This window comes from Panicum virgatum, chromosome 5K, assembly GCF_016808335.1.
Source record: "Panicum virgatum strain AP13 chromosome 5K, P.virgatum_v5, whole genome shotgun sequence".
Classification (NCBI taxonomy): Eukaryota; Viridiplantae; Streptophyta; class Magnoliopsida; order Poales; family Poaceae; genus Panicum; species Panicum virgatum.
In genome coordinates, this window is record NC_053140.1 from 61,431,674 (window position 1) to 61,696,962 (window position 265,289).

The 265,289-nt window shown below is 46.6% G+C and overlaps 31 protein-coding genes, 2 long non-coding RNA genes, 3 other non-coding genes and 1 pseudogene across 69 annotated transcripts; 23 read left to right on the forward strand and 14 right to left on the reverse strand.

Annotated features, from left to right (window-relative positions):
* Window positions 1-15,483: 15,483 nt before the first annotated feature.
* LOC120709294 lies at window positions 15,484-18,393 on the reverse strand. Its single transcript, XR_005689635.1, has 7 exons — window positions 18,298-18,393; window positions 18,055-18,207; window positions 17,826-17,936; window positions 17,646-17,721; window positions 17,206-17,372; window positions 16,648-16,733; window positions 15,484-16,038 (listed from the first exon to the last, which is right to left on the reverse strand). It is a non-coding gene; the product is annotated as an uncharacterized LOC120709294 (long non-coding RNA).
* A 118-nt stretch (window positions 18,394-18,511) lies between these two features.
* On the forward strand, window positions 18,512-27,717 carry LOC120710335 (annotated as a pseudogene).
* A 569-nt stretch (window positions 27,718-28,286) lies between these two features.
* On the forward strand, window positions 28,287-36,736 carry LOC120709295 (ribosomal RNA-processing protein 12). The gene is made up of 18 exons (XM_039994875.1): window positions 28,287-28,926; window positions 29,013-29,535; window positions 30,126-30,374; window positions 30,832-30,920; window positions 31,028-31,238; window positions 31,315-31,496; window positions 31,621-31,860; window positions 32,501-32,685; window positions 32,870-32,963; window positions 33,064-33,120; window positions 33,223-33,357; window positions 34,024-34,089; window positions 34,281-34,394; window positions 34,886-35,047; window positions 35,139-35,267; window positions 35,360-35,461; window positions 35,972-36,048; window positions 36,114-36,736. The coding sequence occupies exons 1-18, from the start codon at window positions 28,363-28,365 to the stop codon at window positions 36,469-36,471; spliced, it is 3,537 nt and encodes a 1,178-aa protein (XP_039850809.1). The 5' UTR covers window positions 28,287-28,362; the 3' UTR covers window positions 36,472-36,736.
* Window positions 36,737-37,374: 638 nt separating this feature from the next.
* On the forward strand, window positions 37,375-41,987 carry LOC120709296 (cyclin-dependent kinase C-2). Its single transcript, XM_039994876.1, has 12 exons — window positions 37,375-38,996; window positions 39,098-39,179; window positions 39,258-39,348; window positions 39,447-39,476; window positions 39,577-39,689; window positions 39,793-39,865; window positions 39,965-40,085; window positions 40,168-40,285; window positions 40,610-40,749; window positions 40,828-40,885; window positions 41,046-41,116; window positions 41,203-41,987. The coding sequence occupies exons 1-12, from the start codon at window positions 38,887-38,889 to the stop codon at window positions 41,723-41,725; spliced, it is 1,530 nt and encodes a 509-aa protein (XP_039850810.1). The 5' UTR covers window positions 37,375-38,886; the 3' UTR covers window positions 41,726-41,987.
* Window positions 41,988-42,219: 232 nt separating this feature from the next.
* On the reverse strand, window positions 42,220-44,831 carry LOC120709297 (cell division protein FtsY homolog, chloroplastic-like). Its single transcript, XM_039994877.1, has 11 exons — window positions 44,474-44,831; window positions 44,281-44,385; window positions 44,102-44,175; window positions 43,964-44,022; window positions 43,811-43,848; window positions 43,434-43,554; window positions 43,287-43,355; window positions 43,111-43,193; window positions 42,887-42,955; window positions 42,731-42,793; window positions 42,220-42,648 (listed from the first exon to the last, which is right to left on the reverse strand). The coding sequence occupies exons 1-11, from the start codon at window positions 44,759-44,761 to the stop codon at window positions 42,535-42,537; spliced, it is 1,083 nt and encodes a 360-aa protein (XP_039850811.1). The 5' UTR covers window positions 44,762-44,831; the 3' UTR covers window positions 42,220-42,534.
* A 1,260-nt stretch (window positions 44,832-46,091) lies between these two features.
* LOC120709298 (EP1-like glycoprotein 2) lies at window positions 46,092-47,673 on the forward strand. The gene has a single exon (XM_039994879.1). It carries the CDS (start codon window positions 46,112-46,114, stop codon window positions 47,504-47,506), a length of 1,395 nt encoding a protein of 464 aa, XP_039850813.1. The 5' UTR covers window positions 46,092-46,111; the 3' UTR covers window positions 47,507-47,673.
* A 1,280-nt stretch (window positions 47,674-48,953) lies between these two features.
* Window positions 48,954-52,246, forward strand: LOC120709299 (CRM-domain containing factor CFM9, mitochondrial-like). The gene is made up of 5 exons (XM_039994880.1): window positions 48,954-49,131; window positions 49,211-49,401; window positions 49,932-50,253; window positions 50,631-51,032; window positions 51,543-52,246. Exons 2-5 carry the CDS (start codon window positions 49,295-49,297, stop codon window positions 51,918-51,920), a joined length of 1,209 nt encoding a protein of 402 aa, XP_039850814.1. The 5' UTR covers window positions 48,954-49,131; window positions 49,211-49,294; the 3' UTR covers window positions 51,921-52,246.
* Window positions 52,247-54,904: 2,658 nt separating this feature from the next.
* Window positions 54,905-60,595, forward strand: LOC120709300 (RNA-binding protein 24-like). 3 transcript variants are annotated; one of them, XM_039994882.1, is made up of 7 exons: window positions 54,914-55,043; window positions 55,144-55,489; window positions 55,765-55,912; window positions 57,260-57,404; window positions 58,637-58,673; window positions 58,840-59,167; window positions 59,255-60,595. In XM_039994882.1, exons 2-7 carry the CDS (start codon window positions 55,289-55,291, stop codon window positions 59,371-59,373), a joined length of 978 nt encoding a protein of 325 aa, XP_039850816.1. In that variant the 5' UTR covers window positions 54,914-55,043; window positions 55,144-55,288; the 3' UTR covers window positions 59,374-60,595. The 3 variants fall into 3 exon arrangements, with proteins under 3 accessions (XP_039850815.1, XP_039850817.1, XP_039850816.1); XM_039994881.1 differs by having other exon boundaries at window positions 54,905-55,489; XM_039994883.1 differs by having other exon boundaries at window positions 54,905-55,489; window positions 57,266-57,404.
* A 3,327-nt stretch (window positions 60,596-63,922) lies between these two features.
* On the reverse strand, window positions 63,923-64,531 carry LOC120710336 (serine/arginine repetitive matrix protein 3-like). Its single transcript, XM_039995963.1, has one exon. The coding sequence runs from the start codon at window positions 64,529-64,531 to the stop codon at window positions 63,923-63,925; it is 609 nt and encodes a 202-aa protein (XP_039851897.1).
* Window positions 64,532-65,102: 571 nt separating this feature from the next.
* Window positions 65,103-65,875, forward strand: LOC120710844. The gene is made up of 2 exons (XR_005690025.1): window positions 65,103-65,173; window positions 65,604-65,875. It is a non-coding gene; the product is annotated as an uncharacterized LOC120710844 (long non-coding RNA).
* Window positions 65,876-66,610: 735 nt separating this feature from the next.
* On the forward strand, window positions 66,611-72,111 carry LOC120709301. Of its 6 annotated transcripts, none has more exons than XM_039994889.1 (9): window positions 66,613-66,920; window positions 67,399-67,483; window positions 67,568-67,718; window positions 67,812-67,967; window positions 68,068-68,130; window positions 68,200-68,340; window positions 68,541-68,615; window positions 69,296-69,467; window positions 71,633-72,111. In XM_039994889.1, exons 3-8 carry the CDS (start codon window positions 67,694-67,696, stop codon window positions 69,313-69,315), a joined length of 480 nt encoding a protein of 159 aa, XP_039850823.1. In that variant the 5' UTR covers window positions 66,613-66,920; window positions 67,399-67,483; window positions 67,568-67,693; the 3' UTR covers window positions 69,316-69,467; window positions 71,633-72,111. The 6 variants fall into 6 exon arrangements, 5 of the variants coding, with proteins under 5 accessions (XP_039850823.1, XP_039850821.1, XP_039850820.1 ...); XM_039994887.1 differs by lacking the exon at window positions 71,633-72,111 and adding an exon at window positions 69,611-70,086; XM_039994886.1 differs by having other exon boundaries at window positions 66,614-66,920; window positions 69,357-69,467.
* Window positions 72,112-73,199: 1,088 nt separating this feature from the next.
* LOC120709302 (MACPF domain-containing protein At4g24290-like) lies at window positions 73,200-77,736 on the forward strand. Its single transcript, XM_039994890.1, has 7 exons — window positions 73,200-73,774; window positions 74,316-74,554; window positions 74,877-75,078; window positions 75,505-75,573; window positions 75,679-75,865; window positions 76,480-76,646; window positions 76,735-77,736. Exons 1-7 carry the CDS (start codon window positions 73,508-73,510, stop codon window positions 77,425-77,427), a joined length of 1,824 nt encoding a protein of 607 aa, XP_039850824.1. The 5' UTR covers window positions 73,200-73,507; the 3' UTR covers window positions 77,428-77,736.
* A 55-nt stretch (window positions 77,737-77,791) lies between these two features.
* LOC120709306 (lipid droplet-associated hydrolase-like) lies at window positions 77,792-81,300 on the reverse strand. Of its 2 annotated transcripts, none has more exons than XM_039994906.1 (14): window positions 81,147-81,274; window positions 81,031-81,068; window positions 80,821-80,937; window positions 80,628-80,701; window positions 80,480-80,551; window positions 80,365-80,393; window positions 80,141-80,191; window positions 79,742-79,792; window positions 79,177-79,236; window positions 79,008-79,090; window positions 78,532-78,679; window positions 78,372-78,422; window positions 78,136-78,240; window positions 77,792-78,047 (listed from the first exon to the last, which is right to left on the reverse strand). In XM_039994906.1, the coding sequence occupies exons 3-14, from the start codon at window positions 80,886-80,888 to the stop codon at window positions 77,901-77,903; spliced, it is 939 nt and encodes a 312-aa protein (XP_039850840.1). In that variant the 5' UTR covers window positions 80,889-80,937; window positions 81,031-81,068; window positions 81,147-81,274; the 3' UTR covers window positions 77,792-77,900. The 2 variants fall into 2 exon arrangements, with proteins under 2 accessions (XP_039850840.1, XP_039850839.1); XM_039994905.1 differs by having other exon boundaries at window positions 77,795-78,047; window positions 80,821-80,945; window positions 81,147-81,300.
* A 1,487-nt stretch (window positions 81,301-82,787) lies between these two features.
* On the reverse strand, window positions 82,788-103,524 carry LOC120709303. 12 transcript variants are annotated; one of them, XM_039994899.1, is made up of 16 exons: window positions 103,080-103,524; window positions 102,636-102,796; window positions 102,444-102,545; window positions 102,230-102,351; window positions 102,101-102,143; window positions 101,883-101,992; window positions 101,720-101,729; window positions 101,560-101,638; window positions 90,330-90,382; window positions 90,007-90,090; window positions 89,777-89,908; window positions 89,551-89,675; window positions 89,207-89,480; window positions 88,545-88,678; window positions 88,363-88,449; window positions 87,946-88,277 (listed from the first exon to the last, which is right to left on the reverse strand). In XM_039994899.1, exons 2-13 carry the CDS (start codon window positions 102,778-102,780, stop codon window positions 89,424-89,426), a joined length of 1,062 nt encoding a protein of 353 aa, XP_039850833.1. In that variant the 5' UTR covers window positions 102,781-102,796; window positions 103,080-103,524; the 3' UTR covers window positions 87,946-88,277; window positions 88,363-88,449; window positions 88,545-88,678; window positions 89,207-89,423. The 12 variants fall into 12 exon arrangements, with proteins under 12 accessions (XP_039850837.1, XP_039850833.1, XP_039850832.1 ...); XM_039994898.1 differs by having other exon boundaries at window positions 101,560-101,729; window positions 101,883-101,989; XM_039994897.1 differs by having other exon boundaries at window positions 101,560-101,729.
* Window positions 103,525-103,628: 104 nt separating this feature from the next.
* LOC120709305 (chlorophyll synthase, chloroplastic-like) lies at window positions 103,629-108,865 on the forward strand. The gene is made up of 16 exons (XM_039994904.1): window positions 103,629-103,665; window positions 104,108-104,318; window positions 104,405-104,455; window positions 104,575-104,663; window positions 105,203-105,290; window positions 105,522-105,607; window positions 105,715-105,801; window positions 106,560-106,625; window positions 106,703-106,786; window positions 106,890-106,951; window positions 107,064-107,139; window positions 107,222-107,284; window positions 107,361-107,442; window positions 107,933-108,009; window positions 108,300-108,347; window positions 108,464-108,865. Exons 2-16 carry the CDS (start codon window positions 104,201-104,203, stop codon window positions 108,524-108,526), a joined length of 1,140 nt encoding a protein of 379 aa, XP_039850838.1. The 5' UTR covers window positions 103,629-103,665; window positions 104,108-104,200; the 3' UTR covers window positions 108,527-108,865.
* An 872-nt stretch (window positions 108,866-109,737) lies between these two features.
* LOC120709307 (DNA mismatch repair protein MLH1-like) lies at window positions 109,738-115,956 on the forward strand. Its single transcript, XM_039994908.1, has 16 exons — window positions 109,738-110,039; window positions 110,525-110,697; window positions 110,790-110,862; window positions 110,948-111,082; window positions 111,162-111,372; window positions 111,505-111,653; window positions 111,774-111,872; window positions 112,328-112,400; window positions 112,580-112,712; window positions 113,006-113,100; window positions 113,177-113,285; window positions 113,676-113,835; window positions 113,980-114,141; window positions 114,411-114,576; window positions 114,878-115,026; window positions 115,594-115,956. The coding sequence occupies exons 1-16, from the start codon at window positions 109,806-109,808 to the stop codon at window positions 115,636-115,638; spliced, it is 2,166 nt and encodes a 721-aa protein (XP_039850842.1). The 5' UTR covers window positions 109,738-109,805; the 3' UTR covers window positions 115,639-115,956.
* Window positions 115,957-116,240: 284 nt separating this feature from the next.
* Window positions 116,241-120,751, forward strand: LOC120709310 (serine/arginine-rich splicing factor SR45-like). Its single transcript, XM_039994911.1, has 12 exons — window positions 116,241-116,532; window positions 117,358-117,468; window positions 117,939-118,027; window positions 118,524-118,570; window positions 118,649-118,729; window positions 118,821-118,983; window positions 119,125-119,368; window positions 119,448-119,516; window positions 119,815-119,937; window positions 120,026-120,098; window positions 120,230-120,267; window positions 120,351-120,751. The coding sequence occupies exons 1-12, from the start codon at window positions 116,354-116,356 to the stop codon at window positions 120,418-120,420; spliced, it is 1,287 nt and encodes a 428-aa protein (XP_039850845.1). The 5' UTR covers window positions 116,241-116,353; the 3' UTR covers window positions 120,421-120,751.
* A 1,847-nt stretch (window positions 120,752-122,598) lies between these two features.
* LOC120709308 (pentatricopeptide repeat-containing protein At3g13880-like) lies at window positions 122,599-125,437 on the forward strand. The gene is made up of 2 exons (XM_039994909.1): window positions 122,599-124,387; window positions 124,493-125,437. Exons 1-2 carry the CDS (start codon window positions 122,715-122,717, stop codon window positions 125,241-125,243), a joined length of 2,424 nt encoding a protein of 807 aa, XP_039850843.1. The 5' UTR covers window positions 122,599-122,714; the 3' UTR covers window positions 125,244-125,437.
* A 280-nt stretch (window positions 125,438-125,717) lies between these two features.
* Window positions 125,718-125,790, forward strand: TRNAA-UGC. Its single transcript has one exon. It is a non-coding gene; the product is annotated as a tRNA-Ala (tRNA).
* A 4,633-nt stretch (window positions 125,791-130,423) lies between these two features.
* LOC120709309 (phosphatidylserine decarboxylase proenzyme 2-like) lies at window positions 130,424-143,597 on the reverse strand. Its single transcript, XM_039994910.1, has 21 exons — window positions 143,249-143,597; window positions 143,013-143,092; window positions 142,692-142,716; window positions 142,528-142,587; window positions 142,241-142,309; window positions 141,919-142,011; window positions 141,773-141,823; window positions 141,372-141,455; window positions 141,192-141,283; window positions 140,931-141,086; window positions 140,749-140,833; window positions 140,529-140,640; window positions 139,959-140,059; window positions 139,139-139,186; window positions 138,843-138,989; window positions 137,852-137,947; window positions 137,624-137,698; window positions 137,418-137,510; window positions 131,075-131,161; window positions 130,939-130,989; window positions 130,424-130,817 (listed from the first exon to the last, which is right to left on the reverse strand). Exons 1-21 carry the CDS (start codon window positions 143,423-143,425, stop codon window positions 130,674-130,676), a joined length of 1,926 nt encoding a protein of 641 aa, XP_039850844.1. The 5' UTR covers window positions 143,426-143,597; the 3' UTR covers window positions 130,424-130,673.
* A 5,717-nt stretch (window positions 143,598-149,314) lies between these two features.
* LOC120709311 (NAD(P)H-quinone oxidoreductase subunit O, chloroplastic-like) lies at window positions 149,315-150,732 on the forward strand. Its single transcript, XM_039994912.1, has 6 exons — window positions 149,315-149,642; window positions 149,759-149,814; window positions 149,903-149,968; window positions 150,101-150,142; window positions 150,274-150,333; window positions 150,454-150,732. The coding sequence occupies exons 1-6, from the start codon at window positions 149,420-149,422 to the stop codon at window positions 150,481-150,483; spliced, it is 477 nt and encodes a 158-aa protein (XP_039850846.1). The 5' UTR covers window positions 149,315-149,419; the 3' UTR covers window positions 150,484-150,732.
* Window positions 150,733-151,661: 929 nt separating this feature from the next.
* LOC120709312 (probable gamma-secretase subunit PEN-2) lies at window positions 151,662-153,739 on the forward strand. Its single transcript, XM_039994913.1, has 2 exons — window positions 151,662-152,024; window positions 153,219-153,739. The coding sequence occupies exons 1-2, from the start codon at window positions 151,721-151,723 to the stop codon at window positions 153,380-153,382; spliced, it is 468 nt and encodes a 155-aa protein (XP_039850847.1). The 5' UTR covers window positions 151,662-151,720; the 3' UTR covers window positions 153,383-153,739.
* Window positions 153,740-154,098: 359 nt separating this feature from the next.
* Window positions 154,099-154,171, reverse strand: TRNAF-GAA. The gene has a single exon. It is a non-coding gene; the product is annotated as a tRNA-Phe (tRNA).
* Window positions 154,172-158,036: 3,865 nt separating this feature from the next.
* LOC120709313 (nitrate regulatory gene2 protein-like) lies at window positions 158,037-161,486 on the forward strand. 2 transcript variants are annotated; one of them, XM_039994914.1, is made up of 4 exons: window positions 158,037-159,670; window positions 159,795-160,009; window positions 160,146-160,369; window positions 160,455-161,486. In XM_039994914.1, the coding sequence occupies exons 1-4, from the start codon at window positions 158,314-158,316 to the stop codon at window positions 161,194-161,196; spliced, it is 2,538 nt and encodes an 845-aa protein (XP_039850848.1). In that variant the 5' UTR covers window positions 158,037-158,313; the 3' UTR covers window positions 161,197-161,486. The 2 variants fall into 2 exon arrangements, with proteins under 2 accessions (XP_039850848.1, XP_039850849.1); XM_039994915.1 differs by having other exon boundaries at window positions 159,825-160,009.
* A 237-nt stretch (window positions 161,487-161,723) lies between these two features.
* LOC120709315 (tRNA uridine 5-carboxymethylaminomethyl modification enzyme MnmG-like) lies at window positions 161,724-168,611 on the reverse strand. The gene is made up of 13 exons (XM_039994916.1): window positions 168,388-168,611; window positions 168,095-168,240; window positions 167,337-167,428; window positions 167,077-167,190; window positions 166,274-166,604; window positions 165,461-165,640; window positions 165,233-165,313; window positions 164,810-165,028; window positions 164,564-164,706; window positions 163,756-163,922; window positions 163,163-163,380; window positions 162,696-162,788; window positions 161,724-162,347 (listed from the first exon to the last, which is right to left on the reverse strand). The coding sequence occupies exons 1-13, from the start codon at window positions 168,551-168,553 to the stop codon at window positions 162,156-162,158; spliced, it is 2,142 nt and encodes a 713-aa protein (XP_039850850.1). The 5' UTR covers window positions 168,554-168,611; the 3' UTR covers window positions 161,724-162,155.
* Window positions 168,612-169,620: 1,009 nt separating this feature from the next.
* LOC120709316 (E3 ubiquitin-protein ligase RGLG3-like) lies at window positions 169,621-174,272 on the reverse strand. 11 transcript variants are annotated; one of them, XM_039994918.1, is made up of 14 exons: window positions 174,119-174,164; window positions 173,946-174,025; window positions 172,975-173,014; window positions 172,836-172,937; window positions 172,244-172,328; window positions 171,987-172,127; window positions 171,773-171,886; window positions 171,545-171,642; window positions 171,395-171,471; window positions 171,217-171,322; window positions 170,802-170,929; window positions 170,534-170,679; window positions 170,238-170,293; window positions 169,621-170,000 (listed from the first exon to the last, which is right to left on the reverse strand). In XM_039994918.1, the coding sequence occupies exons 3-14, from the start codon at window positions 172,999-173,001 to the stop codon at window positions 169,917-169,919; spliced, it is 1,164 nt and encodes a 387-aa protein (XP_039850852.1). In that variant the 5' UTR covers window positions 173,002-173,014; window positions 173,946-174,025; window positions 174,119-174,164; the 3' UTR covers window positions 169,621-169,916. The 11 variants fall into 11 exon arrangements, 8 of the variants coding, with proteins under 8 accessions (XP_039850852.1, XP_039850857.1, XP_039850859.1 ...); XR_005689639.1 differs by having other exon boundaries at window positions 170,238-170,459; window positions 170,535-170,675; window positions 170,802-170,893; window positions 173,946-174,272; XR_005689638.1 differs by having other exon boundaries at window positions 170,238-170,459; window positions 170,535-170,675; window positions 173,946-174,263.
* A 179-nt stretch (window positions 174,273-174,451) lies between these two features.
* TRNAR-UCU lies at window positions 174,452-174,524 on the reverse strand. Its single transcript has one exon. It is a non-coding gene; the product is annotated as a tRNA-Arg (tRNA).
* A 1,151-nt stretch (window positions 174,525-175,675) lies between these two features.
* On the reverse strand, window positions 175,676-178,175 carry LOC120709317 (mitochondrial import inner membrane translocase subunit PAM16 like 2-like). Its single transcript, XM_039994926.1, has 4 exons — window positions 177,911-178,175; window positions 177,703-177,790; window positions 176,207-176,337; window positions 175,676-176,076 (listed from the first exon to the last, which is right to left on the reverse strand). The coding sequence occupies exons 1-4, from the start codon at window positions 177,911-177,913 to the stop codon at window positions 175,957-175,959; spliced, it is 342 nt and encodes a 113-aa protein (XP_039850860.1). The 5' UTR covers window positions 177,914-178,175; the 3' UTR covers window positions 175,676-175,956.
* Window positions 178,176-178,891: 716 nt separating this feature from the next.
* LOC120710337 lies at window positions 178,892-180,018 on the forward strand. Its single transcript, XM_039995964.1, has 2 exons — window positions 178,892-179,408; window positions 179,707-180,018. The coding sequence occupies exons 1-2, from the start codon at window positions 178,892-178,894 to the stop codon at window positions 179,775-179,777; spliced, it is 588 nt and encodes a 195-aa protein (XP_039851898.1). The 3' UTR covers window positions 179,778-180,018.
* Window positions 180,019-190,898: 10,880 nt separating this feature from the next.
* LOC120709318 (protein MEMO1-like) lies at window positions 190,899-195,581 on the forward strand. Of its 3 annotated transcripts, XM_039994928.1 has the most exons (10): window positions 191,037-191,255; window positions 191,351-191,602; window positions 191,709-191,778; window positions 192,254-192,338; window positions 192,424-192,492; window positions 192,894-193,006; window positions 193,538-193,649; window positions 193,743-193,886; window positions 194,983-195,157; window positions 195,247-195,578. In XM_039994928.1, the coding sequence occupies exons 3-10, from the start codon at window positions 191,727-191,729 to the stop codon at window positions 195,394-195,396; spliced, it is 900 nt and encodes a 299-aa protein (XP_039850862.1). In that variant the 5' UTR covers window positions 191,037-191,255; window positions 191,351-191,602; window positions 191,709-191,726; the 3' UTR covers window positions 195,397-195,578. The 3 variants fall into 3 exon arrangements, with proteins under 3 accessions (XP_039850863.1, XP_039850862.1, XP_039850861.1); XM_039994929.1 differs by lacking the exon at window positions 191,351-191,602 and having other exon boundaries at window positions 190,899-191,255; window positions 195,247-195,581; XM_039994927.1 differs by lacking the exon at window positions 191,037-191,255 and having other exon boundaries at window positions 191,351-191,634.
* A 6,300-nt stretch (window positions 195,582-201,881) lies between these two features.
* LOC120709321 lies at window positions 201,882-204,169 on the forward strand. Its single transcript, XM_039994932.1, has 3 exons — window positions 201,882-202,652; window positions 202,813-202,992; window positions 203,149-204,169. Exons 1-3 carry the CDS (start codon window positions 202,488-202,490, stop codon window positions 203,710-203,712), a joined length of 909 nt encoding a protein of 302 aa, XP_039850866.1. The 5' UTR covers window positions 201,882-202,487; the 3' UTR covers window positions 203,713-204,169.
* Window positions 204,098-207,607, reverse strand: LOC120709320 (chlorophyllide a oxygenase, chloroplastic). The gene is made up of 9 exons (XM_039994930.1): window positions 207,320-207,607; window positions 206,879-207,121; window positions 206,590-206,694; window positions 206,232-206,510; window positions 205,991-206,138; window positions 205,460-205,644; window positions 205,261-205,373; window positions 204,858-205,152; window positions 204,098-204,621 (listed from the first exon to the last, which is right to left on the reverse strand). The coding sequence occupies exons 1-9, from the start codon at window positions 207,392-207,394 to the stop codon at window positions 204,439-204,441; spliced, it is 1,626 nt and encodes a 541-aa protein (XP_039850864.1). The 5' UTR covers window positions 207,395-207,607; the 3' UTR covers window positions 204,098-204,438.
* Window positions 207,608-223,791: 16,184 nt separating this feature from the next.
* Window positions 223,792-228,506, reverse strand: LOC120709322 (disease resistance protein RPS2-like). The gene is made up of 2 exons (XM_039994933.1): window positions 227,207-228,506; window positions 223,792-225,664 (listed from the first exon to the last, which is right to left on the reverse strand). Exons 1-2 carry the CDS (start codon window positions 228,299-228,301, stop codon window positions 223,943-223,945), a joined length of 2,817 nt encoding a protein of 938 aa, XP_039850867.1. The 5' UTR covers window positions 228,302-228,506; the 3' UTR covers window positions 223,792-223,942.
* Window positions 228,507-231,809: 3,303 nt separating this feature from the next.
* LOC120709323 (probable disease resistance protein At1g63360) lies at window positions 231,810-233,709 on the forward strand. 2 transcript variants are annotated; one of them, XM_039994935.1, is made up of 2 exons: window positions 231,810-233,183; window positions 233,317-233,700. In XM_039994935.1, the coding sequence occupies exons 1-2, from the start codon at window positions 232,080-232,082 to the stop codon at window positions 233,521-233,523; spliced, it is 1,311 nt and encodes a 436-aa protein (XP_039850869.1). In that variant the 5' UTR covers window positions 231,810-232,079; the 3' UTR covers window positions 233,524-233,700. The 2 variants fall into 2 exon arrangements, with proteins under 2 accessions (XP_039850869.1, XP_039850868.1); XM_039994934.1 differs by having other exon boundaries at window positions 231,824-233,183; window positions 233,314-233,709.
* A 41-nt stretch (window positions 233,710-233,750) lies between these two features.
* Window positions 233,751-237,857, reverse strand: LOC120709324. The gene is made up of 8 exons (XM_039994936.1): window positions 237,502-237,857; window positions 237,194-237,293; window positions 236,989-237,100; window positions 236,555-236,676; window positions 236,340-236,461; window positions 235,879-236,038; window positions 235,637-235,697; window positions 233,751-233,939 (listed from the first exon to the last, which is right to left on the reverse strand). The coding sequence occupies exons 1-8, from the start codon at window positions 237,638-237,640 to the stop codon at window positions 233,814-233,816; spliced, it is 942 nt and encodes a 313-aa protein (XP_039850870.1). The 5' UTR covers window positions 237,641-237,857; the 3' UTR covers window positions 233,751-233,813.
* A 14,450-nt stretch (window positions 237,858-252,307) lies between these two features.
* LOC120710845 (V-type proton ATPase 16 kDa proteolipid subunit-like) lies at window positions 252,308-254,407 on the forward strand. Its single transcript, XM_039996410.1, has 3 exons — window positions 252,308-252,419; window positions 252,525-252,700; window positions 254,222-254,407. The coding sequence occupies exons 1-3, from the start codon at window positions 252,341-252,343 to the stop codon at window positions 254,405-254,407; spliced, it is 441 nt and encodes a 146-aa protein (XP_039852344.1). The 5' UTR covers window positions 252,308-252,340.
* A 2,847-nt stretch (window positions 254,408-257,254) lies between these two features.
* LOC120709325 lies at window positions 257,255-259,671 on the forward strand. The gene is made up of 2 exons (XM_039994937.1): window positions 257,255-258,335; window positions 259,346-259,671. The coding sequence occupies exon 1, from the start codon at window positions 257,368-257,370 to the stop codon at window positions 258,178-258,180; it is 813 nt and encodes a 270-aa protein (XP_039850871.1). The 5' UTR covers window positions 257,255-257,367; the 3' UTR covers window positions 258,181-258,335; window positions 259,346-259,671.
* The last annotated feature ends 5,618 nt before the right edge of the window (window positions 259,672-265,289 follow it).

A 265,289-nucleotide genomic window follows, 5' to 3' on the forward strand; every position in this document is an offset into this window, starting at 1 on the left:
GGACAACAACAATGGCTCATTGTATTGCTCTTGTTACATGGACTATTGGCTTTGTTTTTAGATTTATCTAAGATTAAATTAGACCTAATGTGCTAATTCTTTCAACAACAATATATAAGCACGCCAGTAAAGTAATTAACAAAGAAAAAGGGAGCAGCCTATGTGGGCAAATATCCATCACCTGAGATATATGGTCACTTTTTTTTCGAGATTGATATATGATCACTTTTGATTTGCAAATATTCATTCTAGAATGACCTTCATTTCAATATAGCAACATGTCTTTTTGAGGAAGGGATACACTTTGAATTCACCTGAGCGGAAATGGTAGCTGCGCCCTGGCGTGTTGGAGTTGGAATGACCAAGTAATCATCATCTAGAGCTGCAAAAAGTGTAATTAATAAACCGTACTTGCATTCCATACACCAAACCTTCATTTCATCCCACATTGCAAACCGTTGGATGAACTTTGTGCAATCTCGATCAGTAGCCAAAGCAGGGCGAAAGGGAAAGGGAAAAAAATAAAACAACTCTCCGGAACCAGGGGCATCTGCATTTTTTTTTTCTAGTTTGAATATAATATACTAGGCAATTATGCCCGTGCATTGCTATGGACAAAGTTGATACAAGTATCGGATACGTATTGGCAATGCTCGTGTGTTAATTTGTAGGAATCTACGTGTCGATGTCCGGACCTCGCGGTCTAGCACCAACTAGTAATGATGCTGCGTGTCCTAGTCCCTAGATGGTTGATGCAAAAAAAAACACAGTGACACTGGATTTATCCTGATTCCGGTCGATGAGGTCGTACATCCAGTAGAGAGAGGGGGCACTATATTATCTTGCACCGGGGTGCTTGTAGTAGGGGATACAAGATTGAGCGAGAGAGGGAGAGAAGCTCCCAAGTCTCTAGATGAGTTAGAACTGATTGAGGCAAGTGCCAATATGGGGAGATGAGTGCCAGCTTGTCTGCCAAGAAGAGAGTCTGTCTAAACCTGCCTTGCTTGTGTGCTCCTCTCTCCTTTTATAGACTCAAGGAGGGACGGATTACATGCGCGGGTGATCCGTGGAGCCGTCTCTTCCTCCCCAAATCGGAGGAGAACAGTTGATAGTTCCTGTTGTTGAGCACAGTAGGGCATGGCGCCGAGCGCGGTCGTCATCCGTGGGAGCCTTTTGACCGTGCCCAAGACGTGTCCTTATCCTGTGGCGCCAGTCGGCGGCGTGGCGATGACTGTAGAGCGCGTTGTGCCTTGTGTTTGACGGGACGGGGCGCCGAGGGTGCTGCTGACGGTGGCCTTGCTTCGGTCAAGGGCCGTACCGCGTTCGAGGGTCACTGCCCATGCTTGCCGAGGATCTTGCAGAGGAGAAAGTATAAAGAGTTGGCGGCATAGTGGTGGTGCAGTGACCGGCACGTCCGCACAGTGCTGGGAACAGCGGCACAGTGACAAGAGCAGGCGGATGGGACTCCGGTCCTGTCCGCTGCGCGGTGTGGCTGCTGACACCGTCTGACTTCCGCCCCATACCGCGGAGTGGTTTGGTCATAAATGTGTCCGTCCCGTCGGTTGGTTGAGATACAGCCCCAGTCTGCCGAGGGAGGGTCTCGAACGAGGCGGAGTTCCCCCTGCGCCGAGGCCCTGCAGAGGGCTCGGCCGAGGGGGCCTCGAGCGAGGTGGAGTTCGCTTGCGCTCCGAGGGTGACTCCTCACCCTCGGGCGAGGCGGAGATGTGGTGCGCTCCCACGGGCCTCGGCGGGGAGACCTCGGAGGTTGCTCTGCGACTTGTGAGGCTTTGGAAGAGCCGTACGGCGGCGTTGGGCTGTGGGCCGAGCTTGCACTTGGGCTTTTTTTACTCTGGGAGAGGATTTGGGCGTCCAAGCGAAGATGACGGCACTGCTTCAGGGGAAGATTCGGCCCGAATGTTTGATTGTGTTTTGCGTGTTTTTAGGGCGTTTTAGTCCCTAGGTTAGAGCGCCCCTAATTATGGTACCCGGCACTACGTGATCGAGTCGTGGACGGAGAGGGATGGTCCGACTCCCATATGGGATGGACTAAGGCCCATCTGTCAATAACATAGACGGACTAAACCAACGCACCAAACTAAAAATTTGGGTGGAAATTTTAATCATTTTAATAATAGGTATAGATATAGATATAGATTTGTAGTTTGAAATTTGAATGTCGTCGCAGTGTAGAGGTTGCAGTAACTCACGTCCTTGGGTTGGGACTTGGGAACCAAACGGCGATCAAATTAGCCGAAGCGGCGTGGTGATTTCCGACGACGAACGCACTAAACTGCTTGGTGGCGCAGTAAATCGCACGCTTCCGTCAAACGCTCCAAGTTCCAAACGATTCAAATCCTCTGCCTCGCCGGGCGCCTCTATTTATTAAGCCCGTGGCATCAGATCGATGCTGCCACCGTTCATTGCATTGCTCCACCCAAACCACAAACCTCTCCAGTAAACAGTAATCCTCCATTCTTTCCTGTGCTAGCTGGCTACGCAGGCCTCGGCAATGGCGCAGGGCGGCTGGTCCTCGCTCCCGGCGAACCTCGTGAACCGCGTCGCTGACTGCCTCCTCGCCACCAACGACCTCGACTATACTACATGGACCTGCGCGCCGTCTGCCACGGGTGGCGCTCCCGTAGTATACTCATCGAGTACAGCATGTGTTCTCCGCGTTACAAGCCCTCAAGTGATCAGTTCGACCAAGAAATCGCTCAACTCATTCTTGCCGAGTCCGACTCTTTGGACTCCTTCCTCAACGGGATGGAGTTTGCGCAGATCGATGGTGGATGATCTACAAGAGCTGGAGGTTGATGATGATGAATATTACCCTTTCGTCGAGTAATTTAGTTATGTATTTATTTTCTTTTAATTTTTCGGTATCAGACCTTCATGCTTGCTGAGTCCTGCATGTTTACCCTTCGTAGTGATGCAGGCGCAGGCATGGTATGCTGCTATCAGATCTTCACTCGATTTCTTAATTTGTAGTCATTCAATAACAGTCTGTCTCTTTGAAATGTTCCTTCAACTATATGCATGTATGGTTGTAGCGCGCAAAAAATGTTTTGATTCATTATATTGGATGTGCTGTTAAACACATGAGAGCTCTTGCTTATAGCATTTGCATATGGCCATCAACTTGCATTGTGTGAATGGTCTGTACAGGCGTCCTCACATCAGAGCTCTTATTAGCATATGGATATGGCTATCAACGTTACAAATTTTCCCTATTTGTATTTTTATTTCTAGTACTGCTAGAACATTTCCGACCCAAAGACGAAGAAGGAGGATAGTTATCCACTGATCGGCGTTGGAGCAATTGTGATCGTGCACTCGTGCCAGTCTTTTCATGCATACTTGATCAGGAACGTATCAGGTGCAAATCAACCTCTCCATGCAAACTATAAAAACTTCAATCTGGATCATCGGATCAACATCCAAAGAGCATGGAAGATTGAGTAATTTTACAATCTGAACCCGCCCTTGATCAGTCGCTATGTGCATGCGTGTCTTTATATTACAATACTACTGTTTTTGTGGTCTTCAGCCTTCTTTTTTTGCTTGCGAGTCTGGCCAGCCGGGCCCCACTACGGCGGATCCGGCCCGCAGCACCGGCGGTGCGTGGGGCGCGGGCGCGCAATGGCGCTCGGTCTCTCCCGGCACGGGCGCCCCTGGTTCTTGCGGCGGCGGCGGAGTGATGGGCTCGGCGGGCTTTTTTATTTTGTTTTTTGTTTTAAGAAAATGTTAGAATTGTAGTGGTATTATCAATTTCAGTAACCGGGACCAAAGTCAGGTCCCAGGGAACACTGGTCCATTGGATGGCCTTTCTACAGTCTCGCCTCTTGGTAGACAAAAGGGCGAAAGGGAAAGAAAAAAGAACGACTCTCACTAGTAAGTGGAGTATAGGAACTATGGCGCCTGTATTTTTTTTCAGTTTGAATATTTTTTTTTTTGAAACCAATCAGGCAGCCCGCCGATTATATTAAAAAGAAGAACGCACAGACTGGGCATTATAACAAACAACACTGGTCAACGCGACCACACAACTCTTGAACTCGACTCAAACAACCGGTTGGATTGGGACGTCAATACGGTTGTGCAACTCAAACTCTACTCCATAAAAAAAACCCACGCCACGCCACTACTACCCAAGAAGAAGCCGATACGCAGCCCATCTCGCAAGCGCCGTCGTCCCCGACGATGTCCTGCACCGACCAGCCGCTGCCGTGCAGAGCTAGCCGGCACAGTCCGCTGCAAGCCAAGTGGCCACCACCACTCCTCCACCATGCCGCCGTCATCTTCATATCACGCAGACACGATCGCAGGTCTCCCAACTCCGGCCGTACGATAGCAGAAGTCAGCAGAGGAGCCCACCGCACCACACCGAAAGAGCCACCGCCATGCAGGACCCCTCGCCGAAGTACCGCTGTGGCACTATGCACCCCAAACATTGAAAAGTGCCGGATCCTGAAAGTCCGAGACAACTCCTCACCTAGGTGGGATTGGGACATCGACCCAGGGCTCAACTCAACGTGTGGGGGCCTCGCCGCATCCACCGCCGCACAACACTCCTCGAACACCACCTTAAAGCGCACGGGGTCTCGCCACCACCGCCGCTGGACTCTCCAAGGATCCGGGTTTGCTTCGCCGTCGAGGGTGACATAGTACCACCGAGCCACTCCAAAACGTTACCTTCGTCGTGCCACCGCTGGAATCTCTGTTGCACCGCCTGCGCGGACAGGAAGCCTCCAGAGACACGGCTCATCCCCGCTACCCAGGTCAGATTGGGACATCAAAACAGGCCTCAACTCGCAATGTCTAGTCGGATTGGGCCGTCGACCAGAGCCTCTGCACACCCTGCCCGGTCGGATTGGGTCCTCGACGCGAGCTGCACCAGCACACGCAACAAATTTATTTATAGAAGAAAAAAAGAGAAGAGGTAGCACACTCTGCCGATGGCCATCGCCGCCATCCGGAATAGCCTAGCGTTGCCTTCAAGAAGGTTGTGTCGCTGAAAAACGCCGACGACGCCAGCCCAAGATGGGTTAGGTTTTCACCCGCAACATCCGGCGTGGGGAGGCCGAGGGGTGCAAAAGGACGCCTCCAAGGAGGGAGCGGCGTCCGCAGACGTCGCCGTCCAAGCTTTCGCCAGCACCCCAGCCAATCCCCAAGGAGCAGCAGCAAACTTGACCGCGGCCAGTGCAGCCGCAGGCCGCGAACGCCGCCGAGCGGAGCCCCACCGCGCCATCTGAGGGCACGGCGAAGACGAGCGCCGCCGAGGGCAGGCCGCCGGAGCCGCCACCGCCAGGCCGCACCGCCGCAGCGCCCCGACGTGCGGGGGCCCGCACCGTGCCGGACCCCGCCGAGCCGCCGCAGCCGGGCCCCTCCGAAGGTGTAGATGTAACACCCCGATGCTAATCATATGCTTGGGTAAGCCTTGCTGAGTATTAGAGTACTCAGGGTTTGGTTGTAACCCTTCTGAGCAGGCTGTATGCCGGAAGACTTCGAGGAAATCGGTGCGTCCTGAATTGGTCAGCCTCTTCCTCCAGGTTGGACGGTCGAGTGGGTTCCGCCTTCTCCGTGAAGTGTAGACAGGTGAGCCTCACATCAGTGGGCAAGATGTGAAGCTCTTTTTTGTCATCGACATTATCTACCGTACTGTATTTTGAAGTTTGTTTCAATCTATTGTATTTTTCCGTTGCGTTTAAACTCTGTATACAATATGTAACGGCGAGGAGTGGGGAGCGGCGCGAGGGGTGGGAGCGGCGGCGGGCGTTTGGTCCGCCCGAGCCGCCCCGAGGAGGACGACGCGGGCGTCTGCGTGGAATGCTATCCGATTTTTTAGTAGTTTGAATATTTGTAGTTTGAATGTCGTAACTCACGTTCTTGGGGAAGGACGGGTCTTCCGTAACATCCACCTCGAACACTAACGCGTGGGATCGAACCCATACGTCTCTGACCCAGGGACGGACGTCGGTAACTCACGTCCTTGCGGGAAGGGCGGGTCATCCAACGGACGAGTCGTCTTCGCTGACTGTCCCGGCCCCTTGGGAACCAAACGATCGAAGCCGAAGCGGCGTGGTGATTTCCGATGAACTTAACTGCAGCAGTAAATCGCTTCCGTCAAACGCTCCAAGTTCCAAACATTCAGGCCCTGTTTCCAACCCATAAACTCCGTAGACACAAAAAAACGTCACATCGAATATTTCGACACATGTATGGAGTACTAAATGAAGTCTATTTACAAAACTTTTTACATGGATAGGCTGTAAATCGCGAGACGAATCTAATGAGCCTACTTAATTCATGATTTGCAACAGCGATGCTACAATAACTACCTGCTAATTATTGATTAATTATGAATTAATCAACATCATTAGATTTGTCTCGCGATTTACAACCCATCTGTGAAAAAAAAATTGTAAATAGACTTTATTTAATACTTCAAATTAGCAAAATTCTAACATAAAAAAATTTTGCGCTGTAACTAAACACGGCCTCAAATCCTCGGCCTGGCCGCCTCTCGCTCTATTTAAGCCCTTGCCATCAGTTGCCACCGCTCATTGCATTACCGCTCTCTTAATTCGATCGGCTGCCACCCAACCACAACCTCCAATAATCCTCCACTCTTTCCACTTTTTCCAGTGCTGGCTATACGCAGGCCTCGGCAATGGCGCAGGGCGGCTGGTCCTCGTGAACCGCGTCGCCGACTGCCTCCTCGCCACCAACGACCTCGACTACTACATGGACCTTCGCGCCGTCTGCCATCACTGGCGGTCATCCACCGCCGACCCCAAGACCAGCCACGACGCCCGGTTCCGCCCTACCCGGTGGGTCGTACTCGACGACGACGCCGCCGCCAGGAGCGACACCCTCCTCTTCGCCAACGCCAGCACCGGCCGCTTCCTCCGCAAGAGCCTGCCGCCCTTCGACAAGCACCAAAAGCACTTCGTCACCACTACCACCGGTGGCCTCATCGTCTTGGCGGGCTGGTACTTCCCGCACGCACCGTGCGTCCTGAACCCCTTCACTGGTTCCTGGACTCGTTTCATGGCACCAATGCCTTGGCGGAAGCAGTTTGCTGCTCATGTCGTTGGCTCTTCTCCCACTCTCGTCTTGGCCTGCTACCGGTCACGCCGGTTGTATTGGGCGGATCCGGACAGCCGGAGTTTCCGTGTGGACTGCTCGTACGCGAGCCCTGCTAGCATGCTCACATTGGCTGGCGGCAGATGCGCTACCGGCCGTGGGCACAGCCCGGTGGAGGTTCACGCAGACGCTGAGCCCCTGGCCAAGGACTACTTTGACCTTGCCATGAGGGCTTCTACGACGGTTCGGGTGGATTTTTTCGTCCTGGAGTTGGACGCCCATAAGATTTTGGTTATCTATGACGCCCATAAGATTGGGAATCATGCTCTGTTCCTCGGTCGGAGGTGCCTGTCCGTCGACGCTACCAAGTTTGCATCCGTCGAAGCTAACTGCGTCTACTTCGCCGGAGACACGGGCACAGGTTTGTCTGACGACTACGCCTTCAAGTACAACCTTAGCACCGAGAAAGAAGAGAGAATCATCCCCGGAGCTGCAAACAGGAATCCAGTAAATCCTGTGCTGAGCAATTTTCCCCGCCCTCTCTCCTTCGTTCAACTCCTTACCCGCTACACCATGGTCATTCCATATTCTGAGCTCTATTTAGAAATAGAGTCCGAAGAAATGGCCTTGGATACTTCTGTTTACTACGAGGATTAGTGCTACTGAATCCTGGACGCTCAGTCCTAGCTTGGTGTTACTGTGTTTCATTTACCCTTTTTAGTTTTTACAGTCGTGGCGAGGTGTCATATTTACACGCCACTCAGTTCATAGAGTCATTCAAGCACTACCATCAACTGATGATGGAGTACTTTTCACATCTTAAATCTGTCTTTGCGTTAGAAATGTTCTGGGATTGATCATTATTAATTGTACTTTACTCTAGGATGATTTGAACTTTTGTGTTTGCCTGTTTTTTTCAGTACCTCGTATATATCTTTTTTTAGGGTAAAACACGAGATTTATTGACTAATAAGGAGACACATTACATTCAAGTTCAGCTTATTGGGCAATTCAACTGGACACTTGCCTCAACCAAATAGCAGAATGCATATTTCTCCTAGCTAGTTGCGCTAAAAGGTTCTCCGCAGACTTTTGCTCATGATTTACCTGAACTATCTCCACCTCTTGCAAAACTTGCAACAAATCCTTCCCTTCCTTAATACGAGACCTGTCCTCCTTCGAGGTTTTGAAGGCACGAACCACACGAGAACAATATGACTCTATAATTACAGGCATATGTACCCATTGAGAAGCCAAGTGTATAGCTTCAACACAGGCACGATGAGGGAAGTGCAGTGGAACGGAACACGCCATGCTGAGAGGCAAACAATCATAAGGTGATCTCTAGCTAAAATGTCAATTCCTGCCCCTCCAGTTTGTTCAACAAAACCACCATCAACATTTATTTTTACCCAGTCAACTATTCGTGGCAGCACCTCATATATTTGATTTTTATTTATTTTTAAAAATACCACCAGTGTCATTTAAAAAAAAAACTCCAATGTCATTAAAAACATGGCTATTGATTAAGTTGGCACTCACGCATTTCACATTTGAAATCAAAAGGAGACTTGTCCCTAAGCAGGACACCGACATTTTGCCCTCTCACTTGGTGACCACCCGACGGAGGAGTCCGTGGCGCAGATTGGTGTTGCCATCCCCGTCGACGACAACACTACATTCTTCGCTTAAGGACACTACTCTAATAGACACCGTCCGGTGCCCTACAGATAGAAAAGACGAGTGTCCAACAATCTTTTTAGTGTCCACAGCTAGGGACTAAAGCATCAGGTTTTCGATTTTAGGCCTCCTCCAGCGGTTGCCCAGCACTGGTGAAATCGTGTTGAGAAGCAATAGAAAAAAGAAAAGAAAAACCGGGAACATGCATTTCTTGATTCCCACTCGGCTCCTTGGCTGCCGCGCCAACAGCTAGCAGCGAAATAATCGCCTGCCGTCGGAGGAGGCCATATAGCTAGCAGGTGATTTCGAAATGGCCGCCAGCGTTTGTGTGAAATCTTTTCTTGGCTCCGCATTGAGTTGTAGTGCAGGCCGAATATAGCTAACGGCCCAACGTAATTCTACTTTAAGGACTTTTTTAATTCTTATATTATTTAATTTTTGATTTTTCAAAAATATATGCCGCAATTTTTTTTTGCAGATCTGGCCTCCTGTCGCCAGTTAGGACATACTATAGCGGTGTTATTGCCGGTTCATCCGGCGGTATGTCCTTGCCGCCAGTTGAACTGGCGACAGGAGGCCAGATCTGCAAAAAAAATTTGAGGCATATATTTTTGAAAAATAAATAATATAAAAATTAAAAAACTCTACTTTAAGTGTACCCGAAATATGGCTTGCGCCACAACTTTGGGAAACTTTTGAAGACCTCTTCTCAAATTTTCACATGGCTTAATTTGCGGTTTTTTCTTTTTTATATTTAAAAAAAAATTAAAATTCCAAAAATATATGTCGGTTTTGGAAAATATCAAAAATATACCCCGGTCGTCCTATGGGGGGCGACAGGGCTCAAATGTAATTTTTTTTCTTCAAATTTGCAACGAAGTCCCTGGAGAAAAAAAAGAGGCGGGCCTGTCGCCCCCCCAACGGGCGACAGGCCCCTGTCGCCCACCCCAGGGGCGACGGGACCCTGTCGCCCGTTGGGGGGGGCGACAGGGTCCTGTGTCCTAGCCAACAAAGCCTATTGAATTTCATAAAATTCCTCCAGCGTCCAAAGATTTATTGTGATATATTTGCAGAAGGATTTGGAAATCGAGTTCGAATTATCATGAAATTTACGGAAGGTGTCGGATGTCAATTTTGGTGGGCGATGCGGCCTCTAAAGGATGACACTAGATAAACTACTTTTCATGTGATTTCGAACTATAAACTTTTTTGTCAGCGCGGATGTCTGGTAGATGCAGATTTCACAAACCTATAATGATTAGAAACTAAAAACGAGATCTCGAAGCAATTCGGACGATTTCGATTATCATTTATTTGTACTTATTAGTTACTTCTACCAATAGAGCTTAGAAGTTCGAAGTAATAATTTCTTGGTTGATTTTATCCTTAACCATTTCTTTTTTTTGACACGAGGAACTCAACATGAATCCACTAATTGCTGCTGCTTCCGTTATTGCTTAAACCCTGGCCACCATTCGCCGCCATTCCCTTTGTCATTTGAGACTAAAAATTCAGAAAAAAAGAGAGGGGTGACGAGAAGTAATAATGTGAACCACCAAATTTTACATCATAATACAACGATAATGAAACACACATCACACATGCAGTGGCATGTCAGAACCCGTTGCAAATTACGGTAAACAGATTCCGGACTAACCTAACATGCCTTAGGTAATTAAAAAAAACAGAATAAACACAATGATGCAGCATGTCACTAGCACTAGGGTAGTCCTAGTAGCCGTACCCCCACGTAGCAAACTGCGTTGAGCCTTCTCCGCAGTATCCACCCATTGCAGGTGGTGCAGGCGGTGGTGCCGGAGGCGCATGGCCCTTCTTCTTGTGACAAGGGCAGTTGCAGTAAGGAATAGTGCATGGTTCATCCTGTGAACCGGCTGCATTGCTGGTATCATCAACTTCGTCGTCTTTGTTACCCTCGCTCACTTCCTCATAATGGTTCACCTTACATTCCAGATCAAAGATCTTTATCTGGAGGTACTCGATGAACTCCTGAACAGAATCAATTGGTGCAGGATCTACCCACCTAGTAAAACCACAGTTTTCTGGAGCATCGGAAGACTGCAAAACAAATTCCAGGTAAGGTGTCTCATTGAAGATAAAGAAATGAAACAACCAAGTATTACCCATGCGTGTGGACATTTAAAGAAACGCCGACCGCCATCCATCCCATCGGTGCACATCTGCACTAAGCAGTCGTCACCATGTCTGCATTTTGGCCACGGTTCTCTACGGTTATCGTATTGTCGAAGAGGAGTTTCATTGGTAAATTCACTCTTGTGCGGTGGCGGAAACTCAAACACTGGTTCCGGAAAGGAATCAGGTCCAAGAGGCCCCTCCCATATTATGGGGTCTCCCTTTCTTCCCCCTTTTCCTTTCCCAAAACCATAGTAATTCTTCCCGCTAGACCCACCTCCAGACATTGGGTATACAATAAGCTTTGGTGTTTGAGTGGTGCTGGGAGTTCACAAACTGGTGAGTATTTATAGGCGCACAAAGGTCTGATAACCGGAGTGTGGAGTGTAAATGAACATGAAAAGCCTATAGTATTCGCACGCTCCACAGCGCTCACTCGTACCACTTTAAACACGGACACGACCTCTCGTTGCTCTTGATTTGTACCCTCGCACGCTCAACACCGCTCACTCCTCCCACTTTAAACAACGACACGACGTCTCACTGCTCATGACTTCAGCACTTGCACGCTCTACAGCGCTCACTCGTGATTATTGCACTGCCCCGACATATCTCATCGCCCGAAACACTGCAGGGCACCGGCCTAATCGTCATAATTTCACTACTCGATGCATCTCTGTGCATGCAGACTCACAGCACTGCATTACTGCCGCTCGGTCGATCGCGCCTAGATGCCGCCTTCCCCACTACATGCCACAGACCTTCGCTGTAGAATGACAGGTCCGTCGTCCTCGCTATAGAGAATGCTTTGAAGGTGAGCTGGTGTGGTTGCCGTGTTGTCACATCTTTTTGAAATGTTGGAAGAGCACTGCTATTAGGTTGTCGTCTTTTGTCACGTATGTCTAGGCAAACAATGCGACATTTGGGAAACCTGTGATCGCCGTGCTGAGCTTTTTAGCAGCAGACCCTGATGTATTTCTTAGTTCTTAATTTTTATCGTTATATTAATGTGTGTTTTTTAGTATTCTAGTGACATGAAAAGCTCCGAAAATATTAAGGAAAAGTTCAAAGATTTCATAGACTCCCGGCTACAACTGCAAATTAATGGTAAAGGCTACAACACACAGAGTTAAGCTCTTAATTTAAAACATAAACAACTAATTGCAGTGGCATGTGCACGCGACAAGATAATTTCTTGTTGCATCTAAACCTACCATACCTTATGGAATGTAAAATGCCGGGATTACATGGTACTACTCTACTGAGTGCACCTAGGATATTTGCCCTTCCTAATTGCTTCGGGCCCGGCTTCCTTCGCACGGCGTGCCCTCTCTCGCTTTCTCTCCCTGTCAGCTTCACGTTCGGCCGCCGCCTTACGATCCACCTCCTCCATCCTCTTGCGGATCTCTTCTTGCTCTTTGTTGCGCTTCTCCTCTTGCTGCTCCTCGTGCTTCATTCGGCGCCAACGTTCTGCAGCCCATCTTGCTTTTTGTTCCACAATGTCCTTTGCCTGCTGCGACTGCACGGTGTCGAACCACTGCATAAAATCACAAAGAGGCGGAGGAGACTTTGTCCAACACAAGTTAGAATCATAATTCAATGTTAGGTCATATAGAAAAATAGCGTATGTTATCCTGCTACCTTGGCCCGGTCTTTGCCATATCGCTTAGGTGGATCATATTCGTAGTTCTCACACATAAAGAACCTCATGCCGTAGTCATCTCCTAAAACCTCAGATTGCATGAACTTGCATAACGAACCGCAGAAGCACATTGGCACATTAATTCCTTTGGGTACGGTGGCTTTACACTTGCTCCACGGAATGTAGGTTGATCCTGACGAAGACATTGGCGCTATAGTGTGGTGCGCCAAATAACAAACCATAATTTAAGCAATGCACATATCGTATACCAAATCGATGCGTGAAAATATAGGTACTGTTATAATTCTATTGTCTTATACTGCAATATCAATAAGGTACTATCATAATTCTATTCTAATGTATAATTATTTTATTTGAAAAAGTCTGTAATAGTACTCAAATTGTAATACTAAACCAGTGTTCTAAAGCACCAAGTCTAATTCAGCTAATCTGCTAATTAAATTAAATTGTTATACAATATCAACGAATTTATACGAAAGTTACCGGTAGATCACAAGTGCGGAATTCGGCAGAGCTTTGCCGCTTCCCTTCTTCTTACCCCTCTCTTTTTTCTGGATTTTTTGAGGTCAAATGAGAGGAGGGAATGAGGGGGGCCTTATATAGGGAGGCTGACCCGGTCGCCCGTGGGGGGGCGAAAGGCCCCCCTGTCGCCCGCAGGAGGGGCGACCGGCCCCCTTGGCGGGCCCACTGGCCTGTCGCCCCTGGGGTGGGCGACAGGGGCCTGTCGCCCGTTGGGGGGGGCGACAGGCCCCCTTTTTTTTTCTCCAGGGACTTCGTTGCAAATTTGAAGAAAAAAAAATTACATTTGAGCCCTGTCGTCCCCCATAGGGCGACCGTGGTATATTTTTGAAATTTTCCAAAACCGACATATATTTTTGAAATTTTAATTTTTTTTAAATATAAAAAAGAAAAAACCGTGCTTAATTTGGTAGGCTTTCGAATCGCACAGATGCAAAAAAAACTGTTGCTGGCCCAAAACTGTTACGGGAAGGTGTTGCCACCATGGCCCCGCGTTGCTGGCCCAAAACTGTTTCAGCTGGCTCCTTGAAGGCCTGGTTATTCCACCCATCCGGCCCAATAATTAGTGCCCGCCCAAGACCTTGAAAGCGGCCCTTGCAGGGCCGCTTTCAATCTTTGCTGGAACCAACTCTGATCATTTTTTCTGCTGCATTTCTGCCCTTGGTCCCTTGAAACCATTTCCCGGATCCTCACAAAAGATAGCGTATTCTAAACATAAACGGAAAGTTTGTGAGGCGGATCAACTAAGGTTGTGTTTAGTTCGCGAAAAAATTTGAGTTTTGGTACTGTAGCACATTTCGTTGTTATTTGACAATTAATGTTCAATAATAAACTAATTAGGTTTAAAAAATTCATCTCCTATGAAACGGTTATACTGTGTGATTAGATATTTTTTTAGCTGCTTAATGCTCCATTCATGTATCCGAAGATTTAATGTGACAGATTCTGTATGATTTTTTTTAAAAACTAAACATGACCTAAGGTCTTAGGCTCCGAGGTACTTGGGGTCCCACGGTGTTTGTCAGTGTATGGGCGCTTGGTAGGGACGAAGTATTATGGGACGATGCAAATGAGTTTAAGACTGAAAAGTTTGAGGAGGATGACGCGATTGATTTCAGTGGCACAGACTTCAGGTTCCTTCGTGGTGGGTGCTGGTTAGAGATGCAAGTTATATAAACTTTAGATTATTGGATCGACTCAAAACGTTGATAAAATAACCTACATTAGCATTGTTATGTAAATACTTTGGGAGGAAAAATAAACTAGAATGGTATGCTATCATAATTAATTAATTAATTAATCCAAAAAGTAATATTGGGTACCCACTTGATCCTTAGTGCTGGTCGAAGGAGGTGCCCGGCTTGACTTCTGGATTAGCCAATATTGACAATTTGAGATAGCACTTGCAAGTCTCTTCTACCACTTCGATTGGAAATTGCCTGATGGAGCAAACCCATATATATATATACATATATATATATATATACATATATATATACATATATATATATATACATATATATACATATACATATATATACATATACATATATATACATATACATATATATACATATATATATATATATATATATATATATATATATATACATATATGTGTGTGTGTGTGTGTGTGTGTGAACTTGATATGTCTATCTTTTGGAAAAAAAAAGAACTTGATATGTCTGAGTCATTTGGGATTACGGCGCGGTTGAAAATTGATCTCTTATTCTTATTGGAAGCTACTCCAATCCACATGTTTCCCATGGATTAGAATCTTAATATTCATCATGATTGATTTGGTTTAGATTATGTACATTATGTCCATTTTGAATATGTGATTAGTCTTGGTTTGGCACACATATAACTTTCTCATACAGCAGACTTTGCCCTGATCCTAGAGCAAGAGTCACCCTCCAGAATCGCTGGGAGGAGTTGCGCCTCCTTTGGGCAAACCAACACAGAAGAGGTTTTGACACATTCTTTGCACTGGTCACTTGGGAAGTTTGGCAAGAAATCCGATCTAGTAATAACCAAGCTTAGCTTGCCACGTCATTTGGGTGGGTTATCTTGCTAATTTTAAAACAAGGAGATGCGATGATGCTTGGGCTGATCTGAGCTTTGACACCGGAACGAAGTTTCTTGTTTATCTTCTTTGGGGGCGTTGACTATACCAAATAATTGCTACTAGAACATCAGGCGCGCATTGCGCGCCCTACCAATGACCATCATAATAGAGACGAATGTAGATTTCAATAGACATTAAAATATGCATAATCCTTTATGAGTTTTGTTATACAACAACATAGACCAACTGCAACTGGAAAGAAGCCAATTTCTGGAATCAACATTCTAACAATTGGAGTTCAAACTGAACACGTTAATTTGCTCGTAGAACAGAAGAATACATTAACATTCTAGAATTCCTAATCAGTGACGTCTCAAGAGTAAAATGCTCTGATTTTGATTACATTGTGCATGCTAGTCATCAAATATATCACTGTCAAATAAAAACCACTTCCCTAATTCCTGTTTGTGCATGCAATTTGGAATTTTATACCAGCAAATTGCTTCAGGTTTGTACTGCACTTTAGGGTAGCAGAAATCCATGAGATTGCTGCATAATGAAGATGCCACAGAAAAAGCAAACCATGTAACCCATTGAGAAGTTACAACCGAAACACAATTTCAAGTAGTGCTACTGTGCTACAGGTCTATACAAATGTCAATTCAGCCTCCAATCCGAAAGGAAATAAAAAAAAAGGGGGGGGCAACCCAGTGCACGTAGCTCCCGCTTGAGCAGAGGGTCAAGGGTCCGACCACTTGAGTCTTTTTGTATGTAGCTTTTCCCTGCATTTCTGCAAGAGGCTGGTACCAGGACTTGAACCTGTGACCTCATGGTCACAAGACATCAGCTTTACCACTGCGCCAAGGCTCCCCTTGTAAAGGAAATAAAAAAGGTTGCAAAAAAAATTATTTCAAGTGCCATCTTGCATTAGAAAGGAGTCTCATTTTGCAAACTACATATGATGCAATCTATAAAAAGTGCTATAGCTACTCCTCGGTGAATCTAATAATATCAAATGTAAAAGCTTGCTCAGATAATGTAAAGGGGCAAAACTTGCTCTTTCTTATTGACTTTCTCAGCCTGTGGCACAGGAACACCAGCCAAAAGAGGAAAACAGTAATCATGAAAAGAAGCAGGACGTGGTTAAGAGAGTATTGCCTCTACAGGGACCGGGTCTATTAAAAAACATAGATGCCTCCAGACAAAAACAATGACATGCTAAAAGTAAACTATCATAAAGCTGCTAATGTTTATGCTAGACTCGTATGTTCCTAATAGGAGAATGAATTCAACCTGCATTTATACTCTGAATCATTCATGGCAACAACTAAAATATATCAAACATCTCAAGACAAAGACAAGTCATTCCCTATTGTGTGAGTTCTACATTGCATATTGCCATATCACACATGAAATTGGCAACACCAAACAGCATGCTATCAAAAGTATCGTCATCCAAATAAAAAGGTCTTATTCTTACCTTGTCCTGGCAGCCCGACATCCCAAACAGCAAAGCTAATGCTCTTGAATTGTTGAGGAAAAGAAGCCCGTGAAGCTTCCAAGTCACTGAGATCAGATTGTCTAACAGTCAAACTTGGGATCATTAAATCATCATTATTTGTGACATGTTACAGCATGTGACGATATATTTTCTAGTGAACAAACTAACATTAAGTCTTAAGGCAAGAATAAATTGACAAACAAGTTCCTGCTATTGTCCGAAATATGATCAAATGGGATAGCTAAGGTACAGACACACATTACCAAAAAAAATACTAATATTTGGATGAGGATCCTATGTTGACACCAAAATTATAGTCATCAGAAGCATCCAGAAAATAGCAAAAAGCATCTCTAAAAAATTATAAGGACAAGCTCATTGAACATAGGTGCCCATTGTAGAGGCACTTGAAACTTCAAGAAATACTGCAAGTCTTGAAGATCAGGTTTATTTGGGAGAACAAACCGTAGAATAACATAATCAGCTAAATAGCATCCAAACCATTGGAACAAACAGATTACGATGATTCATGCTTACCTTGGCATTATTGGACTCCACACGAGAGAGTTGGCGAGGGGGCGTCAACTGCGGCTGCCTGTATGGGGATTGCACGATCTCTTGCCCGCCATTGGCCAGCAGCTCCGCTTAGCCGTCAAGAAGCTGCAACTCAAGGCCGCCCATCTGTCCTTTGGCACCGGTGCCTACTTTTGTATGTGAACCACAAAAAAGGCATGAAGCCTTAATATAAATGATTTCAATTGATTTGTATTTGTCAATGAAAGAATGTACAAATGAAAATAAAACCAATGAAACAAAATATGGGAATTTGCTGCTGACATATTTTGCATGACAAATTTAGCGCAGAAAATTGTTGAATACTTTTTTGAAGTTCACTTTATAGCAGCTATGATAAAATTGGAGGCAGAAGAAATTTCTGGAATCAAGTCAAGAATTATGAACAAATATAGATGGCATACCACAGTTTGTCAGTACAATAAAAACTGGATGGATACCATTGGCATCCTTTACAGCCTGGTTATTCTCCAGCAAAGCCTATAGGTAGTTTCAGGTGTTAAATACCATAAGAAAACCTTTAATCATATTGAGCAAATACCATAGGATTGAAAGGAAAAAATAATATATGCAGCTAACTGAACCTCCTGCAGTTCCATCATGCTAGCCAGAGTCTGCTTTGACGAATTCAGTAAGTCCTCATAGGCTTGCTCCATCTGCTTATCATGATTGCAAAACATTGCTTTGGTGGGTTCCTGCAATCATAATCAGAATAAATTTGAGTTTAGAATCCAACCTAGTGACGATCCTGCATCAGAGAGGGAACAGGTACGAAAATCCCAAGAAGATGCCGCAACAAACTGAGAGCGAGACCTGGGGCTGCTAGTTAGAAGTGGAAAACGCCATCTGCAGCAAGAATCTCATCTCCAGGGTCATGTTGCCTGCAGGGAACATAACGCAAAGATAGAAGGAGGAATCTCACCTCCTGCAGGTTTTATTTTAACCCCCTTGTACTGCTCGTTTAGTCTGTAGCAAAGATTGCACATGATTTTAACCAGTAGCTAATATTGTGTTGTGTGCAGAGATGTAGTTAAGTAGTTTAGAGCAAGGGATCACCGCTGTATCGACGGCCGGTCCTTTTTCGCCGTCGCGACGCACTGCGCCGCCAATGCCAACATCCTCTCCACGGCCGCCATCCTGAGGTCCACAGCCGTGGCTTCCTCTCTGCACTTCTGTAGCGCCTGTATCGCATGGCATGGAATGACGCCCTGGGTCGCTGAGATCTCTCCACTACCTGGATCGCTGCCCCAGGCAAGCCGCGCGATTGGCGATGCTCGCGGCCGCGGGGGCTCGCCCCTTCGAGCTCGGGGACGAGCAACGGGAGCTGGAGGCCGAGGCCGAGCTCCGCAAGATGGCGCCGCCCAACGACCGCACCGTGCTCATCTTCTGTACCAGAAAGGGAGGGAGGGGGCGCGGGCCGACCTGGGCACACGGCGGTCTCTTCCTCCCTCTCCTTCTCCTCCTCCTCTTCGCGTGCGCGGTGCAACCGCTGCCAGCCGCTCCGCGAGCAGGCCCGTCGGATCTCCGCCGGCCCATGCCGCGTGGAGGGGTGAGGGGCACCGCCGGGAAGAAGGCCCCGGATCCACGCCGGCCCGTGCCGCGCGGAGGGATGAGGGATGGGGAGGGGTGCCGCCGGGAAGAAGGCACCGGATCCACACCGGCCCATGCCGCGCGGAGGGGTGCCGCCGGGAGAGAGAAGATAGGGAGGCGCCGCTAGGGTAGAGAGAGATAGAGAGAGAGGAGGCGCGCGGGACTGGGGAGAGGGGCGGCGTGGATCCCGTGGGAGTCGGTGGCGGCAGCGGAGAGCAGGAGGAGTGGCGGCGAAGGCAGGTGGAGAGGGAGAAGGGGAGCCGGGGAGGGGAGGCAGCGTCGAGGGAGAGAGAGAGAGGGCGACGACGGGGAGCCGGGGAGCAGGAGAGGGCGGCGGGGAGAGGGGGTAGGGTTCGGGGTTGCGGGAGGGCTTAAGTGAAAAAATGCTTCAGGGGGTTTTTTGCGAAGATAGCAGTGCTCGATTTTTTTCTTCTTTGCATGCAAATAAACATTAGTTTGGGGATCCAATCGAAAAATATATGAACGCGGGTACTGTGCATCTGGAGGCTCTGTGTTTATTTGTAATTTTTATAAAATTGGAGGAGTTTTGTGCAAAATGTACAGTGCTCGCGGGAAATCGACACGCGTCCCGCTTTCGGCGTGAAGCGCGGAGGGAGCAGCAAAGCGGGGTAGGTTTTAACTATTCTGATGTATAGAGCTGTCATTTTGGCAGCGCGGCCACAACGAAAGGGACACGATCGTAACTCGATACCGCACTGCTCCAGATGTCCTGGACAGTACGTTAAATGTCAAACATGTCGAATTAACTAGTCTTAGCTCGAGTTCCACATAAGGCAACACAAAATCTATCTAGAAAGGGATGGAGGATGATATCAGTTGTAAGTTAATCCTTGCGTGAATGAATTCGCCACTAAATTAACAATACTACTCCTTCCGTCATGAAACACAAGGCATTGGAGGGTTTAAAATTTGTACCTAAATATAAGACATCTGGATCCTTTTGATAAAATAGTATGCTAATCTTCTTGATTTTTGTGCTAATTTCATAAAGAAATCAATTGCGGTGGGCTGGGGGAGTAAAAAAGGCATCCCTGATTTTGGTGCGGACGTCTAAAAACTAAGGAATTGATTAATTGAACAATGAAATAACGAGGGGTACCTGCGTCTTTTCTATACCTCCATAATCTGTTTGCAAAAACCTAGGACGTGCTACATTTCAGGACAAAGGGAGTAGCTAGTAGACGATGTTGCCTTCTGAGATTAGTTTTAATTGCCCCTTTCAGAGTCAAATTTCCTGCAGTCTTGGACAAATGAATGAATCGCAGAAGCGGCCTCTTGATCCATCCAACCATCATCATTTTAACTAAACAACGTCCATTGAGCAAGTCAAACGCTGCATAATGATAGTAATAATAATTCCGAACTTCAGTTCGAGATTAGTATGTAGGAGTAGTATCAAACAATTGCCATTTCTTGTACTCCACCAGATTTGGATTATCTCTTGCTTATTAATCCGTCTCCTTTGTGACGATATGATATGTAAATCCCGTAAAATTAGACATTTCTAATAGCCGGTTCATATTGGTTTGGTTGGTCGGAGGGAGGCACTTTTGGCCTATAAAACCTACCGGCCGCGTGATTTCGATCGATGCAAGTCAAGTGGCAAAGAATGAAGTACCAGTATTATTCCTTGTCATGGCAGACACAACACCGGCTGCGTTGTACACCCTGCTGCTCTGCCTCGCCGGCGGCGTCATCGTGCTCCTCAAGCTGACCAAGGCCGTCCTGTCCCGGCGCGGCGGCGACTTGAACCTGCCTCCTGGCCCATGGCCGCTGCCGGTCATCGGGAACATGCACTCCCTGCTCGGCGCGCTGCCGCACCACGCGATGCGGGGGCTGGCGCGGAGGTACGGCGCCGTCATGCTCCTCCGCCTGGGGCACGTCCCCACGGTGGTGGTCTCCTCCCCCGAGGCGGCGCGGGAGGTGATGAAGACCCACGAGCCACGACGCCGTCGTCTCCGACCGGCCCCTGTACGTCACCGCGAGCATCCTCTCCTACGGCGGCCAGAACATCGCCTTCGCGCCGTCGGGCAGCCGGCACTGGAAGGAGCTCCGGCGGCTCTGCGCCACGGAGCTGCTGAGCCCCAAGCGCGTGCTGTCCTTCCGCCCCATCCGGGAGGAGGCAGCGGCGAGCCTGGTCCGCTCCGTGGCGGCGGCGTCGCCGGCTCCCGTGAACCTCAGCGAGGGGATCAAGGTCCTGATGAACGACATCCTGATGAGGTGCGCCGTCGGCGACACGTGCCCGATGAGGAACGAGTACATGGCGGGGCTGGACGAGGTGCTCAAGCTCCTGGCAGGGTTCAACCTCGTCGACCTGTTCCCGACGTCGCGGCTCGCCAGGACGCTCGGCGCCGGGTCCCTGCGAGCTGCAAGGGAGGTGCACGACAGGATCCATGGCATCGTGCAAGCCATCATCCAGGACCATGCAAGCAACGGCGGCGGCGGTCGCCGGGACGACGTCCTCGACGTCCTGCTACGGCTTCATCGGGACGGTGGGCTGGACACCGTCCTCACTCCTCACCACACAAGTGTTAGACACTTTAGGACCATCTAGCAGTAGATCGGAGGGATTACTCACTGGTTCTTGAGGAACTCGAGTCGCCTATCACTGGTTCGTTGGTGACGGTCTGCTCTAGGGCAGCGACGCGCAGTGCAGGGTTGGCGGTGTTGTCGACGGCGAGCCAGTGGCGGGGACGGCGCGGCACGGTGGAGCTTCCCGTCGCTGACAGCCCCCATCTCTAGATCGGGTTAGGGTTTAGGATAGTAGGGACTGTAGCAGCGGCGAACCTCATTCCTAAGCCTCTAATCTCACCTCCACTTTATAGGGCGGCGCGACGGGGGCCCACCAGTCTCATTTTGGGCTGGGCGTCCCCGATCAGGACGCGAGTCAAGGTTGGCCCAGTCGTTGGACTGGCCCGGTGGAGATCAATACTAACATTCTCCCCATTGATCTCACCTTTGTACTTTAAAATTTCTCAATTTGAACTTAACTCTTTACTTTCTCTTTAGTTGTTTTGCTATTGGTCTCATCTCATTGCAGATCCGTATGTAGGGCGTGCCTCACCATGACGGTTATTAGTTACCGTCAGACTTAACAGCCACAATGCACCTTTTTGTATTGAAACAAAACCTTAACCTTTCTTTGAGCCCTTTAGTAATCCAGAAATCGTAGGCTTCCCGTAAAACCCATGTCGACTTGGGCGGTAGGCCTTTTGGTAAGCGGATCCGCAAGCACTTGCTTGATACTTTGGTGCTCCATGATTTCATATGATTCTGGATTTTCTCCTTTGCAACATATAACCCATTATCAATGTGTTTGGCAGCACACTTGACATGTTGCCATAGGAGTGAAAACATTCGAATGGTATATTGCTGTTGTCTACCATTATCAATTCCGGGTAATGGTTTCCTTAACCATTTTGCCTGTCCTGTAGCTCCATATAATGCCAAACTTTGGGTACACAACCCAACTTTGGGTACACAACCCATGAATCACAACTATTTTGATTTGGAGCTTTTCCACAATAAAAACTCCAAGCGCGAGTGTTAGCTACTACTGTGGGCTTCACTAAACTCGCCAAAACTTGATTCTTTTTACTCACAACCTTTTGAGAGTAAATGTTTCTTTCTTACTTAGCATGAGGCTGACAATATTTTGCAAAATTGCAGAACATTCTATAACTCCATTCCAGTGATCTATTGCTGGACTGGACTTCTGCCAAAATGTCCCGGATACTTGCACTATGTCAGGGTAAATTATTTTGAGCACTAATTTTGCTTCCAACAGCTGAAGCACATGAAACCTTTTTCTTTTGATCGATCATATAACGGTTCCTGGAATTCTGAAAATTCCAAAACTATTACCCTTGACAATAGGACAGGCGTAGACTTACTCGCATGCATATTATATATCTTTAGAACTCTTTTCTTAATATGCTTTCTGCGATAGTCCCGATACCCCTTTTTCTTTTATTCCGGTGAATTTCCTTTCCTAGAGCGAATGACTCTTTACCGAGATTATTCTTATCAAAACTAGAGGTTAAAATAACCTTCTTTGAATCTTTTCAGGAAAAGAATTTCCCATCTTTTGAATTTTGCGTATTTGCAAATTGTCATTTTGCATTGGCCTTTATTTAAAACCCAACTTTTCTTTGTTCTCACAAAACTTTAGATACCACTATTCTATGATCTAATATCATCAAGTGGTATCGCAATATTCTTTTCTTTTCACAATAAAACCATTTGGTTATGTCATGTATATACTTTCTTGTGCAAATCTCCGTCGGGAGATATTGCTCTAACATCCATCTGATGCAATTAAAAAGCAGTATGCCATTAATTGCATTATGATTCTAAAAGAATCCCTTTTATGAGACTGAATAAAATGTCTCATTATAACTTATTCTTTTCTTTGCACAAAACTTTTTGCCATAAGTCGTGCTTAGCAACTTTTCATGTTCCCTCCGGAGTCACATTTCAATCTTGTAGACCCATTATAGCCTACTGTTTTGGCTACATTAGAAACTTATTCCATGTTCCAAAATAAATTTGGAACTTTTAGGTCTCATTTTATCTTCCTTTGCTTCTCGCCACGTCGATGAATGAGACAACTCAATTTATGACATTCATACAATGTGAAAACATATGTCGAGACAATTTCAGTGCTTGAATCATAGGATTGAACATACAGTCCCATTTCTCTTCAAGCCTTAGTTCTAGACATATTTTACTCCCCCAGATTATCCCATCTATTGCAAAAATGGAATATCTTCAAACTTTTGTTTGGGTTTGTTCTTTACAAGCCTCAAAGGGTGCTTTAAGCACCACCTTGCTTTAAGCACCGCCTTTTCTTTCGGATGTTTTGAGGCTCAACTTTCTTTTCTTCCTATTTAGAGCTGAAAATCTCTAAGAATTTTGCTTATTTTTATGGTTGGGATATCAACATTATGACCGTTGTACTCCCTTTTTTTGGTCGGTCATATTCACTTTAATAGATCATCTTTGCTTTTAAAAATGCATCGCATTTAACTTTGCGGGGAAATTCTCTCTAAATTTTAATCTTTCTTGTCTTTCTAATCTTTCTCCCCCTCGAAATATGGCACAAACTTTGCTGCCATAATTTCGAAACTATTTTTAACACTTGTGAACGAGGAGCATTTCATTACTAGAACTTTATTCATATGACCAAGTCATACAAAATAATGGGAGTACCATTTCCTCGTTCCTTTTCAAAAGCTCCTCAGAGTTCTTGATTTGTTGCACTTTCAAGAACTCAAGTTCTTCATTTTGCTATACTTTTGCAAGTCATGCTTGCAATCTTGATTCACATACAATTTTATTTTTGTCCTTCGATTCTTTTCAAGTCACTATCAAACATGCCACTATAGTAGTGCATGAGAATTATTGGGACAACTTTAAAAGCTCCCCCTCGACTTCTTTACTTTTATGTGATACTCAAGTAGCACATGAGTCATCACAAAAACTTTCCCTGCCATGCAGTATATGAATGACACAAGTGCCAAAACCTTTCTCGATATGCGATATAAAACTTTTAATTCATTTACAACGCATGTTTAATTCAACATTGGTCAAATTTAACGTGTGTCAATCTTATTTCAACCATTATCTTTACTGTTGAAGGACAAAGAAAAAATATAATATAGTGATAAAACTTTGGTCACAATGACTAAAACAAGCACATATACTTTCTTTTCTGATTAAATCTTCCCGTTGGTTCCAATTTAATCAGAAAATTTAACGAATTACAATATTCGCAAAACTTTAGTGAGAGAAACCAAAAACTTTTCGAAAACAGTTTCATCTCTTTTCCATATCAACTAAAAGTCATAATGGAACATGCACTTTTCTTTCTTAACCTCAACTATACAGCTGAGTAACCTTAAAACTTTATCTGTAACGTTGATCAGAATCAACTTTTGTCTGTTAATTTCTCTCTACTTGAGGAGAATTGTATGTCGTAATTTAACGTTGGTCAAAATTAAAACATACAACTTTCATTTACTTTCAATTCTATATCACCATTGGGCAGAAATAGAACACATGACTGAGTAAAAAATTATAATATTGCCATCATCAACTTTGGTCAGAAAATGACAACATCATAATAAACTTTAAATTTCTTTTCCTTTAAGAGCAAGCTAATGCTCAACTTGATACTTACAATGGCAAAATGGTGCCAAAACATTCTTTCTTTGACATACAACAGCAGAAGCTTTTCTTAACCTCAAACATAGAGGCTCCTTTTTCCCACAGGGAAAAACTCATCTGAGTCTATCTTTCTTTATTGCAGCGGAAAACTTTCTTTCTTTTCAGAAACAATTCTTTGTCTTTCTCTTTTCTCTGAAAAATTGCTCATTCTAATGCAAAAAGTCAGAGATTTATCATTGAACTTAAAATTATAATATTGTTATCAACAACGTTGGTCAGAAAACAACAATACCATAATTTAACTTTAAAACAATATCTTTCTACTCCTCTATTTAAATTTTCCCGTTGGTTCCAATTTAAATAGAGGATGAAACTTTTACTTTACAGTGGAAACATGAGCATATAACCTTATTTCTTTTCAGAAGCAATATCACTTTAAAACTTTACTATTCTCTAAAACAAATTATCCCGTTGGTTCAAATTTGAGTAGAGAATCAAATCTATTAAAAAAATATCAAGAAAATGCTTCTGAAAATGATTAAACGTTATCACTGTACAAGCCGATAATGTGGCCCAGCAGCAAAAGCAGCAGCTAGCGCCTCGGCCCGACCTGCTCGTGCGCGGCCCAACAGGCCCAGCAGCGCCCCACGCGCGGCCTGCTCGCACTCGGCCCAGACGGCCCAGCAGCACCCTCCCCTTCCCGGCTGGCCTGATCGCAGCCGTCCGATCTGGATCGGACGGTGGAGCGTGGTTCTCGGAGGTATAAAATCCTACTGTGCCTCCCTTGGAACCCTAACGCCTCCTCCCTTCTCTCCCGGTCTGAGCCGACGGCGGCGCCGTTGGCGGCTCTCCCTTGCCGGCGCGCCGCCAGGGTTGGCCGCGCGCACCATGGTCGTGCCATGGCTGCGCGCAGACCTGGGCCTTGCTTCTTCTTTCCTGTCCCCTTTCCTTTTCCACGCGAAACGGCAGCGACCATGGATGGCCGGGGAAGGAGGTGGCGGCCTCCGGCCCCCGCGCTGCCCGGTCCGGCCGCCGCGCCATGGCCGCGGGACCTTGAGCCCTCGCCTCACTTGCTTCTTTCCCCTTTCTTTTCTCCCCCGGCGAGGCTCGGCTCTTGGAGCGGCGGCCGCCTGCGGCGCCTGGAGGAGGTGGCGCCGCTGCCGCCTGTCCCCCCATTCTCGGCGCACACGGCCCTTAATCTCTCTCCCTGAGCACACCGAGCGGCGGCCGGAGGAGATGGCGCCGCTGCAGGCCCCCTCGCCGGCGAGCGCGCCGCCGTTGAGCGGCTCCGGGACGGCGCCCTAGGCCTCGAGCGCGTGCGTCGAGAGGGTCTTTCCTCTAGCGCAGCTGCTCGTGCACCGGCGCGCGCGCGCTGGAGCACCGGGAGCCGGCGGCTCGCGCCGGCCTCGATCCCCTAGGGTTAGGGTCTTTGCTCTTTCGATTCGATTCGTAATCGCAATTTCTTTCTTTCCTTTCTGTAATTCTTTCGATCCGAGTTTGGATCCATTCCCAAATCGATCTACTTCGCTAGATCGGCTAACTGATACCATTGTCAGACACTTTAGGACCATCTAGCAGTAGATCGGAGGGATTACTCACTGGTTCTTGAGGAACTCGAGTCGCCTATCACTGGTTCGTTGGTGACGGTCTGCTCTAGGGCAGCGACGCGCAGTGCAGGGTTGGCGGTGTTGTCGACGGCGAGCCAGTGGCGGGGACGGCGCGGCACGGTGGAGCTTCCCGTCGCTGACAGCTCCCCTCTCTAGATCGGGTTAGGGTTTAGGATAGTAGGGACTGTAGCAGCGGCGAACCTCATTCCTAAGCCTTTAATCCCACCTCCACTTTATAGGGCTGCGCGACGGGGGCCCACCAGCCTCATCTTGGGCTGGGCGTCCCCGATCAGGACGTGAGTCAAGGTTGGCCCAGTCGTTGGACTGTCCTGGTGGAGATCAATACTAACAACAAGTTGTCTGTGCGGTGTTGTTCGTAAGTCCTCTGCTGGTAACTGAATTGAAGAAACTTACACACAGAAATTCCTAACACATGCTGCAATCTACATTTGCAATTGTTCATCAGGATGTTTTCGCTGCGGGCTCGGAGACGACAGCAACGACGACCATATGGGTCATGTCGGAGCTTGTGAGGAACCCGGCCGCGATGCGGCGAGCGCAGTCAGAAGTCCGGCAAGTTCTTGAGGGCAAAACAAAGGTGGCGGAAGCAGACATCCAAGGGAAGCTCCCCTACCTCCAAATGGTGATCAAGGAGACACTAAGGATGCATCCTCCCTTACCGCTGATTCTTCCGAGATCTTGTGCCGAGCCGATTAAGCTCATGGGTTACGACATACCTAAGGGTACAACCATGTTTGTGAATGCCTGGGCGATTGGCAGGGACGACAAGTCATGGCCCAATGCGAACGAGTTCAAGCCAGAAAGATTCGAAGACGGCGTGATCGATTTCAGCGGTGCGGACTTTAAGTTCATCCCAGGGGGTGGCGGCAGAAGGATGTGTCCTGGTTTGATGTTTGGGTTCGCCAATGTTGAAACAGCACTTGCAAGTCTCCTTTACCATTTTGATTGGAAGTTACCTAATGGAGCAAACCCCGGTGATCTAGATATAACCGAATCATATGGCATCACGGCACGACGAAAAACTGAACTCTTGTTGGAAGCTACTCCATTCATTTCAGCAAACCAATAAAATTATTTTTAGGATTGAGTTCCTTTACCAATATGTAAGATCGTGTCCATTTTGAATATTTTGTTACTCTGCTAGTCCCTACGTTTCAAATTGTAAATCATTCTTTGGAGAGTCAAACTATTTATATATTTAACCAAAATTATAGAAAAGATTATAAAAACTTATAGCACCAAATAGATATACTATAAAAGTATATTTAATGAAGAATCTAATTATACTTATTTGGTATCATAAGTATTAATACTTTATTACATAAAACTTAATCAAACTTGAAAAATATTCCGACTCTCCAAAAATGTTGGAATGACTTACAATTTAGAACAGATGGAGTATTTGTTTACACTTTTCCTGTACAGCATGGTTTGAGAGATTATTTTAGATTGCAAATCTGTACCCTGATATATTTGTGTAGCTGATGCAAGATAATATGATATTCTTGTTTTTATCACGAAACATGTAGGGGCTCAAATGCAGAGATTTGCTCTAACAAGCAAAATTTGCAATTTTTTTGAAAGGAAATTTACAATTTTTGCTCCAACTTATGATCCGAACCTCAACCCTAGGAACGCAGGAACATCAGTCCGAAGAAGCCCCCCAACTTAAAACCCCCAAACCCCTTCCCGGCGGCGTCGGACCACCGCGGCCATGAAGCGGAAGCAGAGAGCCCCGGCGGCTGCCGCCAACGCCGACCCCGACTCCGACGGCGAGGAGCCCTCCCAGACCCCGCTCCCCCTCGAGTCCTTCTCGGGAGACGCCTGCGCCGCCCTCACCGCGCGGTACGGCCGCTCCGCCGCCCCGCAGCACCGCCACCTCCTCGCCTCAGCCGCCGCCATCCGCTCCATCCTCCTCGACGACGGCATGCCCCTTACCCCGGCGTCCTACCTCCCCGCGGCCGTCGCCGCCCTCCGTGCCGCTGGGCCTGCAGACCCCGCCGCCGCCTCTGCCCTCGCCTCTCTGCTTGCAATCCTCCTGCCCCACATCCCATCCTCCCCTTCATCCCTCCCGCCCGACGCTGCTTCTGAATCTGCCTCCGCCCTCGCCGCCTTCCTCTCGTCCCCCGACGCCTCCCAGCTCCCGACAGGCACCGTGCGCTCGGTGGTCAAGTCGCTCGGACACTTGACCCTCCATCTCGATGCTGGAGCCGATTGGGATGCTGTGGCGGCTCCTTTGGAAGCTCTCCTCGCGGCTTCTGTGGACCAGCGGGCCAAGGTGAGAAAATTAGCAGGGATTATCGAATTAGCAGCAAACATTTAGCAACATTGCTCATGTGGACGTGAATTGCTGCCTTTTTCTAGGTTCGAAAATGTGCACAGGAGAGCGTCGAAAAACTGTTCGCTTACTTGGAACAGTGCGGTTGCGCGAAGAAAGCAAGCAATGCTGCAGTTGGCATGTTTGAGAAGCACATTTCTTTGGCGCGAAGTCTTATCAATTCGAATTCAGATATTTCCGAGGGTAAAGAGACAGATGCAGCTCACATGCTAGGTGCAATGGTAACTTTAGTTCCATATCTATCGAAGAAGGCAAGGAAGAAGGTGTTCTCGGATGCTTATCAGTTATTGAGCCCCTGCTTTACACCACTTACAAGGCACGTTCTTAGGCTTTTGGCGGACTTGTTGGGTCATCTGAAGGCTGAAACTGTTGAATCCGAGGTGGAGAGTCTTGTATCCTTGGTGGTTGCTTACCTGCCGTATGATGAGAAGAAGCCTGATGACACCATTGTCTCAGCATTGTACCTAATGAAAAGTTGCTTGGATAAACTTGTTGGCTGCTCAAAATTGTGGGTGGAGGTTCTTCCAACTGCCTTTGAGGCAGTTTCAGGTGCGTATGTTTACATGTTTCATGCATCCACTCTGATGCACGGACACGTCCCTGAGGTTGCGTGTCGGTGTCAGACACCGTGTTCGACACCGATACATCTCCGACACGTCTATCTTCTAATATGATGTACACACACCCAGTAAGAAAATATTAGAGCTTCTTATTGGCATACTTATCTAACAGCTTTGAAAATATTGATCGCATTTGTTATGATGTGTGGACTTGTGGTCATTGAACGAGTGCTACAGCATGCTTCCTCCAATGTCTTCAGTGTTTCAACTGGAAGGAATTATTCCTTTTCTCTTTCCTGATTGTTCAAAGTTGCCATCTTGTTATTTCAGAGTTTTGTTTTCCTAGAGCATGTGTAGTCTTCATTTTTGTTTGTACTTAACTACTTAGGTAGTTAGGCTTCTTGATTCTTGCGAATATTGCATCCTTTAGGATCTATACATTAGTCCACAATTGATTGTGATTCATGCTTATGCACCCTCTTAATGTCACTGTGTCACACCTTTTCTTTTGTAATTGTTCTTTATATGCAATATGATGCTTACCAACCTAACCTATTGTGTAACCCCCCAATTTGGCAGGATACTTAACTCTGGGCAGAAAATGTTCTGATGATGTAGCAAAAGTGGTGCAAGACTGTATTGATTCTCATATTGACCACAATGTTTTTGTCACTAATGGATCACAGCTCAATGAATGCGACGCTGAGGATTTGAGTGACCAAACTGCCATGAAATCAATCTGTTTAACAATCAATAGCAGACTTCACACATGTGCTTATCCTCCAGATAGTATCTTAACCGTAGTCTTAGTTTTATTTCTCAAACTTGGTATGTCTTCAGTTTTTTCAGCAGTAACATCTCTTATCTTCAGTTGGATTATCACAGGGATATTCTGAACTCCTAGGAATAGTTAACCTCACCATCAGGTGCATTGTTTTGATATTTGAATTCAATTTATCTTCACATAAAACTGCACCCTTTCTTGTATACCAATGCAAATTGTTCATGTTCATATTGCAAAATGTGCATGCTGATTATGAACAAGCACTTGGCACACTACAGAAAGGTAGATATTCACCATAAAATGAATGTATTAGCTGCAAAATTAGTAGAAACACCTAAATTAGCCATTTTGGAGTCAGATCAAGTTTGAAAGGACTCTCCCAACACGTTTCGGAGCTGCTGCTAATTCTTTTTGCATATATGCTAATGTCCTGCTCTTTGTGTGATTCACTTCATCACTTGATTGATTCTTTAACTGTTCTGTTTGCATTAATTATTCCAGGGGAGAGTTCTTTTGTCTTTATGAAAGATATCCTACTTACCTTGGCACAGTTTGCTATGAAAATGGACAAAGAATCACAACTAAAGAATGTAAGTTCGTTTATTGTTGTTATGCTCCTCAATATACGGCATATCTCTCTTTCATGACAATTATATTTAAGTGCTTCTTAGATTGTAAGAACATATGTCATCTGCAGGTTCAAGAATGCATTGGAGCAGCAGTGGTTGCTATGGGACCATATAAAGTCCTTTCATTAGTTCCAATAGCTTTTGATGAAGACCGGTTGACATGCTCAAATTCTTGGCTTCTACCAATTTTGGATAAGTATACATATGGAGCCCCGCTGCAACTTTTTCTAGAGCATATTGTACCCCTAGCAAAATCTGTACAAAATGCATCTGACAGGGGTAAGTTACTAGATGCAAATAACTTGTTCAACTGCACACACAACTCAATTTCATATTCTTTTCCTTTCATTTTCAGTCAAGAAAGGACGGAAACATAAGGACTTGCAATCATGGACTGATCAACTATGGAATTTGCTTCCTTCCTTCTGCCGCTATTCGGTTGATGTACATCATAGTTTTGGTTCCCTGTCCAAGTTGCTGGTTGAAATTTTTAAATGTGATGAGTGCCTATACAAATCTGCTGCTAAAGCCCTGCAGGTTTAGACATTCAGCTGTCATATAATGCAGTTGTTTTGTTGTTAACTCCCTTTGATATTCTACCGTCGGAACTATAAAGATGGTCCATGGCTTATATGATATATTTCTTTTTATTGCTTCTCAGCAACTTGTAGATGGTACCAGAAGATTGAGTAGCAACAGTCAAGATGTTGAAATCTATATGGAACTTTCAGCCTTGTTCTCCTCAAAACCTATTAGTTTCAAATGTCCACGTCTAGAGAGGTTCTCCAAAAAAGAAGCCCGCAAGGATTTGAAAGTTCTAGCATCACATTCTGCCAATCTTCTCTGCACTTTTGCAGACTATTTCCTGGAGTCCTCACCAGAAAAACGTGCTCATTTAAAGGTGCGTCACCTGCTCATTTCTTTCTATTTGTTAATTGGTCATGGTGATTATTTGAATCCTTAAACTACTAAGTCTGCATGTAATGTTGAGAAAATATCTTATCATATATACATAATCCGGTTATCTCTTTAAAATAATCTGAAATATCTTATCATATATACATAAGCCTATTTTTCCTCAATTTTTTTTATCAGAACATGATTGGAGATCAAAATTTCACATTTTTCCATTGTGAAATGTTCCCTGTACTATACTAAATAGTAAACAGCTCTACCTGTTATGGATAAAACTCAAGAAGGAACCAAAAAAAATGTTTGGAACATCCTAAAGGCTGAATGCTAAGTTCCAACTGAATAAAGTTGGGTTTTCCAAAATTTCCAGCAAAATCTGTAAACTATGCATTTTGGTGTATGCGTAGCGGAACATTTAAAAGTCCAGTTTACCTTTTTCTTCCAGGATCGCTTCAAACTTATATAATTTTGTTGGCAACCATTTATTGGCTTATGCGATTTCAAACATTACTATCTTTTGTAAGCTGAGATCGAACAGTTCCTTTGTTAATATGCTGGGCTTATTGGCAATCCTTTTTGGACTATACATTCTGTGACCTTTGATCTGGTCATCTCTTATCTTTTTCCAGGTTGCTTTGAGATGCCTGGCTCAACTTTCTGGCAGCACGAACATATGTGAACTTTTTGTTTCACTAGTCAAAAGGTTTGATTTAGAAAATACTCAATTGGAGCCAGACAGTCAAGAATGCAAAACTGATGTAGATAGGAAGGATGAAGAAAGTATTGATACAACAGATGAGCTAAACAATAGGAGGTTTGCTACTTTTCGCTCATCTACACGATTAGTTTTTCATGCTATCAGTTGGTTTCTGTCGAAAAAAGAGACAAACTGCTTGATGAGTAGTTTTGCCTGTGCATGTCTTGTAAAGTGGTACTCATAATCCCATCTTGTTACTCTAGGCTTTATGCACTATATGATTGTAGTTTTGCCTGTGCAGGTCTCTTCTATTAGATCTCATCTCCACATTTGCTGAAGTTGCTGATGAAGATCTTCTGGATAAACTCTTTGGATTTATTAAGTCTTGTTTGCTGGTACTCTTTATTTGTTTATGCTCCCTGCTACCCTGAAGATCCCAAGTCCCAACTCTTAGTAAACTTTAAGTTTTCATGAACTTTGTCTTTTCCTTCGCAGAACAGCAGCATGCCTTGTCACAGCAAAGCTCTTTTAGCATTAAGCATAATCGTGAAGGTCAGTGGTAGTTTTCTATACTCAATTTGGAGTTCTGGACACCTTCATGTCTCTTCTTGTTGTTGTTTGACATGGTCTTAATATCTCATCCTTTTCTTTCAGGAACATAATGAATATTCTATGGCTCATTTGGATGAAATACTGCTTTTACTTCACGGAATTAAACCTGCTTTGGATAGAACAGTTTTAGAAAGCCAACTATTATGCTACCAGCATTTGTTGGTTCACATGATTAAGGTAGGTTGACAGTTGGGTTTTTTTTACCAATGGTCATAATGTGATTAATATCTGGAGCTTTGCTTTTTAGAGGCCCTGCAGACTATGCTTATATTGGTATATTACAGTGATGTTTACATCAAATTAGAACTAAAGCATGTGGCTCCCAGTACTCGAGCTGCTTTTGTTTCATAATTTTTTATTTAATAAATTTGTGCTCAGAAAGAAAACAACTAAATATGTTGATTGCATTCAACTTGTTGATAATTTAACTTCACACATCTAAATTGCAGGACAAAATGCTCAAGTTTATTTCCTAATGTACACTAGATTCTTAGGTTGGCAGTACCTTAACCAAATGTTAGTGAATATGACTTGTTGAAATGTGTATGCTTGTTGTGCCTGTAACAAATATTCAACTCAATAGCGACTGCGTTCTTCATCTTTATGTGTTTATCTGATCAGATTTGCTTCATTAGAACATCATGATGTAGTTTTGAAAATGGATGCCCCTGCTACCAAGAAATGAGCCATGAATATAATATTTATTGAAATGACTTCATTTCTTACCTTGTGCTTGTGTTCATGAATTAGATTAGCCTAGTTTTATTATGTCACTGTATTTCTATTTTTTTCTGAGCGAAGTGTTTGCTGTCTTTCTCTGACCTACACTTTCACTATTTCAAGGTTGATGAAGAGAACACCAGCAAGAAGGCATTCTTGATTCTAAATGAGTTAATAGTGGCTCTAAAGGTTTGCTTCCTTCCTTGACATGTCAAACAATTATCAGATGTATTTTAAATAATATCTGCCAAAAGTACACCATTCATGTATGGAAATCAGGACAGGAATAGTGTAAGGAAAATGTTTTAACATGAAATATTTTCTTTCTCTAATACCATTATGCTTTATTTATTCGAATTTGCCTTCTTTTTCTGGTGCAGTCTAAGAAGGAGAGTAGAAAATTAGCATACGATGTGCTCCTGGCCGTTAGTGCAAACTTGAGGAGCTCAGAGTCAAATAGTGCAGATTCAGATCTTCAACGATTGTTTACAATGGTTAGCTAAGGAAAAAAAAAACTCTGCTCTTAACATATTTTCCTTTGTTTCATTTAGTTTTGAAATTTGCTGCTGCCTATCTGATAGTGGCAATTACCTTTTTGTTTCCTGCTGCTAATTACTTCTGCCCAATATCTATATTTGGAATAAACATAGGGGCATGTTCTCTCCATTTCTTGTTTTGACCATTTTACTTATGTTACTGATATGAAATGACATGTCCATTAATACCTTTAATGAATTTTAACCATTGATGCTTAGTGCATTAAGTGTGTAGAATAACTCTCATGGAATATTCAGAATTATGGGGAGTTACGAATAAGCAGAATCCAGACATGGAGTTTAAACCCTATAAATTATGTGACAAGAGCAAACGTGAAACACTTAAGAATATCAGAATGGAGCTTCTACATGTGATTCTGTATGTCAGTGCGTAAGATGCACATAAAGTTCCATTATTGGAACTTATTGACTATCTTCTTGTTTTTCAGGTAATGGGATATCTTTCAACTCCATCTCCTCACATAGTGAGTGGAGCAATTGCTGCATTGTCATTGCTTATATACAGTGATGCTAATTTTTGCATGGAAGTTCCGAATCTGATACAATCAGTTTTAGTTTTGCTGCAACATAAAGCCATTGAAGTAACTAAAGTGAGTTCTGTGGCTCTGTATGTCCATCCTAAAGTTCTTTCGTATTGTTGAGGGTCTGATATGTTTTATTATATATTATTTGCGTTTTTAGGCAGCCTTGGGCTTTGTTAAGGTACTGGTAACCTCTTTGCAACCAGAAAAACTATTGAATTTGCAAGCAGATATCATGAGTGGGATACTACCATTGTCATCGATTACAAAGCATCATTTCAAATGGAAGGTTTGTAGAATTATTCCAGGGTTCAATTTCCAAATTTTTTGTGTTCTGTACAGGGTACCTGTAATATATGACGTGCTGTGGTATATTTGCAGGTTGTACTTATAGTGGAAATATTGATCAGAAAATGCGGGTTTGATGCTATCAACTTAGTTACACCTGATAAGTACAAAGACTTTGTTAAAAGTGTTGAGGAGGTGAGATTCCCGTACTAAGCTTCTTGTCCCTTTGTTCTTTTTATGAACTTTATACCTGTAGTGTGTTGGTTAAGGAATGTTTAGACCATAGTTGATCCTAATTTTGTGGCTTGCGGTTTAATTTATCAAATGGAAGAGCTAACATGATCAAACTAGCTCACATGTTGAGCATAACTGATTGCGTGAGTGACCAATACTTTCCTAGGCCTGTCTAGATATTCATAAATGGCATGCCTAGTTAGTCATAAAATAAATCATAGGGATAATGCCAAATTATATCAGCATAACCTTGTATAACCGAAATACACTGGGCTGCATCAATGTCAAGGGCATGGTCCCACAATTTTTTGACAGTCGATGACAGTGCATGCTAGCCAGTGGCATGAACCATTTGGCCCATTAATGTATACTTGGTGGTAGAAACATCCTGTCGATTTTCGTAGTTTGTACTATATTCATTAAACTGATTTTTTATGTATCATCACAGTAGTGTGTACTCGCAATTTTCAGGGTCGCAAAGGAAATCATAATCTAGCTGATGGTGCAGAGTCTGAGCCAAAAGAACATGAACAACATGACCCCAAAAGGTTCGCCGAAGTCATTTCTTTTTCTATCCTTGGCAATTACTTACATATATTAGTATTGTATACAGGAGAAAACGGGTTGATTCTAATGCTGAGGCTGGACAAGAAGGAACACCTAGTCATCGACCACCATCAAAGAGTTGGTCAGCTGGGAAGAAGCAGGCAAAGGATTCTCATTTCAAGAAAGGGGCAGGAAAAGGTAACCCCCGTCATGCTGCAAAAAAACATCAAGGTAAAGCTTCAGGCGACAGAGGCGATAGGACTAATTTCAAGTCCAAGTCCAAATGGCAACCAGGAAATAGAGGCGATAAGTTGCGTGGCAACAACACAAAATCTAGGGGTGGTGCTTTCAGCAAGACGCAAAATAGTGGGACTAGAGCACCTGGGCACTCTCCTAGTTTCAAGAAGCGTAAAAGGACAGCTTGAGGTTTCACTTGCACCATCCAGGTAGTGGCAGGCATAGCTTGAAGATATGGCTCGGAGATTGCTGCATCAAGGCCAGCACTGTCCCAACAAGATGCTTCCATTTCCATTTTGAATCCACCGTTTTGTAAAGTAAAATTTTGACCTGTAGGCGGATTGAATACCGTTGCAATTCATGTATTTTGACGAACATGTTATCTGTCTCTTCTCAATAGTGGAGATATCAGTTTGGTTAAATAGACGGCATCAGTCTGGTAGTGCTTGTTTCGGTGGTGATTTTTGAACTGAGCCTACACATCCTGCGCATGAACTGGATTATTGTGAATTCTTGACGGAGAGAGATGGCAATCTTTGGCAATTTTTTTTTTTGATGGACTTTGGCGCCTTTGGTTGGATCACGTCCTTCGACACGCTTGCGTATCTAACCTGACGTTTTCAAGGAGAGAGGCCCCCAGGCCTGCTGGCGTTTCCGTGAAAAGCCCGTACGTATTGGATCGTATTGCGATGTTTGGGGGGGGGGGGGGGGGCGCTAGCCCAAAAGCCCATACCAACCAACCGTTTGATCTCTTCTTGCACGCTATAACCTACTCCGCCATTCACCAGCCGTCGCCCGATCGAATCTATCGCTGCCGCCATGAAATCGCCGCAGCCGCACGCGTCGGAGCTCCGTGACTGGGGCCACCTCCCGGACCTGCTTCTCGGCGAAGTTCTCCAGAGCCTCGTGCCGTGCCTCCGCTCGCTCTCCTCCTTCGCCGCCACCTGCCCTGCCGCCCGTGGCGCCGCTTCCTCCTCGCCTCCGCCTCCACCCTCCTCCCGCGCATACCGCCTCTCCTCCTCAGCCCAGGCTATGGCCGCAGGTGCGCCGCCAAGTTCCTGCTGCACGCACGGTCGCCCCTGGTGTTCCGGGGGACCGTCACCTCCCCGCTTGCCGCCGCCGCCTCCCCCACCCTCCTCTCCTCTGCCCGCGGCCACCTCATCCTCCTCGTCCGCCCCAGAGGCCTCCTCGTGCTCGTCGACGCCCTCACCTGCGCCGAGCGCCTCTCCTTCCCGCTCCCGTCACCCCACGCCCCGCACCACTACGCCACCCTCACCCCCAACCACCTCGTCCTCTTCGTCTCCAAGCACGCGTTCGCCTCCCTTCCCTTCCCGCCTGCGAACCCTGGCGCCGCGGCGGAGTGGACGCACCACCGCCTCCCCCGCGCGGCCTCCTTCGTCGCGTCCGTCGTCGACTTCCGCGGCCGCGTCCTCGGCGTCACCGACCGCGCGCAGCTGCTGGAGTTCCGCTGCCTCGACGCTCCCGCGCCCCCGGCGGACCAGGAGCCGGCGGTCCAGATGCTGACCGCCACCGGCCTCCCCGAGGCGTCCACGTTCGAGAGCTGGCACTTCGGGCCCCGCCTGGTGGTCGCCGGGGAGCGGCTGCTCCTGCTGCTGCTCATGACGGTCCCGGCTCAGCGCGGCGCGATGGGCCAGAGGGCCATGGTGCACAAGGTGAGCGTGCACGCTCTCCATGAGATGCCGGATGGGACGAGGAGGTGGGAGGAGGTGGACAACCTCGGCGGGTACAGCGTGTTCGTGGACTGCGCCGGGAGGAGCGCCATCGCGTGCGCCGACGCGGCAGGCCGCGGTGACGTCGCCGGCAACTGCATCTACTTGGCCGAATTGACGTCCTACGGCGGAGAATCGCAGCGCTACTGGAGGTCGCTCAAGCCGTGGTGGAACTTGGAAGTGGGAGCATTCCACCGCCGGCGCCGCCAAAAATAAGGAAGTCACCATCTCCCGCGCGTGGCCGTCGCAGACATGGGTCTACCCGAGACGCTTCTTCCAAAGCTAGGAAGGCCGTACTCCGCATGCAGCACCACTTTACTTTGGATCGAATTTCAGTTCCTTTTTTAGAGAAAAAATATACTAAGTTCTTTTTGACAAAAAAAATCCCCAAGTTTTAGCACGATTAGATATGTTTAGTTGTTCAGCACCAGATGTATGCAAGCATTAAAGCATAGCAATACTGTCTTGAGTTACAGAACTTGCATCACCACCAGTACTGCAGTTTATTTCTGAATGAATAAATATTATCATCATGCTTGTTTCACTTCAAGGTTTCGAGTTGTATTGGCGCATCTCTCGTATGAACAGCAGCTATGCTTATCAGGGTGCAAAAAGTTGCCCTCTAATTGTACTATTTTTTTATTTCATTAGACGCTTTATTCTGAAACACAATTTTTTTTAGATACAATTTTTTTTTCTGAAATACAAACGAAGGTGTATAACAGAAGAAGGTTGAGGCCCGTCTAGCCCATATTATCCAGAAGAGGCCAGGGTTACAGCCCATGTCTCCACAGCCCGACCTGAGCGCGTCGCCTCCCCTGTCGCTGTCAGCCTGTCCCCTCCCCTCCCCTTTCCCCTCTGGTTCCGGCGGCCATGGCGGTGGCGGCTCCCGGCCAGCTCAACCTCGACGAAGCCCCGTCATGGGGTTCCCGCAGCGTCGACTGCTTTGAGAAGCTCGAGCAGATCGGCGAGGGCACCTATGGGTAACCCCTTCTCCCCTACCTAATCCGCGCTAGTCGATTCGGTACTTGCCCTAGTCGCCTAGCCTAATCCCCCGATTCGCTAAATCCGCGGCCGCCGGCAGGCAAGTGTACATGGCCAAGGAGACGGGCACCAACGAGATCGTGGCGCTTAAGAAGATCCGAATGGACAACGAGCGGGAAGGCGTAAGTTTGTTTTGCTCCTTCGTTTTCTTCTCGTTTTGTTTCGCCTCCGATAATTAGAATATGGTTGTCTGGGCGCAGTTCCCAATTACTGCTATACGCGAGATCAAGATCCTGAAGAAGCTTCACCACCAAAACGTCATCAAGCTCAAGGAGATTGTCACCTCCCCAGGTCGTTTAACACTGGGAACTGCAAATTGAATGAATTAGATGTATGCCTATCTAGTTTAATCCTCTGGGCTGATGATTGGATTCGGGAAATTGTTGCAGGCCCAGAGCGAGATGAGCAAGGGAAGCAGAGTATGGCCTGTTCTATTCTTGGGGGGTTCAGTTCCACTGGTTATTTGTTAAGCTAGAGTAGCAGTGACGACTAACACAAATTCTTGTGTTTTTTAATTAGTCGATGGTAACAAGTACAAGGGGAGCATTTACATGGTCTTCGAGTATATGGATCATGACCTCACTGGTCTTGCTGATAGGCCAGGAATGCGGTTTACTGTGCCACAGATTAAGGTATAACAACGTGTCCAAGTAACTCTGGTGCTTTTCCTTGGATATGTTATGGTTTTATCCTTGATGGAATGATCATGTGATGTGTGGTCTTGTCTTGTTCTAGTGTTACATGAGGCAGCTGCTTACGGGCCTGCACTATTGCCATGTCAATCAAGTGCTGCATCGAGATATTAAAGGTATTAGCTGCGCACATCTCTGCTGGGGTTCTTGTTTTCCTTATCCCTTCTATTCGCATCTTGTTGATGCTGACTTAATAGTTAATACTTCCTTTGTAGGATCTAACCTTTTGATTGACAATGAGGGCAACTTGAAGCTGGCTGATTTTGGCCTTGCAAGATCATTCTCGAGTGATCATAATGGACACCTTACTAACCGTGTGATCACTTTGTGGTATAGGTATTGTTTCTTCTCACAGATTTGTTATCATATTACAGTTGTTGAGCAAGCTTCTCATTGTATTACTGGATTGTGGCTGCAGACCTCCAGAATTGCTGCTTGGAAGCACGAAGTACGGTCCAGCCGTTGACATGTGGTCAGTGGGTTGTATATTTGCCGAGCTTCTCAATGGGAAGCCAATATTGCCCGGGAAGAATGAGGTATATTTTTTGGCCCTTCACGCATTAGCTTTTGGCTTCATGCCTTCATCAATATTGCCCATGGGCAAATTTGTGGATACACAAGTTTACTTTATCCCCTCTGTATTTACTTACATCTTGGGCAAATAAACTGCTGGCTATTATGCTGTTGTATTTTATGCATTGATCATGGACACACGCTGCAGGTCAGCACGTGCTAAGTTATTCCCTGTTTTGAAACCCTTTGCTTCATGTCATTAGTTATCTTCCTGGAGTAGTTTTCCATCATGGTTTATGGTCCTAGTTACAACTATATCCCCTTGTGATGTTATGCTATTCCTGCAGCCTGAGCAGCTGACGAAGATCTTCGAACTTTGTGGTACCCCTGATGACATAATCTGGCCTGGTGTCACAAAAATGCCATGGTACAACAACTTCAAGCCTCCTCGACCATTGAAGAGACGAGTTAAAGAGTTCTTTAAACAGTGAGTGATATTTGGCATGTTTCCAATAGTATGACTTCAAGTCTTCCCTTTGTTGCTCACTCTTATATATTCTTGCAGTTTTGATCGACACGCACTGGATCTGTTAGAGAAGATGTTGACTTTAGATCCATCACAGGTAGGCTACACGTGCATACAGTGTCAAATTTACAAAAAGTGCTACCTGATTATTCATTTTTGTGATTAGTCCCTACCCTTTTTGGGTACTATTTGTTATCTGCACCTATCATTTGTATCTGCTTTTCATGCGTCAACATCATTTTTTTTAAATTATTCAGAGGATATCAGCAAAAGATGCACTTGATGCGGAATATTTCTGGACTGATCCATTACCATGTGATCCAAAAAGGTACAATCAGATGATTATTTTGTAACATTGGCACATAGCTCCTTTATACTTTCCTCGGATAGACTTTTAAGCATTTCCTAATACAGCTTGCCCAAGTACGAGGCATCACATGAGTTCCAGACTAAGAAAAAGCGACAGCAACAGAGGCAAGCAGAAGAAGCTGCAAAGCGTCAAAAACTTAATCATCCTCCACCACATTCTCGTTTGCCTCCAATCCAACAGCCTGGCCAAGCACACCCTCAAATCAGACCTGGCCAGGGTATGCACAATGTACCTCCTGTGGCAGCTGGCCCAAGCCATCACTATGCAAAGCCCCGAGGACCAGGAGGCCCTAACCGGTACCCTCAGGGTGGGAATCAAGGTGGAGGCTATAATCCGAACCGCGGAGGGCAGGGCGGGGGCTATGGGAGTGGCCCTTATCCTCAGCAAGGACGAGGACCTCCGCCATACCCTGGAGCAGCTGGCCCGCGGGGTGCTGGTGGCAGTGGCTATGGAGCTGGCGGACCAGGCTACCCACAAGGTGGCCCATATGGTGCATCCGGTCCAGGCCGAGGAAACTATTCTCAAGGTGGCTCCCGCAATCAGCAGCAGTATGGGAACTGGCAATAAGATGGCAGTACCATGCCACTGAATTGTCCCTCCATTTGTACCATGTTCTAAAATGTTCTTCCAGTTGTAACATGTAATGTATTTGCAAGACCTCTGCTGTTGAAGCATTTTTGCGAGATGCATCTTATAAATTATAATTGATAGTGTAATTGGATGCAGACATCCCGTATGTACGCTGTTGGACTCAAGCTGGTGTACTATGCCACTGGAATGATGCTGCAAAGACAGCACAGTTTTCTATTAACACCATTTCCATTTACTAGTCTATGATATAAACACCATTTCCATTTACTAGTCTATGATATAAACACCATTTCTCCAATTTCATACTGCTATAGTGAATGCCAAAAGGAGCTTCTCTAAACTGTCACAGCTATACAATTTTCTTCAACTTACTAATACTATGTTAGAAATATTATAGCTAGCGAGATAGATGATCTGAGAATCAGTTGTAACTGTGGTAGGAAAGGAAAGGATTGGGGACAGAGGAGACGAACAGATAATAATCAATATCCTTCACCATTTCCTTCTCTGAATTCTTCAGGTACAGTTCGCAAGTCTCTTATACAAGGGACCTGCAGGTCTAGACTCTAATAAACCCTTTCACTGGCAATGTCCGGCCCGGCTACCACTCTCCCATCTAGCTCTTCAACTCATGTCTTGTGCTTTAATTCCTTAGTTTTGCTTTTTGCTGCTTCGTAGTCACGCCTCACAGCCTCAGCGTAACAAATGACAACTATCTCTTACATGAATAGCTGAAGTAATGACAGCGTTAAAAAAAACTTTACAGTAGGAGCATAAATCCGAATTCATGGGAAAATGGCTTCCACAAATGCCTCAGCGTCAAAAGGTTGAAGATCTTCCATCCCTTCACCAACCCCAATAAACTTCACTGGGATTCCAAGTTCATCTACAACACTAACCTGCAACCAGTCAAGCAAGAAAATTCAGGGTGGATAGATAAGGCACCTATTTAAGTTGCAGATTGCAAGAAAATGTGCATACCACACAGCCACCCCGCGCTGTGCCATCTAGCTTAGTCAGGATGAATCCTGTGACTCCAACAACCTGGTAACGAGCAAAGGCAGCACAACATCACCACTAATCCTCTTGAAACAAAGATTATGAAATCCAGTACTCAATTATCAGGTGTATGATTACATCATTGAACTCCCTTGCTTGTTGTAACATGTTTAAGCCTGTGGTGCCATCGAGAACAAGCAAAATCTCCTGCAGAACATGGACAACATGATTGTTATCAACTGTAAAATGACCAAAGAATAAAGTACTACCAGGTTTATAAGATCTGTGCATCAATCAATGAACCCGCAACACCTTAAAACGCATGATCATATTAAAACTTTTCCATATTGAATGCAACATACATTAGGAGCGCCAGGAAGGGCTTTAGCTATGACTTTTTTGCAGGAAACCAACTCTTCCATCAAACCATAGTTTGTATGAAGTCCTGCAAAAAGATGCTGAAATAAAGTTATTTTCAGTCCCTCAACAAGTAAATAACTAAAGATGCGCTACTAGAAATCTCTAACAAAAGGCATACTTCCTGATGTATCACATAGAACAACATCAAACCCTTCACGCTTCCCACGTTTTACTGCCTGCGATAGAACTAAGAAATAAGTCAAATTAGATGAAACATATGAGTGGAGCTCCTTATTAGACAGCAAAGTACTTTCATAACGCTTACCTGCTGGAGGCTGTGCCTTCTTATCATTATCGATGACGATCTCTGAACCTGTTCTCTCAGCCCAAACTTCTAGCTGGTCACGAGCTGCTGCTCTGAACGTATCACCTGCTGCCATCAATACCTATTGTGGTTCAAACCAAACCAGTGATGTAAACCAATTAATTTATTTGACAGGAATCCATGGTTTTATCTAGAGTTGTGAATACAAGGCAAGCAGCACTTTATAGTTTATAACACATAAAATACAACAGTGCACAAATCCGAGGGACCAGCTGGCTATAGTTTTTTTCGCTCTAGCGGTAACATAGTAAAGTAATGTGGACCTTTGCCCACATACCTACCCTATAAAACAGGAGACTTCAAGAATATAGGCTCACCTTCACTCCTTCATTCTTAAATCTGTGAGCAAGCTTTCCTGCAAATAGAAAAAATGAAAGACTGGTCATCTACAAGTGGATAGCTATTTTGCCAGATTTAACTATCTGAATACCACGCCATCGGTGAAGCAGTAAAGTATGCCAGGGAATTACCTAGGGAGGTTGTCTTCCCACCACCATTCACTCCCACAATCATGATGACCGACGGCTTCCTGTCATAGGGGCGTAGCGCAACATGACCTCGCAAATCGCAAACAACAAATGATTGTCGTAGGCAGGAGAGAGCAGAACCTGAAGCCGAGGTTCAACTCGGAGTTGCCGCCCTTGCTTGTCAGCAGTTGAAGAATGCACCTCTTCAGTGCCACCTGCGCCATCATCGACAAATCAACACTAGAAATCTCTAAACGGCTAAACCAATGAAGTGTTGAGTAACATTGAAAATAGAAGCCCATTCGAGAGATCAAATTGACCTTTATCTCGGCCCCGGACTTGAGCTTGCCGTCGCGGATTTCCTCGCGGAGCGTGTCGACGATCCTGAAGGAGATTTTAGGCCCGAAGTCCGACACGAGCAGTGCCTGCGCGGAGGGAGGGAATGAGCAAGGAACATCAGAATCAAAATGAAGGAGCAGAGTCGTCGAAGCAACAGGGAGAGCCGGCGCGCACCTCCTCAAGCTCGTCGAGGACGCGGTCGGTGTCGGCGAGGTTCCAGTAGGTAAGGAGCTCGTCGACGACGGAGAGGTTCTCGCGGGTCTTGGAGAAGCCGGAGAAGAGCTTCTCGACGTCGCTCTTGGCCTTCTCCTTGATGAGGCGGCCGAGGCGGGTGAAGAAGCCCGCCTGCCCGGCCGCGGCGGCGCAGCGTAGGAGGCCGGCGCGGCGGCCGGGGCCAGCGCGGGCGGAGGAGGCGGCGCCGACGGGGGAGAGGAAGGGCAGGACGTGGGAGGGTGCCGCCATTTCCGGCGCTGCGCTGCGCGGCGTGGCGGATACGGAGCTCCGGCGATGGGTGGATAGCGCTGCGCTGGCCCGAGCAAAACGACAGCTGATTTCTTCTTAGCGCTATCCAGTGGGCTTGGTCTTGGTGGGGGCCCAACACGAACCAAACGAAGTTAGCGGGCCTAAATTTGGGTGGAATTTTATTCGCTCGTCCGTCCATCCATCCATCATCACCATCATCGTCGTGTTCTCTAATGTGGCCAACGTTATCAGCTGGCGCTGGCGGTGAGTATTCATTATTATTCAAGTGTGGCTCGGCACATTGTAAACGTTGACACGTTGTGGAAGCCAGTTTATTCGCTGCTGGTGTCCACCGCCGATTCTTTTTTATTGATTTGATGGTGCATGATCTTTTTTTAGATTCGTCTCGCGATTTACAGATGAGTTTTGTAATTAATTTTGTAGTTAGTTTATATTTAATATTTCAAATATAGAAAGATGCTCTATCACAAACATAATCAGGGCCAGAGCATCCGAGGCCGGAGCGCACAGTCGCCAACCAGCGGCGCCGCCACGCGCTCTGCCGCTGACGCGTCGACCCACGTTGTCCACCTCCCCGCTGTTCCCCTCTCGCACGCGGTGCGCCGAGTAGGCCTGGGCGTTCGGTCTATTCGGGTTGTTCGGTTCGGTCTATTCGGGTTACGAGAATTTCGGGTTCAGAATTTTGAGAACCGAAGTTTCTGGAAAAATTGCAGGAACCGAACCCGTATAACCCGAAAATTTCGGTTCGGTCTATTCGGTTCCCCGAAATAACCGAACAGAGCCACTACTCACAGATCATGCAATGAGATAAATAGTGACAGAAATTGACTAGGAAATAATTTAACCATAGTACCAGTACCACAATACGTCACCACACGACAAGAGACTAGGAAGTAACTTAACAAGTTCATGACAAACAAATTTAAAAGTCTTGACAAACACCAGGTGACAGCCTGACGGGCTCCATTCTTAATCATCCAAAGAAAATGCAACTTGCCAACACCTTCCAGGCTTCCACGGTTCCACCATTCTCCATTTCGGTTCTTTGAGTCTATTCGGGTTTCAGGAAAACGGAACCGAAACCGACACCGAAAACCGAACAGTTTGATTTTAGGAACCGAAACCGAAAACCGAAAACCGAATAGACCGAAAATTCGGTCTATTCGGTTCGGTTCGGGTTCGGTTTCGGTTTTTCGGTTTTAAGTGCCCAGGCCTAGCGCCGAGGTCGCGGATGCCGGATCCCTGGCCCCACTGGTGCCACCGCTTATCTATATAATAAGAAACGCTGCTCTCCTCCATTTCCATCCATCTTGATCTTGCAACTCAATCATGCCTGCAATGCGCCGCGACACGCTCCTGCTCGCCGCCGCCCTGGCGCTCGCCGGCGTCCTCGCCGTCCATGCCCAGCCGTTGGACTACCCGTTGGCGCGCCCGTCCACGTCCTGGGCCAACACGGACGCCTCCCTCACGCACCACGTCACCTTCATGGACGGCTCCGTGGCGCGCGCCGCGCTGCTGCGCCTCAACCCCGCCGGCTACGGCCCCTCCTACGCCTTCGGCTTCTTCTGCACCAACCACGGCACCGCCGCCGGCGCCGGGCCCTGCAACGACTTCCTCCTCGCCGTCGCCGTCGTCTACTGCAACAGCGGCGCGCTCATGACCTCCACCGTCTCCGGCATCCCGCAGGTCGTCTGGTCCGCCAACCGCGCCCGCCCCGTCGGGGAGGGCGCCACCCTCCACTTCACGCCCCCGGGCGACCTCGTGCTCCAGGCGGCCGACGGCACGCTGGTCTGGTCCGCGGGCACCGCCGGCAAGTCCATCGCCGGAATCAGCATCAACAGCGACGGCAACCTCGTCATGGTCGACGCCGACAACCTGGCGGTCTGGCAGTCGTTCGACCACCCCACCGACACGCTGCTCGTCGGCCAGTCCCTGCGCCAGGGCGCGCGCCTCACCGCCAACACCTCCGCCGTCAACTGGGCCGGCAGCCGCCTCTACCTCACCGTCGCCGACGACAGCCTGAGCGCCTACGTCGACGCCACGCCGCCGCAGCGCTACTACCAGCTCGGCTTCACCAAGGCCGCCGGCGCCTACGCCACCTACGCCTACGGCAGCCTCACGGTGTTCGCCCCGCCCGCCGCGCCGCTCACCGCCGTCCAGCTGCCCGCCGTCGCCGCCGGGACGGTGCAGTACATGCGCCTCGAGTACGACGGCCACCTCCGGCTGTACGAGTGGCGGCCCGCGGGGTGGGCGCCGGTGTTCGACGTGCTGCGCCTCTTCCCCGACGACTGCGCGTTCCCGACGGTGTGCGGCGCCTACGGCGTGTGCACGGACATGCAGTGCAGCTGCCCGGACGCCGCCAACTTCCGGCCGGTCGACTTCCGGAGGCCCAACCGCGGGTGCGTGCCGGCGGCGCCGCCGGCCTCGTGCGCGGCGACCCCGCGGCGCGCGCAGCGGCTGGTGTCGCTGCCCGGCCTGGCCTACTTCAACGACCACGCCACCAGCTTGAGGACGCTGGAGAGGGTGAGCGAGGGCGCGTGCAAGAAGGCGTGCCTGGACGAGTGCAGGTGCGTGGCGGCGCAGTTCATCTACGGCGCCGACGCCGGCGACGGCTTCTGCTACCTGCAGTCGGAGGTATTCTCGCTGGAGACGTCGCTGCCGGAGGTGGCGCACTACAACTCCACCATGCACCTCAAGGTGCAGGCCAGGCGTACGTCGGCCTGAATTTGATCGACCACTGCATGCAGGCGTGCGTCTTCGAAAATGACATCAACGACGACTCAGATTCAGACTTTCAGTATTGCCCTGGGTTATTATTGTGTTCCAATAAAGCAGATCTACTTGTGACAGCACTGCGTTGAATTAATAAAGTCGTTTTAGTTTTTGGATAAGACTGGTGGCTTAACCTCATCGACCCAGTAACAATGCGATAGACATGATGCCAGATTCTTTATGCAGATCTTTAGACGAATAGCTGAGTATAGTACTTACACATTATAACACCTAGTCAAATAAAGCAGTGTTGATGTTTAATTTGGTGTTTCCCTCTGCCGCAAAACTTAATGGTCAGACCTCAGGCCTAGCTTTTTTTAAACGAACCAGGCAGAAAAAGTTGTCGATTATATTAAAAAGAAGATGAAAGCTTAGATTGAGCAATACAACAAAAAGAAAAACGCAAACAACTCAACACCGAACCTCTCAACAAACATATCACACCACTCAACACACACCGCCAAACATGAAGCTAAAAATCCAAACAATACGCACCACTTAGTCCTCGCAAACTCCACAACTCAAATGTCATCGTTGGCCGTCGTTGACTGTTACATCCTTCGCCAGATGGGGACTCAGCTCAACCATGTTCATGTATTATCGCATCTTGTAGGTCGTGGACTCCTTCCCCAACAATGCCGATTAAGGCATTGTCCATCGCCTCGGCCTCGTTATTGTTGAGGTTGAAAATCTCGTTCAGAGCAGCATCCACATCCACTGGTAGGATCCCATTGAACATGTCAACAAACTCTTACCTCAGACCTAGCTAGTGTTTTAGATGCCCGGGCGGCGTCGCACACAAACAGAAGGGAAGGAGAGGGATGAGGAGGGCGGTGTACATACGAACCTGATCGATGTTAGACCATCAGGAGAAAGACCCGACTGTGTCGTGTTCAGGCGCGTCGACAAGGCGGCTGATGAGAGTGCGTTCGACTTGGCAGACAGGTACCGGGCCTGCTCCGGTCTCCGGCTGCGATGCTGTGGGTGGCTGTACCGGGCCACTGGCAACGCAACTCCTCGCTCGATCGCCCGGGCTCGCCGCCGGTGACTGCTGCAGCTTCATCTGGGACAGTGGGACCGTACAACAAGTACCCCGGCGCACGTGTGCTACTGGCCTGGCGTCCCCCATGTCCAGCGACCAGTTTTTTTTTATCAAAAAAAAAATTCCATCTGGACCTGTTGATCAACTGGTAACTTGCATTGCATGGAGTAGGAGTAAATCCATCTGGACTTTACTTTTGAGAACGCTGTTGCTTCAATTTTTTAGGCCCACATAACATAACCAGTTGATTAAAAAAAAGTAAAAGCCCACGGGACGGCCCATTTATTAGTGGACCAAGTGTCTCTTGGGCCTTCGGTTCCCAAATCCATCCATCCATCCATCCATCGTCGTCAGCGAGAGCACGAGAGGATCAGCGGTGTGGGGCGCGGCGAGGAATCGTACATCACCGGGGGCGTTGCAGCCTGGGCGGCGCGCAGGAGCGGTTAGGCGCGGGGGCGGCGGCTGGTTCGGGACGCTCGGCTGACGCGGCAAGGGCTCACCGAGGCAGGCCATCAAGCTTCTGCTGTGCTTCTCGGTTCGTTTGGTATTTGTGGAAACCATGATTCATTTCGGTTGGATAGTGTTTAACTCAATCTCTTGGTGGATTGGGTTAGAGGGCGCGATCTCTCGTTTGGCGATGCTGTAAGCAGGCGGAGAACAAAAAAATTCATTATGCTTTGCCAAAGGAGTTCTACGCTATGGCAACCCGTATCCTGTCGCGTCAAAATCTGACAAAGTTGGCTTCCTTCGCACTCCAGAACATATCCCAGAGGCAATTAATTTTACCTTGCCCTCCACTCCTCAGGTAATGGAACAGTTTTGTCGATCTTACCCCTCTTTTCAGTCCTTGTTCGCAGTTTTATGCACACGCACCGACTGGCATGGCAAATGCCACATGACTAGAATGTGTGCCTAATCGCTTGCTCACAATGTTCTGTGCCTTTACACCTTCTTTTAAGACACGCAGCAGGCCGTAACTCATTTTTGCAACATGAAACAACAAAGCTATTATTCCAGTTTATTATTCTGTAAGGAGCAAGTAATCTGTTCTGCTGGGTTCTAGAACATATATACCACTAGAGATCACTGATAAATGTTGCCCACTCAGTCAATCATATTTTTAGCCAATTCGATATATGAAGCAAGCTCAACATGTCAAGTGTCTAGCAAGAATATCATACTGGTTTTGAGTACCTTTTTTTTCCATCTATGTCAGCTTAATCTAGTTTTTCTCATGCTTTCCTTCTACTTGATACAAGAATATCATACTGGTTTTGAGTTCAGCTATGTCAGTTTAATTTAGTTTTGCTCTTACTTTCCTTCTACTTGATACAGATCTACTGCTGTTTCCCCTAGCAAATGTTTCAGCCCCCTTTACCTGTTTGGAAATTCGTGGACTGTCAGATGGGCTACCTATGGATCAGTGAATCTAGTTTTGTCTGATGATGGCAAGCCTAAGTTTCAGATTGAGGAGGTGGAACCCTCCAAAAAAGGAAGGTATTTGACAAAGAAGCGCTTGAAGCTTCAGAGAAAGCGGGTAAAGAAAAAGAGGAAAGAGGCAAATAAAAATGATCCACGACGCATTAGGCCCAAGGGAAAGAAGATAAAACAAAAATTCCCCACAGCTGAAGCTAGGCTCAAATATAAGATTGAGAAGGTAGCACACTCACATGTTATGTGCCTTTGTTTGGTTTGCTTGGCTCCTGTCTTGCTGAACCATTCCTTCATGCATATTTCTTGATGTTTAGTCAACTTTTTGATATTAGTAAACGAGCTTCCTAATTATTATACAGCATCTGAATCGCCACTCTGGTTTTACTGTTAAAAGCAATATTCATACAGAACATTGCCTGTTCAGTTGTTTTCCCTGCTACTGTTTCTACTATATTCATAAGTTCTTTGTATTGATGTTCAGTTGATTCATTTGGACCATAGTAAGAAACTCTATTATTTAATGGACACGATGTAATTATTTTCTTTATTTCTTTGGTATGGTAAGAGAAAATAAATTGAAATAAGCTATTTCTCTTTCAGGCCAAATTAAAGGAAGCTATGTTGGTCGAAAAGCTAAAGAAGTATGAGGTTGCCAAAGCTCAAGGCCCTATGGCTAAACCAGATGATCTTAGCGGTGAGGAAAGGTTTTACTTGAAGAAGGTTTCACAGAAAAAGTCAAATTATGTCCCTGTTGGAAGGCGAGGAGTTTTTGGAGGCGTAATTCTGAACATGCATTTGCATTGGAAGAAACATGAAACTGTGAAGGTCATATGTAAGCCATGCAAACCAGGGCAAATCCAGGAATATGCAAATGAGATAGCTAGATTGAGTGGCGGTATCCCTGTTAACATCATTGGAGATGACACTATAGTCTTCTACCGAGGAAAGAACTATGTTCAGCCAGAAGTTATGTCGCCTGTTGATACATTGTCAAAGAAAAAGGTAATTAGGATGGATGTTTGGTTTAACTTTGTTCCTATAGAAATAATGAATCTTTTTTGTGGATGCTGCAAACCCTCGTGATTTTGTTTCTAAAGATATATTGCTCCAAACCTTCTTCATTGGTGATTCTCATTCAAAGCTGGCAAATGGATTATTTACTTTTGCTGGATTTCCCTCTAGCATAAGCGAAATCCAGCTTGCTTTGGAGTTGGGACTAAAAGGTTTTGTTGTTGCTGAAGATAGATTGATGCATGCTTATGTATGTGACCAACATGCAAAGGTTCTCTGCGTCCTTTATGTCTAATAACCAGTAGATATGTACATAAAAATAAACTATTGATTCTTATAAAATTCATGTCCACATCATACCTCCCCTGTTCCCAGCTCATGTAATCTAATGTACAGCTCAGGTTGCGCAATCCTCCTATCTTGATAACTAGCCATCAAGCTGATTCTAGATCTGTATCTTTTAAATGCGCTTACATCTGCCCTTTTTTATTTAATTATCAGGCACTTGAAAAATCAAAATACGAACAGTCGCTGGAGACAGTTCGGCGTTTCATTGCAGTATCTGAAAAGGAGCTTGAACTTTATTATCGGCATGTTGCACTTTATGGAATTCCACAATCCCAGAAGGCTGATCTTGTTTGTGGTGATGATAGAGAAGCTTCTTTGCTTAAAATGGGAGGATTGGATCAAGGGAAGGACCAACTGCCCCATGTGACTACTGATCATTTTTCTGATTTTCACATCAGTGATGTTTCTGAATCAGATGAAGAAGATACTTCTGGTAGTGAATACGATGTTAATGACAATGACACTGAGGGTATGATCAACATTTCTGAAGACGTGATTTCAGATCATGGTGTGTTAGCCAACAGAAAGTGAAGTGTGATTACCTTTTCTGACACGATTACATTGTTGTCTATAAATTTGCCTCGGACTTAGCCGCACATTATACCATGGATGTTTCTCAGCACTCAGATTGAATGATGTCAGTGTTAGGCTTTGGTGTACCGAATCATCATCATATTATGTTGATTATTCATTACAGCTAGCTGGCCCTTCTGTTGTCAGCTAAAGCTGGTTTTAATTTTGTGGTGGTTTTCCCTTGAAAGCCGTGATGTGTATACTAGTACAACAAGCTCAACCTTGCTCTGTCACCTGTCACCAGTCACCAGATGCAATGATGTATCTTGCATATCCTTCTAAAAGTGCTCTCTCCTTGCTGTCAAAAGCTAAGTTAGTTTTGGAGCTGGGACAGCTGTGGAAAGTTATACAATACCAGCTACTGATAAAGAGATCCTATATTCTACTGCTGAAGAAAGTAGGCACTTAGTTGGCCTCACTACATGGCCACCAACGTCTGAAATCTATATGAGTTCATTTCTGATGAATAACAACCTTTGAAATCCAAGTCATAGAGAGTAACTCACACGACACTCCGCCTCTTTTGATCAAAGAATTCTTGGAGGATTGGGCAGGCCGTGCATCACTTTCTGGCACATCTTTTTTTTCCAACGATCAATGATGTTGTTGGGAAGCATCTGTTCTGAATAATTCTGATACATCATGGGTGAACGAATAGTAGCTTGACAGAAGAGGAAGCTGTAAATATTTGCATAATTTGTCACTATCATTACAAGTTTTAACTAATTACTTGCATAGTTCTGTCACTGTTTTTTTTTTTTGCATAATTCTGTCACCGACGTTATGGGTTTCTACTTTGTTCCTGTTCGGCAGGGCTTTTGCAATGGCTCCAGCTCCTGCAGGAGCCCTGCCAACGTTTTGTATGAGGAGCAGTTTTCAGTGGAAAAACAGAGAGGCCCCCTCAGGAGTCCTGCCAAACACCCCTAGATGTCCTGAGAAGGGTTCCAATGCAAGAGAAAAGTAGGTGAATCAATTGACTTTTGGGAGAAGCATAGAAAAATATTTGCGTCGGTTCCCTTGTGACGCAAGTCTTCATTCAAAAATGCAAATTGAGAACCTACACTATTCCACCAGGAAGCCACTTGTGAGTCGGTGAGATTCAAAGATGAAGCCTGCAACATCAATATTCTGTTGGTATATGGACCAAGCGTATGAAACCTTTGCAGGTATGATCTACGAAACACATGCCACAACTTGCATGCATATACAGATGTAGTGCACATATATTCCTCTTTTCTATAGATGCAAAGTTAATACTGCACACATTGGCGGACCCAGCAATCCAATGGAGCCTGAGCCAAGCCAGGGATATTTCTTTACCACTTCAGCAAAAAGGGTTGTGACCATGAATTAAATTGCTAGCCTCATGCAGCAATAGTATAGGAGCCCGGGCCGGCGCCCAGGGTCGCCGGGCCCTGGGTCCGCCCCTGACTGCACACGCCACGAGGAATCAAATACCGTAACTAAAACTCAAAACATGTACAAAGCTTCGTCAGAAACATGTACCAAAATTAAACCAGCATAGTTTTGACCATCTTTATAGACATTTGAAGCAAAGCAAAACCAGTATACTTCTAGTTTTCAGTAATAGTGTTTGGATATTGTATCATCCAAATTGTTTATGTTTTCTAACAAATAAAATTAATATAATGTAAGTATCCAACATTCTTAGCTGTACATAGCTGACACTTGCATAATAAAGCCTCATATATATCCAGCACCCTAGCTAGTGCATAGCATAGAATGTGTTCTTCCACTACTTCACGAGGTAGGTCAACTGCAGAGTAGAGCAGTTCTTAAACATATCATCATACTAAACATTAGATAAGTTGTTAACGTGCCCAGCTGTCGTCTCAAAGCAGATTCATGTATTGGTCTCCCACTCAGCAATATCATGTAGACCTTTCTGTGACAAGATTCAGATATTCGATCTCCTCTTTTCTCTTGTGGGGTTATTTGGCTGCTGAATTTTCTAGGTGTCATTTTCATAACTGGATGTGGCCACTCTGTGTTCTCATTACACACGAACAAATCAGTATGGCTGGTCACTTGCTTTTGTTCTAAGTTTGGACCACAAATATCATTGTGCGTATTTCTAATAAGCACTGCATGCCAACATCTAACTAGAGACGAATGGTCAAGTACAATTTGATAGGGAAATGAAATAGCTCGAGATCTGATCAGCAGTACGTACGCTCCACACACGCAAGAAAATACAGTAATATATGTTATATTGTTAAAGGAACCTTAATATTTTTGGTTTGCACACTATATATGTTATATTGAACCAACCTCAAAGATGATCAGCAGACTATTTACACGGGCAATAAACCATATATATAGTACTGTAATTTGGATGGTTAATAAACTTTAGACCCCATCGATGCGTCTCTTTCCATCGTACGTGTTACAAGTTTGCCCATCAATAATAATAGTCAATATCCCTAGCTAGCTAGCAACTGGGGCGTTGGCGTGCAATGCATTTTGCCAGCACTTTATATCCACACAGTGGAAAGGCAGATAGGTCAATTTTAAGCATACTAACCCCAAGCTTTCTAATCCATCCATTTTTCTTCGATGGATGTGCAATATCTCGGCAAATTGCCAAGGCCCTATATATGTTTTCACTTGCAAATTCATTACCAAAATTTGCTTGATGGATCCATTATTTTTATCTAATTAGTGCCAAAATACTTTCTCATCAATTGAATATATGGATGATTGGGAGCATAATAATGTATAAAATGCTATTGACCATATGCTTAGACATTATCCTTGTTTTTTAACAAAAATCCTTGTGGCAGCAATGACACAAGATCCCGGTAGTAGTACTTGGTGGAGCCTACATATATGTCAAGGAAAAAACTGTTGGCCAAGTAGAAACTGCTGCGTAGATATACTCAGGCACTTTAGTACTGGACTATATAACTGCCAGGTCCTACCTTCTCTCCTCTTTCTTTCTCCTTTGCCCTGCAGCCAACTTTAGCTTTTCTCTCCCTCCTCTCCTCTTCCTCCCTCCCTCTCTCTGCAAGCTAGACATCAGGCAGCTGCAGGCTAGTTAGGGTTGGTGCTTGGAGAGAGGTACCCCTTTCCTCCCTTGCATATCAAGCCTTGAGATCACACCCCTCAACTTTTTGATCCCCTAAACACAAAGTTAGTAGTCCTTGGTTGGTGGGTACAGATCAAGGAGAGGAGGGGAGCAGAAAGAAAGATGGATCAGCTCTAGCTAGAGGAGGAAGGAGATCGAGGCACTTCTTAGCTGCTTTTGATTGTAGCTAGATTTACACCTCCATACATAGCGAGCCAGCGCCGAGGATCTTGAACAGATGTCTCAGGCTATGTCGGGTGGCACCGGCGGCGGCGCAGGGCAGTTCGGGGACACGACGTTCACCAAGGTGTTCGTGGGGGGCCTTGCCTGGGAGACGCACAAGGAGGGCATGCGGGCCTACTTCGAGCCGTTCGGCGATATCCTTGAGGCGGTCGTCATCACTGACAAGAACACCGGTAGATCCAAGGGATACGGATTTGTGAGTTCTAAACCTTTTCCTTTAGAATCATAATCTCCTCCTTGTTAACATATGATTTCCCCTCATAATCTGATATTTTCTATTTGCTGATCGATTTAGCATCGACGCATAACGCCATACCCTTATCTAACTGCTCCCACCCTCTTTGATTAGCCTAAGAATTAGTTGGTGTGCAACAAGTAGCATGTATATAAACCATTGAATTGAGGAGCTTATTATTAATACAATATGATGTATCTAGTTGGGATCGGGATGGTGATCTTGGATAATTGTAGGTAACGTTCCGCGAGCCAGAGGCAGCACTGAGAGCTTGCATCGATCCGTACCCGGTAATCGATGGAAGGAGGGCCAACTGCAACCTTGCCTATCTCGGTGTCAACAAGTCCAAGACTGCACCGGTGCCGCCATATCTGCAACCATATGGTAATTCACTATATGTCTTCATCTTCGACAATAAAGAAACTAAATTGTGTCGTCTTAAATATTCAGCAAAAGTCATTTAATTAAATAACCAATAAGAGCTGCATACGCATGCTAGATATGTACTGTTGGCTTGCTCAGTAATAAGGACAGAAGTGGTGAATCTTGTAGATCAAAGGTTTTTGCCTTTGCATCACTTTGCATCATTTTATGCTAACGTATGCCTTGCTAATTAATAAACTACTTTGGTACTACCTTTTTTTTTCTACTAGGCTCTTAGTGCTGCCTTAAATCAAGTAGATAATATTTCAGGCACTGCACTTTCAGAATCAAAACAATATTGTCTAAAGAAGAAAATGCATGCTTTTTTGTTTTAGAATCAACTGATAACTAACTACTAATTAACTAAAGTTTTATTTTTTCACTATATAGAGTATCTGTGATGCAAATACATGATTTTTGAAAAAATATAATGGCTTGTAGTTTTCAGTTAACACTTGCTTCACAGCACATAATCGACTAGCGTGTGTGTATATATATATATATATATATATAAATATATATATATATAATGAGAGAAGGGTCAACTAAAGAACATAGCATCCGGGTATCCGACAGTATTTCACCCAAGATGAAAAAAAGCTGCATCGTCTCTAGCTTTCTGCAAAGCGCTAAAAGCAAGCGTGGTTAGTTATTCTTGGGGATTGTTCCTTCCAGGCTTGCATGCCTTGCTTCTTCCAATCCTGGCATTCCTGCAGCTGCAGGACAAGCTAGCAGCGCGCTTTGCTAGCTGTCCTTGTCCTCTACAAAATTATCTTCCTGCCGTACCCTTGCTTCTCTAACTAACTAACTGACTGACTGACTGACAATAGGATCGGAGTACTTTGTTATTAGCTAGTAATAATTATTCTAATGTGAACATGCATGCACTCACATATTTTTTTCTTGGCTTATTTTCTTAGAGCAGTTGTCCAACCAATAGTACTAAATCCTGTGTTAGTTTCCTCTAGCTAGCATGCATGTATAGGTGCTTGGGTATGCATGAGATTGCAAATTGAATACGAGAAGGAGATGAGTTATTAACCGCATCATCACTATCAGTCTAATTAGATCTCGAGTGCATAAAATCATGGTTATTGGCACCGCATTATTATTCCTACGTACGTACATGAATCTTACTGCAGGAGTATATATAATGCAAGCCGCGGCCGTCGCCTGCATGCATGACTCCACCTCTTAAATATACCTATATTATTAGCTAATAACATTGTTTACTTATTATTATCATATTATGATATTAACTAACTTGTTTCATGCATGGATACGATGGATGATGCGGCATGCATGCAGATGCAGCTCATGTTTACGGGGGAGGCAACATGCGGGCAATGAAGTCCATCCAGACAGCTGGTGCTGGTGCCAGCTTGATGAGCTTCGTGCCGGCCGATCATGGCGTCCAGCAAGGGATTCCTACCACCTACAATCTTTATGCCGGGTGAGTAACTACTAGCCATGGCATGCATGCATATATCCGATCGAGTACTTGCTTGGCCGGGCAGCTTCTTTTCTTTCGTTCTGCAGGCAGGCCAGGGCGCCTCTGTCTGTGTCTCCCGATCGATCGATCGATCGATCTGTGCACACTGCTCGGCTAGCTGTAAAGACATGGGTTCCGGTTAAAGGCAGCCCAGCCGGCCAGGCCAGCCTCAGCCTCTGGTCGTTAATGGTAGGAGGGGCCAGCGCCTGCACCGTCCATGATCCTCGCATGTGCATCTCTTCTCCCTGCATGTGCATGTGCCCACCTAGCTAGCTGCTTACTGCATAGTAGACCAATGCATGCTAGCTCCTACTGTAGATTGCGTTGGATGTATATATGCAGGCTCCTTTTGTGAGTTTGTGTATCATGTATATGCTGCTTGCTGGCTACCTCCTTGTGATACAATATGGGCCCTGTTTGGTTCCAGGGACTTTTTTTAAGTCTCTGGAACTTTTTAGTATTTAGAAGTATTAAATAAATGTTAATTATAAAACTAACTGCAGAATCCTGGGGCTAAACTGCAAGACGAATCTAATGAGGTATAGTAATCAATGATTAGCGAATGGTTACTGTAGCATCATTGTAGCAAATTATGAATTAATTAGGCTCATTAGATTCGTCTCGCGAATTAGCACTCAGCTGTCAAAAAACATTTATAAACAGATTTTATTTAATACTATAAAATAGTAAGATTCCATTTGATGTGATAGAGACTTCTGAAAAAAGTTTAGAACCAAACAAGGCCATAATGCTATGCAGGGTTCAGGGTATTCGTAGATGATTACTGCACGTACTGTTCATCGATCAGCTGTGTGCACCTAGCTAGAGCATGTGAGTGAGCATGCCTCATGCACGTGCTGATGCACTGCCTGCCTCGGGTACGGTACAGCGAGACTGCCATGTGGGGGCAAATAAATCGCTTTGGAAAAAAAGCTGCCTAGCTCCTTTGCTCTTGCGTTGTACGCTTCATGCGGTCCTGCTTTGATGTGCGTGTCCGGTCAAAGGACTTTGCATGCATGACCCATGCAGCAGATGCCCTCATTTCCTCTTCATCTATCATGTGTGTGGTTCAATTAATAACCAAATCGATCCACTGATTGTGCTAGTATACATACGAATGGTAAATAATTAGCAGTTTGAAATCATGAATAATGGTGTTCGGTAATCTTTTTTCTTGGCAATGTTAATTTCAGGTATTCCCCATATTTCTCGGACTACGGCTATCCGCTGGTACTATTATTACACCTACTCCGATATATCCCCATTAATATTCTCAAAAAAAGATATATCCCCATTAATTAATTTGTCTTGCCATTCGATCCAAGCTGATGATATATACGTACGTACATGTCATGTCGTACTGATGATCATCTATGCGTGATGCAAAAACTTGCAGAGCTACTACCAACCCTACGGTGGGCTGCAGGGAGCCCAACAACAACAGTACGCCGCTGTCTTGGGCGGAGGCGCAACTGCGGCGGCAGGGCTAACAATGGCGGCGGCCAACTCCTCCGGCGGGCTCTACCCGGCCTACTTCCAGTACGGTCCAGCGACAGCTGGGTATAGCTTGGCTCAGTACCCCCAGTTGTACCAGTACGCCGCGGCGGCTGGGGTGGGCGCCGCCACGACAGCGGCGGCGGCAACAACCCTGAACACGGTTGCCGGCGGCCTCCAGCAGTTCGCTGGCGCGGTGGCCTTCACTCCCAATTCTATTGGCCAAGCAGGTTAGTTACTCAGATCAGCTGCCTGTTTGCGTGATGATACAAACACTTTTCTTGCATTCTTGTAACTGACAGCAGATGATTTTTCAGGCGTGACAATGTCTATGACAGCTCCAACTCTGTCAGCCCCGACAGCGCAGTACCAGTTCAGCAGGCTTATTCCTTCTCCCCTCGCTGCGGCTCCAGATCAGAAGCCCAGCTTGGCCTAGAACAACACCATGGCTAGCTGCACCTCTCTCTGATGTCTCTCCCTCTCGTGTCTTTTCAACCATGCATGCACCTATCATCTTCTCGGTTCCTTCGATACACGTGTCATCAGTAATCACACAGTCAATGCATACAAGTCTTAGCTTCAAGTGAATTGAGAATGCAGTATGGTGTGCACACTGCTGCATGCCATGCATGCTGTCTGCACAGCTGAGACTTGACTAACTTGACGCCAATGCTCACTCTGGGCTGAGTGCATTCGGCTGACTAACACAAGGGACCATGCATGCCAGATTGGCAGGTCCGATTTCCCATCGCGCCGCCATCGGCGCACTCCAGCTAAGGTTGACAACCGTCTTCTCCTTTCTTTGTGGTATAAGTTGTTCTGAATCAGCTGCTAGCTACCTGATCGTTTTGCTTCCTGCCAATGTCTAACTAGCTCTCGTCTACTACCAGAACGAAAGGATATTATAATAGCTAGTTAATTAGTTTATGCATGCATATATATAGGTCACCTGCAGTTAGCATCGATCTCTTTAGTCATTATTAGGCATGTAGTTCACATATATACATTACTTTTTAGGCATTTCGAGTTTATTTCCACATATATATAGTGTTCCTTGGACTCTTATGGAAGAGTGCAGGGGCAGTCTGATGAGTCGCTGCTGGTTTTTCATGTGCAGCGTTACTCGTCTGTCATCCCTCAAGATGACAGTTTTCATGAGCCATGTGTAGGTCCACAGAAGTTTGTGGAGACACACAACTAAAGGTTTACTGAGTTATTAGTGGTCAAACAAGCTGTGGCAGTCCTATTATATACACCTCACCATGTACTGACGACTAATTATAAGCGGCACCCTCATGTTAGTTCCTCTCCATTTTGGTCCTTAAGTAGGTTTATTTTCCCTTCCTCTCCATGTCATCATGCATCGATCATCTTCACATTGATCTGTCATCTTCGTCATCGATCACCAAAGCAAGCCAGCCATGGTCTGTCAAGCTGCTGATCCATCATCAGAGGAACACAATTGGTGCAACCACGCCTTATGGCAGACACGTTATCGTTACTATTCGCGAGTGATTTATGTAATAGCTACTGTGAAATATATTTAGCTTCCTTGTCAGAGGCTAATAATGTTACCATGCATGCATGCTTATCTATCTCTTAAGCACAATTACATGAACTCGATCAGTTATATCCATGGCATGAGGATATGGCAAACACACTAATTAATGTAGCTACCACTTGGCTGCATATATATATATATATATATATATATATATATATATATATATATATATATATATATATATATAGCACCCAGGGTGCTGAATAAGTTATTCAGCGCCCCTTCCCCAACTCTGAAACCGGAAAAATGTGATCCCAAAACCAGAAAATTCTTCTTCAAACCGGAAAAAGATAAGCATCCATTTCGCAACCGGAAAATTAAGAGGTTCAAACCGGAAATAGATCTACGTGACCGGAAAATTTAGCTCCATCATGGCTATTCATCCTTCGACTGGAAAATTAAGGGGTTCAAACCGGAATTAGGTCTATGTGACCGAAAAATTTAGCTGAGTCATGGCCATCCATCATGTAACCGGTAAATTAAAAAATCCTAACCGGAAATTGGGCTATGAGACAAGAAAATTTAGGCAACCGGAAAGGTAAAAGGACCTGACCGGAAAATTAGGTCCAAACTGGAAAATTTTGATTTTTCGGTTAAAATAACTTGCACGTTCCCGATTATGGGATCTTTATTTTGCTGTTTTAGCCTATTTCGGGTAATTTTTCGATTTTAGATAACAACTTTCCGATTTTAGGAAACCTTTTCCGGTTTGGATTCTCTGTCCAAAGGTGTGGCGTGCTTTTTTCGGTTGAGATAACAATTTTCCGGTTTGAGAAATATCTTTTCCGGTTTCAACACTAGGTAATTTTCCAATTACAAGCACCATTTTCCGGTTTGAAAAATGTTGATTTTTTGTTGAAATAGCAATTTTCCGGTTTCGGGAATACCTTTTCCGATTTTGGCTCCCTATCGCGTGTTTTTCCGGTTTCGGGAAGAATTTTCCGGTTTCGAAAAGAGATTTTCCGGTTTCGGCTTGTTTTAGCTCGGGATGGGGAGGGGGGCCTGGTGCGCGCTGGATACTTATGTAGCACCCAGCGTGCTAAATAGCGCCATATATATATATGCCTAGCTTAACTACTATGTTGCGCTGTGTGTTCTCTGGTCTGTGTTCCTCCAATATTAAGAAGCAGTGCGGTATGTACAGCAGTTAACGAACCTAGGGGAAGATGCATGCATATTTAACACGATAAATATATGGCTGTTTTCATTTAGAATGTTATCTTTTTATAGCTATTGCTATTATATTCAAAGTTTGAAAATCTTACCTTAATTAGAATAATAAAAATGTGGACGAACTTATATTTATTTACCACGGGGAAAGTAATGGCATGGATGCACCATATGTCTCAACAACAGCTAGCTGTGTGCCTGTGTCACGTATCATGCTGTTTGGTCTAAGTATATACGCATGCAGGTACAGTACATATATAGGGTAGTACTGCAGGTCAGATAAGTTTTCATGCATGGTCTATATGTTGGAGTATCTCCTAGCCAGTATAGTTTTTTTTTCTGCGAAACGGGTTGGTTTATATTAACAGGATATTACATCCCGAACTTACAAAGAGACCCCCACAAATAAAAGAAATTACAACCAGGTCCACGAGAGGAATCCCCTGCTCTTCTTCTCCGCCGTCGTCTCCCGCAACTCCGATCCTTCCGCCGCCGCCACGGAGGCCTCGCCGACAGGCTATCGGACCGGACGCCGCCGGCGACAGCAACAAAGCCCATCAGGAGGAAAAGAAGCCGCCATGGATCGAACATCGGCGCCGCCGCCACCGCTGCCGCGGACGAACCGACCCGCCGACGCCCAACGCCACGGGCAAACCCTAGCTTAGCCTAGCCTAAACTAGTAGCTAAACCTACACCCGATGTCGATCCACCCGATTCCCTCCCCGTACAGCCGCCGGAGGAGGGAACCGAACGGATCGACGCCGGCAAAGCCAGTCGCCTCTGTTCGCTCTCTGGGTACTGTAGCGAGGGGGAAGAGCGAGAATATTTGTCGTCGACCTTCCTAGCCAGTATAGTTGATGGAGATTGACGGCCGTCACACGGCTCCACCAACGGCAGGCAGGTGATGATCTGCATGCCCCACCTATATATTGACAGCACCCCTGTCTAGCTGCTCCCTCCGTTTCAAATTATAGATCGTTTGACTTTTTCGACCTCAAATTTGACCACTCGTCTTATTCAAAAATTTGTGCAAAATATCAATTTGTTTGTCGTGGCTTGATTTGTCAATACAAGTTTTTTAAGAAAATTTAAATTTGACTATGTTTGTACAAACTTTCTGAATAAGATGAGTGGTTAAATTTGATGTCAAAAAAGTCAAACCATCTATAATTTGAAATTGAGGGAGTAGCACCGTAAATAAACCTGGCATGAATAATATTAATTGCGTCGTTAACGATGCATGGATATATAGACCTTGTTTAGTTTCTGGTCAAAAAAATTACACATTAATGTTTGGACACACACATGGCGTACTAAATGTAGACAAAAAAATAATTTTCACATATTGTTTGTAAATTGTAAGACGAATTTTTTGAGCCTAATTAGTTCGTAATTAGACAATAAATTACTACAATAAATATGTGCTAATGACAGATTAATTAGTCTTAGTAATATTGTCTCGTAATTTACAGATGAGTTCTGTAATTAGTTTTGTCATTAGTCTATGTTTAATACTTTAAATATAAAAAGATTTCAATTCAAAAGTTTTACCCCGACGAACTAAACAAGGCCATAGATCATGTTGGAGTTGGACAGTACACGATTAATTAAGAAGCTTAGCTAGTGAGTACGTAGCAGTGGCTGAGCGAGGCAGGCAGTCTGGCAGTACTCTCGTCGAGCACTGGTGTACTCTCGTCGGGGGTGTACCGTATCTGTGTCGCCGGCCGGAGTCGTACGTAGAGCGGCGTGAGGGTCGTAGTCGTTGCCGCCTAAGAGATCTCCACCAGATCTCTATCTCTATCTATATTATAAAGATTCATGAAATTAAAATACTTCTCATCAAAATTAGCCCCTATATCCACCTCACATACTCCCACTTTAAGACCCACATGTAAGCTCATAAAGTTTGACATGAAATTTGGCAGGCCGAAAACGACACCCCCCTCCGACGAATTTTTTTTCAATGAGCGGCTCCCTACCCACCCCTGCGTACCCACAATCCTATTAGGCTGTCCGCAGCGGACTCTGTAAAACAAACGGTACCCATCTTCCAGTACCATTTTATAGAGAAAACTCCCGCAGCGGGGCACGCCAAGCCGCTCTCTATCGTCCCGGATGGCTTCCCGCACTGGATATCCAGCACGCGTACGACCGAGACGCAAAACTGCTGTGCGCGGGCCCCATCGTCCTTCCCGCGGCCGTCCCCAACCGCCGCAGCTCCGCTGGGGCACGACATCGGAGGAGGGCCGCGCTAGTCAAGGTCAAGCCCGCCCATGGCGTTGAGCTCGAGGGGTGCAGGGAGGCGGGCCAGGAAGGGGGAGGAAGGAGGGGCCGCCGTCGGGGAGGGCGCTCGGGAGGTGGCGCCGCCGAATCCTCGGCCCGCCGCGGCCATGGACAGAGAGGAGGAGGCTGCCGCCGTGCCGCTGTCTCGAGAGCCGCCTCGTGCTCGCCGCCGTCCTGCAACGCCCGCCGTCCCGCGAGCCGCCGCGCACGCCGGTGTCCCATCCGCCGACGTCGGGGAGGCCGCCATGGAGCTCGATCCAGCGCGGATCAGGTCGAGCTCGGCGTGCCTCCGCTCCTGCTCCTGCGCCGCGCGCGCACCTGCCGTCGTGCCGCACGCGCGCCCCCGTCCCGCCGTCACGCTCGCCGCAGTGCCGGCACGCGGATTGGGGAGCTCCGCCGCCGCCTCCGCCGTGGATCCGCGCCTCCGTCGTCGAGGGCGGGCCCTTGCACCTCCGCCGCCCACCCGCCCAGGCTCGAGGCCGAGTCCGCCCTCGCCGCCGGCGACCGGCGCGCACGAGCGGAGGGATCCGTGGCCGGCAAGGCGGGCTCGAGCTCTGCTGCTGTGGCCGGCGCGCATGGACCGGGGCAGGGGGAGGAGGCCACCGCCGCGCCCATGCCTTGGTAGTTGGTATGGAGTAGAAATATAGAGAGTGAACGAGCGCGGAGAAACTAAATGTAGAGTAGAGAATCTCGATGATCAGGATGGAATATTTCGTTTAGAAAGTGAATTTAGAGTAGAACGAGTGCGGATAGCCTTAACCCGGCAGCTCGCCATAACAACGCTTGCCTTCCAACTCTGGCCTCTGCCGAACCGTCCTGCCCTCCCGCCCGATCCACTCCATCCCTCGCGGATCCGCCCGCCGGCGGCGCGCGTCGTCCTCCTCCGCCCGGACGCCGGCGCGCGCGTCCTTTGGCCGCCGACGGCCGTCCCTCCCCTGCAGCCCTGGGAAATCCATTTGCATAAGTTCAATTTTGCTAGGATTAGTTCTGGTGGGAAGAGCTGCTTTTTTCCCCACTGTCCTTCTTGTCCAACTTAATGAAAAAAGACATCTTTGGAAAAAAATAACCTGGAGACAACATGTGAGTAATTATTTAGAACATTTTTCTGTTGAAATTACTTTTTCAATAGGATAATCTTAATTGAGTTTTTTAACATATCGTAATATGGTGGGCCGGACTGATGAGAGGGGCCGTGTCCATTGCTCTTGCTTAGAACAAGGTTTGTTTTTTTTGCCTTGGCCCACTTCACACCAGTTCCTCTTGAAGTATCCTTTAAAATAGAAAGTGTCTACTTTATTTTTTTCATTGTTTTTCTGATTTACTTTAAAATTTCCTAAATAGAAAGTGTGGGTATCCTTTTTCACCCACCTTCTGTGTGAGGAGCAGGGGTTGTAGCATAATGGGCAATGCTGGTTGCCTCCTATTATGGAATTCTTTTCTGCTTTTGGCTTCTCAGTCAGCAGATAGTTTCATGTGCTGGTGGCCACTTCATGTTCCCATGAGATAATTTCCCAGTAAATAGTTTTACTGGAGGGTGCCACTCCTTGATTGCATTTGCACTTCCTGATCTTCTTCATGCCTCAGATTGTATATTAAATACCTGCATATTTGCTTGTAGCTTGCAAAACTCACTTCCATCTGCTATGCAGTTTCCTGCACTTCGAGAGTTTGTCAGTGGTGGAAAGCTTGTCTGGGGATCGAGTGATAAGTAGACGGAGCAAGCTAAAGAGTTGGTGGAGTACTAAGTATTATTTTGTTTCCTCCTAATTGTGATGATGATTTGCTAATTAGAACAAATTAGAGGAGTTAAAAGTTTTTGATATAAAATTTATAAGTTAATTTTTTATGATAGATTGCTAATGTAGGGAACTTCGATGGAGATTATTAAGTCTCATATTTAACATTGTGCGGCACTATTTCAGTTTCATTGTTTCATTGATTTCACTTTTCAAATGGGTAGCCTGTGTTGGTCCCTCATAATTCGTCTTCTTTTTCCAATATATCCAAGTGCCGGTCTATTATAATTTTCCTTTGTCTGTATAAGTGGGAGCTCTAAATCATCATCTTCGTGTTTGAAATGTGATGTTGGGAGGAGGCATGCGAAAGGAGGATGATGCCATTGGAAGATGACGCCAAATGGGATACACTGATGGTTAGACTAGCACATGGTGGGATCAGACCTCAGGTTGAGATGTGATAGAGAATTGATTTTGGAAGGAAGATGTGGGTTTAGAGATGAAAGTTTTTGTCTGAATTTGACTTATGTAATGAAAAAAAATAAAATATATGTGTTAGAGATTTGTATATTTGTCTCATCAGAAAACTTGGACTTACAAAATGATCTAATGGGATCTGTTGCACAACACAGATTTCACTGGGAAAATGCAAATCATGTATGACATTGTGTGCTCCTTTGCATTGAAGATTTATTTGGCTTTAAATATAAAGTGGTTATTTCCTAAATTTTTTAAAATATATACATGTCGCATGTGGACCTATGCTAGAAATCTCTTGATTTTAAAACATGTACGTGCCGCATATAGGCACTACTAGTCTCTACTACTAAAAAGAAGCTAAGGGTGGTGTTTTTTAGTGCACATCCTTCCGGGGGCGGTGATTTGTCCGTCTCACCTGCGATCCAGCCTCGCCATGCTCCCCGGCCGCACGCCCCGCCGCCGCCATCGAGTTCCGCACGCCGCCGCCGTCGAGTTCGACCGCGAGGGCTCCGGGGACATCCGTCGTCGCCTGCCCCCAGGACCTCTCCATCCGCCGCCGCCGTCGAGTTCGTTCGCGCGGGCTCCGGGGACATCCGTCGTCGCCTGCCCCCGGGACCTCTCCATCACCGTCGCTTTCGCCGTCCAGTTCGTCCGCGCCATCTCCGGTGGGGATCCGTCGTCACCTCCCCCGGGACCTCGCCATCACCGTCGCCGTCGCGTTCATCCGCGCGGGCTCCGTCGCCATTCCCGGTGAGTCCCCAACAGAATATCAGGTTCAGTTCATCATTCCCAAATCCAAGAAGTGTGTCTGCACCAAATAAAACAGTGCTCCATATATTTCAATTAGCCAAACTCAGTTCCCTTGCACCTTCTTACTTCCCTGATGCCCACACGTAGTACTTTGAAGGTGCTTAAAAACTGAAAACCGAAGCACCACAATAGGAGCTGGTAGGTGTAGCATAGAAAACAGCAGTATCTAGATGAGGAAACAGTATGCAAATGTAATGCAGATCAGACGTTCATATAATTCATCAGCTTTCAATTCAACAATTTGAATTGACTGATTTTTCTGCTCAAATAACTCAGGCTGAACATCAGCTGAATTTTCACCAGTATGCAGCTTCCCTTGAGATAGTTGCTGGTTAAAAAAAATTGTCCTATTCAGATAGATGTTTAGTATTTATTTCGACAATTTGAATTGACTGATTTTTCTCCTCAAATAACTCAGGCTGAACATCAGCTGTATTTTCTCCGGTAGGCAGCTTCCCTTGAGATAGTTGCAGGTTAAAAAAAATTGTCCTATTTATGTTGCGGTTAGTATTTATTTTGAAGTTTTAAGTACTTGAATTACTAATAGTTGAACTACCGAGGGTTTAATTATTGGTAGATGTGATCAGGGGACTGCTCAAATACTGCCCAGTCACAACTCACGAATCGTCGGAAGGTGTGTTCAGCCTGGGAGAGTTAGAACTTTTGTTCAGCCTGGGAGAGCTGAACCTGTATCGTTCTGATTGGTAAATGCAATGGGTCCTCCCAACAATAAGAAAGGTACTAATTTGTTTCTTTCCCTTTATCATATTATTTTTATCTTTATTAAGTATCCGTTCCAAGTACATGTCTTACGAAATACCACTGGATAAGGTCCTGGCCTCGCCGTTGATGCTCTTGAACTTCGAAGAGAGCGGCAACGGACCCGTTGTGCCGCAATGACAGATGAGCAAAGAGAGGAAAAGAACAGGAAGCGTCGTGAGGCATACAGACGGAAAAAGAGCTGTGCAAACAAGGAAAATGAGCCAGGTTTAACCCTGTTGGATCCAAACTGACACTTTGATCTTGTGCTTAATTGTTGTTTCCCTGACCTTTTCCTCATCTGAATCTTCTTTTAAATCTACGGCAGGTTGTAACATACATGTTTTCAAATCGAGTAATGCTGTTACTAATATAGCCAAACATCCAACAGGTATTTTTTTCCATTTCTTGGTCGGCATTCTACATCTATGGATAACAAACTCATTTTAACTGTCTTTAGGAATTTCTGGCCCGAGACGAGAAAGTGACAGGGCCCTGAGTGACTTGAATTCAAATGATAAAAGGCTTGAAAGGAACAAGAAGATGCGTGAAGTTTATCGGATGAAGAAAGATGTAACCAAGGGCGCAAAAATTTCATCAGGTGTGTGTCCTTCTGATGAACATACTCTGACTTGCCTATCATGCAGTTCTTATGCTTAACATCAATGTGAATGGAATGCATAATAATTTTTGCTGGTGGACGTGTCCAACTGATCCTGTGTAGACTACTATGGTGCTTTTCATAATAGAATCACCATTTAAGTTATGTTGTCATTTGAATCCCGGTGAGATCCACTGCAGATTTAAATTTCAAGGATGGTGCTGCTGAAGAACATGCACACATCTCAGGCACTGTCCAGCTTCTGCCCGCTAATGGTAATTTGCCTATCATGCAGTTCTTATGCTCAAGCTCAACCATAGTCACAAAGTTCCTGGGTCGACCGGGTCGAGGAACGGGGTCGAGGGTCGAGGATCGTCACTTTATAAAATTGTGGTACGAAGGGGTATACCTCTATGGAACGATAAATTATTATGTGGAACGCGACCCTGATTCATCGGGGTCGATATCTTCGGGTCCATGTGTCTTTATAAAAACAAAAACTATATATGTGCTACTAATGAAGAAATTAATCTAACCAAGCATATAAGAAACGTATAAAAGAGTACATTTAGACCATGCTACACGTATTCAGCTCATTTTCTAATAAAAACCACATCAATCCACTGTCCTTAACCTCCTTATCCCAATTAAATCTGCAAACAATGGGGCTGCGACCCCTTTCAAACCGGGACGCGATCCAACCTTGAATGGGACACTGATCCTCTTCGACCCCGACCCTCGAATCGGAACGACGTTCCCGGGACGTGGGACGAGGCATCGACCCCGAATCCTGTGACTATGTGCTCAACATTGACGTGAATTGAACTATATGTCTTCACTTGAATGAAGTGCATAATAGTTTTGTTTATTAGTTCAGAAATGATTAGAAATTAGTTTTCTGCTCATCAACAAAATGGATTGGCCATATTCATTTACTCCTTATTTTATCAAACAGGCTTACTCATATCTAGATGAGGCTCGAGGCATTGGTGCTGATATAGACCTATGGGTTTCAGGTGATCAATGGTATTATTATCCACTAAAAGATTAATCAGGATCTGAGATATATGAGTTATCTTCAGAGTTGGTTGCTGAGTAGAGCTCATTTCAGCCATAATATGAAAAAGGTACACTTTAGATTTTGGCCCCTCTGATTACTGAAATGAAATGTCACAACATACTTTGTTTATATTTGGTAGTGGTGGAATATGATATTGAAAGAAGGTGCATTGTCTATTTTTTTTAATGGTTTGCTGCATTTCTCTGTCAGGGTGGGGAAGAGAGAGCTAAAGGGGCTGAGAACCAAACTTCTATGGCATTAAGAAGTTTTAACCAAGTGTTGGTTGCTTGAGGCCGAGAATCAGACGACTTCATCTTATTAAGCCATTGAAGTCACTTGAGAGATGGCATTAGTTCACTGGAGTCACTTGCAACGACATCCTTACTCATCCTTTTGCTCCTTTATACCCTGCATATAAGTGTATCCTAAATTTGATATTTGTTAGTCAGGTTTTGGAGGGTTTTCGTTTACTCACTTTGTAAAATCCAGCTTTGGGAAATAAAAGCCAATACTTTGTGTAAAGTGTGTACTGGCTACTAAGTATTGGGAGAGGAGATAAATGATTCTCCGGTAAACATTTTAGGATTGGGATAACTTCCAGAGAGTAAGTTCTTTGCCGTGTCATTAACTCTTTTGATTGTTTGATTGCATTATCAAATATCACCGTAGTGTTATCGCAGACATTATACTATTATGTAAAAAGTTGATGTTTCTGAATCTTAGTTTGCGTCAAAACATCAAGTTGCTAAGATGAACGTCATGTTGCCCAAACTTTGTGTATTGTGCTAATTTTTTTTGCCACCCATAGCAACGCACGGGTATAAACCTAGTTTGATAAAACTGAATACCTAAATTTGCTTTTAAGTACAGGAGAGAGAAGATTTAGGTTATGATTTTGTGCTCTCCTCCAGCAGATTTGGTATAACTGGTTACCTATAAAGCTTTCTAGCTTTCTAACAATACTCTTATGCTGCAGGGATTTTTCGCAAAAAGTCCAATACACAGAAAAACTATAAAAAATTACATATTTCACTGAGGGTTTTTTTTTTGCAAAATTATGCATAAAAATCGCCTTTCTTCTTCACCCTGTCTGCCTCCTCTCCGACCCCTCCACCTCGCCGCCACGCCACTCCCAGGCGCGCGGAGGCGGCGGGTGGGCCGTGCTGCGCCGGCATCTCGCGCGGAGGCGGCGGGCGGGCCGTGCTGCGCCGGCATCTCGCGGGAGGAGCGGCCGGTGGGAGCAGCAGCCCGGCGGACTTGCGGGAGCGGTGGCCCGCGGCCGCGCGCAGAGGCAGCGTGCGGGCGGCGCCGCGCCGGCATCTCGCGGGAGCAGGAGCCTGGCGGCCTTGCGGGAGCGGGGGCCGGCGGCCGCGCGCGGAGGCCGAGTGCGGGCGGGGCCGCAACGGCATCTCGCGCGAGCAGCAGCCCGGCGGCCGTGCGGGAGCTGGGGCCGGCGGTCGCGCGCGGAGGCAGCGTGCGGGCGGCGCCGCGCCGGCATCTCGTGGGAGCAGCAGCCCGGCACGGCGGCCGACGGGAGTGGCAGCCGACGGCCTCACTGGGGAGGCTTCGCGGCGGCCGGCGGGAGCGGCAGCCGAAGGGAGCAGCGGCCGGCCGGCGGGCGGCGCCACACCGGCATCTCGGGGAACAGCGGCGCGGCCGCACGCGGCGGCGGTGGGCGGCCGGAGCGGCGCGGAAAGCTCCGACAGGAGCAGTTGGTTTCTCCCGCCACATGGCTGCAGTTTTAGCAAAACAGTTTTGGTTTGGTATATTTGGGTCAATGAAAGAGAAATTTAGATAATTTGGTAAAAAATTTAGGAATATGTATCCATATACCAAATTCGCTGGAGCTATTTTTTCATAAATTTTAAATATTCTAATAATTTTTAAAAATAAATATCTATTATACCAAATCTGCTGGATATCCCTAACGCCCATCACCGTGCCGCCCTGTCTCCAGTGGCGGAGCTTGATCTTCAATTTTAGAAAAATGAGGGGGGCCATCCTTTTGCTACAGTAATGAACAGTGTCAAAATCACTGTTCATTACGTGTGAAATTTGCACAGCCAGGGGGCCATGCGCCCTTTGGCCGGCATGAAGCTCCGCCCTTGCCTGTCTCGTCGCTCGAGGATGCCCCCAGCCCGTGGGCCGTGGCGTAGCTAGCAGTAGATTTTGCATCTTCAAGGTATTCATATAAAATTTATTCGTCTAACAATAAATATATGCAAATTTCAGACTTAGTTGTTGACGACGCTTGGTGTGTTGTGTGTTGATCAACGATAACGACACATGCAGGCGGTGCGATGCGACGGTCAACGCAATCCGAGGGAAAGAGTCCAATCCGGCTGGCAAAAGCAACCAAGCGACCGACCAGATGCATGCTTGCCTGCTCTGCATTTCCCTTTTTCTGTGTTGACGGATGCTTGGTTACCTTGGCTCGGCTCGGAGACGAGAGCACCAACCAAAGCCAAGTTTGTCTGCTTGACTGTTTTTAGGATCACCAAGGGACGGACGATTTCTGACGGTCCCAAAGTTCCTCCTCTCCGACTCTCGCATCTCGTCTCTCTTCATCATCAAGGATTCTAGAGTACTACTAGGCGACACAAAGACCCACACCCACCCATTGGAATTTGGAAGCTTCAACCAAATTGAAACGTGACGATTTTTTTTGTACACCTTTGACTGGTCCTATAAAAATCTTACCTTTCTCTTCCTTTATCAAATCTACCATTGTAGTAATCTTTAATAACACCCAACCAATAACTGGATGAGAGAGAGAGAGAGAGAGAGAGAGAGAGAGAGAGAGAGAGAGAGAGGAAGGCATCCGTCAATGGAGACAGGATTTCTAGTTTGCAGTCCCCCCCGTAATTTTCCATCCGTCTGAGGTCTGACCAATCTCCAGCAAAGTTAGTTTTTCCTTTCTGGTAGTACTACGTACGTACTACGGTGTCGGACCATTCTCTTTTTGGAAATTACGATTGCGGGATCCGTTCTCTTCCCTATATTGTTTTCGCATATCCCTTTTACTCTTTCTGATTTGATAAGAAACTGTATACATAAAAATTACATATAATATTAATATACACAAGGTTTGATCAAATCGCAAGACAAAAATTGTAGAATGAGAAAAATTATACAAAAGGTCAGAAACATAGACCCACACCCACCAATTGGAAGCTTCAACCGAATTGAAAACTGACGAAAAGTTGTTCTTTTTGTTGTACACCTTTGACAGTGACAGGTCCCATAAAAATCTTACTTATCCATTCCATTTTCAAATCTACTACTATTATTATAGGACTAAACTACTATACTAGTTGGCTGAGAGGTGGACTATAAAAATTCTTACGGCCAACAGTTGGCTATATTATTAACTTTGCTCTAAGATGGAGTCCATTTAAAAATAAAAGAACACGAGCCCAATCAGCTTTGGGCCAGCGCGGATGGCTGGGTTGGGTGTGCAGCAGCCTCGAGGGCGGTATAGGTGGAGAGAAATATTTTTTATTTTCTATGGACAGTCCATAGTGCTATGATCGACTTTAGCTATAGACCACTCTATTTCTTCTTCCACAATATTTGAGTCGGTGCACAAGGAATAATTTAGTCTCTATGGACTGCTTTTGAAGCACATTGTGGTTGTTCTAATAACACTAGTAACCAACCGAATGACTGATGGAGAGAGAGAGGGGCATCCGTCAATGGAGAAGGAGAAAGATCTCCACCTGCTAGGTGGGCCTCGCTCGCCAACCACCCACAACTTTGACCAACTTAAGTGGGCCCCACCACACCAGAGAGAAGAGAACCAAAAGGAGGAGACTGACAGGAGCCAAATTTTACATCTCTTGCCACTGCTCTTCTTCCACCCTCGCCTTTTCTCCTACCTGCCCCGCCCGCCGCTCCTCCGGTTCCCGGCGACGCCCGTTGCCGTCTGCTTCTCCCCGAGACGGATCGACCTCTGCCTCACCCGAATCGGCCTACGCGCGCAGGGGATCGAGGTCCTGCGGGCTCCTCAGCGCGGGGGCGCCTCGCCGCCTGAGTCGAGCTCCTCGCTGCCGGACAAGGCGCGGGGACGGGGATCCAAGGCAAGGGGGCCATGCTGGATGGTTGAGAATGTCGTCGCAGAAAGCCATGCTGCAGAGCACCGCGGAGGCCGCCATACGCTCCATCGGTCTCGGCTTCGACGTCATCAGCGACATCCGAATCAAGTACTGCAAGCAGCGCAGCTCCCCCGACCCGTGGCTCATCGAGCTCGACCATGAGGAGGTTCAGGACATCGTGCTTCCAGGCGGCATCACGGTTTCCGGTGTCACCAAGTCGATTAAGTGTGACAAAGGGGAACGGATGAGGTTCCGCTCCGACGTCCTGTCATTCCAGCAGGTAAGTTTTTGTTTTCCTTCTGTTTTGGTTCTATATTCGCTTCACTTCTTATGTACTACTCCGTACCATGCTAGTTTGATGCTACTTCAATATGTCAAACTGTATCAGCTGATTAGTATAGTCCTGCAATTCAATAGAAATAGGAACTGAATCAGTCAACATTTCCAATGTTGGAAACAGAGACTTCAACATACATTTATTTCAAGAGACATGCGAGCCCCTTGAGGCAGATCCTTATCTATAAAAGTTATACACCTATACTTCTAGTTCTACTAACATATCACAAGCTTCATTGTTGATTGTTTTATGGTTAGCAATTCATATGCTTTATGATTCACACTTGCTTCATTGTTCATTCTTGATTGTTTTATTTCGTAAAAACAACTATACAATCATATCATGCATTTTGTTTCCTCTTCAGCTGTTACCACTTCAAATGGTAGAGTACATTTATACATCCATAAAAGCTTCAATGTAACATATACATCATGTTCAGAACAGCTACTTGGCCACCTTCCTCAAAATCTGAAGCATTTTGCAGATGTCAGAGCAATTCAACCAGGAGCTATCTTTGTCTGGGAAAATTCCATCTGGCTTGTTCAATACCATGTTTGAATTTACTGGCAGCTGGCAGAAAGATGCTGCTAATACCAAGTCACTTGCATTTGATGGGTGGTATGTCACACTATACAGCGTTGCACTCTCAAAAGGGCAAATTGTACTCCGGGATCATGTTAAACAGGCTGTTCCGTCAACCTGGGAACCTGCCGCCTTGGCAAGGTTAGGTTCATGTCTCAATCTACAGTTTTGACACTTCTTACATAAAAAGAACAGGTGGTTGAATGTAAGATAAAAACTCTGCATTTCTCCTTCAGTTTGCATTTGGTTTTCTCTTCATTTTTCATAGCTCTATTGACTTTATCTGCCTCTTTTGTCATTGGCTAAGTGGTAAATCTGTGTGCCACACCTCATAACCTGTCACCTGATGCCATTTCCAGTCCTTACTAATTTCGTGAATCACATGTAAATATTATCAGCTTCCCATTTTCATCAAGACATTCTCTGAGTTAAAATGTCATGAATGCAACTTTTTACTCTTCAGGTTCATTAAAAAATTTGGCACTCATATAGTTGTTGGTCTAAAGATGGGCGGGAAAGATGTAATTTATTTGAAACAACAGCATTCATCAAGCTTGCAAGCTGCTGATGTTCAAAAACGATTGAAGGAGATGTCAGACAGAAGATTTCTTGATGCAAATGGGCAATCTGACATGAGTTTCAAGGACAAGTATGAGAATAATAAGGTGCTTTCCGATCCTCTGTTGCCTCCTCATGTCCCAGGATATCTTCCATTCAACATCAATGACTACTGTTAAAGTGTCCCTGTACAGGAAATCTTATTTGATATTTAATGATTGTTTTGTTGAACACCCCTCAACATGCTGCAAGTCCTAAAGGAATGCTGCTTTTGACCAGTGGAATTTGTGCTCATCATCTTGATTACTAAGCAAACAAACATGAAAATAGTGAATTGCCTTCAGTTTATTACATTGAAGTTTTAGTTGTATGAAGTTTGGACCACCAGCTGGCCTATATTGTCTTCTCTAGATATGGTGCATACACACAGATCTATGGGCATGTGACATAGTTGTTCCAGTAGAGAAATATTTAGATGGCAGAGAGAAACATACAATAACAATTTCTGATTTTCATTGTTGTGTGCTGTACAGAACGATACCAGAGAGCAACAACTGAGATTTGTACAGTCCAGTCCATTGAATTCTTACTCGTCGAATGAGGTACAGAGCTTTGTGATCATAATGTTTATCATTGTTCGTGCAAAGAATTGGACTTATATTAGTTGGCTGTCTTTGATGACACACATTTTTGTTCACCTTTCTCAGGATCTGGTGATGATGCCTAAGCGAAGAGGTGGGAAGGATAAAGATTTTATTTCTCATAGCGAGTGGCTTAATACCGTCCAAACAGAGCCTGATGTTATCTCAATGTCCTTTATACCAATTACTTCACTATTGAATGGAGTTCCTGGAAGTGGATTTTTGAACCATGCCATTAATCTGTACCTTCGACGTAAGTGACATATCACCCTCTTTCAATATGCAGTATTTCAAAGCTGTACCTAATTTAAGTGGACGCGAAAACCCTAGTCAGCTATGAATGATGCTCGAAGAAATCTGGATATACAGCCACAGTAACAAAGTTGCCATTGACACCTTTGAAACTTGTTTACTGTTTTTGCCCTGGACATAGCTAGGATATTTCCGGTTTAACATTTGAAAAGAACTGTTTTTTAATACGCTTTTGATGCTTTCAATTGCTACTCTGCTTGAAAACATCACTAGTCGAGTATTTAAGATAGCTATTTTTTTTTCTAAGAAACAAAAAGTTACCTTTCTTAAAGGAGACTCAGAATAGAATGCATGCCTGGGGTATGGTAGTTAGACAATGGTTGCACTCCTACTAAAGCTAATGACATGCAAAAATAGAAAGAAAAAACATTGCAAATTTCTACGGTGAAGAAATCCTAAATGTGCTAGCTGTTGCAACCTTATGATTATATATGTTCTCATTCTTTAAGTAATATATAATCATAATGAAACACGTAAGCTAGCAAAAGTAGTATTAGTCTGCAAGTCCAATTGCAATGTATCAATAACCAGGTGATATATTGAAATTTGGTGCAGATAAACCCCCAATCGAGGAATTGCATCAGTTTTTAGAGTTCCAGCTTCCAAGGCAGTGGGCACCTGTTTACAGTGATCTTGCTCTGGGTCCTCAGAGGAGAAGGCAAAGCAGTACATCTTTACCAGTTAATATAATCGGTCCAAAGCTTTATGTTTGTACCAACATGGTAATTGAAGCAATCTTATTGTTGATTCGAATTTTTGTTCATGCCTTCTCCCCTTCATCTTTTGAGTGGCATCTCAAACTTGCTGCAGGTTGATGTGGGTAAAAGACCAGTTACAGGACTCCGCTTGTTCCTTGAAGGAAGGAAGAACAACAAATTAGCTATACATCTCCAGCATCTCTGCTCTCTTCCCCAGATTATTCAGCTAGAAGATGACCCTTACAATCACCAAACTCAAGAATATGACCGCAAATACTACGAACCAATTGGACCATGGAAGCGTTTCTCTCATGTCTGTACAGCACCAGTGGAGTCAGATGATTTGTCCATTGTCACAGGGGCACAGTTGGAAGTGGTCAACCATGGGTTCAAGAAAATACTGTTCCTTCGCTTGTGTTTCTCCAAAGCCTGCAATGTTGCTCTCGTCAAGAACTCGGAGTGGGAGAATTCTCCCAACCTGGCTCAGAAATCAGGTCTTATCTCAACACTCATTAGCACACATTTCTCCTCAGTGGCTCAAAAGCCCCCACCGCGGCCAGCCGATGTGAACATCAACTCAGCAGTGTTCCCTGGCGGTCCGCCTGTTCCAGTGCAGACCCCAAAGCTGCTCAAGTTTGTTGATCCAACAGAGATGATGCGAGGGCCGCAAGACTCACCAGGCTATTGGGTGGTTACAGGAGCAAAGCTTAACCTTGAAAGGGGTAAGATATCATTGCGAGTGAAATACTCACTGTTGACAGCTATGATGCCTGATGACGAGTTTTCACTTGATGATGAATGCTAGCACCTGGAACAAAAAGAAACCTGTGTAGCTAACATTGATGATATAATCATACAAATGAAGGATCTAAGATTTCCATAGCATTTGTGCATCGGATTGAAGTTCCAGTGGTATACACTGTGGTTTTTAAACATCATAGCATAAATGACTTCTCTGTCCTGAATGAGTGAGAAAATTTGTTGTATCATTTCTTTGTGGCGTGACATAGTTGTCAGTGTAGATGATAGATCAAATTATTGTATATATGAGATGGGTCAAGAATTATATTGTTTGTTCTTTATGCACGTCTGTGTGACGCCCTCCCTTTCCATAGGGGCATGTGTTAGCTATAAGAGGTGGCAAATGTAGCATTAGTCAGAGCGAGACAGCATTGAAGGAGAACCCTTGTAGAATTAGCCAAACAATGTGCGGCAATGGACAAGGATTTCTTTTTGTCACCCTCCCTTCATAGAAAGTACGATACATTCAAATGCACCCTAGTTGTTTCTAATGAAGCTACGGTTTTTGATCAAATTTGCGATGTAGTCTGCAACCCAAAAGGATCCAGGCTCATTGCAGCAATAGCCATGTGTGTGACCTTCTGTTTCAACCGACAAGGTGACTCCGGGTGCGCGCTTTGATATCTGATCCTCCAAATTAACACAAGATAGTTAGCGTCAAGCAGCCCAATTCCTCAACTCCGGTTGTCAGAATAACAAATTATATGTTCACCTCTTCTAAGTGAGATAGTGGACCCCAGTGATCGTCTACACCAAACAAAAAGGCAATTTTATCCTCTTTAGCTCTGACAAATGTCCAGTCTGGTTCCTCAGTAAGCTGGAGCGCAACGAGAAAGTTGTCAATAGCCACTACACTAGAGGAGGAGCTCTAGTAACTTAAAACAGAACTGTTGCTAGAACAGCTCATTCGTCTGCATGCAGCAATGACAAGTAAAGGTTGTGAGTTACCTTTTGGAACTCTGTCATTGCCATGAAAAGAACATTGCGCATCGTATGGTACTGCAAAAGTTCATAACAAAGGAGCAAATGTATCGATATTTTCAGATAGTAAGCATATGAAAGTGATGCGACTCACATAGTCATGTAATTACTAGAAGTTCAGACTCACCTTTAAGAGATGGCAGCATGCAACATCAACAGCTACTACAGACCATGAATGTCCAAGGAACCTTCTCACAATACCCCTTGTAATTGAAGGCTGGAGTGACCCGATGAAAAATGCAAATAAACTAACCCCTTTACTAAGGAGTGATGACCTGATCCAAGTGGAGAAGGCCCGATTCATCAAAACGATTAGTCAATTTGGGCACAGACTTGAAGCCCAAGTCAAAGTGAATACCAATTAATTCCTAAACTGATAAAATATATTTTTTGACAATTAAACCGATAAAATATCATTACTAACTTAATTTTATAATAAAAAGGGGAAAAGAATCTAAATCGCATCCCCCTCCCCTTTATTTCAGACCACTCACTGTGTATTCAGTGTTGATGCAATCATGCCGCCTTAACTAGACTATCACAACTTGGGTAATAGAAGGAACATGCTATACTAAAAAGAACTTGATCCGAGCATTTCAGTACCTTGCAATATACCCAATTGCTGATTGTGTTACAGAATTCTTGTTCAACTTTAAAAATGGATAGAGTCCTACAAACATTTTTATCTGTCCAAGAGAAGTGAAGACAAAAGATAGTAAACTGTATGGATGGTTTGTAGGAAGGAGTGCCAGACATGGGCAAGAATCGATACCTTGTTCTGAAGTCTTTTAAAGACTTCCAGACCTATGTATGCACCAATTGAATGTCCAACCTTCATTTAAATAGACAAATTTAATTCTCTTTTGGGACCAATAAAGAGTTGGAATTAAGATGCAGAGGTTCACAGAAAGGGAACAAAAAAAAAGGGAATTTAAGTAAGAACTATGAGAAGGCCCACTGCATTCTAGCAAGAACAGATCTGAACGTCCTAGAGTTCATGCGCATAGCATTGTAATCCATACAACCCCGTTATGCCATAATAATGCTATGGAATATTACAGTGACAAATAGTTCTATAATATGTTTTCACAGTAAATAGGGAGGTGAGAGCTTGGGCCAGATGGTCAAGCGGTCAAATTTTGAGATGCATAACTCTTCTAGGTCACATAAGAATCCAGAGGCTTTGCACTTCAAGACAAATACCAAATATCTGATATCGGTATACTCGTTTAAGATTACAAATGCCTGTATACTACTATGTTAAGAAAACATCCTAGATTTTCAGTTAGCATTGAACAACTTAATGAAGGTTTGTAGTGGTGAAGGCGAAAGTTTACCAAAACTATTGATTGTTCAGAATGTTGAAGCTCTTGTTCAATGAAATCAACCTGCAGGCATGGGCGTGAATTAAACTGGAGAAAAATATGGGATAAAATCATAGGACGGTCTTGGCCACACAAATAAAGGAATGAAATCTTCTCCTGAACAAGTTTATTAAAAAGTAAAGTAACATATAAAACAGAACATATTAAGACAATGGTGGATGAAACAACTATGAGGCAGAGAGTGTGTTGCCATCTCAATGGCTTTGCTTTTAATATGAGGTATTCCTCTCTTTTTTGTTATTCCTTTTGTGACCAATGCTGCAGAAACCAAAAGCTGCTGCAGCAGAAACAAAAGGACACAAAAACAATATATAGAGAGAAGTTTCAACTGATGGAGCATGCAAGCTGCACCTTATGGTCAATTTGTTCATGCAGCGAAAACAATCGTCCATGTTCAGAATCCTGTCACGGAAAGTATAAAAATCAGCTCTGCTGGCAAAATAATATGGTGAATAAGGAATTCAATGAAACCATAGTATAAACATTCAATGATTTGTAACATATGTGTGTTACAAGGTTTGCGGCTTGCATTCAGAGTTGCATGTGAAACAAACATCAGCCAAGTTGTTTGTTACCTTCTGGCTATGCGAAATATGCCCTATAGCTGGACAGCAGATAAAGGTTCATCAGCAAGCAGCAAGCTACACTACACAGATAGTCCATACGATGCAAAAAGTGCATGGCAATTACCTGTAATAGATGCTTGCCCACGGAGGCTCTCATAGAGAGCTTCGACAAAGTCCTTATACAATGCAGCAATTCCTACAAAGCAGAAACTGGTTGCAGTCATGAGCATTTCAACATAAGAATCCTCTAAAATCTTCAGTGCTTCGCAGACCTGGATTTCCAGGAATAACCAGCACATGGAGGGACGGCTCCTTGGACCTTATCTCAAGTAATTCTGTAGCAAAGCTGCAAGGAATCGCGACACTTGTAAGAACAATGAAAGTGTAATTAGCATCAAAATCCAGAAATTCCTCAACCAGTGTTGTGTACGTTGCCGGAACTTGAGGTGAATGCAATGCGGGTACCTAGACACCATGCATATCCTGGTTGCGGCCTGCTCCCTCGGGTATGGCGTGAGCCTCGCTTTCTCCATGGATACCGTGCCTGGGCTTGACCTCGCGCCGCACACCGATCTAAGCAACCTGTAGCGCTAGCCAGGCGAGCAAAACGTCATGGGAACGAACAAAATCACTGCAAAACGGTGAAGGATACAGAAGCAATCAGCTCGAACCAACCTGTGTGCTGCACAAATCAACGGCGCACCGGAGCGAGCCTGCAGAAATCAAATCACGCGGCGATTTGGTTATGGGAGACAGAGACGAGTGGCGATTCGAGGGGTCGATATGCTTACCCATCCAATTGCGATTGGATCGGGGGGTGAAGAGGAGGAACTGGGGATGCTCGTGGGTGCAGAGAGCGCCGGTGAGCGGAGAGACCGGGGGGTGACGGCCTTTCCAATCAGATCGGGAGGACAACACCAGACACGTGAGTGAAGGATGGCAGCAGCCCAGCAATATGATTCGTGGCATTGTTCCATGATTAATTAGATTGAAAAATATTTGTTCTGTCCACGTAGATAGGACATAGGAGTAAACTTGACATGCAAAACTGTTGCAAAAGCTAGAAAAACAAGACATGCACCATGTGATTCAAAATTAGATTTTATCTCTCTAGCCTAAAAAACGCTATATTCCTCATCCTCTACTTTTAAAATTTGAAGCAAATGCAAATTTCATCTCAAAATTATTTAAGGTGGGTTTTCCAATTAATCGTGTCGTATTCTGTTTTTTTTTCCAGTCATGTCAGCATTATTTATCACCTCGTCAACAATACCTATATATAAAGTAGATTTCACCAATTAATTTAAGAAGTTGTGCCTAAGATTACAAATCTTGATATTCGAAAAATACAGTGAGATATATATTTAACTTAGCAAACTGTGATAAAATCTAATTTAACCAACTTACTTCTAATAATGAGAAAATGAGAGAATTGCACCCATCCATTCGTATCATTGTATCATTTTGATCCAATAAGCAGCAAAACATGTAAACCAAGATACAAACTTGTCAAATATATTATATGGTTACATATAATTCACATAGATGTATATATTTTGCCATTGTAGGATGTGACGTGCCACACAGTGGCGGAGCCACCAGTATGACGAGCCATGGTGGCCACCATATCCGTGGGCCGACGAACCTCCTAGTGCCAGTTCCCGCGAGGTTCAGCCGCTATGGAAAGTGATGTCTGTTAGGCTGGAAACTAGAGGAAGAAGGTAAAGCATTCAAACTTTAGATTTTGGACCATTAGTCCATGACTAGCCCATTTTTCTGAAGCCGTCAAAAAATGAAGCATGAAGGCGGCGTCGCCCGCCGGTTGGTCGCCCTCGGCTGCCTCCGTGGTTCGTCGCCCTCGCCACTCCATGCCTCCTCCATATGTAGATTTTAATCCTAACTCCGTGTCACATGGATAATTTATACACATAGCTCCCTATCTTTGTCCCTCTTTCTCATCTAAGTTTTCATCACCCTTATTACAACTCTTACTTATATGAAAAAATTGAAAGAAATTTTGAGGAGGTAACCAAGTATACATAACCGTTGTATCTACTATACTCTTGTCACCTCTTGATCCGGAAGTAAAAAAGATTAAAAAAAATCTTTGCAGCTTTGCACACATCCTTTTTCTATACTTCGATGATTTACTGTACACTCCACGGAGTAAAAAACAATACCATTGACACTAGAATAAGAAAAATGTAAATACTACTCATATGCCAATATAGGTTTGATTTGACTGCAATAATCAAGCATGTAAAGTGAGAGGAATTACAAAAATCTTGGGCTTCATTTTATTATGCACATACAATTTATATTGTTAAAGTTCTTAAATTGTGTATGTTATTTAATAAAAATAAAATATTTTTTTTAGATTACACAATACGACTCACACTTACACACGCATGTACGCAAACCCTATCTTTATTATTATTAGTATCTTCGAAGACTGAGCTGACAAATATTCGAGATTAACAAAGTATATATGAACGCCCACCCTTATGAACACATGTACGCAATCCTTGCTCCTATGAGCATCTTTATAGAGCCAGCAAATACTCGAAATTAATGAAGTCACCATATGTGTCTCGCTGTCGAAGGAAATGTCACCTACTAATGAAAGCACAACACCGTTAAATTTTAGAAGATTTATTTTCATGGAGGGTCAAATTCATGATGATATGCTACCGAGACTTTTGTTATCACTAGACTGCATGCTTTTTTTAAAAAAAATAAAACTTATATAATACTTGCATTGATTGAGAAAGGCTCGAACCGAAGTAAAGGCCCACCAGTAGTAAGGCTCGAACCTCTTATCCACCCTGAACCTTGGAGCCCACCCTGTCAGCCTTTATAATAGAGTTTAGAGAGAGAGAGAGAGAGAGTTATTACTCTAGTAGTAAGGCTGATGACTGCTGGAAGTTGTGTTATTTCTTTAATACCTCTTGTGAACCCTTGTGCTAGTGTGCTGGCTGTGGAAGCGGCATATATGCCTTTGTCATTTTGGCGAGGTAACTTTTTGTTTTTCATCATGGAGAAACAGAGATTAGTATGGAATATTAGTTTTTCTCATTTTAGGTTTGGGATCTTATGTGGATGATTTGTTATTCTGTCTCTTTGAGCATCATTGCACTATATATGCCCTGAATAACCAATCAACTCGTTAATATAGAATCTATTGGTTACAGTTAATATTGAGAAAGAGTGCAAGACAAACTTCTAGAGTGTTCTTCACAATGCAAAATAGATATTTTCTATGAAGCACTCTAGAATTAGTAATAAATAAATTTAGAAAATATTAGAATATTTAGAAATTCTCTATAAGGAACACTTGTCTAATATCGTGTCTCCCACTGGTCTATAAATAGAGACCCCCTCCCTTGCTATGACATCCATCCATGAGTATGGTATAGACGAGAGGTGATAGATAGTGGTAGGAGAAGGGTGAATGACTAGATCCTAAAGAAAAGGATGTCGTATGCTTTTGTGTAGTATTGTGTTGCAATAAAGTCTTTTTCTTGTAAGTGTCAGTCTCCTGGTTAAGCCATATAGTTTCTAAGTACTTAGTGTATAAATTGTGATCCATTGAAGGTTGGCTCTGCCAATCGGGATCACAAAGGGTCTGGAATTCATCGAAGGTTGGCTCTATCACACGGAAGCTAACTTTATCTGTTGGTAGGCTTTGCCACTCAGAAGTGAAAAGATGGCTCTGCTATCAAAAGAACCCAATACATTGAGTAACTAGAAATTAAAGAAACCGACCAACTCTATAGTGAGTTGGTGTGTCATAGGTGTAACTGTTAACTGTATATATAGATAGAAGGACTTTTAGTTTTCGTTTTCTGTATGTTGATTCTCTTAGCCTCCTGCCTTTGCATGATACCAATTTTTATATTTTTATAAGATCGAATCCACGCACATTCCTCATTTGAAATTTACTTACAGACAAGAATCAATTATGAAGATCGAGAAATTTGGTCAATCAAAAATTAATAAACACCATGAAAGTGTGGTGGTTGTTCATAAGAAAGCTACTAATCCTGAAGAGGCCGTGATTGTACCAATTTCATAATGATCCGTTCAACAAATACCAATTGACTTGTTATGACATGGCAGCATGTCATAGGAGGTTTGGCTCCTCTAAGCACACGGTATGCATCAAATTTGTTGAGGAAGCTACGTAGTATGAAGCTAAGATATTGCATGAACATGAAGTAACTGACCTCGAAATTATCAGAGGATGTACCGGCACAAACCAATGTCTATTTGTTGGGCTATATCTTCACAAGATAGACTGTTGCTACTTTGGAGCCTGGGGTGTCTCCTGGAAAAATAAGTTCACCGCTAGAAAGTTAGTGCCTCGGGAATTAAAACGTTGTCTTTACAAGCACTGGACAAGGTGGTGATCCTAGAGCATCTATGATGCTAACTTGCTAAGTGATAAAGTTATAGGGTTACACATTGCAACCTTATGCAACTGGAGCATGCTCGGTCTAGCGAGATGGTTAACAGTGTATTAAACCATTGGCTACTGATTGCACCCGATGTGAGTTTTCCCCATCCTCAAAGCTCTATTTTATCACTAATATATATCTAGTATAGTGTATGACTTCTTTTCGGGTCACCCGAAGCACCAAGGAAATGATCTTCTTCAATTATAGATATTTGGTTGGCCTTTTGTGTGAAGTTATCTTTGGAATTAATGGTCCTAAATGTTTTTGTTTTTTTACTACTTGTAAGCTCAAAATCTTAATGTAATCGTTCATATAAATGTGTGTGTTGGAATGGTTCCCTAAATTGCAAATTTTGTAAGCTACAGAAACACTAGACCACCTTTTGTTTCGGTGTCCATTACCGGCTGGTGATTTTGTGTTGGTTAAGAGAGTCTGGGGTTGCAGTTCAACCCATTGGATATGAAGGACTTTGAGACAACTTTCTAGAGGATCCGTGTAACAAAGAGAAAATAAGTGGAAAGTATCTGTTTTTGTTAGAGTGTCTTGTGAGCTCTGGCCCACCATGAATGATTGGGTGTTTTCTAATATTCTAGTGAAATCTCCAAAAGTTATAACTCATATGGCTCTTGGCTTTCTACACTTTCCAAAACTACTCGGACAATGTGAGGGACAGGTGTTGATTAATACTATTGAAACGCCAAGGAGGGCTTCAAGCGTGGTGACGGTGATCTGAAGTTGGTGACTGCTCACTGTTAGCTATTTCTGTTTTTGTTTTTCTTGTACCTACATGCTCCAGTAACCCTACCCGGAAGTTGTAATGTGGAGTGGGGAGCTTGAAATATTTTATGTTTCGTCTGGTGTGTTTGTGGTAATGCTAGATTGATAGTTACAAATTTGGTGTTTTTATTTATAATAATTTATTTGTTCGGCGATTGCTTAGTTTGTTGATTTTATTTGCTAGCCAATACATCCTAAGTAATTATTTCTAGTTAATCAGATATCAGTTGTCGGCTTTGCTGATGGTAGAAAAGGATCTTAGTGGAGGGGTTGTTCAAGTTCGCTATTGACCCATTTTGACCGTCAACTATCGTGCAAAAGTCGAGCATCAGAAGGAATAAATGTTAACATAAAATGATTATTTGACGAATTCCACAGATGCTGGTCTGAGAATGTGTGCAGGTGAATTTTGGCCAAAACTACATGTAACAAGCATATTATCCAAGGCACAAATTCCTAACAAATCACAAACAAGCCCAAGGGCCAAAAACGGCCCATTTGACAGCCACACAAGAGGAGGAGAAGCAGTCCATGCGCAGGACACATCATCAATCCAAGGTGATCCCCTCTCGACCAATCATACGCAAGCACAAAGATCCATGGGCCTACCAGAGGGGGTAAACCGACTTAAGACAGGCCGAGCCACCCATAACCGATGTTGGGACTCACTTACCAGTCACCCAGAGAAGATTGAAGTCGGTTCGTGCCACGTGGTGGTCGGCCGACCTACCAGTGGGCCCCCTCGGCTCCATCTTCCACGTGGCGCTTTTCTAGTTGGTTCTAGAAGGCGGTTTCGGGAGGCCCAGGCTACTTCACCGGCCGGAGCACCCTGGTTCCCTCCTTATAAATAGTAGGGGAGGGGGTGAGAATAGGAACTCACACCACACCATCAATAATTCACTCTTCTCTTGAGTTCTCACTTGAGCGAGAGTTGTCTTAGAGAGTTTAGGGGTAGAGGTACTCAGGAGGGGCGTCGGTAATGACGCTCTTCTCCAAATTGTACCTCTACGAGAGTGAGGAAGATAGGCAGGGGAAGTGCCAGGGTTGTCGGCACTCTTCTTCGCTTGTACCTCGACGGATACTTATTCGGTTGTAAGTGTTCGAGACTTTCTTATTTAGAATTAGAGTTTCGTTGCAAGTTATTTCTTCTGCCTTATATTAGTTGAGTGTATGCTTAGAGTAGCATTTGGTCCTAGCTTAAGACTCCGGATTGAGAAGGATAATCTTGGCCAGGGTTAGGATTAGTACGGAATAGTGTAGACGTGGTGTTTAGGCTAGACTTTACCACTCAATTGTCTTATATCCCACGGTTTGTTGAGGTAGCCGGCAGGTGGTGACAGCCATGTTCGAGCCCTAGTAACCCTCCACGTTCGGATATCGGATAGAGCATTATTACTGGAGCTATTGGCTTGTATAAGCCAGTCGAAACCAGTAGCTCAAAGTATAACGGCGAAGTATCTTTTTCTCTAAATATAGATTCTAAATCTTAGGAAGTCCTCTGTGTCCTATACCTCCTACACCATTGTGTGTTCTTGGATGAGCCTGAACCTGTAGATAGTGTAATCACGTTCCTCAGTGGATACGATACCTCGGAATACTCCTGGGTGAAAGCTACAACGGTATCCGTGCGCTTGCGGATTTTATTTGTGACGTTACAAAGTACCAATAAGGATTCATTTGATGTACTTGTTAAGGTGGCTGACTGTTGTGGCTTTCATTTGATGTACTTGTTAAGGTGGCTGACTGTTGTGGCTTCATGTGCGACAGCTTGCTGGCAAAACTCGAACTCCTACGGTTTCAATAAAAGTCGGACCAAAATGCATGACATTACTACTGGGCATGACTGCAGAATGTTGTTTCCTTCAAATTAACCAGACAATGCATTAAGCAATTGCTTTTTGCTATAGTTCTGGAGTTAAGCACATCGAAGCAACATTCTAGTACATATAGTTTCTTTGAGATTCTTAAATTGTTGAATTGCGTTAGTTAATTTTAGTAATCCCGAAGACAAAAAGAATTCGGCTAAAGAAATAATGCCTCGTTTCTTTGTGGCAAGGCCATTCCTTTCTAATTGGACACAAACTAAACCCAGTTATATAATTGTGTATGCATGGTGACATACACATCTCCCTAACCATTCCTGACAACGAGCACCAAACGTGTAGGTCCCCGCACTAGTTCCAAACATCATTTTGTTGTACCGGTAGCCAGTCACACCCACAACTGCGATTCTGTCAGCCAGGTTGACATTTCACTTACATCGGGCATCAGCCACTCCCATAGGACAAATTCAATCTAAACTTAATTGCACTATCAGCGAATGACGCCGCAGTGCAGATGTGTGGTTTAGCCAGAATTGTGATTCAAAGAAATTGAAATTCATGATTGTCTGGCATTAACCTAGTAGTAGATAAAACAAAGACTGGTCTGAATGGTTCGGGACTGTGAGTACATGATACTACAGCACAACCAGGCAGGACCAGACAGTAGGTCTTGGCGATAACTTAAACAAGGCAACCTTTGTACATGTCGCAACACTTTGTGATGACAACTTAAACAACTCAAACAGTCTAAAGTGATGGCTTCCGTAAGTGCATTTCTCTCCGTCCATCCTTGAATACAATGCATCCTGTGGGTCGGATTTTAGGATCGTCAGGATGGCACCAATATGGCTCAGGCACGTACCATCTGTAGTTCAAAATTTTTTCCACAATGTAAAACAATCCACAAGTTTACGTGAAACATTACCATAATGTTATGAGCATCAAAATACCTATTTGGCCGAACACTGCGACCTTCAACCATAGTGCAGCCAAGCAAACGAGAAGGCTTACCAGAATGGTCAGCTTTAGCAACAGATCTAATTATAAACACACCAAAAAATACATTTAATTGAATAACATGCAACTAGGTTATTTCAACAAGATTCAAACCAATGTAGAGTTCTAGACACACCCTTCTTTCTTAAAGTGTTCCAAGACAACAAGAATCTCCCTCCAGCGTAGGAACGGGGTTCCTACTACCTTTTCATAGAAGTTCATGCCAATAAATCTCCCATCAAAATCAAGAACGGGCCCTCCAATGCCAGCCTAAGCAAGTGACATGGAAATTTGGTCATTGGTATTGCCAAACAGATATTGGTAGCTAATTCATATTCTGACATCTCAATTTGCAGATTTATTGGCAGTCCTAACTCCTAACTATTAATTTACACCCTAAACTTGCTAAGTGGTTCACCAGAGGTCTAAACCTCCCTAATTAGCTTTGATCCACCCGCTTCACATCTCAATATGGCATGCTCCCTAATTTTGCCAATTCGTCATTCATATCACTACTAACTTCCATATGAAAGTATATAATAAGCTAATAAAAATTCCGAAGAGACCACTACCTAGAGATGATGGAAGGGGAGAAAAACATGAGTGGAGAGAGATGATTCACTAACTTATAGGTTCACCAGGTAATGTAAAATAGTGTAATGTCAAGTGTGACACATAAGCGATTTAATATGTTGATTAGCTTTGGACCTCGGGTGATACACTTGGCGCCTCAAACAAGTATAGGGACCTCTAGTGTAAACTCTAAACAAAAGTACGTAAGAAAAATAGCAGCCATACCTTGGTGATGTTACATGTAGACTAACTAAGATATTTGCAATCAAGTGTGGCTGGCCTGCTTAACTGTTCTCCTCTTGCAGCCATTAATTTGCCTGATTTGAAGCAATACCCAACAGCTACTACATCACAAGAATGATCATTCCACAAATGTTGAATCTTTGCTGGATGACTAGCACAGAAACCCTTGACACTGACTAAAGCAATGTTGTAATGCAGATTATAATGTTGTAATGTCCTTTTCTACACGCTGTTTGGTTGGAAGCAACACTTCAATCTGCAAATGACACAATGAGACTCGAGAGTTCATAAAACAAAAAGGATCACAGAAGAATTCAAGAACCAACCCTCAAGGTTTCATCGATCTTCTTTTCATAACCACACTTTCTGAGCAAGCTTGCTGAAGTCAAAACAACCGAACATCCATTCCATTCAATGAAAAAACCAGTGGATGCAGATAACCTTATTTCTCCTAAACACCATAATTTTTTATCATTAGCTAGTTATGACCAATGGAAACAAAAAGGGGCAACAATACAAATATAAAATAATAGCACAATACTACAAAATTACCATTGAATGAAGCAAGTGCAACAATATTCCCATGTATGTTAGAAGAAGCTGTTTCGGATAGCTCAGTCCAGACACCTTTACCACATTCGTCGCCAAAAGGCTCTTCAAAAGTATTAATCAAAATCATGCCATCTGGTTGAGGACAAGAGGCACAATAGTTGTTAGGAATACAGGAAAGCTAAAAAGGCACTATACATGGACAATCTGAATATTTACAGACACTGACTCACCATTTAGCATCGATGTTGATGGCTTGGGATAACCCAAAGAGCCTAGATCCTCAAATTGGTCCTTGTCGTGAACAACTCCATGTACTGGTGCAACAAGTCAGGAGGTCAAGTGATTGGAACTGACATGCTACCCATAAAATGCATAATAAAATTAATCGATTAGAATTAACACTGAAAGTAATCTAGTTGATAGTCAGCATAAATTACAAATCTAAAAGCTATTGCACCATTTGTGACAACTTTACAAATAGGTATAGTTAGAAATGAAGATGAATTACATCGTGCGAAAAAAATAGTAGCCAACAAGGTGTCAGTGTGCTCACCTTCTTGATTGTAATTGGAGTTACATACCTGACCTCTGAGTCTTCGTCCAACCCTACAGAAGAACACCCAAAAGTAAAAAAGATCAAACCAGAAAAGAACAAGAGAAAAGCAGGTCTGGAGTATGATATTATAAATATAAATACAGCAACAAAAACAAGATAAGATAGCCGTATACAAAATCCCTAGAGTTGGGAGACATCATACATTCAAGGGTACCCTTTGTGCACGTCACTATAGGCCGTTTCTTACGTAGTGGGTGCACATCTAATCTGGACGGTAATTTATCTAATTTTTAATTAAATCAAACAAATACACTGGAATCAATGCTGAAACAAGAAAAATGACTAACCTATTACAGGGCAGCAGTAGCACAAGCTAAATCGACAGCAACTAATTAACTTTTTATAAAGATTGAAAACTTCAGAGGAATTACAAATGTCAAAAAAGGCTACAAAGGACAACTCCGAACAATCCACATATTATTGCAAAACCCATAGAGCCACATAAGCTGTTTGGCACACAAAAGGGCTAACCTCATGAATCTACACATGGGAGGGGGAAAGTGTTGGTGTATATGTGAGGCCATGTATAGAGGCCCATCTAGAGACTCATGTATAGGATCTATATATCCTATCCTTCTAGGGTTTGGAGGAATACAATCCATTATTCTCTCATATTCTCTCTCTTTTACATAGTATCAGACTAGCTCATGGCTGCCGCCGCCGCTGCCGCCTCCATGGCCGGCCGGCCGCCGGCGCCGCCCTCTTCCTTTCCCTCCCCTGTTCTGGTCGCCGATTCCCCTGTTCTGGGCGGCCCGCGCGCGCCCTACGCCGCTGCTCTGGGCGGCCCGCGCGCACCCTACGCCGCTGCTCTGGGCGGCCCGCGCGCTGCTGCCGCGGGGCTAGGCGCGGGCGAGCCATCTCCTGCCGCAGCGGGTCCGGGATCCGGCCGCCACGGGTTTGGCGCCGCCCCTCCTCCCGCACCCTCCCCTGGTGGCGCCCCCTCCCCAGGCCCTGCCGCGTCCGCGGGGGCCTCTGGCGCGGGGGTTGCCGTGGCGGGCGCGGGGGACTCTGACTCCAAGCGCGGCGGCCGTGGCCGCCGCCCAGGCAGCCCACGGCGCCTACGCTGCTGCTCCCCTGCTCCCCGCCCAGGCGCAGCCCGCTGCCCATCTGGCGCGGCCCGCGTGGCCTGCCTCTGCAGCCGCCGCACCCGGAGGAGCGGGTGCCGCCCGTGGCCCTGCAGCGCCCGTGGTCCCCGGCCGCCGTCGCCCCTGGTCGTGCGGTGCTTGCCTTCGCCGGGACCGTGCCGCCAGCACCTCCTCGCCCTGCCACTACTGCCACCGCCCTAGGCGCGGGCGCCGCGGCCGTGGGCGCACCCAGCGCGGCCGCTGCCGCCGCCGCCGTGGGAGCCGTGCCCCTGCACGCGCCCTCCTCTGCTGCTGCTGGGGCGCGGCCCCAGGGGGCTGCCGCCGCCTCCTCTGCTGCTCCGGCTGGCGCGGCCCTCCCTCCTCTGGCCCCGGCCTCTGCGCGCGAGTGGCTGTGGGACCTCGAGGCCAAGCTCGTCCAGGCCGCGCGGGCGCCCGCCGCGCACGTCGCCGTCACGCCCGCCGCGCACGCCGCGCCGGTTGCGTGGGCCGCCGCCGCGCACACCACGCCGGCCGCCGCTCCCGCCGCGCAGGCCGCCTCCCTCGCCGCCACGTGGCCTGCATTCGGGATGCCCCCCACGGACGCGCCATTCGCCGCCGCCGCCTTCAGCGGGCAGCCGATCGCCGCCGGCGCTGCTCCGGCCGAAGCTGCTCTCGCCGCGGCCCTCCTCGCCGCCTAGGCCCACCAGGCTCCGCCCTCTGGATCAGGATCCCGAACTGCCCCTCTCCTTGGTGCTCCTCTCACCGGCCAGACCGGGAGTGGGGGAGGTCGCAGGCGTCGTCGTCGGGGCGGACGTGGTGGTGGTGCTGGCGGCGCTACCTCTGGTGGTACTGGTGGAGGCCGTCGAGGCACTCTGACCCTGACTCCGGTTCCCACTCCTGCTCCTGGCCCTGGAGGTACGCCTTGGCCATCCTTCAGCGCCCCATGGCCAGGGCGCATCCCGATGTGGCTGTTTCAGGGTCAGGGGGCCCTCGTCCTCAGCCACAGCCGGCGGCCATGCTCGCCGCTGCTGCTCCCCTGTTCGCGTAGTCCTTCAGCGCCATGGGGCGGACACCGCCGGTCAGCACCGAGTGGATCGCCAACTCGGGTGCCTCCTTCCACACCACCCCACATGCCGGTATCCTCTTTTTTGTCCGACCCCCACACCCCTCTTGTCCTTCCATCATGGTTGGTGACGGGTCTTGCCTTCCTGTCACCGCCGTGGGTTCTGCTCCTAGCTCCTTTCGTCTTCCCAATGTCCTTATTGCTCCTCAGATGGTTCATAACCTTCTTTCCATTCGTCAGTTTACAGCTGACAATTCTTGTTCCATCGAGTTTGATTCTTCTGGCCTCACTGTAAAGAATTCGGCCTCCCGGCGTCCGCTACTCTGGTGTGACAGTACGGGGCCCTTTTACACCCTTCGCCTTCCTTCTTCCGCTGCACCACTCTCGCATTCTTCTTCGCCCTGGCTGTCTTGGTCTGCCGCTTTTGCCGCGACGCTGTCTTCCACCACCTGGCACCGCCGTCTTGGTCACCCTGGCCGCGACATTCTTGATGGATAAGTCTGTGTACTTGGTCTTTGTGGGGCTACACAAGAGGAGATGCTCTTGCTGCAGCACGTTGTGCTTTGCTGCCCCTAGAGGACAGCAAGGACAGCATCTTGACTACCTTTTAGTTGGCATCTAGGACAACAGTTAGGACTAGCAGTTAGCATCTTGGACTAGTGTCCTTAGCAGTTATGACTAGCAGTTAGCATCTTGGACTAGTGTCCTTAGCATCTAGCTTGGCTGCCCTGCAGGCCCTTGTATAAATGTATCCCCAACCCCCCCTTGGGATGGCATGGCGTTGTGAGTGTGAATGAAGAAAAATCCAGAAAACTTCCCCAACTTGAATGTCATCCTCTCATCTCAATGAGAGTGAAAATTGAGCTGCTAACATCTGGTATCAGTGCCGTACTTTTCTGTAGACTGGATATCTCCTGTTCTTCTCCCTCCCAAGCAGCAGTAGCAGCTGCTGCAGCACCAGTAGCAGCTAGCGCAGCAGCAGCAGTTAGTGCAGCAGCACCTGCAGCAGCCCCTCTTCCACCTTCCTCACCCGAGCAGACGTCTGAGGCTGCGTCTTCTCCACGCAGCAGCACCTTGGAGGCGCGCCATGTCCGACGCACCGTCTCAGCGCTCGGTCGCCTCGAGCGAACGGCGTCAGCGAGATGCCGAGCTCGCCGCGGCAGAGGAGCGCTGGCGAGCGACGGCACAAGCCGCTGCAGCAGCGGCGAGGGCGGCCAGGCTGGCTGCAGCGGAGCTGGCAGCGGCCAGGGCGGAGGTGGAAGCAGAGGCGGCGGAGGATGCAGCGCGTGCGGCGGAGGTCGAGGTTGAGACCTTGCGCGGCATCCTCAGCGGCTCCATCGCCGGCGACACCACCGCTGAGGGGGACCTTGAGGAGCTGGAGAGGGAGAGTGCGGGAGCGGACTGTGCGGTGGGAGAACCTGGCCTTCAAGCCAGGTGAGGATGTTGATGACTTCGCCCTCCGTCTCAACACTCTGCTGCAGAAGGTGGTGCAGTTCGGCGACGACACCTACGACGAGGAGAGAGCCGTCGAGAAGCTCTTCTGCTGCATCCCCGAGAGGTACAGGCAGACCGCTCGATCGAGTCTCTGCTGGACCTCTCCACCATGACGATCGAGGAGGCGATAGGTCGCCTCAAGGTCGTCGACAGCGACGAGCCACAGCCTCCCTCGGGAGGCATCTCCATCGGTGGGAAGCTCCACCTTACTCAGGAGTAGTGGGAGGCCCGGCGCGGTGACAGCAGGAGGGGGGAGCCCTCTTCCTCGACTGGTGGCCGCAAGCGCGGCAAGCAGCGAAAGGGGCGCGGAGGTGCCTAAGCCGGGGCACGAGGGCGCGCCGAGGGTGGCGCCCGCGGAGATGCTCAGGGCGGCGCCGCCGATAGGCCCAAGGCGGCATGAGACGACGCCTGCCACAACTGTGGCAGGCCCGGCCACTGGGCCAGGGACTGCCCGCAGCGGAGGCGTGGGGGCCAAGCCCACGTCGCGGAGGCCCAGCCGGATGACGAGCCGGCTCTGTTCCTACTCCACGGGGACATGGAGCCGCATCCGGCGGCACCGCCTGCCACCGCTCTACTCCACCTCGACGAGCCGCGTGCCCGAGTTCTCCTCGGCAACGGCTCCGATGACGACAGGGTCGATGGCTGGTACCTCGACTCCGGCACCATGCACCACATGACCGGGCGGCGGGAGTTCTTCTCCGACCTGGACGTCGACGTAGGTGGCTCCGTCAGGTTCGGGGACTCCTCCGCCGTGGAGATCAAGGGCGTGGGCTCCGTGATCTTCACCGCCAAGTCCGGAGAGCACCGGATGCTCACCGGAGTCTACTACATCCCGGCGCTGCGGAACTCCATCATCAGCCTTGGGCAGCTCGATGAGAGTGGCTCCCGCGTGGTGATCGACAGCGGGGTCCTCCGCATCTGGGACTACCGTCGCCGGCTTCTCGCCAGGGTGGTTCGAGGGAAGAACCGCCTCTACATCCTCCACGTCGGGGTGGCCCAGCCTCTTTGTCTTGCAGCTCGCAGGGACGACGAGGCATGGCAGTGGCACGAGCGCGTTGGGCACCTCCACTTTGAAGCCCTGAAGCGGCTCGGCGCCAAGGAGATGGTGCGAGGCCTCCCATGCCTCGACCACGTGGAGCAGCTCTGCGACGTCTACGTGCTGACGAAGCAGAAGCGGCAGACCTTCCCCCAGCAGGCGAGCTTCCGAACCAAGGAGCGGCTCGAGCTCGTACACGGGGACTTGTGTGGCCCGGTGACACCGATCACACCAGGAGGACGGCGCTACTTCCTGCTGCTCGTCGACGACCTCTCCCGCTTCATGTGGGTGATGATCCTCGGCAGCAAGGGAGAGACTGCGGACGCCATCAGGCGTGCTCAGGATGCCGCGGAGGCGGAGAGCGGCCGCAAGTTGCGCGTGCTGCGCACCGACAACGGCGGCGAGTTCACGGCGGCCGATTTCACGGCGTACTGCGCGGATGAGGGCATCCAGCGCCACTACTCCGCGCCGTACAGCCCGCAGCAGAACGGCGTCGTCGAGCGGCGCAACCAGACGGTTGTGGGGATGGCCCGGGCCCTCCTTAAGCAGAGAGGGATGCCGGCTGTCTTCTGGAGAGAGGCGGTGGTGACGGCCGTCTACATCCTCAACCGCTCGCCCACCAAGGCACTCGACGGCATGACGCCGTATGAGGCTTGGCATGGGCGTAAGCCGGCGGTCTCCCACGTGCAGGTCTTCGGCTGCCTCGCGTTCGCCAAGGAGCTTGGTCACATCGGCAAGCTCGACGACAGGAGCACTCCGGGAGTGTTCATCGGCTACGCGAAGGGTTCGAAGGCCTACCGCATTCTCGACCCGGAGACACAGCGTGTGCGCACGGCGCGCGACGTTGTGTTCGACGAAGGGCGAGGATGGGCGTGGGACAAGGCGGTGGACGACGGCTCGGCTCCGACGTACGACGACTTCACCGTCGAGTACGTCCACTTCGAGGGAGCTGGGGGAGTAGGCAGCTCTTCTTCGCCGAGCGTGCCTACCCCGGTCCCCGAGCCTCCACCGACTCCGGCGCCCGCCACACCGGCGGCACCACGCCCTTCAGCTACGACTCCGGCCGCGCCGAGTTCCTCGGCTGCACCACCACAGCCGGCGACGCCGCGCACTCCAGCACCGATAGCCACTCCTCCGGACACGTCTACTTCGACACCTGCTCGTGCTGAGCACAGTCCGGTGGAGTTCGATACTCCGCTCTCTCACGACGAGGAGCGCGTCGACGCGTACCACGACGGCGAGCCGTTGCGGTACCGTACGATGGAGGACCTTCTCGGTGATCAGCCTGTGCCGGGACTGGTGCCTCACGACCTCGAGGCGCAGTTGCACCTCGCGTGCGACGACGGCGAGCCTCGGTCTTTCGCAGAGGCCGAGGGAGACGCGGCATGGCGTGCCGCGATGCAGTCGGAGATGGACGCGGTTGAGAAGAACCGCACTTGGGAGCTTGCTGACCTCCCTCGTGGTCACCGCGCGATCACCCTTAAGTGGGCGTTCAAGCTGAAGAGGGATGAAGCCGGCACCGTCGTCAAGCACAAGGCTCGCCTGGTGGCACGAGGTTTCGTGCAGCAGGAGGGGGTCGACTTCGACGATGCCTTCGCTCCCGTGGCACGGATGGAGTCCGTGCGACTTCTCCTTGCGCTGGCTGCCCAGGAGGGCTGGCGCGTCCATCACATGGACGTCAAGTCGGCGTTTCTCAACGGCGACTTGAGAGAGGAGGTCTACGTGCACCAGCCGCCGGGGTTTGCGATCCCCGGCAAGGAGGGCAAGGTGCTATGCCTGCGCAAGGCCCTCTATGGCCTGCGGCAGGCCCCGAGGGCGTGGAACGCCAAGCTGGACTCCACGCTCAAGGGGATGGGCTTCGAGCAAAGCACGCACTAGGCGGCCATCTACCGGCGGGGCAATGGCGGAAATGCCCTGCTGGTGGGTGTCTACGTCGACGACTTGGTGATCACCGGCACCAAGGATGCGGAGGTGGTGGCGTTCAAGGAGGAGATGAAGGCCACCTTCCAGATGAGCGACCTGGGGCCTCTCTCCTTCTACCTGGGGATCGAGGTGCACCAGAACGACTCCGGGATCACACTTCGACAGACCGCCTACGCCAAGCGCATCGTCGAGCTCGCTGGGCTCACCGACTGCAACCCAGCTCTCACTCCGATGGAGGAGAGGCTGAAGCTGAGCCGTGACAGCACGGCAGAGGAGGTGGACGCTACTCAGTACCGGCGCCTTGTGGGGAGCCTCCGCTACCTCGCCCACACACGGCCGGACTTGGCGTTCTCCGTCGGCTACATTAGTCGGTTCATGCAGCGACCGACGACGGAGCACCAGCAGGCCGTGAAGAGGATCATCCGCTATGTTGCGGGGACTCGACCACGGTCTCCACTACCTGAGGTGCCCTGGAGCGGCACACTTCGTCGGGTACAGCGACAGCGACCACGCCGGCGACATCGACACCAGCAAGAGCATGAGCGGGATCCTCTTCTTCCTCGGCAAGTGCCTCGTTAGCTGGCAGTCGGTCAAGCAGCAGGTGGTGGCCTTGTCTAGCTGTGATGCCGAGTACATAGCGGCCTCCACCGCGTCGACTCAGGCGCTCTGGCTCGCTCGACTGCTTGGTGATCTACTCGGCAGAGACACTGGAGCAGTGGAGCTCAGGGTGGACAGCAAGTCCGCTCTGGCCTTGGCCAAGAATCCTGTTTTCCACGAACGGAGCAAGCACATCCGGGTGAGGTATCACTTCATCCGAGGCTGCTTGGAGGAAGGAAGCATCAAGACGAGCTACATCAACACCAAGGATTAGCTTGCGGACTTGCTCACCAAGCCCCTTGGAAGGATCAAGTTCCTTGAGCTCTGCTCCAGGACCGGGATGGTTCAATCTTCCCACAAGACGACGCACAAGACTTAGGGGGAGAATGATGGATAAGTCTGTGTACTTGGTCTTTGTGGGGCTGCACAAGAGGAGATGCTCTTGCTGCAGCACGTTGTGCTTTGCTGCCCCTAGAGGACAGCAAGGACATCATCTTGACTACCTTTCAGTTGGCATCTAGGACAGCAGTTAGGACTAGCAGTTAGCATCTTGGATTAGTGTTCTTAGCAGTTAGGACTAGCAGTTAGCATCTTGGATTAGTGTCCTTAGCATCTAGCTTGACTGCCCTGCAGCCCCTTGTATAAATGTATCCCCAGCCCCCCCTTGGGATGGCATGGCATTGTGAGTGTGAATGAAGAAAAACCCAGAAAACTTCCCCAACTTGAGTGTCATCCTCTCAGCTCAATGAGAGTGAAAATTGAGCTGCTAACAGTTCTGGCTCAGCTTAGTCGTAGTGCCGATGTTCCTGATACTAGGGCTCTCGCTGAGCCCCTCTGCCATGCGTGCCAGCTTGGTCGTCATGTTCGGCTCCCTTTTTCTTCTTCTTCGCATGCGACGCATACATTTGATCTTGTTCACTGTGACCTGTGGACCTCTCCTGTACTTAGTCTTTCTGGTTATAAGTACTATCTGGTGGTGGTCGATGACTTCTCGCACTACTCTTGGACGTTTCCTTTGCGCGTCAAGTCTGAGACCTTCCCCACCCTCCTTCACTTCTTTGCCTGGGTGTCCACTCAGTTCGGCCTCACCGTTAAGGCCGTCCAGTGTGACAACGGGCGGGAGTTCGACAACTCCACCTCCCGTTCTTTCTTCCTCTCTCGGGGTGTTTAGCTGCATATGTCTTGTCCGTATATCTCTTCTCAGAACGGCAAGACTGAGCAGATGATTCACACGACGAACGACATCGTGCGCACACTTCTGATCTAGGCCTCTCTGCCCCCGCGCTTTTGGGCTGAGAGCCTCCACACCGCCACCTACTTGCTCAACCGTATTCCGTCCACTGCTTCTCCTGCTCCCACTCCACACCACGCTCTTTTCGGTACCCCTCCTCGCTACGACCACCTTCGGGTGTGCGTGTTACCCTAACACCTCCGCCACTGCTCCTCACAAGCTGGTACACCGCTCGACTCGTTGTGTGTTCCTTGGTTACTCCCCTGACCACAAGGGGTACCGATGCTTTGACATCACCTCTCGCCGCGTTCTGATCTCCCGACACGTCGTCTTTGACGAGTCGGATTTCCCCTACTCCACCTCCTCCACACCTTCTCCTGACCCCGAGCTGGAGTCTCTGTTTCCGACTGACCCGGTGGTTCAGCCACCCTTTCCTGTCTGCCCTTTCCCTGCAGGTTTTCCCGGTACACCGGCACCGTTCCCGGTGATCCCTTCTGCGCCGAGCGCGGCCCCGGTGCCCGCAGTCGCACCACGCGCGGCCCCCGGACCTCCGATCGTGCCGCGCGCGGACCCGGTGTCTCCTGCAGCGCCACGCGCGGCCCCGGTGCCTTCCCCTGCGCCTGCGCGGTACGCTCAGCCGGTGCAGGTGTACCTGCATCGTTCGGCGCCGACACCGGCCCCGCCGCGGTACGCTGAGCCGGTGCATGTGTACCGGCGTCGTTCGGCGCCGACTCTGGCTCCGGAGGCTCCTCCGACGTCTACACCGGAGTCGTCGCCGCCGCCGCCTCCGCCGACTTGCTCTCGAGTCGAGCCGGAGGTGTACCACCCGCCAGTCATCCATCGGGATCCTCGGCATATCCATCCCATGGTGACTCGGCGGATGGCGTCTCAGGCCGCGGGTCTCTCCGATACCCTCCTCTGTCCGTGACGCCCTAGCGGATCCACACTGGCGTCGCGCGATGGAAGAGTAGTGCGCGGCTCTCCTTGCCAACCAGACGTGGGACCTCGTACCGCGTCCGTCTGGTTGCAATGTGTTCACCGGCAAGTGGATCTGGACGCATAAGCGTCGGGCTGACGGCACACTGGAGCGCTACAAGGCTCGCTGGGTTCTCCGGGGTTTCACTCAGCGGCATGGTGTGGACTATGATAAGACCTTCAGTCCAGTGGTGAAGCCCGCTACGGTGCGCACGGTCCTCTCGCTTGCGCTCTCTCGCTCCTGGCCTGTGCACCAGCTGGATGTGAAGAATGCCTTTCTTCACGGCACTCTGTCAGAGACAGTGTACTGCTCTCAGCCAGCGGGATTTGTGGACTCGAGTCGTCCGGATATGGTCTGCCAGCTCAACAAGTCCCTCTATGGTCTGAAGCAGGCTCCTCGGACTTGGTACTCTCGGTTCGCCACGTTCTTGCTGACTTTGGGATTCACCGGGGCCAAGGCTGACACTTCTCTGTTCATCTACCGTCGTGGAGATGAGACTGTCTACCTGCTGCTCTATGTTGATGATATTGTGCTCACAGCCTCCAGTCAGCAGTTGTTTGAGCGCGTCATCTCCTATCTGCAGCAGGAGTTTGCTATGAAGGATCTTGGTCAGCTCCACCACTTCTTGGGCGTTCCTGTTGAGACTCACCCGTCTGGCATGTTCCTTCACCAGCGGTAGTATGCACTCGACATTCTGGAGCGGGCTGGGATAACTGATTGCAAGCCATGCTCCATTCCTGTCGATACTTAGGCGAAGCTGTCTGCTGATCTGGGTGATCCCGTGGCTGATCCTACTGCCTACCGGAGCCTTACCGGTGCCTTGCAGTACCTGACCTTCACCCGGCTGGATCTCACCTATGCCGTTCAGCAGGTCTGTCTTCACATGCATGATCCCCGGGAGTCTCACCTAGCTGCACTGAAGCGTCTCCTCCGCTACGTCCATGGCACTGTTGGCTTCGGCTTGGTTCTTCACTGCTCTCCCACCTCTGAGCTGGTGGTCTACACCGACGCTGACTGGGCTGGCTGCCCGGACACTCGCCGCTCCACTTCCGGCTACGTCGTCTTCCTGGGCGGCAACCTTGTCTCCTGGTCGTCCAAGCGGCAGCCGGTTGTTTCCCGCTCCAGTGCTGAGGCGGAGTACCGGGCTGTCGCTAACGGCGTGGCGGAGGCGTCTTGGCTCCGACAGCTCTTGGCGGAGCTCCACAGCCCGCTCGCCAAGAGCACGCTCGTCTACTGCGACAACGTCAGCGCCGTGTACCTCTCCACCAACCCCATCAAGCATCAGCGGACGAAGCATGTGGAGATCGACCTACACTTCGTGCGCGACAGAGTCGCCATCGGCGATGTTCGGGTACTCCATATCCCGACTACCTCCCAGTTTGTTGACATCTTCACCAAGGGATTGCCCTCCTCGACCTTCTCGGAGTTTCGCTCCAGCCTCAACGTAACCGGTGGCTAGTTGTGGCTGGGGGGTATTTGCCCTTTGTACTCTCTTCTTGTCCAGTCTTGAACATCGCTGCGCCGGTAGTTCAGACTGCGGGGGGTGTTGGCTTTCTTGTTGTCCAGTCTTGAACACCGCTGCGCCGGTAGTTCAGACTGCGGGGGGGGGGGGGGGGGTTGTTGGTGTATATGTGAGCCCATGTATAGGATATATATATATCCCAACCTTCTAGAATTTGGAGGAATACAAGCCATTATTCTCTCCTATTCTCTCTCTCTTACAGAAAGACTAGGTGAAAGAGAAGGGCAATAGATAAGTAAACTGGAAACATACAATACATACCTGACTGCCTTAAAAAGATTTGGATGTTTAATCATTCGCAGTGGTGTAAACTGCGGTAACCAATGAAAAACCTTCCTTACTGGCAGGAAAAAGGTTCCTTCAGTGTCCCTAAAAAAGTTCATGCCAAGAAAGTTCCCACCAAAATCAAAAAGTGCCCCACCTTCGTAAACCTAGCAAAAAAGGAGATACAGCCAACACAAATTATATGGGAAAAATAAAGTGAAATAAAACAAGAGTTGCATTGGAGAATCATCATTTTATTGCCTCCAAGATGATTACTGACAAAAATGTATTAAAGTAATCATATCATATTGCAAGTGTACCTTGGAAATTTTACAAGTGGACATCTTAAGATCCCCACTTGAATCACCAGTCAGTATCCCATTAGTGGCCATGACATGAGCATCACCAGAGAAGCCATGCCCTAAAGCTACTACCTTACAATAAGGTTCCAATTCCAGATGATTAAAACGTATGACATGAACATCAAGGACTGCCATGACATTGACAAGAGCAATTTCGTGATCTAAATCATACTCACCCAGAAACCCTATGACAACATCGCGTCCAAGACGCACTTCAACCTATAACAATAAAGAAAAGAGTAAACAATGAACACAATTATGTTATGTAAACGGAAAACTAGTAAAGGGTGATTAGCAGCACCAACCTTCAAGTTATCATGGTCTAATCTCTTATCAATTAAAGCTCTAGCCAAACTTGCTAAAGTCAGAAACCTTGTAACATTCCCCATGCGTTCTAGAGCTATGCCTGAGCATGCAAATTCTTGCCCTATACATAAGATCACAATTTACATCAACTATAGTTAACAATGTTTACATATATATATTTGGAAAAATGATTATAGCAGTACATATACTCACCATTGGACAAAGAAAGTGAGACAACACTTTTAGACAAATTTGATGCAACTTCTTTGCTTAGCTCACTCCAGATACATTGATTTGAGCCCTGATGCAAGTCACCTAGTTAACGAAACATGATACTATACATCTGTGAGTGGCTCAAGTTGAGCTGTAAGAAACATGTGAACAAAAGAGGAAGGGTCAGCAGACCTGAAATCAATGACTCAGTTGTTTCTCCTCCACAATTGGAAATTATTTTGCTCTTTTTAGAGTTTGTTGGGAGTTCATCAGCAGCTCTCTTATTCCTCTTCCAGCTTGTGGGAGCATCATCATCATCCTTCCTACTCGTCGGCATCTCCGAAGCAGATATTCTAAAAAAATGCAAGATGTGGGTCAAAACTCAGAACCAATAACCTGACATCATAAAACTACGAATACAATCAATGTTGATGGATCATGACCTAATTTAAGCTTTCCTGTGAGCCCCAGACTGAACTTTGGTAAAGGTAAACACCGAAACATACAGTGGTACAATAAACAGTTCCATGGACAGGTCTAGGAACAACTAGCCGATCTATTATGGTTTCAGTTGCCCGGCGTCGCGGTCGCACAGAAGGAAAGGGGAGGGAAGGACGGGGATGATGGAGGGCGTACCTGTTGTCAGGCCGGCCGCCGCTTCTTGGCGCGGGCGAGCGAGCGAGACAGAGAGGTAGAGATGGATGCGAGGGCAGGGGAAGGACGACGCTTCCAGTTCCAGGAGGAGGAAAGAGATCCCCCCTGTTTCGGGGAGGGGCACGTATCTATCTATCCTGGCCCCCGAGGACTTGGAATCGTACATGACTCTGCTATGTGCTGGACGTAGGTTGGATCGTGGTGACCTCAGTCAGGGCTCAAGCACGAACGATGCCCCCCGCTCCGTCGTCAGCAATGTGCCCCTGCTCCGTCGGCGAGGCAGGGATCGATGACCATCACCTCTCGTTTCAACATTACCATTGATCATTCCAAGTGATGGATGGACAACTCTTGTGCAGTGGAATCGACCCCAACCTGCATGCATGGACACAAATTATTAATCAAACTCAGTAGAAATACGGGATGTTGGGTACCTAGGCTTCAGAAAAAAAAAATTATAGCATAGTCTTGCTCATGCACATAAAGGAATACTCCTAAAAGTCTACTCCGGAATACTGTAGAATCTGAATCCTGTCCACTGGCCACCCGTGAGCTCGACTCCACTGAGGCGTTCTCCAACGCCTCCCCCCAAACCCCCTCCCCCTTGTGTGGGGGGAGCTTTAGAGGGGAGGGTGCCTCCAACGGCACCCCCTAAAGCTCCCCCTACGTAGGGGTGGAGTTGAATCTCCCCCCACATATAGGGGAGATTACAACTCCCTCTCTACTCTAATCACGTCATTTGTTTATGATAAAAAATTTATTTGAATTTCGTAACTTGATAACAATATGTATTATAGTAGTACAAATACAGTACTATTTTTTTCAGAATTTAAAAATGATAAATAAATAGTTAAAGAGTGAGGTATAGTGTATAGGGGAATGGATATGAGGGGAATGGTTGGAGATAAGGAGTTATAGGGGGAGGTATTTTTTGGAGGGAGATAGTAAAATATAGTAAATAGTACGTTTGGGGGGAGTTGGATTGGGGGAATGGTTGGAGAAAGCCCGAGCAGTGAGCAGCACACAGCACAGCAGCAGCAGCCGCAGGCGTTATCGGCTATCCTCCTCCCTTCACTCCTCCTGCGACCCAAGCCAGCCTCCCCATGGCTGCCGCCCACCTCCTCGCCGCCTCCGCCTCGTCCTCCTCCACCGCCGCCTTCCGCCCCCCTCTCCGCCTCCGCTCCCCGACGCACACTCCTCATCTCCGCCTTAACCGCACTGGTATCTCTCCTCTCTCTTTCTCTCCAGGCCGCTTACACAATACTGCACAGCAAAGTTTGACCCATCCCCTGACGCTCCATTCGCAGGGAGGCGCCCCTTCCCGGTGGTCCGCGCGGCCGAGACCGACGCTAAAGACGGTGAGCACTTGTACGCGCGCCCGTTTTTGTCGAATCGGCACTGTTGTTCGATCCTTTTTCCACGCGTCTCCCGTTGCCTCTGCTGATGCTTGGTTGCTTTGCTGGGTTCCTCTGCGCAGCGAAGCCCAAGGCGCCGGAGAAGGCGCCGGCGGCGGGCGGGTCCAGCTTCAACCAGCTGCTCGGCATCAAGGGCGCCAAGCAGGAGACCGTGCGTCCTCACCGCTTGCTTCCTCCCTCCTGTTATTCTCCGTGCATTGGATTTGGATATACGTATGTTACAATGGGTGCCTTTGCTTGGATTGTGTGGCTAATTGGGACTCAGCACAATGCGTAGAGCTACACATGTTACAGCGTTTTCCATCTCATGATCCCAACACACTAGTCTATGAACATGCCACTTTTTTTTTGTTTGTTTGTTTGGCTGAATTAATTGCTTCACATGCTTTGCGCTATGCCTGGTAAGTGGTATCTTTCTGTACTTAGTCAGGCATCTTATGCAGTGGAAATGTTGAGTAATAATGAATCTTGTAACATAATGTTCATCAGATGGCACCTTTATTTATTTTTTTAAAAAAAAAGAGTTCAAGAGAAAGAGAAAACCTTGAGTATAATTTTTTGGACATTTGTAATTTTAAATGCTTATAGTCTTTAGAAGTTAATATTGTGCACACCAATTCAGCCATTTGGAACATATGACTGGAAACAATGTAATATTCATCCGTGTCCTCTTTCACATGGTGTGAACAGGACATTTGGAAGATACGTCTTCAACTTACTAAACCAGTTACATGGCCTCCGCTTGTCTGGGGAGTTCTCTGTGGAGCAGCTGCCTCTGGTATGCTTTGGTGCCCATCTATACTTTGTTTTAATATGTTCTTTCACTTCATAAAAATAATCCACCAGGTGAATTTTGGCAAATATATTTTTGCTGTGTAGGTACATCAAGCATTGCATCATTGTTACATTGCCCACCTCCCAAATGACTTGTTACTTTTCCTAACACTGTTCCTGTTGTTGTATGACTTTTATGCTTATGTTCTTTCACCCCTTAATCTATCGTGTTCAGGAAATTTCCATTGGACGGTTGAAGATGTTGCAAAATCTATTGTCTGCATGATAATGTCTGGCCCATGCCTTACAGGATACACGCAGGTTTACTTCTAGATTATCTGTGTTGGCTTTTATTTATAACCTCAATGCTTCTGCATAGGAGACTGTTTCTACTAATAAGTATGCTAGCCAAACATTCTTGATTGTAGACAATTAACGACTGGTATGATCGAGACATTGATGCAATTAACGAGCCTTATCGCCCTATTCCATCAGGTGCTATATCAGAAAATGAGGTATGCCTGTATTTCAGAGAAAGGGATCTCTTTGTTTTTGGCATATGTAATTACATATATGTTTAGTTTCATCAACTGTCAACTAGCTTGTAGGTATATGTGTTCTAACTTGTCATTTTAGGGAATGCTAGCTAATTAATCCACAAAACAAAAACCATTCATATACCCTTATTGCTTTTGATCTTTTGCATCAATGCACCATTCGTTCCTTCCTTCCTTTCCTGAAACTTTGGAAAAGTATGATGCCACTCAAAATATTGTAATGGTTTATAAATTTTTTTATCCACCCTTGCGGATACTTCTGTTGTGAACTAATATTTTTGTTTAAAAGGCGAGCATGCCAATTTTGAAACTCAATCTCTTGTGCCTTGTATAAAGCAGACTCTAGAGAACGATGATTCATCTTTTTTCCAAAACATGAAATCTACATAGATTTCTAAATTATCTGTTCGTTTTTGCTTTGCATTTAATCTTTGATTCATTTAGAGTGGTATTCTTTTATCATTACATCCATTATCACCAAGTGCTATTGCTATCTGCAAATCTCCTCTTTCAAATTGTCGTTAATATCTGGGTGACTCTATTTTCCCTTGTGATGCATCATGCATGTAATGCCATTTACTGCTGTATAAAATTTGAGATGAAACTGAACCATGATGATAATGATCTTTTGATATCTTTTACAAGGGTTTTGCCAGCTCCGACTGGCCAAGTAGTCATGTTATGGCTGTCTTACTGATGACAATGATTCTCTTCAGGTAATTACTCAGATCTGGGTGCTATTGTTAGCTGGGCTTGGACTGGGTGCTTTGTTAGACGTGTGGGTAAGTGCTTAGAAACTGCTTCTGTGCACTAACATGTTGACTGTCACCAAATTATCTCATGGTCTGCTTCATTTCAGGCAGGGCACGATTTTCCTATTGTTTTTTATCTTGCTGTGGGTGGTTCCTTACTATCCTACATATATTCAGCACCACCTCTCAAGGTACTTGTGTTTCTTCTTTACACCGATTCTGCTTTTTGAAAAATAGTTTCTTGGGACTCAATATTCCTTTTGATTGAAACAAAACTTTATCATAAATTTTCAGCTCAAGCAGAATGGATGGATTGGGAACTTTGCTCTGGGTGCGAGTTACATTAGCTTGCCCTGGTAGGATCAACATCATCTATGCCCTCTTCATATCGAGTAAACAGTGTTGGCTCCGGTGTTACAGTTATTATTTCAACATCTTTTGTAAAAGGTATAAATTATTTTTTTGCAGGTGGGCTGGTCAGGCGTTGTTCGGAACTCTTACTCCTGATATCGTTGTTCTGACAACTTTGTACAGCATAGCAGGGGTATTTCTTCTACATTTCCTGTTACTTTTCTTTTGATCATTCAGACCTGTCATGATGATTGACTGTTTTCTTGATCACACAGCTAGGGATTGCTATTGTAAACGACTTTAAGAGCATCGAGGGGGATAGAGCTCTGGGGCTTCAGGTTATTCTCCTTTCTGAATAAAATGTTTTCATTGTTTAAGCGCTTCTCCATACCAGTGTACCTTTTTCTTTTTTAGTCACTTCCTGTTGCTTTTGGGATGGAAACTGCAAAATGGATATGCGTTGGAGCAATTGACATCACTCAATTATCTGTTGCAGGTTAGGCAGAAATTTTATCTATTGCTCGCTCCTTTTCTTTTCATATAAATTACCTTCAAGGATTACTGTTTTAGCTTCAGTTGTTTAACATATTCAGATTGTCATGTGGTCCATGGCTCCTTGCTGCTGTTAAGCATAGCATAATAATCTCTGCATTTGTCATGATAATGCATCGGATTTTAAGCATCCTGTTTATTGATGGAGCCTTAAAAGGAACTTTGGAGTGCAGTTGCTTTGAACACAAGATGTGCTTAGTGAAAATTTTGTTCTGCTTAACTTTAGAAAACTTCACATGACAGCAGACTATAAATTAAGTTTAACAGAGTTATTTATAGCTTCTTTCTTGAGTATTCGAATGAAGTGAGTGTTTCCACTTGTTGCCACATTCTACCAGTACAAAATAGGAGGCACCACAAGAGATATGCTTGATTTATCATCTATGCTGAATTTCTGTAAGAGTTTGTTTTAACATAGAAGTTACACTTTCCAGGCTACCTGTTGAGCACTGGCAAGCTATATTATGCCCTGGTGCTGCTTGGACTGACAATTCCTCAGGTGGTCTTCCAGGTAGCTGACCATTCCAGATGTTTTCTTGTTTCAATTTTTGCTCTTTTCCATGCATGTTATTAAGTTCGAAGCTTAACTATGAGGAGTAGCTTTATCTTTAAGGCTGGCAAAAAACTGCATTTTGAGTTATATTGATTATCTATGCTAAGTAAGTGATGGCAAAAACATCTTCAGTCCACGATACATAACTAAAGAACAATCAGCCCCGAATAGTGAGCGGTGAGCAGCAAGCGGTCTGCTTAATTAACATCGTTCTGTGCATTCTAATCTGCCTTACTTTGTTGGAGCAGTTCCAGTACTTCCTGAAGGACCCTGTTAAGTACGATGTCAAATATCAGGTGCGCTCCATTTGGTTGTCCCACTCTTTACATGCTCCAGCCTTTCCCGTTGTGTATCCATGAGCAACAAGAACTGTCAGACGCTTATCACGACAATGTTACTTTGCTGAATGCAGGCAAGCGCGCAGCCGTTCTTTGTACTGGGCCTGCTGGTGACGGCTCTGGCAACCAGCCACTGAATACTGATGAAAACATCCAACCTAGACTTATGCTCGTTCGTATTCAGGTGTGATGAGATAAGGTTTCAGCGTCCGTGTAGGTCACATTGTGTAAGTGTAAGCTCCTTGTGAGCAGGGCGGGGTCGGGAAAAAAGAAAAATCAATTTTGTGAAGTTCAGGTGATGCAGCAGCCACGCAGGTGATAGAAGGAAAGATTAGCGATATTCTCTGCTGTTGTAGTAGGTTCAGTAGATACACGTTAACTGAGACGCTTAAGACTATTGTGCAATTGTCCGCGGCTCAACCGCCTGCAGTTCTGCAATGCTTTCAATGAACAGTTTTGCGATGAAATCCAGCATAGCTAGCGTTTGGAGCATCCCGGTGTTGCTGTGTGGTCAAACTCAACCAAGAACATAAAGTAAAATGGGTACCAGATAACGGACCATAAAGTTAACATTTGGTAACTAATTTAAGATTTGTACCGCTGAAATCTCATCTCTGTCTCTATATATTTCTAAAGCAAGCAATGATTTTACGGTCCATCAATTAGAATTCTAATCGGAATCTAAATAAATTAATCGGAATCCGAACAAATCAATCTGAATCTCAATTAAAACCTAGACAATCAATACCCGTGCGGTTACGGCACGGCTTATACACAGAGTGAAAGAGTATAAAATTGACGGTCTCACTTATACACCTTATACACAGAGTGAAAGAGTATAAAATTGACGGTCTCGCTTTATACACAGAGTGAAAGAGTATAAAATTGACGGTCTCCTATATATATAGATTTAGGTAAAATTTATATTACCTGTAGCAACGCATAGGAATAAAATTCATTTTATTCCACAACTACTATTCTCTAGCTTAAGGGGCCGTTTAGTTTCCAAAAATTTTCACCTCCCCTTTAAACACATGTATGAAGAACTAAATATAATTAAATAACAAAACTAATTACACAGTTTGGATGTACACGACGAGACGAATCTTTTAAGCCTAATTAGTACATGATTAGCCATAAGTGCTACAGTAACCCCACATGTGCTAATGCTGCGGTCAAAGACCTCAAAAGATTCGTCTCGTGGTTTCCAAGTGAGTTTTGAAATTATTTTTTTAATTAGTATCCGAAAATTCCTCCCGATATCTGGTCAAACACACGACGAGACATCCAAATTTTTTTTGCCTTTGTAACTAAACGGCCCTTAAATACATTGCGCGCGAACTCCAAAGACCAAGCCCTCCGCCGTCCCCATTTTCTCAGCAGCCTGCACTCAGTCCCCACTCCCCACGCGCGGGCATGGACGTCGATGACCCGTCGCCGCGCGTCGGCGCGGACCCTCCCCGCATCCGGCGGCTGGAGGAATCGGTGGTGAACCGCATCGCGGCCGGGGAGGTGATTCAGCGGCCGTCGTCGGCGGTGAAGGAGCTCGTCGAGAACAGCCTCGACGCCGGCGCCTCCACCGTCTCCGTAACCGTCAAGGACGGAGGACTCAAGCTCATACAGGTCTCCGACGATGGCCACGGCATCCGGGTATGCCCTCTAAACCCTAAACCCACCCCCATCTCCTGTCGAATGGTTAGTGTGGTGGACTATGTATGGGCCTTTCGTTGCTACTGTTGCTAATGGTGCCCCCATTCTGTGGAATCGACGAATTGCCGAGCATTGAACGGGGAAGGATTAGGAAATTTTGGTTCTGTGCTTTGATAAATTGAAAATGTATTTGTTTTCCACCAAAGTCCATTTCTCTATCGATGAAATAAGCACGCAATTAGTGTCACCGGAACAAAATGTGACGGCCTATTTTGTCTCTATTTAGCATTTCATGACTGCAAATTCTAATAAATTACGAGGACATAATTTTGGATGCTATATGTTGTACTGTATGGAACTACAGGTTAGGTTTGTTGCATTTCGTGGGGCCTGCTCCCTATTATAATATAAGATCAGTACATTAATTTATCCTTATGGGTCCACTGAAGAAATTTTTGTATAACTAACTTATTTTCCTCTCTTAGTTTGAGGATTTGCCAATTTTGTGCGAAAGGCATACTACCTCAAAGTTATCAGCATATGAGGATTTACAGACAATAAAGTCTATGGGGTTCAGAGGGGAGGCCTTGGCCAGTATGACTTATGTCGGCCATGTTACTGTGACAACGATAACAGAGGGGCAACTTCATGGCTACCGGTTAGTTCATGAACAGTTCAAAAATTTCATGATTCTGCTGCATTCTATTATTTGTTGTTGATAACTTTTGTCATGCCCCCTCCCCCTGTCAGTGTTTCTTATAAAGATGGTGTAATGGAGAATGAGCCAAAACCCTGTGCTGCAGTTAAAGGAACTCAAGTCATGGTTAGTTCGCATGAAGTACTATTTCTTATCTGTTTAATATTGTTGGATATGCTTTGTAATTTTGATAAAACATAATTTTCTTCAGGTCGAGAATTTATTTTACAATATGGTAGCTCGTAGGAAAACATTGCAGAACTCCAATGATGACTACCCCAAGATTGTGGACTTCATTAGTCGGTTTGCAGTCCATCACATCAATGTGAACTTCTCTTGCAGAAAGGTAAAATATCCCTATATTTTTCCTTTTATATCATCAGCCATCAGATTGAATACGGCCTCATTTACTTCTTCTGTCACAGCATGGAGCCAATAGAGCAGATGTGCATAGTGCGAGCACATCTTCTAGGCTGGATGCTATAAGGAATGTCTATGGGGCTTCTGTCGTTCGTGATCTGATGGAAATAGAGGTTTCAGATGAGAATGCTGGAGATGCAGTCTTCAAGATGGATGGCTACATATCAAATGCAAATTATGTGGCAAAGAAGATCACGATGATCCTTTTCATAAATGGTAGAAATATGCGAGAATAGCACTAATGATTTTTTTTTTGACAGATATACTATTCATCAATAAACTAGATTTGAAATTTTTTCTGCAATCTGGGGATCTTTGTCATTTACGTGTCTTCATATCACTCCTCAGACAGGCTTGTAGACTGCACTTCTCTAAAAAGAGCTATTGAATTTGTGTACTCTGCAACATTACCTCAAGCATCCAAACCCTTCATATACATGTCCATCAATCTTCCACCAGAACACATCGATGTCAATATACACCCAACCAAGAAAGAGGTGCATTTTGAAACATCCTTCTAAGATTTGTTCTGCTTCTGGTGTTCAATTAGTTTTTCTTCCAGTTTTTCTTGTTAGATAACAAATGGTTGAATACTTTTGTGAATCTTTGGCTTTCAGGTTAGCCTCTTGAATCAAGAGCGTATTATTGAAATTATTAAAAATACTATTGAGGAAAAGCTGAGGAGTTCTAATACCACAAGGATATTCCAAACTCAGGTGATTAATTGGCTAATTAGCAATCTTATATCTTCATTGATGTTTACCTGTACTATTTATACCCATATTGTATGTGTATTGTTAAGGTTGATATTATGTGGTGCTTTTGGGCGATAACCCATCGAGATTACCATATTATCTATTTGATGGTTTTTGATTCCATACTCGGGCACCATTGTTCATAGATGTTTTCTTGGAAACATGATTTGCCACCATGCAACTCTTGCCTATAAACACAAGTGTAGAACTTGATTCAAGCCTCCCTCTTTATCTGATATTTCGTTTCTTATGGCATATGATTTGGTGATAGTCAATGACTCAATGGTGTTCATTTTCTGTTATTTTTATAACAGCGTTTCTTATACTTGAAACATGGCATGATGTATTTGCATATGTAGTTGAGCCCTAATGTGAATTTTCTGACCAGTGTTGATCCTGTTCCATATACGTTTCAGGCAGTAAACCCCTCAGCACTTACTCACGCTAACATGCAGAAGGAAAAGGGTACTGAGGTCAAAATGTCCTCTGGTATGTAGGATGTCGACGAACAGTTATATTGGATCATATCTCTTTTAAGCTTAGATACCCTATGCTTCCATGGCACATTATTTAATTATTTATTGCTATTTGCTACCAAATTAGTAGTATCTGAAACCTTTATACCTCCATCCAGCAAATCATCTCACTGTAACCATCTTGTACCGCAGGAATGAAGTCTCAAAAAATTCCTGTTAGCCAAATGGTCAGAACTGATCCACGTGATCCATCAGGAAGGTTGCACACTTACTGGCACGGGCAATCTTCAAATCATGAAAAGAAATCTGACCTTGTTTCTGTAAGGTATGGTCCTAATTAGCAAGCTGGCAACCATCTAACATCCTTGTTAGGTTTTCTGCCACATTTGAATTTGATATTGTATTTGTTTCATTGAGTCCCCCTCATATGCACCGCTACTTTTTTGTTTATAAAGCACCTATACTAGTCCTTTCATCATGTGAGGAATTTTTTGTTTACATGCTGTTGCTTGTTTCGGTGGAAGTTCTTTTTCTTATTTCTACATTGGTTACTAATTCAAGCAATCCGATTTTTGAAGTTCTACATTGATTTTTTCAATGTTTATGTGGTTCAACTAGGAATGTTGTAAGATCAAGAAGAAACCCAAAAGATGCTTGTGATTTATCCAGTCGGCATGAGCTTCTTACAGAAGTAGATTCCAACTGCCATCCTGGTGAGCTCATTTAGCCTTTGATGACTGAAAGGAGTGCCTCTATTATTCTCAAATGACGTTTTATCTATTGCTGCAGGTCTGTTAAGCATTGTTAAGAATTGCACATATGTTGGACTGGCTGACGAAGTTTTCGCTTTGATACAGCACAATACTCGCTTATACCTTGTCAATGTTGTAAATGTTAGGTAAAGTCTACTGAATTACTGTATCTCTCATCCTTTCCACCTATGACTAGAGTCCTATCCGAGCCAAAAAAAAAACCTTCAATTTGTGAATTGAATCATAGAAGGTACCGGAAACCCAATTCCACTGTACCCATAAGATGATAGCCTGATAACGTGCATGCATGGCTACATTAAGTTGTTCAGGGCTTCAGACTGCAATGCCAGACCATCATAAAATTGCTTGCCCATGCATGTAACATCCATCTGCAAGGTTCTCAGGAAAAAAAAACAGCTGCAAGCTTGCAACTACTTCCACCACTTCAAAATATTGGATTGATATTGTTTATTTATTTCTTGGGACATTTTGGCATTTGCTTTCATGTGATATGTTTATTGTTCAATTCGGTGCAGTAAAGAACTCATGTACCAGCAAGCACTCTGCCGTTTTGGAAACTTCAATGCTATACAGCTTAGTGAACCAGCTCCTCTACGGGAGCTGCTACTGATGGCACTGAAGGATGATGTACTAATGGGTGATGAAAATGATGAGGAGAAACTGGAAATTGCAGAAGTAAGTTGTTTCCTGACTGGCTCAATTCTTTGTTAATGTAGTAGGTGTCTAGATGATGTTTGTATTTCTTAATTCTTTTATTGCAGTTAAGTCCACCTTCTTGTTACATAGCTCCTGTGACGAACATAATATATTTCTTTGCAGGTAAACTCCGAGATACTGAAAGAAAATGCCGAGATGATTAATGAGTACTTTTCAATCCATATTGATAAAGATGGAAACCTGACTAGGCTTCCAGTTGTACTTGATCAGTACACTCCAGATACGGATCGTCTCCCAGAATTTTTGTTGAACATGGGGAATGATGTAGGTCTCTCTTATTAAGTCATCAAGTTCATTATATATGCTAATTTAAAGTCAAGCATGGCATCAGACTATGCACTACCAGTTGAGATGGCAAGTAATACATGCAAAGCTGTTTGAGCGTTTCAAATCTGAACATAACTTTTCTTAAAAGAAAAAACTTATTTGGCAGTTTGAGCCCTAATATGTGTTGCTTCTTTACTTTTTTTTTAAGCTGCAGTTCTCCTAGTTCTGGCCAATCCTGATTTTTAGCAATTACAATCTTGCAATAGGTTACTTGGGATGATGAGAAAGAGTGCTTCAGGACGGCTGCTGCTGCAATTGGGAACTTTTACGCTCTCCATCCTCCCATCCTACCAAATCCATCTGGAAGTGGCATTCAGTTGTACAAGAAAAATAAAGATTGCATGGCAAGTGGTGAACATGTTGATAATACAGGTGATCTTATTGGATATTGGTACTCTGCGACAATTACTCATTTACATGCTATTGGTGCTAGGACATAATCAAGTTCTGCCAAGGTTTACATGTATTATCGAGATTATTGATCCTGGACTTCGTCCCAGTTGACAACTCTGAAACCACTTAGATAACATGAGACAGAATTTAATGGCACACAAAAATTTCCGTGATATATGCTGCTAGGCTACATCTTCCATAGGCTCATTTGTAGCACTATATGCATGTCTTTTCATCAATATTAATTGCTATTGATGCTAAAAAAGAAATTGCACCACAGATGAAGATGATATTGATCAAGAACTACTTGCGGAAGCAGAAACAGCATGGTCCCAACGTGAGTGGATCATTCAACATGTCTTGTTTCCATCCATGCGACTTTTCCTAAAGCCTCCAAAGTCAATGGCAACAGATGGAACATTTGTTCAGGTTTGTTCTTGTGTTTCAAGCTTTTGGGATTCTATAGAGACCATTATATATGGGCAGACTCTTGATGCTGAACTTTTGTCTGTGGATGGTATAATTGCCGCACATAGTTCCTTGGTATTTCTCACCAGCTTTGCATTGAATTGTTTAACAATTGGTAATACGGTCTCTAATTTAAAAATTCATGTACATTGACAAGTGTCTCCAGAGTCCAGATTGATGCATACTTCTGAAATTGAGAGCACTATCCCATCTTCTAACTGTTGCAATGTCTTGGCACAATCTTGAGGCATCGTGGAGTGTCAAAACAGCGCATGTACAAGTGGTTTTGCATTTTCTTGAAATTGCCAATAGCAGTAAATTATTTTGGACATATCACATTGTAATCTTTTAACCCTGGTCACCAATGGGTTAACATTGTTTTGAGTAGAGTAACTTATTCTCTGTCAATAGGTAGCCAGAGGCTTTGAAATGAATTTTAGTGTTACCACTTGTGTAGGGTTTGCCTTTGCTGATTATAACATCAGTGTTGTAATATTTTTCTGTGTTGTTTCTAAACTTTGTATGCAGGTTGCTTCTCTGGAGAAGCTTTACAAGATTTTTGAGAGATGTTAGCTCACGCAAGTCACAACTTACAAAGAAGGCAAAGCAACACCCTGATGAAATATTTTGTGCTGTATATATTTGGTACTTATAGTGTCGTAAATGTTTGAGTAGTGGACAAACTGACTTATTGAATGGAAGTGTGTACCGTGAGCAAACTTCGCGTGTACTGTCAGTTGCACGGTCCTCTTGTTGGGTGCCTCAATTTTGCCTGACGTTCTCATGTGTTGGCACCTTGTTGAAATTATCAGCGCGATAAGAGCCGTCTCTATTGGTGTATCGCAGTACGGGCCTGAGTGCAAATAAAATATCTCTTTGTTTCCTGTTTCATTTCTTTTCTCCGTATGATGCAAGTCGTCACTTGTGCACGTGCCATAAACTTTATCGCCTCTATTTTTAAATTTTCATTCAAAAACACATATTTTCATTTATTTCTACGAAATTCGCCTGTTCTTTTACCCCCATCATCCATCGCATAAACCCCAAGACGAGAGAGAACACAGCTTGTCCAGAGAGTCTCCGAGACTAGGGCTCTGCAGGTGGGGCCGACGAGCAGTCCTACCAATCGCACCCGTCCACCACGTAGGCCATAAACTCTCACCTCACCTCATCTCTACCCCAAGCCCCCAACCCCGCCGGATTCCTCCTCCGGACCCGCTCACAAAACCCTAGCCCAACACCGCAACCCCGCGCCCGGCAGCCGCCGCCGCCGCCGCCGCCGGGGACGATGGCGAAGCCTCGGCGCGGCCGCTCCGCCTCGCGCTCCTCCTCGGGCTCCTCCTCCCGCTCCCCGTCCCGCTCCGTCTCCTCCGGCTCCGTCTCGTCCCGCTCCCGGTCGCGCTCCCGCTCCTTCTCGTCGTCCTCCTCCCAGTCCCGGAGCCGCTCCCCTCCCCCACCTAAGCGCAGGTGAGGCCCCACCTCCACGATATGGATCCACTTATTTTAGGCTATGCGCACTCTACTGGATTTTGGTTGCCTCTTGTTCAGTGTTTTCGGGGCGGGGTTAGCGAGATACTTCGTTCATTCTGAACTGATGCTGTTTCAGCTTTTTTTTCCCTTCCAACTTATTGTTTCAAGTGTCACTTCATCAAAAGAATGAAACCCTAGAGCTTTCCGCACCTGCATCCTAACGCTTGGGGTGGCTGCAACTGTAGTATTTAGTACAAGGCTGCTTGATTCAGATCTCTGTCTCTATGGCGTTCCTTTGAGTTCACTACAGTTAGTCCTTGTGGCACTCAGCAGTATGGATGCGGTCATTCAGTACCAAAATTTGGTAATAGATGTACCTATCATTAGCAAATTCATTTTCTAATTATGCTCGTGATAGGCTGGAAACTTAAGTTAGATATTTGACTCTGCATTCAGAATTCAGATGGACACCTTTTGTTTGTTCAAATTCCTTGCTCTGGATTTTTTGTTTATCTTTCCGTTTTGCTGTTTTGTAGTGGCGGAGGCCTGTGGTAGCCTGCATTTGCTACTGAAATCAGCTTTATGATCTGTTTATTGAATTCATTCTGCCTCATGCTTTTGGTTCTTCCTGTTGCCGCGCTTTCTATTGTTGACACAGCCTTGCTATTTAACGTTTTACTTGTATATAAATTTACCTAGTTACACTACGCCCATTCTGCTTTTGTGAACATAGTTATTTGGTATTTTTCTCATGAAATAATGTTTCTATCTGATTCTCTCTAACTGGAGTGCATTTACTTATGGATACTCGTGTCTGCCCAGCTCATCGGGAGCACGGAAAGGTCAATCACCTTCATCACCTCCTAAAAAAGGTTCACCCTCAAAGAAAGTCCGTTCACCATCACCACCGCCTAAAACGGCTTCACCCCCTAGGTATAAGCTTGCATAGTAACTGAATATATTTTTTTCCTTCAATTTCTTACTGCTATGTTGATAATTATATATTTAAGATTTTTGTTTCACTTGCTCGTTGTTAATAACATTTTTATTTTTGACGAAGTAAATGTAGTTTTTAAATTGGGATGCTGCTACTGCAGTAACAATACAAAACTTGTTCAAAACTCCTGTTATATTGGACGTCTCAACTCATGTTACGTAGCAATTGCAATAGTAGAGTCTGATACATTTTCTTTTGAAGCTATGATGTCGCTACTTGTTCGTAAGTTCTTTTCATGTAAATAACCTGCTTTTGGGCGTTTACTGCTTGTTTCCTATGTCCAAAGATTTTGTATATTTTGCAGGCTATGTTAACCTTGCATTGTTTTTTGCTCACTTTTTCTGTCTCTACCTCTACATCTAACTCTTGCACCCAAGATCATTGAAAAAATAATTATTGATTTCAGGAAAGCATCTCCTCCTGCTGAGTCTGCTGTTCTCTGCATTGATCATCTCTCAAGGAATGTTAATGAGGCTCACTTGAAAGAGATTTTTGGTGAGCTTACTTACATGCACTTTATTCTCTTGGAAATTCAGTGTTAGGATTTTAGTTATATTGAACTATGACTCAGACACTGAAACTACATTTATGTTTGCATTTGTATGAATTTGCCTTGTGCTATTGTTACCTGAATGAGCTCTTAGTGTTTAGTGACTCTGTTGATGGTGTGCATGTTTGTAGTATTCAAACTGAAAATTATGCTTTGGAGCCTATGTTTATATCTTCAGCAGTTCAGCTACCATGCTTTCTTGTGATGTCCCCATGTTAGGTTAGCTATTTGATAACCACGCTGATCTTCCCACTGGTAGTCAGGGGATTTTTCCTGTTGCTATAGTAATGGCCCAGAATAAATCTTTGTTGATTCTAGTAGTATTATACTTTGTTATGCCTGATATGACGCGCATTTAACAAACTGTTACATCCAAAATTGGATATAAAGGTTGCCAAATGAACCCATAAAATATCCTGGACTAATTATCTGTATTTTTAGGAAACTTTGGCGAAGTGGTGAATGTGGAGCTATCAATGGACCGATTGGTAAGTGGATGTTTTGCTATCTTCTGAAAATTTGTACCTGGCGCTGTCCTCTTAACACCTATTATTTGTTTTTCTTAGGTCAATCTTCCTCGTGGGTATGGATATGTTGAATTCAAGAAGAGAGCTGATGCTGAGAAAGCTCTTCTTTACATGGATGGTGTATGTATTCTACCCTATGCTTATGCTTTGTCTTTTTTTTTTATCGGTTGACAAGTAAATGCCCAACAAGTTCTACTAAAAATCTGTTCAGGGTCAAATTGATGGAAATGTTGTTAAGTTGAGATTCACTCTGCAACCACGCCAAAGGGCTGCATCACCTACGAAGGTTCCTCCCCCTCCAAAAAGAGATGCTCCTCCAAATGACAAAGGTGCTAGCAGTGCTGAAAAGGATGCCCAGCAGCGTCCTAGGGAATGTAAGTTTCTGAAGCTTTGTAACTATAATCACAATTTCTTATTGTTTTGTTGTTAATTCTGCACCTAGCAAGGTTTTCTTTTCTTCTGAAGGTGCATGTTTCAGTTCAATGATGGTTTAATTGTTTACATACATCTTGCAGCATCTCCACGAAAGAAGCCTGCTTCACCTCCACGGAAACGATCTCCTCCAAATCGAAGGGTCGAGTCACCCAGGCGCCCACCTGGCCCCCCATCACCTAGGCGTCGTCCTGATTCTCCACCAATTCGTCGCCGACCAGATCCTTCTCCTGTCAGGCGTGGTGACACACCTCCACGCCGGAGACCACTATCTCCACTTAGGAGGCGTTCTCCTTCTCCACCACGAAGGCATAGGTCACCAATGCGGTAATCAATGCTTAAATTTATTCTATATAAATCTAAGGTATTGCGACTGGAATTGCTAACACTATTTTTACAACAACAGTCCTTCACCTAGGAGGGGTCGTGGTAGCCCATCACCACGCAGGCGCTCCCCTGGGCCTCTTAGGCGACGGTGAGTCTTTTTGAGCCTGTCTCTAATAATCGTTTGTGTGCAGTGCTATGCAATACGATAGCATTTCCTCCCTGGTGTGCTAATGTATCAAATATTCTCCATTATATGTTTCCGAGCTTTAGATCACTTGTACCTATCTCATGTTTATACTGACATGTGATTGGTTTCTCGAGCTATTTGCACCGTTACCTGCTTGTTTTTTTGTATCTTGGGTTCTGTTGATTTTTTTTGGTCCTCCCCTTATTGTGCAAGCTTAGACATTTTTCTCATTCTTTTCCTTTTTTCCCTGTCTTTCTAGATCACCACCTCCAAGGCGGTTGAGGAGCCCACCAAGGAGGCCACCGCCTCCACGTCGTTATAGTCGTTCTCCTCCTCCTCGCCGTCCCATTCGATCCCGCTCTAGATCGATTTCTCCAAGAAGGTAGTGGATCTGAAGCCCAAATCTTCCAGTGGAGGTTGTACCTCTTTTACATTGTAACAGTTGTGAAGTTTTGTTTATATTAATGCAGGGGTCGAGGACCTCCATTGAGGCGCGGCAGATCAGACTCATCATATTCTCGATCACCTAGTCCACCAAGAAAGGTGAGTTCTACAGCTGCTCCGGTGTTTGTAGCCTCAGGAAATAATGCTGAATTATTGTTTCTGTTGCTGGTCATGCTATTGTAATACTATTTATTAATAAGCGGTTAATGCGAACGCCTTTTCTTGTATAGGGGCCAAGAAGGGTATCAAGGAGCCGCAGCCCTAGAAGGTGACATAAACATACAATTTTGCTGGTGTTCAGCATATGTCAAGAATATTCTGTTACTGAAAATATCTTGTCTTGTCATGCAGACCTCCTAGAGGAAGAAGCATCTCTAGTGACAGCCGAAGCAGCAGCTCACCTTCCCCTAGACGCAGGTAGAATGAACTCGTGGCATTGTGTTTCTGGCAGGTAAAACCATTTATCCCTTCACTCTATCTTGTATCGTTTCCTTGTGGTTGTGACTTGCTGTGAGCTCAAGTGTTGGATCGGGGAGATGATAAGAGAACCATACGGCAATACTTGGATGGATCTGCTTAACATGCTCGGTGGACTCTCTTGCTTGTGATATGTACTCAAGACGATTATCTGCTATGCTTGCTTATGTACTTGATGCGTGTACTGAAGTATTTTGAACTTCTGAACTTGTTTCCGCTCAGAAGTCTGGATCAAAAAGTTTGGTGCTACTTCGTGTCAAGTGCTTTTGAACTTCTGTTTGATGTGTGATATGCCTGTAGTGCCAATTGCTCCATATTCGTTCCTGTTTACAAGCTTTGCACATGTTATTCTATCCGTGCAACGTTCCCAAGTCTCAACGAATGACACAAGTTAGTGGCGATCCGAAGGTGGTCTTGACTCTTGGTTTTAAAAGACTGTTTGGAACTGATTCTTGGCGTGGAATGCGCCAACTCGTCGACGGCACCTCTACCCTCCCAGCTTCCGAAGACCCTGGGCCTGTTTGGCACGGCTTCACCGGCTCTGGCTCGTCTACTGTAGCGGCACTGTAGCACGGAGCCGGTGAAGCCACCCTCCCGCAGCTTCAGCGGCTTCACTCCTCCGGCAGGGCAAAGCTGCTTCGGCTTCACTCCGTGCTACAGTGCCGCGGTACTGTAGCACGGAGCCGGAGCCGTCCGCGTGAAACCCTCCCAAAGGCCCCTGTCTGAAACGGATTCTTTGCGTTGAATGGGTTTAGAATTCCAGGAAGGAAACACCGTCAAAGCTGTCAGGACGGATGTTAGGGTGTGTTTGGATATAAAAACTTTTTCAGCTCTACGGTAACTTCAAAGTTTGATCACTAATTAGGAGTATTAAATGAGGATAGCTCACAAAATTTATTCTACAACCCACAAGTGCAATTGCGAGATGAATCATAATTAGACAATGTTGTGCTACGGTAAACATCCAATGACAGATTAATTAGGCTTAATGGATTTGTTTTGTTATTTTCTATCCATCTGTGTAATTAGTTTTATAATTAGATTATGTTTAGTCCTAATCTTTGGTTAAAAATTGCTAAAGTATCCAAACACACCCTAAGTTTTCCGGGAGACATCAAACCAGAGGCAGCCCACTGCTGCGTTAACAACACACTTTTATTTAGGACTACTATATAAGGAGCAGCTGCGTTAACACACTATTAGGAGGCAAATGTTACGAGTAACAATTGTGATTGATAGTCAAATAATCACACAAGGTGGAATAATTTTTTATTGCGGAATAATTTTTGTACTGAAATAATTGAAAAAGTGTTCCATAATAAAAAAATATTTTAATAATAAAAAATTTGTTCAAGCAGTGAAACACTAAGGTGGACTGCTGTGACAGGTCTACTTTAGGACTAAGACCCTATCTCCGTCACATAGGAGCATGGATAATGAATTTCGCCGGTAGCCGGCTGAGACCTGCCAGGTCAGGGCGGACTCCAGTAGCATTTATTGTGCACAGTGAGAGGAATGAGTGATTTCGCCGGCTGCCAGTGGGCGTTTGGCCAGCCGCCCGCACACTCTCTCTCCTGCTCTCTCTCTCTCCATACATGTAGGATCCCAGCTGGCGCCGATCATTATACTTGCTCTAAAAAATCTTTCTATTTAAGAGTATTAAATAAAATATATTTATAAATTTCTTTTGACAGATAAGTGATAATTCGCGAGACGAATCTAATGAGTCTAATTAATTCATGATTTGCTATAGTGATGTTACAATAATCATTCTTTAATTATGAATTAATATACCTCATTAGATTCGTCTCAGAGTGTAGCCTCAGGGTTGTGTAATTATTTTATAATTAGACTTTATCTAATACTTCAAAATAGTAAAATTCTCTTCAACGTGACAGGAACTAAAATTTAGGCCTGGATCCAAACAACTCCTAATATATCACTGCTTTTTCAGGTCTACTTCAAGACTAATATATAAGAACTATCACTGCCTTTCCAAGGGAAATAAACGAAAAACTCTCTTCCTTCGGTTCCAATAGTGTGAAAGGTTGATTCAAAAAGATATATAAAAAAAGGTTGATTCAAACAAAGTAGTGTGAAAGGGATTCTTCCCATTCCAAAAAAAGATCGATAGGAGTCGAGGCCCTGTTTGTTCGAGACCCAACTGTGGAGCTCCCGCCGGTTGTCTGCATCGATCTTAATGCGAAATTTGATCGAACGGCTACTAATCACACTCAAATGCTAGTTGGAGGCTTCTCCCGCCTCGCTCCCCTGGAGGAGCCGGAGGCCGAGATGCCGCCGCCGTTCGCCTCCATGGACGCCTTCTACCTTCACCTGCTCCGCTCCTGCGCAGCGCTGCCGCACGTCTCCGCCGTGCACGCCCACATCGCGCGCGCCCACCCCGCCGCCTCCCTCTTTCTCCGCAACTCCCTCCTCGCTGCCTACTGCCGCCTCGGGGGCGCCCTTCCCGCCGCCCGCCTGCTCGACGAAATGCCCCGCCGCAACTCCGTCTCCTTCAACCTCCTCATCGACGCCTACTCCCGCGCCGGCCTTGCGGATCACTCCCTGGAGACCTTCGCGCGCGGGGGGGCCGCGGGGGTCAAGGCCGACCGGTTCACGTATGCTGCCGCGCTTGCCGCGTGCTCACGGGCAGGCGACGTGAGGACTGGAAAGCTGGTGCACGCGCTGTCCGTTCTGGAAGGTCTCGCTAATGGGGTGTTTTTGTCCAACTCGCTCGTCAGCATGTACGCTAGGTGCGGCGCAATGGACGAGGCCAGGCGTGTGTTTGATGTCGCCGATGAGCATGACGACATCTCCTGGAACTCACTGCTCTCCGGGTACGTCCGGGCTGGTGCGCACGAGGAGATGCTGAAGGTGTTCACTCTGATGTGCCGGCATGGCATGGGCTGGAATTCATTCGCGCTTGGGAGCATCATCAAGTACTTTTCTTCTGGTGTTGATATTGCTGGGCACACTGCGGAAACAGTCCATGGATGCGTGGTGAAGGCTGGGCTGGATACTGACGTGTTTCTTGCAAGCGCAATGATCGACATGTATGCTAAGAAAGGCACCTTGAGCAATGCTGTTGCGCTTTTCAAGTCGGTGCAAGACCCAAATGTGATTGTTTTCAATGCAATGATTGCAGGATTCTGTCGGGACGAAGCTGGAATTGGCAAGGAAGTCACGAGAGAAGCTTTGAACCTGTATTCAGAGCTGCTGAGACGAGGGACGCAACCTACTGAGTTCACATTCTCAAGTGTTCTACGGGCATGTAACTTGGCTGGTGAATTTGAATTTGGGAAACAAATACATGGCCAACTAATCAAACACAGTCTCCAAGGTGATGACTATATCGCAAGTGCGCTCATCGACCTGTACTCCAACTTTGGTTGCATGGAAGATGGATACAGGTGCTTCAGATCTCTTTATAAGCAAGACATCGTCACCTGGACATCAATGATTTCAGGGTTTGTTCAGAATGAGCTTTTCGAGAAGGCACTGAGATTGTTCCAAGAATTCTTATGTTATGGATTGAAACCTGATCTTTTTACTATATCGAGTGTGATGAATGCATGTGCGAGTTTGGCTGTTGCAAGAACTGGTGAGCAGATCCAGTGCCTTGCCACGAAATCAGGTTTTAACCGGTTCACTGTCATGGGGAATTCCTGCATACATATGTATGCTAGGTCAGGGGATGTTGATGCTGCAACTCTGAGGTTTCAGGAAATGGAATCATATGATGTCGTCTCTTGGTCTGCAGTGATATCAAGCCATGCACAGCACGGTTGTGCAAGGGATGCTTTGCATGTTTTCAATAAAATGATGGATGCAAAGGTTATTCCTAATGAGATTACTTTTCTTGGTGTCCTTACTGCATGTAGTCATGGAGGATTGGTTGATGAGGGACTCAGGTAAGCTTGTCATTCATTTTTATCAGAGTATCCATTCAACTGCCAATGCAACTTATTTTGTTACACATATCTCATATTTCCATATCATTTGATGGTCTCATGCAGGTATTATGATATTATGAATAAGGAATATGAGCTGGCCCCAACCATAAAGCATTGCACTTGTGTTGTTGATCTCCTTGGACGAGCTGGGAGGCTAGGTGACGCTGAGGCTTTTATAAGGGATTCAGTCTTCCATGATGATCCTGTCGTTTGGCGGTCTCTGTTGGCCTCATGTCGTATTCATGGAGACATGGAGAGAGCTCAACTTGTTGCATATCGGATAATGGAGCTGGAACCCACATCCTCGGCATCATATGTTATTCTTTACAACATGTACCTGGATGCTGGGGAGCTTTCCTTAGCTTCAAAAATTAGAGATCTGATGAAAGCGCGAGGTGTAAAGAAAGAGCCTGGTCTTAGTTGGATTGAACTGAAGTCTGGAGTTCACTCCTTTGTTGCTGGTGACAGGTCCCATCCAGAGAGCAGTGCAATATATACAAAACTGTCAGAGATGCTTTCCAAGATAGAAAAGCTGGCAAGCACTGGTAATGTTAGCACAGAGTCAAATGACATCGCTATCAGAGGCCAAAATTTGGTGGGTTGCCACAGTGAGAAACTAGCTGTGGCATTTGGAATGATTCATTTGCCACAATCAGCACCAATTCGAGTAATGAAGAACCTGAGAGTTTGCCCTGACTGCCACTCAACTATGAAACTGATATCCTGTAGTGAGAATAGAGAAATAGTCTTGAGAGATGCGATTCGCTTCCATCACTTCAGAGGCGGTGCTTGTTCTTGTGGTGATTACTGGTGATGACCTGTAGAATAGAATTTTTCTAGGTTTTGTGTCCAGGAAGGTAGATGTGATACTCGCTGTACATTACTAGTTGCCATAGCATGAAAGGAAAGACCTCTGCAGTGATTAAATATTTCAGAAGATATCTTAACGTACAGCAGTTTATGCATTGGTCACCTGTGAGTACACGTACACAGGAGCCTTTATTCTGAGTTTTAGGTGTGATGAAGTATTTGATGTGTGCTCCAATCTTGAGATCTTCCCTGACCATGTAGCAATAGTCCATGCTTAACTGATGTAGCGAGTGATGCCTTAGGTTGATGGTTAGTGTTAGCTTACTGGCCAGTGCTATATATGTAAAGGCGAATGGTATCTTCATTTTGCTGGAACTTGTGGAAGTAGTTCTCTGAGAGTCTAATATTTCTGTCAGGATTTTGTTCCTTTCAATTCCGACTGAATTTAGGTAAAGTCTGAGGAAGCTAAGGCATCAAAGGGGATGTAGCTCAAATGGTAGAGCGCTCGCTTTGCATGCGAGAGGCACGGGGTTCGATCCCCCGCATCTCCAAATTTATCTGTACCTCTTTTTTTTGCGTTTTCTCTCTGGCACGCAGTGAATATCCGAGTCGGAGAAAGGGCAAGTTGCTGAACGATCGATTTCTACCATGCATGTTGCTCTCAATCAAGGAGTGAAAAAATAAACAGTCTGAAATAGGCTGGATTAGACGAGACGATAGCTTTCACACACGTTCCATTCATCTCCACATTTATTGTTTTTCCTTTTCTTTTGCGTTCTCTCTCTACCGTGCAGTGCAGTAAATATCCGAGTCGGAGAAAGGGCAAGTCGCTGAACGATCGATTTCTACCATGCATGTTGCTCTCAGTCAAGGAATGAAAAAAAATAACAGTCAGAAATAGGCCAGATTAGACGATAGCTTCCACACATGTTCAATTAATTCCATCCGAGCAGCAACCAGAGCATGCGCATTGGAGCTTGGCAGTTCTCCAACCAGAAAATCGATCGGTATTAACTTTTCCAAAAAAAAAGATGGTATTCAGAAGAAGATGGGGGAGAGAAGAAACAAGCGGACTCTGAACCTGACAATCTTGGCTACCAAGGAACCTCGATCACCTTCTCGGTCGTCAGTCAAAGCAGCATGGAAGGCGTGGATCACCACTAGAGTCACTGATGAGCGAAGCAAGACAGTCAGTCTCAGACATGGCAATGAGCTTTTGGTCCATGACAGCTGGGCCCGAGCCCTCGTGTCAGGTACAAAGTATGTACATAAGCATAAACTATCTGCTCCATCCCAAGAGATACAACAACAACATAGTCTTTTTTCCCAAGCAAGTTGGGGTAGGCTAGAGATGAAACCCGAAAGAAATAAGTTCAAGGTTCAGGCACATTGATAGCTAGTCTCCAAGCGCTCCTATCCAAAGCTATCTCTTTAGAAATATTCCAATCCTTAAGGTCTCTCTTAACCGACTCATCCCACGTCAGTTTAGGTCTACCTCTACCCCTCTTTACATTATCGACTCGCTCAAGAACCCCATTACGCACCGGCGCCTCAGGAGGCCTTCGTTGGACATGTCCAAACCATCTCAGCCGATGCTGGGTAAGTTTCTCCTCAATTGGTGCCACTCCGACCCTATCCCGAATAACTTCGTTACGGACTCTATCCCTCCTTGTGTGCCCGCAAAACCACCGCAACATCCGCATCTCTGCTACACTCAGTTGCTGGACATGTCGCCTTTTTGTAGACCAACATTCAGCACCGTATAGCATCGCCGGACGAATTGCTGTCCTATAGAATTTGCCTTTTAGTTTTTGTGGCACCCTTTTGTCACAAAGGATGCTAGAAGCTTGTCGCCATTTCAACCAGCCAGCTGAAATTCTATGCCTAACATCTTCATCAATGTCGCCATCCTTTTGTAGCACCGATCCTAAATACCGAAAAGTATCCTTCTGGACCACCACTTGTCCATCTAGATTAACGTCTCCCCCCTCATGCCTAATCGCGCTGAAATCGTACATCATGTACTCGGTTTTGGTCCTACTAAGTCTGAACCCTTTCGACTCTAACGTGCGTCTCCACAGCTCTAACTTCCTATTAACCCCTGCCTTACTCTCGTCAACTAGCACCACATCATCAGCAAAGAGCATACACCAAGGGATCTCACCTTGTATATCCCTTGTGACCTCATCCATCACTAAAGCAAATAAATAAGGGCTCAATGCTGACCCCTGGTGTAGGCCTATGTTAATAGGAAAGTCAGTGGTGTTGCCATCACATGTCCGGACAAACGTCGTCGCATCCTTGTACATATCCTTAATGAGGGTAATGTACTTAGTTGGGACTTTGTGCTTCTCCAAGGCCCACCACATGACATTTCTCGGTACTTTGTCATATGCCTTCTCAAGGTCAATGAAGACCATGTGCAAGTCCTTCTTCTGCTCCCTATATCTCTCCATCAATTGTCGTATTAAGAAAATCGCCTCCATGGTTGACCTTCCAGGCATGAACCCAAATTGGTTTTGGGTCACACTTGTCACTCTTCTTAGGCGATGCTCGATAACCCTCTCCCAAAGCTTCATCGTATGGCTCATCAGCTTAATCCCACGGTAGTTAGTACAATTTTGAACATCGCCCTTGTTTTTGAAGATAGGTACTAATATACTTCTCCTCCATTCTTCCGGCATCTTGTTTGACCGAAAAACGAGATTAAAAAGCTTAGTTAACCATACTATTGCTCTATCTCCTAGGCATCTCCACACCTCAATGGGGATACCATCAGGGCTCATCGCTTTACCTCCCTTCATCCTCTTCAAAGCCTCCCCGATCTCTACCTCCTGAATTCTCCTCACAAAACGTCTGTTGATATCGTCAAAAGAGTCATCTAACTCAAGGGTAGGGCCCTCACTCTCCCCATTAAACAACTTGTCGAAGTACTCTCTCCATCTATCCATGATGTCCTCATCCTTCACTAGCAGTCGATCTGTCACATCCTTAATGCATTTGATTTTGTTGATGTCCCTTGTCTTCCGCTCGCGGATCCTAGCCATCCTATAAATGTCCTTCTCCCCTTCTTTCGTGCCTAGCCGCTGATACAGGTCATCATACGCCTTACCCTTTGCTACACACACAGCTCGCTTTACAACCCTCTTCGCTAATTTATAGCCCTCGATGTTGGCTGCACTCTTGTCAAGGTGGAGGCGCTTGAAACACTCCTTCTTCTCCTTAATAGCCCTTTGCACCTCGTCATTCCACCACCAGGTGTCTTTCCCCTCCTGTTCGCCTCCCCTACTTACGCCAAACACCTCTGAGGCCACCTTCCGAACACATGTTGCCATCTTTAGCCACATGTCATCTGCGTCTTCTCCTTCTTCCCAAGGCCCCTCACCTAGCATCCTTTCCTTAAACGCTTGTGCCGCTTCCCCTCTAAGCTTCTACCACTTTGTTCTCGCAATCTTGGCACGTTTGTCCCGGTGGACACGTACCCGAAGACGAAAGTCCGCCACCACAAGCTTGTGTTGAGGGACAACACACTCCCCAGGTATCACCTTACAATCTAAGAAATCACGTCTATCCTCCCTCCTAGTAAGGATAAAGTCGATCTGGCTCGAGTGTTGTCCACTACGAAACGTCACAAGATGGGATTCCCTCTTCTTAAACACGGTATTCGCTATCAACAAGTCGTAGGCTAACGCGAAGTTCAACACATCCTCCCCCTCTTGACTCCTGCTACCGTACCCAAAACCCCCGTGCACTCGCTCGAACCCTACATTAGTCGCACCCACATGGCCGTTGAGATCTCCTCCTATGAAGAGTTTCTCGCTGGTAGGCATGGTACTAACCATGCTATCTAGATCTTCCCAGAACTGCATCTTGGTGCTCTCACTAAGGCCTACCTGAGGGGCATAGGCACTGATCACATTCAAAACCGAATCTCCAACTAACAACCGGATTAGGATAATCCGGTCGCCTTGCCTTCTAACCTCTACGACTCCATCCTTAAGGCTCCTATCAATCAAGATGCCTACACCATTCCTACCCGGAGTTGCTCCCGTGTACCAAAGCTTGAAGCCAGTATCCTCAACCTCCTTCGCCTTCTGACCCTTCCATTTAGTCTCCTGAACGCATAGAATATTTACACGCCTCCTAATTGCTACATCAACTAGCTCTCGCAACTTACCCGTTAGGGACCCTACGTTCCAGCTACCTATACGAATCCTAATCGGCTCGGCTAGCTTCCTTACCCTTCGCACCCGTCGAGGGAAGTGCGAAGACCCTTACTCATTTTTCACTACACCCGGGCGTAGATGTAGCGCGCCATTCAGGTGACGACCCGACCCTTGCTCACTTATCATCGTACCCAGGTCATGATACGACGCGCCCTTGGGGGGATGGCGACCCGGCCCTTGCCCATTTATCACCACACCCGGGTTCCGATGTAGCGCGTCGCTAAGAGGATTACGCCCCAACGAGTTTCTTGTGGGTTTCAAATCCATTAGAGTGGCTATTTTTATGCTGATTTGCCAAAACCTAACGCAACCCTCCTCCTTTATCCGGGCTTGAGACCGGCTATGTTGAGACGACTCAGGAGAGAGAGTCTTCCAGTCAGCATAGGCTCCATCCCAAGAGATAATAATACTAAATAGTACTACTCAGTTATTAAAACTACTATAGCTCTCTCAGTGCTGACCCTGAGGCTGAGGAATGACCTACGTTCAAATAAAAAAAAAAATCGAGGGCACCAGAAGCAAGAAGAGTCGGAGCCCAATCTTCCGCAGGAAGCCTGGAGCCAGAGAGTGGCAGCAATGCCGCCTGGCGCTGCCACTCTCCCCTATAAATTGGTGCTTGTCCAGAGCATCAACCTGCCATCCCAACACAACACCGCCAGCGCACGCACATAGGCACAGGAAAGAGCTCAAGAAGCCATGAGTCTCTCCTGCATACCGTCCCTTGCCAAGGTGTTCCCGAAGAAGCCCTCCTCATCGTCGGCATCCTCATTCAGGTCGGATGATGATGACGACGGTGCCATCAAGAAGCAACAAGAGAAGCAGCATCAGGAGAAGCAGAAGAAGCAAAGTCGACGGCAAGAAGAGGAGCAATCTTGATGGCGCCGCCTCAACGACGCCCTACTTCCCCTTCCAATCTAGGCCGGGACTACTCTAGGATGTTCACCTTCCAACTTCTGACTAGGAATTCCAAGTGTTATTTCCATAAATTGGATGTTGCATGCGTATGATATGAGAGGAGTATATGTACGTATATCCTCTCCGTGAGCAAGAAATTTCCAAAGTTTGTTTACTTTTTTTACTTTGGAGTAGTTCAAATTCGTTAGATCCTCCTTGCTAATCGTCAAATCAAGTGGCAGTTGCTAGTTGCACATACACCCTACTGTTAACCTGTATGTGATGAATTTACAGCTCTGAAACATGCACCTCCATCATTCAAGCGAACATTTCTGCAGCTCCGGGACTTGCAGCCCCTTGTTCCTTGTGGAGACGCCCAGAGTCATGCCAACGGAAACAAGGGTTTCCAGTGACCTTTCGCTGTTGGCCACAAGATCAGCATCAAATTGGATTGCATCCTGCAATAGAAAGTGAATTTTCTTAAGCAACGATTCCGGTTCCAGAATCTGTACGTATGGTGACATTGATTTTTCTTTTCTAAAGAAAAGGGGGTGGCTTTGTAAGGGAGGATGAGCAAACCTTCTCGAAGACGCATATTACTGTGCTCCCTCCAAAGGAGAAATAGCCAAACTGGATGAAGAAAGATGTCACACCTTTACATGCACATCAGAAGAAATCTTTACAATGTAACAAGGGGTAATGCATGAATGCAAACCTCATCTCCTTTGTGGACGTAGTCACCCTCATTTTTCAAGAACGTGATGCTTCCTACCATGGTTGCTCCAATCGCAACAAACGCTACCTGAACCATACATCAGAAAAAGCATTACATGGGGAGCAACAGACAGGTATATGTAACAATGCAAGCTACTGGCTATGGTACACAAGTGAATCAAGCAGTACACTTTAACATCCTTGAGCTACAAAAGATAAATCTGCAGAAAGTGTTAGAAGCTCAATTCTAACTCTCATTGAGCTGAGAGGATGACAATGAACTTGGGGCAATTTTTTGGTTTTCTCATATTCACAAACTCAAAGCCATGCCAACCCAAAGGGCTGGGGATACATACTTATAGGCAGCCAAGCCAGGCAGCCAAAGCTTGCTGCAGCAAAAGATGCTAAGATGCTAGTCAAAAAAACTAAAGCTAGATGCTGTCCTAGCAAACTGACTGTCCTAGCAAGATGCTGTCCTAGCAAACTGAAATATGCTAAAGGAATATATGCCCTGGTCCTTGCAAGGACTCTATGCCTTATCCATCCAGCACAAAGACTTATCCATCATTCTCCCCCTAAGTCTTGTGCGTCGTCTTGTGGGAGGATTGGACCATCCCGGTCCTGGAGCAGAGCTCAAGGAACTTGATCCTCCCAAGGGGCTTGGTGAGCAGGTCTGCAAGCTGATCCTTGGTGTTGATGTAGCTTGCCTTGATGCTCCCGTCCTCCAAGCAGCCTCGGATGAAGTGGTACCTCACCCGGATGTGCTTGCTCCGTTCATGGAAAACGGGGTTCTTCGCCAAGGCCAGGGCGGACTTGCTGTCCACCCTGAGCTCCACCGCTCCAATGTCTCTGCCGAGTAGATCACCCAGCAGTCGAGCGAGCCAGAGCGCCTGAGTCGACGCAGTGGAGGCCGTTATGTACTCGGCCTCGCAGCTGGACAAGGCCACCACCTGCTGCTTGACCGACTGCCAGCTAACGAGGCACTCGCCAAGGAAGAAGAGGATCCCGCTCGTACTCTTGCTGGTGTCGATGTCGCCGGCGTGGTCGCTGTCGCTGTACCCGACGAAGTGTGCCGCCCCAGGGCACCTCGGGTAGTGGAGACCGTGGTCGAGAGTCCCCGCAACATAGCGGATGATCCTCTTCACGGCCTGCTGGTGCTCCGTCGTCGGTCGCTGCATGAACCGACTGACGTAGCCGACGGAGAACGCCAAGTCCGGCCGTGTGTGGGCGAGGTAGCGGAGGCTCCCCACAAGACGCCGGTACTGAGTAGCATCCACCTCCTCCGCTGTGCTGTCACGGCTCAGCTTCAGCCTCTCCTCCATCGGAGTGAGGGCTGGGTTGCAGTCGGTGAGCCCAGCGAGCTCGACGACGCGCTTGGCGTAGGCGGTCTGTCGAAGTGTGATCCCGGAGTCGTCCTGGTGCACCTCGATCCCCAGGTAGAAGGAGAGAGGCCCCAAGTCGCTCATCTGGAAGGTGGCCTTCATCTCCTCCTTGAACACTGCCACCTCCGCATCCTTGGTGCCGGTGATCACCAAGTCGTCGACGTAGACACCCACCAGCAGGGCATTGCCTCCTTTGCCCCGCCGGTAGATGGCCGCCTCGTGCGGGCTTTGCTCGAAGCCCATCCCTTTGAGCGTGGAGTCCAGCTTGGCGTTCCACGCCCTCGGGGCCTGCCGCAAGCCATAGAGGGCCTTGCGCAGACGTAGCACCTTACCCTCCTTGCCGGGGATCGCAAACCCCGGCGGCTAGTGCACGTAGACCTCCTCCTTCAAGTCGCCGTTGAGAAACGCCGACTTGACGTCCATGTGATGGACACGCCAGCCCTCCTGGGCAGCTAGCGCAAGGAGGAGTCGCACGGACTCCATCCGTGCCACGGGGGCGAAGGCATCGTCGAAGTCGACTCCCTCCTGCTGCACGAAACCTCGTGCCACCAGGCGAGCCTTGTGCTTGACGACGGTGCCGGCCTCATCCCTCTTCAGCTTGAACACCCACTTAAGGGTGATCGCGCGGTGACCGCGAGGGAGATCAGCAAGCTCCAAGAACCGCGTCCATCTCCAACTGCATCGCGGCACGCCAGGCCGCGTGTCCCTCGGCCTCTGCGAAAGACCGAGGTTCGCCATCGTCGCACGCGAGGTGCAACTGCGCCTCCAGGTCGTGAGGCACCAGTCCCGGCACCGGCTGGTCACCGAGAAGGTCCTCCATCGTACGGTACCGCAACGGCTCGCCATCATGGTACGCGTCGACGCGCTCCTCGTCGTGAGAGAGCGAAGTAGCGAACTCCACCAGACTGTGCTCAGCACGAGCAGGTGTCGAAGTAGACGGGCCCGGAGGAGTAGCTATCGGAACTGGAGTGCGCGGCGTCGCCGGCTGTGGTGGTGCAGCCGAGGAACTCGGCGCAGCCGGAGTCGTAGCGGAAGGGCGTGGTGCCGCCGGTGTGGCGGGCGCCGGAGTCGGTGGAGGCTCGGGGACCGGGGTAGGCACGCTCGGCGAAGAAGAGCTGCCTACTCCCCCAGCTCCCTCGAAGTGGACGTACTCGACGGTGAAGTCGTCACATGTCGGAGCCGAGCCGTCGTCCACCGCCTTGTCCCACGCCCATCCTCGCCCTTCGTCGAACACAACGTCGCGCGCCGTGCGCACACGCTGTGTCTCCGGGTCGAGAATGCGGTAGGCCTTCGAACCCGCCGCGTAGCCGATGAACACTCCCGGAGTGCTCCTATCGTCGAGCTTGCCGATATGGCCAAGCTCCTTGGCGAACGCGAGGCAGCCGAAGACCCGCAGGTGGGAGACCGCCGGCTTGCGCCCATGCCAAGCCTCATACGGCGTCATGCCGTCGAGTGCCTTGGTGGGCGAGCGGTTGAGGATGTAGACGGCCGTCACCACCGCCTCTCCCCAGAAGACAGCCGGCATCCCCCTCTGCTTGAGGAGGGCCCGGGCCATCCCCACAACCGTCTGGTTGCGCCGCTCGACGACGCCGTTCTGCTGCGGGCTGTACGGCGCGGAGTAGTGGCGCTGGATGCCCTCATCCACGCAGTACGCCGCGAACTCGGCCGCCGTGAACTCGCCGCCGTTGTCGGTGCGCAGCACGCGCAACTTGCGGCCGCTCTCCGCCTCCGCAGCAGCCTGAGCACGCCTGATGGCGTCCGCAGCCTCTCCCTTGCTGCCGAGGATCATCACCCACATGAAGCGGGAGAGGTCGTCGACGAGCAGCAGGAAGTAGCGCCGTCCTCCTGGTGTGACCGGTGTCACCGGGCCACACAAGTCCCCGTGTACGAGCTCGAGCCGCTCCTTGGCTCGAAAGCTCGCCTGCTGGGGGAAGGAGTGCCGCCTCTGCTTCGTCAGCACGCAGACGTCGCAGAGCTGCTCCACGTGGTCGAGGCACGGGAGGCCTCGCACCATCTCCTTGGCGCCGAGCCGCTTCAGGGCCTCAAAGTGGAGGTGCCCAAAGCGCTCGTGCCACTGCCATGCCTCGTCGTCCCTGCGAGCTGCAAGACAAAGAGGCTGGGCCACCCCGACATGGAGGATGTAGAGGCGGTTCTTCCCTCGAACCACCCTGGCGAGAAGCTGGCGACGGTGGTCCCAGATGCGGAGGACCCCGCTGTCGATCACCACACGGGAGCCGCTCTCATCGAGCTGCCCAAGGCTGATGATGGAGTTCCGCAGCGCCGGGATGTAGTAGACTCCGGTGAGCATCCGGTCCTCTCCGGACTTGGCGGTGAAGATCACGGAGCCCACGCCCTTGATCTCCACGGCGGAGGAGTCCCCGAACCTGACGGAGCCACCTACGTCGACGTCCAGGTCGGAGAAGAACTCCCGCCGCCCGGTCATGTGGTGCGTGGCGCCGGAGTCGAGGTACCAGCCATCGACCCTGTCGTCGTCGGAGCCGTTGCCGAGGAGAACTCGGGCACGCGGCTCGTCGAGGTGGAGTAGAGCGGTGACAGGCGGTGCCGTCGGGTGCGGCTCCATGTCCCCGTGGAGTAGGAACAGAGCCGGCTCGTCATCCGGCTGGGCCTCCGCGACGTGGGCTTGGCCCCCACGCCTCCGCTGCGGGCAGTCCCTGGCCCAGTGGCCGGGCCTGCCACAGTTGTGGCAGGCGTCGTCTCGTGCCGCCTTGGGCCTGTCAGCGGCGCCGCCCTGAGCATCTCCGCGGGCGCCACCCTCGGCGCGCCCTCGTGCCCCGGCTTGGGCACCTCCGCGCCCCTTGTCGAGGAAGAGGGCTCCCCCCTCCTCCTGTCACCGCGCCGAGCCTCCCACTGCTCCTGAGTGAGGTGGAGCTTCCCACCGATGGAGATGCCTCCCGAGGGAGGCTGTGGCTCGTCGCTGTCGACGACCTTGAGGCGACCTATCGCCTCCTCGATCGTCATGGTGGAGAGGTCCAGCAGAGACTCGATCGAGCGAGCGGTCTGTCTGTACCTCTCGGGGACGCAGCGGAAGAGCTTCTCGACGGCTCTCTCCTCGTCGTAGGTGTCGTCGCCGAACTGCACCACCTTCTGCAGCAGAGTGTTGAGACGGAGGGCGAAGTCATCAACATCCTCACCTGGCTTAAAGGCCAGGTTCTCCCACTCCTTGCGAAGTGCCTGGAGAGTGGTCTTGCGGGCGCGGTCGCTGCCGATACGTGCCGCTGCGATGGAGTCCCAGGCCTCCTTGGCAGTTCGCTTCTTGGAAAGCGTGAACTGCATCTCGGACGGGGCTGCTGCGATGAGAGCATCTAGCGCCCGTCGATCCTCATCGTAGCCGACGTCGCCGTACCGGACTGCCTCCCACATGTGCCGCACCTGGAGCTTCACCTCCATGACTGCGGCCCACTCGACGTAGTTGGTCTTGGTGAGGGTGGGCCACCCACCGCCGGGACCGACGTCCCTGACCACCGCCTGGAGGCCGTGGTAGCCGGGGGCGCCGCCGCGCACACCCCAACCAAGAGCGCCGCCACCGCCCTGCGCGCCGCCGCCAGGGGCGCCGCCTCCGCCCTGCGCGCCGCCGCCAGGGGCGCGGCCTCCTCCGCCGGGTGCGCGGCCCATTGGACCGTCGCCGGGCGCACCGCCAGGCGCGCCGCCGTCCAGGCAGCCGCCGGGCGCACGGGCCCCTGGACCGTTGCCGGGCGCGCCGCCGTCCAGGCCACCGCCGGGCGCGCGGGCCCCTGGACCGCCGCCAGGCGCGCCGCCGTCCAGGCCATTCTCGCCGGGGTGGGCTGCTGCCCACCGCGTGGTCCGCTCCCGCGCTCTCTCCCTCTCCAACTCCTCAAGGTCCTCGTCGGCGGTGGCGTCGCCGGCGATGGAGCCGCTGAGGCTGCCGCGCAAGGTCTCAACCTCGACCTCCGCCGCACGCGCCGCATCCTCCGCCTCCTCTGCTTCCACCTCCGCCCTGGCCGCTGCCAGCTCCGCTGCAGCTAGCCTGGCCGCCCTCACCGCTGCTGCAGCGGCTTGAGCCGTCGCTCGCCTGCGCTCCTCTGCCGCGGCGAGCTCGGCGTCTCGCTGGCGCCGTGCGCTCGAGGCGACCGAGCGCTGAGACGGTGCGTCGGACATGGCGCGCCTCCAAGGGGCTGTTGCGTGGAGAGGGGGAAGGGAACGGGGAAGAAGCGGCTGGTGCAGCAGCAGCTGCTGCTGCAGTTGCTGGAGCAGCTGCTGCTGCTGCAGCTGCTGGTGCAGCTGCTGCTGCTGCTGCGCTAGCTGCTGGTGGTGGTGGTTGGGCTGCTACAGAGGCTTGGGAAGGGGAGGAGCAAGAGATATCCAACCTACAGGAAAGTACGGCTCGGATACCAGATGTTAGAAGCTCAATTCTAACTCTCATTGAGCTGAGAGGATGACAATGAACTTGGGGCAATTTTCTGGTTTTCTCATATTCACAAACTCAAAGTCATGCCAACCCAAGGGGCTGGGGATACATACTTATAGGCAGCCAAGGCAGACAGCCAAAGCTTGATGCAGCAAAAGATGCTAAGATGCTAGTCAAAAGAACTAAAGCTAAATGCTGTCCTAGCAAACTGACTGTCCTAGCAAGATGCTGTCCTAGCAAACTGAAATATGCTAAAGGAATATATGCCCTGGTCCTTGCAAGGACTCTATGCCTTATCCATCCAGCACAAAGACTTATCCATCAGAAAGATCCTGATAAAATAAAAATGTCTACAGACATATATTGCAAACTCTTCTGTAGCATTAGACATATTGATCCCCAAGATTTATTAGACAATGGGGGTAAAGAGTCCAAGATACATGGGCATTGAACATCCTTTTCTACTAAGTTTTCTCACAACTGACGACTGAATGTTAAATTAATCGAACATTTTGACAGCAGCAATTGGTAGGTGGATGCCTGGTAATATACAAGGAAAATAACAGAATCCAAACCTTTCCAAACTCGGAAGTTGATATTATTGAGATAACTCTTTTATTCTCTGTGAATACATTGCAGTACTTGCTATTCACAGCAATGGGATTGACCTATCAAATGGAAAGATGCTAGCGTCAGTCAATTGCTGAGAAATGGAAGAAAGAGACAACACAGACAGATCCCTTTCCACACACATGAAAGCATGCAATATAGTATTCTATACCGTGTACAGGCACCCAGGAATTTCCACAAATTTCTCCACGGTTCCTGAGACTGGTACATGAAACCTATGGTAATCCTGCATACTACAAAGTGTAAGATTCATAATTGCATAGTATATTTCCATGAAAACATTGAGCCTCTAGGAACCAAATAGATATACATATCTAAACCAGTCTTAAGTCTTAACAAATGAGGATTCTTTTTTTTTTAAGGAGATTAAAAGCTGTACCTGAGGTGCAAGACGGAAAATGACCAACGATCCATTTCTTAAAGCATTCGAGTGCGCACTGGTCCCTAAAAGACCCTCAATTGAAAATTTGCGGCCCTAGGAACAGAAAACATTCTAGAATCAAAACTTCAACTAAACATTCTGCCATAAGAGGGATCATATTGTGCTTGCATGAACATTTCTCAATGCACATATTAATAGTAAAAACTATTTGTCTACACATTGGGGTTATGATAATGATAATCATTTCATCAAATTTTGCAGTCCTATCCATGTAACAATGGTCCATGGCATACAGATTTATTTTATACTTTAGAATCATGTTGTATTTACAGTGTCCTAAAAGTACAAGCAAAGTAATCAACGCATCTTTTCAAATTTTACATAGACATCACATCACTTCAATGACATACTCCTGAATGGTCCAAATGCCTGAGTCTACCAACCTTCACCTTGGCCGGACCACTATATGCTTTGATTCATAATATGCTATAACTGATGTTTGTAACCAAACCCTTAGTGGCCAATAGAATATGACAAGCATTGAGGACCAGCTAGACAGTCAGCACTCTACATTACTACTTACAGTGAGGTAGTGGTACGCGCTACTTATGCGGTAAGTTTTCCTAAATATGGTGAATTAATGGCCTAGAAATGACAGGCATTGAAGACCACCTAGACAGGGAGCGATATGCATTACTGCTTACAGTGTGGTAATGGTCCAAGTTACTAATGGACAAGGTTTCCCAAATATGATGATATTAGATACACATCGCATGACAGCACGAATTGTACTGGACATGATTGTTTACCCATCCCATGCACATGAAAGAGGATCAGAACAACAGACATCACTTTTTGTGAGATTATATTGGTTCAAGGAAATGTTGGTCTCCATTTATTACAAGTGCTTAGGCTTCTATATAGAACTCAAAATCTAATATTTGAGATGTATTGATTCGGTTAAAAATTAGTCCATTAATTCCCTTACCTTGATCCATAGTCTTGTGCTCTCATCAACAGAACTGAAAGCCATTAAACGGCTATCAGCAGCACAGGTGGCAATACCATCTTGATCACCATATGCAATTGGTCTGGCACCAGGCTTTAGTCCTCTTATGAAAAATTCGTTAAAAGTCTACAAACAAGAAGTAATTCAGCACCTACCCAAAGTTTTCCAAAAATCAAATGTGTCGTCCAATCAGTGCCTAGTATTATGGGAAGTCTAACAAATAAGATAATTACTACAATGAATATGGAGGCAAGGTTACTGCAATAGTTATGTACCTTAAAACTCTCGATAGGATCGTTGACCTCATCCATATTAATTTGATCCTGCAGTTTTATATTATGAACATCAATGGTGTCAACAATTTGAGATAACTAATAAAAAGGAATGATATATAAGAACAAATGATTAGCACTTTAGCAAAAAAACTAATAGAGATGGTCAAATTATTGACAAGGAAAGAATTTTTTTTTCTTTTTTCCTCGAACACGCAGGAGTGCGTATCTTTGTCTAAATTTGGTTAATAAATTTCCAAATTTAGCTATTTTGTCTAAATTTGGAAATTTATTAACCAAATTTAGACTAAATAGCTAAGATTGAGCTGGAAAAAAAATCAGAAATGAAGTCTGCATAGCTAACTTGGTTCAGAAAAATTACAGCTTTGCATACCTCTAAGAACTCAATCTAATTAAAAAGAATTTTGCATTTCCCCTAATACTCAATCTTAACTAGATGTTAGCAACTGAATGGGGGAAAATAGGGTCCAATGTTCTCCTGCTTTTGTGGTCTCTATACTCTTGTTTCCCAAAGCAGGCCTTCAATAACCAGTATAGATTTCCTGAATAACATATCCTTTGGCTGAATGGGAAAGGTTGTGCATTCTCGTGCTTTTGTGGTTTCTATGGATTTCTTGGATATGAAAAGTGATATAGTAGGTAAGTGCATGAGAAACAACATAACTCAGGCAGAACTGACAATAAGCAATTACAACATAAATCTAGGATGCCAGGATATTTCCGCATCATATGCTTTCAAGGTTTCCTTAGGTCTGAAAATTAAGGGCATGCTCTTTCGAAAAGGCTTAGTTATTCTCTGCACCTTAAATAACTCAAGGAACTTGGGAATATCTTTCGCAGATTCTGGTGAGTTCATCTTTTCCCCTTGCTTCTCAGATAGGTTCTTCAAGAGGTCTTTAACACCTGCATGACAACAATCGTGAAAGATGAGAAGGAGAAAACACTGTGATAAGTGTACGTATCACTATATCAGGACTCCTGATTCTAATATAGAAGGTGATCCCTCTTCAAGGTTGTACTGGTTTCTTAAGAAGCTCATAATAATTGAGGTTTGTCTTGTCAACAGGTGTGATGAGCTACAGGAATGTAGATCATCCTTCTAAAATTCAAGATTGTAGTTAATGATCAAATAGTTTCTTGTTCGTAATCTAGTTCACCAACTTAATATTGATTAATGAAAACTTATTATACATCACAGTCGGTCAGTAAGCAAACCAGCATCCTTCAGCATGATTCTGTTTTGTTGAATTTACGAGTGAAAAAAATTCAGATCATTTTCGTTGAATCTACTAGTATACCTTCTCAAGATGATACTGAATAAATTATAAATGGGAAATATGAAAAGAGCTAAGATTATATGTTCCCAACATACCTGTATTGATGAGAGTGAGCCCTACTTTCGATTGGTATAAAGCCCTCATAGACAACACAATTTTTCCGTCAATAACTTCTTCAACTATCCTCTTTGTTCGCCGGTCAAAAACCTTACATCACAGTATTGGTTTAATAAAAGAAAAGTTCTAGCAATATAGTTGGCACATCTTTCATTCAAAACTTCAAGTTAATATAACATATGGAATAACTTAGCACACCAGAATATGTGAAGCTGTAGAGCCAGAGTGCAAACCAACATCATATGTGGAAAAATGTGCCCATTCACTGAGCTTGAACATCCAACTGCACATGACAACTATGATGTTTGTGTGATATTTTCATACAAAAAATAAAATGGCAGTAATCACACTCAGAATCATGAATAAATGGCGCATCTTACCCATAAGAAGCCTGCTTATCAGTTAGAAATCCACCAGTCATTATCTGATTACCAGTTCCCTCGTCAAAGCAAAGTGTCATATGTATCATATCATTTATTTTATCATATTTTCCAAGATCTTCACCACAGACAGGGCAGTTACTTATAAGTGGTTCTCTGAAAAAGGGGGGCAGCATAAATCAATGATACTGCTACATTTGGGAGCTAATCGATAACTAATTTCAAAACATAACTAAATATGAAGAAGTAGCAAGTCATTACTTCTCTTGTTGATCAGCCAGTAGGGCTGCCAGTTCATCTATATCAACTATGCCATCACCGTTTGTATCTGCTTGACGGAAAAGCTCTTCAATCTAATGCATGAAAGAAATTAACTCAGCAGTAGGGACTGAATACAAGTATAAGGAACATACTTTCGAAGGAAATGGAATGCATTCTAACCTTTACAACTGCTAATTTATTACCAAAAGCTTTCATCAAGTCTGAGAATTCAGATAAGGAAAGAGTTCCATCTTCGTCATAGTCCTATTGTAGCACAAGCAGTGTTATGCCTTGCAGCGTGAAATACAAAGAAATAAAGGCAATACAAGCACTGTGAAATGACAAGCAGCATATTCAAAGGAATGCACCAATGTCATGAGCACTTTACATGAAAGAATATTGGCTTTTAAGTCAAACACAATAGCAAAACTAGAAGATGCGCAAGCACAGTAAATAAGGATGCGCAAGCCCATCCATTTAAGGAAGGAAAGTATATTATTAGAAAAGAAACGAGGAAGAGTTGGTATGATTCTTAGGTACTAATCATATGTGAAGACATGGTATCAGTATCAGAAGAATACCACTATAGCTAAGACACGACGGGCAAAGCTTTGTTCTGTTTCAACAGGATCCTGCAACAGAACCAATGGATAAAAAAGTAAAATCAGTACTTGGATGATGCTCCCTGAGTTCTGATCATCATAAAATAAACAAGCAAGAGCATTACTTCAATGTAACAGGAGATGGTTATGCTACCCACGGTAGTATTGGATGATGATGGGTCCAACAGAGGAAGGTCCTCAGAATGTTCCTCCAAGTCCTGATATGCAATTATAATTTGGAAATCAAGTTCAGGTCCATCAAATGGTTTTGGATCATTTCCAAACTGTCTACTATGGAAAATGGAATATAAGATCTAAATTCCAAAGGAACAAAGAAAGTCGTAGCCTTAACCAACAGCCAGGGCAAATGTGCTATATGAGGACTGAAAATGAAAATCTAGATAATATACAAAACAAGAAACAGCCCAGACAGAGAGATGGTGTTACCTTGGTAAGCATTTCAAAGAGATCAACTTCACAGTAACCAACCAAGGTATTCTTGGAGAATCGGTTAGTCTGCAAAAATGTACAGAGCATGTAATGTAACGACACTGTATAGTAGTTTTTGTTTGAGTTAAACTTCCATCAGTACAAGCAAGTTCTTCTGAATCTATCCACCAATAATTTGCTTATGTGGAACCGTTATACACAACATGGATACATTACAGCAGAGAATTATACAGCCAGAGCCAGGCATGCATGCACATATTTTTAGTTAGTGCAAGGCATAATACCTCAAAAACAGAGATGCGTGCAATATGAGGTCCATTTGTCTCTACTATAACTTTCTTCTCCTGCAAATTCATGAGCACTATCATAAGAATGCGTAACTAGATGCGGTAGCAATCTCAAATTGCCTTGCCAGAAGGGTCACAGAGGAGAAGTGAAGCTTACTCACCGAGTCCCAAACAGGCGTCTGCGTACTGCCAAAAAGTAAAACGAAGGATCACAGATTCGAAACGAAAAAAAGTAGTAGATATATACGTTTGATGAAGGAATTTAAAGTTACTATGGGCTAATAAACTCGTTTCAAGTTAGAAGGAAGCGCAGGCGGAGGCGGTTCCCAACATGAAGTGGGTGTGGTGTTTTTCAGGAGACAAACCAACCCGTGTGGTGTAAGTAAAATTGTAGTGGTATAAATAAATTGCAGAGGGAACATACTGTAGTACCAACAAGAGAGTAAAAGAGGTAGTGGAAGCAAAGAGATGAACACACTTACTTGTCGGACTTGTCGGTGCGGTAGGTACGGTCGCCGAGCGAGAGGCAGGCGAAGAACTTGTCCTTGAACTGCATATCCGCCTGGCCCCACCAACCGCGCGGCCGCGGATCAAATCAAAATCAAACACAGGACAGGAGCAAGTCAAAGAGAGATGCGAATGAAATCCACGTACGGATTCCGCCCAGAGGAGCGGAACCAGGGAAGCAAAGCAACGAGCCAACGAAGCAGCAGCATACCTTGAGTATCCGGATGCGCGCGATGCCGGCGAACTCGTCGGCGGCGATGGCCTTTGCCGAGGCGGAGTCGTCGCCGCTGCGGCGGCGGCGGTGCAGGCGGAGACGGCGGCGGAAGCGCGCGAAGCGCGAGGGCAGCGGGTGGCCGGCGCCATTGGAGCGCGACGGCGAGTGGCCCATCCGTCAGGGAGGCGGAAGCGGGCGGAGGAGTTGGAGAAGACGCCCAACTGGAATTGACGCGGCGTAATGGGTGTCAGAGCCTGCCTCAGACAGACAGAGGATGGGGATCTTCGGAGTGCGTGCTCTTGGAATTGACGCCGGAAAAGCCGAGGGCCTTTTGAATCCGGGCAACTGCCACGGTGGCCGCGGAGTCCGTACCGGGCCCACGTGCCAGTGGGGTCAGGATCTCCAGTTCCACTGACACTGCCGTGTGGTCCCGGAACCGCGTCTGCCTCTTCCTCCCAACCTGTCAGTCTTCTATGGTGGGTGGGCCCCGATGGCCAGTGGCAGGGGGCAAGAGATAAGAAGGTTTGGAAGCTTTCATTTCACCTGGGCTGGCCCTCCATTGCCCGGAGGCTTCCCCCTCTTTTCTATTGATGGTGCCGCGTGAGCTCAGGACAGCAGCAAAAGGAAGCAGGTTATGATGTGGATTGCAGACTTGAAGTAACGAAGAAGAAGAAGAAGAAAAAAGGTACTATATGATGACTGCATCTTGCCTAATAATTGTAAAATATCGCAAACCACTTGCCTTTGCTCACACTTGGTTGCAATGGATGGATGGAAAAGCTCCTAAAAAAATTTCTATCACACACAGGAAAGAATAAAAGAAAGAGATTGGCACGTAAATGCATGAAGGAAGATGTGCCATGAAATGCGACCCAAAGATAAGATGTGCGAGACGGGCTGGGCTATCAAACTCCACGGGCCATGCCGCAGATCTCACTGCTCCAGCGGTTTTTTCTTTTTTATATTTAAAAAAAAATTAAAATTTCAAAAATATATGTCTGTTTTGGAAAATTTCAAAAATATACCCCCGTCGCCCTATGGGGGGCGACATGGCTCAAATGTAATTTTTTTCTTCTTCAAATTTGCAACAAAGTCCCTGGAGAAAAAAAAGAGGGGGCTTGTCGCCCGTTGGGGGGCGACAGGGGCCTTCCCCTCTATTTAAGCCCTGGCCGCCATTCGCCGCCATTCCCTTTGTCATTTGAGCCTAAAAATTCAGGAAAAAAGAGAGGGGTTAGGAGAAGAAAAGCGGCGAACCTCTGCCGAATTGCGTACTCCTGATCTACAGGTAACTTCCGTATGAATCCATTGATATTGTATAACAATTTAATTTAATTAGTGGATTAGCTGAATTAGATTTGGTGCTTTAGAATACTGGTTTAGTATTACAATTTGAGTACTATTACAGACTTTTTCAAATAAAATAATTATACATTAGAATAGAATTATGACAGTACCTTATTGATATTGCAGCATAAGGCAATGGCTGCCTCAAATTGTGGAGGATTTTCATGGACCGAAGAAAAATCTAGTATAATACTTGATATCATGACCCATCTTGTTATCAGTAAGAAGTTGGATCCGTTAGCGGATGGTATGATAGAGATGGTGTTGTCCAAAGTAGTAGAGTTTAAAGATTTCACATTATTTCGAGGTATTACGACGCAAGATGTAATGGGACACATACTAGAACGCCGGAAGATATACATGAGAGTATGTGAACTAGCAAATCATCCTAATATCATTGGATTCTTACAAAGTTATTGTAAGATATGGATGCGGCCAGAGGTGTATGAGATGCACATTAAGGTAACTCTCATTCAGTTCTAATCCCGTCCGTCATTTCGAATCCATATTTATGAAACAGTAATATTGTTTTTTAATTATATGCTAGGATTACCCCGAGGACACGGAGTTGATTAACAAAACGATACCAAATTTTCATAAATTAGTATGTATCTTCGGTGGTGGACTTATGCCGCAAACTAGACGAAGGAGGCGGATAAGATCTTCGGGTGATAGTACTTGGCCTGCGCAAGAACAGATGCCCGGAGGTTCGTCGAGTCATGCTTCAGCACCTCAACCACCAATTTGTGTTAACTGGGATGACGACATGGATGACTTCATGCCCCCCAAACCATGGCCTCCAACACATGATGTTCCTCCCCCTGTACATGAACCTAGAATTAGAAAGGAGACAAAGGGAAAGGCAAGAGGTTCGTCAAGTCATGTTGCACCACCTGCAGCACAAACTTGTGTTAACTGGGATGACGACATGGATGACTTCATGCCCCCCAAACTATGGCCTCCAACACATGATGTTCCTCCCCCTGTACATGAACGTAGATCCAGAAAAGAGAGAAAAGAAAAGCCAAGAGGTTCGTCGAGCCATACTACACCACCTGCAGCACCACCATCTGTCAACTGGGATGACGACCTAGATGATTTCATGTCATGATCTATAACATATGATGTTCATCGGTTTAAGATGTATTCGCATTTAGTATTGTTAATGTTGTATTATGCTTGTATGTATGTCTCGTACCTAACTTGCATTCACTGGACATGTACATAATGTCGAGTTTGAATCATACTTAGTCGTAATGGAGCATCGAAGTATAAACATACCATCTATTGTATGTAATGGAAAATACGAGAGTGATCAGTGACGAACGTTGAAGTGTATAAATAAGCGGTCCACAGCTATCTCATTACAAATAAACATCAGAGATACAAACATCAGATATATCTAACCACCCCTATGGCGTCGGAGCTTTTCATGTCACTAGAATACTAAAAAGCAGACATGTAATAAATAGAACGATAAGAAATAAGAACTAAGAAATGCATTACGTAATATGAACCACCAAATTTTACATCATAATACAACGATAATGAAAAACACATCACACATGCAGTGGCATGTCAGAACCCGTTACAAACTACGGTAAACAGATTCCGGACTAACCTAACATGCCTTAGGTAATTTAAAAAAAACAGAACAAACACAACGATGCAGCATGTCACTAGCACTAGGAAAGTCCTAGTAGCCGTACCCCCACATAGCAAACTGCGTTGAGCCTTCTCCGCAGTATCCACCCATTGCAGGTGGTGCAGGCGGTGGTGCCGGAGGCGCAGGGCCCTTCTTCTTGTGACAAGGGCAGTTGCAGTAAGGAATAGTGCATGGTTCATCCTGTGAACCGGCTGCATTGCTGGTATCATCAACTTCGTCGTCTTTGTTACCCTCGCTCACTTCCTCATAATAGTTCACCTTGCATTCCAGATCAAAGATCTTTATCTGGAGGTACTCGATGAACTCCTGAACAGAATCAATTGGTGCAGGATCTACCCACCTAGTAAAACCACAGTTTTCTGGAGCATCGGAAGACTGCAAAACAAATTTCATGTAAGGTGTCTCATTGAAGATAAAGAAATGAAACAACCGAGTATTACCCATGCGTGTGGACATTTAAAGAAACACCGACTGCCATCCATCCCGTCGGTGCACATCTGCACTAAGCAGTCCGCACCATGTCTGCATTTTGACCACGGTTCTCTACGGTTATCGTATTGTCGAAGAGGAGTTTCATTGGTAAATTCACTCTTGTGCTGTGGCGGAAACTCAAACACTGGTTCCGGAAAGGAATCAGGTCCAAGAGGCCCCTCCCATATTATGGGGTCTCCCTTTCTTCCCCCTTTTCCTTTCCCAAAACCATAGTAATTCTTCCCGCTAGACCCACCTCCAGACATTGGGTATACAATGAGATTTGGTGTTTGAGTTGTGTTGGGAGTTCACAAACTTGGGAGTATTTATAGGCGCACAAAGGTCTGATACCCGGAGTGTGGAGTGTAAATACACCTAAAAACCTACATGACAACACAGTGAAGAGGCTAGCTGACCTAACACTGAAAAGGCTAGATTCGATGCTCGAAATGACTACTCGATGCATCTCTGTGCATGCAGACTCACAGCACTGCATTGCTGCCGCTCGGTCGATCGCGCCTAAATGTCGCCTTCTCCACTACACGCCACAGACCTTCGCTGTAGAATGACAGGTCCGTCGTCCTCGCAGAGAGACTGCTTTGAAGGTGAGCTGGTGTGGTTGCCGTCTTGTCACATCTATTTGAAATGGTGGAAGAGCACTGCTATTTGAAACCCGTGATCGCCGTGCTGAGCAGTGGCAACCTGTGATCTCGTACTCGCAGCTAGATACACTATGGTTCCTATTTTGAGCTATTCGAGCGTGTAGTCGTCATCATCGTCGGCGGGTGAGGTCTACGGATGCTTTTTAGTATTCTAGTGACATGAAAATGTGTGCTTTTTAGCAGCAGACCCCGATGTATTTCTTAGTTCTTAATTCTTATAGTTATATTAATAAAATGTGTGTTTTTTTAGTATTCTAGTGACATGAAAAGCTCCTAAAATATTAAGGTCTAAGTTCAAAGATTTCATAGACTCCCGGCTACAACTACAAATTAATGGTAAAGGCTACAACACACAAAGTTAAGCTCTCAACTTAAAACATAAACAACTAATTGCAGTGGCATGTGCACGCGACAAAATAATTTCTTGTTGCATCTAAACCTACCATGCCTTATGGAATGTAAAATGCCGGGATTACATGGTACTACTCTACTGAGTGCACCTATGATATTTGCCCTTCCTAATTGCTTTGGCCCCGGCTTCCTTCGCACGGCGTGCCCTCTCTCGCTTTCTCTCCCTGTCAGCTTCACGTTCGGCCGCCGCCTTACAATCCACCTCCTCAATCCTCTTGCGGATCTCTTCTTGCTCTTTCTTGCGCTTCTCCTCTTGCTGTTCCTCGTGCTTCATTCGGCGCCAACGTTCTGCAGCCCACCTTGCTTTTTGTTCCACAATGTCCTTTGCCTGCTGCGACTGCACGGTGTCGAACAACTGCATAAAATCACAAAGAGGCGGAGGAGACTTTGTCCAACACAAGTTAGAATCATAACTCAATGTTAGGTCACAGAGAAAAATAGCGTATGTTCTCCTGCTACCTTGGCCCGGACTTTGCTGTATCGCTTAGGTGGATCATATTCGTAGTTCTCACACATAAAGAACCTCATGCCGTAGTCATCTCCTAAAACCTCAGATTGTATGAACTTGCATAACGAACCGCAGAAGCACATTGGCACATCAATTCCTTCGGGTACGGTGGCTTTACACTTACTCCACGGAATGTAGGTTGATCCTGACGAAGACATTGGCGCTATTGTGTGGTGCGCCAAATAAAAAAACAATGATTTAAGCAATGCACATATCGTATACCAAATCGATGCGTGAAAATATAGGTACTGTCATAATTCTATTGTCTTATACTGCAATATTAATAAGGTACTGTCATAATTCTATTCTAATGTATAATTATTTTATTTGAAAAAGTCTGTAATAGTACTCAAATTGTAATACTAAATCAATGTTCTAAAGCACCAAATCTAATTCAGCTAATCAACTAATTAAATTAAATTGTTATACAATATCAACGAATAATACGGAAGTTACCGGTAGATCACAAGTGCGGAATTCGGCAGAGCTTCGCCGCTTCCCTTCTCCTTACCCCTCTTTTTTTTCTGGATTTTTGGTGGATTTTTTGAGGTCAAATGAGGAGAGAATGAGGGGGGAGGCCTTATATAGGGAGGGCTGACCCGGTCGCCCTCGAGGGGGGGGCGACAGGCCCCCCTAGTCGCCCGCGGGAGGGGCGACCGGCCCCCTGGCGCCTGTAGGCTGGGCCCACTGGTCGGTCGCCCTGGTCGGTCGCCCCTGGGGTGGGCGACAGGGGCCTGTCGCCCGTTGGGGGGGCGACAGACCCCCTCTTTTTTTTCTCTAGGGACTTTGTTGCAAATTTGAAGAAGAAAAAAAATACATTTGAGCCCTGTCGCCCCCCATAGGGCGACCGGGGTATATTTTTGAAATTTTCCAAAACGGACATATATTTTTGAAATTTTATTTTTTTAAATATAAAAAAGAAAAAACCACACTGCTCCATGGGCCGAGATTTGCAGCCCAACCGATTGGATGCGATGCACCGCCACGGTACCACGCGTCGCGTCGTTTACTATCGTCTTATCCGCCGCGAAGCAGCAGTTCGTGTGGTGTGGCACATACATCCCGACTTGACCAAGGCCGCCGAGCAGCCTAGCTCTCCCCTCGCCATGGAGGTCCTCGCCGCGACGCCTCGGGCGCTCTTCCCGCGCGCATCCCCAGCGGCATTGATGGCAACGGCGGGACGGACGCCACCGGCCCGGCGCCGCTGCGCCGCTCCTGTCAGGGCCTCCGCGGCGGCAGCGGAGCCGGCCGGGGAGGCCAAGCCGGCTGCGGCTCCGAAAGCAGCAGCCGCGCCCAAGAAGGTCCTCAAGAAGAAGCCGGTCTACTCGAGTAAGATATACTGTACTATATTTTACCGGATAGCTAGATGCAATGATCGACTCTGTAGCCTTGATGACGAGATGAACTCATCACCTGAACCTTGCATTGATCCTGCCTGCCTGCAGTGAAGAAAGGCCAGATTGTGCGCGTGGACAAGGACAAGTACTTGAACAGCATCAATGTGCGTCAGTTGTTCAACTTTATCATCTGCCTCTCTCAAATACTTTATACAAATCGGTGACTGATGTACACGTATTTGACTTGATCAGTACCTGTCAGTTGGGCATCCGCCCTTCTACAAAGGCCTGGATTACATCTACGAAGACCGCGGCGAGGTAACTAACTACAGTAGTTTCTCAAAGCTTCATGCTCAGTTCAGTGAGCTAATTAATCAGCCATCAGCAGTAGTTCAGCACATATAATCATCACCACGCGCCCTTTCTTTCTATTTTTAAACTTGTGTGCAGGTCTTGGACATCAGAATCTTTGAAACCGGAGAATACGCCCTGGTCAGTCACTCAATTTCCAGCTAGCTATCTGCTTGCTTCATTCATTCCTGCACGCTCTTCAGTTTGCTTTGCTCTACCTGCATGCAGTGCAGAGCACCTTATACATGTTCTTCATTTCCGGACGCTTGCAGATCGCGTGGGTGGGGATTCCGACTCCACCGGCATGGCTACCAACTTACATGCTCATCAAGGTATCTTAATATATGATGCTGCTGCTGCTGCTATATAATATCACTTGGCATTATACATGCATCGATCAGGATTCAGGAAATAAAGCACTCAACTCTCTCGTGACATGTGATTGCTTGCAGTCGGACAAGCTCGACTACGAGAGGATATGATGTCCGGCGCCGGCCTGGCAGGAAGCCTTCAGTTCAACGATTCACGCCATCGCCATTCCACATGTTGAGTCTCGTCAGGATCGGACACACTGTTGTACATAGATGCAAATGCCAACACAGTGTTGTACTGCGCTTGTGATTATATATAAACTCACATTTTAAATTACTTTTGCGCGGATTTTATATTAGGACTCTGATCAGATTGAATGGACAGGTTACCACATAAGAAAATCTTACTAAATATATATATATATACTCGGTTAGCTACTTTTTGTGAACGCTAGTTATAGAACAAGCTAGCATTATTTGGCGACTTGTGCTGAGAGGTGCGCCACAATATATGTAACACGTCACTCCTCATAAGTAGTAGCTTTGTAAAATTGGGCTAAACATGCAGAATTCCGACATCAAGGTTCTACGCAGAATTGTTGGGCTAGAAAAAAAACAACCCTAGAGAGCCTTTTTGTGTCAACTGCCTCGCGAAATTTTTCCAAATCTGTACAAAGCTGAAAAATCGAGTCATCTCACTGTTCGCTTATTTGCTATAATTTATACAAATATGCACAAAAGTCAACTGAAACATAATTTAAAGAAAATTTGAAAATGAGCAAAATACTATATTGACGATTAGAGCTATAGATAATCATTTTTTTGTTAGCTAAGGCTTGATTATTATTACTGATATCGATATATGACGCAATTCTAGTGAGAGTGTCATTTAAACTAAGATTTAAATTTGACAAAACATAGTGATGGTATGGAGGGATACAGCAAGATTTGCAAACAGTATAATCATAAAACTTGAGGCCCTGTTTAGTTTCCAAAAAAATTCTACATTATCTGTCACATCGAATCTTTGGACATATACATATAGCATTAAATGCAGTTGAAAAAATAACTAATTACACTGTATAACCGTTTCATACGAGATGGATCTTTTAATCCTAATTAGCCCATAATCAAACATTAATTGTCAAATAACAACGAAATGTGCTACAGTACCAAAACCTAAACTTTTTCGCGAACTAAACACCACCTAAGATGTTTTATGTCTATAAGAATAATTATTTTGTATGAAAATGAGTACAAACTGCTTCATCATGTCAAAGTTAAATAAGCTTTTATGTTTTGAAAAGTTTCTCTTGAGAGTTAAAAGAAAATCAAACGCACCGCTACAAAGGGAGTAAAGACAGTAAACTCGGAAAAGGGAAGTAGGGGAGGGGGAAGACAGACGGCAATGGAGGCGAGGGTTGCAGGAGTGCCCGAAGACGAGGAGTCCGGCCTCCTCCCTCGCCAGTCCGCCGCCGGCCGCCGGCCGTCCTCCCGCGGCCCCCGCTTCCCGCCTCCACCGGCGGTCTGGGCGACGGTGGACGGCCCCCTCGGGCTGCCGCTGGAGGAGGCGGAGGGCCACGCTAGGCGCTTCTTCCTGTGGGGTTTCGCGTGCCTCCCCTTCCTCTGGGCCATCAACTGCTGCCACTTCTGGCCCGTCCTCCGTTCGCCGGCCGCATCCTCGCCCGCCGCCTTCGGCCCCATCCGCCCCTGTGAGATTGCGACCCCCTCCTCGTCTCATCTCTTCCTTCTCCTGTGAAACTGTGAAAGATCTGGTCTGTCGTAATGCTAGTATGTGACGCGTTGGGGGGTTCGATCTGCTCTTTATCTTTCTGGATCGTACAATTTAGGTCCGAATCATCCCGTACTGCATTGACAGTAGCATCTTTAGTGATTCTCTTAGGATGTTGGAAGCTGAAATGTTTCCATTGTTCATTAACTTTTGTGCAGCCGTTTAGTTGTACTTTTGTAGGGTTCTCTAGATATTAACTGAAACCTAGTATGATTCTGGACTTAGATCAGTTAGTCTTTTTTTTTAACTGCATGCGACTGTTGATGTGTTATCTTTAGTTCAGGAAAATATTGGTTCTATCTCGACACTTAAATTTAGTCTGCAGAAGCACATTATACTTAGTATTGTTGACCCAAAAGCGCACAATGAGTTGGGCAATCCCCTGAATAAGAATTTGAGTCACATACTGTTGGAAACTAAGATGTACAAAGTAATTAGGTTAACAGCTATATGTGATCATATTACCATTCTTTGCAGTTGAGTATTACTTCAGATAGCAGCATTTTGTATGAGCATCTACGAATTCAAATACTGAACTAATTATTGGAAGATACAACATATTCGCTCAGTTATGAAAATATTAAGAGCACCATTTTTTGAACCATTTGAGGTTTCCAGTGGTATACTGTTAGGTATTGTTGTTTGTTACGAGGTTCACTAGGATATATCCCTATGGAGATAGGAGATTGATCCAATCTGTTTCATCTGAAAAGGCTTTCACTTTCTTACTCCTCTTGAGAATAGACATCTGATTTAGTAGAGCCATAATACTCACATGAGCTAAACAGTGTAGTTGATCTCTAATTTTTTTTGGTTCAATATGCAAATTATAAGATTAGACTTTCTTTGTTAGCTGCAGTACAAACGAAAACAAAATCTCTATTAGAGGTTATTTGGATTTAAATTAATTAAGTTTACATGGAACCCTTTTTCCAAGTTTTTTTTTTCTTATCATCAGAAATAAATGTTGTGCTACTGCTATCCTCATCAACTTAACTGCAGTATGAATGTTATTCTTACTTTTCAGTTTTCACACAAGATCAACTGCTACCCTCTCTATCTTGTGGTGGCGGTGTCATTTTCAGTTTCTTACACATGTGAATATTCTGTGCAGATGTTGTGCGATCAGCGATTGGCTTTACCATATTTTCTTTTGTTCTGATCACTTGGGCCACGACTTTTATTGTTGGAGGTGAGCGATTGTTTGGACCAGCGTGGAATGATCTAGTAATGTACAATGTCGCTGACAAGCTTGGCCTTTCTGGATTCATGGGATAACTTCCAATGGCTCCAACCATTTGATTGGTTGTGCTCCAACCATTTGATTGGTTGTACTCCAACTGTGATTTTCTCTGGAGAGAATTGTTTCATCTTGGTGGACTTGGTACTATTTGCTGTACTCTAATATCAATGACTGGTTAGACTGAAGGTGTGTGGGTTGTGTTGTAGAAAGAAGGGATGGATGATGCGTGTTGTAGAGGTTATGTCACCATAGATATGCGTTCTGCGATATGATGTTGCACTGTGTTTTATATGTCCAGCTGTTGCTGGAACTGGAATGGATCAGGTTGTTTTCCCTCTTTTGAAATTGTATACTAACATCAGTGCATTAACTGTACATTAATTACACCTTGACACTTGGATTTAGTCTACCGAGTCTCATTATAGGTAGCAGGTGCCTGATTCCTAAAAAATGTGTTTGGACCGTTCCCTGGTAAAAGAATTTGTGCTGTGTCCAATCAGAAACTCAGCTGGTTTATACTTACAAAGCAACCAGTTTAACTGCCGTGTGTCCAGTTTTCGTAACTGACGATGGAATATCTCGATTAGAGATTCAGGGTTCACCATCGTGTACAAGAGAACAAAAAAAAAGGTAAAAAGGAGAAGAAGATTGCCTTAAAATCATAAATAACAAAAAGAAACAAAAAGAAGATGTAAAAAGGAGAAGAAGATTGCCTTAAAATCATAAATAACAAAAAGAAACAAAAAGAAGATGCGGTGAGCGTGGATCGAACACGCGACCTTCAGATCTTCAGTCTGACGCTCTCCCAACTGAGCTATCCCCGCTTTGTGTTTAAATGTTGAATGATTTCTATATGGCGTTTATTTAGACTTTTGGAGGACCTCCGCCATACGCGACCGCTCCAGCTTCTTCCAACCGAAATTGACCTATTTGAACATTCCTACCATATGACGCAGCAGAAACAGATAATACAGCCATCGAGAAATTTCAAGATCGAGAGAGAGGCTTGGATTGGATGCAAAATGGTAGCAGTTTGAAAGATTCAAACTCGAGACAGGCCGGGTGTAGCAAGGCAACGCACGTTCTGATGTTGGATTTCCTAACCCCTTGAACAAGTTTTGGACCAAAAGTCAGATGGAGCGGGGGAAAGTCAATAACTGTCTATAGCCTATAGGTCGTGTCAACCATGGTGGTTCGATCCACGTACGACTCGATGTTTACAGCTGACGAATGGGACGGGTCATCAAAGTCAATAGACCACCGGTATTACTCTCCAAAGTACTCACATGGGAGGACAGAGTTGGGGATCGGTTGGCTTTCCCAGTGCCTCATCTCTTTCTTACATGATGGGCAAGTGCTCCTGGCAGCTATAAAAAAAAGTACTCACATGAGCTGGTCTTATTAAACTGTAAACACACTTGAGCCAATAACATTGTTTGCTTGTGAGCTCTTCTTCTTCTTCTTCTTCTTCTTCTTCTTCTTTTGCAAGTTGCTAGTACTCCCTAATTAAGGGTAGGAAAAAAACAGCAGGAAGGAACCCCTATTAAGAGTAATCGACAAGCATTAGTTAGTTAGTTAATCATGGAAGGTAGCTACAACCAATAATGGAACTGCGTGATAGATACGTATATATACCCCAGAACAGTGTATACTGTAATTATTAGTTGAGCATTATATATAGCTCGACATGCATATATTTAGCAACACTTGCAACTAACCACTATTGGCAGAAGCTACTTGTACTACCTATCTTGCTAGTAATTGGATCAGTGTCCGTTTCTTTCTTCCCAACAACTGATACTACTGTATTTTCTATGCTTCTCCGGGTCTCTGGTCCTATCATTGCAGTGGCCCAGCGCACGCAGCGATCAAGTCGGCTGCTACTCCACAGCTAATATATACATGCTGCAAGTAGCTAGCTAGCAGATGAAAGCAAAATAATAAGACTAGTATCAAAGTGTCATCGCACAATTACCAAAATTGAAAAAATAAATAAACTTGATAACTATGTCGGAGGAGTGTCATACTCCCCTCTCATCCGTGAAACTTCCCCTCCTCTGTCCTCATAAATGGCTCTATCATGTTAGCAAATTTGCTAATAATGTGGCGTGATATTTAATGCTCATGACACTCACATTGAGATTGATGCAAGTAACCTACTAGCTGCAGCAGGTAAATTAATTAGCCTTATCTCGATCAACTTGTACTATATATTTATCTATGAATCATCAACCGAATCGATATACATGATGATCGATGATGATGGATCATCATTTTGTTTAAATTTGTTCCACCGTCCCCTGATGAAGATGATCTATAGTTGATAGCAAATATTTATATGCCAATAATGACTTTGAGACGACCGGACTGTAGTCGTGGTTGGTGATTGATGATTGATTATATTGCTTCAGATGTACTATTTTTTTTTTTTGAAACGCTTCAGATGTACTATATGATACTGTGTGTATTTAGTATCAGTAAACATATACTACACACTAGCGCTGTACTTTAGATGCATGCCTGCATCAGGCTCAGGCAGCAAGGTAGCTAGCCTCATCAGGATGTAGCAGATAGCAGGCACCCGGCCACCGGGCTGGGGTAAAAAGAGAAGCGGAGCAGAACAGAGTCGCATCACAACCGCATGCATACTACGTGGTGCTGTTTAGTTCTCAAAAAATTTTATACAGTATCTGTTACATCGAATGTTCGGACATATGTATGGAGCATTAAATGCAGTTGAAAAAATAGCTAATTACACAGTCTAACTGATTAGCATGTGATGAATCTTTTAAACCTAATTAGTTTATGATTGGACATTATTTGTCAAGTAACAACAAAATATGCTACAGTAGCAAAACCAACAACTTTTCATCAACTAAACGTATCTTGATATGACTAACTCCTAGTATTAATCATCATCATGTCAGCCCAACAGAGCGACCAACAACAGAAGACTCGACAATTGACGTCGATCATCCATCATAGCATGTGCAGTTCAATGTCCAGCAGCGTTCATCGTGCTTTTACATCAGGCCAACGCGCCTTAGCTTTTTCCACGCGGTTTGTGGACTTGTTTGGTTGAGATTGAGACAAAAACCGCACAAACAAAGCTTGAACAATGCAGACTCTAGTACGGCCGGAGGAAAGGTTATTAGTTGCTTGCAGTGGCAGAGCTAGCATCCAAATCAAGGGGGGGCCATTTCGCAGGAGAGGCGAACAAGAAACAAACCTTATGATTATTAACAATTGTTGAGCTATATTGAGAGATGTAGCACACTAGTAGTTATGAGCACTTTGAGAGACAGCCTTGGTGACGAAGAAATTAAAACCAAGGAATGCATCGAGAGTTGAGACTGACAAGGAGTGCATCGAGAGTTGAGACTGAAATGCTTAGATGTGCTAGCGCCAAACTACTCAACTAAACTTTTAGGTGGGCTAGTGGTTGATGTCTCTAGAAATTTGCATGAAGCAAGGGGGGCCATCGTCAAGGATGGCCGATACATAGCTCCGCCAGTGGTTGCTTGGTCACCAATTATCCATCATTTCAGAACACTATATATACATGCATGCTCTATATTATTTGACTTGAAATCCACAACAAAATTAAAGGAACCATACATGTTTGAAAAAAAAAGATCGCTTTTTGCTGTGGATTTCTGATCAGTGCGCACTAGCAGGTCGAGTACTTGCGCGTACTCTCCGAAACTCAAACCAAAATGCAAGCCAAGGGGCGGCGGTACGTGGCTGCCACGTGGGCCACAGCTTCGAGGTCTCCGTCAGAACATAATGGGCTCCGCGTGTGCATTGCATGCGCTCCTTCCGTTCCGTTTGCGAGCGACCTGCTGGACAGTGGACTCCGTCATCGACTGGCCTGCTGCAGGTGCTTTGCACTAAGGTCCTCCCAGAACCACGGTAATATTTTCTGAGATTGTATATAATAATTATTAAATAATGTTTTTTTGGCAGCTGTAGTAATGTGTCAGTCAATTAAGTAGTATATTCTAGCCTCACCGGCCCGTGATCAATTGGCCAACGGAACGAAGGTGGCAGGCACGCTTAAGTACCTTCATACACAGAATTTATTTATAATCTTCTTCATAAGGCTATGAAATCAATATGTTTCCATAATAGCAGTAAGCTATATTTGCTAGGGTTTACCTCCTCCTCTCGATTCTAAAATCAATCATGAAAAAAAACATTGTTTTTTAAAAAATCAATCATGAAAAGCCTAAGAAACATTGTCAACTCGGTTAGAACTTAGAAGATAAAACAATACAATTTTCAACTATCGAGGATCATAATAACTATACTGTTCAAATATTCTAATCTAGTACTCACAATGGTATTGCAATACACCTATGATCACTAGATCAAAAAGGAGGAATTCGTTGTTTCATGGGATCAGGTGGAAGAATTGATTCCTTGATCTACGCGTTTCCTGTATTTTCTCACTCACAATGGTGACATAAAAACCTCACATAAATCTAACCATACGAACTAGTAAATGAGAAGAATGGACTATTCCACTTACTTAACAGCTGCCATATATAGAGTACAATCTTAATAGCACCCCGCCCTGATCACGCAAAGGTGAAGCAAAAGCAAAACAGGCGAAACAAAAGGGCCAAAAAGCAAAAAGGAGAGGACATCGAAACCGAAGCGAAAAGGCCCTCCCCCCCGGGAGGGGGCGCTCCGCCTCCGCTCGTCTCCACCTCCATCCTCCTCTGCCTCTCTCCACGCGCCTTCCGCCTCCGCCTTCCATCTCCATCCATCACCGCCTCACCGTGGCCGCCGCCGCCATATTCTGCCCCGTCCCCGAAGCCGACTCGGAGAACGCGCGCCAGCCGTGCCGACCAAACACGCGGCGGCCGTCGCCTTATAATGGACGGCGACGAGCCACCGGAGCGCACCCTCTCCGTACTTCGCAGCCCCACCCGCCGCCGCCGCTAGGGTTTCTCGCGCGCGAATGGGCTGCACTACCTCACACGACGCCTTCGCCGCCGCGGTCACCTCCTCCTCCTCCTCGTCGCGCCCGCGGGGCGGCGCCGACCCCGCCGCGCTGTGCCGCGAGCGCGTGGCGCTCATCCGCGCCGCGGCCGACCGCCGGCTCGCGCTCGCCGCCGCGCACGCCGCCTACTTCCGCTCGCTCGCCGCCGTCGGGGACGCGCTCCGGCGCTTCGCCGCGGCCGCGCTCGCGCCGGCCACACCCGCGCCCGGCTCCTCGCCGGTGCTCAGGCTCCCGCCTTCCCCCGCCAAGCAGGTCGCCGCGTCCAGCCTCCCGCCGTCGCCGTCCTCGTCCTCCACCGTCTCGTCGCTCTCGCACTCCCCCTCCGACCACGACCACGACATCGAGGAGGCTCTCCACGGCGGCGGAAGCGACAAGGCGGCGGCGGCGTCTTCCACGAGGCACCACCAACACTACATGAGAAGGTCGTCCACCGTGCCAACCGTAGTGTACGAGGACCCCAACGCGCAGGTCCAGTACACCCAAGCCGAGACCAGCTACGGCTACGCGTACCCGTACGGGCCCTACGGCGAGGTGGTTGAGGGGGAGAGACCGCAGCCTGCGCCGACGATGCCTCCCCGACCGCCGCCTTCGCCGCCGACCGCGGAGGTTTCGCCGTGGGATTTCTTTGACCCGTTCACGCAGTACGACCAGTTTATGGAGGACTACTCTCGCGGGCATCTGCCAACCAACAGCCCCAACTACGCCGAGCTGAGGAGGATGGAGGGAATCCCGGAGCTCGAGGACGAGGCGGAATTGGAGGCCAAGGCGGCGGCGACATCCAAGCCATCGACTTCCGGTGGTGCTGACCAAAATGCCAAGGGGAAGGGACCAATTGCAGACAGTGCCTCCTCAAACGGCAATCCTTCTGGCGGCAAGCTACAGAGGAAGGGTTCGGAACCAGCTCCTGCTGCCATGCTACAGAGTAAGGGATCGGAGACTGCTCCTGATGCCAATGCTGAGGCGGGAATACCGGTATCCAAGAACAAGGGAGGGGGTAAGAACACGGCCAGCCTAAGGGGAACTGTTAGTGGCAACATTGATGGCAGCAGCACCAGTGGGAAGAAGAAAGATGTGGCCTTCGACGAGGAACAGTCCATCAGAGCAGCAGGAGGTGGTGATAGCCATGGCAAGTCAGTGCAGTCGGTGGTGAGCAGCGAGCCATTCTCGCCATTGCATCATGGGACGAGAGATGTCAGGGAGTCAATGGACGAGGTCAAGGAGCTGTTCGATGAGGCGGTAAACTGCAGCACAGAGGTCTCAAGGCTGCTGGAGGTGGGGAAAATGCCTCCCCGGAGCACCCCCGGAGTTCTTAGATGTGGGTAATGCATTGCTTTATTTGAGTGCAAACATACTTGAAATTTCTTTACCTTTGCAGGTTGTGCTATATTATATGTGCTAGTGCAGTAATGTAAAACCATTCATTTTTGTTTTTTTGGCAGACATCTCATCCAGAGTGGTTGATCCTATAGGTCTTACCGTGTCGACATCGTCTTGCCTCCCAAAACCACATGGCAGGAAATCAAGAGCATCAAGCAGCAAGGCGAGCACTTCAGCCTCGTCAAGTGCTGCTCGAAGAAATGGTGGTATGGGCCACCTCTCATCAACTCTGGAGAAGCTGTGGGTCTGGGAAAAGAAGCTCTATCAGGAGATTAAGGTACACACCTGCGCTCCCATCGACAAAACTTATAACTAAAGTAGCTGTGTTGTTAGTATAGGGTGAGAAACTGTAGGTGCTATTTATCTGATTTACTGCCAAATATGTGTTGAACGCCGTTAGGTGGTTGTTCTAGGATGAAGAGAAGCTACGGATGCAGTATGAGAAGAACTACAGGAGATTGAAATCTCTGGATGAACGAGGAGCTGAATCAAGTACAATCGACTCCACCCGGATGTCGGTAAGGCTTCTACAGTCCAAGATCAGCATCAATGTTAGAACCGCCAATGCCTTCTCATCAAAGATACAGAAGATTCGAGATGAAGAACTTTACCCTCAACTGGTTGATCTCATCCAAAAGTATGAATATTCCTTCTTTGAATTGTCTGGTCTTCCAAAGATCAAATTAATTTAATGCAATATGGTTGCTTGTTCCAAAGTACAGGTTCAGAAGATTGTGGAAAGGGGTTCTGGAATGCCATGAGAAGCAGCTATTGGCCATACATGACAGCAAAATTAACCAGCTGAAGGCGATGACCATAAGCCAATCCGGTGCTGCTTCAGAGGCCTCAAGGGAATTGGAGAGGGAGCTCACAAAATGGTATCGTTGCTTCAACAAGTGGATCAACTCCCAAAGGTCTTGTGTTGAGGCGCTGAATGGATGGCTCAAGAAATGGCTCCCTGAGGCACCGGAGGAAGATACAGCTGATGGAGTCCCACCTTTCTCTCCAGGAAGGCTTGGCGCGCCACCTGTATTCATCATCTCAAATGATTGGTTCCAAGCGATTGAGATGGTCTCCAAGACTGATGCACTGAGAGCAATCGACCATTTCTCCAAGCTTGTGCATGAATTCAAGAAGAGCCTGGAAGAAGAGCAACGGCAGAAGCGGAAAGCCGACCATGCTTCCAGAGATTACAACAGAAAGTGTGAGGTTTTGCAGGGAGAACTTGGACTGAGTACCATGGAGAACGCTCACTACAGCCATGATGACCGTGTAATTGACCTGGAAAGGTTGAGGAAAAGAAGGGACAAGGAGAAGACCAGCCATGAAAAGATCCTAACTCATGCTCATGTTGCAGCCTCAGCCACTCTGCCGATTGGTTTGGTCCCTGTGCTGCAACAGATCACCAGTTTCTTTCAGAAAAACCAGCAGGTCTACACGCGAATCAGAATTCAAGGCACCTGAGGCTTCAGACTGCGTAGAATAGATTCCAGTGAAAGATTTAACACACCTGAGTTCAGCTTACAACAGCCACATTTGCGGTTCATGCAGCAATCAATAGTAGAGCACTTTTTGTATAGAATTATAGATATGACTCGGGATTAGGTTGTTTAGCTCTTACAATTCGTGCAGAATGTTAGGTTCTACATTACTCTGACTCATGCTTTGTACAGGGAAGTACCACTAACTATCGATGTATCATTCAGAGGTTTTAGCGATTATTTATTTATTCTGTACATGGTACAAAATAGTCACTTCTAGTATCTGTGTTCATGGCTTCATGTACCACATATGTGAAGTACTTCAACCAATGTTGATTTTAACTCATGCACTGCCCTACTATAGATTATGTCTTTTTTTTATCACTAACCATCTCCCAGCAAGTGCATGAGGGATTTTGTCAGCCAAAGCGTGGGATCCGTCGTGTGCCGATGACTATTATAGATAGGCCCGTGACACATGGAGTGCATGACAATGGCAAGAAATAGAAATGCTCCCCATACGTTCTGTCAATTTTGATTATACAACTAAAATATACAAAAAAAATCTCGTAGTATGACTTTATCGCATTGAGCATAATAAAAGGATTCCACACTTTACCAGGATTAACAATGGGAGCTCTCCGTTATCATGCCACATATTCGTTGCTGCCATTCTTTACAATCCGCCTTCTGATTCATATAGGGTTAGAGACTTTCTGCAATTGTAATTGCCAAGCTGATCATCATATATTCTAGTTTCTAAAGCCACGTGCACATGTAGGAAGAAAATAACCCATAACAGGAAGGGCCAAAGGACTGCTACATTTCTTCAGGTCATTAAAATAGCCACAGCATATCTGCTCCACATGCATTTGCACCTGCTGTGTAATTCTGCCAAGACACCAAGAATTTCCGAGTACCTCACTGAACTTGTTGCTTCTCCTATGCTGTGCTGGCATGGGCCACTTCCTCTGAAGAATCATCAAACTTCACCGCAGCTGATCTCAGCTGGTCTTGCTGTCTCCTGTAGTTTGCCATGCGACGCTTGCTCTCCATCCAGATAAGGAGAACAGTCATGTCAGCTGGGCTCACCCCACCAATTCTGCTAGCCTGACCTATAGTTTGTGGACGTACCTACAGATCAATCACAATATAATTTAGATAAAATTAGACCACAAAAATGGCTCCCAATCTGCATTGTTGCAATTTTAAAAGATGCAAGCACAGTTATGTCAGGTCCATGTTTTCGCCTAGGCTTATTTTAAGCTTATGCTTGCACATGACATGGCACCAAGTTTCAGAAAAGATGTGGCCAAGTAGTCCTAATTTTTATAGTAATTGATATCTTAAAAATTCAGTCATGGGTTATCACAAAAGATTGAACCTGTTTTGTGGGGCAAAAAGACCCCAAAGGAAACATGTCCATAATAAAAACATTCGCAGGTTTTCACTGAACATATCCACAGCAGGTGAGCCACTTACCTTCGAAAGTTTCTCACGAGCCTCAATTGAAAGATTTTTCATTGAGTGGTAATCCAAATCTTCAGGAAGTTTCCTATGTTCTTGGTTAACAATCTCAACAGAGTAAAAAAAAGATACAATGAAGAGTCAGCTGCCTTTTCAATTTAATAAACAGAACAAATGAACTCAACAATATCAATGAACGTGGACCTTTTCTTAAGCAAAGGAAGAAAAAAAATTGCACCAACAAAAAATAAAGAACTAGCCACTTCCCCAATAATCTCAACAGAACACCAAAAAGCTGAACAAGTTACTCAATAAAAAAAAATTATAGATCCATAGAATGGCAAATAGACTAATATCATACCAGGATGCATAATGCGTTATTGTTGGACATCTCGTATGATGTATGTACCATTTCTCTAGCACTTTTAACTTCCTTCATAAATCTATTCCAGTACAAAAACACATAATCATAAGCAAATTACCTGGTGTAATTGACTCTGTTGTCGTGCAATGAAACCTTCATACTTGATATCAATCTCTACACATTCCTTCTCAATTCGAGATAAATTTTCGTTTCCATATCCATGCTTATCAAGAAGTTTATATAGCACATGTGGCTTCTTTAGTATAGCTTCAAGTGTAGATGAATCCTTTACTGGTTGGTTGGATACTGCAGAAACTTCAGCAGCAAATTCACCTCCTGATAACAGAAAATTGTGAATTAAAGCGTGTGAACTCTAATGACATGATAACAACAGCATTTAGTATACTAACACCAGTCAAAATACACATAACCCCCTCCCTCCTTTCTAAGTTGTCAATCAGGAGTTAGGACATCAACAGTCTTCAATAAATGTATTTGAACATTCCGCCTCTTAATTATATGCTAGCAGAACTCTTAGCTTTGATGACATATCTGCTTATGAAATTTTTGGGTGCCTAAATCTAAATACTTTTATGTATATTTGTTGTCAAATTCTAAAAGGTTGAATGCATACATTCAAGGACACCTAACAAAATGAAAGATGCAGTATTTCATAGACATGGTTAGCTTCGAAAAATATATAATGCCCACCTGGCACTTTTGTAGATTTCAACCGTTCTTTTTCTTGCTTAATGCGGGCTTGCTTTGACTGATAAAGCTCCCAGCGTCTATCATCTATTAAACCAATCTCTCGTCCCAAAGGGGTCAAACGACTATCAGCATTATCTGCTCGAAGTAATAAACGGTGTTCTGACCGGCTGGATGTCCATAGATGCACCAGCAATAAAAAGAAGTTAAGAAGTTTAACAGAAAAGTCATATTGAATTTGATAGCATAAAATTCAAAGCACTCAGATTGTAACTTTTTATGTACCAAAATAAAACCATGTGTACCTCTAGTTAATAACTTACAATCGCTAACACTGTTAAACTAGCTCCATCTCATACACATTGCATGATGAGGATCAGGATAAAAGCCATTGCTGTACTCATATTTTGAGCTTAATAAAGATGAGGAAATATCAGGTGCCAAAGAGTATATTGGTGAACATATGTACAAATTCAACCCCATCCCTCGGCTCCAAGTGGCCCAAAGTTGAGAGTGGCAGTTCTCTGATCCCTTTTGGGCTGACTTAGGCCAATTTGGACCAATTAAAAGGTGGGCAAGGGTGATGAGGGATTCCCACCTCTCACTAGGACGTTCATAATTGATCTGAGGGATAAGATTGAGTTTATGCATATGTGCACCTGATATTTCCTGTTCAAAGATAAGCTCAACTATTATCAGAAACCTCTGAATGCAAACATTTCATACGTACTACATAGGAACCTACAACTACCTTTTGGCATCAGTGCTTTAAGCATCAATAATAAGAATATTTTCTACAGAAATTATGTACCTTGTTAGCATGCGATAGGGCTCTCTAAGATCTTTTGTAACAAGATCATCAATAAGAGTCCCTATATAACTGCTTTCCCTCTCAAGAATAATTAATGATTTTCCATCAGAATGCCTAGCTGCATTGATTCCAGAAACTATACCCTACAAAGAACAGTCAGCAAGCTTACGATCCAGGAAATCTAGTTCAACCGACTTATCAAATGCAATTAAATCATGAAGAACAGAGCAGGAACAATGAATAAACCTGAGCTGCAGCTTCTTCATATCCTGTTGTTCCATTTATCTGGCCAGAGAAGAATAATCCCTCAAACTTCTTTGTCATAAGTGATCTTGAACACTGATATGCAGGTAAGTAATCATATTCAACAGCATAAGCAGGCCTTAGCATTAGACAGTTCTCCAGCCCTGGTATAGTTCGGACAAGTGATAACTGCAATCTCTCAGGAAGCCCAGTGGAAAAACCCTAATAAAGATGTATAAATGGTCATAAGTAGTAGGTTTTGCATCTAGAAAAAAAGGAGGGTTTGGGTAAGCAACAGTGCATGGACACAACTTTCCCACACAGATGGGGATAAATAGGAACAAAGCATAATATATGCCAATGTCTGAGATTAACAAATTTGACCAAAGGAAAGGAGAGAATGGAGAGAGGTCAGAAAGAAGATACCTGCAGATATAGTTCGGGAACATTTCTACCCTCAGGTTCGAGAAAGATCTGATGTGACTCTTTATCTTTGAACCTTACAATCTGAACCAATGAACTTGGTTATCTTGGGAATAGTGGGTACATCAGCATTTAAAGGTATAGTACTTTGCTAAGGTTTGTTGCCAATCCAAGAAACAAAATAAAAAAAGATTACCATGTAACCAACCAAAAAGGTCAGTGGCACAGTACCTTATCTTCAATTGCTGGGCAGTATCTTGGTCCCTTTGCTTCAACCCACCCACCGTATGTTGGTGTTTCATCTAAGTTATCTCTAACAATTTGGTGCGTCTCTTTTGTGGTTCGTGTTAAATAGCAGCACATCTGCTCTCTCTCGACATGAAATTCAGGATCAAAACTGAACCAACCTACCTGTTTCAAGAGGCACACCCATTTATTAAAAAAAATTTATGTAACATAAAAGCAACTTGATCCTCAAGCTTAACCCATCCTGACAAGCCTTAAATTTCAAAAATGCAACTGATTCCCTTGAGCATGTGGGTGCAAACCTGCAAGGTAAACAGCATATACTAGACGCAGGAAATGTTGTGAAACTTCTGTGTGAGAATACACCTCATACAGTTGAAAAGGTGGGATCAACTAAATCAGATTGTGGATGCATATACATTATTGTCTGCAAGTCTGCCAGTTTACTTCAAGCAAGGCTTCTTTTAATCTTACACATGCAAGGAACACTCTGTTCACGGAATACTTTATTATTACTTTATCACACTTCTAAACTACAAACTCATGCATACTAATAAATAATTGAAGAGAAACCAGTTTAACTGGGCCATTTCAAATAAAGTCTTGCTATGTCTAACTACCAGATGATACCAGAATGCAGCATTTAATTTGAAATCACTGATTTCATTATTTGCCATAACAATGCAAAACAAAAAAAGGAATTAAAAGGACATTAGTGAAAAGTAATTGAATGACTGAATCTGCATTTCTTGATAAGAACATCCCAACAATACAGTTTGTTGAGTGTACTATATATACCTCTTCATCACCATGCTGGGGTTCCAATCCAGAAAAATCAACTGTCCTTCGATCAATTCGTGGTGGTGTACCAGTTTTTAAGCGGTCAGTTTCAAAACCCAGATGCTGCAAGTTTTCAGTAAGTCCATGAGAAGCTGATTCTCCAGCTCGTCCAGCAGGCATTGATGTCCTACCAACCCAAATCTTACCACTCATAAATGTTCCGGTGGTAAGTACAACAGACGGTGCATAAAAGTCCATGCCAAAGAAAGTGCGAACACCCTCAACACTGTCATTTTTCCCAATCAACACTTCAGTAGCCATTGCCTCTCTAATGAAAAGATTTTCTGTGCTGAAGCATAGTACATGGCATAGTCAGAAAGCAATGTGAAAGATATCACGATAAAGTATATGCGATCAACAACAGTAAAAATCAACATAGCATCACAATACTTCACCTCTATTCACTTATTAGTAGGCACAAAATACCGTACTCTTATGTCAAATAATTTGCAGAACAAAATATTTACATCTACCAGTCTACCTTGAGACTAGTCAAGTAGAACCAGTCTTAATCCGGTAACAACAATAACATGCCGAAATTGTGAAGGTGTCATGTTTGAAATAGTTTAAATTGAAGATCACAACTTTGTGAGTACAACCCAATAATCTCTAAAATGGCAAGTTTACATAATTAAATGAGGTAGCCAAAATGAAACGATCAGACTCTATGTGGCATTAACTACTTTTGGAGCTGCCAGCCAAGAGTACAAATCCAAGTAAAGTTAGCAACTTATGACTAAAGTAGTTTACTATACACTGACCTTTCCACGATGTTCTTCATCTCTAATGCATACTCTCTCTTATCAGTCTGAGCACGCAGTGCACGAACAGCAGGGCCTTTTGAGCTGTTCAGTACACGCTTTTGCAGGTAGCACCTATCAGAAGATGTAATCAGTAACACTAATATATCTTTGTTGATTCACTAGTAACTGAAGTCTGAACTCTCAGCCCAACAGAGCAACACATGGGAAAACAAAAGAGAGAATTCATTCTCCAGATAAGTACACATTTGAACTTGTACCTATCAGCAATTTTGCCAATTTCACCACCAAGGGCATCTACCTCGTGGACAAGTTGAGACTTTGCAGGCCCACCCACCGCAGGGTTACAAGGCTGCATATGGAAGAGAACGAGTCAGGAAGCAGAACCACACTTATACTATAATATATGATATGAAAAACAGCATACAGTCTACATGCAATTCCTAGACAAAGGATGATTCCTTATAGCATACTGAGATATGTAGCACACTTTATTAAAATTTGTCTTTTAGCATACCTTTGAACAGTTTGAGTTTCTACATTATCATATTCTTTCATGAAATACACAAAAAATTTTGAACAGAATCTGTGCCCTATAAACCTGCTGTCACAGAAGAGATTTCACTTAGCTTCCATTCCTATGCACAAGGCAATATGGATCAGTTCTTCATATGTGGGGCTTGATTTTTACTATGTGGCATCAGGACTCAATGTTTACCTATTTTTTGACACATGAACTTTACGAATATCATCAGGAATCAGATAAAATGATTTGTTGATTCCAAGGCTTACTACATAACTGCGAATGAATACTAGAAATGTAGAACTGAAAACTGCAAAAGACTTTTTTTTTTTGAACCAGAAACACAGCGAGGGAGACCCCCACTGTAAAGTTTTTTTATTAAAAAACAAGTTAAAGAGCAAATTACAAGGAGAAACTTACAGAGAAGAGCTAGGTTGTAAAGCAGAAAGAAAGAAGGGAGCAGAAATGTCCTATGTACAACGACTCAGTGCTGACCTGCCATGCAATCCGATCGATGTTGAGAGTAAGAAGAAGGGTGCGTGCGCCAAGGCGGGCCGACGCCAGCGCGGCCTCGCATCCAGCATGGCCACCCCCGACAACAATGACGTCATACCGCTCCGAATCCAATCGGCCTCTAGAACCTAGTGCCACAAGAGAAACACATCGCTAAGCACCTCCTCGTTTTCAGTTAGCTTGAAAAGTCAAAGGAAACCCGTTTCTCAGCAGCGGACAGAGCTCAATTTGTCGAATCAATAATAGTTACAATGGCAGAAGCAGAAAAGCATTACCCTTCGAGGAGGCGGTGGCGGTGGTGGAAAGGCGGCGGTGCGGAGGGGACCGCCATGACGACAAGGGGAAGAGGCCGCGGAAGGAAGGGGAGGGGAGAAAAGATGAGAGGCTCGCAGCAGCAGCCGCGGTAGCCGGCTGCGGCGGCGGGCGGAGGCGGAGCAGCATGGATGGGCCGACGGAAGAGACGGAGGCTGAGCTATCTGTACTCTCTTCTCGCGGTGTGGCTCTCGAATCTCTTGAAGAAGGAAGAAAAATTACAAAAACACCCATACAGTTTAGGACTTTCTGTCTGTTAAAGTATTTTGCCTCCATTTATTTTTTTCTTTCCTCGTTTGGAAGCAAATTTGGCAATGTTTTCTTGAATGGACACTTAAAAGCACTTAAGAGGGCCATGTTTCAACAATGCTCCACATCTGCCATGCAGTTGCAGTGCAACTCTTACAGATGTCAAACGGAATTGTAAGGCTGGTTCCAACAGTGGGTCTGCAGCCCCAGCCCGCAGCCACAGCCACATCAGCGCCACGTCAGCTCTCGCCAGCCCACTCGACCCCAGCGCTCCATCAGTGAGCCTGCAGCCTCAGCCCACAGCCACGTCAGCTTTTCCATTCCAGACTTAACCATTTCAGAACACGTTCTTTTATAATTTAAATGGACGCAATAACCTCATTTTATTAAATTTAAAAATTCGGAAATTACATAAAAACTCGAAATAAAAATTACACGACAATTTAAAATAAAGGAAATTACATAAGTGAGTGAAATGGGGAGTGAGATGTGTGGAATGAGCTCCAACCAGCCCTCTCTATTTATAGATGAGTTGGGGACGAAATTTGTGATTTTTTGGAATTTTATTCGAATTTTTTGGAGTTCAAACGGTCAAAAACGGCTAATTGCAACGGCTAGCTGACGTGGCAGCCGTTGGCCAATCACAGAGAGCCATGTGGCAGCCGACCGGACGCCGGTTCGGTACCGACCGGCCGGTACCGACCGGCCGGTACCGACCGCGCGCGGCTCCAACGCCGGTCGGTACCGACCGCCCGGCCGGTAGCGCTACCGCCCCGCGCTCTCGGTTTCCGCGCTTACCGACCGGCGCGGGTCGGTAGCCGGGTCGGTACCGACCGGCGGGGGTCGGTACCGACTCCCGTTGGAACCAGCCTAACTGGTGTTTTTCAGAACAAGTTGAGAACTTTCATGTCTGATCTTTCCAAACTTGTGCAAAGAGTAAACCATTCTGAACGTAACAGCGCACACCATCCATCTAAAGTATCTATTCTCTAGTATGAACACAAGAACACAATTCCCTGATATTGATGCATGATATGGATACATTTTTTACATGCAATAGATGAAATTATTCATCAACCATCATTACTGAATAGGCACGGAGAAGTTTTTTTACATGTTTTTTCATGACATTCGCATTCGAGAATGCAGTGCAAAGCCTTGTGCTTGCGAGTTCTTGCTCCTTACTGATTGGCATCCCATGGATGTAACTGTCGATCCCTTCCCTTCAGAAGGCCACACCGTTTTAAGAGTAGAGCCTCACACGCATGGTAATCGAAGCACAGCACAATGGGCATGTCGATAGGGTTGGACCACATTCCTTACATGTCTTGCGCAAAGAAAATTGAAGGTTTATCAATCAGTCATCAAATAAAGTTACCTGAATTTTTATTCATGTTCCTTCAGTCTTCAACTTAAGGTTAATGTTTAACCCAAACTTCTCAAATCTTAGGTTACTTCATTTGGGAAAGTTCATTATCAATAGGTATTTAGTTATTAGTGATCATTTGCCATTTCACACTTAGATACTGCACCCTTGGAGACAGCACATGGATATAAATCTTACCAGGTGACCACACTGAAAAGCCATGTCCTTTGGATTGGTTAAACAGATGGGGCATAGGGGCGGAGCTGCGTGTAGCTGTCGGGGTCGCCGGACCCCGACGAAATTTGATCAAATCAATGGAAGATTACTGTTTAGCACTTTTAATCATGTGGCCGACCCCAGCGTTTAGGCCATCCGACCCCGGCGACTCTCTCATCTGGCTTCGCCCCTGATGGGGCATACCTGTAAGTGGCAAAGATACAGTTTTAAGGTGCCATCACTCTATTATAGGGAAGAGGTACTACTGGTCCAAAATACCTGCTCATCAGCAGCATTTTTGCCAATGCCAGTTGACCGGGAGCTTGCAGTTGGAGGAGGATGTGAAGCTGCTGCATTATAATGTTCAATAACTTTATTTGGAGGAGGAAGAATCCTAGGAGAGCCAATCCTTTGTGCTTGCTTTCTGGGAGATTAGTTTGGATAATGCAACAAATAGAAGATCAGCAGATGGAAATGAAATGACAATGATGCCAAGAAACTAAATTCAGGACTGAGGACTGCAAAGAGCTGAGTAAGAACAAGTACTCTTCATATCGGATGCCTTGAGTTGCTTTATACTGAGAAGGTATTTCCATAAGAGCTGCAAGGGCAAATGCAGCCTCCTTCTTTGACATGTCCTTACTTGTTGACATAATATCAGTGAAGTTCACAAACTGCAATAGCTTACCAATAAGTTTTGGAAGAGCAAAAGGCAAGAAATTGAAATTGCAACATGAAGTCCATTTTACTCAGAAGGCAATGTCAAGAAAAAAAAATCAAGTCAGTATAATTTTTCTTACTGCAATAGTGGAATGATCAATAAACTGACAACATTATGTTGACAAAAACAGGTAAAATAACTAGCCTGAGTTTTTTTTTGAAATAACCTGAGGTACTTTTAGAAGTGGAGAAATATTAACAATTTTGGAATTTAAACATTATATAGCAGTATAATAATCACCTGGAAATTGTCAAAAGTTCTGTCAGGGATACAGTCATCAAAATGCTGCATTGCATCCCACGGTCCATCACCCACCCCAACCATTACTATTGAAAGAGGATAGTGACTGACAACCAAATAAATGGGTTTCAGTAATGCTGTGAAATCAAGCTCTTAACAAATGAAGAGGTGAAGTTACCTAGCATCAACAATTGCTTTTATGGTTGCCTGTTCTTGTGGACTTAATCTTCCATCATTTGTATTAGCAGTAGTCACCTACAACTTTTGCTCTGGTCAAATATGTTGAGGATTTCATTGAAGTATTTAGTTTCTATTATGAACATATTACCTGTCCATCAGCTATGATTACGAGGACATGGTATTGCCAATTACTATTTTCAACAACAGAAATCGCTGCATAAATCAGAGGTGCAAAAGAAGTTGGTCCTGCACACCAGTTGAACCAGAGAATAAGCTACACACAAGCATAGACCAGTACTGCCAATAATGGATCATAAGAAGTAGCAACTCTGCCAACAATGGATCATAAGACTGCCAACCAGGATAGCCTTGTTACCTGAAAGATTCAAATGTGGAACAATTTGTCGATACCTTACAAGAACCTCCTCGAAGCCACGACAGGGACGACTATCCTGGTAGAAGCTGAAGACGGAGTGATCATGCGTAGAAGCTACGGGATGAGTTAAATTTTGTCAAGTCATGTACGACTGAACCAATTTCCTCAGAGCAAAATTATGATGGAAAATAACAGAATAAGGGTGAATACTTACCATCGCCAAATCCAAAACATGGTATTAAGTTATCATCATCAAAAGGTGACAGTGTTCGCCCAATTATAGAGATAGCTTGCTCGTATGGATTTGGGTTGCCGTTAATGGCATGTAGAGATTTTCTTCCAAAGGAATGCCTACCTGCAGAATTCACAAGAGCACTTCTTTATAACAAGGAGGACCTCAAGTAAAGCTGCTTTTAAGCCAAGAAGTAGAAAGGAACAGAAGATATGATGATATTACGGAAGTAACATCACCTGACCATTCATTGCTTTTGGTGAAGTCAATACCAAGAATTAGATTTGATGATTCGAGACCAGCTTCTCTCAGTGCAGTAGTGACCTTCGTAAATCGAAAATGAGGGGGAAAAAATTATGCAGTGGGTTTTCTTTTTTCTTGGAAAGCAGAAAAGGAAATGGGGGTGGTTCAAGGACATGAGCAGTGTTGACTACAAGAAATGAAATACATAAATGTTGTGGTCAAGGACTTGTACACTAAATGATGCTAGATTATCATTTGAAACATTGACAATGCCAAGACTTAACTGTAAGTTCCCAAAGCTTTTAGGGGGGAAAAAAGAGGACCAGCTTGAAGGCCTCAATTCAACTTTTTCTGGGTTTAACTTTTTTCTAAGATAATGGACCTTTTTTTGTTTCTGAAAAAACAACTTATGTTCAACACAGATTTTATGCAAAAAGAAAAGGAGGATGACATGAGAGGTTACAGCTCAAAGCAGGCTGACAAATTGTTTTTTGGACTTCAGATATATATATATATATATATATATATATATATATATATATATATATATATATATATATCACATCAGGAGATCTTACTGATCCTTACCTCATCCACCGAGCTATAATTGTCAGGTATAAATTTGGGCTGCCGTTTGTCATGTTTTTTGTCCTTGGAACTTCCGGATGGACCATGCCCTTGATGCCAGTGCTTGTGATGAGTTCTTTTTTTTTTTTTTTTGAAAGATCTTGTGATGAGTTCTCTCACCCCACATTATAATAAATGATCTGCAGAAACATTTAAAATCCCAAAGGACTCGGAGGTCACGTTTTTGTGGTTGGAGCAAAGAGGTCGCATATAAATAACAGGTGAGAATATATCATACGCAATTTTTAGACATTATGCACAAGAAAACAGGAAGAAACCAGACGGAGCATATGGTGGAATGGATATTTTTTTAGTATTAGACAAATAAGCAGAGTCAGGGAAATCCTAATCCTTTGCTAGGCGACATTCCACACCCAGAACTTGTGATCCAACAAGAACAGATGGATCTAATAAAAAAATTGGGAGTTTTTCAGAAATAAAAAATAAAAAATGGACTAAACATAGATGCATAGGAAGTTTGGGATCTAGTAACCGTTTTTCAGAGTTGAAAACTGAAATTGCCTCATCATAGGAACGCATGTACTGGCTAAACAAAACGTAACATAAATAGAACGAACACTGGATGAACAGATAAAGTAGCGATGTAAACAAAAAAAAAATCGAATTAACCTAGAATGAAGCTCCTGCAGCCTAGTAAGAGGTTCAAATCAAGGAGGGAGAGGGGCAAAGGCAAGTTGTTCTCGCAGCAGTTGTCGTGCAGTTTGTCCGTTGGAAAAAAAAAATATCACAGTAATTGCCCCCAACCAGTTGCTAGCCTAACCTCGAAAATCGACTGGAATCAGAATACTAGCATAGCTTGTGCCTTCCTTTCCCCTAATAATAATCACCCATCAGTGGCTCAAGTCACCAAGGATAAAATTCCCACACCAGATCGAATAATCGGTGCTAAAAATACAGGGTTGCTTTGCTTGGGGCTCTCGTCCTCGTTGCGGAGGTCACCTCCCATGAACCAACAATCCCGCAACAGCCTTTCAAAAAAAAAAAACCCCCCGCAACAGGGATGCTGGAGTATGGGGAAAAAAGAGGCGCGGAGAGGATTACGATTGTTACCTGGAGATTTAAGAACGGACGCGGCTGGGAGAAGCGCTCGCAGGCCTAGGCCGCGGGAGCAGCAGGGCCAGCGACGAGGACGGGACAGACGCTGCGGCAGGACAAGCAGAGGAGGTCAATGGAGACTGACGGGCGGATTCGGATTCTGGAGCGTCAGGTCGGTCAGGCGTGGAGAGTGGAGGCCGGAGAGGAGCTTCGCCTTCGCCTTGGAGGATGCTGCTAGCTAGCTGCGGCCCAAGACAAGCAGCCAGCGGTAACGTGCACGACGGTGCTGGAACCTTGAAGCCAACCAAGCAACCCAAAAGTCTCACATGGCAATGGTATCGCATTCGCACCGCACCGATTTCGCTTTCGTCTCCATCCATCCAACCATTCATCGTTTGCAGAAACAAGCACGGCAATGATCTATCCATGTCACAACTTTTCCTGTACGGATTTCATAACTTCTGGCTGGGACCAAGAAAATAAAAACTGAAGAAACGTAATTATTTTATTATAAAAAAAAACACGCCCGGTGGGAGTCGAACCCACAATCGCCTGATTAGAAGTCAGACGCCTTATCCATTAGGCCACGGGCGCCTTTTTGTTGAACGTCAAAGGGTAACTCTAAAGTAGGTTGATCAATGTAAGCATTGTTATTTAGGCCAGCTCTTTATGTTGGGGCGCTTGATATAGTTTTGCACCGTCGTCTTGGGCTGGGTTTAGTTCCAAAAAAAAATTTGTGCAGTGGGAAATCGAGTGTAGCTCGGGCGGTTAGCACTCCGGGTGTGGAGGCAATGATCCTATCGCTCGACCCAGGGTTTTACGGGTACTGTAGCGTGCGTGGGGTGCTTGTGTGTGTTGTGGTGTGTGTGCTACAGTATGGCGCGTTCCGAGATTACTTGGGTAGTCTCGTCTGCGTTGAGTCTGGTCAGTGTAGGCGCCTAACATCTTACATGACTCACCAGTGCTCTTGGGTGCTTTAAAAAAAAACAAGTTTGCGCAGTACACGTCATATCGAATTTTCATATACATGCATCAAGCACTAAATACAGTTGAAAAAATAAACACCCCCTCTTAGGTCTCGATCTCTTCGGCTACTTTGAGTTTTAGTCTATGTTTAAAATTGCGGGCTAAGATGTTTAGCGGAAGCCCTTCCAAAAAGCTAAAGCTAAGATAGCTATAGCGAAAACTATAACGGATCTATCCATTTATCGGTTTGCAAAAAAGATATGTATAATGTGACCAATAATATCAGTAATACAATAAATTTCAGCAAACTTTTCATAGCCATACATCCATAATACATACAAAATTAGAAGCATCATTGGTCTAATATTCTAAAATAGACTCAACACGTCTCTTGACTGCCTAACTGTGCCCATGCTGCTTTTTCTATGGTCCACCCTAGTTATATTAATTTTTTATTTCTTTTGGCTACATCTTTAGCGGAAGTAGCGGACATTTATTATCACTAAATCTCCTGTAAAAACTCCTTTAGTGGACATGGCGAACAAATATTGTATAGCATAGCAGTAAATCTCTTAAAAAGCTAATAGCGAGCTATTTTGTACATGGGTTTCAGTTCATGGAATGCCCGCCTACCGTAGGAATAATCTCCTCCGGGGCTCTGATCACTGCGTCATCTTGGTACAGAAATTCACACCAAATGAAAGAGAAAAGAGACTAAACACACACCAGGTATTTTCGTATCGCAGCAAAATTGTGCCTCTATAGCCAAACCAGTTATATAAATGATATAAACCTTTATTTTTTTTAAAAAAATATTCCATCACACCCAATGGGCATATACAACGACATAAATGAGGCGCTGGCAAATGGCAATGAGAATCAGACAAAATCTTGTATCTTTGTTAAACATTATTCTGAGTCGAGCAAAGCTGCGTCCCGTTCAACCAATCAACCTGACGCAACCAACATAACTCGAAATAGAATCATCATCTCTAGCCACATCGGCAAATTGATTAGTTAAGCATAGTGCTCCATCCGGATGCTAGGCGTCTACGAAGTCTCAGTTTGGGGCATCAGCCTTTTGATACAAAGGTTCCAGACATTCTTTTGCACGATGAACCTTTGATTGGAGATAGAAGCTTCCGTTCTTCGCATTCCTCTCAAACATCGTGTCATACTTCTGCAGAGTATTCAAACAGGAGAAATTCCATGTTAGGCTTGCCCCAGGCAATGGTTCCAAGTTCTAACACTAACAGTATCAAGTTAACAGAGACTAACAGCTGCATGGACATATTTGTGCATCATAATACCTGAACAATCTCCTCCCAAGTCGATTTTTCACTGATACCAAGTATCTGCCGGGCTTCTTGCTCAGTCATGGCCTTGCTAGCCCGTCTAATACCATTTATAGCTTCTTGGGCAGCTCCAGTTTTGTTCGCATCTACAAGAAAAATCAGAAACAATTAATTGCATTTCAAAAGGTACATGTCAGATGGATAATTTTGTTTCAGAATAGAAGTTCCACAAAAGGTTCCAAGCAGAACCTAAAACTACTTGTGACACTTTGCAGGCAAAACAAGGATATGTGTTAAAAGTTTGATCTAATCAAATGGAGACAGAACGAAATTGACTTCTGTACACATGTATACAAGAGTTCATATATTCTTCAATACTTAAGTGAGACATATCCTACTGATGGAAACAGCCCTATTACGGAACCTAACATCGCTTTTAGTTCATAAATGCAGAATTGTTTGGACAATAATTCATTTTCACATCTTTGATTTGCAATGCAGAAACAGAGCACCCCAAGCAATACGCTGCTGCTCCCTTGTGAAAGGACCAACCACAGAAATACACAATGGCTGGCTAGTGGAAACCCTGGTAGCGTACCATCATATCACCACCACCAAAACTGTGACAGGCTGACAGCACTGCTACCTGGGACAAATGCCTCAAAATAAAATTTTTAGAACCGATACTATAAGCTTTTGAATGTACACGAAAGATTCACAGGTAGCACTAAAAGAAAAGGGATAAATTTTTTGAATCTCTAATTGTATTATCTTGAGTCACTGATTACTCGGTCAGAAACCTTGGACAGAACAGGACGCTATGGCCAAAAGGACTCAAAATTCGTATTTGAGATTGATATTGCGACCTAGATGGTAACAACCAACCAAACCAATTCGTATTTGGGATTGATAATGGCTGGCTAGTGGCTACCGTGGTAGCATACCATCATATTTCATATCAACACCACCCAAACTGTGACGGGATGACAGCCCGGCTACCACTACCAGGGACAAATGCCTAAAAATATTTTTTGGGACCTATATTATTATAAGCTTTAAGAGTGTACATGAAAAATACTCACAGAATGCACCAAAAGAACAAGGCCATATTTGTAAATCTCTAAAAAAAATAGAATAAAATGCACCAAACGGAACTCAATTTTAACGTTCGGCGGTGTATTTAATTTTCACTCAAAAATTTAACAAACAGAACTGCTCCAAACGATACCCCTAAACCTTAACAGTGACTGATTATTGCTCAGGTAGTCAGGTACCCTCACATCAGAAACGTGGGGCAACACAGGACATCAGGGGGCATTGACATTGTGAGCTACATGCCATGCCACTACCCAACCAAAAAGAGTGTTAGATAATTCTAATCACATGCAAGTGTCTGCATACTCAGAGGTATGCCGTGGTTTGACGATGAAGAGATCCATAGCACAATAGAAGTAGCCCGATTTTGTTTTTCCTTTTTTGATTTGACAAAGGCAAGAGGAGCGGGCACTCACTGACGATGGCTTGGCGGTAGGCCTGGAGCACGGCCCTGCCGACAATGCTTCCGCCAAAGACGATCAGATTCGCGAGGAGCCTACCCGCCTGTTGAAAGATGAGAAGCGTGAGGTGCGGGACTTATTACCTTGAAAGGGGAAGAAGAATGATATGGACGAATCGCTAGTCGAAAAACGGGTCGACGAAGGAATCAGAACATCGGCGTACCATGGCGATGTATGTGTTCCCCTCCTCCTCCTGTGACGGCGGCGAAGGAACCCTAGGGGCTAGGCGCGACTTCGGGGCTAGGCGCTCGAGGGGGGGCGGACGGCGGCGAATCGCGAGGAGGGAGGGCACGCCGCCGGACCGGACGGCTACGGGGTCGCTGGGAGGAGAGAAGTGGCGGCTCCGGTGGACGGCGGCGTTGCTGCTGCTTTGTGTTGGGTTTGGCTTGCGGCGGCTTTCTTTGAGCACCGTCTAGCTAGGGCTCATCTTGGGCGGCACGAAAGACGTTTGTGGAAGCCGGTTGGGCCGATTCTACAGGGCCCCAACATGTCTCTGGATACCAGGCTTGTACGTACAACTTTTTTTTTTCTCCCTTCAGATTCAGAGTGACTACACTACTAACTAATTTCGCTCCCTAAAAAAAACTAACTAATTTCGAAAAAAAAAGAATTTAACAAATTCCCATGTTATATAATTGTAGCCTTGTGAAAATGACTACTCCTTCCATTAGGTTATTTGACTTTTTTTACTCCAAATATGACCACAGTCGTATTCAAAAATTTGTGCAAAGTATCACTTCTTTTACTGTGCCTTACTTTATCAATACAAGTTCTTTAAAAATAATTTAAATTTGACTATATTTGAAAAAAAAATTAAATAAGATGAGTGGTCAAATTTGAGATTAGAAAAGTCAAACGACTTATACAATTTGAAAGGGAGGAACGCCGTACATTTCAGCAGCTTCGATTACAAAATTCGCTCGAAATGGAGCTCAATCAAACAGACAATCCAAATTTCGTAGGCTTCTGAGAATTTGAAGCAGATTCACATGCCTGAATCTTTCACTTCTGAGAATTGGGCCCATTCGGGACGGGCCGTCTGTAATATATATCTATCTGGACCCGGCAACCAACGCCATGAGGCCCAGCCCAGTTTTGGCAACGCGGACGCCGAAGCCCAGGGTCAAAAATGGGGTGGACACCGATGCCGTCCACGTACCCCCGAGTGAAATCCGACGGCGAAGCCTCCGTACGGCGCTGCGGCTCCGTTTCCAGCTTCCTTCGGCTCGGCTCGCCTCCTTTTCATCCTTTCGGAGTGGCTCAGCTTCCTCGAGCCGCCCTTCCTGTCGCCCGCCACTGCCGCTCCTCCTGCCACTGCCAGACCGCGCCGCGGATCCCCGACGCCGGAGCATCCGCGGATCCCCATTGCCGGAGCCGCCGCATCCCCTGCTCCCGGCGGTGCCTCGCCCCCGCGCGCCCGAGCTGCCCTCCCCATCGCTGGAGCATCTGCGGATCCCCATCGCCGGACTGGGCCTCCTCGCAGTACTCCGGGAGGTCCGTGATCCTGCTGCGAAGCAAGCCGACGCACCTCACACTGCAGTTATGCCACCTCACGTTGTTCATCCGCGGCGGCCGGCACGGGCATCTGACCCCTCTTGTCACAGACCTGCTGCGCAGCAGCGAGGGCCTCGACGTTGTGGTCATCAGGGCGGACTCCCCAGGTCAGGGCTTGACTGCTTGTTAATTGAACTTGTTCTCGAATCATTTTGGGTCTCTAGTTCTGAACCACATAGGTTCCTGATGGTGTACAGAGTTAATCGGTGCACTTGTTTTACCTTATTCTGTAGACTTCTTGCTGTTTTTTTTTTCTGAATTTTTGTAGTTCTGAATTTGCTCTGAATGGGATGCATGGCATAGAACAGAGTAGATTGTTGTCAATTAGTGTATAGTTTTGTAACTTCAGTAGTATTTGATGAACCGGGAACCTGATCTTCAACTCTTCTTTATGCAATTATGCAGGATCAAAGATTTTTGGCAAAGACAGCATGTTCTCGTCGCCTGTGTCTTGGTGCTTGCTGCTCACAATCTGATGTTAAATTGTTCAAGGATAGGACTACAAATTGTTTCTTAGTTATTTATATTTAGTGGCCTCAAACCTGATGTCGAGGAAGGCTCTAAGCCTGATGTTGTGGCCTAATGTTTTTGTCCAATTGCATAGTACCAAAGATGTATATAGTGCAGGGCTCAAATTGTACAATATATGGATGTATTACAAAAGTGTTACTACTCTGAAATAAATATGGATGTTCTTGAACATGTGATTTTCTCTCATTTGTTGCAACATGGCTTCTCAGTTCATTACATTTTAACAACATGGCTCATATTGTGGGAAGATAAAGTTAGCTGATGCTCGATGGTGGATGGCTGTGAGCTTGATATTATGTATTGACAGAGAACACAAGGCAGGTTCACTCACATGAAAAAAATGGATGACAGTTTCACGTGAAGAAAAAACGACAGGTTCACTCACATGAAAACTAACCAAAGTACAAACAAACAAGCAACGACAGAGGCTAATAATCTTTCTCGGGGAAAAAAAAAGTTGAATCTGTACCCTAGCTATATTTGAAACCCCACCGGCACTGTTTTGTGCATTGCACGATCGATGGCAACATCAGCAGGTATCAATCAATAGCAACGATACTTGTTTCAACAAAAAGTAGAAAAGAAACAGTGACACAATTGCTTAAAACATAATTGTAATCAGATTAACTCGACGTATAATAAGGCCTTGTTTGGTTGCTTTGTGCTAATCCCTAGCACAAATTTCTTTTCCATGCATGGAGTACTAAACAAAGTTTATTTGCAAAATCTTTTTAGGGATGGGTGTAACTTTTTGCGACGAATCTAATGACGGTAATTAATCCATAATCGGCTACAGTGATGCTACAGTACTATCGTCTAATCGTGCGGTCAAAGACCTCATTAGATTCGTCTTGCGAAGTAGCGCAGGGGTTATGGAATTAGTTTTGCAAACTGACTTTATTTAATACTAATAATTATTGGTCAAAGTTCCCTAGCACAATAAATTGTGCTAGGGAACCAAACAGGGCCTAATTAAGTTGTTACTGGCACGAGGCATTTCAAGTGGGCCCTAGACCATGCTGCTGTCAGATTCCATCGGTCTCGTCATCATGCATGCATCTTTTTAAAATTGGCCTGGGGAAGAAGCAAAGCAAGACCATCCACCGGGCCGGGCGGCATCCGACGATGATGATGGCGATGGATCGGAAGATGAGCAAAAGTGTCGACACCCAGGTCGCCCTAACCTGATACGAAGCTGGCGAGGACTAGGGGTGCGTGCCCACTGGCCCCGGCGATGAGCACACGGTGTCCTCATCCGGGCCCCGCCGCCGCCGCCCTGGCCTGATCTCAATCAGCTTGTTGGCATCGTTCCAACAGCGACTAGAATTCACCAAAATCTCAGGTGTCATCAGATTGTTACCTGCTTGGCGCCAAGCTACAAAAGCATCCTCAAGTCATCTCGAGTTCTTATACAAAATCAAACTGTAGGAAACAGAATTTCCAAGTTCCTTTAGCACATGTTGTAGCTAGGAATTAATATGATCGAACTTGAGACAACCCAAAAGGACGGATCACTTGTTTGCTTGAGCATTATGAGGCATGGAACAGTGTGTTTTCAGCTAGCTAGGCCCTGCTTGCAGACTACTCTCTTGCAGATCGGCTGGCCTGGCGTGCATCACATGGCAATGAGCACATCATGTTGCGTGCTAATCACTGTCGCAGGTGGATCATATCGGAAAAGCTAGCATTGCATTATATATATGATTGATTCTCCATTTGTCACCATCCGCGCTTTCTTGATCTGGCGGAATTCTCTGCTATGTACGCTGCCCCGCCCGCAGATTTGAATTGCTACTCTTTTATTAATCGATTTGCCGATTCACTGACTGCGGCACCCTCAATATATAATTTCTCAGCAATTACGATCACGCAAATTATTTATTGCCAATGGCCGTAGACGAAAAGGAGAATTTGTTTGAGTTTATTTGTTTCTTGGCATCTTTTTTTGTTGTTGCAAATTTCAAAATATTATGTGTGTTTCTTCTATATTAAACCGTGTGTAGTTCAAATAATTGAAACGCGACGACAATGCTGATGGATCGGACTTTATTTTGTTTTGGGACATTCTTAAGTTCTAATATGGTACGCAATTAATGAATGCTTCTACATATGATTAACTAACTTGTATATACCATATGCTTATACATGTGACCATGGAGATGACACAACATAAAATGCAGGTAGATCTGATTTACAGTATTTTTCATGTGCACACCCTAGCTAGTTCTGGGCTAGTACCCACGCCGGATCGGAGCATGCAGTTGCAATAAATTGATGATATATATATATTAGCTAAAATACTTTCACAAATTAATTACCATTATATTAGTGAGAGGATCGATACCCATTTTGTCTAGAGAAATTAAATTACTGTTCCTTTGAGAACAACGGATATATATGTAGCACTACAAGTTAAAAACTACTATCAAATGTGTCAACTATACAAAAAAGGCGGCTTAACAGAATTAAGAAAAAAAGAAAATGCAGCATAATTTCATGCAGGCACCCCAGCTCTCTCTCTCTCTCTGGATTTTTCAGTGCAATGTTCTTAACTAACCTTATAAAGGACCTCTAAGGTTACAAATGACCACTTTTTTACAAGCTGATTTCATCCAAATAAACGCGCGCATAGTACCTTAGCTTATATGTATGGTAGATCTATGTTGCTTTCAAGCCCATAAATATTTGAAAGGTACATTTCCGCAAAAGAAATTTGCAAGTAGGTACATGACAAAAACAAGCTACCTGCCCGTCCGGCGCACACACGCCGGCCGTGATGAGTTAGCTACCCGGCCAGCAAGCAGCTAGCTCAACTTAATTCAACGAAGAAAGGGAAGCCAAGAGGTCAAGGGCACTCTAGCTTGCGTCTGTCGCAGTTTCAGGTCTGCGCTAGCGATACAACAAAAGCAGCAGCGAGCAGGAGAGGAGGCTAGACGATGGCGTCCATGGAGTGCGTGCTCCATGTCCTTCTGCGAGTGATGATGAGAAGAAGCATATGCAGACTGCAAGAGGTCGTTGACATGGCTGTGGATATCGGCACAGCGCTCGTCGTGGCGGTACGGGTCTCCGGACTGGTCTTCGGTCGGCGGCCGCCGGCGCGGCCGGCGTCGGCGTCGATCTCAGGCGCTTCAACTACATACTACTACTCCCCGGCGGCGGCCTCCTTGATAGGCATGTCTAGGATTGACAGGCACTAGCTTAATTAGCTAGATATATAGCAGGGTGATGAGCTACATCTGCTCTGTAAGTACCAATGATTATTTATGCGTTTTGTGAGTAGCTAGTTTCAGATTCAGTGTTTTATTTAGCTATATATGCTGCATCTATATGTGGTTTGAAGTAATTATGAGGTCAATAAAACTCTCGCATCTATCAAAGATGGAGATGGCGATTATTTGGATATCCGATGGTCCCTTTCTTCTTCTCCTGAACTTTCATCTTCTGACCTCTTTGATTTGCTGGTTTCATCTTATGCAGTTTGAGTAATATAATTGAGGTCTGTGAGTGATGCGGTGCTATACTGATCTATATGCGCAGTTTGAATAATTGCGGTCGCAGGTCAAAATAAAATTCTGGTATCGATCCGAGAAATCAATATGGGTGCATGATTATTTGGATCTGATAGCTAGCTAGCCCCATCAGTTCTTCTCTCCTTAACTTTCATATTATTTTCACCTCTGCGATTTGGTGGTTTCATCTCATATTTGTGTGTAATTAGTATATGTCACTCTGAACTGAAACACCGTACGTGTACCATGCATAAGAAAGAGCGTCTCTTCAAGAGTGTCCAATATATAGCTCCTAATAATTCTATATTGGGACATTTCAAACAAAATTTAGGCACAGAAAACACCAATGCTCCAATAGTGGTCCTATATTTGATTTTAAAACATGTCAACTAAAGTTTTAAATAGCTAGCTATATATAGATGCTAAACTATGACATTTAGCCACTATGGCAGCCACTAGGGCATGCAGCCACTATGTCATTTAGCCCGCTAAACGTCGTACCGGTAGCCCTGTTGCTAAACGACTTAGCCTGCGATTTAGAACCATGATGTCAAGTTGTCAACTAGTAACAGTTCTATAGCTCTGTCGATGGTTTTGCGTGCGGGAAAATTGAGAGCTTAGCTAGGAGCTACGATGTCCATGTGTATACTCAAATTAAATAACACTGCGTTTGGATGTCTGAATTGGGGGTCGGAATTCGGAATTGGAATCGGCAGCCGCGAATATCAGCTGTTTGGGTGCGTTGGAAATCGGAATTGGAATTTCACCTCAATGCCAACTGGTATTCAGCCCTCCCTCACCTTTTCGATCTCAATACGGAGTCTGACCCCTCTGAATTGGCTGGCATTCTTCCTCCCGTCCTCTCGCGTCTCTCTCCCGTCTCCCCTCCCTCCCTCCCGCCGACGGTGGCAAGCAAGCAGTGCCGCCCTTCCCCTGCCTTCGCTGGCATGCCACGCCGTCCTCCTCTCCATCCGCCGTCGCACCACGCTCACCTCCCTCCGTCGGCGGGCCACTGAAACGTCCCGACCCGAAGATCAAGGCTAAACCATGTATTAATTACCGAATAAGGTCTCCGGCATAATACATGTTACATCAAGTGGAGTCCAGAGTCATACAAAGCTTTATTTAACACGTACATGAGGAGTAAAGTGACAACACAAAGCTACACAGAACAACCATAGGATAACAACTAGCATCGTGACATGCAGGATTAGCTCTTCATCCATCACGGCTCCACTCGATCAGCTTGGGTGCGGACACGATCTACTCGAAATCTTCAGGTACAAAGTCAGGATCCTCTGGAAAAAAAATAATCAACAAGGGTTGAGTACGAAAGTACTCAGCAAGTCCCACCTCACCCTTACGGGGAGGGAGTTACAGGTTAATATGCCAAGGTCCATTAATCCACCAGAATAAATAACAAATATAGTATTAAAGGTAACCCAACCAGTCATCCATCTCATATGCTAGGTAGCTCATCTAGTTGAGATGTCCACACCGTAACCTGTCCAAACCGAGGACACGGACCATTCGAATGGATTGTACACTCTGCAGAGGTTGTACGCTTTACCCACACGCACTTCTCCGTCCAGAGACGGCTCCGTCATAGCCGACACCCAGCCGTGGCTCAACCCCGACTAGTCGCCCACAAATCCCCGGGTCTTGACCAATCCAGGTCTCACCCCAAACATAACCTCCTCGGACGACTACCAGGTTAGCCAGTGGGATTAGGCTAAGGCTTGCCCATACAAGCTCATGTGGTCGTACGGAAAGTAGGTTAGGTGAGATGGCACCATAACACACGGTCCTTAAGGTTCATCAGGGCAGCCACAACCATAACCAACCAAACCCGAGATGTCACCACGACAGAGCTCGGTCGCATGTCTACCACCACGGTAGCGCATGCACCAACACATCCCATACTGCCCTGATCTCATTATCAACCCAGTTTCATCATTTAACAAGATCTGATAACATGCAGGTCTGGCAGTAAATCAACATGCAACATGGCTTCATTCAGTGGTTTCTCTCATTCTCTCAGTGTTTCATCTCATGCCATCCCTATGTCTATCAAGTTTTATTTAACCTCACTTAGGATCAAACATGGTCAACGTAAAGGATCGATGAGACTTGCCTTCGCTTACGTACGTGTCGGCGGCGGCGGCTTCCTGGTCTCCTGGTTCCTCCGAACTCTCCTTCGGAATCGATTCTATTTCGACAGAGTCGTGCGCAAACAAACATACATACAAGGCAAACATTCATCAATATAATACACAAATATAGTTGTATTAAATAGAGTTTGATTTTAGATGAATTTAGGAAGAAGAATCAATGGAATCGGAGCTTAGATAGGTGAGCTATAAGATTGAGTGCTTTAATTAATTTCGAAAATGGAAAAGATTATTGATTAAGTGAGTGACGTTTTAAAAATCAGCAGCCCGACGTGGCCCATCCTGCTTGTGGCGTGTGGGATGGATGGCCGGTGCCTTAGTCCAAAAAAAACTGAGCCCGTCAGTGCTTAAGATGAATAAACAGAGGAGGCAGAACAGCAGCTCTTTTCTTCTCTGCTGGGACGCCATGGCTGAGTGGCTCGAGCTCGGGCCGGCAGCAGCTCCGGCCACCGTTCTCGGATCCGAGAGCACGGGGAGAGAGAGGAGGGCGAGGGGGTTCTATTTTGGTAAGCCCGGGCATGGGAGATGGAGGTGGGCTACGGCGGCCGCGGCAGCCATGGTCATGGCGACCGGGAGCTCGTGGAGAGCTTGCTGGCAGCATGGAGAGGGAAAGGTGTGGCTTGGGAAAGGTCGAGGAGAGTGCAGGGGTGCTCACCTTCGAAGGAATTGGGTCGAGATGGCCTGGTGGGGGAGATCAACGACGGTGTTTGCGGCTCTGTTCGTGGAGCAGAGAGAGAAATTGGGAGAGGCTGAGAGCTGGCGGAGCGGCGCGGCTTGGCTGGACAGCTCGGCGAGCTCGATGGTGGCGAGGAGCGGCACGAGGGTCTATTTATAAGCGCTGGAAGGCGGTGGAGAGGGCGGGGCAGCGGTGGCTGACCGGCCGGCAAGCATCCTGGCGGCGATTAAAGGCGCTCGGCGTTGGGCGTGGCGTCGCGGCAGCTCGGCGTCAACGTGCACAGCGGCGAGCTTGTAGCTGAGACGACGGCAGCGTTGAAGCGCGCGCGATGAGGCGGGCTTGGCCGGCGAGCAGGCTGCAGCGAGGTGGGGCTCGGCAGCGAGGCGTGGCGTGCGAGTTGCAGGGGTGTGGTCGCAGCAGTGAGCTGCCCGAGCATGGTGGCTCTTGCGTGGGTAACTTGCCTAGCTGATGAGCTTGTTCGCGTGCATGCAGGGGTGCGTTGCCTGACGTGCTTGTGTCTTGCTTGTACGTGTGTGTATGCCTATGTGCTGGTAGGTTAGAGGGAAGGGAGATCAGGAGAGGTGGAGGCGATTAGTTGCTTGGAAGATTATGAGAAAAAAATAATTAGGAGGTGATTAGGAATGAGATGGAGTTTAGACGACTAAGGACTTGAGCTCGAGAGATTAGTTTTGCAATAGTTTTTGAATTCGAGTGATTTTAGTTAGTGAATTTTAGGGATGTTACAGCCACGCTCACCCCCCTCCGCCGGCAAGCCGCGCCGCCCATCCCTCCCTTCGCCGGTGAATCGCGCTGCGCTCCCCTCCCTCCGCCGGCGGGCCGGCAAGCCGTGCTGTGCTCCCCTCCCTTCGTCGGCGAATCGCGCTGCGCTCCTCCTCCTCCGTCTGCGGGCTGGCGAGCTACGCCGCCCTTCCCCTCCCTTCGCCGGCGGGCCGGCGAACTACGTTGCCCTGCCCTACCGCCCTCCCTCAGCTGGCTGGCCACGCTGAAGATCTAGGGATTCCACGGCAGAGCTTGAGATGGTGACATTTCTTTTTGTGTCCATAGGGAAACTTAGAAATATTTTGTTAATGAAGATTTTTGTTAAATGCTAAATCACAAATAATATATATCCGATGTTTACATCTAATTTTATAGCTAATTGAGATATATACATATGCAGATTGGTATCTGCACATTCAGGTATCTTTCACACGATTGGTTCAACATAACCATGAAAACCTCAGTACGGTAAGGGATGTATTTTCCAACAAAACTGTTTCCTATTGTTTTTTATGTGGCAGATAAGGCTAATAAGCTCCGCCACTTTGTGGGAAATCAATTTTTTTTGTAAATCTTTATTAGCCAAATCACAAATTTAGTTTATACTATCAACTCTGATTTTGGCTTGCTTACCAACAATTATTTTCTTAGTGCATTTCTCATGTCCAGGGAGTTACTATTTATGCAACAAATTAAAAGTAGAACGCTTTTTCTTTTGCTAATCTTATTGTGGTTAGTACTTTTCTTTTTCTCACTAGCATATAAACAAACTATTGTTGCCACCATCTTAGCATATGTTCATGCCGCGCCATTCATGCTATGTTCATATGCTTAATATGGTAGACCGCAATAGTAAATTGTAAATTCACCATTTTTGCTGGGCAAGAAAATATTTGCACCATCTCAAAAAAGAATGCGTTCTTACATGAGAGCTGAAACAATGGTAGGCTGCAAAGATGAACAGTTGAGAATTTAATTGCTTATGTGTCTCGCAGATCACAATAAAGAGCCTAGACAATAATGGTAGACTCAAAAAATGGATATAGAGAAGTGCTTGAATGCAGAGAAAAAGGACAAGCCCCCCCCCCCCCCAAATGCTGCAATAATAAATTGTTGCACTTGACATTTCAATTTCAGCCAAAATGAACCTCATCCATCAAACTCTTCAGTGCAGCAATGAGAGGCAGCTGCTTAGTAATAACGTTCGATTCAAGGTATGTACGAAAGAGTTTGATGGATCTGCTGACATAGAGGTCGTTCTCTCAATTTTCCTCATCATAATTTGTGCTCCACTCTTCAACCTTTGCTTACTACATTTTTGTGCTCCACTCTTCTGCCAAAAGGTCTACTACCGACGAAAACTACTGTCTACATATTTAGATCTATATTTTACAGCTACTACCTGCTATTTCAGTGTTGCCTCGCCGACGTAATTAGCTATGAAGGGAGCTAAAAAACTATACTTGACTCTATATATTTTCCTATACCCGATGCTAGCTATTATTTGTATAGCATATTAATATTCTTCTTGGCATACGTGTGTTTTTTCCCTTTTCCGGTAACTGTTTTAGATCGTTGCCTACACGTAAATGATAGTTGAGATTTGTCCTGTTGCATTTGGATTCCAACATTTTAAATCATTTGCAACTTGGCTTCATGAGTTGTACTAGCAATGAAATGCGGAGTTAGGTAATATTATGCCAATATTTGTTTTATTTCTTCCACTAACAGAGATGCATGGAGCAGTATGCTAAGTTCTTTTCGCAAGTTGTTGCTGTTCAAAAGTATGGAATAATCCCTTATGAATAATTTGATGATTTTATTTGTTTAGATGAGTACCTGTTCATAATCTAGATATGCATTGTTACATTAAGCTTACAATCTGAAAATGTTTCTTTCTTGACAAACTACCTTTGTTCAGATTTTTTAGATGAACCAATGGAGCATGCTTATGTATTAGAATAATTGATAACTCGCCAGCATTAGGGGCTACTTTTCTTTTGTTTTGCTCTACCTGAACAATTTTTCTCATCTTAACATTTGCAAAGCATCCTAGAGAAATATCAGATCTAGTGACATCGCTCTTTACTGCTTGAAATTATTTCACCCAAGACTCTGAGAGATGCTGACCATGTTTGCGAATCCAAATTTGGTGCTAGATGCCCGATATTCATTCACCTGAAAGATACTGATTAGATTTGCCAATAGAATTTTTGTGCTAATTGCTGACCTAATTTGATTTGATTGCATGATAAAAGTTAATATAATTGGATCAATATACTTTGCATTCAAACTGTTCTGATTGCCCTGAGTACTGTCTATCATATAAATCTTTGACTACTGAAGTTGGGGATGATAGGATTGTATTATGTGATGTAGAATTATAGCTACCACTGCTAGAGTTAGTCACACCTCGGCATCGTTAATTTTTTTGGAGCCCTGCAGAGTAATCCTTAATCTTTGCGTATGAACGATCATCTTTGCAAGCTACTCAATTCTTGTAATGTGTTTACAGTTTTAGTTTAGCAGATTGCAGTCATTACGGGCTGGTTGTCTGCATATTGTATACCAAATTATTATATTATTTGTTTTTCTAGGTAAATCACCCTTTTTGGTTAATCACATGAACTCCCTGTGTTAGTACTCTATATGATTCAATTTCATTTTCAGAATGTTGGTATGGTGCATGTTTAACGAACAAAATGTTCTGTTACCATGGCAACAAGCATTTGTCCTTCACGCCAAACAAGCAAAGAAAGTTTCATATTGTCCTTATTGAATTGTGTTGTAATCTTTTGGTCGATTTATGAGTACTGGAAATAATCTTTTCATCTTTGTAGGTGAAAATAATCAACCGTGATGTTTGCCCGGTGCATGGAGTTAAATAACACGCATATAGCCCCTAAAATACAACGACTTGGACTCTTAAACACAAGTTGAGATATAATTTCTAAATTTAAATGTAACTATCAAACATTGTGCACCTCTCTTCTTTTATTACCAAGGGATCAGGCAATGACTCCCCTGTATCAAAGCCATTTGCCCATTTATATTTTGTTTCCTTGGAAGAATTCATGTGTATAATGATTCCTTAGCTTTGGTGTGCGCTTGGGAGTTCAATTGTATGCACACTACTACCCTAAGCATATCTGGGCTACATCTGCTATCTGGGCTGTTTCCACGAACTGAGATCCGTTACAATCTTATTAGGTTACACCTAGAAAAAATTAGAAATTTCTAAAACTATAACTTCGACATTCCTTTTTCCATTTCCTCATCAGATTTTATAAAATATACATACTACTTTTAATTTTTTCCAGTACTTCAAAACATCTTCTACCATACCATATAATGATAATTACCACTAAGATTACAAATGAATTATGTGCGCGCGCGCAATCCACTAGTCCGCAGGAGACGGCCTCCTCTGCTCTCCCTCCGCTTGGCGTTCGGTTTGTTTTGGGACCGTGAGTGGCGGAGAGGCTTATATAAGGGGTGGAAGAATGGCGAGGCGGAGGCCGAGATGGCTGCGAACGCGCACGAACCGTTCGGGCGTGGCTCCGCGTCCACGGGGCGCATACACCGCGGCACGGCGTGTCCGGCGGGTAAGGGAAACATTAGGTGAGAAAAAATATTACTTTTTAGAAAAACACTCTCTAATTCGTAGTTTTTATGGGTCTCCACCCCTCCCACCTCCCTCGGCCCTGACACGCGAGTCCGGCATGAGGGAAACATTATTTTTTATTTTTATAGTATATATAGATATATAGATAGGTGGACCTTAGTCCATCACGTATGCGAGTCGATTATAATTAACACACGAACACTAATATTTGATACTTATAGCAATGCAGGGACATTAATTGCTATTCCGGACTAAAACTAGCTATCTAACCGCTAAATGTCCGATTTACCCCTCACTTTCCACTCCACCCCATCTTCACGACTTCTTCCCTTCATCCCGCACGCGTGCCGCACCTCCCGCTCGGGCGTCGCTCCCACCGCACGGCGCCGCCCCACCCGCCCAGACCGCGCCGCCCCCGCCCCATCCACCGCCGCTCCACCCTCCCGAGCGCCGCCACCTCCCCTCCTCGCCTGCGCGCCGCCGCCTTCCCACCCGACCGTGCGGCGCCGCCTCCCCTCCCTCCCGAGCGCTGCAGCCCCGATCCTCCGCGAGCTCGGCCACCCCCATCCTCCGCCCGCCCGACGGCCGCCCCACGATTCGCTGGGCTCTCGCGGGAGGAAGAGCTCGCCGTTGAAGCTCGCGCGTTGCCCGTGCTACTTGAGGTCTGCGGGATCTCCTTCGTCCACTCCGGCCTCCTTCGCACCGTCCTTGCTGAATTCCATATTCTGTAAAAAAAAAAATTTGGCACTTGACATAGCATGCAGCGGCAGTAGCAGGCTAGCAGCAGCGACAGCCGCGCAACAGGGCAAAAACCAGCAGCGGCAGCCAGGCAGCTGAGCAGCAGCAAAATTGGGGGCAAAAGGGACATTTATGTGTTTCAATTGGTCTTCACCTAAAATTTACTCCATGGATCCAAACAGCCATGGACTGAACTCTAGTCACCTAAACTTTAGTTCGGGCTAAACATTAGTCCAAGGTGATCCAAACAGGGCTTTAAATCTAATTACTGGTATCAAATCCATTGCTCCGGGATATAGATAGGTCTGTTACAGTTTATGAATAGTCAAATCGAAATTTCTTTCAGATATTTAACACTTGAGCTAATTTTTGGATAGCAATCTCTGAATCAATCGATGGAGCGCCTGAGGAGGGCTGCGCATGCCGGTTCTTGGTACACAAACAATGGTACTTACCTTCGAGGCTCCACAATTACAATTTCACAATTCTGTTGTCATGTTGCTTTTTTGATGCTGCTTGTTTCGCTTGTTTGATCTTGTTCAAGACTTATTACATGGTTGATGTAGTTTCAACTCTGGTCATTGTACTTGGCCATATATGATGAAAGGTATTGGTGTCTCTAGTACTGTATGGGGGGTGACACATGGAGTACCAGCCAACTGATTTTCGTAACTTCCAGGACATCAATAACTGATGCATGCAATCCATTGTATTTTGCTCTTCATTAATCATATTTATAACAAAGTGGAATTCATCATGTAGCATTTGCTCTCTGTATTCTTTTCAATGCAGAGGTCAATAGGTAACAAACTTTAATGGATATCAACACTGATTACTATTTCTTGTTTTGCTTAAGTATTTAATTTTACTATTTTGGTTGCCATCTCCTAAAATCTAAGTACTGCTTGATGTTCAAAATTAGCCAGGAAGCTGGAAGAGGAACTTGATGGTTGGCTGGGGGCAGCTGGTCTTACTAAATCTCCTGATGTTAGGGCAGTAATTGCACCGTAAGTTGGTGTTTATTGTAGTTGTAGGATGTTGGATTTATGCTGATTAATGTTCTATTGTAACATGCTTTACTTGACACTGCAGCCACGCTGGCTATTCATATTCAGGCTGCTGTGCAGCTTATGCCTTTGGCAACATTGATCCGACTAACATGTGAGTTATCTAACACATCACCATAGTTTTCTCCCAACATTTCCAGATCCAAAAGCAAAGCAATGTACACGTTGATTTAATCAGTGCTCGATATCATGGATTTTTTTTTTTCATATCTATGTGAAAGCTAGTCTTAACTCAACACATTAGTGGCCCTTCATTTAGGTGAAAACAAATGTCAAAAAATACAAACAGTATAAATGACATTATTTTGCTGTTTTTTTCCATGTATTTACTTCGTTCTACCCCCCACAAAAAATGTACTCCATAGATTTCTTATTGAATCATTCATCCTAGCAAGTTTCTTTCAAAATATGCTCTTACTAGGTTATTATAACTACTTCTCTTCAAATGCTCCCTATTAACCATATAGTCATGTTTTTCCTCTGCGTTCATTTCAGTTCTCGGGTGTTTCTGCTTGGCCCTTCTCATCACTACTACACTCCAAAATGTGCTCTAACCAGGGCTACTGTCTATTGCACCCCTATCGGTGATTTGCCAGTAGATCAGGAAGGTGGATGTTGACTCAATCTGGATGTTTGAAAATTTTCAGCCATGTTCTGAAATACGTGCTGTACAATTTTACATAATAAATCAACTAGTGATATGTTTTGCCAATGGCATCTTGTGCAGAGTGTTATTTGCAGATTTCTATTCTACTATTATTGATGTCTGATTCTAATATGGATGCAGCATGGTCAGTATTAGAGGGATTGTAGAACTACATTGTTCACATAATCCTGGGGTGCATTAGTCTTAATGATATCTAGTCATCAGTATGCATAATGATACATCTGCAGATATTTCTCTGATACGGCCAGTAGGTGTTGCTGGAACCTTTTGCAACCTTAAAGCAGATTAGTTAGTCCACCCTGTTAGTTCATCCTAATTATGCATGCTGAATTTGCCTTTTCAATGAGGCCGTTCCACCTCTTTGGGGACATTTTAATACATTATTACACTAATTTTCCTGATACTGAGGAGCCGCTGCATGAAAAAGCTTGAATTTAATGTATTCCATCTTTACCGATTTCCAACTTTTCAGTCATTGAGGAACTCAACGCCACTGGAAAATTTGAATATATGGATCTTAGTGTGGACGAAGCTGAACATAGCATGGAAATGCATTTGCCCTACCTTGCTAAAGTCTTCCAAGGGTAAATAGTGTGTTAATATGTTTGTACCCATTTAGTATTTTTTAACCATTCTCATCTTTACACATTTTCTCTTTTTCTATGTTGATTTGACAGACATACTGTAAAAGTCATCCCTATCCTTGTTGGAGCACTTAGCTCCCAAAATGAAGCCATGTATGGACAACTGCTCTCTAAATATGTCGATGATCCAACTAACTTTTTTTCTGTGTCGTCAGACTTCTGCCATTGGGGATCCCGGTAAGTGATTAGTGTTTGTGCGTCTGCTTACTCATGTTTCTTGCTTGTATTATCATGGGGGAAAATTATGTATTCTGTACATCTTGAGTGCATTTCATGCATGTCTAAGTCATATGGCATGTGAGGAACTGGGGACGTACTGTTTGATTGCCCCAAAGAAACCATCACTCCATTATCCAGCCACTTCATATCTGAAGAGTCGGGAGAGAGCAGTTGCTACTGTCGCCCTTGACCCACTTTTGGTAGCAATTTGGAAGATAAGGCTAAGGGAGGCTGACCAGTGGTCCCATTGTGAATAGTGATGTCCAGATGATGATGTGGCACTGGTTTCTTGTGATTAGATTAGAAATTCACAAGAAATTGATGAGAAATGAGAAAAATGGGTGCTTAGGGGTAGGATACTTTGGCTTAAACTTGTGGAGATCTTCCCAAAATATCATCATCAGTTGCTATGTCTTTTACCATGAAGTGGTTGCAAAATGGTACTATGGTTGGTAGTACGTTTAAGTTAGTCATGAGCCCTTGACCATACTTCGGATCAACTATAGTTTGGTGCTCGTGCACCAGTCATGTGCCTGACCAAACATCCTCATAACCACATGTGGTCAAGTGCTGCCCAGAAACCGAAAGGCGCCATGTGTTTATTTTCCACACCGCTGCAGTTCCATCTCTGATAAGATGCCCAGGGATCAAGGTACTCTGCAATAGCTCCAGCAGAGAGAGCCCCTTGAATATCTGAAATCCATCTTCTACTGGTGAGAGCCTCAATAAAAGTTCTTTTATCTGCTCTTCTTGTATAGAACCCAATACAAAAAAGCTATGTTACAAGATCAGCAATCCCTCCATCTCCAATTTCAGAAAGAAAAAAAAACTGCCATAGAGAAGAAATCCTGAACACATTCATGTACCTAGATAGGGAAAATCAACCTTGGCTCAGGTTTTTGGAGACATTCATTGCATTTGGAGGAGGGCCCACCCATAATGATCATGACATCATGCTATTTGCCTCTTTTAGCATATGGAGATTTCTTTGTTTTTGATTTGTTTTATCATCTGGTAAACAGAAATAATTTTATTGTTCTCATTGTGGCATCAGGTTTAGTTATACATACTATGACAAGAAACATGGTGCCATTCATAAATCCATTGAGGCCTTGGACCGTATGGGCATGGAGATCATAGAGACTGGCGATCCTGACGCGTTCAAAGCATACCTGAGGGAGTATGAGAACACCATATGTGGATGCCACCCCATCAGTGTTTTCCTTCATGTAAATGACTTTCTTAGCCATGATAGTTAATGATTATCTTTCATTTTACTATGTTCCGCATCCACCACGCATCAAATTTTCTTTTGCAGATGTTGAAACATTGCTCAACAAAGATTAAGATTGGCTTTGTTCGCTACGAGCAGTCGAGCCAGTGCAAGAGCATGAGGGACAGCAGTGTGAGCTATGCATCGGCAGCAGCGAAAGTTGATGTATCAGGGGAGGAAGAGAAGAAAGATTGACTCGTGTGATGTGCCTGTGGAACCTTGGCGCAACATGTGTGATTTGGTTTGCCACTGGACCTGGCTTATCAAACTTTGTAGCATTGGCTCGATGCCAGTTTGTAATGACAGGCCCTGGTTAAATGCCAAATATGTTGCCAGAAAAACTGGGAAACTAGACAATAAATAAAACTCATGTTTCGTGATGTGTTTCTGTGTGCCTACATTACTACTCTACTCATTGAAAATATTGCTCCATCCTTGTGATTTATCTATCTAATCTGCTATGTTGCTTCAGCGTCAACAGAAGACGTGGTGCTTTCCCGGGTTGGGCATGCGCACAAGTTGAACCTTGAGCCTAGTGTTTTTTTTTTCGAACAAAAACGCGGGGGGGGGGGGGGGGGGGGGGGGGGGGATCCCCACCTACTTAATTCATTCATTGAGAGTTGATATACAACTGACACTCCTGGCATACCAGGATGAGATTACAGAGGGGGCGAGAGTGAGGGATTTTAGAATTCAACAACAAGAGAAAAGGTAGTCACGCCAAGCTAGAATTTGCTGAGGCGTTCGCCTGTAGCGGAAGCGCCAGACGTCCAGGTCCTGCGTGGCTCTGCGAATTACCTCTCGAGGTGGTAAAACCAACTGCTCAAAGATCTTCGCGTTTCTTGCCTTCCAAAGATGCCAAAGGAGGACGAGGGTGACATCAGTTCGGGTCTGATCAGGTAGAGGTAGATGGCAGCCGATAAGCCAAGGGGTTTTGTGTGCGCCGGGCGTCAAGCTAATCCCCAGCCTAGACCAGACATCGTGTGCACGGCTGCAATGGATGAAGATGTGATCGTCGGTTTCAAGGACACCTTGACAGAATTCACGGTCTGCTTCCTCTCGCTGACGGCTGTTTTTATGGTAAAGGTTTGCCCTAGTGTTGAGACGCCCATGGTAGACCAGCCAACCGAAGAATTTCACCTTGCTAGGGAGCTTGGTGTTCCATATTCGAGCAGCATCCGGATCCTTGCCATCGTTTGCATGAAGCAATCGATAAACATTTTTGGTGTTGAACGGAGTGTTAGGGGGGTCGTCAAGGAGGCGGTGGTCGGTCCGATCATTGAGGGGAGAGAACTGAATGCAGCTCTGAAGAATGGTGAGTTCTTCGCTAGCAGCCCTTGTTAACCGCGGTCTGAGGTGGTGAGAAAGCCCCCCAGCGATCACAGTACTAACGGAGTCAGTGGTGTGCGTGTAGTGCGAGAATAGAGCAGGGAAGGCCTGGGCTAGAGTGATGCCAAGAATCCATCTGTCATGCCAGAAGGATGTGAGCTGCCCATTCCCGATCTGCACCGTTGTGAGGGAACGATATCGCGACAGTTCAGCAAGAATCAGTCTGCGCAAGAATGAGTCGTCCATTGCCTCGGTGTGACTAAGATTCTTGATCCCCAACCCCCCGCAGTCTTTACTGGTGCACAGTCTGTCCCATTTCAGAAGACACTGGGAACCGTTGCACTTGTCGTCACCAGTCCAGAGGAAAGCGCGACGTCGGGCGTCCAGTTTTTCTATCACAGTTTTGGGAAGGAGGTGGGACGACATGAAGTGGATGGCGAGTCCCCCAAGAACGGCATTAACCAGAACCAGGCGGCCACCAGTGCTCAGAAGCTTAGCTTTCCAACCTGAGAGATAGCGATCGAAACTGTCAATCAGAGGTTTGTAGTCTGCCACCCGGAGTTTGTGGGGAGAGAGCGGTAGGCCGAGGTAAGTCTGAGGAAAGCTAGAGACAGCACAACCCAGGATGGATGCCATGTCATCAGATTCAGCAGTAGCGACATGCATTGGAACAAAGGTGGATTTGTGGAAGTTAATAGTGAGACCAGTTGCAGCAGAAAAATCATCCAGAATGGATTTGAGTGCACGCATCGAGGCAGCATCCCCTTTTGTGATGATTAAGGTGTCGTCCGCGTATTGCAACACAGGGCATGGGAGTGTAGGATCGACGGGGTGGCACAGTTCACCTCGGTGTGAAGCTTGTTTGATCAGGCGCTGCAGGACATCAGCGACAATAATGAAGAGGTATGGAGAGATAGGATCTCCTTGTCGAAGGCCTCGACGGCACGTAATCCATCGACCTGGGACACCATTGAGCATGACAGCTGTTTTCCCGGTGGACAGAACCTTCCCAATCCAACCGCGCCACCGATCATCAAAACCACGAGCCATAAGGATAGCATCCAAGCTACTCCATTCGATCGAGTCGAAAGCTTTTTTGAAATCTAGTTTCAGGACGGCTGTCGCTGCTCCCCGTTTGTGGCAGCAACTAAGGAGATCAGCAGCGTAAACAAAATTTTCAGCAATGCTACGCCCATGAATGAAACCAGTCTGATCGGCATCAACGATCGATGGAATTGCAGGACGGAGATGGTTCACCAGCACCTTGGTAAAAAGCTTCATCGGGCAATTCTGGAGAGAGATCGGGCGGTAGGCGTCTGCTGTGCGTGCACTGTCTTTTTTTGGTAGGACAGGAGCACCAAATGTGCTCTGTTGAGACCATCCAGGTCCAGGGTTCCGTCGAAGAAGCACTTGAACAGATGGAGGACGTCCTCCCGGAGAGCAGGCCAGAAGTTTTTATAGAAAGAAGGACCAAAGCCATCTGGACCAGGGCTAGAATTCATGTCCATTGAGAAGAGCGCTTTTGAGATTTCATCAGGTGAGAAAGGCACTGGTGGAGCTCGCGGCTACGAACTTTCCCCCTGAGCACTGGAACGAGGACGGGATCCGCACTGCTTTCCACCGCGGCTCCGGCATCGCGGATTACTCCGTGGTCGGCGTCCTCGTCCTCGTCAGCGACATGCGCAGGGTGAAACCCTTGCTCTTGGTGCGCAACCCCGTGGGAGAGATCGCCGGCATCGCCAATGTCCGGGTGGTGGGGCAATGGCCTCATATTCCGGGTGCCCCGCTGCCTGGCGACCACGACTTCTCGGATGGCTCCTGTGGCGGGGGCGTTCGGGGGGGGGGGGGGGGGGGGGGGGGGGGCGGGCACGCCCCCGCACGGGCGCCGGGGCGTGTTCCCTGGCTCGTGCTCCAGTGCGCCGTTTCCACGCTCGACCACCTCTCCACGGGGAGGGACTTACCGGGCCCTTGGCAGCTTGCTGTATCCCTCGGTTCCTTTGGGGCTTTCGCTGCTCACTCTGTCCCTGGCGGGAGTTCCTCAGCTTGAGATCCGTGATCTGTCAGCTCCGGTGCGCCCTCACTCTCCGCCCCCGTCGCTAGCGTTCAGCGATATCGAGGAGATCGCGACGGTCCGGCGTCAACCACGCTCTGGGATTCCTTCCCTTAGCGCTCTTCTGGAGGAGGAGGAGCATGAGGTGAGCGCCCGGCGCCGGCGCGTGCGTCGCAAGCGCGCTGCGGATAGCGCTTCCAAGATCCGCCGCAGCAGGAGGCTGGCGGCCAAGGAGAACCCGTTCTACGTCGACGCCACGACCAAGGCCTCTCGCATCAAGGCAGCGCAGTTGGATTTCTCCAAGGCCTCGGGCCGCATGAAGGCTGCCGTCGTGGACTCCGGCCTGCTGGAGCGCCCCCCCACCTGCGAAGATCCCCGTCGGCTGCTTGTGTTTGTGCGTTGTGGGCTGGTCTGCTGCCCCCTACTGCTTCTCCCCTTACCTGTAGTCGGGAGTTGCAGGCTAGTTGTTTAGCTTGTGTTTCCGCATTGCGTTGGCTGTTCCTCGTTAATGCTCTTCTCCCCGCCTGTTTTAGGGAGCTTTGTGACTTGTGAGTCGTTGTGGTCTGAGTCCCGGTTCGTGGTGGCCGGCGTCATTTGTACACCCGCTTATTGTCTCGTGATCAATGTTATGTTCGTTCTGTGTTTGTTGGTGTGTCCCTGTTGCTTATGTTGAATAAGCTCATCTCCTTCTTTTCCTGGAACGTCCGGGGCCTTGGACATGCTTGCCGATGCGACGATGTCCTTGCTGAACTCATTGCTACTCGACCCACCTTTGCTTGCCTACAAGAAACGAAACTTGCGCAGATCACTGCTGCCAAGCAGAAAACCTTCCTTCCTGTGCGTATGTCCTCCTTTTCTGCCCACCCTTCAAATGGAGCTTCAGGGGGATCCTAACCGCTTGGGATAGCAGTGTCTGCTCAGTCACCAAGACTGTCGAACACACTTTCTTCCTGACCATCTGCGTTCGTCTTAACGCAGATGGGACCTGTCTGAACCTCACCAATGTGTATGCTCCCACTTCCAGGGCAGAGGAGAGTCTCTTCCTGTCTGTTCTTGCAGCGGTTGCCAATACCATCTCCGGCCCTTGGATTATCATTGGCGACTTTAACCTCACCCGTTCTCCCGAGGATAAGAATTCAGACGTGTTTAATTACTCTGAAGCGGACCTGTTCAACTCGTTGATTAACGATTTGGCTCTCATTGAGCTTCCCTTGGTGGACCAAGCCTAGTGTTAATAAGCTGAACGAGCACAATTTATTAGCATAACTGGAAATTAGTTTGCATACCGCCATCGACGATCTGAAAAGGGAAACCGTGTGCTGTAGCCTGTAACTATAGACGCCGCTGGTTTTGTATAATAATCAAATAATGCTTGAATTAATAATATACTTGGATTTCAGGGAGCTTCGTCGGATGGGCTAAGGATCTAGTCGTTCGTGTTGTTTATGCCTAGGAGTAGCCAACAAGAAGTTGTATTAACTAGGTATTTAATTTGTTTCTGATGAAGGTTGAGCTTCTTAAGTGTTTGACGACTTGATATAGGCTAGGTAGCTTTTACACGCAAATATATGGGCTGCTCTGCTCAATCCCGTTTAGTTTCCAAAAAAATTTCTACAGTACCTATCACATCGAATGTTTGTACACATACATAGAGTATTAAATGTAGTTGAAAAAATAATTAATTACATAGTCTAACTGATTAGCATGAGATGAATCTTTTAAGTCTAATTAGTCCGTAATTGGATATTAATTACTAAATAACAACGAAAGTGTTACAGTGTCAAAATCCAAAAAATTTCGCAAACTAAACGGAGCCTCACTGATGCTACAGGAAGCACCAAGTTCAAACGGGCTGATGCAATGCAACCGAAATCATATCAATGGGGGAGCGAAAGCAACTTCCATTACAGGAGTACATTGCATTGCATTTAGGTCTCGTTTAAAGTCTGTGTCTGTCTTTGTTACCCGCAAAATAAAAGAAAAAAAGCCCATCTTTGCTTGCCTTGGTGCCGAACAGATAGTCACTGACAGCCCTGGCCCACAGACAGCTAGGTCCACCGGCCGGGCCCGGGCCCACCGCAGACCAACTAACTGCCTCTGCCTCTGCTCCTCTTATCCTTTGCCGCAACTCGCAAGTCTTGCCTTCAACTCCATTTCAAACGCGGAGGCCTCCATCCCAAGCCCCCTGCTGCCGCCTCCCAAGTCCCAATCCCTCCTCCTCCTCCTCCGGGGATCGCCGCAGCCTGCGGAGGCGATGGCCACCCGCTCCGCGTCTCGTCCCCGACGCCCGCCCCACCACGCGCCTTAGCTACACAGTGCAGAGATGTTCAGAGTTTGCTTTGCTGCTTCAGGTTCTGAGACTGCGCATGGACGAGGCCGAGGCCAGGACGGAATCCGCCGTGTCGCGTGCGGATCCATCGACCGCGCCGAGAGGGTGGCTGCCTCTCCGGTTGGGCATCGTGGCTGGCGCTGCTGCGCTCGCCGTAATCGTGGCCTTGTTTGGTTGGGCTAGTTTTCTAGCACGCACATTTCTCTCAAAAATAATCTCGCATGTATGCATGAAGTACTAAATGAAGTCTATTTACAAAATTTTTTTGGGATGGGTACAACTTTTCGCGACGAATCTAATGACGGTAATTAATCGATGGTTTGCTATAGTGATGCTACAGTAACCATCCTCCAATCGCGCGGTCAAAGACCTTGTTAGATTCTTTATAGTCACTAGCGCAGGGTTCTGAAGTTGGTTTTGTAAACTGACTTTGTTTGACACCATAATTAGCGGTCAAAATTTTTCGAGATGTGTACGTGCTAGTTTTCTAGCACAGCCAACCTGAAGCGCTCTCAGCTCTGACTCCAGACTTTATATAGGTGCTCACGTCCACTCCACACTGTACAGATTAACGTACACTTGACTCGTCTGTCCACCACAAGGTGAGACATGTACAGCGGGCTGTTTACCGCATACCGTATACATACTTGGAAATGCACTCAAGTCAACAACACCTCAAGGGGTATTTCTTTTTCAGATTTACTCCTCTTCCACCCGGGTCAAGCAAAGCAAGTTGGTACTGCAGGGTGCAAATAGGAATGCTGTTTTATAATAATTTTACCCCTTTCCCAAACCATCCATTTTTTGGTGCTTTGTGCAACAGGGTGTTTTGAAAATAAGCAAGTCAGGACACCTTGCCATCTTTTGTATACTCTGTAAGTAAGTGCAACAGAAAGAAGCTATATACGTACTATATATATGTGGTGCTGCGTGTCTGGAAATCTGAACAAAAAATAGCAATAGCTACAATGGATAGGATAGGATCGGAAGCGGGAAGAAGTTAGTAGCAGCGATCCATCCAAGACAAAGAGGCAGAGCGTGTGTGCTAGTATACCGGAGCAAATTAAAGCAATGGATAGGATCGCGACCAACCAAACCAAGAGGGAGAAGCAGTGGTGATGACGAGGCAGAGCGTGATGGGGTCTCCGAGGCTTTGCCGTGATACGTGCTGGCCTGCTGGGCACGGGGCGGTGCACGTGTAGCCCCTCGCCGGAGCTCACGTGTTCGTCTTGACTTGACCCACGCGGCCACGCATCCATCCTCTCCCGCTTCCGCCTGTTGTCTGTCGATCACCTGCCTGCTACTGCTGCTGCTAGCCCACTACTGGAGGCTGCCTCTTGTCTCACTCTTGCCTCTTGCTCTTGGGGAAACGAGCCAGCAAGATCAAACTTCCGGATCATCGTCGGCTCGTCGCCGCATCGAGATCGACCGCCGCTCCAGCTCACCTCATCTCCTCTTTCATGGTTATCTTCTGCGCTGCGCCGCCGTGCGTTCAAATTCAGAGAGAACCTAGCTAGCTTAGCTACTCGACAGAGGCGCCGCCATGGCTCCATAACTAGCAGCCAGAAAAAAGGAGGCATGGTTGTGGCCTGGGGCTGCTGTTTCTTGCTCGCGGCTTGCGCACGCTCGCTCCGGCGGCTGCTCCAGCTCCCCGCGCTCCTCTTCTGCGAGGCCATGGTAGGGGCGCTGAGCTTCCTCGCCTTCCCGCTCCGGATGCTCACCGCCGTCGACAGAGAAAGAAAGGTGATGCATACATGGGTGTCTTTAATTAGCCTTCTTTTTTTTTGTCAGGCATCAATGGATGGAGAAATGGAGGTTAAGATTGGCGGTCTGGACCGACCAAGTAGTGGTACTTGATGCATGTGGTTTTTTGCATTAATTTGTCAATTGATGTTTGTCGCAGTTGGGCGGGCTGATTGGGGAGATGCAGGCCCAGATGGACGACCTGGTGTGGTTTAACAGGGAGCTGGAGCAGAAGCTGCAGGCCTCGCTCAGGGACCAGGAGGCCATGGACGCGCTTCTTGACGAGATGGAGGACCAGAACGAGGACGCATTTGCCAGGATCCATGCCCTCGAGGCCCAGGTATACAGTATACTAGGTGCTGCGTACTCTTTTTTTTTTATTTTACTTTTTTGAAACGGAAGGTGCTGCGTACGTACAACAATCATGTATTCTCTTGCGTACGTGCCAATTCGTCGTTGCGATTCATTGGAGTGGAGCTCGATCTCTTATCGGCAGCTCAAGGCGCTGAGGCAGGAGAACATGCGGCTGAACGAGCACAAGGGCAAGTCCATGTGGGACAAGCCGCCGGCGCCAGTGCCTGAGAAGAAACCAACGAGGAGCCCGCGGGGAGAGGAAGAAGCCGTAGCGGCGGCGACACAGGAGGACGCCGCCGCCGCCGACCCCGCTTCTGTCCTGGCTCTGACGACCGCAGCAGCACCGGCCGCGGGCGACGAGCAGCAGGCGGCTCAAGTGGCCGCGCGTCGCCGGAGCCTGTTCAGCCTGGGCATGTCGCTGGCGGTGGGCGCGGTGGCGTGGTCGGCGGACGCGCCGTGCCTGCCGCTGCTGGCGGGGCTCTTCGCCGTGGTGGGCGTGTCCATGCGCACCGTGTCGCGGTGCTGCGCCGCGCTGCGCACGGGCGGGCCCGCCGCCGAAGCCGTGGCGCTGCTGGGCCTCAACTGGTTCCTCCTCGGCGTGCTCACCTCGCCCATGCTGCCCGGCGTCGCGCACGCCGTCGTCCCGCGCGCCGGCCGCGTCCTCGGCCCCGCTCTCACGTGGCTCGCCGCGGCGGCGCCCGCCTGATCGACGACGACCCAAGCAGGCAGAGCGACAGCAGCATGCCAACATGCCGTGCCGTGCCATGGCGCCCGTTCTATTATTGTTGAGATACTGGTTTCTTTCTGTACGCTGTGTGCCTCTCTACGTGTTACACGTACTATACAACAGTGTGGTTTATTATCCGACTTCCCTTGCCGTTTTTACTCGGCGGCATCATGAACACGAAGCTAGCTGAACCGTAGTAACATTTGTTCACGGTACATTTCACAACTGAATTTTTCTAACGGAGACTTGGTTCTCTGAATTAGCAAACCACAACAAAGTGACTGAAAATGAGTCAGACAAACGGGAGGGACTCTGCTACTGTAGGAATAGCTGCCATTTTCTCATATGAACATGTATCCGTAGCTTTTTGGTAATATGATTATACATGCTTTGACAGAGTGACATTCGCTGAATCTTTACAAGAAAGGGTGAAAAAGAAGAGATCTCAGATTACAATTGCATCCCGTGATGCCGTCGCTAGTGGACATTGTTGACATCAGACAATGACGTTGCCCATCATTCTCTGAATCTGCCTTCCTTCCCAGAATGGTCCATTGCGTACGTAGCATCCTCCGGCAAATTATCAATTGCGCAGAGACGCACGCCTAGGTAATAACTGTGGGTATGAATCCAACAGTTAATTCTGGCCATCGTCTTGCTAATGAATGTGACGAGAAAGAGACTACAGATGAAGAAATAAACCGGCTATGATCCACTCTCAACTTGGTTACTGAATGGTAACCGGTTGGAGCCCCTCTCAACGGCATCTCTCCACAACCGGTACCGGATTCCGAGCTTGTCATACGATACTGGCCAGTTCCAGACGTTGGCTCCATTGATCATTCGTTCTTGCTGCCCAAGAACAAGCCGTAGGTCCTCATTCAAGACCTGCACAAGATCACACCTAGAGATATCAGACTTGTATAAGGAACAATTATTGAAAATTACTCTAGGTGCATTCTGATTTAGTCTGCACAAGAAAGGTATTGATTAGTACTAATTTAGATCTACCAGTCAGTCATATCCTGTACAGTATTGATAACAATGCAGAAAAGTAACCATTGCTAGTGTGAGGCACAAGCTGAGGGAAAAATGATTACTATGTATCAAAGAACAAGACTTGCCTTCTCGGCGAAATGTGACCACAGTAGGTGCATGAACGGTATGTGCTTGAGCCAGGGAGCGAAATCTAGCGACATCCGGTACAGCAGCCTTGTTTTATTCCTAGATGAGGGCAAGCAAACATGAAGTTGGTGAAGATGTGTCGAACATTGTTGGGTGCTCTTCCCTTCTAGCTTTCCTGGCTTCGAGATGCCGATGGTTGACAAAACCATGCAGGGTGGTCGGAACTCCATGTCGATGGGGTAAGGATCCCAGTACCCTTGGAGCCCAGATGCAGGTGTTAAGAACTTCACCAAGCTGACAGAAACAACCCACTATCAGCATGTTGATTTGCACATAATATCACCACGACTATCAGAGCTCATATTCATCCATCAGTTTTCAGAAAGGTATATATATAAATACCTTGGAACACTCCAACCCTTGGCAAAGGTGGATGTATGTGTAAAAGGAGCATGGGCAAGGTCCAACAGATTGTCCAGGAGAAGGCCATGCTCAACAGGTAGCTCCATCACTATCTGCAGAATGAATCAAGAACACTGTTACAACATAAGAAACTTGCGTAACAATACAGTCACTGAAACATAATAGGATTTCCTTTTACCTCTGCGTGAACTGTGAATCCTGAAGGAGGCAGCAGAGAAGGGATGGTGGCCTTTGGTGGGTCATCACCAGGCCAGATCCAAACCATTCCTTCCTGCTCAAAGCATGGCAATGACTGGATGCGCACATTGAGCATCCTTGTTGATGGCATTTTTTCACATTTTCCATCGGTCGAGTACTCCCACCCTGAAGGTTACAATAAATCCAGAACATTAAGTATCAACCTTGTCTTTTTGTACTATTATGAGCATAAATAATGTGCTGACAGAACAATTGTCTTTCTTCGTCAGAAGATATCCATGTACTTTTTTATGTTTGTAGAAGTAGATGTGCAGGATCCAATACGTTGACCTTTAAGAGACAATATTGTGCTTTACAAGCATAGCTAGCTAAATGTCACTTTTAATTCAGACAAGTCAGGCAGGATAAGCACTTTGAAAACAAGGTAACATTTGACATTAGTATTCAAAATGCAAAACAAGCAGAAGCATGTTGAAGGTAAAACCTATTTTCATGTATTCAAGTTTCTTACCATGGTAAGGGCACTGGATTCTACCCTCATTCACCGAACCAAGATGAAGGGGGCAAGCTCTGTGCGCACATGTGTTCTGAACACATCCAGGCCTTCCATCTTTTCCACGGAATATCACCCACTGCTCCTCGAAACAATCTATTGGTACCTGAGAATTGCACATATGGCCCATCAAATAAGTACACGCTTTTGTAATTCCAAGCTCTGACTTTGAAATGGCTTGAAACATTCAGTGCTTTACCATTGTGTCATCTTTCAGATCACTGGAGAAGGCAACTGGGTACCAGAAGTTCTTCAAGCTGGGATTGTAGGGCTTCACTGGACCCGACACGTTCAGAGTCCTACGCGGCTGTTCCTTAGTTTGGACATGGGTGGTGGATGATGTACTTGGAACTAGGGAAGTGGACTCGGCTGTGGATGTACTAGAGGCTCCATCCGGCAATAGCCTGTCATTTACCAGGGCCTCCATATGTGCTAACTTGTCGAGCGCAGATGATACTCTTGCTTCTGATAAATGAACCTGCATCAGACATGTAAAACATCAGGTTCCAGCTGGTGGTATTGAATGTTTCCATATATGGTTTCTTCCAGTAGCATACCTGGTTGTGAGCTTTTGCTAGTTCCTCCTGTAACTCGTCAAGCTCTTTCCTCAAGGTTCCAATCGACTTGAATTCTCTTGCTAAAGGATTGAGAACCTCTACCACCTGCATTTCAGTTTCAGTAACGCACCATGGCACGGTCAGTATTCGTCCACCACAATTTCATTTCAACCTCAAAACAATTGACAAAAGCTGCATCTTTTTATCCATAACTTTATGGCTACCAATCACTTCATGTATACCGGATGTCTCCTGTCTCTGAACTTAGAGCCGAAACTGTATTTGGTACCTTGTTGTGGAGAACCATGATGGTGAGGAGATCCTGCCGCGCCCTCCAATCGCAGTACTGGATGTCGAATCTGACCACCTCCAGAGCCTCATTCACATCCAAGAACTTGCCCTTCTTGATTGGGACCCTCGGCCCGGGGTCATCGACATGGAACAGGGCCTCCAGGTTGTTGTTCTTTGCGAATTCAGCTCCATCTTCCCTGAGCACCGCATACACCTTGATTCCGCCATAGCGACCAACGCCCTGCGCAGAAACATCATTACACAACTAAATAAGAATTCAAGGAGAAGCAGGGTTCATTCAGAACTGAAAACCCATTTCAACAGGAAAATTCGGCAACTGGAAGCTAGAAACCAGGTTTCTTGCATCGGCAAAGAACAAACAGCGAAACAGCAGAAAAGAAAAATCCGGAAACGAAGAGCAAGAGGAGAAAGAGCTCACCTTTCTGGAGAAGCACGTGAAGGAAGGCTTAATGAGCAAGTGCGGCATCAAAGACAGAGAAGCCACCGTGTTCATGGAGATGGACGACGCCTCCGTCGCCGCCGCGATTGAGCAGGTGTTGAAGAGAAAAAACAAAAACGAAAAAGATAAGATGATTATGCCAATCTTTTTTTCGAAAAATGAATTTTCGCGTCTGAAGTGGGCTTGTCGATAAGAGGCCCGAGCTGCACGCGATCTCCATGAGCCTCACACGCGCTGCCACGTGTGATCCGGCACAAGGCTCGCGCTCTGATGTGGCGGCCTCGAGCACCAAGGGTTGGGGTCCAGACTTTTTGCACCTACAAATCTACGGCAACAGTACCGTGACCCGGATCGGCAATTGCCATTCTGAACCCTTAGCTTTGTAAAAATTAAATAAAGATCTCTTTTAAACAAAAAAAATCATAGAAATTTTGAATGATTCGATCCTAAAGGAATAAAGGATCGTACCCTGTGAACTCCATTTTGAGTTCATGTAGGATTGTCCGTTTCACGCAACGCCAATTCTATGTTTTTCCTATTCCTACATTTTTTTAAAAAAATATTCCTACGTTTTTAGAATCATGTGTTCCAAAGAGGCCATAGAGTTTGGTGAAAATTATTTGTAAGCTACTTTTATAATACTAAGATCATGATTTTGTTTATAAGAGATTTTGAATGTATGTGACCGGAGAAGTTTGGCACCATGCCACCATGGCTGGGTTGCCAGGGGCGGATCTCCTCCCTACCGGCTTAATACCCATGGATCCCCTTTAAGCTTCTAGCAAATTTTTGATATGAATTAAGGAGAAAAGGAACCTCTAATTTTCTAGGCTGGGTTGCCCCATATAATTGTATCGCTCTGAATGGATGTTCCAAATGAGTTGTTCTCCTTTTAAAAAACACATGGTGGACATGCGTATACGTGTGATGTCACTTTATACTATCATTTCTGTGCCTAATATTTTCTTATATATTCTAGTTAGTGTTTGGCAAATGGAAGTGAAATCATATTTGTTATTGGAAGCTTAGTGGAAGGAAGAGCGTGAAGGTAATATTTGAATTTGAGAGTAGAGCAAAGGCGAAAGAGGGTTTGCCAGGATAAACGATAGGTTGGGATAAGAGGCCGGTTGCGATTTCGTCGGGACGTGGCAGCGGGTTCTTTTAGGAGGAGATACGATACTTTTTGGCTTTTGCGCTTTGATAGTTTCATCTACTCACCCACTCCTGGCCATCAGTTTTCCTGAGAATCCATCCCGGTTTTTTTTTAAATATTTTTTTAACTTTTTTTACATAAATATACACCAAAATAGAAATTTTACAAAAATAGCCTCCCGACACCCATCTAACGGGCATCTGGGAGCCTGGCGCCCTGTCCCTAGGGATCTTGTTGCGAAGAAAAAATTTAAAAAACTTTTGCAAATAGGTTCCTGGGGGACCTGACGCCTAACCATCGGGTGCCAGGTTCATTTTTTTAGAATCACTAGATTTGGGCAATTAAAAAATGATAATTATATGGAACTAAAGATCTAACAGCATATTAAACATTCATTACTTGCCCCATTAAATTTTCATTACTCGTTCGACTAGCACAACTGTGTGTACACATTATACATGGAATACATCTAACCCCCCTACGTGTACGAGTCCTCTTTCCACACGGATTTGTGTGAACGTGACTGTCAGTGCACTCAGACTAGGTTACCCGCTCCTACAGGGTAACCCAAAGAGGTGCGAGGTTATCCGTAACCTTGCACCAAGCCTCTCGGTAGCTGGGCGCAAGAGCCCGGACCTGACGGTTGAGGACAATGGTCTTCGGACCCGCTCCCCACTCGGGCAGGGGTCCGGAGCCGCCACGTGCTCCTGTGGGCGCGGCCGACGACCCCAGGGTTTGGCGCCGCCACGTGTCCCATAGGCGCGAGCCTCCGGACCCCGCTCCCCACTCGGGTAGGGGTCCGGAGCCGCCACGTGCCCCTGTGGGCGCGGCCGCCGACCCCAGGGTCCGGCGCCGCCACGTGTCCCACAGGCGCGAGCCTCCGAACCCCGCTCCCCACTCGGGTAGGGGTCCGGAGCCGCCACGTGCCCCTGTGGGCGCAGTCGCCTACCCCAGGGTCCGGCGCCGCCACGTGTCCCACAGGCGCAAGCCTCCGGACCTCCGCTCCCCACTCGGGCAGGGGTCCGGAGCCGCCATGTGTCCCACAGGCGCGAATCTTCTGCCTGAAGCCAGCCCGCCTGCCACATTAAATGTGAGTAGCTGAGACGTTGTTGTCGGTCAAAACCCACCGGCGAGTAGCGACAGGCAACACGAAGAGCCGGGAGGTCACCGGGGCGCTGGCAGGCACTGCTCCCTCGTCAACGGCCCGCAATTCCAGCACACACCGCGGCTTTGTAAGACACAGGGCGTGCCACCTGACCTATACATGATCAGAAAGGTGCGAACGTGCTTGCGACGATTTGCCTGCATACACAAACACGTGGAAACATAAGTCCGAGCCGTGTTCGGCTCCCCGGGACGACTCTTGCATCGGCTTTAAAGAGCCGATCGAGTCCCGGTGTCAGATTGGATCTGCTTGTATCCGTATATTGATAAATAAATCAAATAACTGTAAAGCTGCTTCAATTAAATCTAGCTAATCTAATCCACGACGGTAAAAGCTTCACTGCTAGATCGGAACATCCTACACGTAATTGGGCCTAATGAGCGTAATAAATAACTGAACCTTAACCAGAATAGAGGCCTAAGAATAAGCTAAAGCCGATTCCCGGATCAATTCCCTGTAAAGACTAAGGCAAAGCATCTAATACGTCACCGGATCATCCAACCCGTTTGGAAGGCCTAACCTAGCAGATATTACGCCGATTCTTAAGTATAAGAACAAACCATAATGGACTGGATCTGCTAAATATAAAAGAAGCAGGGTGTTGTCTCCATGCGACTAATTCTATGCAACAAGAATTAGCATAAGATTGAGACATGACTGCACGGAAACAACATGATATTCGTAGATGGTAAGCAACAAAGCACGATGAATCTACTAAAAGCCATGCTACGAACATTAAGATAATTAGTACTACTCGCCATAAAAAATATTTCAGTACGAGTAATACCAAGATAAAAGTAAGAACAACGCTGCCCTGATCGCAAGAAGCGATCAGGGCAGCATGGCGCTTACTTGGATGAAACCCTAGAATTAGAGGTGGCGATGCGCCGAGAGTTGTTGATTGCAAACGTGATGACGTTCCTTCTTTTACAAATACCATAGGATACATATTTATAGTCCGGAGACTTGTGAAATAATCTAAACTAATGTGTCCATATCGGACTCTATCTCTAACTCAATTTGAACTAAATCTAAGGATACATGGCCCACATGGCCCAAATGCTCACGCAGGAGCCGATTCGTAAGCCTTCTTCAATTTCTTCATTAAGCACAACTCACTCGCGGCCCATTAATTAACCTATTAAATTATGACGATAACAGACGTGCGCTGTCAGAGCAGGGCACGGGCTGCACTCTGACGGGTTGAACAGGCGGAAGTGACGGCACGGTAAGCCCGCTAGTTACCGAGGCGGCTCGTTTGATACCGAGGCAAACAGTAATGTCTCAGCGCCTCGCGCATGGGTGACAAGTCACGATGACCAGCTACTGACTGGAGCAATAGTACGCGCTGCTACAGTGGACTGAGTCAGTAGTTTGGCGCTTCATCATGCCCTCTACGCATGTTAGCAGAATCTAGAGTCTACACCGACACGACGGCTCAAGACCATGCCTGGTCGGAAGATTCGCACGGAGGCCGACGCAGAAGATCTCCGGATCCACGGCATTTAAGGTCATAGTGTATGTTATTTAATATATCACCGGGTCCACCTGTCGGTGCCCCGCTCAGTGTACACGCTCCCCTTGAACATATAAAAGGGGAGCGCACATGTTAGATAGACAGACTCTCTCAAGTACACTCTCACGCAGGGCTCAGTTCCTCCCCCATCTTACACAGGCAATACATCACACAGTGGACGTAGGGTATTACACTCTGGTGGCCTGAACCACTCTAAACCCTTGTGTGCTTTTCGTGTTCATACTCTCTAGATCAAGCATTCCTTGACTGTCCCCAAGCTCATCCTATACTTAGGATTAGGCGGGTGCATTCCGCGACTCGGCTGGAGAAATCTTCCGACATTTGGCGCGCCAGGTAGGGGGAGGCGCTTGGATTCCGCTTGATCGTTGGCCTCACTTCACCATGGTTCGGGTTGACGAGCATCACGACCACCTGATGGGGGAGGAAGTGGCGTCATCTGCGCCACAAGCCTCTCGTTGTCGTCCATCAAGGGCTGTGGCGCGCGTTGTGCCGCAGCGTGCTGCCGAGCAGACCTCCAGGGCCCCAATGCTGCCCGCTCCGTGCGGGCCGTTGGCGGTGGCCAGGGAGCTTCTCCGCACCCCGCCAGATCCGGCGGCCTCGCCAGACATCTTGAGGCAGTGGCACGACGACATCGACCGCCTCATCAGCCTGGCCCAGGCTACCCTTGGCTCGACGGGGGCTGGGTCAGGACAGCATCATCGACAGGGTGGTGCATTGGCCTCCGTGCGCTCTCCTACGGTGGGGAGCACGCGGACTGCCGATTTGCGGGCGGAGCTCAACCACAGGCGTGCGGTAGAGGATGCCCATGTCTCTATGGAGCGGGCGCGTGAGTGCCGGCTCAACATCCAGGGCCGAAACCTCGACACCGACCTCAGCTCGGCGGCACCAAAGACCTTGGGACACGCTCAGATCCCGGAAGCTAGGGCGGGCTGCGTAGCGCTCGCGGACCACCTCCGTGCAACAGTCTAGCCACCCAAGTTCCGACCATACCTGCCGGAGAAGTATGACGGGACGACCAACCCGTCGGAATTTCTGCAGGTCTACTTCACCGCTATCACTGCGGCTGGGGGTAGCGGCGCTGTCATGTCGAGTTACTTCCATGTAGCCTTGATCGGGCCAGCCCGGACTTGGCTCATGAACCTCTCACCCGGATCGATCCAGTCCTGGGAGGAGCTCTGAGCGCAGTTCACAACAAACTTCGCCAGCTCGTACCAGCAGCATGGCGTGGAGGCCCACCTCTATGCTGTGAGGCAACAACCCGGAGAATCCCTCCGGGCATTCATATCCCGCTTCACCAAGGTACGCGGAACCATTCCATGTATCTCTGATGCATCTGTTATCATGGCTTTCCGCCAGGGAGTCCGTGATGAGAAAATGTTGGAGAAGCTGGCCACACACCAGGTGGAAATTGCCACCACCTTGTACGCCTTGGTGGACAAATGCGCCAGGGCCGCCGAGGGTTGTGCATGGCACTCAACCAATCAAGATGGCCTCACCCAAACGCCCGGGGGCCAGAGCTCGCACGGCAAGCGTCCGCGCCAACAGGATGGCGACAGCGAGTCGTCATCAACCAGGTCTGAGGGGTGCGCAGCTACAACAACCCTCAGCTCACAACATACCTCACCCATGTGAGGAAGTCCACTCCGGTGGCTCGCTTCGGCGATAAGCCGACCCCGGTCGCACTAAAACCCGCTCCGGCGGTGAAACGCGCTGGAACTGCAACATGTTCCACGTGCAAACAACACAACAACAGATGAACTCTCCGCGAGGGCATCAGCTCAGGCACCCGTGCCTGAGGACGTCTTCAAAAGACGGCTGTTGCGGCCATCCATCCAGCCTGCCGGACTGGGCGAAGGGGGTCAGACTAGCACCTCGAAGCTAGCGGTCCCGGCGGCGTTCCATCTATGGGCGGCCCACCAAGGATTGTGAGCACCACCGAGAGTCCCGATGCATGGATCTCCGGGATCCAGGAAACCTTGGGGTGCTACATCCAAATGCTCAGGGGGTTCCGATGCATGAATCTCCGAGATCCGGGACCACCTGAAAGACAACATCCTTCCTGAAGACCATGTACCCACTGAGTGCATAGTGCGGCTGGCTAAGTGACACACGGTTCGCCATGGCACCAGCCGCATCTTCATGCGGTACAATATCCAGGAGGAGGGCTGCGAGCTGCTCACAGAGATCCATGGAGGCGAGTGCGGAAGTCATCCTCCGAGGCATCCCGCACAACGGATGGTAAGGCCTTCCGGCATGGTTTTGACTGACCAAATTCGCTCCAGGATGCAGCTGAGCTTATGGGTCCTGCAAAGCATGCTAGCCCCATGCAAAGCAAATACACGCACTGGCTCAGTCTCTGCAAATGACTCCCCCACTCGGCCATTCGCTAAATGGGGGGATAAGCCGACTCCGGTCGCACAAAGCCGACACAGGTCGCACTAAGCCGACACTGGTCGCATAAAGCCCACTCCGGTGGCAACTCCTATCACGCCAAGTTACGGAGCATAGAGCACCTCTGTAAGTTTTATCCTTAGGGGCCCGTCTGAGAGTAAAACCTTTTTAGAGGGGTCCAAACCTCAGGGAGCCAGGTCCGGGGAAGCGTTCTCATCCTCGGGGGTGGCCCGGAGCCGTGTAGCTGCTTAGTCTGGTTTCGTACCCTAAGCCTACATGTTTCCACTGCCCTAGGATGAGTGCCATAGTACCTGGGACCAGGAACCAGGAGGTCCGGACCTTCTCTTAGCCTTTTCCTTTGTAACTAGGTAGTACTTACGTGTGGCCCAGAGTAGTGGAGGTCCGCCCTCATAAACCCGGCCTCTGGCTTGCATCGCATATCTCATGTACTCTGAGTTGTAAAGGAAAAATTTACTCTCAGCTCGTCCTTAAGGGTGTTACATTCCTGCTTCTATCCTTACTTTCTGATTACACTAACCCCCACGTGGTTCCTTTTGTGCGGTTATTGTGGTCCGAATTGAGTTGGCTAGCTAGTGACTTAGCTCGATACCCCTTATAGGAAAGAGGGGTTCGGACCCCTGGGGACCTGCAGGTCTGGGGAAGCGTACTCATTTTCCAGGGAGGTCCGGAGCCATGCAGCCGCTTAGCCTGGTTCCGTACCATAAGACTGCATGCTCCACCTCCTGTGAATGAGTATCGTAGTACCTAGGACTGAGAACCTGGAGGTCCGGACTTTTCTCTTAACCTAAAGGTCGGATCTTTATGCTCTGTTCACTGAGACTAGCTGTCTATCTCAAAGGATCACAACCAGCGGGATTTGAAGCCACGTGGGTAAGTTACTAAACGCCAATCCTAAGTCGTGTGCAGGACAGGGGGCCAGACCACTAGGAAAACAGTTGCACCAGACCACGGGAGATGCAGGCGCTGAAGAGGACGACCTCCCCCGCAGTGAGCTCTGGTGCGGTCCATCCGAGCGCGCGGGAAAAGATCCAACTCCGACATGGTTCTGGCCCCACCTGCGAGTTCATACCTCCCCCGCAGATGGGCCCGGGGGCCTCTGTCGGTGCACTCAGACTGGGGTACCTGCTCCTACAGGGTAACCCAAAGAGGCACGAGGTTATCCGTAACCTTGCACCAAGCCTCTCGGTAGCTGGGCGCAAGAGCCCGGGCCTGACGGTTGAGGACAACGGTCTCCGGACCCGCTCCCCACTCGGGCAGGGGTCCGGAGCCGCCACGTGCTCCTGTGGGCGTGGCCGACGACCCCAGGGTTTGGTGCCACCATGTGTCCCACAGGCGCGAGCCTCCGGACCCCGCTCCCCACTCGGGTAGGGGTCCGGAGCCGCCACGTGCCCCTGTGGGCGCGGTCGCCGACCCCAGGGTCCGGCGCCGCCACGCGTCCCACAGGCGCAAGCCTCCGGACCTCCACTCCCCACTCGGGTAGGGGTCCGGAGCCGCCACGTGCCCCTGTGGGCGCGGTCGCCGACCCCAGGGTCCGGCGCCGCCACGTGTCCCATAGGTGCAAGCCTCCGGACCTCCGCTACCCACTCGGGCAGGGGTCCGGCGCCGCCACGTGCCCCTGTGGGCGCGGCCCGCTTGCCACATTAAATGTGAGTGGTTGAGGTATGCGCTGTCAGAGCAGGGCACGGGCCGCCCTCTGATGGGTTGAACAGGCGGAAGTACACTCTCAAGTACACTCTCACGCAGGGCTTAGTTCCTCCCCCATCTTACACAGGCAATACATCACACAGTGGACGTAGGGTATTACGCTCCGGCGGCCTGAACCACTCTAAACCCTTGTGTGCTTTTCATGTTCATACGCCTCTAGATCAAGCATTCCTTGACTGTCCCCAAGCTCATCCTATACTTAGGATTAGGCGGGTGTATTCCGCCACCCGGCTGGAGAAATCTTCCGACAGTGACCAACAGAATATGTAAAACGATCTCGGGAGCCAGCGGCGCGCTGAGGACGTGTGCCGGCCATGGGGGTCTGAGTAGGCACGTCCTGCGATAACTGTAGCGGGACCCCTCCCATATGTGATGCCCCAATGTCGAAGTCGTCACTGAGGTCGCCTGCACACATATCCTCCATGGTGAATGTAATGTTTGCATCGGAGTACCCACCAACGGGATCGGCATCGGTAGCTTTTGATGGCCCGGCTTCCATATTCGATGGATATCCCGTCGGCAAGTACGGCGGAGGTCCCATAGGGACGTGCGGTCATGTGAAAACAATTAGTTAATACATGTGAACCTAATATAATGGCATTTTGAAGTGTAATGTTCGTAAAACGTACCTGTGGCGAACGACATCACTAGAGGTGGGGAAGGACGCCAACTACTATAGACCGAAGACGGTGCATGTGACGAACCCTCTAATGACTCAGACTGCGGGGGTAGTCCAAGGGTGTCGATTACGAACTGTAAGCCATCTCGTGCCCGAGTCCATGCCTCTATCTGCTCAAACTGGCTCATGGGATTGTTGCCTCGTATCCTCATCAATGAGCTCTCACAATTGTTGTTTAGTCGAAGGCAAGTCCGTAACTGTAGCCAAATAATAATTACCTTAGTTAGCACTATAGATAAGTTGAACATGAAATGCGTGGTAACAAATGAAACTTACCGCTCCTGCGAGTACCTCATCCCGGTGATAGGCATATCCATCCTGCAGACTCGGCATGTGTGGCTGAGGGTGCGAGTCAACAAAAGTAATCCGAGCGCGAGTCTGAGGAAGGTACCATAGGAGATAAGCCTGGAAGATCGATGGTACGTGGGGTCCGGTAGGCTGCACGACATCGTCATCCGCGTTAACCCACTGATCGACGCGTGGCTGCAACTTGTTCACCCATATGATGTTGCATGTCCGTCCTAACCTACTCAACCTACAGCAGGCACAGTATTTGTAAGAACATTGGAATCATGGATACATAGGTATGTACGAAAAAACAATCGTTACCCGTGCTCTTGTCGTGGAACCGATGCAGTGGGGCCGGTAGAGGAAATGGCTATTGCATACCAAACTGCCTCATCACTCGATCCAGGCAGTGTGGCTCAACAAAAATATCGTAAATCAAGGCCGCCGTCGTGAGCCACAAGCCGGGGTTCGCCCCGCACCACGCAGAAAGTCCCATAGGACCTTGCGCGGCAATTGCTACCGCTGTGTATGGCTCCCAGATAACGTCATCATATTGTAGCTGATCGAGCTCCTGATGAAGTCAGGATATGACCGCCTTGTCTGTGTATGAGTCCAAGATCTCTGCAAATTGTAAGATGACATCAATTGTAAATGAATACAGCAATGTATATAACATTGAACTGAAATGATAAACGAACTGAAAGAACCGGGACGTACCTAGCGCCACAACCAGAGGGTACCAATCGTCGGCCGGCTATCCTCCTCACCGTGCTCGTAGAACTCCGGCCCGTACGGTACATGGCTAATCATAGGGCGACCAACGGCCAACCTCTCGTACGACCAGAGTTGAAGCAGAAGTGGGCAGCCCTTACACAGTCCATGGTACGTGGCTGCAAGAACTGTCGAGCCCCAACTATACAACGGCACTTCGTCCTCCTCAGCATTGACAATCTCCCGTGCGTAGTTAATGAGGATCTTGTTGACGGAGTTGCCATGGCCGTTGTTGAACATGATGTAGCCGAAGAGCCACAATAGGTGCGTGTCTAGAGATCTTGAGACGCTATCCTTGTCAGCATCGACGCCAACATATGCGCCTGAAAGAATAAAGCAATTGATAAGTAAAAGTATATAAAAGTGTAATGGCTAAGTATAACATACTGAGGTGGAGTTAACAAAATAACCTGGAACTGCAGGAGCCACCTCTTTGATGGCCCACGTGCGGACGTGGGATGCGGGACGATGGGCCTAAACTCATTCTGGAGGTCCACATCCACGAACTGTGCCTCTAGGTCGTGTATCCACGTAGACGGAATCATGCAGTGTCCTACAGCATCCCCTACTAGTGGTAGACCAAAGATGAATGACACGTCCTGTAGGATCGGTGCCATCTCCCCGCATAGGAGGTGGAACGTGTGCGTCTCGGACCTCCACTTGTCAACCAGTGCGGTCAACAGGGATCTGTCGAGGCCTATTCTCGAACTGTCCCCGACATCGACGAGACGTGCCAAAGCAAGAAGACCAGCACTGCGCAACCTGTAACAGAGGAACAATAACCAATAATTATGTAGGAGAAAACCAATAAACATACCAAGTTATTATTTTTAAATTCATGAAGTTACCTCAGAATCCAACGGCCGTCCATGTAGAGGAGCTTTGCTGGTGGACGCGGATGCAAAACAGTCAGATGTTTATGCTCGCACGCGATCTGGAAAGACCGGTGCCCAGAGTCTATAGCTGCGTCGAGCAGCTCAGGGTCGGTGTGTACCCCTCGGCAATACCTGCATGTTAAATTAGTTACATATTGTACAATGGAGTACAATGGAGATGACGCTCTAAAGTCCGGCGGTGCGCTATCAGTCGGACTAAATTTGTCTCTAATTTCATCGAAACATAATCTAATTATTAAACTAATTTCCTATCTAATTAGATTCTTAACTTACATAATCAAAGTATACTACATTACTAAACATTACTCTATATTAGTCTAAATTAACCTAAAAGAATAAAATAAAATAATTAAATTAATATCTAATTATTAAACTAATTTCCTATCTAAATATACTCTAAACTTACATAATTAAACTATTAAAAAAAATACTAATTATATTAAATCATATTTTTTCTAATAAAGTATAACAAATTACTAAATATTATTCTAAATTAACATAAAAAGAATAAACTAAAATAACTAAATTAATCTCTAATTATTAATCTAATTTCCTATCTAAATATACTTTAAATTTACATAATTAAACTAATAAGAATAAACAATTTAATTATATAATTAAACTACTAATAAAAGATAATTGATTTACCGGCTAATCCCGCGAAACCAAATCGGCAGGGCTTCGCCGCTCTCCTTTCTATGCTGGCGGCTGGTGGGGACTCAAATGAGGGGGAGAGGGGCGGGGACGGATTATATATAGGGCGCCAGGTCACCCCTTCGACCACGTCTTCTACTTACAATTGGCCAGCCGATCTACAGTGGGCGGCATCCAGCATGGTCTTGCCTCTTCACCACCAGGGACAAGGCTGTCTGCGCCGACATGGGCTGCGCCGCTGCAGGCAGCACCATCCAAATGCAGTGCTTGGGAGAAGATGGTGCGTGGGAACTCTTCAGGTACTATGTCGGCCATGAAATCCTGTATCCCAATGCAGGGATGGAGGGCATTGCAAAGCAGATGGTTGCAGAGTGTCGAGGCTTCCCCAGTGCCTTGTGCACTTTTGGTCGATCCATGTCAGGCCGGAGCCAGGGCTACCAATGGACAGTCGCGCATGACATGCTAATGATCAAGCGCCCACTGCCCGACGATGATATCAAAGAGATGAGCGATGTAGGCTATCCACGTCTGCGATTCTTTGGAGATGAATTGGGGGACCCGCTCTTATGCAGTACGCCTTCATGGCATCCACATTATATTGGAGCTTAATTACCACCCTCAAACTGCGTTTCATCCACATTATATTATCTTGGAGCTAGCTTAATTAGCACCCTAGCTTAGCTCAAAGTGATCGAGTTTCATCGTACCTATATCAGTGCTCCAAAGTGTACGTGCTCAAGACCTGATAGATTGATATATGAATTTTTCTCTTATATATCCAGGGCCTTCTTCCTCCTCTGTCCAGGGGCGGATGTAGGGGGTGTATGTGGGGTGCGTGTGTTGGGTGAGATGGAGGCCCCCTAGAGCTAGTGCATCAATGGAGGAGGAAGGATTAGAGGGAGAAAGAGGGGATGAAAGAAGAAAAATGGAGAGATTAAGGAGGAACAAAAAGCTCAGCCCCATATATTTTGCTGCATCCGCCGCACCACTATCTCTATCTGCACCTCTTCTTCCTCTTTTTCTCATTCGTTTTTCTCTCTTCTCCTCCTTTATTCGCAATTATTTGCAATGTAGTTTTCAGGTAGTAGGATATTTGCTATCTAAAATCTAAAAGTCTAAAAGGGGAGCAACATTTACTCTCTGTATGAAAACAACCCTTGATTGGAAGCATATTGTTTTCACGTGGATATTTATGGAATTAGTTTGTCAACAAATTGGCGAGGGACGAGGTGAGACAACGCTAATGGGAAGGAATGGCTAGCCTGGTTTGTTACCTATTGCAGTTTGCATGAGTTTATTTGGAGCCAATCAGATCTATGCATGTAGGTAATATTTAATTTTATAAACGCAGAGGAAGAAAAGAAATCAAATATTTAATTCCATAAATAGAGGAAGAAAAGAACCAAATAGAGAAGAATCACGAAACTCCGCCTATGCTGACTGGAAGACTCTCTCTCCGGAGTCGTCTCAACATAGCCGGTCCCAAGCCCGGGTAAAGGAGGAGGGTTGCGTTAGGTTTTAGCAAACCAGCATAAAAAATGCCACTCTAATGGATTTGAAACCCATAAGAAACTATGCTGTTGTAGAGAAGAATCACGAAGATTAAAGGCTACTGGTTTGGAAAATATCATACTCCGATCTGCATGCCTCATCACCCTTGTTCAGCTTATCACGCTTCTTTCTCCACTTGTGGTCATCATTGGATGAGACTACATCACCTACGGATAATAAAGAACCAAAAGAACAAGAGCTTGGTGCCATAGTTCAAACCACCAGTTAGGATTAGTCAAAGGCAAGCTCAAATCGTGAAAATCAAATACGCGAGAAAAATCGCATTCATTGTTGTCACCCTGTGGATCACAAAGCTAATTAAGGTGGTGTATCCTTGACCAAACTCTGATACCAACTGAAGGATTGGGACGGGCGACCAGAGAGGGAAAAGTGAATGGGAGTCCTTAAAAATTTCTCCTCTATGAGAACAGGGTCTATGTCCTGATTGCCACCCCAACATGCCTTTTCTCTGATCATTAAGGTGACACAAGACAACTAGTGATGAGCTCACCTTAGGAACTGTTAGGAAGAAGCGACAGTTTACCAAAACGCAAAGCAAGGATTCACCAAAATGCCGAAAAAACGACACAAAGCGGAAGCAACCGAGAAGCAAACAACTCAAGCCAAAGCTATCACAAAAGCTTCACTTAACTAAGCATGTGATAATTCAACAATAATTAGCACATCTCAAAATCAAGCGGAAGCAAAGCTTGTCCAAAAGAGACGATCAAGAGTTTCGCCGAAAAGACTATAACTAATCAAGCTCGATTAATTAAGCATGCTTACGATCTAGCAAAAAGCACTAATTAATATAAGTTAATTAAGCATGCAAAGGTCTAAAAGCAATTAGCAAGATTAAATACTAATTAACTGATTTAACTAAGCATGCATCACATTAATCAACAATTGAGAGAATAGCACTAACAAACTAATCTAAACAGTAAATCAGGAATTATAATTGATAAGTGCAAGGAGAGAGAAACCTTAAAACCTCCTCACGGACCTTGCTTCTCCTCTCCCCGTCGGCCTGGCCGAGAAACCTGCTGCCGGGCGCCGGCCTTCTTGAGCTGCTCCTGCACGTGTGCCTGCTGTGCTGCTGCACATTGGGCCACGTGCCCTTGCAGCCTGCCTGGGACGAGCGCTTGCTTGGTGCCCGCTCGGCCTGCTAACCTGCGTCGCGCCGGCCTGCTCCGTCAAACCCCAATTACTCCATCGAATCTTAGCGAATCAAAATAAAATTTCGGTCACAAGATCTAATAGCTCCAACAAAAAGATCTCGAAAAGATCAAATAACCAGCACAAATCAAGCGAAAAGCCAAATGCCATCCCAGCAACGCAAATTTGGGGAAAATTTGAAATCCGAGCTTTCCGATGTCAACGCGTGTCCGGCCTCCGCCGAACTTTGACGCCTTCAAGTCTTTCACGCTCTCGCCGCACGAGCAGCCTACTCGAACTTGCCAACGCCTTCTTGCTTGATTTGACCAACGCCGTCTTCATCACAATCTCGCCTTCCATATACTCTTGCTCTAATCGTGCACCATGTGGACCGTCCATAACTCCCCCCGGACTCCTCAGGTACCTCGGCGCCAAGCCTCCAGTTGCCCTTCACCACCGCATGATGCATCGGTGCCAAGCCTCTTGCTTGCCCGTCGTCACTGCATGGTCCATCGAACTCAAGTTGGAGCTCGCCCTTCACCACGTGTCGTCGACTGTCACGTCGTATCATACTACATCTGCACATCATGAACTAAAAGATACATCAAGTCTACACAATATTATTGGGTAATCACTATTGGTCCTCAATTGCAAATATGCAGTGGCCTTTCATCAGAAAGTTTAAAACCAATACAGTACAAAGTTTCAGGGATAAGGTCTTTTTGGCACCCAAATCAGTAGATGGATTTATAAGCAAAAGAGCATCCATGAGCAGCTGGGTCACTGCTTCCAGCAAAAACAAACCAGAAGCACGTCTTATTGCACCAGCTATATTCGTACCGGAAGTAGTTTCCGGTGCTTCTGCAGTTCCGCTTGAACAATTTCAGCTGCTTGCTTGCTCACCTCCTACTATTGCCTTTGGCATCAGCGTCTTAGCAGCTCAGTGTGCAAATGCGCACCATGCATGCCAAGGGCACACCTTTCCCACAGAGCTGCCTCATCCGGGCCTGCATGTAACGGCAATCACAGGAGCAAGACAGATCAAAAGTCCTGTAGGGAAAGATTAGACCTGGGCATTCAGTTCTCACAGAACCAACCGATTTCCTTGGTTTCTATACAGCTCCGATTCTCAAGAATTATGGACCCATCGGTTCTTTTCAAGAATGAGAACCGATGAAATTCGATTTCGGTTATTTCGGTTCAGTTCCGGTTATATCAGTGAGTTCGCCATGCGCACCCACCGGTCGAGAGGGGGCCGCCTCCGCGCCTCGCTTCACCTCCAGTGTTGCTGGGCCGCGTGCCGTCGGTGCACTGCCGCCGCGCTGTCCCGCGGGCCGCCGCCGTGATCCGTGGCAGGCGCGGTCGATCCGCCGCCGCCGCGCCCTCCCACGGCCGCACGCTGCTGCTGTCGCCTCGTCCTGCGGGCCGGCGCCGTCGACCCGCCGCCGCCGCGCCCTCCCGCGGCCGCACGCTGTTGCCGTCATCTCTTCCTGCGGCCGCGCACTGCCGCCGCCACCCCGCCGGGAGGAAGGAAGGAGACAGCCAGACGACGGCCAGGCATAGCGAGGCCGCACCGGGAGGGAGAGAGGGAGGGAGGGAGACATAGGCCGGGCGTGGCAAGGCCGCGCCGGGGGGAGGGAAGGAGACGGCGGCCAGGCGTAGCGAGGCCGCGCTGGGAGGGAGGGAGACGTGGGCCGGCGTGGCGCCGCCGCGCCGAGAGGGAGGGAGATGGCCGGGGTGGGGCAGGGGGCGGTGGTCCTAGGGCGCGGGCGCGGCCGCGCGCAAGGCGAGAGCCGGAGGCGGGCAATGCCGGGGACCACCGGCGGCGGGGGCCAGCGGCCTAGGCGAGCCGTCGAGGCGGGTGGGCGCCATGGTGGGTGGGGACCAGGGTTAACCATTTCGTTTTCCGGTCAAATTCCGGTGTTTACCGGAAACGAAATTTCGTTCCGAAATTTCGGTAAATTTCGGCGAATTTCGGTCGAAATTTGTTGAATTTTGAATTTGAAAACGAAATTTTTCGAAAAATACCGAAATTTCGAATCCCGGTAACTAGCGGAAACGGAAAATTTTCCGAAATTTCGGCGAAATTTCGCCGAAATTGTTAACCCTGGTGGGGACAGGGGAGTGGAGTGGCGGCTGGGATTGTAGGAAGATGACTTGTGTTAGCTCGGGTTTGCAGTTGAGCCGGCTTGGGCTTTAGCCAGCTGGGCTAAATTTGCTATAGGCTTGTTTCTTTGGTTAACCGAGTTTAAGAATCAAAGAAATTGAGAAAGTTCGGTTTCTCATAATATGGGAACCGAAGCAGAACTGAATTTTCTCGATTTCAGTTCTTTCGGTTCCGATTCTCGATTATTTCAATTTGATCATCGGTGCTCGGTTAAATTTGCCAGGCCCAAGGAAAGCCATATGGGCAACAACAGAATTCAAATTTTCTAACAGAACCAAACCTAACTTTGTGCAAAGACTTTTTCCAAAAAAAGGGCAAATACTGCAAAATGGAAGGATTACATACTTCCTCCAAAAACAAATTCTGACATGATCATTTATTTACAGGACATATGGTAAATATACTTTAATTTCCCTCAAAGCACAAGCGAGGCGTACGTAGACAGCACTTGAAAAATTATTCCTTACCTTCTAGAGGCAAAACCTTGGATCAAAGAGGGAACTCGCAATCCCTTGATTCTCCACTGAACTAGTCCACCAACCAATATTGCAATCTATTCTGATCTTTTTCTGGTTGATGCGCTGCTGAATTTTGATAAACTTCAACTTTTCACAATCAGCCACGCGAACATAGGATAACTCTTTAAAAGGAAAGTCTTGCTCAGATATATTGAATAGCTCCGGCAGTAGTTCCAGCTTAAGTTTTCTCAATTTACAAAAACTCACCCCTGCTTGATGTGCCTCCTCTGCATTGTTAATAACTTGTTTTAATTCAGGGCACTCTGAAATGGTGAGCTCCTCTAGTCTCTGGAGGTGTCGAACCCAGGTTGCATGTCTTAGCTTGGTACACCTGTTGATAACAACTACCCGAATGTCCAACCCCGCGTTCTTCCATGTCACTGCCTGTAGCTTAGATAAATTTCTCAGTTCGAGAAAACCCAGGTTGGGAAGGAGCCCATATTCGTTGTGCCCTTCAGCTACCAACACCTGAACTGAGCTCTTTGTGATGGCCAACTCTCGCATGTTTTCCAGACAGGACAGCAATCTTAAGTCAATCTTTTTCAGATGTCTCTCATCTTCGAATTCACATCTTCTTAATGACATACGTGCCAAGGCACGTTCATGAAAAAAATCTTCGAATTGGTCCATGCATAGTGCTTGCGTACACACGCTACTGAACAACTTCTCTAGTTGTTCTATATCTGCTCTTGTATGCACGGTAATGCCAAAATAAAGCAGATTTATGGTTTTACTCTCCAATTCCTCTAGAAGGGATGTCAAATATTGGACCTTATGGGAAGTGGCACCACTGCAAAAAAGGTCCAACAGCTGAAGCTTTTTCAATTGTGATATTAGGTCTTTGGGTATTGTTTGAAGCCCTCCAATACCTCTAATGTGTAGATACTTGAGATTTGAAAGCTTTGTTAGATCCTCATGCAATCCATCAAATTCTGATGCAGAAAGGTTGAGATATTGGAGTCTATCCAATCCACATATCTCCGAAGGGAACTTAACTAAATTTATTCCTTCCAAATCTAAAAAGGTTATATCTTCAAAATTAGGAGCGGATTCAAGTGAGAAAGGTTGTCGGGCCACTAACATTACGAGATGCGGGCAACGAATTGAGGAAGACCACCTTGACGTGTCTGCGGTGGAGATCCACGCTCTCTCCACTTTGCTCCATTTTTCTTCCGAGAAGGCTAATCTGTGAACTGAATGTGGAAGCCATATATTCTGGTGTCCACGATCATTGACAATCCATAAAGCCATCTTACGTATCATTTTGTGCATCTTGACATGTGAATTTTCTGTAGAATCAAGCCCATTATCACCTTTCTCTAACATGGATGCATCCACCAAGCCATTGATGATGAAGTATCCCTCATTCACAGAGTCAGATGCATCTAAGAAACCAAGTCCCACCCACCACTCGATAAGCTTCTCCTTTGGAATGTTCTTATCTTCAGCCCATAATGAGCACATTAAGAAACACTTCTTCCGATTTTCGGTCATCTTATCATAATCAAATTTTAGACGCTCAAATAACTCTTCATCTGTATTAGTGATTTCAAGGAGTTTTGACTTCTTCAGAAGATTAATGGCACTTCTCCATTCCTTCGGATCTTTCTTAGTTGACATAGCTTGTCCGATGGTGCATAAAGCCATAGCTAAACCGCCGCATTCATCTGCTAGCTGTTCAATGATTTCAAAGGTTAGTTCAGATAAAACTGGTGGAGTCCCTACACCTTTTACATTTCGAAGGACGTACACTTACTTACTATTTACTTGAACTTGTGAGTTGTGACTAAAACCAATAGTCATATCTACGTGACATATTAAACAGAAATGCCATTCATTTGACTAATAAGCAATCAAGCAAGAATACCTAAACTCATACTTGCTTCGTGTTCTGAAGTCCTTAGTTAATTAGTTAGGCCATCTCACGCTGACAAATCATTCCAACCCTAGCTACCTTCTGATGCAGTCAATTCGTAAAATCGTTGGAGGTTGGAACCTCAGCCACATTTAAGTGTGCATAGAATAGATGACAATATGGCATGTTCAGTGTGAAAAAGTCTATATGAAAAGTTAAGTCCAAATTACAATTAATAAACTAGTATCAACTGAAGACATCGACTTACCGAAACTGAGCAATATCACTAACCGAAATATGGAGGTGCCTCTATCGGGGATGGTTTTGAGAGTTGAGACTTATACAACGTACGTGTACAGGTGCAAAGGCAAGCTTCCAAATCTCTATGATTCCGAGCCACTCTTGTAAATATCTCCACTATTGCTAACCTTCTTTTTAAGGGAACTCACTATTACTAACTAAAGGCTTCTTTTGTAGCATCACACTAATCTTCACAAGACGCGCTAGGAAAAACTGATAAATCCTAAAAGTTCACACAAAAATTAGAAATATCCGACCATCAATATGATATATAGACCGTAATTAATCACCATGGACATCAGATCTATTATGTTTTCTAAGAAATTACCTATCTCTACCATTAAAAATAGTGTTAAATAACCCCTTTATCCATGTCTAAATTATCCACCCATTTCATTATGAAAATGAACCTATAGTAGCCCCTAATCACCTACATATGCCATTACAAAAATAAAAAAACCCTAAATTTACATGACATATGCTATTATTAAAATAATATAAAGTAACCCCTAAATCTGAATCTAAATTAATTACATATGTCACTATAAAAGATATCTCAAAGTACACTACTATATAGTTTTAAATGACATGCTTATGTAATTATTAATATAGACCATGTCCCAAAGTACACTTGAGGTATATATGCACGTGCCTGTCACCTCGTAGATCATGTATATATGTATGGATGAAACAATGATAATACCGATTTCCATGTTAAACACATAGCTCAAAACAAGATTTCTTTTAACCACACATCAAATACATATGGAGGTTCGATGTGAAGTGAAACAACTATGAATGTGGATGAATAGAGTAATTATTAACTAAAGCCTATCAAAATCAAAAAAAAAAAGATGAGGATGGAGTGATGTGTTGGAATGTTTAGCAAATAAGAGATAGGTAAACAATTTTAATTATTAGCTACGAGTTCTATTTTTTTTCAGAAATTTTAATAGCTGTACCTCTCAAAATTCCCTCATTGGTTGACGGACTAGTTGAATTAATTGTTCTAGCATACTGCAGGTAACAACAGGGTTGGATCGCTAGTATATGGACTGTACCTCTCTGGCGAGCATTCCAAGCTGGGTATCCTTGATGATTTCTTTCCCCACCTTGTCCTCGAAGAGCTTCCGCGCATCATCTTGGTTCAAGCACTCCAATCGGATGCTATTCTCAGCGCACCCCATTTGGCCACACACATGCTTGCTCCTTGTTGTGAACACAACTTTACGCCGATATTCCTGGAGAGGGAGGACTGGCGCTATTCCAAGTGGCATGGGGATGCCAACGTCTTTCAGTTCAAGGTAACCCCATAGATCATCTATCAGCAATAAGAAGTTTTTATCTTTGAAGTGGTTGTAAATGATTCCTTCCTGGGAAGTTTCATCAGGCACAACTGGCAATCGCATACTAGCGGCAATAGCTTTTTGAGTATCACCAACTGTGCATCCCCTGCCAGCCCGAACAAACAGGACGTGGTCGAAGTCCAAGGGAGCATACTCGGCAGAAGAATCACGGAAAAGCTTGACAAGGGAAGTCTTGCCCACACCAGCCATGCCCCAAATCCCTAGCAATCCGGACTTGGTGTTTGTATCCTGAATAAAATCGCGCACCTTCTTCTTGTAAGAGTCCATCCCCCACAACTGATCTTGCGGGTGCTGCGGCGGGACATCACGGACGGGGTGTGGCTTTGCCTGTGCCTCCTTCAGCAGTTCTTTCCCGGTGACGATAAGATCAGTAGCTTTCTTCATCTCCTTATCTGCTTGCTTGCTGAAGTAGCAATAGCTCAAGTAATTCAGTCCGCATCCATCGTACCCGGTCTTGATCTTTTCCTCCTTGAGGCACAAGTTTTGTACGCTCTGAACCCATCCCTTGCCCTGTTCAGATGAAGGCCGTGGATCCAGACGATGGAGGTCCGCCTGGATCGACCGCAGCCTTTGGACTGCATCTTGGAGATCCTCCACGCGCCGCCGAACGTCCAAGGGATACCCAACATACTCCGCGATGGGATCCCACAGCTTGGTGATAAAAACCACAAGGATACCAAGCAACACAGGAACAACGATCAGGGGCATGTCTCTTCCTTCTGCAGTCCTCCTAGCGCCTCCATGCACTCTGAGAGAAAGCAGCCAAAGGCAAAATCCTTGCAATTTCATGAAAGGTCAGGGGCATGTCTTTTACGATTCGGATGGGAGAGGAACCGGAAAGAGCCATTTTCATGCATGCAGCAGAAAAATGAGTCTGGCTTTGGGGGCTTTCGAACGCAAGCTGTTTTGGTGGGTAGCATTTGGTCACTACACAACAACCAGCACGCCCGAAGGTCGATATGGTGGGATTGGTGGTGGCCGGTGTGCGCGCGCGCGCTAACGATGAATCATAGAAGCATGATGTCTCGAGCGCATGTTTTTATGCTTTGCTATGGTTCATTCTCCCATCATTATTTTTACCTACACGTCACCAGCTACGTAGATATCGTGGCCTTCGTTGATGTGCGAGTAAAAAACAAATTACTGGTCCCTGCTATGGGAAAACTCTTCTGTCTCTTCTCTGTGAACATTCAACGATGAAGACCGGAGGGAAGTATAGCAATGTTTTTGTCGCCATGAAGGGGAGGTTGAGTTCGGGACAGGACGATCTGTTTTTTGAAAGGTAAAGGACGATCTGGTCGTGGTCTTCTGCGGGAACCATAGCTACCCCACACTTGTTTCCTTACAGTACGCCACCTTGAACTTGACATCTAGATGTTTAATACTCGTACATTATACTCAAAATTCTCTGTGGAGTAGTACTCTTACCTCCCATCACACGCAAACAGATAAAGGGTTAGAGGTTGGGGGGGGGACCATTGATCTCATTACCTCAAAAAAAAAAAAAAACAACAACCATTGATCTCTTTTTTTTTACGCTAGTCTTGCTCAGAAAACAAAGCTAACAAGGGAATTCAGCTTCGACCCAGTACAAATATACAGAATATCTGATACTAATACTAACAATCATCTTTCACTATTAGAAAACAGGCCTTGGGCACCGACTGAGAAAGGCCAAAGGCACCAGTTTCCCAACCGGTGCCCCGCAACCGCGATCATTGGCCTCTACTTAAGACACCGGATTTTTCAACCGGTACCTTAGTCTTCCATTGGTACCAGTTGGAAATACCAGCCGGTACCAAAGAGGCTGCCACGCTGACGTAAGGTGGCAGCCCCTTTGGTACCGGTTGGTATTTCCAACCGGTACCAATGACATTTTCCCTTTTTTTCCAAATCCAGTTTTGTTTGTTATATTTATTACTGTTTATTCTTTTATAATTGCTAAACGCACTCAAACTCTATAGTACTCTATGTTCATTGGTTGTTCGTGTTCGTTTTCAGAGAATATTTGAAACTAACTAAAAGTGAAATGCGAGCATATAATTAAGCTAATTAGATGAACTAATATATTTACAAATTTACAAACATCAAGGCATAATGTTTAAAAATATTTACAAATGTACAAGTCATGTTAGCCGTCCAACTACTAGTCCCCTCAGGATGTCGATGAAAGTCCTCTATCGATGTGACCGTCGTGGTAGAACTCGCCTCTAGGATCCAAGATCTCGTTCAAAATGAATCCGGCGCGCTGCTCGCACACGGCGTTGATCCGATCAGTAGAGCAACATTCATCCCCCATTTGAGACATCTATCATTTAGGAAAAAAGCATTAACATTATGTGCGTTAATACAATTATGAAAATATACTAGTGAACGGTTTGGACGTACTCTCGTTTCTTCATCAGTAGCCTTCCCGCATGGAGTCATGATGTGCAAGTAGTCGCATACGTAGTACCCGCACCAATCAGTTCCTTGTTGTTGTCTCGCACACTTAAGGAGAAACAAATAAATTACTCAGTTTAGAACAATTTGGGATTATATACTTAACTAGACAAATCTTTATGAATGAACATACCGGATAATCCATGTTAACGTTCAGTTCGGGCCTCCATTGCCATCAATGAACTCCTTTGAACGCCGATCGGCCATGTACATCCATTGCCGACTCATCTAGGTCCACAATACATTTATATACATCATTGTAGTGTACAAATAGTTCATTCATACTATAATAAATTTGAATTCAAATATATAATTGATAATGCATATAACTATAATAAATAGATACTATTCACTTATCAAATAAATTAAATGATAACTGCTTCTAAAAATCAATTGCTAAGTTATGGAGAAAAATAACTAACCTTTTTTGAAAAAAAACGAAAATTCGCCTCCCCTCCCCTCACTCAGCTGCCATGAACAGTGAGTTCACGGTAGCTTGGAGGGGGGAGGGGTTGGGGTATTTATAGGCGTGGCTCAAAGGCACCGGTTGGTGCTCAACAACCGGTGCCAAACAAAAGGCATAGGCACCGGGTGATGTTACCAACCGGTGCCTTTGTTGTGGGCACGTGGCGGCACCGGGCCATGGCAAAATCCGGTGCCATTGTCCACCCTTTAGGCACCGGTTGGTTCCACCAACCGGTACCTATTCTTCTTTGTGTTTTTGGTACCGGTTGGTGGCACTAACTGGTTCCTATATTGAAGTTTTGGTACCGGGTGATATTTTAATCCGGTATCAAACACCTTACCTTTGATCGCCACTGGCCAAATGTACCAGCTGCTTTTGCAGCCGGTACCTTTGGCCAGGACCTTTGGCCTGTTTTCTAGTAGTGTTTATAAGACGCACACCGGTACTTATTGCTAACACCAATCGGCGCTAGTGTCTGTATATTGATACTGGCAGTTATTATAAGCTAGTTTGTGCATATTAGTACTGGCTATTAACACCGGTTGGTACTAATATGCATCCAGGCTATTTACACCCCCTCCCCCCTTTTTTCTCGCTAAGCTCAAGCCATTGCACGTCCAGGGAGGTGCTGCCCAATTTTTTTTTCATAACTATTTCTTGGTGATTTCACCTATCCAAATATTCTAAAGTTTATCAACTTGATTCTCTCATCATTTATGGCTAGGATGTGTGTTTCTTACTTTAAAGATAGAGAGATTTGTGTTTTTGGAATAGAGAGAATGGAGAGATTTTTTTTGACATCCATTCAAGGTTTATTTTTTTAAGTAGCTTGTATGTATATAGATGTAGCTTAGTTGAAAATCTTGATCAAAATAAAGATAGAGGACTAAACAAATTGAATGAACCATGGTTTCCAATGCATAGTTCCATTTCACAATATCATAGGTTAGGCATAGCATTTAATTATGATGCACGTGATTGAACACAATAAATGAAATAAAATTCTCTAAACCCCAACGACTGTTTCAACACATTTCATAGTTTTAGAAATGGTGTATACCTAATTTCATCTTGACGAAACTTTTTCCTTCTCTCTTCATAATTGTCTTACCATATCATCAAAATTTATTAAATGTCCTATTATTTAACGAGAGTGAAACTATTACGAAACTTCCATTGGGAATAACATTATAAGACTCCTTTTGGAATGTAGATAGGAATTAATAGGAAAAATGTTGGAATTGAATGGCATTGTACCTGCAATCCTATGGAACGATGTAATCTCCATGTACAATGAGAACGACAATGAGTTGTCGGTGGCTGGTCAAGAAGAGGGCATGGGCTGAGGAGAATCTTTATATATGGAAAAAAAGTGGTGGTTGGAGGATCCAAGGTACGAGCGTTGTCCATATCCCAAAACCAGCTTTACTTGGTGCCATCTATCTTCTCTAAAGCCGGCGGCACTTATTAGCTTATTGGCCGCTCTGCACCTCTCCACCGGGCCGGATGTCTCGATTCTTGGCTTGAGCATATCCCCGCCCGGGTCGTTTATTTCTCAAATTAATAGGGGTAGACGTGGGGCAGTGAGTCTTGGAGATTCATTTGGAGCGGCCGGCGGCTTGGTGTGCAGCCAAGGTACGTCACGACGCTCTTCGATTCATGGACGACCCTCATAGGACTCGCGTGGCCAGGGGCAGTGGCAGGATTGAGCTCAGGAGGGGCTCTCCTCTTCCTCCTCCTTCAACCTCCTCTTCCCAAAAGGGCTCCATAGTATTTTCAATGGTAGGAGGGGCTCGAGCTCCTCCAGACCCACCGTTGAATCCGCTCCTGGACAGGGATCAGATTCCTCGACCTGGTTTACGGTTACGGCTTGCAGTTAAACCTCCTGTTTATCTCTTATTATTTGGTGCGGCGGTTATATTGATATATCGGATCCCTCACGGCATCCGGCGGACAAATCCAGAACATATACTCTTCCTTTATGCTTGTTATGTTACCGGTCTCCTCATGATTTACTTACCCACCACCCACGTAAGGCGCGTGAACGCAAATGCGCTCGACATGCTGCTCCAGATCAGCAAGCAAGCAGCAGCCAAGTTGCTGAGAAAGGTTACCGATCCTGTTAGAAAAGGAAAAGGCCTGGTGGTGGAGACTCTGACAAGATCGGTGATGAAGGCTAGGAGTATTCTGCATGTTGGCAGAAATCTCTTCCCTTTACGCGGCCGCCGCCGGAGATCGATGGCCTCCTACGAGACCAAGGTGCTTGATTTTGTGGAGCGTCAAACAGTCGTCCCCTCGCTGCTGGGGATCTCGGGCATGCGCGGCGTGGGCAAGACCACCCTTCTTAGATTTGTGCGCGATTCTTACGCGCATGGCTCCTCTTTCTCCTACGTCTTCTTCCTTGGGGCCGGCCCTGGATGCACGGTGGGGAGCCTACACCATGCCATCTCCGTCAACATACAGCAGACGCCAGATGTCCCTATTTCCACTTGCTTGAAAGGCAAACCCTTCTTGTTGCTCCTTGATGATGTGCGAGAGAGGCTTGATCTTGCGGCAGTCGGTCTGCCGACGCCACTTGGGCGCAGGCAGAAAGTCATCTTCACGACGAGGAACCACCAAATCTGCGCTGACATGGGGTGTTCAAGCAGCACTACTATCCAGATGGAGTGCTTGAGTGAGGATGATGCGTGGAACCTTTTCAAGGATAAAGTCGGAGAACAAAACATCGATGCTCATCCTCACATCAAGCACCTCGCCAAAAAGGTTATTGTTTATGTTTGTTTTAATTTGGGCAAAAATCAGCAAAGCTTTACAATACTGTTTCAAATATTTGTCTTGCTCTATCTCATCGTGAGTTTCCGCCGCTGACATAGCGAAGTGTTGGTATTTTAAGCAGATGGTGGCAGAATGCCGTGGCTTGCCCAGCGCCCTATGCGCCCTTGGTCGAGCCATGTCAACCAAGTCCGACGTCAAGGAATGGAGGTATGGCTACGATATGCTCAAGAGGAAGCGGTCACCGGTCAGCGAGATCCAAGAGATCGATGATGAAGGCCATTCTGATCTGTATCATTTAGAAGAAAAATTGCAGGACCTCTTCTTTTAGCCGCCTCTTTATGGCCTCAATACGGGGGCAAATTTGTACATGCCTTCAAAAGCAATCTGGATCTCAAAGTCATAGAGAGTACAAAACTATATCATCCTGATGACACGCACCATCTTGTAACGGAAAGATGGTTTCCAGTACTTATTATTATTATTATTATTATTATTATTATTATTATTATTATTATTATTATTATTATTATTATGTACAAGATTGGTCGCCAACGACTGTAGTATGTCTGTATCGCGCACTATGATTAGCAGCGATAAAAGTCAGTTGGGGTGGATTTCCTACTGTTTCAGATGTGCCCTGCATTTCTTCTTTACGCAGGTGCCGAATGCTAGATGCATATTTACTGTGTCAGATGTATTTGAAACAGCAGCGTAGTTGCAGTCCACGTTAACTGTACTCCTATCCTTGGAATAGGGTTTTTTATATTTTTACCACTATAAGGAAGGCCACTCGCTGGTTTAGCACGCTTAAACGGACCTCTACAGATTTAGCACTACTGTAGCTGGAAATCTTATGTTTTTACTACTTTTGCCTACGTGGCAAGACACGGCGGCAGGCCACGTTGGCGCCCGGTCAGTAAAGCGAGGCGAAATGTCTTTGTGCCCCCGCTTTTGTTCATGTGCCCGTGACCCGGTCCAGCCCGTTGACCGCTCCCCCTCAACGTCGGCGGCGCGGAGGAGGTGCTGCGCCTGGACGAGCAGGGCCTGCTGGCGCCGCTGCTGGAGGGCCTGCCCAGATCGGGCACCTACTGCTGCGACGGCTGCGGCGGCACGAGCTTCCTACCCTGCTTCGACTGCTCCGGGAGCCGCAAGGTGGCCGTGCCCGTGCCCGGCAACCAAGCGGGTCGCAGGCGGCGGACCACGGTGGTGGTGCGCTGCGGGGAGTGCAACGAGAACGGCTTCGTGCTCTGCCCGATCTGCTCCTCCGATCCGTCGATCAATCAACCAGCCAACCCCATTCAGATCAGCCCCTCTCCTCTCCTTTAATAATTTCCTCTTCTTCTCCTCTCTATCAGTAGTGCAGCATTAGTACTAATCAATCAAGTGGTTGTAATCAAGCCAAGCCTGGTCGTTCATGATCAAGTCAAAGAGAATGGTATTCTGCAGTAGTAACTAGTAAACTGAAAGTCTGAAACTGAAATTCAGATTGGACCGCGCATTCTCTCATCAATCTCATGCTATTATAGATATAGATAGATAGATCAGTGAGTCCTCCCTTGCTTGCAGGGTCAGCAACATACATCTATCAAGGAAGAAGGAGCTTCCAGTCTGATGACTCAGACATTGGTGGTGTGCTGGAACGACAATTGAAACGAACAACATGCAAGTCGTGACTAGCTAGTAATTGCATCAATCTATCTCATGACCGTACCCTCTCTGCATTGCAATTGTTGGTACTGCTAGCTAGTGGTAAGTAGATCAACGAGCAGAGCATAGCAGAGCATAGCTGCTAGCTCCTGGGCGCGGGAGGCGGCGCGGCACAGCAGCAGGGCGTCAAGACGCACGGCAGCCTTGTCCGCCCGGCTGGGCCTCCGCCGCCGGCGTTGGCCCTGCGGAAGCGCGCCCCCTCGATGAGGACCCTCTGCGTGGAGCTGAGCAGCGCGCCGTTCATGTGGTCGATGACGCTGGCCGTGGTCGGGTACAGGAAGGGCCCGCCGGGGGCGTTGTAGTAGGCGTTGAGCAGCGTCCGGTACATGTCGCCGTGCCCCTCCAGCGCGTCCCGCAGCATCAGCTCCGAGCCATACCGCTGCGCTGCCAGGGGCCCGAACGCCATGGCCACCGTCGTGTTGGGGGTCACCACCTTCCAGTGGCAACGATGCTCCGGCGACGCCCACTGCCTGATCGATGACATGACCACTCCCACTCAACGGGCTGGACCGGGGGTCACGGGCACATGAACAAAGGGGCGGGGCACAAAAGACATTTCGCTTCGCCTTGCTGACCGGGCGCCAACGTGGTCTGCCGCCGTGTCCTGCCACGTAGGCAAAAGTGGTAAAAACGTAAGATTTCCAGCTAAAGTAGTGCTAAATCTGTAGGGACCCGTTTAAGCGTGCTAAACCAGCGAGTGACCTTCCTTATAGTGGTAAAAATGTAAAAAACCCCTTGGAATAGCTCTCCCTCGCTGTAACCCAACTGACCTTCCATTTATGGAGCAAGCTTACCCTGCATGTCAGAAAATTTTATGAGTCACATTGCCACACAGATGCAGATCTTTACGTATGACAACAAATAATCTATATCCATGGTGTACTCAATGCAGCAAGTTGTTATCAGTCATATGAGAGCGACACAAGATGAACATGTACTAAATAATGTTGTTTTTAAACAAGCAGTAGGAGCCCACCTTTCTGGTTCAATAGTCCGTTTAGCTAGCATTAGAGCCAAGAAAACTGGTACCATTGCAGCACATAGATGCTTAAGAGTATGACCACTAAAAATTTGATAAGTCCACTTATAGATAGGTTTGTCAGCAGCCTCTTCAACTTTGGCAAGGAGGTAAAATCCTGAAATTATTTGACAAATCAGAAGAAATAGAAAACCCAGACTGCGTATGAAAATAATGTTGAAATCCCTAGCAGCCAGCAATGCAGATCTCTGTTTAGACATGTGTTGTTCTACAAAAATCCAGGTAACAACATATGGGGAAAAAAACTGCTGAAAGGCTGACATCAAATGAAAATCAATAATTTGCAAATACCACATTTTACTCCATCTACATATAAAGTCCTAACCTTTCATTAATTATAATGTCCCAAACAACCCAAAGAACATACATCACAATGGCATTGAGCAACACTCACAAACCTGCGGCCCACAACCAGTAGCTTGAATGTGTGTACATCGGTGGAATTACTATAGCCATAACAGGTATAGCAATGCATGGAACAAACTGAACTACTGCATATGGGCGAAGATCATCAAAGTAACTGCATAGAGTATAGACAGTAAAAATGGAGGGGCTGAAAGCACAATCGAAATATTCTGAAGGGGAGAATATTTGAACACTTGAGATAACTTGCCTCCAATAAAGGATGCTCAGGGCACCAGCAATCACAAGTGGTGCTAGGGACTTTGCTCCGGCTCTTTCATCAACCCTTTCGATCATGAAAATGGCCATGATCGAGGTGAAAGCAATCGTCATCTGGACAAACAAGGTAATACCTCAACATTCACCACATTAAAAATTTAAAGAACATAAGTAAGGACAAAGGTTGTGCGATGATGCCCATTTAGTCTCGCCACTAAGTTATTATGTTAACACAAGTCTACGGGGGAATATCAGCTAACAGATCCTAGTTAAGTCAGAGACATGATCTTTCCGTCATTTCTTTGCCAAATCCCCTTGATTCTCCTACATCAATGTTGAATCGACATTGTGGTGTTCAGACAGGTATAAACTACGGGGGTCTATGAGATCCATGGCATATATACGGTAAAACCAACAGATGCTCACCGGCAATCTGTCCCAAACTAGGGTGGCATCATTCGGGTTGTTATGGTAATAGGAAGAACCAAAAGCAACAGCCGTGACACCAGCAAAGAAGAGCGTCCAACAACAGCTCCCCCTGTGAGCTGCGAGCAGATTTACCATCAGAGTGCTTAAAATCTTAAATAGGATGAGAAGAAGGAACAGACTTGTATGAGCGTCCATTCAGCACCTGAGCCTGAAGTAATCTTTGTAATGGCACAGGATGAGGCCTGTGACACCGACAAAAAAGAAGGGGGTGTTTGAAATCACATTCAACGTGTTGGGGATACCTGCAAAATTAGAAGAGGCTCCTTATCAGCAAGACTAGTAGTTTGGCCCCAGTTTATGAATCGAGGAAACAAGCGGTAAAAGTGGTCGGCCACACTGGGAATTCCTAGCTAGGCTGGTATAGTAAGGCCAGAGGGGGCAGGGGGAGAGCGGCGATTGAGGCGCGACGCGGGGTTGTCCGTCAAAACTGAAGCTTGGGTGGGTACCTACCTAGGAAGAGGGTGCGCTGGTCGGCGAAGTCGTGGTAGTCCTCGTTCTGCGGGATGGCGGGCGTGACCAGCATGAGGACGACGAAGATGACGGCCGCCACCGCCCAGGCCAGCCACTTCTTCTTCCTCCCCGCGTCCATGGCGGCGCCTCTGCTTGGCTGGTGCGCGGGTGAGTGGATCGGGGGAGGCCTCGCCGGCGGTGGGGCGGGGGCGCGCGGATCGGCGACTCGGCTTGGGGATTTGGATGGAATTCTTTTTCTTGTTTGGGTTGCTCGCTTCGCTGGCGCGGCTTTACCTTGGCACTTGCACTCGCGGAAGTCGTCGTTCCTCCCGACTCGACTCTGGTGCTGCTGGTGGGCTGGCCCTTCACTGGTGCTATTCTTCAACTTCCTTCCTCCTTTTCATGCACTCTTTTTTTTTAAAACTCCTCCTCTGTCACTCTCGAGGGACTGAAACTGGCGACCAGAAGGAGGTGAATAGGAACCGATCGAAATTTCTTCCGAAATTCAAACCGTCGGCCTATATCCCGAAAATCACCACAAGCCCTCGAACCTAGAAAGAGAGAGCTAAGGATTAAGGACTATCTATCTCTGAGCGAAACGCCATAGGAAGCGAAACGGAAACAATAGCAAGAAAACTCCCCAAAGAGCAGCTTCACTGGCTCAGACTGGTTTGACCGCTTGCCAAGACCAGTCAGACCGGTCGGGCTGGGAAATTCAAACTTCAGACCGGTTAACCAGACCGGTCGCTCCCAGACAGCCCGCAATCAAAGCTCCAAATGGCAAATCTCGTGCAAACGAAGTCCAAATCCAATGAAACTTGGAGGATAGCTTCGCATCTACCCCGTGAATATATCCCCAAAATATCTTTCCCAAAAGATTAACAGATCGTGAGAATTCAAGGGAAAATCAAAGAGGATTGGGATTTTCTCAAGAACTCAAAAATCCCAATTCGTGAGAACTCGCGATTCCAGCGGGTTTAACACTAGGCTAGATAGATTAGAACCGTCACAACGAGTCCATCAAACCATGAATCGAAGAACTTGACTCCTCCAAACACGAATCACATCAAAAGAGGAGAAATCAAGTCCAAAACGCAAAGGGGAAGAGGAAGACGAAAAACTCAGCACACATGAGTGAATCTCAAATCAATTTTATTCATAAATCACGGAGGAATTCACCTATACAAACGCTAGAGCCGACCATACCATCATCCACCCTCTAGATTGGAGAGATTAGCTATAATCTAATCTTCCTTTGCGTTGGAGACCTTGGCCCTAACCTAGAGCAGGGGGGAGGAGAAGGAAAACCCAAAAGAACTCAAAAGGCTCGAAGGCTCACACAGCCACGGGCTGGTGATGGGTATTTATACCCGCCGCGCCCAGATCGGTCGGAGCAGCAGAACCTGCAGTATCCCCTGTACATGATCTCGATCGACGGCGGAGTTTCTTTCTTCGACTCGAAGTCTTTGCTGCGATGCCGCCACATCGACGAAGATCCGGTCCGCGGTTTCGGAGGGTCCGCGAAACCCGGGTAGGTGGCCGGTTTTGTGAAAACCGCCAAAACTCCACGCGCGAGAAGATTCCCGCCTCCACGCCGTGGCCCTAGACATCGTTCCCGCCTCGGCCTTCTGACGGCCCTAGACGCCGCCCGTCGCCTCCGTCAGGTCCGAGACCGACGCCCGTGCCTCCACGACTTGGCGTCTTCAACCGCTGTCCGCCTCCTTGGTTTTGTGGCGTAAACCAAGAAACCCGCCTTTCGTCGCCGCTTGCGCCCTCGATCCAGGAGTGGACGCCACAGCTGCCGCCCGGCCTGAGTTCCTGTCCCGGCTGCCCTTCACCGCCGTCCACCGCACGGTCCATCGGCCACAACACCTCCACGGCAGCTCTCCGTCGATACTCGACACCCGTGTACCTGCAATCCAAAGACCAAGCGCACAATCACACCGCACGGTTGACAATTCACTCATCACAGGCAAGATAGAGTACTCACATTCCTCAATCTCCCCCTTGATGAGTGCATTGTCAACACACCACAAACGAACCAGGAGAAGTGAAAACAAAGAAGAACAAAGAAGCACGAAAGAGAAGAACTCAAGCAAGTGACGAAAATCTCAGAAATGCAAGAACAGTCACTTACTCAAGCAAAGATCGATTCCCTAAGACAAGGGCAACGGCTCGACGCAATCGATCAAAAGTCAAAACATGACTCCTCAAAGACAGAGGTAACACTCGACGCGGTCATGCTCTAAGTGGAGAGAAAACCAGGAGCCAAACAAATCAGAAACTCCCAATGCAAAGCTTTTTCCTTTCACAAGTGCAACTCTCTCAAAAATGATGCACTCTCAAAGCCCTGTGCACAAGTCTCCCCCTTGTCCGATCACTTCTCTCAAAATTCTCCCCCTTGTTGGCACATGCACACATCAAGCCTAAAAAGACCTAAAGCTCCCCCTGAAGCTGAGACTCCCCCTGAACAGATGCTATGCAGTGAATGCAATGCAGAAGGTGTAAGTGAAAGCATTCATGGATACAAGGATATGAACAACATCTAATCACAAGCACGTGTGCATCCATAAACAAGACCTGCATCTAGCTCAACAGTGTATATCAAATCAGTCTAGAGCTAGGCAAGTTCAGTTTAGGAGAAATAAAAGCATCACCCATGATCTAGCACTAACAAATAGGGAATGGAAAACAGTGCTAACCATACTCATACAGGTGTGCCAAACCAGCCAAAGCATGTTGCAAACATTTATTTTTCAATCAAATTATATCAAGCAATTCTTAATGTCAGGGGTTAAAAAATTGTTATGCTTTACTTAGCAACGAGGCCAAGCCTATGTCAAAGACAATCAGAAGCTTAAGACACTCGTTTCAGTCATGCACAGCCTTGCCCGGGTTCTCACAAGTGCAAAGTGAGCCATCCAGAAAGCTCGATCAGTGCGACAAGCAATCCCACCTGGATCTTTTCAATCCATTTCAAGAACAGTTCAAGCAATTTTATCAAATTTAGATCATTTCAAGTATGAATTGCTGAACAAAATGCTACACTAGCATGAATAAGATAGCAAAAGCATATCAACACGCCCTAACATGCTAGTAGCCAAGACAGGGTGATCATATTTTCAGATTTTCAAGTCAAAATAGCTTAACTCAGATGATGTCATACACACAGTGGAGCAAGCTATACATGATCAAATTTATCAACTCACACTAGCAGGCACTAGAAGATCATAGTAGTGTATACAAGAATGCTAGTGCAAGTGAGACAATGCAAAATGCAAACATGTACAATGCATATGCACAATGCAGCTACCAAACCTAGAAAGCGAAGAGAAGCAAATAAAACCAACAAAGCTAACCAAAGAAAAATCAGCGATCAAAAGGGGTAACAAACCCCAAGCTCCTCTCGCAAGCGTGCAAAGGTGTCCTGCTCTAGCGGTTTTGTAACACCCCAGGTGTTAATCACCTGTAGTTAAGGTTAATCACATGCTTGACATGATAATTAGCACTAATTCATTCTTGTATAAAGATACTAAATAATTTTGGTTAGTTTTTTTTCATTTTTGTAATGTTGATTTACTTTAAATAATTTTGAATTCTTCTCTCTTTAGAATTTCAAATTTTATAAGGTTTCAACTTTCAAATCTAGGTGGAATGGGTTCCCGAAGCTATTCTATACTTCTGTGCAAAATATCAAGATTTTTGCATCTCTCCAACTACTTCGTTTGAGTGAGTAAAGAGAGAGGAAAGAAAATTTTATGAAAATATCAGCTTTTACTGTAGCGCCGAGAGCCTTCTCCTTCGTAAATTCGCTGTTGTTCGTCAACATGCCATGCCACCTCACCTCCACGCGTTTGCAGTCGAGAGGCCTCTGGTGCTTTCCCCTTCTTCTATACGCTTCTGCTGCAGCTCGACCACTGCCTCTCTCTCTCCATCGTCTCTCTCACGCGCGAGCGCCGCTCGCATGCGCTACTGCTGCTGCCTGTGCTGCTGCTGCGGCGCCGAGCCGCGCGCGCGGCCACCTGCCCGCGTACCCTGCGCCGTCGCCCGCCATGGCCGCGCGGCCACGAGCCGAGCCGACGTGTGCCACTTTGCCCCGCTCGCCGCCCGCTTGCGCGCCGCGGGCCTAGCCCGCGTGGCACCGGGCCATGCCTCCGCGAGCCACGGCGTGCCGCAGACGCGCCCAGCTCCACCTGGCCTCGTGCCATCTCGCCTCGCCGCCGCGCCGTTTCGCGGCGCCACCACCCGCCATAGTCGCCGCCGCCCCAACTCACCGCGGAGCCCCCTCATCCGTGCCCCCACTGCCCAAATCGAGCACGCCATCACCCTCCACTCCATCTCCTGAAGCTCATGCACCCCACCATCGCCGCCCTCGCCTGCCGGAGCGCCGCCGCCGCCTCCATGAACGCCGGCGAGCCCCTGCTCGCCGTGGCGCTGCCCGTCCGCTCTCCCTTGGCTCAAATCGAGTACTCCACCACCTTCCTAGCCTCTCCGTGAAGCTCATAGACCCGGCCATCACCTTCTAGCGCTGCCGGACTGCCGCCGCCGGCGAGCAGAGCCGTCGCCGACCGCCTGCCGCTGCGGCCCCGCCTCTCCGACCGCCCCAATCCCGTCCAAGGACACCCCAAGGTAGAGCGCTATCTCCTCTAGCCCCTCCCCCTACTCTCCCTCGCCGCCGGCGACCACCGTCGCCGGAAACATGGCCGCCGCCGCCTCCTCTGTTACCAAATCCGGCCAAGGGCCTAGGTGCAAAGAAATAAAAGATTCCAGGGACCCCAGTGTAAAAACCAGGGTCATAATTGCAATAATTGGTTTTGTTTTTACCTTTTTGCAGTGAACTTTAAAAATTTATAGTAATTAGTAGAAAAATCCTAAAATAGTAAATAAATACTTTCTAGAATCCTTGTCTAAATTTCTATCTTTTGGAACCAAAATATGACATGTTTTAGTTAAACATTTTTGCTACAAAAATAGAATTATGTTTTTTTTATTTTAAAACTAGTGGTTCTTATCTTTTAAATAAATAATGTTTGGAGCCATGTCATGCTATGAAAATTTTATGGTAGCAAGTACATATGATGCTAGTAGTAAGGTAAAAATTTTAGCCCCATTACTTGACTTTTGCTTGTTATTTCATGTGCTTTGCTAAAAATGTTAAGAAATGCATATTTTATTTATATTTCATGCTTCAATGATGTGTTGCTCGTGATTTTTGAGCCAAATGTTGTTCCTGTTATGAGTAGCCCTATGTAAATTTTGGTAGGACCAATACTAGTCTTTAGCTTGAGTTCTCAAATATTTTGATATTTAATGCTTGATCCATGTTTACTTTGTAAAGTATTATAACTACTCCATTAATGTTTGTTAAAATTTAAGTTAGTCCTGTATAAGTTATGTTAACCTCTTGAGATCTAGTTCGTGAGTTGCTTTTATTTACTTTACTTTTATGCCTTGCTGGTTATATATTTTGTCCTAATTGTTCTTTCTTGCTTTATATCATTGCTTAGCCTTTTCTAAGCAAGCTAGTAATGCTTCTTAGTAGGAAACACTTCAGGCTAAAAATACTTGAATAAGCTCCCGTGTTGTAGCACCAACCCAGTTTCCCTTTTGAGTGTGTATGCGGTGCTTGCTCGATAAATGATTGCCCAGTCATATCTTTGTTCCTAATCGTATCGCATTGCATTGCATCGTGTTGTGCCCATCCAAGCGTGGCTTTGTATCTGCTCTACTTGTCTTTTTTGCGGTATCGTCTATTGTACTTCCATGCATTCAAACATCTGCCTTGGTGCATCTCATTTAGGTACGCTAAATGTACCACGTGTGGACGTGGAGCACGTGCTGACGGAACTGAACCACAAGACGGTGTTGGGTGGACGCGTCCTGAAGAGTGAAAGACCCACTGGAGCAATTGAAGATCCGACTCAAAGTCGGAAGGGCCCAAGGCCTTGTTAATACTAACACTAGCTTAGTGTTACTCCCAGGCAAGCCCCGGAGCATAACCCTTAACTTCAGTATTCAATGTTTATTTATATAATTATTGTGCATTTACGTTCTAGGAGTTGATTGGAACCGTAGATGCATGATCCCTAGGTTTCCTCAGTTACTCCACTAGTGTGCAGGTCGTTAGTATTGCAATGCTTAATTAGGGCTCGGTAGAAGTCGAGTGATTCCTGTCACTCGCGAGCTATAGGTCCTGGTTACTTATGGAAAAGTGGTTTGAGAATGAATCTGTGAGGAAAGAAAAATGGAGACCGGGCGGAGAGGAATTGGATTATGGATATGGAATGTTTGGAAAGTGGACCTCCGCCTGTGTCGATTGAGGACCGTTCTGTTGTTGGCAGTGCTGATCGAGGATTGAACAGTACTAACCACATACCGGAAGTAGGAGGTAGTCGAAACCGGTAAGCTGTGTACCACCTTACAGCGGTGATTTGAATTCCGCCATGCTACGCTGGGCGTGGGAGTTGGCGGGTGTTGGATAGGATGCCGCCTCCGGGTTCTCCGGGAGTTCACTGCGAGGGGCCCATCACCTGGGTTTTAGCAGGCGTAGTTCAGATGCCGTGGTAATGTGGAAACAGTTGACGCGCGTGGCCCGACAGGGCTTGCATGTGTCGTGTGAGTTAGGTCCACCTTGCAAGGTTAAATCGGATCGATTCGCCGTGACTCGCGGTTATGAGAGCCTTGATCTCTTTGTCACATCGTAGTAAGAAAGTGGAATGAAAGAGGAATGGAAAAGATTGGTTTGTGAGTTACTGAAGAATAATCTGCTCCACCATGTGTGCTCTAGATGTTTAGGCGAAGTTAGTTAATACTCGCTGTACTAAATGGAGCTAAAATATTGAAAGTAAGGATTCACTCCTAGCAGCATTTCAGCAAAAGAACTCCAGAGCCAAAAAACTTGGCATGTCTAGATAATGGGCTAAGTATACCCAAAGTCGGGTAAGCCTTGCTGAGTATTAGTATACTCAGGGTTTGTTGTCACCCTGTTTTCAGGTAACTGCTGCTGGCTGGAGCTAACCAGGATTCACATCGGTGGGCTCGATGTGACGTCCTCACGTCATCGTAGTAATCATTGTTTTTCTAAACTCAACTTCTAATTAGTTTCCGCTACATTTTGAACTCTGATATTTTACGTAAACTTGTGTGTAAAACTACACTTTGTAAATTAACTTTGAGAAATTTTGTCTGCTTGTAATCATCTGTGCTCGTCTTCGTGCGAGACTTCCAGTGTTTTTTCGATCCTTAAACCGACAGACGTCCGGATTACACCGTTTTAAGTGCACAGTAACTTGATTAAATATTAAGATGATAGTTAGCGCATTTAAGCCGGTTTAATTTGGGCGGTCCTGTTACAGGTTTGGTGAGGATATCTACGGTTTGCATCTCTGAAGGGACATGGATCAGGTCTATGTGTCCTCTCTCATGGTTGTCTCGCAGGAAATGGAATTGGATATCTATGTGCTTGGTTCTGGAGTGTAGGACAGGGTTCTTTGCAATGCTAATGGCTGACATATTGTCTAAAAAAATGGGAACCCTACCGAAACTCAAGCTATAATTCTGCAAGGTTTGTTTCATCCAAAGTATCTGGGAGCAGCAGCTAGCAGCGGCAACATACTCAGCTTCTGTAGAAGAAAGCGCTACACTAGCCTGCTTGCGAGAGGACCAAGACACCAAGGATGTACCGAGAAATTGACAAGTGCCGGATGTCGACTTGCGATCCAATCGACACCCACCGAAATCGGCATCAGAAAAGCCCACCAAAACCAGAGAAGAATCCGCGGAATACCAAAAACCAAACTCAGGGGTGAATTTCAGATAACTAACGATGCGTTTCACCACCTGCCTGTGGGAGGTGCGCGGAGAAGCCTGGTAGCGCGCACAGAGGCAGACGCCGAACTGGATGTCCGGTCGCGTCGCCGTCAGGTACAGAAGAGAGCCAATCATGCTCTTGTACTCCTTCTGGTCCACCGCCTCGCCGTCCAAGTCCTCATCAAGCGCCGTCGATGTGCTGATCGGAGTCGGCTGAGGAGACAGGTCGCTCATGTCGAACTTCCGCAGCAAGTCTCTAGTGTACTTGGCTTGATGGACAAAAGTGCCCTGAGGAGTTTGCTTGATCTGCAGCCCAAGGAAGAACTGCAGCTCACCCATCATGCTCATCTCGAACTCCCTGGACATCTGCTCAGAAAACTTGGAGACAAGAGCGTGAGAAGAGCCAACAAAGATAATATCATCCACGTATATCTGAACTAAAAGGAAATCAGTGTCAGATCGCATGAGGAACAAAGTTTTATCCACACATCCCATTTTAAAGCCCGGAGCCAACAAAAAAGTCTTCAATCTATCATACCAAGCTCTAGGTGTCTGTTTCAAACCGTAAAGACCTTTCTGAATTTTATAAACATGGTTTGGAAACTTGGGATTTTCGAAACCAGTGGGTTGCTTCACATAAACTTCTTCTTCGATAAAACCATTCAAGAAGGTAGATTTCACATCCATTTGGAAAACCTTAAAACCCTTGGAAGCGACAAATGCAAGAAAGATTTGAATCGCTTCCAAACGAGCAACTGGGTCAAAAGTTTCCTCAAAATCAATACCCTCTTTTTGGCAAAACCCATGGGCAACAAGACGAGCCTTGTTTCGAACAACCAACCCATCCTCACCCTGCTTGTTTTTGAAAACCCACTTTGTTCCGATGGGATTACAAGCAGGTGGAGGCTCGACCAAAACCCAAACTTGGTTTCTTTCAAAATTTTCAAGTTACTCGTGCATGGCATTGACCCAATTAGAATCAGAAAGAGCGTGCCCAATATCTTTAGGCTCAAAAGAGGCAACAAATGCTGAATGAGCAAAGCCAGCGATACTTGTTACCTTGGACCTGGTGACTCGCTCGTTGAGATCACCGAGCATCTATTGAGGTGGATGGCGGCGCTGAATGTGTCGCGGTGCTTCCCGTGTCGAAGTCGCCTCCTCCTCAACCAAAGTTGGTGTCTCCTCAGGTGCATCTGGTGAAGCCTGAGTCACCTGCTCGACCGGCCCCCGGGAAGTAGACGTAGTCGGGTCGGGGCCGTCGTCATCGTCTGAGCTCGTGGCGAAAGCAACTGGGTCCACAGCATGCGTGGTAGCCTCAGGGTCGTCCTCCGCAGGTTCTTCCTCCTCATCTTCAAAGATGGAGGTGCCGAGCTCATCATCTCCTGCAACTTCAAAGACAGAAGAATTGTACAGTGCAGTCTCGTCGAAAGTGACTTCACAAGTCTCTCTGACGATGTTAGTATCAATAATCAGCACACAGTACGCTCTAGAGTGAGAGGCATAACCGAGAAAATGCCGTTAGACGAGCGAGACTCAAACTTATCAAGATTTCCATCTTTCAGCACAAAGCACCGGCAACCGAAAACTCTGAGATGGTCAACACGGGGCTGGCGTCCAAACCGCAACTCATAAGAAGTCCTGTGCATGAAAGCACGCAAGAAAATGCGGTTGGACACATAACAAGCGGTGTTAACTGCCTCAGCCCAGTATTTACGAGGAGTCCTATGCTCATCGAGCATCGTCCTCGCCATCTCAACCAGCGTCCGATTCTTCCGCTCTACAACTCCATTCTGTTGTGGAGTGTAGGGAGAAGAATACTGGTGTTCAAGCCCTTGATCACTGCAAAAGGCTTCAAAACAAGCGTTTTTGAATCCTGTGCCATTATCACTGCGAATCGCTCGCATGGCCTAGAGTAGCTCGTTTTTCAACCTCAAGATCAAGTCTCAAACAAACTCGAAAGCCTCATCCTTGGTTCTCATGAAAAAGACCCAAGAATAGCGAGAAAAGTCGTCCACGATCACAACAATGTACCACTTCCCACCAACAGACATCACCCTAGAAGGACCAACTGTGTCCATGTGTAGCAACTCTCCAGGGTGAGAGGTCATCACCTGATTAACAGGCGGATGTGAAGTGGCAATCATCTTCCCGTGACGACACGGATGGCAAACAAGGTCCTTTTCAAACTTCAATTTGGGCAATCCTCAGATCAGGCCAAGTGAGCTAAGTCTAGACAACAAGTCGAAGCTCAAATGTCCAAGTCTCCTATGCCACTCCACAGATCAGAAGGACCAGTGAACAAGCAACGAGAAGGGCCAAGAGGAGTTCCAGAAAAGTCAACCAAGAAAACCCGATCGCGAGGTGTAATCCGGCAAACCAAATCTCCTCTAGAATCCAAAACATGCGAACAACCCTCCTTGAAGCGAACTTCAAACCCCTCATCAAGAAGTTGCGAAACAGAGAGAAAAATAAAGCCAAGATTCGAAACCAAAGCAACCTCTCTCAGGGTGAAGTGATCAGAAACCCGAATAGCGCCAAGTCCACGTACCTTTCCTCTTCCATTATCCCTGAACACAATGTACTCCTTTGAGCGCATCGGGGTGAGGCTGGAGAACCATTTGTCATTTTCGATCATGTGGCGCGAACAACTGGAGTCCATGATCCACCTGTTCTCCAAGCCTCCAACCTGCACATCAGTAGTGAGACAAAGGGTGAGCAAATATCTCAACACTGGGGTTAGCAAAGTGAGAAGCAAACCAGTGTCGAGCCATTTTCTCTACAGAAGGGTTAGCAAAACCAGACAAAGCGTATCCTATGTCCTGTCTACCGCGAGGCTAACGAACACCACCGCAAGGAAAGCGTGGAGCCTCAAAACCTCCTCCAAAGCCTCGGTCTCGTGGTCCATAGCCGTACTGAAAACGACCAGGAGCACGGCTGGCAAAGCGACCACCCACTGGAGCACGGTAACCACCACCGTCTCCCTGACCTCCATTTACACGGCGAGCCCTAGCATCTTGCCTACCACCACGCCGAGAAGGACCATGCACCCGAGCAGAGTACATGTCCGCGTTCCGTCTCTCCTGCTCTCGCCTCACAGCCCGCTTTCTCCTGAAGCAAAACTCCTCCAGGTGACCTTCCCTGTCACAGAACTCGCAGTGGTACCTCACCTCACGCTTGGGAGGTGGAGGCCTAGCCTGCGGACGGGGACGAGCAGCGCCCTTCTTCTGGGCAACCTGGGCTGCGGCAGCAGGGAGCGTGTCGAGAGGATTCCTCAGCTCATTGGGCTTTGGAACCCAAACCTGCTTCTGCGGAGGTGGTTTCGGTGGTTCTTTAAGCACACCATCCGCGGGGTCAACAAGCGAAGGCTGCGTGCTCGTGCGCGCAGTGTTTCCAGCAGCCTTGCCAATCTTACCATACAACCTGTCAAAGTCTGACTTCGTGTATGTGTAACCGACTCCAAAACCATCACTACGCTTGAACTGCTTAATCATTATGCCCAACTGCGGCTCACTGCTAGAAACCCAACTCAGAATCGTCCTAAGATAGGTATTCTCATTCTCCAAGTTGGCTTTCTATACCGCAAGACTATCCAGATCAGCAATCAAACCAGGGCAAACAGAGCAGTCAATTGGTGCGCTAGACTCTACGACCTTAGTCTTCCCAAAAGACTTGATCAAAGCGTTCTTCTCATCTAGCTCCGACCTAAGCGTGGGACAAAGCTTACAAGCACCAAGAAAAACTGGCCTAGACTTCACTCCTCTAGCTCGCACACAACAGTAGCAAACTTGGACTGCAACGAAGCTAGATCGGACTTAAAGATAGGACACTCATCGCATTCAAGCACATCGCTAACAATTGGAGCGTCCTTAACAAGTTCTAGTTCATGCTTGGCACCGTCTCCAACTTGGTAGATGCGCTGGAACTTGCTGATGAGGAGGCACAAGTCGTCGTCGCCCACCATCTCCAACTGCTCATCTGAAACAGAAGGCAAAGAGGCAAGAGAAAAGCCAAGAGCAGAGTTAGCGTTAGAGCTCGATCCACCTGGGCCAGTCACAAGAGCGATGCTCTTGGAAGGAGGGGCAACATTGAGCTTGGCTCGTGTCTAGTTATCCACCTCCGTGGCCTTGAGCTTGCTGAAAAGCTCGTTCACCGTCAGAGTCTCATAGCCAGCAGACTCAATGATGCTGCTCACCTTGAGATCCCACCGGGTGAGAGCAGCTTGAGGGCCTTCTCATGCTCTGTGTACTCAAGGGCCTCAGCAGATCTGTTCGCATTGACTTTGTTCACAATTGATTGAAAACGACTGAACATCAAGTCAATGCTCTCACCCGGCTCCTATATGAAATTCTCATATTCACGCCGGTGAGTCTCGAACAGTCTGGCCTTCACCTGAGGTGTGCCCTCGTGGTAGTTCTCAAGGCACGTCCAAACTTTGTGGTCTTCCTGAAAACCCTGGACGCGTGAGAACTCTGCAAGAGAAACGCCAGCGAACAAGGCATTGACAGCCTTGGTGTTAGCCTCGTGCTCGGACGCCTGAAGAGGAGAGGTCCGAACAGCAAGCACCTGGTAAGCCTGGTTCATGGTAATATCCCAGACATCGGCTCCCATGCTCTACAGGAAGTCTCTCATGCGAACCTTCCAGTAGTATAGTCCTCGCCGGAAAATACCGGGATCTTCCCAAGACTCGTCATGGTCGCCAAATGGTTTTCGAACCGGTTAAGGTACTGAAAACCTCAACCAAGCTCTGATACCAATTGAGGGACCGAAACTGGCGACCAGAGGGGGGGGTGAATGGGAGCCGATTGAAATTTCTTCCGAAATTCAAACCGTCGGCTTATATCCCGAAAATCACCACAAGCCCTCGAACCTAGGAAGGGAGAGTAGCTAAGGACTAGCTATCTCTAAGCGAAACGCCCTAGGAAGCGAAACAGAAGCAATAGCAAGAAAACTCCCCAAAGAGCAGCTTCATTGGCTCAGACCAGTCTGACCGCTTGCCAAGACCAGTCAGACCGGTCGGGCTGGGAAATTCAAACTTCAGACCGGTCAGACCGGTTAACCAGACCGGTCAGACTGGTCACTCCCAGACAGCCCGCAATCAAAGCTCCAAATGGCAAATCTCATGCAAACGAAGTCCAAATCCAATGAAACTTGGAGGATACCTTCGTATCTACCCCATGAACATATCCCCAAAAGATCTTTCCCAAAAGATTAACAGATCATGAGAATTCAAGGGAAAATCAAAGAGGATTGGGGTTTTCTCAAGAACTCAAAAATCTCAATTCGTGAGAACTCGCGATTCCAGCGGGTTTAGCACTAGGCTAGATATATTAGAATCGTCACAACGAGTCCATCAAACCACGAATCGAAGAACTTGACTCCTCCAAACACGAATCACATCAAAAGAGGAGAAATCAAGTCCAAAACGCAAAGGGGAAGAGGAGGACGAAAAGCTCAGCACACATGAGTGAATCTCAAATCAATTTCATTCATAAATCACGGAGGAATTCACCTATACAAAGGCTAGAGCCAACCACACCATCATCCACCCTCTAGATTGGAGACATTAGTTATAATCTAACCTTTCTATGCGTTGGAGACCTTGGCCCTAACCTAGAGCAGGGGGGAGGAGAAAGAAAAACCCAAAAGAACTCAAAAGGCTCGAAGGCTCACACAGCCACGGGCTGGTGAGGGGTATTTATACCCGCCGTGCCCAGATCGGTCAGACCGGTCCAAGAGACCGGTCGGAGCAGCAGAACCTGCAGTATCCCATGTACATGATCTCAATCGACGGCGGAGTTTCTTTCTTCGACTCGAAGTCTTTTCTGTGATGCCGCCACGTCGACGAAGATCCGGTCCGCGGTTTTGGAGGGTCCGCGAAACCCGGGTAGGTGGCCGGTTTTGTGAAAACCGCCAAAACTCCACGCGCGGGAAGATTCCCGCCTCCACACCGTAGCCCTAGACGCCGTTCCCGCCTCGGCCTTCTGACGGCCCTAGACGCCGCCCGACGCCCGTCACCTCCTCGCCCGCAGCGAGGCCCTGGACGCCGTCGACGCCCGTCGCCTCCATCAGTCCCGAGACCGACGCCCGTGCCTCCACGATTTGGCGTCTTCAACCGCCGTCCGCCTCCTTGGTTTTGTGGCGTAAACCAAGAAACCCGCCTTCCGTCGCCGCTTGCGCCCTCGATCCAGGAGTGGACGCCACAGCTACCGCCCGGCCTGAGCTCCGGTCCGGGCTGCCCTTCACCGCCGTCCACCGCACGGTCCATCGGCCACAGCACCTCCACGACAGCTCTCCGTCGACACTCGACGCCCGTGTACCTGCAATCCAAAGACCAAGCGCACAATTACACCGCACGGTTGACAATTCACTCATCACAGGCAGGATAGAGTACTCATATTCCTCAACTCTGATGATATATATGGTTAATAGTATTCTATACACCTTAGGTATAGCGTTTATTATACATCAAGCAGTCAAATTACTGACCGGATTGACTAGAAATTACTAAACCGAGTTACTATTATTGAAAATTTGTTTAGTAAATAGTTAAGTGTAGCTGCACCGCACCTAGAGTGTAGAATAATATGTAGGTATATATAAGTATCGTTCTCCGTTTCTCAGAAAATAAAACCGGAAGAGGGAAAAATAATGTGGTATCTGAGATGAGTTTGAACAGAATTCGAATTCAAGCAAATTAAAACCCGATCACAGCAACAAAGGTGTGGTTCTCATTGGGGGTTGGGCTGAAACCCCCTGAAGGAAAGACTGTAGAAGAAAGAGTCCATAACGAACAGTAGCAGTGTTGCAAGGGACAAGAAATGCTCCGCTGCTTTCCTGCCGCGGACCAACGCAACTCTCAACTTTGCTCCCGGCCCGGACGCCCCCTTCCCTTCGTATAAGAGAGAGAATCCTCCTCCTGCTTCCCCTGCCCCCGCCCTCGATCGACCGCGTCTGCTTTCCTCGCTCTCTCTCAACGCCGTCTCCGTCGTCTCGCCGCCGTACGACATTGTCCCTCCAAGGACACGACAGGATGTCGTCCACGTTCAATGGCAACGAGCTCGCCACCTTCCTCGGCTTCATCGGCGCCGCCTCCGCGCTGGTCTTCTCCTGTAAGACGACTAGACTGGCTGCGGATCGTATATTCTGCTCCCACATTGCCTCATCGACGATCCATTACGCATGACACGAACTTAATTGGTAACGTGCGCATGCAGGCATGGGCGCGGCGTACGGCACGGCCAAGAGCGGCGTCGGGGTGGCGCACATAGGCGTCATGCGCCTAGAGCTGGTCACCAAGTCCATCGTCCCTGTCGTCATGGCCGGCGTGCTCGGCATCTTCGGCCTCATCGTCGCCGTCATGGTCATCTCCGGCATCAACCCCCTCGCCAAGCCCTACTGAGGAACGTTGAGTACTTTATCCTGCTTGTGATGAGTGAATTGTCAACCGTGCGGTGTGATCGTGCGCTTGGTCTTTGGATTGCAGGTACACGGGCGTCGAGTGTCGACGGAGAGCTGTCGTGGAGGTGATGTGGCCGATGGACCGTGCGGTGGACGGCGGTGAAGGGCAGCCGGGACCGGAGCTCAGGCCGGGCGGCAGCTGTGGCATCCACTCCTGGATCGAGGGCGCAAGCGGTGACGGAAGGTGGGTTTCTTGGTTTGCGCCACAAAACTAAGGAGGCAGACGGCGGTCGAAGATGCCAAGTCGTGGAGGCACGGGCGTCGGTCTCGGGACTGACGGAGGCGACGGGCGTCGACGGCGTCTAGGGCCTCGCTGCGGGCGAGGAGGTGACGGGCGTCGGGCGGCGTCTAGGGCTGTCAGAACGCCGAGGCGGGAACGGCGTCTAGGGCCACGGTGTGGAGGCGAGAATCTTCCCGCGCGTGGAGTTTTTGCGGTTTTCTCAAAACCGGCCACCTACCCGGGTTTCGCGGACCCTCCAAAACCGCGGACCGGATCTTCGTTGACGTGGCGGCATCGCAGCAAAGACTTCGAGTCGAAGAAAGAAACTCCACCGTCGATCGAGATCGTGTACATGGGGATACTGCAGACCGACCGGTCTGACCGGTCCATGGAACCAGTCTAGAGGGTTAGGTTATAGCTAATCACTCAATATAGAGGGTGGATGATGGTGTGGTCGGCTCTAGCCTTTGTATAGGTGAATTCCTCCGTGATTTATGAATGAAATTGATTTGAGATTCACCCGTGTGTGCTGAGCTTTTCGTCCTCCCCTTCCCCCTTTGAGTTTTGGACTTGATTTCTCCTCTTTTGATGTGTTTCGTGTTTGGAGGAGTCAAGTTCTTCGATTCGTGGTTTGATGGACTCGTTATGACGATTCTAATCTATCTAGCCTAGTGCTAAACCCGCTGGAATCGAGAGTCCTCACGAATTGGGATTTTTGAGTTCTTGAGAAAACACCAATTCTCTTTGATTTTCCCTTAAATTCTCACGATCTGTTAATCTTTTGGGAAAGATCTTTTGGGGATATGTTCACGGGGTAGATACGAAGCTATCCTCCAAGTTTCGTTGGATTTGGACTTCGTTTGCTCGAGATTTGCCTTTTGGAGCTTTGATTGCGGGCTGTCTGGGAGCGACTGGTCTGACCGGTCTAGTTAACCGGTCTGACCGGTCTGAACTTTGAATTTCCCAGCCCGACCGGCCTGACTGGTCTTGGCAAGCGGTCAGACCAGTCTGAGCCAGTGAAGCTGCTCTTTGGTGAGTTTTCTTGCTATTGCTTCCGTTTCGCTTTCTATGGCGTTTCGCTCAGAGATAGATAGTCCTTAATCCTTAGCTCTCTCTCTTTCTAGGTTCGAGGGCTTGTGGTGATTTACAGGATATAGGCCGACGGTTTTAATTTCGGAAGAAATTTTGATCGGCTCCCATTCACCCCCCTCTGGTCACCAGTTTCGGTCCCTCACCTACTACCTCTTCGACGGCTACACGCACCTCGCCTCCGGCCCCTCCTGCGGCCTCTCCTGCCTCGCCTCTAGCATGGCCATTGGCATCGTCGGTGACACCGGAGTCAGGGCCAACGCGCAGCAGCCCAAGCTGTTCGTCGGCATGATCCTCATCCTAATCTTCACCGAAGCTCTTGGACTCTAGGTCTCATCGTTGGAATCTTGCTCTCCTCGCGCGCGGGCCAATCTCGTGCACGTTAATTAGACTACTACAGTACTAGACCCGCATCCATCTTTACTGTCGGTACTCCCTCCATTCATCCAGTTTTTATTGATATATTTTCATATAGTATAATGACCAAGAGCACTAAATGTGTTTATCAATCTAACAAATGCAATGCAGGCTTTTTGCAGATCCTCCAATATTTTAACTAGAAACTCCTTATTACTAGTGTTATTTATTGCCACAGCCCATGACAAAAGCAAATATAGATATCATTTATAAATATTTAAATTTTCGAAATATTGCTATCAAAAGTGGATGGAGAGAGTATAATTTTATTTAAGAGTCACTTATTATTATCAACTTTATTATTACTAGACGATTTGTTTTCCTTTTTATTTCCTAGCTTCTTAGTATTATAAAAAAATCCAATCCATTGACTATTTTTTTGTTGCAATCAAGTAAGTGTATATATAACAATAAACTTAATCGAAGAAGCAGAAAAGCAAGAAACGCGGCCCAGCGCACAAGACAGGCCCCAGAGCGGTTTTTTTTATTTTGAGTATTTTTTAATTATTTTTACAAAAATAGCATCTAGAAAATTTGGGTCCTGGCGCCGTGGGCCATGGCGCCAGGACCCCTGGCGCCTATATAAGCCCCAAACCTCTCATTCTCTTCTCATTTCAACCCGACGCAACCAGAAAAAGAGGGGTGAGGGGAGAGGGACGGCAGCATCTTCTTCGACACGTGGAACATCCTCATGCACATCTTCTTGGACCTCTTCCTCAGCTTCATCTTCCTCCTGACAACCAACTGCACCTTGACCATTCGGATAGGATCGAACAACCATGGCTGGAGGCCAGCCACGTTGCAAGGCATTGTCAATATATATTTTCCAATCGTCAGTGTTGGTAATCGTCATCAACTCCCAGAGATTTACTCCTTCGTTACCCCAATTCACAAGTATCTGTACCGATAGGAAATGAGTTTCCACATTTGTTCTCAGCCCAAGAACCAGCCAATTATATATGGATTCGAAACTTCTTTGTGCTGGTCTATCAACATATTTAGTTGTCTTCTTGAAATTGTTTAATCAACTCCGTTGGATCCATGGTCAACTGTACCATCCCAAAAAAGAGCGTGAACGCACCCCGCTGGACATATCTGCTGCAAACAGCTGGTCATTTCACTGCTTTCACTATTCTAAATATGATTTGCTATTTGGATAACATGATACTAAACTAACACTACAAAATAAAATTTCTTAATATTTTCAAAAATATACAAATATTTTGTAATATTAATTTAATTGTTTAATAATTTATAATATTTTCTCATATTTTTTGGTATTTAAAAAAAATTCTCAGTACTGTTGAACTATTTCCTAATTTCTCCTAATGTATCAAAATGTTTTCTTACTAATATTTCAAATATGTACAAATATTTTCCAATATTAACTTCCTTTTTTATTATTTTTATTTATTTTCTCAAATATGTAATATTTTAAATTGTTTCCTAAATATTATTTAAATATTTCGTAATTGTTCCTAATATGTAAAAATGTTTTCTTAATATTTTATAATATTTTCAAATATTCATTAATATTTTATAATACTAAGTTTATTATTTAATAATTTCTAAAATTTTCTCATATTTTCTGATATTTTAAAATATTTTCTAAATAATATTTAACTATTTTCTAATTTTTTCTAATATGTCATAATGTTTTTAATTTTTTTTCTAATACTTCCTAAGATTTACAAATATTTGAAAATAATAAATTCCTTTTTAAATATTTTCTGATATTTTATTAATTTTTTTAATATTTTAAATTTTTTTATACATATTATTTAAATATTTCTAAATATTTTCTAATAGTTTCTAATATTTCTTAATACTTTCTAATTTAAATTTACAGTGAAATAATAATCTATTCATTACAGTACAATTACGAAAATACTATAATACTACTACACTACTAATCCAATCAATTATAAAACTAAAATATTTTATTACTGAAAACTACTTGAATAAATCATAAAATAGCACTAAAATAATAATCGACTATACTAATACTAATCTACTCTATTGATAAAGTAATCTACAATACTAATTACACTAAAATACTACTACTTTAATAATCTACTCTATAAAAATACTAATATACAATACTAATTATAGTACTAATAACATATTAATCTACTCAGTTATATAAAATAATAGCATCCATAACTCTATTCATTAAAATACTAATAGTCAAGTAATATACAAACTTGAAAAAAAATTTACCTGAAATTGCCGCGTAGAATTTCCCACAGAGTTTCGCTGCTTTCCTCGTTCTCCCCTCGCCTCTCTATTTCTACTCGCTTCAGGATGAAAAAGGAAGAAAGAAATAGGGAAAATTCGATTCATGCCACCACAACTCCGTGAAATTGGGTTTCACGTTGAAAATCATGCCACTCAATGGCATCGATTTCAACATGAAATCAAAAATCGTGAAATTGTAGTGGCATGGATCCAACTGACCCAAAGAAATAAGAGAATGAGAGGTTTGGAACTTATATAGGCGACAGGGACCTGGCGCCATGGGCCATGGCGCCAGGCCCCTGGCGTCGTGGACTAGGGCGCCAGGGGCCTGACCCCGTGGCCCATGGCACCAGGATCCAAATATAATTTTTTTTACATTTGGATCCTGGCGCCGTGGGTCACCACCCCAGGGGCTATTTCTGTAAAAAGAAGTTTCGGAATACTATTTCTATTAAGAATGATTAAAAAATGCTAAAAATAAAAAAACCGGGAACAGAAGAAGAAGCGAACCATAGGCCCAGGCCCATTCCGTCTTCCGTTCGCCTGGCTGGCCGCCGCCGCCGGTGGAGGCGGAGGTGCCGGCGCCGGTGGAGCCTGCCGAGGCCTGGGCTTGGACGCAATCGGACGTCAGGGCCATGAGGCGGGATTTGCTGACCGTCATCCACCGCTACTACCTCGACGCCATCTCACGGCTGCCCCCAGCCGAGCTCAGGACCACCCTCGCCCGCGGGCTCCTCGTCGGCGGCCACTGCTTCGGTCTACTGGGCCCCGTCCACAACATCATCGTCAACTCCATCTGGTACGCCGCTGCCTTCCCGCTCCGGGGCGGCGCCGCCACCGACACAGAGGACGACGAGGTCCGCGCGATTCTCGCCACTGACGGCATCGTCCGTATCTGCCGCCGTTCCCTCCAGGGCCTTGTAGCTTCGCTCCGCCACTACTGCCCCTCCCTCTCCACAGCCGATGCTCTATACCAGCTCATGAATGCCGACGCCGACCTCTCCGCCGCCGTCGCACTGGCCAATGGGACCACCAGATCCAGCGCCCTGCGAGCCATGGCCTCTCAGAACCTTGTCGCCTTTCACCTGGCAGCCGAGGCTGCGCAGCACCCCAATCCCACAACCTTGGCTCACTTTGCATCATCAGTGCTGCCCACTGTCAGTGCGCAACACGACATACCCTCGTTCCTTCTCATCTACCGTTTCCTTTCGCCTGGGGACATCAACCACCTCTCCACTGTGCTACTGCCGGGGTTGCCATGTGAACCTCCTCAGCCACCACTGACGTTGGTGGATCGCATCTCAGAAGCAACAGTTCAAGGACACAGGAAAGCAAGTGCTCGCTGCTGTGAACTTGGCATCGCAACACTATGCATTAGAAACAGGCGAGCAGCTCATTCTTCATTCTGTATGCGGCGTCAGTCTACTAAACGACCAAGGACTGGATGATGGTTATTACCACATCAATTTCCTGGCAAATCGCAAGGACTCTGGTGGTTCTGCACTAGGCTTCCCTATGCTCGTATTCACTGAAGCAATTGTTCGTGCTCGCGATGAGATCGATGTTCGCCTGTGCGTGCTAGTTGATCCGCTCACAGATATTGGTATGTAACCCTCTCTCCTTAGGATTGGCCTTACTGTTACTGTACCAACACCACTATCGTATAATTCCGGCCAACAAGTTTGGTGAATAGTGGGACATCAATCCATCAATTCTGCTGCATACTTTGCTGCAATTGCTATGAATTCCTCTGCTGCTTAAATTGGCTGCTTCGGTGCTTCCTGTACAGAAAAAAAATGATGTCTGGACACTCTGATGCTGTCCTTTTACTTTGCTGAGCACCCAAAATCTTTCGGCAGCCAAATCTTTCTGGTCTGTGTATCCACTTACCAGTTATCATAGTTGTCCATATTTAGATAAGCCCAATGGGCTTCTGCTTCTATATCGCATTGTTAGTGAACCAGCTATTTCAAAAGTTCAGTTGTTCTGCTGAGTACCTGAAAGTTTTCTAGTCTTTGTATCCACCTACCTACCAGTCAACATATTGATGTCTTCCATAGTGCCACCAACTTCCCGTCCTGTCATTTTCCGGTGACAAGTAATTCCCTAGAGTCCCATACAATCCTGTTCCTCATTTTGATGACCCTGAATTGCAAGCTCACATAACGCATTTCCCTTTTTTTTTTTATTGATCCCCTACCTGAAATCCTCATCATAATAAGTGTTTACTGAGGTTTGAATTGCTTTGATTCAATTTTAGGTTGGTTTATTTGATTAGAGTTTATATCCCACCCTAGGTGAATGGTGCTTCTTTTTCCCCGTTTGAATTCTGGATGCACTTCCTCACAGTTGTTCCACAGCACTACTATAAATCATTTGTGTTGCTACTATCATACTTGGTACGGAGAGAACTACCTAACCTTGCTTCACCATGCACATATTGAATTCCAAATTGATTTGTCTTGTTTGATCACCTGCACATATCCATGATATGCTTTGTCCTTGTCGTGTGCACTGAGTTTGAAGAATGTTTTGCTGCACCATCCTGCTTTAGCCCATGTCTGAAAACTTGTAACTGACCTTGAAAAAAAAAATGCTTTTGGTAAAACATAGGTTGCTGCTTTGCTTGTGAGAAGAACAAAAGGAAGCTTGTACACCCTACGTATGATGAATATTCTGGTTGCCGGGACTTTGAAGAGGATGAAGTTGACTCTAGCAGTAATTTTCCAAAGCCCCTGGACGTGGACTACATCTTTTTTGATGCTAACTGGGACAGAGCTGTCGCGAAATACTTGGACGACCAAATTGGCTGCGGTGGCATAGGGTTATCCTGATGGCTAGGGCTTTGGGAGTCGCGGGGGTCATATATTGTCGGTACCCCAGGACTGGGGTACCCCCTCTTACTGTGTCTAGGCAAGGATCTTATAAGTTATCCTTAACTACATCCAAACAACCGGACCCCTGTGGTCCGGAATCCTGTTCTCCCAGCAGCGGCCTGGGCCGTTCCTCAGTTGGGAAAGGTCCGGAGACACCACGTGTCCCGGAAAAGGCAGGAACTCGTGCGCAAGCAGTCGGGACTCCGGACCTCCCCGAGGAGACCGGACCCCCGCAGGGTCCCGGACCCCACATGGGGTCCCGGACCCCCTGTATAATAACCGGACCCCTCGCTAAGGGAAGAGATCGACGCCCCGCGTCGGGGTGGTCCGGGGCCGCCACGTGTCTGCAAGACATGGCCGTTTGGGTTTCCATACCAACGTTCACCCACCATTGCATTTATTGCAGTAGGTGAACGTCTGCATTGATATGACAGAAGCTGAGGCGTTTCATTGACCGGGGGATACTATTGATCGCGTATTACCAAGGCAGTGGAGCCGCTGGCGCCGCCCATACTGCGTCTGCCAGATGGATACGACGGCTCAGCTTCGCCCATTATGACGCTACATAATAGCCTCAGCAGGCCACGCCGCAAGCTACGCTACTCCAACGAGCGCCTAGTTGACGGGACAAGAAAAGACCCCCCTGAGTCAGGAGAGCAGCAGTAAAGATTCGCTACCGCTGTAGCCACAGTCACGTTGGGCCCACCTGTCGGGGCATCAACGCCCTATGTATCCGCTCCCCCTTGATCTATAAAAGGGGGGGGACGCCGCTAGAAAACCTCAGGCTGAGCAAGAGCCAAGGCCAGCAGAGGATAGGTTCATACACAACCAAGAACAATACATCTCACAGTGGACGTAGGGTATTACGCTCCGGCGGCCCGAACCACTCAAAATCGTGTGTTCTTGAGTCCCCTTTCTCAGCGTAGATCTAGCCCCATTGCCTAGTACTTCCCCGAGTACTCCCTCACTGGGAATAGGCGGGTGCGTTCCGCCACCCGGCTGTGGGTACCCCTAGAATCCCCACGACATTTTGGCGCCGTCCGTGGGGAAGACAGGCGTTGGCTGGATTTTCGGGCTTCTGGGCCGTGTTCATCCTCTGCAACGACGAGCGAGAAGATGAAGGAAGGCAGCGCCACACTCACTTCACATGCCATGGCACCGGCGCTCCAACGCCCTCGGTGCGGCGGCGCACGGCAGCGACGCCTGCTGTGCGTCGCCACTGCGACACCTCAGAGCCGGCGTGGCAGCGCACAGCGAAGGCGCCGCTGCGCGCTGCCGCCCCTACGTCGACTCAAGGTTTTCTCTCAAGCAACGGCCACGCCTCCTCTGCGGTGGCATGGCGTCGGCTCAAGGCTTTCTCTCAACATGGAGCCTGGAGCCGACGGCCATCCCGGAGGAAGTTGACCGTGTCGTCCTGCCGTCTCCAGCACCGGAGATCCACCTCAGCGTTGCTCGGCGCTGCTGCAGACAGGACCCCGCCTCCTCGTGCGGGGGCCCCTGGCGCTAGCACCAAGGACAAGCCGGCGAACGACCGCACTTCTCCACGCGTCGCACCGGTCCATCTGCTGCGCAAGCGCTCTGGTTTCCATCGGCAACGGCGACGGCAGGGGGAGGGGGCCTCTTCCGTTCAAAGCCAAAGAATTTGTCTCATGCCATGTAAGCATGTGACAGCTCTTAGGCAAGAAGGGGTCCCCCGAGCTCCCGAAGTGATGCTGGATGATGCGGTTCAGGCACGTCCAGGGCGCCTTCACCTCCGAAGAACACGCTGTATAGCATGCAGCCGTAGGTTACTCCTAAGAAAAAACTAAGAGAATTCCTCCTTTGTAATAGCGTGGCGTCTACGTGTGTGTCCAGAGCGGTCAAGGTCCGACCTTGTAAACCCGACCTCTGGCCCTATCACACAAACAGGCAAAAGCGGTCCGGAGCGGTGGAGGTCCGACCTCGTAATCCCGACCTCCGATGTATACCGTGACAACCACAATAATAAAGGAGACTTTCTTTTTCAGTTTTACCTAGGCTCCACCCTGATTACATCTATTCGCCTTGGTTTAACTATTCTTTTCTCTTGACCGGTGTTTCCCTTATTGCTAACAATCCAAGTTAAGTTGCTGGCTTGTGGTCAGGTGAAGACACCCCTTCTAGCTGGAAGGCGGTCCGGACCCCTAGGGACCTGCTCTGGGGAAGTGGTATTTGTATCCTGGGGTAGAGAAGCTCCGCGTGGCTTAGCTTGGTAATGTACCCTAAAGTTTACGTACTTCACTACCCTGTTACAAGTACTCTAGTATCCAAGACTGCTGTCTTTAGAGGTCCCGGGCTCTCTTCTAGTATAAGGCTTGGTTTCTTTGCACCTTACTATGAGATCCGGTAACAAGCTTCATCGGATTGTCAGCAACGGTCGCTCCAAGTCCACTCCGGTGGCCCGCTCCGGCGGAGACCGCTCGCCACGGTCGACAAAAGCCAGGTCCGGGAAGAGGTGCTTGCTCCCTGGGCGATCCGAAGTCTGTGTAGCCGCTTAGCTTGGTTCCGTACCCTAAGCCTACACCTTCGTCGCCCCATGGAGAGCACTCTAGTACCTAAACCTAGCAACAGGCATACCGGCCTCAGGGGTCCGGGATGCACGCTCTCTCCGTGGGCACACCATCGCAATCAACTTGCGTAGGAACTCATCACGATGGTGGCCCCACCTGCGGGTTCGTACCTCACCCGAGGTGGGCCCGGGGGCCACTGTCGGTACCCCAGGACTGGGGTACCCCCTCTTACTGTGTCTAGGCAAGGATCTTATAAGTTATCCTTAACTACATCCAAACAACCGGACCCCTGCGGTCCGGAATCCTGTTCTCCCAGCAGCGGCCTGGGCCGTTCCTCAGTTGGGAAAGGTCCGGAGACACCACGTGTCCCGGAAAAGGCAGGAACTCGTGCGCAAGCAGTCGGGACTCCGGACCTCCCCGAGGAGACCGGACCCCCGCAGGGTCCCGGACCCCACATGGGGTCCCGGACCCCCTGTATAATAACCGGACCCCTCGCTAAGGGAAGAGATCGACGCCCCGCGTCGGGGTGGTCCGGGGCCGCCACGTGTCTGCAAGACATGGCCGTTTGGGTTTCCATACCAACGTTCACCAACCATTGCATTTATTGCAGTAGGTGAACGTCTGCATTGATATGACAGAAGCTGAGGCGTTTCATTGACCGGGGGATACTATTGATCGCGTATTACCAAGGCAGTGGAGCCGCTGGCGCCGCCCATACTGCGTCTGCCAGATGGATACGACGGCTCAGCTTCGCCCATTATGACGCTACATAATAGCCTCAGCAGGCCACGCCGCAAGCTACGCTACTCCAACGAGCGCCTAGTTGACGGGACAAGAAAAGACCCCCCTGAGTCAGGAGAGCAGCAGTAAAGATTCGCTACCGCTGTAGCCACAGTCACGTTGGGCCCACCTGTCGGGGCATCAACGCCCTATGTATCCGCTCCCCCTTGATCTATAAAAGGGGGGGGACGCCGCTAGAAAACCTCAGGCTGAGCAAGAGCCAAGGCCAGCAGAGGATAGGTTCATACACAACCAAGAACAATACATCTCACAGTGGACGTAGGGTATTACGCTCCGGCGGCCCGAACCACTCAAAATCGTGTGTTCTTGAGTCCCCTTTCTCAGTGTAGATCTAGCCCCATTGCCTAGTACTTCCCCGAGTACTCCCTCACTGGGAATAGGCGGGTGCGTTCCGCCACCCGGCTGTGGGTACCCCTAGAATCCCCACGACATATATATTCAGATGTGTGATCAGTGAGGCTGACAGCAAGATGTGAGTTTGCATAGGGTGTTCCATTTGTGTGAAAACAAGCCGCAGGGAGTTTGGATTGTCTCGTGTAACTAAGGTCATGTTTAGTTTCCACCCCATAAACTCCGTAAACACAAAAAAATCGTCACATCAAATGTTTCAACACATGCATGGAGTACTAAATGAAGTCTCTTTACAAAACTTTTTGTATAGATGGGCTGTAAATCACGAGACGAATCTAATGAGCCTACTTAATCCATGATTTGCAACAGTAATGCTCCGCTAATTATTGATTAATCATGAATTAATTAGCATCATTGGATTCGTCTCGTGATTTACAACCCATCAGTGAAAAAAAAATTGTAAATAGACTTTATTTAATACTTAAAATTCCAATAAATTTTTTTTTTGCGCCGGAAGGCCTGAGATGGGTAGGCGACGTGGAGGCCGCCGCAGTGGAGGCGGGGGGCAGTGGCGCGCCCGACGACTCACCGGTTGACCCCTCCGGCCATCAAGCAGCAGCATCTCCGTCGCCACCACGGCAGGAGCAGGACACTATTAGGGCTCTGAGGCGGAGGCTGCTGGCCCTGATCCGCCGCTTCTACCTCGAAGCCATCTCGCGCCTGCCCACCGCCGACCTCAGGGCCACCCTCGGGCGCGGCCTCCTCGTCGGAGGCTACTGCTTCGGCCCGCTCCACCCTGTGCACAACATCATCGCCAACTCCGTCTGGTACGCCGACGCCTTCCCCCTCCGCCCCGCCACGGACCGCGCCGCCCGCCGCTCGCTCGACGGATTGATCGCCTGCCTCCTCCGCATCTGCCCCTTGCTCTCCCCAGCCGACGCACTCTGCCAACTCAACCGCTCCCGTGCCGATCTCCTCGTCGCCGTCGCTTCTGCGTGCCGCCGCGGACCCAGAGGCTATCAGATCTGCCTTTGAGGACTCCCGCTTGCTGGTCAGCAAGGGCGGCGGGCTCTCCAGCCTCGACATTCGCCGCCTCTCCAGCGTGCTGCTGCCCTACCCGGTGCCGAATGAACACTTCCGGTCTCCTCCGCGGGATCCGAGCCCAAAGGCCAGCCAAGTCATCTCTGGGATTCCTCCCGTCCCGAGTCCCTCGGCCTATCTTCCTCCCGGTCTCCTCTGGAAAGCTCTCGCGTCTGCTACTGTTTGAGAGGGGCGAAAAAGGGGGTCGCGGTCGCCGGTCTCCTCTGCCTCCGATGGCCTCAGGGCTGTCGGGAGGGGGCGGAGACCGCCGGGCTCCGGCCGTGCGGCACAGGTAGGTTAGGTCCTAGTAGATCTAGGGGTCGGTGTCCAGGCGTCGACGGCGAGGCGGAGGCGGCGGCGACGTGTCGGAATAAGTCCTCTCGGACTCGTCCCCGTCCTTGTGCTGCTTCTCTCCGGCGGCTCGGGTGGGTCCGTAGAGGTTGTGCTCCCGTGGTGGAGCCGTCGTATAGGAGATGTTCTCTGCCGGCGACTCATCGTCCTTCCGTGGAGGTGAGTTCATCGGCCTTTTGCTTGGTGGATACAGAGCATACTTCAGGATTAGTGGAAAGCAGGAGAGTGGAGCAGATCCATGCTTCTCGCGGCGGTTCCGGTCGTCGCCGGCGGATCTGGCTCCAAGGCCACCGGGGCTCGGGGTGCGTCCCCGGCCGATGGACTTCCCGCGGTAGCTTCATCTCGCCGTTCGCGGCGAGTGTTTCTTGCGGCTCTCTTCAAAGCTTCGCAGCGACGGGGTTCCAGCGGGCCATGGATTCGCGGAGACCGATTCCGGCGGTGGCTGGCGATGCTCGGCAGCGGCGGAGTCGGATTCACAGAGGTTCTAGGGGTTTGGTTGTAATTTTCATGTTTTCTAGGGGCCTTTGTGTAAAACGTATGGTGGAGCAGGTGTACTTTGTATCCTGCCTT

Bases quoted from the DNA above. Each gene is read 5' to 3' on its own strand.
- LOC120709295 (XM_039994875.1), top strand. From the start codon at position 28,363: ATGAAGCGGAAGCAGAGAGCCCCGGCGGCTGCCGCCAACGCCGACCCC. The intron at 31,239-31,314 runs GTAAGTTACTAG...TTTCATTTTCAG, and splicing joins ACAAAATGCATCTGACAGGG to TCAAGAAAGGACGGAAACAT. The intron at 33,121-33,222 runs GTCAGTGGTAGT...CTTTTCTTTCAG, and splicing joins CATTAAGCATAATCGTGAAG to GAACATAATGAATATTCTAT.
- LOC120709296 (XM_039994876.1), top strand. From the start codon at position 38,887: ATGGCGGTGGCGGCTCCCGGCCAGCTCAACCTCGACGAAGCCCCGTCA. The intron at 38,997-39,097 runs GTAACCCCTTCT...GGCCGCCGGCAG, and splicing joins ATCGGCGAGGGCACCTATGG to GCAAGTGTACATGGCCAAGG. The intron at 40,286-40,609 runs GTATATTTTTTG...CTATTCCTGCAG, and splicing joins TATTGCCCGGGAAGAATGAG to CCTGAGCAGCTGACGAAGAT.
- LOC120709297 (XM_039994877.1), bottom strand. From the start codon at position 44,761: ATGGCGGCACCCTCCCACGTCCTGCCCTTCCTCTCCCCCGTCGGCGCC. The intron at 43,356-43,433 runs GTAAGCGTTATG...CTTATTTCTTAG, and splicing joins GAAGGCACAGCCTCCAGCAG to TTCTATCGCAGGCAGTAAAA. The intron at 43,194-43,286 runs GTATGCCTTTTG...ATCTTTTTGCAG, and splicing joins TCTATGTGATACATCAGGAA to GACTTCATACAAACTATGGT.
- LOC120709298 (XM_039994879.1), top strand. From the start codon at position 46,112: ATGCCTGCAATGCGCCGCGACACGCTCCTGCTCGCCGCCGCCCTGGCG.
- LOC120709299 (XM_039994880.1), top strand. From the start codon at position 49,295: ATGGCAACCCGTATCCTGTCGCGTCAAAATCTGACAAAGTTGGCTTCC. The intron at 49,402-49,931 runs GTAATGGAACAG...TACTTGATACAG, and splicing joins CCTTGCCCTCCACTCCTCAG to ATCTACTGCTGTTTCCCCTA. The intron at 50,254-50,630 runs GTAGCACACTCA...TTTCTCTTTCAG, and splicing joins TCAAATATAAGATTGAGAAG to GCCAAATTAAAGGAAGCTAT.
- LOC120709300 (XM_039994881.1), top strand. From the start codon at position 55,289: ATGTCTCAGGCTATGTCGGGTGGCACCGGCGGCGGCGCAGGGCAGTTC. The intron at 55,913-57,259 runs GTAATTCACTAT...GCATGCATGCAG, and splicing joins GCCATATCTGCAACCATATG to ATGCAGCTCATGTTTACGGG. The intron at 57,405-58,636 runs GTGAGTAACTAC...TGTTAATTTCAG, and splicing joins ACCTACAATCTTTATGCCGG to GTATTCCCCATATTTCTCGG.
- LOC120710336 (XM_039995963.1), bottom strand. From the start codon at position 64,531: ATGCGCGCCGGCCACAGCAGCAGAGCTCGAGCCCGCCTTGCCGGCCAC.
- LOC120709301 (XM_039994886.1), top strand. From the start codon at position 67,694: ATGGGTCCTCCCAACAATAAGAAAG. The intron at 67,968-68,067 runs GTTTAACCCTGT...AATCTACGGCAG, and splicing joins AAACAAGGAAAATGAGCCAG to GTTGTAACATACATGTTTTC. The intron at 68,131-68,199 runs GTATTTTTTTCC...AACTGTCTTTAG, and splicing joins TATAGCCAAACATCCAACAG to GAATTTCTGGCCCGAGACGA.
- LOC120709302 (XM_039994890.1), top strand. From the start codon at position 73,508: ATGTCGTCGCAGAAAGCCATGCTGCAGAGCACCGCGGAGGCCGCCATA. The intron at 73,775-74,315 runs GTAAGTTTTTGT...AGCATTTTGCAG, and splicing joins ACGTCCTGTCATTCCAGCAG to ATGTCAGAGCAATTCAACCA. The intron at 75,079-75,504 runs GTGCTTTCCGAT...TGTGCTGTACAG, and splicing joins ACAAGTATGAGAATAATAAG to AACGATACCAGAGAGCAACA.
- LOC120709306 (XM_039994905.1), bottom strand. The intron at 79,793-80,140 runs GTGCAGCTTGCA...CCATGCCTGCAG, and splicing joins ATGAACAAATTGACCATAAG to GTTGATTTCATTGAACAAGA. The intron at 79,237-79,741 runs GTAAACTTTCGC...ATTTAAATGAAG, and splicing joins CTGAACAATCAATAGTTTTG to GTTGGACATTCAATTGGTGC.
- LOC120709303 (XM_039994895.1), bottom strand. From the start codon at position 102,780: ATGCCGACGAGTAGGAAGGATGATGATGATGCTCCCACAAGCTGGAAG. The intron at 90,383-101,559 runs GTATGTATTGTA...GTTCTTCTGTAG, and splicing joins AATCTTTTTAAGGCAGTCAG to GGTTGGACGAAGACTCAGAG. The intron at 89,676-89,776 runs GTAATTTTGTAG...TATGGTGTTTAG, and splicing joins TGCACTTGCTTCATTCAATG to GAGAAATAAGGTTATCTGCA.
- LOC120709305 (XM_039994904.1), top strand. From the start codon at position 104,201: ATGGCTGCCGCCCACCTCCTCGCCGCCTCCGCCTCGTCCTCCTCCACC. The intron at 104,456-104,574 runs GTGAGCACTTGT...TCCTCTGCGCAG, and splicing joins CGAGACCGACGCTAAAGACG to CGAAGCCCAAGGCGCCGGAG. The intron at 105,608-105,714 runs GTTTACTTCTAG...TCTTGATTGTAG, and splicing joins GCCTTACAGGATACACGCAG to ACAATTAACGACTGGTATGA.
- LOC120709307 (XM_039994908.1), top strand. From the start codon at position 109,806: ATGGACGTCGATGACCCGTCGCCGCGCGTCGGCGCGGACCCTCCCCGC. The intron at 113,286-113,675 runs GTAAAGTCTACT...AATTCGGTGCAG, and splicing joins GTCAATGTTGTAAATGTTAG to TAAAGAACTCATGTACCAGC. The intron at 113,836-113,979 runs GTAAGTTGTTTC...ATTTCTTTGCAG, and splicing joins AGAAACTGGAAATTGCAGAA to GTAAACTCCGAGATACTGAA.
- LOC120709310 (XM_039994911.1), top strand. From the start codon at position 116,354: ATGGCGAAGCCTCGGCGCGGCCGCTCCGCCTCGCGCTCCTCCTCGGGC. The intron at 116,533-117,357 runs GTGAGGCCCCAC...GTGTCTGCCCAG, and splicing joins CCTCCCCCACCTAAGCGCAG to CTCATCGGGAGCACGGAAAG. The intron at 119,369-119,447 runs GTAATCAATGCT...TTACAACAACAG, and splicing joins AGGCATAGGTCACCAATGCG to TCCTTCACCTAGGAGGGGTC.
- LOC120709308 (XM_039994909.1), top strand. From the start codon at position 122,715: ATGCTAGTTGGAGGCTTCTCCCGCCTCGCTCCCCTGGAGGAGCCGGAG. The intron at 124,388-124,492 runs GTAAGCTTGTCA...GGTCTCATGCAG, and splicing joins TTGGTTGATGAGGGACTCAG to GTATTATGATATTATGAATA.
- LOC120709309 (XM_039994910.1), bottom strand. From the start codon at position 143,425: ATGGGCCACTCGCCGTCGCGCTCCAATGGCGCCGGCCACCCGCTGCCC. The intron at 140,060-140,528 runs GTATGTTGGGAA...GTTGTCATGCAG, and splicing joins GCTCACTCTCATCAATACAG to GTGTTAAAGACCTCTTGAAG. The intron at 130,818-130,938 runs GTTTGCTCATCC...TTTCTATTGCAG, and splicing joins TAATATGCGTCTTCGAGAAG to GATGCAATCCAATTTGATGC.
- LOC120709311 (XM_039994912.1), top strand. From the start codon at position 149,420: ATGGAGGTCCTCGCCGCGACGCCTCGGGCGCTCTTCCCGCGCGCATCC. The intron at 149,643-149,758 runs GTAAGATATACT...GCCTGCCTGCAG, and splicing joins GAAGAAGCCGGTCTACTCGA to TGAAGAAAGGCCAGATTGTG. The intron at 149,815-149,902 runs GTGCGTCAGTTG...TGACTTGATCAG, and splicing joins AGTACTTGAACAGCATCAAT to TACCTGTCAGTTGGGCATCC.
- LOC120709312 (XM_039994913.1), top strand. From the start codon at position 151,721: ATGGAGGCGAGGGTTGCAGGAGTGCCCGAAGACGAGGAGTCCGGCCTC. The intron at 152,025-153,218 runs GTGAGATTGCGA...TATTCTGTGCAG, and splicing joins CTTCGGCCCCATCCGCCCCT to ATGTTGTGCGATCAGCGATT.
- LOC120709313 (XM_039994914.1), top strand. From the start codon at position 158,314: ATGGGCTGCACTACCTCACACGACGCCTTCGCCGCCGCGGTCACCTCC. The intron at 159,671-159,794 runs GTGGGTAATGCA...TTTTTTTGGCAG, and splicing joins CACCCCCGGAGTTCTTAGAT to ACATCTCATCCAGAGTGGTT. The intron at 160,370-160,454 runs GTATGAATATTC...TCCAAAGTACAG, and splicing joins CTGGTTGATCTCATCCAAAA to GTTCAGAAGATTGTGGAAAG.
- LOC120709315 (XM_039994916.1), bottom strand. From the start codon at position 168,553: ATGCTGCTCCGCCTCCGCCCGCCGCCGCAGCCGGCTACCGCGGCTGCT. The intron at 167,191-167,336 runs GTACAAGTTCAA...ATCTTCTGATAG, and splicing joins ATTGGCAAAATTGCTGATAG to GTGCTACCTGCAAAAGCGTG. The intron at 162,348-162,695 runs GTAAGTGGCTCA...ATTGATCTGTAG, and splicing joins CTCGTGAGAAACTTTCGAAG to GTACGTCCACAAACTATAGG.
- LOC120709316 (XM_039994920.1), bottom strand. The intron at 171,887-171,986 runs GTAAGTATTCAC...CTCATCCCGTAG, and splicing joins ATGTTTTGGATTTGGCGATG to CTTCTACGCATGATCACTCC. The intron at 170,930-171,216 runs GTGATTATTATA...AAGCTATTGCAG, and splicing joins GAACTTTTGACAATTTCCAG to TTTGTGAACTTCACTGATAT.
- LOC120709317 (XM_039994926.1), bottom strand. The intron at 176,338-177,702 runs GTGAGTGCCCGC...TTTTTCTTGTAG, and splicing joins CTACCGCCAAGCCATCGTCA to ATGCGAACAAAACTGGAGCT. The intron at 176,077-176,206 runs GTATTATGATGC...AATACTCTGCAG, and splicing joins CTTGGGAGGAGATTGTTCAG to AAGTATGACACGATGTTTGA.
- LOC120710337 (XM_039995964.1), top strand. From the start codon at position 178,892: ATGCCGTCCACGTACCCCCGAGTGAAATCCGACGGCGAAGCCTCCGTA. The intron at 179,409-179,706 runs GTCAGGGCTTGA...GCAATTATGCAG, and splicing joins CATCAGGGCGGACTCCCCAG to GATCAAAGATTTTTGGCAAA.
- LOC120709318 (XM_039994929.1), top strand. From the start codon at position 191,727: ATGGAGCGCCTGAGGAGGGCTGCGCATGCCGGTTCTTGGTACACAAAC. The intron at 192,493-192,893 runs GTGAGTTATCTA...CGTTCATTTCAG, and splicing joins AACATTGATCCGACTAACAT to TTCTCGGGTGTTTCTGCTTG. The intron at 193,650-193,742 runs GTAAATAGTGTG...TTGATTTGACAG, and splicing joins CTTGCTAAAGTCTTCCAAGG to ACATACTGTAAAAGTCATCC.
- LOC120709321 (XM_039994932.1), top strand. From the start codon at position 202,488: ATGGTTGTGGCCTGGGGCTGCTGTTTCTTGCTCGCGGCTTGCGCACGC. The intron at 202,653-202,812 runs GTGATGCATACA...TGTTTGTCGCAG, and splicing joins CCGTCGACAGAGAAAGAAAG to TTGGGCGGGCTGATTGGGGA. The intron at 202,993-203,148 runs GTATACAGTATA...TCTTATCGGCAG, and splicing joins TCCATGCCCTCGAGGCCCAG to CTCAAGGCGCTGAGGCAGGA.
- LOC120709320 (XM_039994930.1), bottom strand. From the start codon at position 207,394: ATGAACACGGTGGCTTCTCTGTCTTTGATGCCGCACTTGCTCATTAAG. The intron at 205,153-205,260 runs GTATTTATATAT...TGTTTCTGTCAG, and splicing joins AAGGGTTGGAGTGTTCCAAG to CTTGGTGAAGTTCTTAACAC. The intron at 204,622-204,857 runs GCAAGTCTTGTT...GATCTTGTGCAG, and splicing joins GGTCACATTTCGCCGAGAAG to GTCTTGAATGAGGACCTACG.
- LOC120709322 (XM_039994933.1), bottom strand. From the start codon at position 228,301: ATGAAATTGCAAGGATTTTGCCTTTGGCTGCTTTCTCTCAGAGTGCAT. The intron at 225,665-227,206 runs GTACAGTCCATA...ATCATTGAACAG, and splicing joins TTGGAATGCTCGCCAGAGAG to CTAGCAGATGAATGCGGCGG.
- LOC120709323 (XM_039994934.1), top strand. From the start codon at position 232,080: ATGGACGACCCTCATAGGACTCGCGTGGCCAGGGGCAGTGGCAGGATT. The intron at 233,184-233,313 runs GTTATTGTTTAT...TGGTATTTTAAG, and splicing joins TCAAGCACCTCGCCAAAAAG to CAGATGGTGGCAGAATGCCG.
- LOC120709324 (XM_039994936.1), bottom strand. From the start codon at position 237,640: ATGGACGCGGGGAGGAAGAAGAAGTGGCTGGCCTGGGCGGTGGCGGCC. The intron at 236,039-236,339 runs GTTTGTGAGTGT...AAATAATTTCAG, and splicing joins CTACTGGTTGTGGGCCGCAG to GATTTTACCTCCTTGCCAAA. The intron at 235,698-235,878 runs GTGGGCTCCTAC...TCTGACATGCAG, and splicing joins CGGACTATTGAACCAGAAAG to GGTAAGCTTGCTCCATAAAT.
- LOC120710845 (XM_039996410.1), top strand. From the start codon at position 252,341: ATGTCGTCCACGTTCAATGGCAACGAGCTCGCCACCTTCCTCGGCTTC. The intron at 252,420-252,524 runs GTAAGACGACTA...GTGCGCATGCAG, and splicing joins CTCCGCGCTGGTCTTCTCCT to GCATGGGCGCGGCGTACGGC. The intron at 252,701-254,221 runs CCCTACTGAGGA...TTTCGGTCCCTC, and splicing joins GCATCAACCCCCTCGCCAAG to ACCTACTACCTCTTCGACGG.
- LOC120709325 (XM_039994937.1), top strand. From the start codon at position 257,368: ATGAGGCGGGATTTGCTGACCGTCATCCACCGCTACTACCTCGACGCC.